This window comes from Gymnogyps californianus, chromosome 25 (assembly GCF_018139145.2).
Source record: "Gymnogyps californianus isolate 813 chromosome 25, ASM1813914v2, whole genome shotgun sequence".
Classification (NCBI taxonomy): Eukaryota; Metazoa; Chordata; class Aves; order Accipitriformes; family Cathartidae; genus Gymnogyps; species Gymnogyps californianus.
In genome coordinates this window covers 4,405,080-4,675,023 of record NC_059495.1, presented here as the reverse complement: position 1 = coordinate 4,675,023, position 269,944 = coordinate 4,405,080, and the positions used below count along the sequence as shown (strand labels likewise).

At 43.6% G+C, this 269,944-nt stretch overlaps 5 protein-coding genes and 1 long non-coding RNA gene across 12 annotated transcripts; 4 read left to right on the top strand and 2 right to left on the bottom strand.

Moving 5' to 3' along the window:
* Nucleotides 1-62,940: 62,940 nt before the first annotated feature.
* LOC127025846 (uncharacterized) lies at nt 62,941-68,681 on the top strand. The gene is made up of 9 exons (XM_050910984.1): nt 62,941-63,072; nt 63,826-63,988; nt 64,386-64,468; nt 65,266-65,426; nt 65,609-65,750; nt 66,115-66,302; nt 66,401-66,479; nt 67,011-67,148; nt 67,948-68,681. The coding sequence occupies exons 4-9, from the start codon at nt 65,373-65,375 to the stop codon at nt 67,989-67,991; spliced, it is 645 nt and encodes a 214-aa protein (XP_050766941.1). The 5' UTR covers nt 62,941-63,072; nt 63,826-63,988; nt 64,386-64,468; nt 65,266-65,372; the 3' UTR covers nt 67,992-68,681.
* Nucleotides 68,677-72,256, top strand: LOC127025767 (uncharacterized protein CXorf65 homolog). The gene is made up of 6 exons (XM_050910851.1): nt 68,677-69,550; nt 70,237-70,323; nt 71,134-71,232; nt 71,590-71,682; nt 71,989-72,082; nt 72,169-72,256. Exons 1-6 carry the CDS (start codon nt 69,526-69,528, stop codon nt 72,254-72,256), a joined length of 486 nt encoding a protein of 161 aa, XP_050766808.1. The 5' UTR covers nt 68,677-69,525.
* Nucleotides 72,257-87,749: 15,493 nt separating this feature from the next.
* Nucleotides 87,750-108,012, bottom strand: ATP12A (ATPase H+/K+ transporting non-gastric alpha2 subunit). The gene is made up of 23 exons (XM_050910850.1): nt 107,970-108,012; nt 105,875-106,068; nt 104,303-104,362; nt 103,198-103,401; nt 102,496-102,609; nt 102,203-102,337; nt 101,536-101,653; nt 100,605-100,873; nt 99,530-99,728; nt 98,930-99,039; nt 98,064-98,198; nt 97,592-97,784; nt 96,923-97,098; nt 95,741-95,877; nt 94,868-95,018; nt 92,657-92,825; nt 91,793-91,947; nt 91,047-91,170; nt 90,568-90,713; nt 89,788-89,921; nt 88,729-88,830; nt 87,967-88,058; nt 87,750-87,778 (listed from the first exon to the last, which is right to left on the bottom strand). The coding sequence occupies exons 1-23, from the start codon at nt 108,010-108,012 to the stop codon at nt 87,750-87,752; spliced, it is 3,189 nt and encodes a 1,062-aa protein (XP_050766807.1).
* Nucleotides 108,013-134,129: 26,117 nt separating this feature from the next.
* On the top strand, nt 134,130-140,239 carry SCN3B (sodium voltage-gated channel beta subunit 3). Its single transcript, XM_050910849.1, has 6 exons — nt 134,130-134,196; nt 134,640-134,828; nt 136,396-136,559; nt 138,171-138,396; nt 139,434-139,572; nt 140,176-140,239. Exons 1-6 carry the CDS (start codon nt 134,130-134,132, stop codon nt 140,237-140,239), a joined length of 849 nt encoding a protein of 282 aa, XP_050766806.1.
* Nucleotides 140,240-149,940: 9,701 nt separating this feature from the next.
* LOC127025796 (uncharacterized) lies at nt 149,941-152,237 on the top strand. The gene is made up of 4 exons (XR_007767697.1): nt 149,941-150,118; nt 150,579-150,706; nt 151,160-151,319; nt 151,945-152,237. It is a non-coding gene; the product is annotated as an uncharacterized LOC127025796 (long non-coding RNA).
* On the bottom strand, nt 150,390-247,041 carry GRAMD1B (GRAM domain containing 1B). Of its 7 annotated transcripts, XM_050910903.1 has the most exons (24): nt 246,680-247,041; nt 235,382-235,459; nt 183,572-183,782; nt 182,004-182,024; nt 178,666-178,689; nt 176,130-176,150; nt 175,030-175,053; nt 167,614-167,698; nt 166,611-166,714; nt 166,358-166,453; nt 165,814-165,894; nt 163,545-163,660; nt 162,898-163,054; nt 162,010-162,199; nt 161,486-161,629; nt 160,685-160,803; nt 159,072-159,214; nt 158,285-158,388; nt 157,661-157,864; nt 157,344-157,434; nt 155,211-155,222; nt 154,774-154,881; nt 151,403-151,520; nt 150,390-150,664 (listed from the first exon to the last, which is right to left on the bottom strand). In XM_050910903.1, the coding sequence occupies exons 1-24, from the start codon at nt 247,039-247,041 to the stop codon at nt 150,575-150,577; spliced, it is 2,703 nt and encodes a 900-aa protein (XP_050766860.1). In that variant the 3' UTR covers nt 150,390-150,574. The 7 variants fall into 7 exon arrangements, with proteins under 7 accessions (XP_050766860.1, XP_050766858.1, XP_050766859.1 ...); XM_050910901.1 differs by lacking the exons at nt 155,211-155,222; nt 175,030-175,053; nt 178,666-178,689; nt 182,004-182,024; XM_050910902.1 differs by lacking the exons at nt 155,211-155,222; nt 175,030-175,053; nt 178,666-178,689; nt 182,004-182,024 and having other exon boundaries at nt 235,382-235,456.
* Between the last annotated feature and the right edge of the window lie 22,903 nt (nt 247,042-269,944).

The following is a 269,944-nucleotide window of genomic DNA, read 5'->3' as shown; positions in this document are numbered from 1 at the left end:
CTATTAAAGCTACATTTTCCTAGTAATATTTACAGGCCTTCAGACTATCGTATTATGAACCTTTTCCTGCTCACATATATGTAGAGAGAAGAGAGGAAAAACAACACCCCAGCTGTCATGCTCAATTGACAGTAGTGTTTCTGTTCCATCTCTACTCCACTGATTTCTTGGATGCTCGTATGAAGTAACCACATTTTCCCTATATTCTGTTCTCCTGTACCAGGTTTCTAGTCCTGCTGTATAGAAAAGGGGAATGTACATACATAATATGTATCTACTGTCAAGGATGGTGTTTCCAGATGCATCTAAAATGCAGCACACTGTAACCAGGCTACACTATTATAGAAGAGTCTATATTGAGGTAGTGTTCCTTCCCAACAACTGAAATATTCTTTCACCAGTGTCTAGAAGCTTATGTATCTACAGATACCTGATGTACTTTGATACAACAGATCTACATTTGCTATTACTTTGCCGATGTTGTACCCTGTCCATGTGTTGAATCCACATCTAGACTGCAGTATTTGAACATCTCCTGTGATGGAAGTAAAATGAAGATGTTTGTGGGTCTGATTTTATTCATTCTGCTGTGAGTAATTCAGGCTGAAGAACTCAAGGGACAGTTTTGGAGATGCTTCACTTATTCTTCTGCTACAGTTTTCCATGTGAACTGTCCATAGAGTTTTTTGGGGCTACCATTGTTTAAAAATAAAAGCCAAGCCAAAATGTTTCCCCCATTTCCTGCTACAGTTCTGCAACAGGTTTTAAGGGGCTTTTGTTGTTCACAGGGTTGGGAAATGTTGCTTTATTCAAAATCAGTGAGTATTTACTGGGAAAGACTACATTTGTTTTATTGCTAACAGCAATAAATGAAGAGCCATTGTTGTACTATAAACACAAAATGAGAAAAGGTCTCCTGGGATAAACAAGCAGGCAACACTTCAGTAGCATCAAGTGTTTTATTCTCCCAGCCTGATAAGTGGAGATGGAATTAATCCCTGTGCCTGGGATTCACACCTGATTGTTATGCTGTTTTAGTCAGTTCAGCCCTTTCCTGATCCTAACCTGTCCCAGCTTCTAACATGTTCATCAGCACTGTTCATTTAGCTTTGCTCTCTGGGATCCTGTGTCAACCTCTGGGCACCGTTGTCTGTCTGTCAAAACTATGGTGCTTATTAGCAGGGAATGCCTAGGCTTGCTTGCTTGCCTTAGTTTCGACAAGAGACAGCAAAGGATTGGGGCCCTTGAAGCTTGCTCAGGGAGAAGCCAGACAACTATGTTTGACTACAATGTACGAACAGAGTAATTTAGATGCTGTATAGTGAAGCTGTAGAATCCCTGTGTTGCTTTTCCAAAATGTTTTCCATGTTGCTGGTCTCATTCCAGCCTGGGATTGCCCTGGCATACAATGGAGCTGTAGCCAACTGTGTTTATTATTCTCTATACTCAAAAATGCTTCCCTTGGTCTCTTTGGCAAACCCTCTGCACATTTGTCCTGCTTCCTCTAGCTAATTTCAGCATTAGCTTGGTTTGGTAGCTAAGCGCTGGCCCCATTTCTCTGGGTTCATTTTCTGAAGAGTTTACAATCCAATCATTCTGCTGAAGCAAGAGGCAGTAGTGCTAAGTCAACATCAGTGATTACATTTTTGTCTATTTACTTTTCAGCAATGCACAAAACACATCTGTTAAGCCACCTCCCCCTAGGCCTTCCAGCAACATTGCAGCAGTGGAAACTTAAGAAGGCAGCATTAGCTGTTGGGTGTGATTTCAAATGTCCTTTTTGACAACAAATCTCTGTGTGATGTCTCCCAGCTCCTGAGCCTGATTAACACTAAGAGTTATCATTGCTGCTAGGCACAACTGGAAGTGAAGGGTTATGGGCAACAGAGATCAAAAGAGCCTTCGCCTTTCCTGTCTCCTCCTCACTAAGGACAATACAAAGAAATAAGAGGTTTTCAGCAGTATCTCACCAGTGTATAATTTTCATTAATTGCAGTATAATTATGTAATCACTTTAACAAATGCTGCCTGTATCCTCTCAGGATGCAGCTATCCAAGAAGGCACCAACAGAAATATATCCTGTGATGAAGCGGGCTTTATGAAATTTTGGAAGCGTTGTCTGCCTTGTGACAATATCCAGGGACAGCCCTAGGCTGTGTTTGATAAGTATACATTTACCAGAGAAAATCAAAAGCTGTGAGAGAGTACACCGAGGCAAGGGTCAGTCTGTTCCTGCCCAGTTGCTTTGGCTCATCTCATAATACAAGCATTTTCTGCTAGCCCTTGTCAAAGACAAGGTCATGGGATAAATGCTCTGACCTGGCATACAACAGTTAGCAAAGTGTTTCAAGTTTGATTTGGGGTGGGGCGGGAGACACAATTATCTACTCAGCAGGTATAGGTATAGAGCAGACCAAGCATGTCTTACCTGTTTGAGAGAAATTAGTGACTATGTTTTTATCAACATTTTTCACTTAAGCTATGAGCACATGCGGTTAAGACAGCTTTTCCCAGCTAAGCCTCTTTGGATGAGTGCCTTTGTCTATCTTTGCTGCCTCTGACGCTGTGTTTGTACTTGAATGCTGTAAGGTTTTGTTGATACAGCGACTTTTTGTTACTTGTCATTAGTCCGACCAGTCTCTTTCAAAGTTGAGTTTAACGTAAGCGGGTTTGACATTGGGTGTATGCAGTATTGTGCGAAATCTTAGCCCTGTAGAAATGCAGGAGTGTTTTGCTGTTGATTTCTCTGGAGCTAGGATTCCCCCCTTGTTTTCTGCCTCCCCGCCTATCCCTACTGCTGCTTTACACTCCCCTAATCCATTGGCCGTCTATGCTCTGTCTACTGTTGATGACTGGGAAAGTTGTACTGCATCTTAATCTAAATTTGTCTGAAGATCCTTCTGGTTTTCTGTGTCGTACTGTTTAATTTCTCTCTCTGTAGTTTATTGCCTTTGTAAATTCAGCATTTAACTTCGTAAGCTTAGTAGGGATAAAGTTTAGCATGCAAAACGGCATGCAAAATAAAGCTATGGTGTAATTTTGCACTGCTGTTTTACTGCTGCTGTTTCTCACAGAAGGGGAAAACTTTCGATTACCGGGAAGGACGGCTCAGTGTTGTGCGTGTGGTGGCACCCTGGCTGTGACGGTGCTTGCATATATTTAACATGTCACTGAACTTGGTTGTTCTGCGTTAAACCTCCAATTTTTTGTCGTCAGCGCTCAACTTGCTCTAGGGCTGTACAATAGGAAAATAGTATCTGCATCACTGTAGCGTCTCTCAGTGTATCTGTAGGTTTTCTGTTGGCAAGTGTTGTTATTTTGTGATGTTCAGCCATGTCTTTGAGGTGTTAACAGATTATTGGGACGCATGTATAGGGGAGCACTGCAGCCCATAAGCCCACAGTGAATTATGCATGTGGTTTATGGGTGTCATTAGAAGGGACTTGCACAGTTGTTTTGTATGAGGTGTGTGTGCCTATATACGTATATATATATAAAAGCATGCATGCATGCAAGAAAGATGTAGCCCTGACTTTGCAGCTCTAAAAGTGGAATTTTAATGTATTAATCCACAGGCTTCTGAGTAGCACTATCTGCATAATAATAATGAAAAAAGAAAGAAAAGAGAGAGGGAAGTAGATGGGAGGAGGCTCCACCCTTAGCCATCACTGTCATTCCTGCTGTTTTACGAGACAAAGTGGTGACTTTAAGTTGAAATGTACTTGCTGTTTCTGTACAAAAACTAAGAGGTTTTTTGATTCAAAGTCACAAATCTTTTCCTTTTGCATTGAAGAGAAATCTGTAAGCTGTTGGTACTGTTAGAACTTACATCTCTACAAATAACTAACAAAACTGTTCCCAATGTGATTTCTAACTCCTGCCTGTCCCCCAGTTTTGAACTTTCTGTGCCTTCTTTCCCCCTTTCCCCTAGAAGGACTTGCTGTAGGTGAAATGAGATGTGCAATTGTGGGTATTGGCACGTTTCTCATTTAGAAAATGGACGTTTTATCAAGTTTGATGCCTGACGAAAATTGCCTATGTGGAAATGGTAACTAATTTCAGGGTGACTGATTGTAGCTTTGTGCAAGGTTCCAGGTCATTCCCGTCCCTTCTGGTGCATTCACCCCAAGAGGGCAATCTCCCTGCCCTAAGGTAGGTAGTGCTGCTGCTTACGCACTTGGGAGTTTATTACTATTGGCAGTGAACTGAACAGAATGGTTTTTTGGTGTTCAAATCAAGAAAAATGGTACCTTCTTGTTTTGTGAAGGGCTACTAATATTACAGGGCTGACTGGTTTCTTTAGGAGTGACCAAACAGTTCAAGAAAAATAGGAGCCTTTTCAAATACAGTCAGGTCTGCTGAAGCAATAGTCAAGTCATTGGTGGAGAGAAGATGAGCATGTCAGTTCTGGAAGCTGGGCTATTTTGTATCCCAGAGGAATGAATATGCTGATACTCGCTAGGCCTCCAACACTTGCAACCAAGAAAAGGACGTGCCTATTTATTTTCCTTGTTGGAGTCGTCTTCACGTTTCTGTGCATTGCGTCCAACAGCCTAGATTTATAATTCAATCTGCGTCTATTTGTTTCTTGACAGAGGAGGATGAAATAATAGTAAGGCTCTGTTTTCTTTATAGCTGGGAATGGATAGCTATGGCTTACCATCAGTGTAAACTGTACAGGGTTTTGTGATGTTTCAGATGAATGATGCTACTGCTGTATGAAAGTAAATCGCAGTGTCCTGGAGTGAGTCCCAGGTTATTCTGCTGTTCTCGCAGCAGTTCATTTCTGTAGCAGCGCACTTAAAGAGAAGTACAGCAGGCCAGATTCTTCTTTTTGCTAACACCAGGAGTCACTGTGGCAGACACAGTGGAAGTGGGCTTATTCAAAATTGGTGCAGATCCAGTGGATGTCAGAACCTGTTTTGAGAGGTTTAGAGTTCAGAACTGGGAAGCCTCAGTGGCTTCATGCTATGCTAGCGGGATGTGCGACATGCAACAAGTTACTGATGCGCTCAGGGCTCCGGTTCGGCTGATCAAAGGAAGGACCATCTTTGAGCACAAGGTCAGTATTTCATCCCTCAAATGAGACTGCAGTTAAATAGCAGATCCTTCTTTGCCCTTACTCGAGCATGTGCCACAGGGGTGAATTTGACCTGTGAGTTATCTCTGCATAAATCTGATAATTCCATAGTTAATTAGGGAACTGGAAATGAGACAAAGTGAATCTAACCATTTTTCTTATCTTTTCTGCATTCTATTGCATCTTCCATCTTTTCTGAACTTTCTGAAGTACAAGGGACAAGCAGGTCGAAAATGGGAAGAAAATTAGAAGCGCTTGGCCTGGTGCCTGCCTTTACACTGTGTTGATTAGGTTTTAATTGGCAATTCTTGTCTGTAATATAAGATAATTGCAGAGATTTCCAGGAATTGTTTGTAGAATAGCAAGAAACAGACACATCTGAGTTCTACTGGAGGAGTTTAATTAAAGACTTTATAAAGTGCAACAGATGGTGCTTTGCTAGTTAGGAACACAGGCGTGAGGCCCCTTTGTAGACATTCAGCCATGATGGTTAGAGCTTCTGCTCCCTGCTGGCTAGAGGTGCTGTGACGTAATCTTCCATTAGGGGACTTGAATGGAACAATTCAAGGTTAACATGCAGTTTATGTCCTGGTCCAAACTGTGAAGATCGTTTTTCAGACAGTGAAGTTAGGCAGCCATAGAGTGAAATTCCTTGTGTGTGTGGTAGGACTACCCTTTCCGGCAGGAGCTTTGCTTTCACTGACCTCTGCAGTTGTCCTCAACTCCCTTCTGAAAGGCTTGCAGAAGTGAGAAGACACATCAATAGCTGTACAGGTTTCTTTATAGACACTCCAGTGGTGTGGAGAAAGAAGGATTCAGACAGCAGTGCTCCCCAATAATTTCGTGTGAGCCAACAACCAACCTTGGACTGGCTCCTGGACTGGAATTATGTCAGTGTGAAACTTGGAAGACAGAAGAGCTTATCTTTTTTTCCTAGTGCTAGTAATCAAACTATTTCCAAAGCCCTCATCAGTCTCTGGCTTCCAGGAAGTTATAGGGAAAGTGGAATAAAGAGAGGGTATTGTAACTTATGGAGTAAAAAAGATCTTCTCTTTGCAATTTTCGTTGGAGCAGGTACTGAACCTTGCGTTTTTCATGTTATTTCTAAAAGCATGAGAGTATGTTGAAAAAGAAAAAAGTCTGTTCTGAAGTTGCATGTTCATGAAATGGTTTCAGGATGTGATCTGCTTGTTTACTATTGCAGCAGAATTATGATTTCTGTTTGCTCCCCTGCACTGCCGTAGCTTTGATGAAATTTAGCCTTGTGCATTATCAGAGAGTTATCTTGGAAAAGGAGAAATTAGCTAGTGGGTAGTGGATATTACAAGGGAAAATCCTGTTTTAGGAAGAGTTTGTCTGGATTTTCAAATTCCAGGAAGAAGCTAAAATTGCAGAACAAATAGCTGGCAAACAGGGAATGTTTCACCTAGATGTTGAAGAAAAAGAAGAAATTGTGACCCTGCGGGGCCCTTTTCATGGGGTCATCTTGTTGGGCAGCCAGGCAAACCTGCAAGGTGATGACAAGTATACTTTCAAGCTTCCTACCTGGTGGATGCTTGAAAGGTATACATTATCTCATGTTTAGATGAGTTTTCTCACTTTTCAGGATCAGTAATGCTGCAGGGGAGTTTCCATGGGATTAATGCTTTGGCCGTCTTTTCTTTCTGCAGCTCGGTGTTCATTTCACTTCAGGCTGTATTGGAAAGTGATTACCTGGAAGGGATTTGGTTACACTGGGCTTCAACAAAGGCAGCACCAGATGCTCAAGAAACATTTTAAACATAAGCTCTGAGCTGCCCTTTTTTTTTTTTTTTTTTTTTAAAAGGGCTGTTTACTAGCCGCTATGGCTAATGCTTTAAGTTGGCTGATTTTGTTCTGTAGCCTTAGGATCTTCCTGAGAGGTGAGTGGGTAACTTTCTCATACAGGCAGACTTCTTTTTTGGTTTGGTTTGGGTTTTTTTTTAATTGGTGCTGATACTGTTACCTTCTGAAAGCTATAAGGCATTAGAGATGGCAGTTGTTTAGTTCGTTCTGGTCATAAACTGATGAGTGTGGCTGCCATTCTTTCAAAAGCACAATCTTTCTTAGGAATTCATTCAGGGGAGAAGACAGGTAGAGAAGGTGGGGGGATGCATTCACCAAGAGGTTTTAATTTTCTAAAGACAAAAAAAAAAATGCGTCAGTGTTTTCAGGAAACCATAATAATACCAAGCTGCTTATTTGAGTATGGAACAGATGGGGGAAAAAAGCCTGGAACTCTGCTCCCCACCCCGTATACTCATTTTTTTGTTGCTTGGGCACAGGCACACAGAGAAGCCCTTCGTGAGGAACTTCATGTGAAATCCTTGCAGTTAGCATAGTGAAGCTCACTTTTAAAAAAAAAAAAAAAAAAAAAGGAATTCATTAGGGCAGTGGTGTACTAGAATCCAAATCTGATAGGCTTGCAAAATGAAAGTAAGAAATGCAAAGGAAAAATAGTAGCACAGTCTTTGTTCCATTCTTTAAGTTCAGGTTTCAGGTATCTTACTCTTTGTCAAGTATTTATCATCTTTCTCTTATAGAACATGATGTCAAAAGACTTCCTAAAGAGAGGGATAGGTAAAATTGCCTTTACTCTGCAGACTGGATAACTGAAGTAGAGAAAGAAGTATCTTGGTTGAAATTACACAACAGTACGGTACCTCCTTGATCCCTTGGCTCTTTCCGTCAGACTGTGCTGTTTGCACTCTCTTGAACACTTAGGTTTTCAACCTTCTGGTAAACAAAATGTGACCTTTTCAGAAGATGATAAAGACATAGATAAGACACTCTGCTACCTACAGAGGGTAGTTGGTTTAGTTTGGTAAAGCATCTGAAATTGGGATTTCAGATTTTGTGCTCAGAATATTTACCTAGAAATCTAAGGGAACAGATTTTAATTCTGGAAGAGAAACCTTTCCTTAATTTTAGCCACTGAAACTTAAGAATGAATGTGATAATGGACAGGGAAATAGTATTGATGAATGGAAAACCCAGGAAGTTAGGTTTATCTCCAGCTTTGGTACACTCTGTGTGGCTTTGAGTGAGAAGTCAGCTAATTCATCTAAGTGTAACAGTAATAATGATAACAAGGAGCTTATTTGACATGAGATTTTCTGATTCAGCTTCCTTCTTAACAAGACAGGCTTAGAATATTTCCTGTTTATTTTTTAATCACTACACTGGTGGGATGCTGTGTCCCATTCATAAACACTGCTTCTCTATAAAGGCAAAGCATTGTTCTTAACAGTAAAAACTATTGTATTAGTAGTACCAGTGCTATTAATACGAGTGACAAAATTGTACGGATATTACATTATGGTGTAATAATAACTGGTTCTTTAGCTTGGAGTCCTGAATGTTTGTTCGTTGTACCTTAAATTTATTTCTTCTGCTTTCTTCTAGGGACCTCTTCCCTCTCACCAGATTGCAGCATAGACTGCCAGACCCACTGTCTCATAGACTGCAGACAGGGACATTACTACGCAGCTGGCAACTGCTTGGAATGTCCGACGGGTTTCTAGTACGTCTCCTTCCTTCCCTCCCGCTCGGCACTTACGCTCCTGCAATAAGAAACTTAAACATTTGGGACGTCATTTTTACGTTCAGAATATTCTGAGAGCTATCTTGTAATGCAGATCAGGAGATGGGGCACAAAGTATAGTGCCAGTCCCTTATAGATGAATAATCAGCTGACCAGGAAAACCACTATCTTTGACTTAAAATGCCATCCAGGGCTTTCTGCAGCAGTTGGCACTCACAGCTCCCTTTGAAGTCAAAGGGAGTGATTGTTCTTCAGCATGATAATCTCAGTAAAATGTGTGACAGTCTTTGTGTTTGTGGGGAATGTACAAAACCATGTTCCCTTTGAGATTGCTTAGGATAGATTTTGTGTATTGTGTATTTGTGTATTGTGTATTTGTGTATTTTGTGTAGTGTGTATTTAGGCGGGGCAGGAATGTTATTTGTATTTGTAGCAGCAGCAGCAAAATCTAGGCTGATTTTCAGCTCAAAAGAAAGAATACGAGGTTTCTTTGGCCCCCAGTGCAGGGGAACCTCCCCTGGAAAATTCATTCTGTGTCCTGGCTGCTTACTTACTGACATGCCAGTCAGAAAATGTGATGTAAGCTGGGCACAAAGCGATAACTTGAGAACAGAGAAGTCTGGGTACAAAGAACAGTGAGTTTCAGGGGGCTGGTGGTTGCTTTCCAGAGGTGCTGAACCCAGCATGCAGACTGTCAGCTAGCCTGGGCTGTGTTGCAAGCAAGCCCTCAATGAGCCATTTTCAGTTGGAAAGCTGTCCTAAACTGGTGTATCATCACTAGCATGCTCTGTCTTCCTCAGAAGAAAATCATTAAGACTGCTTTCTCTGCCACACACGGCTCACTTTAAATGAAAGTAGAAATGGTCATTGTGGAGTTTTCAGACACAATCTCAAACCGGATTATGAAAGGTAGATTTTGTACAAACTCTCTTGAACCCTAAGGTCAGGTTGTCACATCTCCTACCGCAAATTCTGTCCTTGCGTGTGCAATCCAAGCGATGCCCCTTGAGCTCCTATGTAGGTGGTAGAACCCTCTGAGGTTCTGGAGGGATCTGACTTGAATCTGTGCTTCTGTGGCTAAAAGAGCATTTGTTTGAGCAGTTGGTGAGGGGGATGTTCCTGTATCTATGCAACACCCATACTGGCTGGAAGGGGATGGAATTCCAAAGAAGTGGAAAAATTTGATTTTATAACTTCATTATTTTTGATCCAGTTGCCCTGGGGGTCAAGCAGCTCCAAGGAAATGCCCGCTGGGAACAGCCAATGAACTTACTGCTCAAGCAGACATCACAGCCTGCCAGGTAAGCTGAAGGACAGGGGGAGAGAGCAAGCAGGTGAAGTAGTACTTTTTGCCTCTACTCCCATGTATTTTGAATCATCTGATTTCAGGCTTCTTCCCAGGTTTTGCAGTCTGCTTTGAAATTTTGCAGGAAATTCCTACACTGTGTTTGGCTCTGATTTGGCTCAGAGAAAGCAGGTTGTCCCTCCAGGTAGACAGCAAGCAGCACTCCCTCCATGCATTGTTTACACCACTGACAGTAAAAACCATATGTTGGGAGCTCTCAAGAGTACGTAGGCCAGATTTTGAAAACAATCCAAGATCCTTTCTTTCTGGCACTTGAGCTGAGGATGTCTGAAACTGCTGTTTTACATTATTCATGCAAAGAGTATGTTTCTGTGGATCTGATGCTCTTTGTGATCTCGCTGCCAGGTTTGTCCCAATGGCTATCTCAGCCTAGAGAGTGGAGCTGGGTGCCGTGCATGTCCAGACGGCTATTCATGCGATCCACGTAGTGGTGTGCAGAGGAGCTGTGATCCTGGTCAGTATTCACCGGAGGGAGAGTTGGAGTGTCGGGAATGTCCAGAGAGATACGTCTGCCCAGATGGACGGAGCAGACAGGTACAGAATGAGCATGTTATTCTCCAAGGGCAAATTTTCATTCTTCTGGACAGGCAGAGCCTAAGCATGAATGTATTATCAAGAGAAGACAGGCTTCCCTGTTTCAATAGTAGGATACAGACCTTTCTTCATCAGAGAAAAGCATTCAAAACGCTTCAGTGGTATAGTAGATCTAAGACCTTCCACAAGTGGCCAGTATTAAGAGAAATAAATATTTCTCATCTAAATTCTGAGAATGTTAGTACTCAGATTATCTGCCACCACTAAAAGCCTCAGCTGAGGACTCAAAGAAGCTTGGAGTTTGAAGCACCATTTTTGCTTCTAGAAATTGTCACTGGAGAATAGAGCTGAAGCAGTGCTGGGAAGGGAGGAGAGGGCAGAGAAGGAGGAAGCACAAGCTAGAATGCAGTACTGGGCTTTTTCCTGGCTCAGGTCTCCCTGGGCCACAGCTTTGGGCAGCAATGGCCATTAGACCTTCTGGTGGTATGAATTTGTGGTTCTTCCCCTTAGCATTGTTTGGCCGGTCAGCAGCCAAATCCAAGCCGCACTCATTGTGTAACCTGCACTCCTGGTTCTTTCTCAACTGAAGACACTCTGCTATGCCAGCCCTGTCCAGCAGGTAAGTACATCTCGTAAGCATCTTCTGTAGTCGTTAAAACATAGAACTTGAGGAGACTGAAATGACACTTTGCTCTGGTAAAACTTAGCTGGCAGTATTGGAACAGAGGTAGGCTCCTTGCGTTACAGTAGAACTGGAGGTTAAAAAATAATTCCTGAGATAAAGTAGATGCTGTTCAGAAGAGTTCATGAAAAGCAGAGAATGAAAATGAGGGAGAACTGAGAATCGGGTGGTTTTGATAGCCATCGCACTTGCTGCGTTTATGGGAGAGGTCCAGCTGATGTAGCCTTGGGACATAAACTAGTATGTCTGAATGTGCAAGTGTTGCTGAGCAACAAGGGAAGCTTTTGCTTTCTCTTTCCACACAGAAAGCAGCTCTCTCACTCTGTGATTTTTAACTGATCATCTGTAAAATTGGTTCACGCACAGTTATAGCTTTCTCCACTTCAGGACCTTGATTCACTGGCCATCACAAATACCTATTTATAGCGGGTGCTGTAGGCATTAGGAACCAAATAAGGGCACACTGTGGTTTTCTTACCTAATTTCTCTTTCTGCTTGATACTCTCAAAGAAATCCAGATAAGCTCATGTTTAGGAAATTGCAGTGTGTCATTGCTGGGGGTGTCACATGTTCCTCACGGAGATGCTGATGCAGAATTAGGCAGCAGGGGAACAGACTAGGAGGGACTAGGGTTTTGTTGGAAAATTATTACCTTTTGAAATTATGACAGGCATAGAGTGTCATTTCACATGATTAATTACCCAAAAACATCCATCAAAGGAAATGATGGACTAACTCGGGAAGCCACCTTAAGTTACATTCTGTGAGTGTTTGCTATTTGGGAATAATCCCGATACAAAACCCTAAAGCTTTGTATTTGCCCAGGCTGGTAGCCTGCCACTCTTCAGTGAGAGTGCAGGTTAAGCTGTTCTAGTACTGAATGACAGCTTGGCATAGTTTCCCCATAAAGAGAGAGTTTTCTGCAGCATTAAAATCCTGGTATGTCCCTTGTATACATCCCAGAGAATGAGTATAAGCCTAGTGAGGATTTGGTAGCCCAACGTTAGCTTTCTGTTGTGCTCGTTTCCTGTGATAAAGTGTGGTGCTTTGGTATCCCTCCGAGGCCCTCCACGTACATTCTGTTCCATTCTTCAATGCGGTACTTGGTAATAGGAAAAGTTTGGTGCTGCAGGTAGCCCAAATATCACTGATAATTCCCTCCATGTACCCTGCGACTTTAATTCACGTTTCTTAGCCCACCTGAACCCTAGCAAAAAGTCCTTATAGGGAGAGCATGGTGTAGCTGTCAGTTTGTAAAAGGATGTGTAAAGTCACTACAGCGATGCAGTTTGCGATCTGCAGTCCTACCAAGCTTTTCTCTCTCCTGTAAGCTCTGTACTGCATGTGAAGATGAACTGTTTAATGAACAGCTTCAGGTGCCTCCTGCAGAGTCACTAAACTTAGTAACTTGATTCTTATGTCTGTAATTAGAATCCCTCTTATTAAATAATGAAGAGTTCCTGTACTCTGGGTACCTTACACGTTGTCCAGTAGAAGGAGAAACAGAGTAGCTAAAGAGATTGTGCTAGACCAAGATCTCAGTAGTTTAGATCCAGTTATAATACATAGGTGAGAGAATAGAACAGAGGATTTCTCTCATTTCCAGTGCCTGGGGTTAGGTATGAATAGCAAATAATTCATCTCTCGCAAGGTCAGTCATACATGGGAAGTGATGGTGGTTTTGTGGATGTGTGTCATATTACACTTACTATTTACTGTGCTCTGTAGAGGGCTAGGGAACTAATTGTGGCTCCATAAAAACAAAAAAAATCGGGAAATGCTGACTTCTTTGGACTTAAGGAAGTATTTATAAATTGTACTTACCAAACGTTTGAACAAGTGAACAGACGGGGCGTGTTAGAGCATGGACTTTAGAGTGACAGATTTGCTACTGTATTATTATTGTTTATAGCGCAAGATCAGCCAAAGGCTGCAGTCAGGTTTTACCTCCAGTGTATCAACCACAAAACCTGGAGAGAGCAAGTGAAAATCTCCGAGTAGATGATCTACAGGTTAAATATATGCAGAGTATCTCACGCTGAAATTCAGTGCTTCAGTGTTAAAATTAGTGCCTCTTGTGTTCTTAAATCCGAATAAGTCATCCAGCCCAATTGCAAAGCCCTTAGGTGGTAAGGAGTTTGAATACCATCACAAGCAGCAGAGGCCTGAGGATTCCCAGCATTCTTTTTCACGGTTTGACTGACTTTAATTATATATAATCTGTGTACTTAGTATTGCATGCGTGTGAATGAAGTGTCATTGCTATGCTGATACAGAGCAATATATTTCAACATAGCAGCGGCACTTTCATGCCACAGTTAAATCCTTTTTTCTTTTTTTTTTTCTTCCACTCTTCAAATATCCATCTGGAGTTTAGTAAACCATTTGATAATCAAGTTCTACAAAATCTTACTTGGAAAGAGTAATTAATTCTAGCTGGATATGAGCATTTCGTCACTAAATGTACAACTGGCAGAAGGATTTTAAGTGAGAGATGGTGTATTGAACTGGGGAGAGGAATGTGGTCCTCAGAGCAGTAGCAGGAACACTTCAGCTAATGTTTAATCCCCATGATCTTGGAGAGGGCAGAAGAATTGGAGTAGAAAGAGAGAACAATTAACTCCTAACGATGCTAACTAATAAAACTAACTTGGATATTTAGCTTGAGATTTCATTGTATGTTTTGAATTAACAAATGTCATGACATATTAAATATTTGAATTTTCTTTGCCAGCTCAGTTCTACAAAAGGAAGAAACGTTTTTAGACAGGAAATTCATGAGAATTTATTTTTCAAATCTTGTCCAAATTTCCAAGCATAAAAGATTTGGGCTATCTGTAATGTGCTGCTTCTAAATAAAGGAAGTGACCTGCTGTTTTCTTCCATTGATCATGTCCATGCATCTCTGCTTATATTGCAGAACCAAGCAATTTATAGTCTTCACAGCAGCTTTGTTTGTATTCCTGAAACGAACGTGTTCTTGGATAAAAAAAACAGTCAATCATTTAAATGGCAGCCTTCAACAAATAAGAGCTGACTGAAATGCTATTGAAATTCTGGATCTCAAGGAAAACGTTCATTCAAAATTAAGCAAACCCAGAAAAAAATGTAAAATTCCATAACTGCCTCTTTTTTTTTTTTTTTTTACAACTTGCCATAAATGCTTAAAATGATTTGTAAACTTGAATATTTGAAGTTTGAAAATGTTACTGAGTTTCAAAGCTTTCTTTTCATTTTTTCTTGGTTAGCTTTAGTAGAAAGCGATGCTCCTGGATTTCTGCCCTGCGCTTCTTGAGCTTTGTCTTTTCTCAGTGTAAACACAGGAAAATCCTTTGTCTATCTAATGCAGTGACTTTTTGAAAGTTCAAGTGCTTTAAACATCTTAAAATGTCTTTTCTGGAGCAGGTTCCCTTGCTCCCTTCACATAGCCCTTGCCCCCAATGCAGGACAATTTTAGCTGCTGACATATATTGACTTAGTAAAAGGGTTGGAATTGGAGGGACAGACAGACGTGAATGGGCGAGGCTTATCCACCTTTGACTTCATCTATTACTCGATTTTGCTCACTGCTGTGAAAGACACTTTTGAAATGCAGCCTACTGGAACGGCATCCTTTCCATTCCTTTAAATGAATCTGGCATTTCATTGCTATTAGGTATAAAACCCTTTTAATGTCTAAGTAAAGAAAGCGCACTTAGCGGCTGGCAATCCTATGCAGGTTCTAGGCTGTTTTCATCAGCAGTGTACCAGCTTACCAGGGACCATCCTGGACTTTGCCGCTTTTGAGCACACACTACTACCGCCTTAGTTTTGCCTTGAGCTTGTGCTAATAAGTCCTGTTTAATTGGACAGCGTATTAGCTCAGACTGAGTACCATGCTGACACAATTGGTTCTCCTGTTTTTACTTGGGAGGTGGTTTGTACCCTGCCAGATCAGAGCACATTCATGTCTGCCTTCAGGGTGCAATGTTCATACACCCTGATATGACATAGCCAGCAAATACTTGTGCTCTCCTGTTTGTCCCCTGCAACACTCACACACGTCAGCGTGCAAGAGTCCCATCACCACTCTGCTCTGAGTTGTCCAGAATGTCATTTCTGAACCACATGTTGTTTTCTTCTTATCTACAGGTCACTTCTGTTCCAATGGCCTTGCAGTACCCCCATGCCCAACAGGGAGTTTCAAGCCCAAAGAAGGACTTCACATACCCAGCAGCAGCTCCTCATGCTTGCCAGGTCTGTGCCATAAAAGATCTTCATTTTGGACAGTGCAGGTAGTAATTCTCACTGTAAATCACGCTGTTAAGTACATTTTTATGAAGGGGCTGGCAGTTACAGTACTTATTTACTAGTCTCTGGCTCAGGCAATACTAGAGCTGGATGAAAGGAACACCCATGGAATCTCCTGAGTCACCAGATTTATGGTGAAGCATTCGGGAATTACAAAGCTGTTACATCCAGAGGTGCTTACTATCCACTGATTTCACTGGAACTGCCTTTATGAGTATGGACCCTGGTATTTAGATATCTGCCTATGCAGAGATTTCAAGTAAGTTGCAATGGAGGGAAAAGGTGATTATTGTACTTTCAGTAGAAGGAAAGAAAATCAAGGAGCAATTTGAAATGATGTGTTAAAGTCATCCAACAGGTCATTTGTGAAGCCAAAGTCAGCAACTGGCCTTTTGTTAAAGCTTAAGGAAGAAATTTTTTACGATGAGGGTGGTGAAGTGCCCCATCCATGGAAACGTTCAAGGTCAGGTGGGACAGGGCTCTGAGCAACCTGATCTAGTTGAAGATGTCCCTGCTCATTGCAGCGGGCTTGGACTAGATGACCTTTAAAGGTCCCTTCCAACCCAAACTATTCTATGATTCTTATTCAATGTGCCAGCTTTACATGTGAGACATTTTTTTTTTTTAGCACTATTAGTCAACTTTGAGGAGATGTGCTATGCGGTAACACAGACTCATTTTCAAGCTCTTTTATGAGTGAAACAGAGGAGTAACATAATTAAACTAAGTTGACCATACACTTTCCCTTTGGGAAAGGGGTTCTTTATTTGTACGTGTTTGAATCAATCACAATAGTCCCTGGCCTGTTCTTGCAGCAAGGGGAAATTAGGTTACAGATTAGGCAAAACTTTTTTTATTTTAACAGTAAAAATGCACTGGAATTTATGCCTTCAGAAGCTGTAGAAGCCCTGCCCATAAGAGGTTTTTGAAGTGCCAAGTAGGTGAAGCAGCGTGTAATGTTCTGAAATACATGCAAGGAGGTAGGCACAAGGCTTCCACAGATTTCCAGCTCTATTTTCTGTGATGTTTCCTTCTAAATACTTTTGGTTTGGTTTTCTAAATCAGTAGAACTTTGTTTTGCATACAGTAGGACTGAGTCACACTAATGATTGGGAAACCTGTTGGAAGCGATTAGATTTTGCAATTTAGTAATGGATAAATTAATTTAAAAGGACACAATAATAGAGTTTTGCTAAAGTCTTCCTGCCACTAAATCTTTGGTTAGACATGGAAAGGGAGACCTGGCTTTCTGCTACAGTAATCACATGTTGCTGAGGCTAGCTCTGCCTGTTTTTGAACATTTCAGGGTACCTCAGTGTCTCTCACAGTAGTATAAAAAATGCCTCTCTCTCCTTAACAGTGCTGTACAAATGGGAAAATAGAGTCAGAGGGAGATTCAGGGAATGAGCTCAGTTCACGAAAGTAAACTTTGGCCCAAGTCCAGAGTGTTTTGTCCAGGGTCACAAATCACCAGGTGCACTGCTAGGAGCAGAAACCTAGAGTTCAGTTGCTCAGTCTCCCTTTACATCTACTGGGCTCTTCCCCTCAGAGAGGTACGTGTGCTAAGAAAATAATTATCTACTTCAAATCAAGCCAAACATTTTTCTATTTGATCATTTCTTTTCTAGCGAATGACTCAGCTGCTAAAGCGTCTTGACTGTTGAATGATTTTTTTTTTTTTTTACTCACCAGCTAAGTCTAGGAAATTGCTGCTTTCCGCCCACTTCTGAAATTAAAACCAGAAATGCATTTACATGGTGCAGCAAGGAACAAACCTCACATCTCATCAAGACAGCAAAATTCAAGAGACAGGGCCAGTGGCACCTGAACAAACACTGTAGAAGCTGCAAAGTAAATTAGAGTTTAAAAACTCTTTCAGTTTAATAATGTAAGCTGTTATGCTATGCCTGTACTACTTTATATAATGATGTTGTCAACTCTCCTAAGGAACAGTTGGCAAAGGTAGGACAATGCCTGCTGCAAAATAGGCAGCAGACACATGAATAGAGACTGATAAGCCATAGAATATTTCAAGTATACTACCGTGAGGTAGATGATGGCTCGTATGGTATTAGCCTGTGTCCACCATCTGCACTACAGCGTGTTAAGTGTGACATACTTACCGCTCAGTGAAACCAAGTTTGTCTGCATCACATTTATTGCACAAGTACATGGGCTAGTGTGGTCCTGCAGAATAGATACGATGCTGTAGATCTGTGCCCTGATTGATCTTGTATAAAGTGTCCAGGCAGCAACGCTATTAAGTCTGTTCTGAACTCCAAAGGGAAGCAGCATCTCCAGAAAGTCGGGCAAGAAATGGAAATTTTCTGTCCCTATAGCCAAGTGGCATGGATTCTGGTTATATAAAATGGCAGTCCCGCTGGATTTACTGGGGGTGCAGATCCACATCATGAAGCTTTTGTCAGCTTAAGGCAATTTTTAAAGGGTCCTACAGCTCCATGAAGGTTGCAGCCCCCAAGTGTGTTGATTCAGTTGCTGTGCTGGGAGCTGTGGAATTTTATAGTCTTGAGAAATTCAGATCTTGTCGTACTGAGGTTTTTGAACCTTGTGTTCATCCATGCCATGTGGAGTAAATGTAAGGGGGAAATAGTGAGTTTTTTCTGAGGGGTGGGAATGAGCAAGTGGGTGGAAGGCAGAGGGAGAGATGACCCTTAAACTTGCTTTGCACCCTGAGGAATCCTCATCTGGACCTGCGCCTTCGATCTGTGGAGGGGGAAGCCTAGATTTTAGTAAATCCTGATCATTTTGGGGGTGCTGTAAGGCTCTATTCCAGCCTGCAGAGGCACATACCACACTAGTGTATGCTTGAGCCTTGCCTTGACAAGCATTTGGAAGGCAGCCAGGGGTTCAACCTGGAAGTACTCCAGGGAGCCATCATCATCAGCCGGTATTTTCCCTTCCCCCTGAATTGCTCTATTTGCTTTGTGCTGTTGAAAGGCCTGACTCAGGAGGATAGCAACTACTCCTGTGCTAAATTTGTGTTTCCTTTTCACTAAGTTAAACATTTGGGGACATTTTGTAATGAAATGCACTTTCTGAACATGGTAACACCAGTAAGGGATCGTTGTTTTATTATGTATTGATCTTACTAGCGTTCCTTTAAGTTACAATGCAAGCATCTTTTATTTAACATATGGGATTTTTAGAGATGATCACAGCTCGAATTGGTTGTCATTCAAGCAGGTATCCACGTGTTTGTACTGCGTATATCTCCAGTCTGTGAAACCCGTTGATCTCTCTCTCTGTTTGGAATGCAAACGTGGAAACAGCTCAGCTTTCATGGAAGCCCTAGGCTCTCTTACAACTGAGGCCTAAGCATTGTGATTATTAAATATACCTGCATGAGGCTGATGTTTTTGTTTATTTCTTAATGTATCTCGTTTCTTATATTATTGACTCAAAACACAGCCCAGATGGTTTTACTGCTTCCGTGAGCCACTCAACCGCAGTAACATTCAGCTAATCCAATACCACCACCTTCTGGCTTTGCAGTAACTTTGTTGTTGGTATGAATGAACCTCTATCATACTTGCTTGCTGTAGGTGAAAGCAAAGGAATCATATTTTGTAGGACCCTCTGTTTTGTCAGCACGTCACGCTCCCTTTGGGACCTTAAATGTCTTCTCTCTCTTTAGGAATTGGATTGTGTTTGAAGTGCCCTGCTGGGTATTTCTGTCCTGCTGGAGCAAGTTATCCAGTCCCATGCCAGCCAGGTACATACAATCCTCTCCAAGGACAGGATGAAGCCGCCGATTGCAGAGCCTGCCCAGCAGGGAGAGCTTGTACTCAGGCTGGCTTAGCCCAGCCTGACACGGAGTGCTTACCAGGGTAAGCCTTGGTTGTTTTCTGCACTTCTATTTATGTCTGTGCGTATATTTTTGCCTCCATTGTTTTTGCTTTGTGCATAGGGAGGCAGCAGGCACCTGCACTGCTTTGTACAGGTGGCATCCTCTGCTATGTCAAGATTTTATTGCAGTTTCTGCTAAATCAGTGTGGCGTAGACTGTTCTGGTGGAACGCACTGCTGCCTGGTATTGCCACAGAATAGGTGGTAAAATAGACAAGAATGAAGCCAGGCCACACGTCCCATGGTTATGAACAACGCGACCTTGCTGAATAATCTGCTTTTCTTTTGGTGAAAAATGTATGACACAACCAGTCCATTTGCAGTGTTTCATTTTCAGTAGTTCTGTGTTATTGGTTGTCAGTTACATTGCTGTCAACCACAGCATCAACTGCTTCAGCTTTTACCCAGCTGCAGCATTCATCCTAATATTCTGGTAGGGCACAGAGTTTGTCTCCCTCTTGCGTCAAACCATATGTCCCAGCTAGCCTGCTGTGTTTTGTTAGGTACGTGTGCCCAGCGGGGTCATCCAGCCCTCATTTTCCCAGCAACGCGTGTCCGCCAGGAACAGTTGGCAATGACTTCAACCTCTTTGATAAGTCCCAGTGTGAAACATGTCCCGCTGGATTTGTCTGTGTGAGAGGTAGGTGGCTTTATGACAAAGTGAACTGTGTTCTTTGGTACCCGGTATCACAGAGCCCACCAGTATGCACTAGAGCAGGTCATCGTGTGAGGTATAACAATGATGGTAAATGGGAAAAAGTTGCCATTTAGTGTTGGTGTTACGGCAGAGACTGCTGTGCCTGCTGGACAAGTTGATTTTAATTTTCCTCTGAAATTTTCTTTTCATGCCACCCATTGTTACTCTTTTAACTTCATGAGCTGGAAACGGCCAGCTTTTACACTCTTCAAAGTTTTAGCTTATCGGTGGCCTCTTCACTTTAATGTCTATGCCAGCTTTGGACAGGGGCACCACGCAGGATATTTGAGTTGAAGAATAATTGCTTTAGTAACCAGTTCTGTGATACAGCCCCTCATCAACAGAGGCAGTAATTATTGTTATCCCATTTTAAATAGAGGAAAGGCACAAAATGAGGAGAAGACTTAAGTCAGGGTCATCCAGCAGAGCTGAAAACAGAATGAGGGAACTGGATTGTGTGAAGCCAGTATGCTACCCATTAGGCTACGTTGCTTCTCTTAAATTTGTCTTTGTGTTTACAGGAACGGGGGGGAAACAGAAGCCTCCTACTCCATGCCCAGTTGGTCACTACTGCCCACCAGGCACAAAGCACCCAATGCAGCACAAGTGTGCCCCAGGCACCTGGAGCAATAGGACAAGCCTGACCTCGGAAGAGGAGTGCTTTCCGTGCCCTGCAGGCTGGTTTTGTGTAGGAGGAGCCCGTATCCCTACTGGGATGTGCAGCTCAGGGCACTACTGCCCTCAAGGTAGGCAGCTTTTCGCAGGAATGAAGGAGATTTAGTTTATTTCTGTCTTTGGAAATTTTGTGGACTCTGATAAAGTCACACGCTGAGTTTATCAGCTTAGTTTTTGCACCAGAGTGTTTCAGCGTGGAGTTGGATAGCAAACTGTCCATTCTGTATAGTCAATACTTTAAATGTATACTGTTTGAACTGTGTTGGTGTGGTGGTGCAGCCCCGTCCCGGGCCGCGTTGTGATGTCAGGACCAGCCAACATTGTGTTCTTGTGCAGTGAGTTGGGACAATCTGGTACTTTCTTATCCTGGCTACGGCACAGTGAGTTAGGATGATTAGGCACCCCCTAACCATATCTGAAACTCCTGCTGCTTGGATCATGGCCTGCCTTGGAGGGTGCCAGAATTACCTGACAAGAATTATGGCCAGAATGGAAATACACTGACCGAAGTCAATCATCTCGTGATCCTATAGTGATCCTAAGTGAGACCCTTTGAGCTCTCCGGAATTGCAGCAGGCTGTGACCCAGTATCTCCCCCTGAGTTGGGAAGCTTCTCAGGGTAGATTTCGCAAGGATTTTTAAGGGTAGTTTCGCAGGGATTTTGAGTAGTAGATGTTGCGGGGATTTTAAAGAGTGTATTTCGCGAGGATTTCCAAGATCATCTGCTGATAGATGCCAATGAAGAAGAAGGGGTCAAAGATCGTCTGCTTGACAAATGCTGACGAAGGAGAATAGCGAGTAATTCACTACAATTAGATTTTGCAAGGTTTTTAAAGATCGTTTGGTACCAATAATTTATCACAATTGGCCAAGAGAGAAAAATCTTGATTATAGTTTAACCTCTGTATCTGTGTGTGTGCGATTTGATTTTTGGAAACTTTGTAGTGCTGATAGCAAACTTTATTAAATCACTCTGGTAATTGGCTGATGATTAAGTATTGTTAAAAATCATATAACCTAATCTTGTGATTTATCATAACAGTGTTAATAAATTGCTGCTACCTCAAAGTTGTATAGGATCTGTAATCACTCATTCCCCGACAAATTGGCATAGTAATTTAATGGGAGATTTTCCTTACCCTTTGTATCCCTTCTGTTAGGCATAAACCGTTGTCCAAGTCTGAGAGTAAGTTTGGATCCAGCCGCACCTAGACTTCTCTCTAAGATGGAGTTTAGAAAGGAAGGGGGTCCGCTCTGAACCTCGTGACTCAACGGGAGGATCTCCCTTACCCTTTTGCATCTCCGGTCTCTGTGTAAATCATTCTAAATCAATTCTAACTTGATTTTCCTTTGTATGTTTCTTCCACGTAGGAAGTAATACAGTGAACCTTGCCATTGAACTTTTGTTAAGTCGCACTTTTACAAATTCACATTAAAAAATCACTTTTGCTAATATCTTTGATGGTGATTCTTTAGGTGATCTAAACCACTTCATTTGCAACAGTTGGTGTCATTATTTTCTTTCCCTTAATTTGCAAAGGATTAAAATGCACAATCAAGTGTCTGGTACAAGCACAATTCTAAATTTGAAACTTCCTGCAAAGTTTCTGCAGTATTTGCTAAATGGTGATTTTGTTGTTGTTGTTCTCAGAGCTGTGAGCAGTGATTTTTATATATATAAGTATATAATTATATATATAAGTGTGTATATATATAAGTATCACTACTTAATAGCAATGAAGAACTGCGGGTCTTATTGCCTTCTGTCTTCAAGGCTGTATTAAGAATTAGGATGGTTCTCTCCTCTTTTTTTGGAAAGGTACGTGGAGGGGCACACAGTACCCCTGCCCGGCAGGAACTTACAGTACCAGGCTGGGAAATGGCAGAGTGGAAGATTGCGCTGCCTGCCCTGCAGGAGCTTTCTGCACCAGTGGGACCTCCAAGCCAGTTCTATGCCCAGTGTAAGTACACTACACACGCTGCAGTAGTTTTGCAGGTACAAAAGAAAGTACTTCTACATGACATTTCAGAACACTTCTGATTTTAACTAATACCTTTCTGCACCAGAAATGTTAGCAAGTTCCTTTCACCTTGCATGTTAGCAGGTGGTCCAGGAAAGTTTTTTCTGAGTCAGGCAGTTTCTTGGCTCCAGAAATGGTAGATTTCCTCTATACAAAAGACTAAGAATGCAGACCGGAGGTGCACTGTCCTTTTCTTGGTCACTTGGCTGCTGTTTGTGACTCTCCCTTCTGTTGTATTTTCACCTGCAGAGGAACCTATCGCATGGAACATGGTGCAAAAGTGGCTGCAGACTGCATCCCTTGTCCTGGAGGGTATTACTGCCCTGAGCTTGGCACCGTTACTCCTCGAACATGTGGTGCTGGTAACTTCTCAGTAAGTAGCAATAATTTTGTCCTGGCATCTGTTCAGCATAAGGACTGAATTTTGGCAGAAAGGGGAGCTTCAAGGGGAGGTTGAGGCTTTGAGTGCCTCAAAGGAGGCACTGGAATGAGCCTGTCTCCTTGCATGATGAGTCTGAGTATTTGGAGTGATTGTGTACAGTGCTTTAAACAATAGTGGCCACCTGTGCTGACCCTACAAGTAAGGAGTGAAAGTGTGAGTCCAGAGAAGGCACTGGGAATATTCCTATGCAGTCAGGTTTGGAGCTGCTCCAGACATGATGCTAAAAGTATGTATCGCATGTGCAACACTGCTCTTGCTGTTATTCCCACTCCAGAGGCTTGCACTAGCAATCTAAGTAGGTCTGGCAGTGGATAGTTGGGTAGATACTTTGGGTTTTCACGATATTATTTTACCCTGGCAGAAAGCAGACACCTGTATTTAGTTCCTGCTCAAAAGGAAGTATTTGATTGCAATGGAGTTAAACTATCGATTGGCTTTGGAAGGTAAAACAACAAGATGGAGCCACAGAAGGGAACAGTGATGGCTCAGCTATTCTCACAAGCAGGTGCTAAGGCCTGTTTCTTATTTATCTGTCCCAAAACTGTAGTGAGTAATTCTAGTGACAATGGCCATGTTTCCCTGTTCATGGGAAACAGGCTCGTCACTCCTGTCAAATGACCCCAGTATCTCTATCCAGGCCAGTTTTCTATCACTGCATGAATTTGATAGTTATCACTGGAACCCTTTATTAAGACTAGAGAGGAGATAAATGATGAATGGAGATTTATGTATGGCAAATAGGCCTAGATTATTTCTTGTTTGCACTTTGGAGTTCAGCATAACAAAGAAAGATGAGGGAATGTGTCTGTGGTTTTCTCTGCTCCTGCTGGCAAAGGGTGTTGGATTGACGGTTCTGAGGATCAGAACTTTTTGCACGGCTAATCCACAGGCAGCGAAGGGGCCTGCTTCTTAGTGGTGAAGCACAGGCTTTCTTGCCTGCAGGGTGAATACGCTGAATTGCATGCTGTTTGTTGTTCATAGGTTAGGTTAGGTGGAATTTTTAAAGGGAAGTCTTTGTGTTGCCAGTAGTATTACTGAACCTAGCAGGAAATGTTTTACAGGAGCAGGGTCCTCTCATCAGTTCCCAAGGGCAATGTCTCTGCTCAGTGGCCGTGGTTTTGTGGACTGTTTTGTTTACTGATAGGGCCTGCCGTAGAGTTGGTTGCATTAATTTCCTTTGTTTCGTGCCTTAACACAGCTTGCCAAATGTGTAAGGATTCTTTTGCGCTCTAGAGGTGGAACCATGTGCCTTTCATGTTGTAGGACCAAGGTTCAGCCTCCTGCTTGCCATGTCTTGTTGGACATTACTGTGCTAGCGAGCACACCAGCTGGGAGGTGATGCTCCTTGCTATGATTTGCCCAGCGGGTCTCCTGTGCCCAGAAGGACAGGCAGTTGTTCCAGATGCCAGTGTGAATGCCTGCCCAAGAGGATACTACTGTCCCCGGGGAGATACTGTAAGTGAATCTGCTTTGGTCCTTGGGATTCACTGTTCTCTCATCAAGTTGACTGTACAGTTACAGTCTGCACTGGGATTAGTCTTGCTACGGGAGCCTTTCCTAATGATTTTTTTTTTTTACTGATTTCTGTACTCTTTTGGTGTTCACAGATCTTAGCAGTATTTGCCCTACATAAAACCGTTCCTAATATTGGGATAAAATTTTCTGAGATGCTGTATACAATACAGAGGATTGGATCCCCATTCTATTATACCATCTTTTCAGCATTCACACCAGATTCTTAATGTCGCTTTTCAGTGTTTGTTCCCAGTTGCTGGGAATAATTATTTTCACAGCTTCAGCTGCTGTATGTCTGTCTTGTGGGATGCAGCAGTGGTTAGTATGTTAAAGGCGCATTTTTCTATTTCATTTCAAGGGCTTACATGCTAAGCCTTGCCCCAATGGGACCTATGGTGAGCAGAGGGGTCTAAGCAGCGCTGATGAATGCTTACCATGCCCCGCAGGGAAGTACTGCTACAGAGATGGGATCGAGCCTCCAGGAATTCCCCACCCTGTAAGTATAGCCCAGGTTCTCCTGACTTTTTTTTCCAAAGGCTGCAACTGTTCATGGAGCAAGCTTAATGCATGTTTTCTGTCTTTACTTTGCTTTCTGCCTGTCAATGCAGACTATGAAAGAGAGTTCAGAGGTCAGGAATTGGTGCTGCTCTGTCTCTAATGAGTTTTGGGATCTTTCATTGTGATTGTCTTGCCTCTGGAAGGAGTGAACTCTTCAAATATTAATAGCTGTTAAAAAAAGAAGCCTCTATTAAGAGTAAAAAATGCAGTTGGATTCTCTTCCACATGCATGAATCCATGCTTTTATTTAAGAGTGAGCTGGTAACTCTTATCCCAGTTACAGCTCTTTTCCAAGTGTAGAAGAAGAACATCTTCCCCACAGCTGTATAGGCAACGTGTAGGGCCTGTCTTAATGACAAGATTTTACCTTAAAAAAAATCTCAGCTAAAATAATTATCCTACGTGGCCAGAATTTTACTGGTAAGGCTGTGAATTCCCTTCCTTCCCTTCTCTTCTGCCCCATTTTCTTGCAGTAAAAAAATGCCAGATTATTCAAATTGTAGATGAAGCTTGGATCTTTCTGTGTTGAATCTTAACAGATTTCTCTTCCCTACTCAGAAGACGACAACAAAGCCATGCCTGACTGTGTATTTTGCTTTCCAGACAGGGGATTGCCCACCTGGCTATAACTGCCCTCCGGGGACTGGATTCCCTTTCTCCTTCCCCTGTATGCCAGGCTTCTTCTGGGATAATTCCAGTGTAGAGGGTGAAGACACTTGCAAACCATGTCCACGTGGGTACTACTGTGACTCTCCTGCCATGTCGGAGCCCAAACCTTGCCCAGCAGTGAGTTGCTCTTTCTTGGTTATCTAATGGAAGAAGCTGGTATGTGGGGGTCTATTTAATAGAAGAGCCTTAAGTGCTGTATTAAGCTGGCTTTGTTTTGCAGGGCTTTTACTGTGTGGAAGGCAGCTCTAAACCTGAACCCTGCCCGGAGGGTACATACGGTAACAAGAAGGGGCTGTCCGGACCCTCGGAGTGCAGCCCGTGTGGCCATGGTTTCTACTGTGCCGCTCCAGGACAGACTGGGCCAAGTGGTCCCTGTAAGGCTGGATTCTACTGCCAGGGCAGGGCTCTGACTCCAGTAAGTCACATGGCAAGTTTTTCTCCTCCTTATCTAATTGTTCTCCACTGTGGTGGTTTTTTTTCCACTGTGGTGCTTTTTATTAACGCAGTGAATTCAAGAGTCACAATTTTGTACTGCTCACACTCAAGTTTATGGCATGAGGACCACTCGTGCTGCCCTCAAAGGGAGTGTAACCACGTCAGATTTTTCCCTCTCAACACTAACACCCCTTTAACTAAAAATGTAGCCAGGTGAAAAGGCTACAGGTGAAAAGTTCAGTGGGTATGAATCACAGTGGGATTGCTAGTGTAAAAAGGTCATCTGTACAACAGCGTATGTCTCTGTTTTTCTTTTCATTCTTGCCTTGGGCCCAAATCAGTATGATGCTGTAAATATTTTAACCCCATTTACTCCTTTTTTTTTTTTTGAATGATGCCTTTTCAAATTTCAGTTGCCCACAGATGGTGTGACAGGAGATGTGTGTCCTGCTGGGGCATACTGCCCGCCTGGTTCTCCCTTACCTGTCCCCTGTCCTCCAGGAACTTACAGCAACATGAGTGGGTTGAGAAGCCTCCGTGAGTGCCTGGATTGCCCACCTGGGTGAGTATCATCTTCGGAGAATATGGCTCAGTTCTGTCCCATTGCAAAGGGTTTGTTCAGCCCTCAAGTTTATTGCCACAGAACCCATCCTTACCTTCAGCCCTCTTACAGAGGAGTCCCCTCTCTTCCCAGGGCTCTAGTGCAAATGGGCTACCTGCATTCTCCATGGCTACATACCTGTAGCAGTAGATCTACAATAAGGAAGTTGAATTGTCTGAGTTGTCCCCCAGCTTTTACTGTTCACTGGCTTCTGTCGAGACTCATTATGTCTGTAGTACAGGATGGTTTGACCTAGCAGCTCTTGCTTAAACATTCTCGTTAATACTAATTGGGTAGTCCTTTTTATATTACCAGATAGTATAATTCACCACCCTGTTGCATTCCTTTTAATGACACCAAAATTACACATCTGATTCTGAAGGAAAAGGTACGGATTGTGGTGGCTTTCACCTCTCCATGAGTATGCATGGAATATGTGCAGCTTGTTAAGGCCGGTGAGGGACAGTCTGACTTTCAGGTGGTTGTATCTTCATGCTGGCGTGACAAATGGTGCGTGCAAGATCGTCTGGGGCTTAGCGGCACAAAACTTGTAATTTTTGTGCTTTACTGTGAAGGAGGAGACCAACTGGGATGGAGTCGTAGATCTCCATGGGGTGGAATCCAAAGCTCTGAGAGAATCCAGATTCAAAAAACTATCTCTATTTTTTACTTTTCTTCACTCTCTGTTTTCCCAGGAGAGGTAGGCAGGAAAACAGAGCAAGAGACTGCTCTGGGATTCATATTCTGTCCAGAAGTTGGAGGGAATGCCATCAAAGTTCCTTTCTTTATATATATTTTTAGCCCAACGCTGCAGAGAAGGTTTAAAGAAAACCAACATTTGGGTGTTTGTGTGATCTTTATTCAGAAGTATATGCAGATGCCACTCCCTGATTGTAGAAGGGAGAATTCTTCCCAGGGTAAAGCTACTGAATCTGAGAGGTTACGGTCTTTAAATAGCATGTGTGAGAAGTGATAGATATCCTCTGTAACTCTCTTTGAAGGCCTGTCAGCAAACAGGAGCCAGGTCTCTCAGATTCCAGGTAAACTGCGGGGATTTTTTTGTATTGGGACTGTGCTATCCAGCGACAAAAGGAACTATTGCTACCCAAGGGTTTTGTTTTTCCCCACATAGCCTGTATTGTGATGGGACAAATAACCAAGCTCCCTCGGGACCGTGTGAACCTGGCTACTTCTGTACAGGAGGTGCTAAAAGTGCACTTCAGCAAGTGGTGATGGAGGGGCATTATTCCTTAACAGGAGCTTTCAAGCCAGAGCCATGTCCTCTGGGCAGCTTCCAGCCTGTAAGTATGTTAGTCTACACTGTGTAATATACTTGTGGGGTCACCAGAGCCCTTGGAAACTGTACAGTGTGTGAATAGAAATTCCTGAGGCATTTGTAAGTGGTCAGCTTAAAAAAAGGGGGACTTGGGTTTTCTCCTAAGTTGGGTAATCACCGCCTTCTTTGCTTTTACCCTGCAACAGAAGAACTTGGTGCAGAACTAAAAAAGTTTGGGTCAGGACATCAGATCCATCAGTCCAGCACTGTTATCTATAGCTCACTTGGCAGTTTTTCTTAAGTTTTCTTGCATAGTGCAAATTCAGAAGTGGGCTGAGGAGGCTTTAGCCTAGCATGGGTGTATTAACACGTGCATGTGCCTTACTGCTGTATTAGATCAGGGCTGTGCCTGCCACTGCTTTAGTGGCACAATCTGTTGCATTTGGACTGCAGTTCATTTGCTTCAGGGTGTTTATTTTGTAGTTGGGAGTCTCTGGGAGTTGGTAGAATGTGCAAAGTTTGTTTATGCACGTGGTAAGCAGTAGTACCCCACATCTGCCAAGTTCTTTCTGTGATCCCTCTTTAGGGCCGTGGTCAGTCTCTTTGTAGGAACTGTCCAGAGGGTACATTCTGCGATGAGCCAGGCCTGGCTGCACCCCAGGATTGTCCCAAAGGGCATTTTTGCTTGGCTGGAAGTTCCTTGCCTCTCCCATGTCCAGCGGTAAGAATCGAATATGGACTTGTTTTTCAAGTAGTAATTTTCATTAGGCTTCCAGTCCCTTGGCAGAGGGCGTTCACTGGTTCTCTTTCTTTGTGCAGGGAACTTACACAGATGTAGTCAGGGCAGGTTCATGCAAGCCCTGCCCAGCAGGCATGTACTGCAGCATGGCTGGTCTGACTGAGCCAGAAGGACATTGCCAGCCAGGATATTACTGTATTCGAGGTTCCAGCACCTCCTCACCTGTGAGTACTGAGTATCTTGCATTGCTTCAGACCTTTTGGCACTACAGAAGCTTTCATAAACCATACTCATTTTATTTTCCTTGCTTCAGATGGGGCTTCCATTTGGAGATCTTTGCCCACAAGGATATTATTGCCCTGCTGGCACAACACACCCAAAAGAGATGCCGTGCCCTGCTGGCACCTGGAACGGACAGAGAGGAGCCCAGGATGCCACTTGGTGTCTGCCTTGTGCCCCTGGGTTTTTCTGCAATATGTCTGGCCAAGATGCTCCTGTAGGACTTTGTGCACAAGGTGAGACAAAACCAGAACTTCTTTAGCTACTTAGAAATTCAGTTGTTTTTGAATGGGAGACAGGACTCAAATGCTTTCTGCTTTAAGGCTATTACTGCACAGGAAAGACAAAGACTGCAAAGCCAGAGGATGGTATCACTGGAGATCTCTGTCCTCGAGGACATTTCTGCCCTGCAGGCTCAGCAGCACCTTCTCCCTGCCCCAGTGGAGAATACAGTAATGCAACAGGTCAGGAACTGGATCTTTGCAACTTCAGTGTGACTTGGGGGAGATAGAAGCACAGGTGGTATTTTTTGTCTGTATCCAAGAATGTCTTGATAGCTGCTGGCCCTGATGAGCGTTCAGTATTTTGTGGTGGGCGGGGTAGAGAAAGGGGTTGGGGCAGGGGGGGTTGTTGGGTTTTTTCCTAGTGTCATATGGGGAATATATTTCACCCCTGCAGCAGCTTATGTATTAGGGTTGTAGCAGTGACAGTCAGTGCACAGAAAGCTAGTAAGCAGTTAACCAGATTTCCTTGCTGTTCTGCCTGCCACCTAACGGTGAGGTGTGGAGGCTGCTGGCACTCTGGGGCTGGTAAAGTGGAGCTGAGAAACTTGCTGAATCACATGCGCCTGGGAGAAGGTACATGTTTGAAGGCCAGTTATTGCAGGAGGACTTACAGAATAACTTTATTTCGATTTCTGCTTCTTTAAGTGAACAGCCAGGCAGAGGGAAGTTGTGCACGTGGTATTTTTCTTCCACTTCATTACGTGGTTCCTTTTAATTCCTGTATTTCCTTCACAGGTCAAGACAAATGCTTTCCTTGTCCTGCTGGGTTTCACTGTTCCAAAGGACTAAGACGTCGCTGTCCCCCTGGCTTCTATTGCCCTCAGAAAACTGGAATCAGTTTTTATCCTTGTCCCCCTGGGACTTATAACCCCTCCTATGGACTCAGCCGGGCCGAGAGGTGTCAGCAATGCCCTGCAGGTGAGGAAATGACCAGGTACTCTGATTGTCCACGTAGGGCAGTGTCTAAGAGGGTGATCTCTCTGCATATCTCTTTTCCTAATCCACTGATGTGTTTCACCTCTAGGAAATGCAAACATAAAAATACACAGTCAAAGGAGGTTCCTTGTCCCACTAGTGGTGTCCCCTAATGAGCCACAGGTTTTTTCGAGGCTCTGCAGAATAGTTTGGTTTACGCTCAGGGTTTCCCAGAGGAGAATGATCAGAGTTGGAATGTGGTTTCGTCCCAGTTGTGCTGATGCTCAGGGATTGGCTCTCTCAAAGTCTTCCCCTTTGCCTTCCAATCAGTGCATGCAGCACAGCAGCTCTCCTGTTTTTTCTCCCAGTTTACTGATACTCTTTTCCCTCTGTGGTCTTCCAGGAATGTTCTGTGGAGAATGGGGATTATCCTCTCCAAGTGGTCCGTGCTGGCCAGGGTTCTTCTGCACAGCAGGTATTTAATTTAGCGTTCACAGGGCAAAAAGAAGTAAAAAAAGTAGGAAGCTGTGGCCCTTTAGGAATTGTTTTATGTGCATTCTCTGTGCAATCTCTCCCTGGTGCTTGTTGCGGAGTGCGCCAGGATAGTCCTGAGGAATGAAGCTATGTGATAAGGTTATACTCAGTCACATCAGAAGTTTCTCTAGTCAAATACATGCTTTCTGAGGCTAGTAGGAGGACTTAGGAAAAACTACAAGAAGTAGACTCAAGCAAGTTGTTACCATAGGAATTTGACTGTTGTGAGCAAGTCTCCTGGCAGCTTTCAGCTGGTGTTTGTATAAAATAAAGGTTTGTATTTGTAGGGACAAAGGACTAAAGACAGATAGGAAGGTAGTGGCAACTTCATGCAGTCCTTTTGCACAGAATTCAGTAGCACTGAATTTTCTCTGTGCTGCATGCTGTAACCATGCTGATGAGGATTAGTGTTTGATATGTTTCATAGAACCACAGGACCTGAGTTTAGGTGATTTAATAAGGATCCTGACATTTACTTTACTTTTAAGTAAGTTACTATGTGCTTGCAATTATTAAGAAAAGTCTGAAATGAAAGCCAACTGCAGGAGCTGAAAAACACACAAATACATATTTTATAGAGGCCTAGCTCTCTGTTTTTGACTCTTTGGATTTGGCAGTTCATCCCTTCCTTGAGATTCCTTTCAGGTCTTCACCAATTTCTGTGCTCTCTGCAGGGCAGTTGTCATGAATGTTTTACCAAGATCAAGTCCGAATTTAAGATGCCTTTGCATGCAGTCCAATTTAAAGGAAATGCTTACAGCTAACTTTGAGTGTTGTTTACCACACCAGTGAAAGGGGAGCTTGCATTAATAACAGGAAGGCTTTTTTGTTTCTAACTTTCTATTTGCCAACTAGCACGTAAGCCTGGAGACTGCTCTGAAAGAGCAGTCAACTCTACTGCAATCAGCATTCAGATCCATGCTTTGCAGTGTGGATGACAGGCCTTTGAACTTCATAGATGCTCCCAATATTCTCATATAAATAAAATAGCTTCTGTACATACTGGCCCCTTTAATAAACAGATGATTCTGGGTTTAGCATGGGAGACGGGCATTTGGGATCACTAACTTTTAGTCTTGGTTGCAGCAGTGGGAACTTGTGAGCCGTTCTCTTCCGGGTATCAGTTTTCCTGGCTACACATTAGAGATTGATGACACATGCCAGAGAAGGATTTTGTGAGCTATAGTTAAAGCTCGCATTCTTGTAGGGGCTTAGAGATAATCGTGTAATGTGTGGTCATCGTCTCCTTCCTCCCTAACATTCCACCTTTTAGAGCAGTAGGTCTATGGTGAAATAAAGTAAAAAGGTGAACCATCCAAATGGTTCTATTCCCCTATGGTACTTGCTGTTAATTATTCCATTCCACTATAGATTTTTTGCTTTATTGTCATAAATAACAATCAGCTGTTCTCTTCTTTCAGCTATGGAAATGTCTCTTTAGGCATGGGGGACAGACTTGCCTATGAATAGCAACCCATATCATTCAGGATACCTTTGGTCTATATTCCTCATGTAGGAGCAAGTGTCCCAAACCCTAATGGAGCCACGAACACGAGCACTGGTGGCCCATGCCCACCTGGACACTTCTGCCCAGCTGGCACGAGTATCCCACAGCAGTGCCCCGTGGGCACTTACTCAGACAGGTAAGCTTCTCGGTTCTGCCGATGCTAATTTTCATTTTCCTTTTCTTTTTAGTTTCTCCCTTAGTCCTTTAAGCAACAAAGTGAAGCTCAGCAAGGCTCGTTAGACACATCTTTGCATTGATCATAAAAGCTTCATGGTTGTTTTCATTTGGCCAGAGGCGTAGGTATCAATGGTCTACCTGCTGAACTTGCACACTTGCCAACAGAAAGCCTGCTTATGTCCCTCACCAGGCTCTACAACTGGCAGGACTCCAGCTGCACAGTGTGTCCATCTGGCTATTACTGCAGCTCTGCTGGCCTCACGGCACCCTCGGGACCCTGCTCAGCTGGGTACTACTGCCTGTCTGGAGCTTCCTCACCATCGCCACCTGGTGAGCTGCACTGGGTGAACGTTGGTGTCTTCATCTGCCTGTGTCCAGTAATTAGGGGGTTTGGCAACAGGTAGCTTTGAAAAATGCCAACTTTTTCCCCAGTATTCTTGCCCCTGCCTTCTCTCAGTCATCCAGGCTCCGGAATTAATTTTGTTTGAGATATTTGTACCGATGCATACATGCCAAGGATGAAGAAGCAGTTGGTCCACCAATCTGTGTTATCGAATGAGATACTTGCATTGGACACTGGGAAAGTTATGGGTGCCTGCCCGTAATGGATATAGCCTGATTCCCCCTTGTCGTTTTATTGTGTCTCAGAAATAATAATTTCCAGGGAAGAGTTCCAAGTCCCAAGTGCACAACTCGATATTCTTCACAATTCCTGGTATATGTGAAGTGGAGTGTTTAGAAAGCCGATCTGTTAAATATGGTTTGTTGTGGCTTTGCCTGTGAAGCAAGGAGGGAAGAGACATGGTGACACAGCATCGAATAATTCCAAAGCTGGGATACAGTGGTCATTCTAGTTACTGTGTTGTGCATCCTCTTGATCTGTCTTGTGGGATCCAAAGGAAGACTAGATCCTCATCCAGTGGGGTGTTAACTCCCTTTTGTTGGCATTTTCCCTCCCTCGGCAGCTCTCTTTATTGGCCATGTCTCTTCTACTTTGTGTCCTAGGTGTGTGGGAGAAAGGAGGCCCTTGTCCTGTGAGCCACTTCTGCCCAGAAGGAACCAGCTTTCCCTTACCCTGCCTTGCAGGGACTTACAACAACCTCACCAGACAAGCTGCATGCTTCCCTTGTGCTGCAGGCTACTTCTGCCCAGAAAATACCACCAGCTACAGTATGAATCCTTGCCCAGCTGGCTTTTACTGCCCAAAAGGTGAGATGGGCACAGGGGACAAGGCAATCCATTGGCCAGGCTGAAACATCCTTCTTCTTAAAGGCAAGAAATGATCTCTGTGAACAAGACATTTAAGTGTCAGTCTGGTTCTCCACAGAAAAAAACCCAGTCTTTTAAACCATAAGTTTGGCCGTTGCTTAACCCCCTCACAGCAAGCTGAACAGCACCCAGAGACTGTCGTGGCCATGAAGGGCAAGCTATGCACTGTGGAGATCAGCAATGAGATTAACTGGCAAAGATGACGTGAAGTGATACAGCAGGATTAATAGCCAAGATGGTATTTCTAGTCCATGAAAGATTTTTGCTGTCTTTATTCCAAAGGAACCAGGTTTGCTACTGAGTTTCCCTGTCCCCGGGGCTACTATAACCCTGATCCCATGACACAGAGCTTGGATAGCTGCTTGCCCTGTCCACCTGGGCACTACTGTGGGAAGGAGAACTTGACAGCTGCCTCAGGCGAGTGTGATGCAGGTCAGTCTGGATCTGTTTGGCTGTTGTATTGCACAGCACTTGGGGACAGTGTGTTTGGGAGGCTGATGCTCATATCCTGCAGCTTTTACCACAGCCTTTCCAGTCTGTTTGCTTGATTCACTTGCCTAACTGTAGGCATCTGGTATGACTGAAGACACCCTGGGTATCCACCTGCCTTTCACCTGCTGGTTTAGATGGGCACAGACTTCATGTAGGATGTATCTGGTAGCCACGAGCAGTTGTCTCTGCATCTGTCATTCTGAACCTGCTTACACAGCTGAATTGAGCCCTGTGACCATAAAGCAAAAGTACTGAACTTAAGGTTGCAAGATCTCTTATCATCTTTGCTGATGTGGTATTATATAGAAGCATCATTGCATGTGCTATTGCATGGAAGATTATGCCATGGTGGTGTTAAACTTTGGTGGTATTAGCCTGTCCCATATTCTGTGTGCTTATAGTTGTGCCGTGCAGACATTACATGCAAAGCCATCCCAGCTGGTTCATTCATGATAATTTCTGGGGCTCTGTCATTGCTAGAGCTTCTCAGTCATGTTTTCTGTTCTCAGGTTGGTTTTGCATCTCGGCTGCTTGGACCTCAAGGCCTTTTGATCTGGATAACTACACCAACACCAACTGCCTCTGTCCAGCCACTGCCACTGGAGGGAAGTGCATAGCTGGTTTCTATTGCCCCAAAGGAAGCCCAGAGCCTCTTCCTTGCCCTCCAGGGTTTTACTGCAATGCCTCAGGTTAGTGTCTTTGGAGAACAGGAGTGATCTGTTTGGAGGGAAGTTAAAATAAAGACATTGTGTGGACAAGGAAATGTTTGCTATTTAAGAACTCATTAGAGGACCCTAAAGCTATGTTCTGCTTCTGGGTGATAAAGCTGACTTTGCCCAGAATTTGCTGTGTGACCTTGAGTGAGTCACATTGCCTCTGTGGCCATGTTCCCATCTTCAGAGGACCAGTATGAACACACGTCATTATAGATTCATAGACATGGAGGATCAGGGTCTCCTGTCAGACTGCCCTGTATTCTCTGCATCTGCAGAGCCTGCAGATGCTGGGATACTGACAGCTGCTTCATTTTCTCCTACTCCTTTTCTGTCCTTTCAGTATTCTTTCAGTGTGTTAAATAGGAGCTGTTTTTACCCTGATACTTCTGTAGAGCTGTAATGGTGCTTGCAGGATCTGCAAGTGGTTGTTTTTCCTGCTTTTCTCCCTTTGTCTTAGTCCTTTGAGTGCCATTATCCTCCCTCTCTTCCAGGTCTGTCTGTCCCCAGTGGGGAATGTACTGCTGGGTTTTACTGTGAAGGTGGAGCAGCTCTCCCTAAACCAACAGATGGTGTGACTGGGAATATCTGCCCTGTGGGGGCTTACTGCAGTAAGTATCCAGCATCAGTCAGGACTGAAAATTTCATGTCACATAATATCTGAAATACTGAAAATTTCATGTCTTATAATATCTGAAACACTGATGGGTGATTTTGAGAGCGTGGTGGCCAACTTGCTAGGGTCTGATCACAATGCCCAAAGTCCCAGATTCTTTCCCTAATTCTTCCCCTGGCCTGTTCTTTCACAGTGGTGACATACTTGTCTCAATGCCTAAACTTGTTTGTCTTTAGAATTTAATTAGCTTCACCTCTGTTTCCCTTGGTAAAATGAAGCTAATAATGTCTGTCCTCTCCCATGCAGCACTGCATGATCTATGAGTGAAAAATAAGACTTCACTGATACTGTTTCCATGCCGCTATGCGTTCATCCAACCCCTGGATGCAGCGATCTCGTTCATTTTTTTTATTGTTCATTTCTCTCTGTCTTGCTTCTGTTCTCACAGCTGCAGCATCAGCAGCACCCAAGCTCTGCCCAGCTGGCACCTTTTCCAGCCTCCTAGGGAGGAGAATGCTTTCTGAGTGCCAGCCTTGCCCCTCTGGCTTCTATTGCGAGGTACCTGGCCTCAGTGCCCCAACTGGAGAGTGCTGGGAAGGTAAGTCATGAATAAACCACACTGCACTGCAGATTGACAAAGTCTCTGAGGACTTGCTCAAAGGAGCATGTGTTTATGTGTGTTTGTGTGTATTGGACAATTTCAAAATAAATGTCTTTCTGTGAGTCACTGTTTTAGAGTGGAAAAGCCATTCCCCTGCTGGGAGATCTGACAGGAGTCAGAGATGTGCTATAGACTGCACGTTTTTCACAATATCCAAATCTTGTTCTGTGCATCCCTCATACAAGAGATGGCTGCTTATTATTGACTCTTAAGCCTTCCTATGGATGAAAGTTTAGAGACTTGCTTGCCTACCTTGGTGGTTTCCTTCTCTTGGCTGCAGAAGAACAATTTCTGGCTCTGTGTGAAAAGGACGTTAGAGGTTAAAGCAATTCAGATGTGAAAGCAGAAATGGTAATGTTTGTGTATTCTGAACAATTAAAATATTGGCAAGGGAAAACTCTGGTGTTCAGTGGGAAAACTTTATTTGAAGGGTTTCAGTAACTGAAAGGAAACGGAGAGATCAATGCTGTGTCCCTGAGTGTTTTCCTGTACCACCTGTAAGTTTTGTCCTGTGTTCTGGGGACCACTGGGTGGTAAATTTCCTTCTAAAGAGTGCAGCAAGTGGCAAGCCTTGATGTGTATTTGTCCCAGCAGGAGTGTGATTCAGATCAATAGTAATTTAAGGTCAGCAGTAGATTTATTTTTTGAGTGGCCAGTGAAACGCTTTGTATGCCTGGGAGAACCTGTTCTCTTCTAATGAGCAGCACCTCAATAGCTAGTATCTCTCAGTACCTAATTTAGCTTTCTTTCCTCTGTCTTCACTGCAGGCTATTACTGTGACAGCCAGCAAGGGCCGGTTATTGATTTTACCCTTTACCCATGCCCGCAAGGTTTTTACTGCCCACCAGGGACGAACAGGAGCACTCAGTACAGCTGCCCTGCAGGAACCTTTGGACCAAGGCAAAAACTGAGAACTGTCGAGGAATGTCAAAGGTGCCCACCAGGAAAATACTGTGAATTCTCTGGACTTGCTACCCCAACAGGTATATTGCTGTTCTTCTCAGCATATTTGCTACTCCTAGAGTCATGTCAATGGCTGATGGCTAGTGCCAGGGATTGCAGTTAGGACTCTAGGGTTCTGATCTCAGCTAGATGAACTGTCCAAATTTACTTGTCAAGAACTTCCTGAGAAAGAAAAAGATTCTTTTTTCTAAGCAAGAAGTGAGAGAGGGACTGCAGAAACTAGAATTCTGTGTATGATACCTTGTCAAAAAATCCAGTGGAGAGTTTTCCAGTGTCAAACCTGTCTGATGTTCTTTTCAGAATTAGTTTGTTTTTTCAGCCTAGTTCCTGAAGAACTACTCCTTTCACATAACTGATGTGCATGTGATTAGGCTTAGCAGAGAGAGGGCAAAATACCCAGCAATGACATCTCTCCATTTTTTTTCAAGATTGTTTTTTCACGTCAGTGCAGATGATTTTTTGTTGCTCCTTGTCCTGTATACATAAAGGCCCTAATTCAGCAAAGCACTTCAATAAAATTCTTCATGTTTCAGGCTTTGCTTAAGGATGTGTTGACTAAGTGTCTAAAGAGAAATGTGTGCTTAAGTACTTGCCCAAATATGGAGGCAGTGCTCAGTCAGAGCTAAGTAAAGTGCTTCCCTATCTAGAAACTGTCAGTCTGGCATCTGCTACCAGTTCTGCACTCCTTGCAGTTACAAGCAACTCCTCTGCTTGATGACCATTACATCACTAATTTGTAGACTGGCAGTGGCTCTGCGCAGTGGCATAGCAAATGGCTGTATTTCAGTCTGTATTCTGAAATTTGCATTTATGTGCCTATTATTTTAATATATTCATGTATTTTGTGTATGTTATTCTGTTTTCTAGGAGATTGTGCTGAGGGATTTTGGTGCAGAAGTGGTGCCCGAGTAAGAAACCCCCAAGATGGAGAATCAGGACTTCCTTGTCCTCCTGGTCATTATTGTCCTGAAGGTAGGGTGCGTTGCTAAAGCATAATTTATCTTAATTCGTAGAAAGCATGAGGTGGCATTTCCTCACCCTGGTGCAATTGATCTTGCCAGGTGCACCGCTTCCATTGCAGTGCCCTCCTGGCACATGGTCTGGCAGTGAAGGCAGTAGGAGTTTGCAGGAATGCCAGCCTTGCCCTGGGGGATATTACTGCAATAGCTCTGGGCAGAGGGCCCCCTCAGGACACTGCAGCCCAGGGTATGTAGAAGAGCAAACACGTTTATGTGCTCTGTTGTAAGAAGAGGTGTTCTACAAGGGGTCTTCTTTACCCTTTTGAAATAGAGTATGTTCCTGTGTTCACGGCTGCAGGTACTACTGCGTCACTAGGGCCCAGACCCCAACACCCACTGATGGCTTCTCAGGAGCTCCATGTCCGGTCAGTCACTTTTGTCCTCTTGGATCGAGGAGTCCAGTGCCATGCCCCCCTGGCTCCTACATGCCACACATCCGTGGGGAGAAGTGCCATGCTTGCCCAGAGGGTGAATACTGTGTTGCTGGTGAGAAGCCACAGCCATGTCCCCAGGGTGAGTTAAGGTCCCACTTAAATGTCTGGTTTGTCTTTGATTTTTCCAAAGCCTGCTGATTCTGATCCGTTCTTTCTTTTCCAGGGTATTTCTGTCCCAAGGGCACAGCTCTTCCAATTGCTTGTCCGGCAGGGTCCTATAACCCTTCACAAAGGCAAGCCAGCTGCCTCCCCTGCCCTAAAGGGTAAGAGTGAGACAGTGAGCTTAGCATTGTACGTATGAGTAAGGGACTCTTGGAAATAATTGATATCCAGTCATCATGGAGCAGTGTGTGGTGGGAAAATGAGTTATTTTGCCACTGAAAAGCACTTGTCTCTGTGAGGAAGCAGAGTAGCTATTAGGGTATGTTTAGGAACACTGTATAGTTGATTATGGGAGCAGGCAAAGTCCTAAACCCAGGTACAACTACGCTGGAAGGGAATTTAGATCAGAAGGCTATTCAGAGCAAGGAAGCCATTGGCACCATAAACTTTTTCCATGTCTGAAGTAATAGATGGTTCCCTTGGCAACAGGCTGGCATAGGCCTGTTGAAGGGGAAGAGGATCTTGTATATCACCTGATGCTGAGTCTGGCTTTTCCTTTGGGTATTCATCTCCAATTACTGACTGGATTTGACCTTGATTAACTTTTACAAGTTGATGAATCACAGCCTGGATGTGTTATGACTCAAGTTAAGAAAATTATGTCTCTGTGGCTTTTGCAATTATGCAATCAATTTGGCATATAAGAAAACAACTAAGAATGTAGTAATATGCATAAGTAGGTCTCTTCTGTGGTCAATACAGCACAGTGCAGCAGCCACATTAGACTAGCTAGTCCCACCATTAAGTTATTATTCAGGTACTTGTGGATAGAATATTGCTAGAAAATTTATTTTTTTTTATTTTTTTTTTTCTTTTTCTTCCTTTTTTTTATCTCTCTTTGGACCAGGTTCTTCTGCCCCAAAAATTCCTCTTCCTTTTTGGAAAATGAATGTTCAACTGGCCACTACTGCCCTACTGGTACTGCTGCTGCAACTCAGTTCCCATGTCCTAAGGGGACTTACAACCCACAGACTGGAAGCAGCCTGATGTCTCACTGTACCCCCTGTGACCCAGGTAAATGGCAAATAAGCATCTCTCAGGATGGTGACAGGAGAATGTATGAAAATTTATATTGAATGTTCTTGAGCTTCAGTGGATGAATTGTGTAAATATGTAGCTTGCTCTCTGAAGTATCTTTCTGGTTTTTTTCTGCCATTACTAATGGCACTGCATTGCTTTCTCAGGGCACTATTGTGCACTTGCGGGGCAGTCGCATGTTACAGGACCATGTTTGGCTGGGTTCTACTGCAGCAGAGGTGTTTCTAGTCCAACACCTACAGATGGTCTTCTGGGGAACACATGCCCGAAGGGAACTTACTGTCCTATGGGCTCTGCCTTTCCGCAGCCATGTCCTCCTGGTTATTATAGCAACTCAGCTGGGAATACTGGGATCAAGGACTGTCTCCTATGTGATGCAGGTACAATATTGAAAGAAAGGGCTAACAAGATTCTAGCCAGACACCAGCATTTCTAGGGCTCTTGAGAAACTTTGTGGTTCTAGAGCAGGCAATCATGAACAACTGCTTTCTTGGAAAGAGATGTTGGGTAGAGCATAGAGAGACTAAATCTGCCACTTTTCCACATAAGAGGACATTCACAGTGATGTGCAAGCTTCTGCGCTGTGAGCTTCCCTTTCCACCCTTTCTCTAGGTGCTTTCATAGTTAGAGATGATACAAGGAGTGCTCTTTGTTCAGGCATGTAAGCTCTGTACTTGCAGCTGTTCTCAGGGAAAGCATCTCCAGGAGAATAGATGTGGGTGACATCAAACATGATGCTTCAGTGATTATTTCCTCATTACGTAATTGCTGTTGTCTGTCTTGTGTGACCAATATCATTATGGTCCTTTTGTGGTCCCTCTTAATTTCAGGGTATTTCTGCAATGGGACTGGACTTGTGTCTCCGACTGGATTATGTGAGGCTGGATTCTACTGTAGTGGAGGAACCATTTCTTCTAAACCTCCCAGGGTAAGCTGTACTTGTGATATAAATAGTGTAAAATGTGGTATCTGTGGAACTGAAGACCACAAGGTCACCTTGGTTCTTTTGCCCCGGATTAAACTCCCCCGTACTACATTATCTCCTGTATCAGGTACGTCTGGTTTATTGATGGTGAAAGTGGCTAGAAATAGCAAAATACACCTGGCCTTCTTTCAGCTTTTACATCTAAGAGTTGACCAAAAATAGTTCTATCTTTGCATATTGATGCTGCAAAGCAGAGTGGAATGCTGTATCAGATTAAAATTACAGATGTTAGGAGTGCATGAGTTTGATTAGAATACTGCATCTGTCAGCCCTCCTCCTAGGCAAAATAAAAGATGAATTTTTAAAGATGATAACAAGACACTGGTTTTATGCCGTAGCTCTCTGTGGACTACGAATGAATAAAGTGTGGTGCCATCTTCCAAATGGCCAGCCCAGTGAGATTTGTTAGGGGCAGAATTCTGATCCCTTATTTTGGAAAAGGATAGGTGTGCAGCCTTAAAGACTGAGGGATGAGCGCAGGATTTCATACTGCATGTCTAATTCTCTTCACCATTAGAATCTGACATAGATCTTTTTGCAAGGCCACCCTCTGAGTTTGTAGACTGTAATTATGTTTTTCTTCAAAGACAACAGTCAGTGGAGGACCATGTCCACCTGGACATTACTGTGTGGTGGGGAGCAGCAAAGCGCAGCCGTGCCCTGCAGGGAGTTATAGCCCATCTTGGAGTATGGCACAGTGTTTGGAGTGCCCAGAAGGCTTTTACTGCACGACTGCTTCCACAAACTACACTGGTTGCCCTGCAGGTGGGTCTGATTGCACCTACCCACTCATTCTGGGAAATTTTGTTTAAGGGATTAGCAGATGCCCCTACAGCTATTTGGAGTAGGTTTGTCATTGGACTGGGTTGCATGAGGCACAAATCTCTTCCACTGGACAGATCAATGACCTTGGTCACAGTACTTAAGCTCTTTGGGATTCAGTTCCTGTCTGAATGTGGAAAATGGTAAATGGAGCAAACAGTTTTGACAGTAGACCTTTATCAGACACTTTGAGATCTTCTCATTAAAAAACCGTACGCTATTAAAACCGTTGCTAATCGTCAGGCCTGATCAGCTTCATTTTATGCAGCCAATGTGATGTAGCTATCGCAGAGTAGCGATAAATTGCAAGGTGGGCCCACCATCATAGCTTGGGATCAGTCCTTCTCAGAAAGAGATCTAAGAGAATGCTATGTGTGCAGGTTGGGGATTCTTCCTAGGCTGTTACCAGCATGTGTTAACTTTTATGAAACCTGACTTTTCTTTCCTAGGTCACTATTGCCCCAGGAATACGGAATTTGCCACACAGTATCCTTGTCCCCCTGGAACCTACAGTGAAGCCTTAAATATCTGGGATGCTTCCAAGTGCCAGCTGTGTCCTCCTGGAATGGTCTGTTCCAAGCCAGGCCTAGCAAGACCAGATGGACTGTGCATGCCTGGATGGTTTTGTCCACCTGGATCCATGTCAAGCAAACCAGTATTTCCTGGAAATGACTCTGGTACGAAGGGGAACGATAAAGCGTGATGATTATTTTTATTGAGGAGGTGGTATTACAGAGTCACCTAAAGGACCCAGCCAGGTTCAGGATGGCTTACTTTCCCTTTTTACTTTCCTTAATTCAGTGCTCTAGTTCTGTTCTTCCTGAGCTCTTAGATAAGATAGAGTGCTTGCAATTCTTGTGTTTCAACTCCGTCTGTGTCTTTTCCATTAGCAGGCATGGCAGCTCCAGCTTCTGGATCTGTTGGGTTGTGCCAAGCAGGAACCTTTTGTCCTGCTGGTTCATCTCTTCCTCTTCCCTGCAGTCCAGGTAGGAGAAGAGTCTTTATTCCTGCACAAGTTTGTTGGTTTGGATTGGGTCTTTTGTACATATGTACTCTTTTCCCTTTTGCCAAGATCAGTAGGCAATCCTAGTCCTGTGCTGTGACTGTTTGGTTCTGGTGTCTCTTAAATGACGGCCTTGCTTCTGCCCCCTGCATCAGGTTTGTACTGTGCCACTGCAGAGCTTGCAGCTCCATCAGGTCCCTGTGAGGCTGGCTTCTACTGCACGGGGGGCTCCACGCTCCCAAACCCCATGGATGGAGCAGGGGGGAACATTTGTCCTCGAGGCCACTTTTGTCCTGCGGGGAGTTCTTCTCCATCTCCATGTCCCCCAGGTAGGTTTGATGGCAGCTGCTGCGTGCTATCATTTCTCTTCCCAGTGTCCAGTGAGCTGCTGAGCTTGCCTGAGTCTGTGCCGTTGTTCTGCAGCCCTTTGTTACTTTGTGCTGAAGCATGCCTTTATGTTCCCTAAAGGACAGCTGCTGTCAGCACAAAAGCTTAGTCTCTAATCCAGTGCTGTTGTATTGGAAACATCAGTCCTAAATGTGCATTCAGACAGTAATTGCAAAACTGCCCCTGGAGCCTCAGTCTGTGGTCTACGTGCTGCTGTGCAGCTGCCGGGGGGACGCTCTTTGCTGAGCCCTCCTGAAGGAGATGTCACACAGCTGAGCACTTCAAGAGCCTCTGCCGCCCTCCCTGCACAGTGAGAGCTGTCCTTTAACATCACTTGTTAATGAGACAAAGGATTAAGTTGAATGAGAAAGACTGCAGAATGTTTGTTTCTTTCCTGGGTTAAATCTATAGTTATATTAAGCAAGTGATTGCACTGCTCAGACCAGAAATAAATAGGAATTCACCTCAGCCAGCACTCAGGACCATCCTCTCACAGACCTCTCTTAAAGGAAGGCTGTCATCTACTCTCCTAAGGGAGTGCTGGGGACTGTACTCCCTTTGAATTCCTTCCAGCCAGCATCCTTTTGGCATCTCCTGCAAGAGGTAGCTGGGGCTAGTGTAGCTAGAAAGTTACTTTGTGAGCAGCTTGTGCTTCTCTCTATAGCCGCTTCCAGCAGGGTCTAGGATGACGTGAGAATGTGCTTTTGGTGGCTTTTTATTTTCAGGCTCCTTTTTGGCTCACCGTGGTGGCCAGTCAGCACAGGATTGCCAGGCCTGCTTCCCAGGGTGGTTCTGTTCTCAGCATGGTCAGAGCTCCCCGGAGGGCTTGTGTAAAGAAGGATGGTTTTGCCCGGAGGGCTCTGTGTCAGGCCAGCATTCAGGTAAGAAATCTTCGGGGTCATTCTTTACCTACAGGAGTTGCAGTGGCAAGATGATCTTAAAATCTGACTTTACATACAGTTTCAAGTTATGTTTAGAAATGGCTAGCCATTTAGATTAAAAATTGTTTCCCAAAAATTATTCCAAGTAACAGAGGTTAAGTAGTGGGTAATTGTGTGTAAATACAGTAGAAAAAATAGGGGATCTTACTAAGGCAAAAAACAAGCTGAAAAAATATCCTGAGAGGAGTTAATTCCTTGTGATATTTTCACCTTTATTAGAGCTAGTGAGAGAGAATTTATATGCAATTGTCTATTCTCCCTTTCATAAGGGTGATGTAGGGACAAGTGTAACTCAAAACCTGACGGATTAGAAACATACAGGTGGCTCTGTGAAAAGGAAGTTAGTGAACCATGTGATAGTGCAGAGAGGCTGCAGCCCCTTCAGCTTTCTGAAGGCTCTTAAGGGCAACATGTCTGCATGGCTGCTCAGTTAAAAGCCTAGTTCAGTGATACGTGAAGTTGGTGTTCAGGGTGCAGCGCATGGGCCTCCACTGCTCAAATCTGTGTTTAGCAATGCTTTTAACCTAAACCAGAGGGTTTTTTTGTTCTTTATAAAGCTTTTATGTTATTAAATCTTCCAGTTCTAGGTTTCTGGCGATGCTTCCTCTAATGGCACTATACAGCTGTTCAGGACATAAGCAGAGCAGTGCCGGTTTTTTTTTTTCTTTTTTTGCTCCTAGCCTATTTGTGTCCTGTGGGTCACTATTGCCCCACTGGCAGCCCAGAGCCCATACCCTGTCCCTCTGGAAAATATCAGGACCAGACTGGTAAAAGCCAGTGTGAAACATGCCCAGCAGGAATGTAAGTGAAATGGATTCCCTCATTCCTCTTGATGCTTTCCTTAGGAATTACCATGTGTATTTCCCTCTGCCTTAGGCTGATCTGTGTGTTGTATTCTTTGATATACAATGCTGGTTTCCTTGTTTCTGTTTTCGTATCACCTTTCCCTTTATTGTGTAATTTTCCATACCACAACCCATGTATCGTAGAAGATCCATCCTGGTAGGTCTGTCTGCTGGGATGGACAAAATGGTCCTGACAGGTTGCATCTTAGCTCTCCATTTGTTTCCTTTCAAGTAATTTTCTTTCCTTTTATTGTGTGGTCTTAGACTGTCACTGTTGTGCAGAAAAAGTTTCTTAGTCTCTGGCAGAACAGAGGGAGAGCATGGGCTGAGGCAAGACTTGGGTTTTTTTTTTGGTAGGTTCTGTGCCCTAAGAGACCACCAAGGTGATCTCCAAGAGAACTTCTCACATGGTGTGGTCAAACCAGTAGAATGTCCAGCAGGATATTACTGCCTGTCAGGAACAAAAGCTGCCAATCAGTACCCGTGCCCAGAGGGCACCTACAGTAACCAAACTGGACTGGGAAATCCCAGGGAATGCCAGCCTTGTCCTGGAGGCACATTTTGTGCCAGTGCAGGTAGGAGTCACGTATGGATTAAATACAATCCTAGGCTGTTTTGTATCTAGGATAGTCAAGAAGTTCCACCAATGGGTGAAGTGTTCTTCTGTATGCACTTCATATAACTTTTAAGTAGCATTTGTAGTGATCTCTGGGACCCCTCAAGTAGAGATTCTTTGTGATCATTTAAAAGATTTTTACAAACTATCTTTTGTAAGTTTAATTAAAGAGGCAGATTAAGGTGTTTTCGTCTGTCATAATCAGCAAAGATTATGAAACCAAAAGCCAAGCAGCTTGGGTTCTAGGACTCATTCGTTCTTGGTTTTCTCTTAGTGGAAAGACCGGACCCGATCAGACCCTTCTGTAAAGGTGATCTGGAAAGCTGTTTAGGCCTTTAGCTATCTGGTAACCAGTTGTGTAAGTAAATATGGAGACTGTAGATCGAGCTTTTAAGTAACAGAGCTAGTCACAGGCCAGTAGACTCTGAAATCATTGTGATGACAAGGCTTGTCTGGTTTGTTTAGTCAAGAAGCTGTGATTTATGTAATGCCACTGGCTTATTTGACTTTATGCTCCTTTTCTTTAGGTCTCTCGTCCCCAAGCGGTCCTTGTTTGCCTGGGTATTACTGCATTTCAAAGGCACGTATACCCAATCCTGTTAATGATGAAGCAGGCAACCTTTGCCCAGCAGGCCGTTACTGCCCACCAGGTAGCAGCAAGCCAGAGCTATGTCCCACTGGCACGTTTTTACCTCAGTCTGGGATGGTTTACCGTAATGCCTGTCTGCCCTGCCCTGGGGGGAAGTTCTGCCAAGGAGAAGGCCTGGCCAGTGTTTCTGGTGCGTATTGCATGCATCTAACATCTTTTTTGTCTCCCAGTTTGAATTTTTTGATGTTTTCTGGTTGCTTAAACCTAATGTTGAAGCTTTTCTTTCTTGCAGGAACATGTTACGCTGGGTACTTCTGTGATCTTGGATCCACACAGCCAGATCATAAGCACTGCCCCCCTGGCTTTTACTGTCCTGAAGGCTCTGAATCCCCAATCCCATGCAGCCCTGGAAGCTTCAACTCCGACAGCGGAAAACGGCAGTCAACAGACTGTCAGCTCTGCCCAGCTGGATACTTCTGCAGTGGTGAGTCTCTGCTGGTGTATTTGGGAACTGGGGGGTTACGCAATGTAAGTCAAGAATAGACTCTCACTATAGCTTTATTGCTTACAAGCTTGTCCTTAGCAGATGTAGGAAGAGCAAACCTAGTAAGTGCCACACATCATCTTTGGTTAGCGATGGTTTCTGCAGGATGTACACTAAGTATAAATCATTTGTCTTCCAAAATCCCTGTTGAGTTCTTGCTAGCAGTCTCAGGTCACCCATTACACTTCTTGCTTGCTATTACACCTTCTTTCTTCCTTGGCTCAGCCACCTCTTCTAGATGTCTTATACATCTTCGGCCTCTCAGAGAAACAAAATATCCTGGCAAACAGACGCTTGGTACTGGCTAGCAGCCAGGGTCTCTGCTCTGAGACAGCTGCTCCTTCTCGGAGGTTCTAACCATCTGTCTGTACAAGATGTTTATTTGCTCCCCCCAACACTGAAATATTTGCGGTCACACTGATGGTAACAGGTTCACCCATCACCTTCTGTGAGACAAAGAGGCTTTTCCTTTCTCAGGTGAGAAACTGAAGCAACAGGAAGGAAATTACTTGACTGAGCTAACACGAGTTTATAGCAGAGCTAGAACCACAACTGAGAGCCTCAGAATCACAGTTAAGCATTTTAATTGGAAGCCTATGTTTCCCACAGGCATATAATTCAGAACTGACTTTCCTGTGCGATAAGATGTTCTTTGTCCAAGGCTGAACTTCAGAGAATAGGTACTTTGACGCACGTTACAGATATATGATGAAGGAGATCATGATTTCAGGAGATAAGGGTTTCTATTGTCTTTGATTTGGCAAAGGAAAAGGAAAGGCTTTGCTTTCGTTGTTACAGGGCTGGGCAAAACCACTTCTGAAGGACAGTGTTCTGCAGGCTACTACTGCCCACCTGACTGGACTTCAGTTACTCCCGTTCCCTATCGCTGTCCACGAGGCTTTTACTGCCCCGTGGGATCTGCTTTTCCTATACCCTGTGAGAATGGGACATATCAGTCACAGGAGAGGAAGGACTTTTGTGACCTCTGCCCAGCAGGACTCTTCTGTGAACAGCCTAACAAAAGTGAGGAGTCTGGAGGGGGCTGTGTATTGTGATAAAAAGGGATTCCGTGTCACTGAGGGCTGAGTCTTCCTGTTAGGCTTAGTGGAACAAAAAAGGATTTTGAATGCTGTAGCCTCCTTTCTTCTGTTAAGGTTCTACTAAGTCAGTATTACATGGATCGGACTGGACATGCAGGTGCATCAGTTTCTGCCAAGAATGGAAGTCAAAACACATTTCAAAGAATATGAGGTTGTAGGTGAACAAGTAGGCTGAAGTCAAATCTTTCTCCTATCTGGGGAAAGAAACTCCATGCCCAGGCAAATACAAGTAACAAAGATATGCCTCTGTGGCAGCTCATGCATGCAACAAAAAAATGCAAAAAATATGGCTGCACAGGTGTGGTTGAACTCCCTGGATGGGATTAGTCTAGTAACACTGTAGACAGCTCCTTTGTAGACATCTGTATCTGAGCTAGTTTTCTGTACTCTCTCTGTAGTCAATGAGGAGAAAGAGGCGCTTCTGAGGTACAATTTATCTTTCTCATTTTAGATATCTGCCTTAGGATGAGATGAGTTGCACTTGAAGTGCAGTTCCTCTGGAAGTGCTGTTTCTCTCCAATTAACTGCAACAGTAATTTGAACAACTAAATCAGAAGTACACACAATGAATTCCATGTCCTGGGTCTGACTGAACTGATAGGGGAGGAAGGCTGACTATGTTGATGGAGCATGACATTGCCTGTCATCTCTTGTAATATCTCCTGAGCAAGGTGCTGTTCTTTGTATCCTAGGTTCTGGAGCACATACTCCTGAGCTGTGCCCTTCTGGGTACTTCTGTCTGCCAGGTACCCGTTTCAGTACAGAGCATCCATGTCCAAAGGGTACCTTTGGCCCCAGGACTGGCGCCACTAGTGAGTCTGACTGTGAGCCCTGCCCAGCAGGTAAGTAGGGGCTTGGCACAAGAAACCCAGGGGGCATACATGGGAAGGTTGAGGAAAATATGACTTCTCCCTTCATGTTATTGACTGCTCTGCTGATCTTCTGTGCAGACCCTCACGCTGAGATTGCTTTTCTGTTCATTTTAGGCATGTATTGCTCAGCACCAGGTCTATCACAGCCTTCTGGATTTTGCTATTCAGGTTATCATTGTGCCAAGGGAGCCATCAGCCCAGCCCCCTTCAAACACAGGGTGAGTGAGTGCCAGGCAGCAGCACAGTAAACCTGGTGACCAGGGGACAAGGACTGGTCTGTCACAATCTTGTAGCTTCTGGTGTAACACTTTCTAAGCATTACTGCTCTGTATGGGGTTGCTTATGCCTTTTACTGCTGCCCTTGAGAGCTCCTCGGATGTAGTGACATGCTGCTCTTAATGTCTGCTGCCTACTAATAAATTCTGGTCAGACCTCCATTTCTGTAGATTGCACTGGAGTGTGCTGTCTTATATCTCCTCCAAAAGATGTCATCAGGGATAGGATGACCATGCCTCAGCAGCCAGTGCCCTTTTTATGCCAGCTGTGGTCTTCATTTAGTTTCAGTGGCAGCAAACTTGTAGGACTTATCTACTATGTGCCCTTTCCAGAACCTGTCTCTGTAGTACATTGTGCTAAATATTCTTTCAATAACACTTTTTTCTGCTCTGTTTTTTTTTTTCTGATACAGGTGGAATCTTCCAGCTTTGGTCTGCCTGGTAACGACATCTGTCCTGTAGGGCATTTCTGCCCCAGTGGTACAGGGTATCCCGTGCCCTGTCCTCCTGGATCCTTCTCTACCATTGTGGGCCTGGAGGCAGAGGAACAGTGTCAGCCCTGCCCAGCCGGACGGTATTGCAGTGGGGCAGGATTGTCTGATCTGGCCCAGACATCGCTGTGTAATGCAGGGTGCGGTGAGACAGTCGCTTGTTAGTGGCAAAATACAGCTGGCAGGGTTGCTATAGGTTATAGTAGAGGGACATCTAAACTAAAAGATACTGGGCCTGAATATCTCTTGTCGAATGCCTTGTGTTGAGACTTTGTTCTTAGCCCTTCGAGTTGTCTATACAGCATCTACTTGGTGATCTCAGTAGATGTGTCAGAGCCATTACTTTTCCCTTTATGTTTGCCTGACGTTCTGTCACAGGCTTGCACATGGTTTTTCACTGTTTTCACCATAGGTTTAGTGTATTACAAATCCCTTATTTAGCCTCGTAGTCACACTTGCTGAGAATTTGACCTGGGCATCCTTTTTCCCTTCTGTGTTTTATCTCTTCTCCCACAAGGTGGTGCAAGAACCAGTGACAAGGTAGCATTTCTAGCCTGCATAACACAAGCAGAAAAGTGCCATTAGTAATATTTTTCCATCTCATGAGTATGCCTCGTAGCAAGAGGCTATGGAAGCTCGGCTTATTTTATCTGTGAAAGAGAATCTTAGAAGTGATTTCAGTGTAGTGTAACAAGATTTCGTGGGGAAAGATTTCTGATAGCAGATGGCTCTTGAATCTAGTGGAGAAAATCACAACAAAATTTGGCTGGAAGTTGAAGCTAAGCTCAGAATACAAGTAAGGGCTGCATTTGGAATGACTAAAAATAATTAGCCACAGAAACAGACCTCCTGGGAATAAGAGGGATTTGCCACATCTCAGTCAAATTTTAAGCCTTCCCAAAAATTCCTCTAACCCTAGAAAGATGTTAGAGCCTGCCTGTAACAGTATTGGCTAAGGTTTTCTGGGCTGGGTGGTAATGAATATTACATGATTATAAATGACCCTCGACTACCAAAATCTGTGAAGTTCTTGCCCTCCAACAGGGTACCATTTGTGCTTTGCCCAGGCTGCTTTTCAACACCTCTACCAAGTAGCATCCATCACTTCTCATAGCCTGCTGTTCAGTCTAAATAGGTCTTGCTTCCAGGCAAAAAAACGCAGCTTTGTTCTTTTGTTCAGTGCCGTTCCTTTTGCACTCAGTCATTTGCCTTAAGGACTAGGAGTTGTTTCTTCTTCAGAAACTACATCCTTTGAATCCTTGTCTGTAGCATGTGATGGGATCATGGCTTTCGTTTCCTTGTTGCTCAGCTCTTACCATTAAATTTTTTTATTTCCTCATCTATACTTGTGAGAGTGTTGTGAGGGACGTGGGAAAGGAAAGAGTCAATGTAGAACTAGATGGCATTAAAGCAGAAGGCTACAAGAAGACTGGGGATAAAAGGAGGCTAAGCAAAGACAGCAGGAACTGAATGCTTGGGCCCTGTGCTTTGAAGTAAAAAACTTTAGTTTTCAAAGGCTTTTCCTTCCAGAATGAGAATGCTTTCCAGTCAGCTTAGCGCAAAAAAGCCTTTTACCAGGATTTTCAGGTGGGCACGAAATTACAGATGGGGGAGAACATGTTAGCAAAACTGAAATGAACTATGTTTTCACGGGTTGTTCCTTAATGTGCTGACCCTTCGTTCTTGATTAGTGCCTCCCCCATTTATTGCCTCTGAACAGGGCTGTGAGCTCATTGTTTCAGGTCTGAATTCTCTCTCTACAGGTGTGTTTGCCTGGCAGGAAACTCTGCTCCCTGCCCTTCTGATGGGATTCACGGATACAGATGTCCCAGTGGCTTCTACTGTCCTGCAGGCAGTGGGCTAGAACTGCCCTGTGAGCCTGGCACATTCAGCCCCGTGCCTGGGGCAAGTGTTTGCCTCCCTTGCCCGGCTGGTATGGCCTGCAGCAATGCTGCCACTGTCGAGCCACTCAGCTGCCCCAGAGGTGAGCAATACATGTATGCAGCAGAACCCCTAACACGCAAGTGGGAAGCAGTATGATGGATGCCTGCACAACTCGTTCTGGCTGAGCCATAGCAGTGCTTCACTCCAGGGGACGGGGTATTTGCCATTAGCTAGACCAAGCTCAGCATTCCCACCTCTTCCTCCTTTCTTTTTTAAGCAGTGTCTCATTCACCTCTCTCAATGTACAGGTTACTATTGTCCAGTTCGGACTGTTGTCCCCCTGCCATGCCCGGAGGGGACGCTGAACACCTTGGAGGGGGCATTGGCCCCCACTGCCTGCAAGCCGTGCCCAGTGGGGAGGTACTGCAGAGGAGATGCTAACTGGGAACCTGATGGTGAGTTTGGTTAATAACAGACCACCCACAACAGAGGGGTTGGAGATTCAGGGCTTGAAGGATGCAGGGAAGTAGAAAACATACCTCAGTGAACAGAGGTCATAAAGGCTATTGGAGGGCACCTGCCTACCCTGTGTCTGTGCCTATCGGTCATTTCTTTTCTCTGTTTCATTCTTTTAACTAAGCATTTGTTTTGGATGTTACTTTTATGTTACAGCATTACTTTCCTTGTCTCCCTTAGTTTTTTGTGCTTTCTCTTTCTTTGCTTTTAACCCTTTTATTGCTCTTCTTTCTGTCCTCCTAAATCCTTCCCCTCCCATTTAAGCACAGAGTAATTGTCGCTGGGCCAAAATGCAAAGGTTGGACACATGAAAAGAAGAGAGGCAGAACTCTTTCCACAGAAAAGAAAATATGGGGAACCAGTTAGAGAAGTGAGAAGGTAAGCAAATGCCAGACGAGGTCCATGCAAGTAAAGGAAGGAAGTGATAGAGGCCAAAGATTGATGGGAAGGAGGGAAGGCAAACCAAAGGTGAATGGCCTAGGATATCAGCAGTGATAAAACAGGACAAGGATGGGCTTCAGCGTCTCTTCTCCAAGTTATCTGCCTACTTCTGAGGGTTTGAGGAGGTGCCTCTTCACTGACCACGGTGCCGTGGGCTGGCGATTGCCACCCTCTCTGTTCTCCCATGGCAGGTCTGTGTTCAGCTGGGTACTACTGTGAAGGAGGAGCCACTGATGCCATTCCGCGCGGGACACCTGTGTTCCCACTCAGTGGGCCCTGCCCACTTGGGCACTATTGTCCAGAGGGTACTCATTTCCCAGTTGCCTGCCCAGTTGGGACCCTGAACAATGCCACAGGTGAGTGTGACTTCACCCCCAGGTTTCTCTTGTGGTCCACAGTGATGGGGGACTTCATTGCTGGCAGCCGTAGTGAGGGGGTGCCCCTTGGTCACTGAAGGGTATTGGTACACTCGGCCAGGCCTGATGGTGGCAATGTGTTATCAATTCAAATAAGTGCTGATGATGCTGTGACTGTACTGGGTGTACTTTCACCTCCCTCTCTCTTTGGCCTTGACTTTTGGTTTCCTCCTCAGGTGGTACCTCCCCAGAGAGCTGTGTGCCATGCTATCCTGGGTCTTTCTGTGCTAGCGTTGGTTTGAGTTCTCCAACAGGACCTTGTACTGAGGGGTTTTACTGCCCAGCAAACTTCAGCTCCGTCAGCCCCACAGCATTCCTCTGCCCTAAGGTACTGCTTAGTGACAGCTGGGCAGTGAAAGAGGTGGGTCTCAGCTCTGGGCAGGAGCTGTTGTTTTCCACAGTGGCAAAGGGTCACACATGCCTGATTGAAGTGTTGATTACATCCACATGGAATGCTGCCCTAAGCTTTGGTAATTCTGGGATTTACCCTTTACACAGACCCTAAGTTTGCCACCATCTCCATGCAATCCTCGTCCTTCTCTGTTATTGCCAGGGTCACTTCTGCCGGTCAGGGACAGCCCACCCAATGCCGTGCCCTGCTGGGGAATACCAGCCTGCTAGGGGCTCTGCATCCTGCGTTCCATGCCAGAGAGGGTTCTACTGCCAGGAGCCTGTGACAGGAGACCCCAAGCGCTGCCCACCACATTCTTACTGTCCTACAGGTACGCTGAAACTTGCATACCAGCTATGCCAAGGATTCAAATGTTGTGTGCCTCACTGTGATCCCAGAGTTGTACAAACCTAACGTGTGTCTTCCTGTAGGCCAGGTGATGAGGAGGTGGCAATGAGCAAATGTGGCATAGTTGCTGCTTTGCTTTCTGGGAGTTGTTTGTTATGCTCTGATATGGTTCTAGAGCCTTGTCAGATCACAACAGTCTTCCTAGGGTTTTTTATTGTCTCTGCGGTCTCCCTTTCAGGCACACGGGTTCCTCTCACGTGTCCTGAAGGCACCTTCACTCCTGCAAATATGACTGGCCTCTGGAATGAGAAGGAATGCCTACCTTGCTTACCTGGTCACTACTGCAGGTTATGATTCGTTTCAATCTGGCATTTTTTCACTTTGTCTTAAGCAGTTTAGCATCCTTGTTTTGTGCTGATAAGTCAATGCTAAGTTCCTCCCAGCTTCTCTACCACATCTTTCTTATTCAAGAAAAGAAATATAAGCTCAGATACAGCTTCTGGGTACAGAGTTGTTGGATCTGTGAATTTTGAGGGGCATCTCAAAGCAGTCTGATGTTATTGTCATGATACAAAGAATCATCTGAAAGAGATAGTGGGTAGCATTTGTGAAAACATGGAAGTAATCCTGAAAGTCCAGCCCAGTGGAAAGTCGTCCACAATTTCATCTAAAGCAATTTGCCCATGTTCATGGAATTTGAACTTAAAAGTGCCTGGCTCACTCTAGTAATCTGCATGTTTTTATAAGTGGAAAAAATGGGTCCATTTTCTCTCTCGTATCAGTGTAAGAAGTTCTTGGTTTTTGTTGCAGGCTTCACAGAGTTCATTGCATCAATACTTGCTCTGCTTCTGCACCAAATCATTAGCAATAGGTCATGTATAAATTCTTATTGTCCTCTCTGCTCCAGGCATGGACAGCTGGAGGGGAAGTGTGCTGCTGGATACTTCTGCCTTGCTGGGAGCTCTCAATCTACTCCACAGGGCCACAGCTTTTCCTGGCGCTTCCTGTCTGGGTGCCGCTGGGGTCAGGTGTGTGCAGGGCTGTGTCCTGCAGGTAAGTGGGAATCTCAGTAATATTTGAAGTATGGAATATTGACTTGCTTCTAACCAACTGGAGAGCATCTATTATCTTGCATAATATATTGTGATCCCTTCTTTGAAGTTATCATTACTCATTGGTTTCCTCTGGTTTTACATCTTTTGAACAAAGAGGTGTGCCTGACCAAAAAGGCCACCTTGAATTTATGGTGCTAGACTGCTAGTCCAGAAAAGTTTGAAGGCTGTTGGTTTGGCTCCTATATGCATGGCAGCATCCCAACAGCTGTGTAGTTGTTCATTCTACAACAACAGGAAGCTCTTGCTGAGCCATTTTTGCCATTGGAGGGCTTTTCACATTTTACTTTCATCTCCTTTTCCATCCATTTCTGTAGGTTTCTACTGCCTGGAGGGATCTGAGGTACCTATACCATGTCCTGCTAATACTATTAGAGAAGTTCCAGGGGCTGTGAAGAGAGAAGACTGCCTGCCTTGTCCACCAGGCCACTGGTGTAAAGCAGGTTGGAACTCAGGGGTAAACAGTGAGGGGAGGGAATGGGAGTTGCTTTTCAAGAGAGTTGTATGTATCCCTGAGTCTGGTGAGGCTAGCTTTGATACCGGACACTGTACTGTGGAACAGTGCTTGCAGTAGGACACACTCTCTAGTGATGAGTTCTAGTGTCTGCAGAGAAGAGAGACATTTAACACTGTTAATATAATGTGCTGTTCCAGCAAACATTGGAAATGTGGGAGAGCCTGAGATCACAACCAGTCTCTAAATATCCCTGTGTGCCATCTGTCAGAAGAGGGGCTTGGATTGTGGAGGTGGATTGTGCACATACATGCAGTAGTTTAGGAAGGACCCAGGGAGGGCACAGAAGAAAGGTATTCCAATTACAGTGGAAAGATGACTCCTTAAAGCCCTGCTTTCTGCTTGTTAGGGGATTCAGAGGCCTATCCGTGTCCGTCAGGACACTACTGCTTCGGAGGCAATGGCAGTGACCACAGCAGTCTCCTGGCACCTCAGAAATGCCCTCCGCAAACTTACCGCAAGCACCCAGGAGCTCAGAGCCTGACAGATTGCCAGCCATGTCCTCCAGGCTATCGCTGCCCTTTGTCAGGTAAGTGCCAGGTGAAAGCCAGCCCTTTCCCACCTCTAGAGCTGATTACAGAACTTCCTAAGATGAGATAGGGAAAGGGAGAGGTAATTCACGTTCACAGCGAGCTAAGAGCCCTTCTCTAAAATCCCTCCTGGCCAATTCAGCCTCCCTTTCTTCATGCCTTTCTCTTCCTAACAGGTCTGACCAAGTTTGAGGATTATCCGTGCCCCCCTGGATACTGGTGCCCTGGTAAAGGGGATGCTTTTCTTTGTCCAGCTGGCACTTCCAGGATCCAACCTGGTGCAAAATCAGTGGAAGAGTGTGATCCCTGCTCACCTGGATACTATTGCCCGGATCCAGCACAGACAGGGCTGCCTAACACCCAGGGAGTACCTTGTAAACCTGGCTATGAATGCCCAGCAGGTGACATGACCATGCTCCTTTATTTTCTTTATTTCCAGCCATTTCTGAGTCTAGATGGCTGAACAGTGCACAGCAGGAACAGCCATAGCATTTCACAGTGACTATAGTCCCATTCTTGCGGCAGCCCTCCTAGGACATGGTCACTGATGGAGTGGCTTTAGAAGTGGATTTATTACCCGGAATCCTTTTCTTGGCTTTTGGCCTTTGAATTCCCATCTTCTGTTTCTCAGCCCTCTCTTCCTATTCTCGTTTAGCTGAGGTTCCCAAAGGAAGTGGTCTGGGCCTAGAAAAGGAGCAGATCTTTCATCATCCAGGGCTAGGCATTCAGGTGTTAGCATTTCATACTAAATAGCAAACTGGTTCCTGACAGATCTGTGCCCTTTTGTGAGCAATAGGAGAAGTGCAGTGTTTATGGACAGTCACACTTAATAAAGCCCCCTTGCTCACTGTCTCCCCAACACATACTCTCCTGTTCTGGGAACGTCACGTAATCAATCACTGTTTCCCCTTTTTTCCACCAGGTTCAGTAAATCCAAAGCCTTGCAGGCCTGGCCTATACTGTGGTGCTCGCACAGCCGTGCCTTCCGTGTGCCCCGCTGGGTATTACTGTCCTGAGGGATCGTCGACATACAATAGCCCTGAGCAGCTGTGAGTACCTAGCATGTTTGGTGCAGCCAGCTTTAAGTTTCTAAAAACTCTGAATATTGTGAAATATGCCTGTGATAAAACCTGAGTTAATGCTTCAACCACGGTCTTTGTGTATTGTGCAAAAGCAAAGGTATCTTTGTAATTACAGTTACGGATTTGGTGACTGCTAAGACTGAATAGGGTGATTTATGATTTCTACTAGTTAGCTTGAGCCTGGAACCAGATGAGAACCATTTTGAATTTTGCCCCCAGTTTGCACTGGTCATTGAATCCAGAAATCAAAACATTTTCAGAGACTTTCCTTCCCTCTTCCTGCCTTGTTTTGCCTTCCAGGTGCGTGTTTCCCTACTACTGTCCCCCAGGCAGTACCCATCCACTGTCTTGTGAAGGAGGGTATATGGCCCTCAGCTTGCCTGGTCCAAGGGATTCATTTGAGAAATTCTGCAGAATCTGCGATGCAGGCACCTACCGTAGTGACTCTCTCATCATGGCACCTTGTCAGCCCTGCCCAGCAGGCTTCATCTGCCCACAAGGTAAATGGAGCTGCCATGGAGCAGTGGGGCAAGAAATAGCAGCTTAAATTGTAACCAGAAAGTTTTAAATTCTATGTGGGCAAAGCTCTCAATCCTCTACAGTTATAAATCCCTGGTGTGGGCTGTCACATTAGTTTGTGGAGCATTTATTGTGGTAGGTTGTTATGAGAGTTTAGAGAAATGGGTCAAGAGCGGTTTGTATATTGGTGTCCTGTCTCTCAGGGGATGACCTCTCAGGCCCTTGCGAGCCCTGTTTTCTCTAATTTTGTGGCTTAGCTGAAAGGCCCAGAGTTAATGTATTACCAGAAGGAGAAGAGTGAACCTAGGGGTTCAAATTTTGCTGTGTGACAGCCACTGCTGCTTGCAACCTGCTGGGTTAGGATGCAGGAGGAACAGCTTTATAAGCATTTGAAAGTCTCTGTTGGCTGGGATCCTATGTTAAGTTCACTGACGTGTTAGCTCCCGCTGTGTAGCGTGGAGGAGATCATGCCTACCCGCTCTTGCCACTGGATTTGTCCAGTGAAATAGCTGGGACAAAGAAATCAAGATTTATATTTAAATATAAATAAATTAAATTGAAAAATGTTGAATGTTGATTAACTTTATATATACATATATGTGTATTTATATATATTTGTTTGTATGTGTGTACATATATATAGGTGTGCGTACATGTATAACTGGGATAAATAAGTGGTCTCTGCCTATCTCTTAGCGCTTGCTTGGGTCCTTAAGCAGTGTCTGTGTCTGAGAGAGCCCACCACTTTCTCTAGGCAGTGAGAGTTACCATGAGAAGCCTTGCCCCAGTGGCTATTACTGCCCTCCCCTGGCATCTGCCCCTCTGCCCTGTCCCCCGGGGACCCATGGGAGCAGCAGCTTCGCAAAGCATATAGAGGATTGCCAGGCCTGTCCTGCTGGCACCTTCAATCACCTTCCTGCTCAGGCTGCCTGTTTCCCCTGTGGCAGCTCTTCTTCCTCTCAGCCTGGTGAGTTGCTGTTTGTAAGTGAACCTTTCACCTCTGTTAAGAGAAAGACTAAAAAGGAAATCACCTAGAAATATGGTTCCCCCACATAGTTTCACGATGGACCACAAGCCCTGGGATCCTCATGATGCTGCGTGTGCTACCAATGCCTGGCTGCTCTTCCTCGGTCCCACCCAGAAGGAGGATTCAATTTTCAAAGCTGTCTTTTGTTCTCTTACACTCTGTTAGCCAAGGGGATTTGATCTCATCTCCTTCAAAGGAAGGAAGAGATGAACAGTCCTACTAATTCTTGCTCTATCATTGCTTTGAAAGCAGTGGAGTTTCACGAAGTGTACTTTTGCCATGAATTGGGGAGCTTGCATTAGGTGTAGGTGTGCTTTTGAGCCAAAATTGGGCACTGTAACTGTGTCCAGCTTGGGCCATGATAAAGTGGGAAAAGGCTAGAAAACTGGAAGGTAGGCGGCCAAGCACAGTAGAGAGTGCATATGCCTTACTCAATGTACTGTGCAGTACTGTACCAGCATTTCAAATCAAGTGGATTTGAGAGCGTTGAGGCCCAAGAGGGGGACTTGGCAGCCTTGATTGACTGGGTCCTTACCCTGTCCAGTGGCTTAACGTACAAATTAATGGAGTGCTTGTCAAAATGCTGCTGTGGCAAATGACCAGCTGGGCCTTTCTGCATCTCTTGTTAAACGGACACTTCAGGAAATGGTCTAATGATTGTGTTGGTGGAGCAAAAGGCAGGCTAGCTCCAGCTGGCTTTCCTGTTGGCTCAGCTCTGCTGTGCTAGTGGGGCAGCAGACTCCAGGAGTGTCACTAAAATGAGCAGTGTGATTTGGTCAAAGAGTATTCAACACAAGAGCTGCTCCTTTTCGGTGAGCGCAGTTTTTGTGAACTATATTCCCTACCCCGATTACCACTCTAAAGCCAGCCTCTCTTCCAAGGTGCTACCAGCTGTACCTGCCATGGGCTGAACCGGGCTTTCCAGCAGTCCGATGCCTCCTGTATCTGCCAGGCAGGTTACGTTTACTACGATGAGAGAGGCAAGAAAGACCCTGACAGCAACAGCAATCAGGACTGCCGACCTCAGGTAAAGTTTGGCTTCAAAACAAAGTTGTTGCGTGACACACAGGAGAAGGAAAATAGTTCAGTGCTTTAGGCCCTGTCTCAGGGTGTGTACATGCGTGCAATCTGAGCTCAGTTGTCTGGGCTTCTGCAGACACAAGCAAGTCCTTTAGCTGTTTTGTTTGAGACCCTTGACCCTTCCTTGCAGGATAATGGCACGGTCGTCTTTACCAGAATCTTGCGAAGCAGAATTCAAAGGGCTGGAGGCAAAAGATGCTTCCATGCTACGACAATGGGGAGCAGCCAAGTGTCTCAGATGACAGATGCAGGAATTTAAGCTTCCATATTGCTATTATGGATTTCTTCATTAGACCTGCCTGAGGAATTTGGATGGGAAGTGAAATTGTTGTGATCTTTCTTCCATGCTTTCCAAGTTGTCTTTTAATGGCCCTTGTTGGATTCCCTTTACGTTGAATGTCAGCAGTGTGGGTGGGGGAGGAAGAGAATTTTAGGGCTGCTGCATCTCAGTTGAAGTGCTGGAGCTTGTCTGGTTTCACACATTGGACGAGTGTTGTTCTTCCAGGTGGATGAGCTCTGTGCTCCTGGAGAGGTCCGTCTAGCATCTACGCGTCAGTGTGTTTTTCCTGAGCGATATGACTGCTCTCCTTCTTGTGGGCCTGCAGGTGGAGAGATTAATGCAGAGCTGGGCATGTAAGTCTCAGCCCAGCCTCTCATTAAGAAGCACTTCACAAGTAGTTCTGACTGGCTGAGTTACTGATCCCATGAGGTTGTTCCAGGGTAGGGCTGTGGGAGGTGTTTTTGACAAACTTTCCATTGCTGGAGTTCCTTTCTGTGGAGATACTGGCTTCCAGTCCGCATTCAATGGCCTCGTTCCTCTACCTAGAGAGTATGCCTGTGTTTTCAACATTATCTAGTGATTTTGTATGCTTGGGTGGAGACAGACACCAGAATGAACACTGAGTGACAATGTGAGGGCGGACAGAGCTCACATTTTCTGAAGTAGACCTTTTCCATGTACCTCAAGTTGAGCCCCCCTAAAGCGGATGATCGCTCTGTTAGATTTAGACCAGAATTGAGGAAATCGATCCTCATTCCTGCTCCCCCAAGCCTTTAATGCTGACTAAAACATCAAAGCTAGTTCTTGTTCTATTATACTACTTCTTCTGTATTGCAAAATCTCCTCCCGACATGGATTGCACAGAAATCTAGTGTGTTAAAATTATACTCTGTTGGTTTCACCTATTTCCTTAAAGCAGAACTTTAGGGAGGGATGCATAATGCTCAGTTACAGGACTGAAGTTGATCTCTGTTAGACACCAAAAGAGGCCTGTTAGAGAGTGAGGTATCACATTTTGACCTTTCACATGTACTGAATAGCAGACACAGCACTGGGTGAGGTGGACTGTGAGTCTGCTCTATCCTGTTTTCCATGGATATAGAGTAGGCCCACTCATTGTGTAGATTGTAGGATACTGGGGCTAGCCTGACCATCAGTATGTTGTAGCTGTTTGCTCAGGGATCATAAACGATCAAGACCTTTTGTCCACTTTATAGATGTCACTGCAAGCAGTATGTCTCTGCTGAGGAGCTCTGTGACCAACTGTGTTTGCTGAGAGCCCCACAGGTCTCCTTGGGATTTGGCATCAATAGAGAGCTGCTTCTGAGGATGAATGAAGGAGAAGTGAGGGTAAGTATGGAGTGGGGGAATGCTTTCTCAGCGTGCAAGTCTGGAGAGAGCCCTTATAGATAACAGATAGGTAAAGGGACTCCTGGGGGCTGAGGTTACAGAAGGGTACGAAGCTGTGAGCACAGAGGAGAGACTAAGTATGTCTCATTACCCGGAGTACTGATCAGGCAGCAGGTTGGTGCATTACTGAGAAATGGCAGTTCCTGAATGGTGGGGAAAAAACCTCACTAGAGCAGTCTTGTACAGCTGAAGGTAAGGTTGATCACAAACCAGGGTCCGAGTCCAGGGTTGATTGTATTGGTGATCAGTGTTCCCCTCTGCTTTTAATAGGAATTGGCAAACGTTCTGGGCCCAGATGAACACGTGCAGAAAAGCCAGCGGGTGCATTTGGTTCTCTTTAGTCCCAGCGGAGTGCTAGGTTTCATTGTCTCCAGCACAGATGTTTTGGATGTGTTTCTCACGGGTAAGGCTTGAGAGCCGCTGAGAGTGAACCTAAGTTCCAGCCAGACTAAGCCATTCATTTCCTTTCAAGTTGGCACAGCAAGTGGACAGCAAGTTGGCACAGAGGGAATTTATTGTCAGACGCTCCAAACTGTTTACAATGTAGGGAGAGGTCTCATTCTCTCTGGGAGTAAACAATGGGGACCGGCTCTGGCTGCACAGTTAGCTTCCTGGGAACAGGTCAAATAAAGATTGTAGGATGATTTTGGCCTTCCAAGGAACTAGAAGGAAACTCCATTTGGAGGCAAATCTGTTGGCAAGTGTGTGCTGGCTCCTGATTCCAGTTGCTCTTCATTTATGGTAGTGTAACTGAGAGCAGCGTTTGGCCTTGTGAGCTGTAATTGCCCACAGATACAAAAGAAATAGTTCATTGCCAAGGGTTAGGTGTTTTCACATGCTGCTTATTTTGTGGAATTCATTCTGTTTCATTCTGTTGCCTGTGGCAGGAGATTTTTCATCAGATCAGTTGCTGCAGAAAGGTCGTCAAATCCGGAGGACTTCCTCCAAAGATATCCGTGCCTTGCCCCTCATTCCTAACCCAGTAGTATGTTTGGAAGCAGGAGATGCGATCCTTTTCCAGCTTAGCATCAATTCCCACGGTGAGTGTTGTTGGATCTGTGTGCTCTTTGCAGATATATGTGTCCAGACCCGTTTAGAGCAGTGACTCTACATTTGGTAGTACTGCATGTATGAGCACATTCCTTCACCTCCCTGTCTCTCTTGCCTTCAGGAGATTCCAGAACTTTAGTCTAGGCTCTGCCAGTGACTTACCTGGTGTTTTTTACTTTTTGACTGGATTTCTGTAGAATAGAGACAGATAAAATTTTCCTCTGTTAGAAAGCATAAGTCTTTGTTGGGCAGTAATGTATACCTCAATTAAATGAGTAGACACTGCATGGCCCTATAAAAGAAATGCAGTCACATAGTTCTTTGCCAGACCAGTGTCAGCTATCCTAACCAAAGTGGGTCAGAGTTGCTGACACTGTGCTGAACTGTTCCCAGATCGTGCATCCAGCCATTACCCTGTTTATCAGAAGCAGCATCTATATAACAGCAACCCAAGCTGGGATTTTGGACCCTTCCGAAGGCTAGACCACCTCATCCAGGAGACTCACCTCAACATCTCCTGGTAATATCTGGTGTGATTAACAGTGCATGTGTTATGGGCAGAGGGAGTCTTTCGCAGAATCAGTAAGTCCTTGGCAGTGAGCAGTATGTGAAAATGCCAAAGTCTGGTGTGTTCAAGTCCATGTATTTAATCATCATCACAGCTGGAGGCTAAAGGAAGCTTGGATCAACCAGTGCCTGCCTTACTTCTCCCTTTTAGGTTTGCCCATGTTTTCCTGGAGTCTGGGACATATGTTTTCAGGGATAGGACCATTCAGGAACACTTCCTGATTGTGACTGTGAATGAAGCAAATGTGGGCTGTGACCCCAGAGATGGGTCCTTCCAGCCCTCTTCTCTGTTCCAGCTGGCCAGACATGGGGTTTTGAAGCAACAGGATCTGAACTTGGCTCCTGACTGGGCTGCTATCACAGGTACAGCCAAAACACTGTGATACCTACCTTGAACCTTGATGCTTAGCCATGACCTTTCTTGTACCTCTTCAGGTGTGTTTAAACAAGCATTTATTTTTTTTTTTTTTTGGAAATACCATCAAACCACGGGCTTTGTCAGCTTTAATCTCTTTCTCCTGTGGAGCTTCCCTTCCCAAAGTTCACTGCTCTCTAGCCAAGAACCTGCCTGTGTAGGAGCTGAAGAGGGGAGAGAGGGAAGGAGCAGTCGTGTTTCTCCCCACACCCTGCTTGAAGAATTCACGTAATTGAGAGCTTTGTTTTCCTTGGCTTGAAAGCAGAAAGTGCCGGTGCATTTCCGTGATAAACTAAACTGAAATTAAATGCATCATTTAAAAGTTTGCTAAAGGCTAAACTCAAGGGCAGTTAAGGTCTTTCCTCAAAGCCATACCTCTGTGTAAGTGCTGTGCACATACCAGTCCCTTGTCCATCGGTGAGAGGACAGTAAAGCAATAGAAATGAAAGTGTGGCTTGCAAGCGTGATCCTTGGTTCTGTCACCTTCAGCTACCAGTGCTGAAAACATTTTGCCTCTTTGCCTGCATGCACCAAATCAGCAAGGGGAGAAGCAGAAGCCTGTGTAACGAATATGAAAGTTGCTAAATGTCGGTTTTGTGTGGGAGGGAGAGCGTTTAGTAAAGTGTAAAAAGGAGACTGTGCTATTGATACACACTGCTTCCTGTGTTTCTCACTTTTGCTATCCCTCTTGGTTTCCCCAGCGGTCCTCTTTGTTCTGGGCTTCCTAATTGTGGTGCTGACAACCCTGGCTCTAGTGCTCCAGCCTGCTGTCGCTAGCATTAGCCCCCTGAAAAGCTGGAAGCCACGATGGAGGAGCCTGGGCGAGCCACACATCCCACCAGAGTACATCCTCCTTAAAGACAGGTAAACTGCCTTTGCTTGGTAGGTATCGGGAGCTCAGACCTTGATCATACAAAAGCATGTCCTGTTGCAATTACTGACTCTCTCAGTCCCCGATGCTGGACTTCTTGCCAGCTTTACGCTGAGTTTCTAGCTGTACGGGGATTTTCTTGGTATTACCCAGGAGTTCCCCAGCAGTATTCCAGCTCTTTTCCAGTGTAGTGTATAACAGCTCTGTTGTGTCTTCTGCACAGAGTATTATTGCCTGAATTACCTGGCCTAGGCTTCCCCTGCATGTTTTGACTTCAAAATCTAGACAAGAAACCTATCCTTCTGCTTGAATTAGGCTGGTGATACTGCAGTATCTGATTTTACTGAGAAGAATGAAATGCTCTTCACCCTCTTTTGTCATTCCCTCTAGCCTTCAGTTCTATCAGACGGTTGGTCCTCATGGTTCTGGAGAAGATGCTGGCTTTGGAGAGAAAGGAGCTGCACATAATGCAGGTGTAGCGGTGTGCCACCCCCAGGTGTTCTCCTGTTGGCTTCTTCCCACTTACTCCCCATTCTGTTGTCTTCTGTTAACTCTCTAGTATGATATTTTGATACCTACTCACCCAGAAATTTGTGCACACACATGAGGTCACACAGGCACTTTGCCTGCTATGCACTCGCATGTTTATGCACATTTACACGCACATGCACCTGTGCGCACCACACACACACTTCTAGGTTCATTTGATCTCTTCGGTTGGGGAGTGTAACCTCCTGTCATTGGAATGGGTTAGTGTTTTCTTCCTTAGGAATTAGGAGGGTAAGTGGCCAGCCCTGAAAAGTCCTTTAAAACAACAGCGGGTTCAAATGACTAGCGAAGAAAATGAAGATCTTTAAAAATATTTACTTGGGTTCTCCTGTTGGTCCTTCTATTCTCTGAAGGCACATGACTCATGGGCCTTGTTTGCCTTCTGGGGATGACCTCATCTTGGGAATTTCAGGATGTTCACAGGGTACAGCAAGTCCAGAGCCCAGCAGATGGCACCATCTAGTGATGCTGAGAACAGCTTACAGAGAAGTAGCACCCTGACAGTTTACTGGGCAAGTTAGGAGTTGATAGTAACGCTCTGTCATCCTCCCCCTCACTAAGGAACAAGACCTTCTCTTATATCTCTTGCCTCATCCATCTTCCTTCTTCGCAGTACACAAAATGCTGTTGCCTCCTATGGACAGGCAGTGCCCCTTCTGGGAAATAAATTAGAATAGACTTGTGGCCAGTGGTTAAGTGTGAGACTTACTTTGTGTTTCAGAAGAGCGTTTTGCACTGAGGGTTCTGGAGGATTTCAGTGTTCGCACCCTGTATGATAAGCTGGAAGATCAGAATTTGCACCTGGCATCTCAGCTGGCAAAGCACAGGATGGATGTGTTGGTGTTTTACAACAAAATCAGCCAGCAGATTCAAAGTCTCATGGTCAGTGTGAAGAAACAATTAAGGGACGGGAGTCTTGAACCGTGAAATTTGTAAGATAAATGGTTGCCCTGAAGTGGCAGTTCACTGAGGGATAGGTCTTACTCTTTTCAGAACCTTATTTTGGTATAAAACAGTTACGCTAATCTCTGTCGGAGTATAATACTGCTGCTTTCTGTAAACAGGACATGGTGCAAGCACTGGACTCTGAAGGCCTGAAAATCTTTGCCAGGCAAAGGATTTGTGGGCATAAACCTGCAGACAGCAGCTGGGCACCAGCAGCTGTTGAACAATGTGATGAACACTGCAGCGACAGCTTCCAAGCAGGTGAGAGAACCAGAGTGCAGAGCAAGAGAGAAGCAGAGTGTAATGGTAGCATCAGTGGCCTGGTTAAAAAAAGGCGCGGCTCATACGCATGAGAAGAGATCCCACAAGATCATGTCTTCCAGTGTTGTAGTTCTGTAAGAGCTGACAGCCTGTCTTCATGTGAGTTCACTGAGAAGACAGGTCTGTCAGCTTAGGAATGGGTAAGCACAGAGTTATTTGGAAATGTTACAGCGTGAGGCATCTTGGAGCCATCTTGTGGAATTTCCAAAGAAAGGTTCCTGCTCTTGGTTTTGCTCTGGAGATGATTACAGTTCTTCATGTGGTTCTGTAGAAGTCCATTTAAATTGCTTGTCTGGTTCATTAGGTGCTCTGTGGCAAGAGGCAACAGAATTAATGAAAGCTCTGGAAATGCTCCTTGGGAACACTCTGTACAAGAACATAGCTGTGAAACGAGAGACGGAGCAGGAGGTCCACAGACAGGATGCGGTGGTCGCTGTACCCTCACTGGACAGCCTGGCCAGTGAAAGTAAATCAGAAGTAGTGGAAGGGCAGGTGAGTTGCAGGTGTCTGTTGTTGGGCCATCTCTCACCTTTCTGCTATTTTTTCCACTTGCCCATGTCTTTAACTCTTGGGCCCTTTTTATCCCACAGGATCATGAGCTGTCTCAGCAATGTGAGCTCTTCAGTAGGAAAGGTGCTTTTTTCAGCTTCCCTGGACATGAAGAACATGGTAAGGGCAGTGACTTAGTTGTGGGTGCCACAGGTACTTTTCAGAGATTGCGGTAGAAGGCTGATTCACTGAAGTCTAGGTTAGGAGAGGGTATGTTTGTTTGCTAACAGAGCAAATGTATAGTTACTTTTTCCCATTTATGCTATTTCTTACTTTCACGTAAATTTTTTTTGCTGAGGTGGATAACGGAAATTTCTCCAGTTGAGGAAAGCCACTTCTACCTCCTCTATTGCTCTGTAAGAGGGAAGTCGAGGAGCTTTTGTCCCCACAGACCCTTTACACCTGTATGTTAGCCTATATGTTAAGTGACCACCTGTAGGGAAGAGATTGGGTGTCATTATACTAATTAAATGCTAATATGGGGAGGTCAGGAAAACTCTATACCATCAGTTCTGTGATCCTCACAGCCTCTGGGTAGGCATTCTCTCTGCTCAATACAGTATTTCCTTGTGGCAGCGTGTATGTTGCAGTCATCCAGCCATGAAGAGCCTCTTCTTCCTTTAGGCTTAAAAGTGCCCCCGTTTTCTTCAGGTTTAGATCTCCAGTTGGCTTATCTGACTGAGTTGGAGGTGGAGGGCCTGATAGCAGCTTCCCCCCTTGCCAAGACTCTGTGTGAGATCAAGCAAGCTTTGGTGAATCTGCAGCAACCTTCAGACTTTGTTAATCCAGGTAACAAATGTCAGTCTGTATTGCAGTTTCTGTTTCGCTATAGTGGATAGGATATAAGATTACAAAATGGGGGGAGAGAAGTTGTCTCTCATCGTTGGTGCCTTGGTAAAATGCATATGCAAATGTCTGCTGTTGAGCTGCAGGTCATTAAAAAGAAGTCACCAAGAGGTCAATAAGCAGACCAAAGTGCTTGACTAATTCACATGTGTAGACTTGTTTCCTTCTTTCTCTCAGCAGGTACTTTTACACAAACAGAGCATTTTTGTTTCTTATGAATTCATGTGTTAGAACTTTTCTGTTCATCACAAAAGGTTTCTGGGGAAAATGTTGTAATACAGCCAAGATCTGTGATCTTAGGGAGCAATTTACCAGCAAGAGAATAAGGCGGCTGGTTCTCTTCATGTGTACCGGTTTATAGCAGTAAATAAACAAGGAGTTAAAATAAGCAGGATGTCTTCTGAACTGAACATTTTCCTCAAGCTGTTGCTGAATTTTTAGACTGTGATGCTTAGAGTTTGAAATTGTTAATGGTGTGGTTTTGGTGTAATTATGGGTGGATCATTTGCATTATTTTGAAATTCAGATACAGTGAGCTTTGCAAAGGCCTGAATATGCTGTCAGTGTGCACTATGCAGCTTGCCATATACTCTAGAGTCGCTGAGTCAGTGTATAGTGCTGGCAGTAGATCCTGTCCTGGTTTTTTGCCCGTTGGACTAGGCTGCCTTAGTGGTGGCATAGCAGTCCCTTGATGCTGTCCACTGAATTTGCATTCTGCTTTTGTTTTGAATTTCTGTAACAGACAGCAAACATCAAACAAACGTGGGGAGCTCAGCCCTCTTCTGAGCTGCTGGATTCTTGGGCCACAAAGAGAGATGAAGCTCTGCTGCTGGAAATAAAGAGGAGCTGCGTTGCTCAGAGGATTGAAGAGACAGAAACAGAAGTATTTCATCTTCTGCAAAGTAAAATAGCCACCATCTTATTTCCTTGAGGAACCTGGCTTATCCTTGGCAATGGCTAAAGGTGGATTATGGGAGAGTGTGTTTGTCTGTGGACAGAGCTGCAGTACCTGAAGTATCAGAATAGATATGTATTTAGTTAGAGATGTACTCGATCAAATACGTAATGAATAATCCATATTCTGTTTGCTTAACCTGGTTGAAATATTTTCACACTTGCCTTGGATTACCAATAATTTGTAGGCTTGAGAAGGAAGCTGAGGTTCTTGACGTTGTCTACTAATTTTACAGTTTTCATTGTTAAGTCAGTAAAGCAGAAAACATGTGAAGCCACGGGTGGCATAAGAGCCCCTACGTATCAATGCATTCTGTATAGCCTTTATGATCTCTGATACGAAGGATATTTGTGAGGGTTTTTTAAGTATAGTTTAGAGCCATACTTATAAGCCTTGCCCAGCATCTCTATATTGCGTGTGCATGTTTTCAATATACTCATGCTGATCTCAGTGAGGTCTGCTGGCAGAGACCTTGAAGGTCTCCAGAGATGTGATTTTTTTTGAGCAAAGAGTACACTTAAGCTATTCCCTGTAGTGGTGACTGCAGGGATCAGTGTAGCTGCCGGTGTCCAGTGCTCTGGGAGCCTGATCTTTAAACTGAGAATATCCTTCCTACCATTCTTAGTCTTTTGGCCTGTCTGTATGATGCCAAGATAGCCTGGCTGTGAAGTGGGCTTTGCTTCTGTAGAACAGGAGTGGAATCAGAACACCTGCTCCATCTCTTTCTGTGCAATATTTTGTAGCTCCAGGTGAAGTATAGCAACATAAAATTTCTTGATTGTGAGCCAGCACAGTACCTTGGCAATGCCTACAGGTAGGCTTCAGCCAACTGTTTCCAACAGCAAAGCCTATTCTCTTCTCATTGCAATATTTACTGAATTGCTTATGTGTGAAGAAGTTTGTGAACCCACTCCTTCCTGGTTCCTAGACACAAATTTGTGTTTACTCCTGCCTTTGCATAACCATAGTGGGTATTAAGAGGGTGAGACTTCGGTGCCCAGGAGCCAAGACAGAAGCTCTCAGTTTTGCTTCCACTAAGTGGTGTCTCTGGTGGATCCAGAGGAACTGCAAGGTCTTTTGCCCTCATCTACTCATTTTGGTGGTTCCATGTTTTCTGAGCTTGCTCCCAAAAACCAAAGGTTTGTCTTGGTTCCTTTGCAGCATCGAGGGGAGAATTTAGGTACTTACTGATGCTTTGAAGGGACTTTCAGAAAATGGGAGGATTTTAGGAAGCAAAACATACCTACAGGCAAACACTACAAAACACTTGTGGGTCACTCTCTGTGATTGCCTGTTCTAGAACACAGTAGTGAAAAAACTGTCATTGCTCTCCTTATTGCTTTCTTTTTTAGGTTATTAGCAGATATGTTTATAACAGTACTACATGGAGGTAAGCGTCTTCAGTGATTGCTGTCTCTGTAATATCCACAGGGAAACATGGTACCCAGACAGGTGATAAAGTTATCTCTGTGATTTGTGGTTCCAGGTTATATTTGTAAAAGGCAGGGTGGAAGGCAGTAGTAAATAAAACTTGTCAATTTTTTCATTGTAACAGTTTTCCAATGAAACAATTTTTTGGTTTAGATCAAAACAAAGGTATACATATGGAATTTTGCTATAGTTTTCTTTTTTTCCCCACTGTGGTTTTCTTAACAAGTGCACTTCAGTTATAAGAAAACATTTTTGAGTTTTAAAGTGTTTTGGGTCTTTTTTCCCCACAAAACCAAAGAATATCAATTAAAAGACCAGAGTTTCACACAGTGTTTCTTTTCATGCTCTGTTAATAGTTCCTTGGAAAGAACAAATAAAAAGAGGAGTGGTGCAACCATTGTTTTTGTTCTACTTCTGAAGTATTTACTGTTGATAGCTCTTTTTCCAGTGGTCTATGGAATCTTCTGGGAGTCCAGTGCTGGACTGGAGTAGCTGTGAAGTCCCCTCACATTCGGGAGGGTGCCATTTCCCTGAGACTGCTGATAAGAGTGATCGAGTGCAGGGTCACTTAATTTGGAATTTGGAGAGCAGTCACAGGGCTGTTAGTTTTTCTTTGATTGCTTTGACTTATGCCTCTCTTAGCAGAAAATGAAAAGGCCCTTTCCAACATTCAGTGTAAACTTCAGCTTCTCTTGGAGAGCATCAAACGCTGCTGTAGCTGTGAGAAGGAAGGTATGGTTGAGTTCCCTGAAAAGGAACCTCTTAGGTTTATGGCTGTGTGTGGCTCTGAGTTCTGAAATGAGCTGGGTGGTTTCTGCTGATTCTGTCTTCCAGCGTGAAACTGTTGTCAAGCTTCCCGGTGTGTTAAAGCCAGATAATGTTCCTGATGGTGTTTGTTGCAGTTACTGAGGCTGCCCCGGCTGTGCTCATTATCTGGTTAATCCTTGCCTCTTATACATACACAGCTAGATACAGTGCTTTTAAATGCTGTTAGAAGAAAAGGTCCAATGAAAATGTCTAATGAAAATGTCCATCTGAAGAAAATATCCAATGAGGATTTCATTAGTCTGTCAACATGATGAAACATGCTAACAGCCCAGATCTACTGGCAGATTCTTTGCAGGTTTTCACACTCAGTCCTTGAATACAGTCATGTTAACTAAGCCTGTCAAGTTGCCACTGATGAACATAACCATAATGGCTATCCATTGAATTCTCCTAGACCATAGCAAGTGTAGTGTATTATGAGCCAGCTTATCCCACAGCAAGAGGTTTGCGCCGAGTTGTACAACCTAGTTTTTTGTCTTGACAAAAAGCATATGCATCGATGTAACTTGGCTGACTGACCACTAGGATGAGAGGCAGATAATTATTTTGAGATGGTCCTGAACCATAGTACTCAACTAAACTGCACGCAGACTTTGGGCTGTTTTTCAGATGTGGATTACCTTTGCATAGCTAGGACATGTCTTGAGTTTCATTGCCATAGCTCGTAGTAGGTTCCTGCCCTTGAACCCTGACCTAGACTTCTATGTGTTGCAGGTGAAATTGAACTGGCAGATGAGAATGGCCAAGTGAAGAATTTGCTCCAGAACCAGGACCACTACACATCGCAGCTCCTGAGAGAGAGGGTTTTGTATGCTACTCCAAGTCACACATATGTAAATTTGCAAATCTCTGTATTGGCGATGCTTTTGTTTTCCTTTGTAGCTAAAGAAATACCCACACACAGGTGAAGGTTGAAAGTTAGAGGATTTTTGTTCTGGATTCCCAGCTTGAGCCTCTGAGCATCCTTAGCTCCACTCGGAGACAATAGGACCTAATGATGTTGAACGCTTACTGAAGACAGAGCTAAGATACCAGAAATTGGACACTGAAATTAAGGCTGCTTTTGAAAATGGTCTAAGTCAGGATTGCGTCTGTGTAGGACAGATTTCCTGATAGTCCCAGTTCTACCTCCAGGAAACGTTCATTCGAAAGTTTCTGGGTTTAATACCATGCTTTTATCCCTCACAGAACATGAAGGTTCCCAAGAAGCTGTTTTTACACCACTGCTGAAAGACCACAGCATCATCAGTCCAAAGTTTCTGGGTAGGTAGGCCGAAGTAGATGTTTCTGTAATCTTGTTCTCAAACATGAGAGGAGAGAATATCGTATCAGTTATGCTCCTAGGGGAGGAATAAAAGCCTGAAGTAAAGAAGGTTTTTAATTTATAGTCAAAATGGGAAATCTTTATTTGCAGAACTAAAAAACTATAACTAAAGAAGAAAAGGCTTGTTAATATCTTTCCATTGGGTGTGAAGTACTGGAGTCATAGATGACATGGTGTGTACCACGGAAGTACAAGAATTACATTTGATCTTCTCTTATCAGCTACTTTTTCTCTTCTTTCTGAAGCTAAACTGGGGAAGTGGGAAGATTCGAAAGTGTCACCTACCAGAGTGAAATCCAGAAAATATGGCAAACAAACAATCTTGCTTTTGGAAGTTCCATCCACAAGGTGAGCCCCTGACCTGAATGAAATTAATACTTAAGCTTTCTTTGGGTCCCCAGCACCTATCCATGAGTGTATTGTGTTTCTACGGCGGGTAAAAGGAGTCATTCACCACAGGGCAACAAGAATAAAACTGTGGCTTCCCCTTCCAAAGAAACTGGGAAACTGTAATAATGGCAAATTGAAGGAGTTCCTTGGTACTGAGTTTTGGAGGCCATCTTCATGCTTGTTGGTTTATTCCTTGATGAAACACTTAATTTGTTGGGTTGTTTCCAGAAGCCTGAAATAGTAAATGCCTCATTTCTATGAGAAAAGAATAGTCTCACTGAGCTAGTTTATCAGTGAATCAGTTTGAAGCCAGGTACGTGCTTAATAACTTTGCCAAATGAAGCCTTGATCCTTGCAGACACTGGGCTTGTATGGCGAATCACAGAAATTGGCAGAAGGACAAGCTGCAGCCCCAGGTTGGTTCATCTTTAACTCGGTAGTTTTATTTCTGGAATTGTTGAAGTATTCAATTAACAAGTCCTTAGTACTTTTATCTCAACTTTTACCTGTCCAGCTTCTATAAATAGCTTTATAACTCCTCAGGTGGGTCATATCTCCGTGGGAGGGACCCTGTCCCATCTTTCACATACCTGTTGAATCAGTAATCCTGCTGATTTGCTGTGCTAAGTACTTGTATATATGAGAAAGCGCAATGAGAAATGCATTGAAACTACATATAAAAATTTAGATAATCTTGCTAAAGCTATAGACGAACCTTTCTTCTCCAAGGTTCCTCTTAAAAAAAAAAAAAAAAGGCTCTAAAACCTAATCAGTGAGAACATAACTTTTCTCTATACAACAACCAGTGGTACACTGATCTCTGATAAATTCACAACCAATTTTAAAGTTGCAACACTTGGTTTCATGCAACTCTTTTCTTGCTGAAAATATTTTGAATTAAACAAAAAGATCTCCAAAATGTATTTTTTAATGGTGGCTCCCAAATAAGAAAAGGGCTGTTGGGACTCTCCAGTAAGTTTCCCTACATGCTGGTGATCATACACTGAAATTCACCTGTGTCTGTTTATGTGAGAACTATATGACAATCTTGGAAGTATTTAGCTGTTCATGTCATGGGAAAGTAGTATCCATATTTTCTACGAGGAACCGATGCTCAGGGGAAGGTCTCAGTCATGCACCAATTCAAATTCCTACTCCTGGCTTTAGAAGTAAAAGCAGCAACCAATTTCTATTAAATTCAAGGAGGAAATCTGTGGTTATGGAGACACCGTGTTCCTCTGCTTCAAATCCATTCAATATAACACCTGTCCTATATGTGTCACTTGTTCAGACATATTTTAATGCATACTTGGAATCCAGCAGGTAGCATCTCTTTTCTGTGAGATTTACGAAGTACTAAGACATGTAATACTGTGATGATACAGGAACGGTCACCAGAGATCATGTTACTGACTTGCTGCATTGTCGATTGCAGTTGCAAAAGGCATGAAGCAATGGAGCTGCAAAATAAGATAGTGCTGATACTAGGGAAGTGTAAAAGTGGTGTCTGCTTTGGATTTGTGGAGATCTAAAATTTGTTGGGACGCAGCATTTTTGTAAGGTAGCATCAGAAATAACAGTTACTTCGGTGGGAAGTCTCTGTTTTCTCTTGAACTTACAGAATTCACTCTTGCAAGAAGTCTGAGAAAATGAAAATCAGATGAAGGGAATAGTTACCCCTGCTAGCTTTTCCTAGGAAAGAAAACAGGTAACCCTGAAAGAGTAGCAGATAGACAAGCTGACTTCATAAATTAAGCAGGACAAAATCTTGTCTTAAAGTCAGTCAGGTATCCAGTCCAGTCATTAGAAGAACTGGAAGAAACTTGAACTGAAGAAGAGGAAACTTGGTTTTCCTTTTACTGACTGGCAGTATTAGACCCTGGAAAAGAGAGAGCTGGAAAATCGACTTATATCTACCAAAAGCAACAGGCATTGATTCCCAATCTCCCCCTCGCCCATCTGTCAGCCAGTGTAAGTTCTGACAAATCAAAGCCCAAAATAGCACAAAATATGCACTGTTCTCTATGAGAAATCTGCTGCAGCCCATCACTCCTACACCTTTGAGTAACAAAGCAAACAACTCTATATTTTGTAGTTCCAAAACCATACCAAGTGTACACCTGTGGTATTCTTATTGGGAGAAAAGCTGCTAATAAGCCTATTTCTTGGAGCAAATTTGCCAAGCCAAACATAGATAAAGTGAAGAACGTGGCATTAAAAAAGCTAGTGGTTTCCAGGTGCCCAGCTCTTAGTAAATTCTACTGGAGAGCCATTGTGCGTAGGTCTGACAGGTTGGCCTTTGTAAACGGTGCCAGGGGAGGTACTAGCTGATAACTGGGTTGTGGTCAACGAGGAAGTCAACATGCTGTATAGGTCAAAGGCCTCTTGTAATGCTGGATGTTAAGGCGAGTTGCTTTTTGGCAGGTGTAAGAAACAGTGTGTTCAAAAGCAGCTTGCCTGAAGCATCAAGCTCTTTAGGATCCACAGACTGAGCTATACTGCAATGTTAGAAGGTAGGAAGGGTGAGTTACCACAGTCCTACATGTAGATCCTAGGCTAACAGCTTTTTGGAAAAGGGCCAGATAACAAATATGCTCACAAATGATACCGGGGAGAGATCAGAGGAAAATGTGGATATTCGTGATTTGGATTTACATTACTACGCTGCTGCAGAAGTTAGATATTTGAACTATAAAAAGACATGGTCCTCTCTTATTACATGCTGCTGTGAAGTTGGATCTACTCCACTTACATGAAATTTTGATATATTTTGTTATAAATGAGGTCAGGAGCTGTGAGGTTTTTTTGGTCCTGTCAGAGAAGCCAGAGTTAATCTTTTTCTCTTCTAGCAAAAGAAATGTTGTACACTAGGTAAACAGTCCTTGAACTCTCTCCTGGAGAAATAATTTTAAATTTGAGATGTAAATGTTATTTCATCCATAGTAAGTCCATCAGCAAATGTCCCCCATCAATGATTTACCACCTTAAGGACTTTTCCTGCAGTGTATTTACCTGTGCTTTGTAGGTCAGCAGTAACTAAGAACGAGGAAGACTTTGTAGTGTTATAAATCCTTTGCTTACCTTGGCTTCTCCACCCTTTCTTAGCAAACTGCAGTTCCAAAAGTCTTAGCTAAGCTCAGAAAGGAAGCATTCGCACAGCAGAATCACTCGCCTTGGGTTTTATTCTTTTGTGGGTTTTTTTTTTTTTTCTTCCCGCCACGTTCACCTTCTGGGCTGGGAGGAAATTTGAGACTGGGTTGTGTAGATGCTGGACTCAAGGAGAAACTCACCTTGTGGAAGGGTTTAATCTCAGCAACAAGCAAGCTGGATCCAGCTGCGATCTGAACAGAAGGCTGTGAAGCCAAGCGGCTACTTCCCCTTTGAGTTACTATTCATACTTCATTGGGTGGCACTGATGGGGAGCGGGGGGCAGTTCTCCTGCACCCCAGTTGACCTGCCCTGGTGTGTACCCTGTAAAGAAAGCTCAGTTACAGCTGGCCAGCTGGGAACTGGGAGGAGATTTGTCTTGGGAACATTCTGTCTGTTCAGGATGTAATGAATTTTCCTCCAAAGTAGCTTGTACCTGGCTATTCCAGACAGAAATATAGAGTAATTCAAGCCTAATCTAGCAGAGCTGACTTGAGCCCCCTGGGAATTTAAAGCAAAATTCATTTTGGCCACAATGAAGAGAAGAGGCTGGTTCTAGCCAGGGCTGTGCTGCTCCCACCACGGCAAAGGAGTGGAGAGAGTTAAGACAGAGAAAACCCTACACGTTTCCCAGGATGACTGACCTGGACGCCCGAAATGAAATAGCAATACAACAGCATTGTGCTCCTGACCTCACATGAGGACTTACATATGGAAATAGGAAAGTTGCTACAAGTAGCTGCTTTCTCCGGTTCTGCTGGTAAATGATTTGGGGTAAATCTGTTAATGTTTGTGCTTTGGGAGTCTTTTAAACCTTGGTGGAAAATTGGAGCTGAGGTTATTTGGACTATTAGCGTAGGTTTATGCTGTCCTTGCTCCACAGCTGGTTTTTAGGTAAATGGAGCCAGCTGACAGCATTACATCAGGTTGCTTCTCCAAATCTTGGAGGAATTCGGGCCTCCTATTCTAGAAAGCACATGGATCTCCTTAGATGAAAGGCCTAGTACAGAGTAGTACTTTGAGTTAGCAGTCTACCCACCAGCACATCCAATGAATATTTCTTTGTGTGACAGTATGTTAACTTTCAGAACTCATAAAAAGGCTGATTTTGATCCCTTTCAGATCACAGGCACCTTATTTATGTACCAGAAAGAAACAGATCAATTTTCCCGGGATAAAATCCCTGTCTGGACTTCAGTTATTGTCTGTTACAATCCCATAGGAAATTACATTTGAAATGTACTTTGCTCTTAAGTCGCTCTTTTGGGGTGACTTTATTTTGGGGGGGAAAAAAACCCACCAAAACAAAACCCTGCATGGGGAAAAAGGTCTTCATGGATAGGAGATTTGGTTTACTAGGGACAGTGAAGATGGTCAAACGAAGCGATCAAATTAGATCCAACAGAAGTTACTAAATTGCTGCAATTTAGGAACTGGCACTTTGAAACTGGAATAATCTGAGAGAATGTCCCTGCACTGTCTTTTTTGGGCTGTCTCAGTATTCTGTTATTTAAAGTAATAACCTGACTTTCCTGCTAGCACTCTTTGTGACCAAGGGAGTTTGCAAAAGCTTTTGCTGTCTCCAGGTTGTTTTCTGCAAGGTTTTATTGTGATCTTTGTGATCTGTTGCTGTGTACCTCTTGGCCTAGTTTGCCATTACTTTGGCTCTTGCCCTTGTTCAGGTCTCCATAGTCTTGTTCTTATGTTTCTTGTCTCGATAAGGCAGTACTTACAAATTGAAATTCTCCTCTCACAAACCAGCCTTTTCTTTTTTTCTTTAAGAAAGGAGAAGGCTACAGGAACTAGCATGGTAGCTATCTTTAAAATTAAAAATAGCTGTATGTGTATTTTTCTTCTTCTTTCTGTCACATAACTGTAGTGCTTCTGCATGGCTGCTTCCTCCTCCCAGTCCTTCCTGCAGGCAGGTAGCAGAACCAAAATCAGCAGATGCAAAGCACTGCTGTGAGTGGTATCTGAACTTCAGCTCTCCCCCTTTCCCGACTCTCTGGCACCACTTTTGCCCCTAGGAGAAGTAAAGGGAGCTTCTTCAGGCTGTTGGGCTTTCTGCTTTGGGGGAATTCCCTACACTTTGTCTTGTGGATCTTATCTACTCTCTTACTCAACATATTCTGTTTTCTGTTTGTGCAGAACTCCTGATACACTGCTGAGCTGTTTCACATAGTCCATCCATTCAGTACACCTTTGCATTCCTCCCTCTGTCCGTCTTTCTCCCTGTCCTTATTGCTACCATGACTCTGTTAAGTGCGTTTCTACGCTCTGTTTAGGATTCACACATCAGGACTGTTCCTGTTTAAATGCATGCTCTTTGATTTGCAGACCACTCGGACTGCCAGGGAAGTCATTGAGATTTTGACTTAATGCCTGGAAAACAGGCCTAGAGACCAGGTGAGATATGCCAGGAATTCTACCAGAAGTAAGTTTACTCACATGATAAATGATACTGTTCATGGGATTTTCATCAGCAGTGAACCCTTCAGAGAAGTTACAGAAGGGTAACTCAGTTCTCTCCTTACTACTTTCATTTTCTTCTGTCTCCCCGCAGTTCATGTCACTTGCCATGTGTTTGTGTCTCCCTCCTTTGTTCTGTATTTTCAGTTCTGTTTTTCAGCTTCTTGTTGTAGTTATCTTAGTTGCTGAGTGATCCTTTCTGGCATTTAAAATCTCTGAATCATTAGCATCAGTTTGGTGTGATAAAACTGATGTTTCATATTCTCTCCCTAAGCCTCTGATTGTAATATAGGAGGCAGACAGTTAAGTGTCACAGACTTAGCTGAGCCATTTTGCTTCATTTACTTCCCCGCTTAATGCACAGTCTTCATGTCTGCTAGCTGTAGCTGTGAGAAGGATTCTTCTGTGCTGCTGAAACTTCACCTCTGCTGACTCAGCCTGCGTGACAGGGAGGGACCAGAGAGATGTCAGAGCCTGGGGCAGCAGTGGTACATGGAGGTGAGAGGATCTGCTGGTACCAGCAGAGAAGAGAGAGCACAATCTATTTGTGCATGCAGTCTCTCCTCCTTCCCTGCTGGTACCAGCGCATTCTCCTTACTCAGGGTCAGGCAGATGCCAGCATTTTTTTGTTGTTGTTGTTGTTTTGCACAAAGTAATTTGTTCTTCTACATAGTTAAAACAAAGGTCACACCAGCTCTTGCAGCTGAGGGACACCTGTTAGTGGGAGCCTTTTCAAAGGCATGGCTCTGAGCTGTGTCCCCTTTCTGTCCCTGTCACAGAAAGGCCAGAAGGGACAGTTACAGGGGAGTCTTTCAGTATGCTGTTGACCCGTGTATTATTGAGACCAGCCTGCCTCACATAATGCAGACTTAACAGAAGGCCAATGTATCTAGGGAAAAGAGGAGCTAAGTGAGAGATTCTGGAAAAAAAGAGAGAAGTTTCTTATCTAGAAAATTAGTTCTTGTTTGGAAGTGTATTTTCCTTTGAGCCAGGGACTATTCTAGGTGTTCAGATCTTTTCACAACGATAGGTATGGTGTGTTTTCTTTCCTGTTCAATCACTTGTGTAGCAGCCTGATCCTGTAAATCCTTGTTCAAGATAGACAAGTAGATATTGTAATCATGCAAGATTTTCAAAATTCTGCTGTGCAATTTTTTTGCCACCAAACTGCAGATCTGTGGCAGATCTTGACAGTTTTCAGGTATCTTCTTGAATTCACAAAATAACATACAGTGATGCTTCATGCGAGGCTGAGCAGAGATTCCAGAGGGATGTGACCCTGAAAGCGTAAGTGCTACCTATGAAAGAAAATTGGAATAATTTCTGAGTATGTAAAGCAAACTGATGTACTGGTCTAAATAAGGCCAGCAGCCGAGATGATTGCAGTAGTGTAGGAAGCAATGTGTGTAGGTATCAGTTGCTTCATTGGAAAGCCTGGTCTAGGATGGTGAGGCAGTCTTACAGGGCTTCAGACCTGGCAAACTGACAGCATAGGAATTTCTGCTTAAGAGGCTAGGCTTGTGCAGAACAATGTGGTTTTTCTTGTAGTTTCTCAGTTGCATAGCCCAAAAAGTTGTCCGTTTTCCAGTTTTACGAGAGTGGTGGCTGGAGAAGTATGGAGACTATGTAGGGCTGGAACAGTGGGACAGAACAGAAGTGCTGAATGACTGAAGAATTCATAGGTTGGAAAAATAAATAATGCAATCCCTTCCAATATTTTTATTGTCGAGATAGTTTCAGGTTAGGGCATTTCTTGCCTGGTGACAGTAGGTGACTGATAAAGTACCCTTTGCTTTTCCCAGTGAGATAGGAATGAGATTGGGCCAAACGGTTATTAATCTAACAGTGGGGTTCCACTACAGTGTACAGAAGGGCCAGTTACAGACTCTTTCTTGGGGTGAAATTTGGAGGAACAGAGGCTTGGCAATAGTTGAGTTGTGTGTGACGCTTCAAGGCCATGCTATTCGTATCATAGTTGTTATAAAATCACTATTTTTCTTCGTGTTTAAAAAAGGATCAGTTACATTGAACAGACCTCGGGTACCATGACAGCATGTAGGTTTGTTGACTTATAGGGGAGAGATTTCATAGTTGTCAAACCCACTTCATTCGGCAGAGAAATCTGTTACCATTTTTACTGTTTTTTATCTTTTCTGCCTGTTTTACACCAAAGTGCATGTTTCTTGTTCTGAAGAATATTTATCACATTCATCTTAGAAGCTCTTGGGAACACAGAAAAGCTACTTTATGGCTGCAAGTCTTGCAGGTGCACATACTCTGATTTTGTGCTTGCAGACGGCTTCAGCAGGGCTGTCTGCCTGCAGGGAGTTAAACACATCCCCTGCAGAATTGGAGGCTGCATTTGCTTATTGCCCATCTCTGCAGTATTTGCACATCTTGCTGCCTTCTTACTGCTGATTGGGAATGGGCTTTGGTGTACTGCTCCCTCCTCCTAGGAAGTTCTTTGTTCATACTGGATATAAAAGCCTGTCTTTCTTAGGTTAATAACCTGGACATTTTAGGAGTATAAATACTGAAATGTGTCTGTTCCAAAGTGTATTTATTTAGCAAAACACGTCACTGAGAAACCTTGCCGTGTTTGGGGGGGTGTGGGAGCGCGCAGGTGCCTCCCCGGCTGGGGTGGCCGTGGGCGGGCAGGGCAGCCCACCCTAAGGTGCCCCCTCTGGTTGGCGGGCACTGGGCACAGCTGTGCAGGGCCATTGTCCAGGCACCTGTGGTGCCCCTGCACAGGCTCGCTTGTGCTGTACGTCTGAGTTAGGCATAGGAGTATTTGACCGTGCTGCTGAAGTTGTGCTTTTTGGGCTGTGGTTGCGGTAAGTCCTCAGGCAGCGGTTTTAGGGGGTTTGGAGGGGACCGGTGGCAGAGCCTCCTGCGGTGAGCTGAGGCTGCGCTTCACCTCAGGGAGGGCTCGGTGAGAGACCGGCTGTGTCTGTGGTTCCTGTGAGCTCGGGGCCCTATGTTTCTCTGCCTACCCATGAATGCAGGGAAAAATGGAGTGCAAACTGTCTTTACCCATGACTAACACCAGCCATGGGCAGCCACCAGCCAGGTGTACCCGTGGTGATCCTGGGGTCGGGATATTTTCCTTGGAAGAGCTGTGGCTTTGCCAGGCTCCCCAGTAGCTCCCTGAGGCACAGGTAGCCTCAGGCTCAGCTCCTGGAGGTGGGGTACCTTGCTGTTCTTAAACCTTTAGCAGTTATCCTTTTAAGCTCACTTTCGCAGAGGTTTGTTGGAGGTCTTGTTGTCATTCTGTTTTTCAAGAAAAATAACAATGCTTTCTCTCGTTTGTTTTAGATTTTTGCTTGAAATTTTTCTGAAACACAGGACAGAAGGAATTAGTCTTCTAGTCTTTTCAGAAAGAATCATTGCCTGTTGCAATTCATTTTCCAATTAAAGTGGCATTAGTTGAAAAACAGTGGTGTTTCAGAGCAGGTTGTTAAATGAAAGTTCTAAACTGTTTGAGGTTTTTGCTGCTTTGCTATACGGGTCTGCTAGGAAATTCGTGTTTGTCCTCAAATCCAACGTCCTGTGTGCTCTGACTGGGCTGGTGGGCTTTCTGCTTGAAATTCCTAGCAAAACACTACAGGAGTTTAACAGCACCAAACCAGCTAAAGTTGATTCCAGTTGAGCTTTGTTTCCTAAATAGCATTCTTAGTAATGTGAGCATTTAAATGATGCCAAATGAGCTTGGAAGATAGCATCTCGCAGGTAACAAATGGTAGTTCATGTTGCTGTGGTGATTATGGTTACTCCAGAGAATCTGCTAGGTAGACAAGTGCTGGGGGTAGATACGTTTGCGTTTGGCATTTCTGTGTTTATTTGGTTTTCATTTATGGCCTCAAATTTTGCACCTTGAAATTGAAACTCTTCTTTCAGCTTAAAAATAAACTCCATGATGTGGAGTTGAAGGAAACTCAATTACAGCCTGAGCAAGAAATTGAGTGTCATTATGAATGCAAACTACATTGTGCTTTCTGGTGCTGTTACCTGGAATTAGATGGATTGAGTGATTATGGGGTGTGCAGTGCTGCCAGAAAATATCTGCTCCCAGGGGATCTTTCACACTGGTGGGTCTGGACTAGTTTTTCAGTCATTGCAAAATAATGTTTTGGAAAAAGTTCATGAACTGACCTGGTTAAAGCAGGTGTAATAAGGCATGACTTAGGAGAAAGGTGTTTTTCCTCTGTGAAAATCTCTAGCATCAGAAGAAATTAATGCAGCCAGCTTAACAATGTCTGAGAGTTTTTGCCAGAGAATGGGGCTGGAACAAATGATTGGGGTCTCTGTAAATCAGGATGCCCTAGATTGCGTAATGCTGAAGAAATTTCTAAGGCTATGTCAAGGCCCAAGAGTGGCACCATAATCATGCTCTGCAAGTGGGATGTTGTATCTCTCCTTATGGCTTACATACGTGTTTAAGTGAATTTACTTTGCTACATCACAGATCTGCGGCAAGGCCCTTGAGAATTTGTTACCCTCATGAGTAGCCAGCCCAGAGTTCTTTGTGTGGTGGTGCACCAGCAGTAATCTCTTGAATTACAAGAATAAAGGGACTGTGAGTTGGATTTCTAGCATCGTTGTGATCGTTTCTATTTTCATTAAGTGTTGACACTGTAGTGAGAACAGTAGTTGTCTACAAATGTTTGGAGGAGAAGATTAATTTCTGTGTTTTCCTTCCTCTTCTAGTGGAGATACACGTGGGCCAGTGGTGTCGTGGCTTGCGCTAGAGGCGGTGCCGCCAGAAAAGGTAGTAAGGACAATTTTCACTGTATAATTTGGCTACAGTTTTTGTTTCAAAATGTGAACCCTGCCTATGAGTTAATGACAGTCAAGGCACTCTCCCCACCTCATAGGAATACAAGTCTTCACTGTATTCCTCCAGTCTTCGCTGAAATCTCAACATCGCAAGCTCTCTCAAACAATTCTTCAGCTCTTGCATCATATTATGTGGTTAAATATGTAATACTGAGAATTCCTAGTTGTTAATGATTTTGAGAGGGGGTGAGTATCCTACGTTAGGTCTGATTTACAGGGAAGGGAATGTGCTTTACATATAGTCGTCACTGAAAAGTCTACATACTACACTTAGATATTACATGTGTGTCTTATGCTACTGCGAAAATCAGTTTTGTATTTGAGCATAAGGGAAGATTCAGACCTGCCACACATAAGAACTTTAGCTCTTAGACAGTTATGGTAGAAGGCAGGTGGTATTGTTTGTTACCATCGTGAAGCTTGACTCACCCCAACATAAATTGCTCATAACTCTGACTTGTTCAAAATCTGTGTGTTAGGAAGTGTAATATAAAAGCCAACTGTCTAACTCTAGTATGAAATCTTGTTATGAATAAATTTTTGAGCAACATACTAACAGGGCCAAGAGACAGCAGCCCTCACAACAGAGAAATTAGTACAGTTTGCCTGCCTGGATAGCTTTTTACATACTGCATTGTGCAGCAGTTTTTGCCATCCTTAAATTCTCCCTTTCTCCTTTGCCTTAACCCAACTCTCCCTTTTCATCTTGCTTGCCTCTTGACCAGAATGCAGGAATTGTCTAGTAACATAGCAGGTGAAAGGGGAAAGGTGTTTGGGTTTTTTGGAGGTGGGAGGGGGAGATGGTGAGAGCTAGTTTAAACTAGAGAAAACTGTGCAAAGAAGCTGTTGTTAAAAGAAGCAAAAGGAGGTAAAGGAAAGCTGTGAAGTTCAGTGTAATCAGCAGGAACATCTGACCTGTCTAGTCTGGCTGAGGCTGGAGCAAGAAAGCACAGTTTTGTGTTAAAGAAAGATTTCTCAGTTTACGAGCTACTAAATTAACTCTTGGCATGCTTGCAACATAGTTGTAGGCAGAAAAGAAACAGCCTGCTTGAAGGTATATTAAGTTACAGTTCAAAATCTGCTTCTCTCCTTTGTGTTGCTGCTACTTACTTGACTGAGGGAGAGCAATGTTAATTCCTGTTGAGGCTGCAGAACTGACTAAAGGAATTTACAAGAACTGAGTGGAGGAATTGCATTTTCTTTTTGTTTTAGTATTTAGCACAGAAGTATGTCTGATGGGGTCCATGGCTATGGTTCGCTCCTACATGTTTTCTCACACCTCAGATGATAATAATAATAATGATGGTATGCATGTAGTAGTAAGAAATCTATGCAAGGTTGAAGGCTCCTCGAGATAAAGACCGTGCAAGACTAAATGAAAAAGCAGTATGTAGACCTGACCGGGAAAGTAAATTATCTTCCTTCCCAACCTGCCAGCTCAGTTTTTCAGATTCGGGATTACAGTGTGTGTATTCTGCCAGGATTTGGAATTTAACTGAATGCCTGTAACACTTTTGATCTGGGAGGCACTAGAACATGAAGATGCCATGCCATGCTATGGTGAATATCTTTAAGCTGCTCACAAATGGGATACAAAACAGATTAAATGGAACAAATGATGCAGCAGTAAGTGTAAGAATTGATGTGTGATACTGCCACTTAAAAACCCATTATGAGATTGGAGGGAGGATACCCATGTGCGTATTTGAGTTGCTTCAGTTTGCAACTGGATTGTACCACCTTCTTTGCACTTTTCCTTGTGAATAGTCTTAACTTTGTTTGATGGGTACAGCCATGTTCTCTGAGTTTATTGGGTTAAATGAGGCCTGTGTTTGAGGACAATTCCACATTCGCTTGCATCAGATACCATAACCTCATGCCTTGGTTAGATGTCAACAGAGGATGGTTATACTGGACCAGGAGGTCCTACCTGCTGTTTCCCCACACGTGCTGTTATGCAATGACCTGTCTTGTCCCATGCAGTAGTTCCCAGACTTACTAGTTCTAGCAAACATGATGCACACCAGTGAGGAAATGTAGGATTCGTTCTTTCCATGCCTATGGCCTGTTTGTCCATTTTGCGTTAATGGTTTTGAGATCTTTTGTAATACTGGAAAGTCTCTTAGATTTAGAAACAGTGAATCTGTCTTTAGGCGTTCATGGGCTTTGCCCTTCTTGGAAATGATGTTAATCTTCTGATTTCTTAACTTGTCTTTTCAGTTGCTTTGCAAACCTCTGATTTGGAATTTCTGCTCAGACATTGATACAGTAAAACAGATTGCAAAGTACATCTTGTCCTCTCAAAGAAAATGTTGGTGTGATGGAGCCACAGGCAGCCAAACTGTAGAGCTGTTAGGTTGCATACTACTCTTAGCGTCTGAAGAGGGCTTTGAACTAAAGCAACATTTGAAATGCAAAGAAGCATTTGTTGGCAACTCTTGTTAAAAGCAAAACTGACCCTACAGGTAGGAGAGCAGACTATTTCAGAATCATTTGCTGGTTTTGAGGTTTTTGCTCCAGACCATCAGCTGCCTTCCCCCCACCCCGCCTTTCTGTTACTGATCTTCTAGGTGGCTTTTTTCCCTAAAATAATTATACGTGTGGGAAATGTGATGCCTCAATTCTTCCCCGCTCGCTTTTGCACAGAGGGGACATGGAGACATACGTTTGCTAGTTTTCCAGATATTGCTATGACAGAATTCTTTTGCTCTTCTCTCAGGAGCATATGTTGATGCTAAAATGGATGCATCACATCCATCTTTTAAGTTTTCCTCTCAAAACTTTTTTTTTTGGTCTGCTGTTGAGTTTTTTCCAGCTTGCATTACTTTGTTTCCTCCTGATTTCTTTGTTTGACTCTTCTTCAAGCCAAGGACTTCCATGTGTCAAAGTTCTCTCTCATACTGGGGAGGGTGCATTTGTCAGACAAAGACTGAATGGTTTGTGATATGGCAAAGAAGAATGTTCCTAGAAAAATAACGAAGCAGCTGGATTAGCTTCCAGTGTTACAGTTGTAGCACTGTCACTCGGCCCTGAAATCCTGGAAAATTCCTCTTGTGTAGCTCTGTGGTTTTGTCAGTCTCTTTTGCTGTGTTGCAAGATTCTGAGGTTCTGTGTATACTATTTCATAAGTATGTTTTTGTTTTGCATTAGTAGCAAAATGATATGTTGACTGTGAATGTAGTCAGAGGTGCTGAGGTACTCCAAGTAACAAAGAGAGGCCAGAAACAACACTGCAGTCTGGCTGGCAGTGTTTAGAGATAGTACTCTCTTGTTCTTCCAGAGTGATGTGTTTATGAGGTGATAACTATCAGGAGTTAAGAGCACAACAAGAGAAATTTCTTTTTGTAAGAATTTGTTGTAGATTCGGTCTTCAACCAGCGGGAGAAAACAGACTCTTTACACTTTAGATGATTTTGCAGAGCAACCAGTGCATTTCTCAGTGCTTTCAGAGTCTTGTATACTGTATGAGTGAACAACCTGTCCAGTTATCTTCCCCACAAGTTTTTTCAAGAACATGTATTTTGTTTTCGAAGTAGAACAAACGTAGCTATATTCTTTCCTGGTTCTGTGCGGTAACTGTGCAAACCCCCACATTGTGTAAAAACTGCCCCCCCTTTTTCTTTCTTCTTCCTGTCTATATTTGAACATGTCATTTTGGCTAAGTACTGCAAATATATAGATGATGGAAAGAGGGTTACGTTGCTCGCCCATATAGTTTCTCCTCATGTTTTTCCTGTCTTTTAAGCAGAAGACAAAAGGGATCAGTCCTGACTACTGACAAACGACAAGGTGTTGAAATGAGTCGGCTTGGCACTTCACATACTTGTTGTTGGTGTGTTACAGGGTTGCATTACCAAGTGATAAGCGGCACATATATCTGGAATTTGGACTCACCCATTGTTTACATGCTTGTTTTTTGTCGCTCTTCCTTCTTCCTTTGTGATTCCTCTTCTTCATGTCTATATGTGAAAACCACTGATATCCAGTATAATTGATACTCAGTGTAATGCCCAGCTAGGTATTAAGGAGAGGAGTTTTGAGGAGGGAGGCTCACAAAATGCAAAGTAGCTTCTAGCACATAAGGGTATGGACTTTTGGAAACAGGCAGACTTTAGGATGGAAAACACTCTTCTTTTTCCCCTCCCTCAGTTCTTCTCTTTGTTTCTTTCTCATTGGTAATCCCTCTTGCCATTTGCTGCAAGAGGAGTTCTCTTTCTGCCTCTGTTTCTTCTCTAAACCTTGTCTAGACTTGTATTTAAATGTGAAATATCCACATACATTATTGAACATTTGCTTTCAAATTGGTAAAGCCTTTATCTAAAGAAGATGCGATACTTACTGGTTCTTGCTAAAATGACCATATTAAACACCTGGTTTCAAACAGAACTTTAACTGTACCTATCTAATGCATACTAAGGTCTATCTTGCCGTAGAGATTGTGGCCTTTGGAAAGTGAGTATTGAATTCGGTATCTCAAAGTGTTCAAATCGACTGGTTGTGCCTTGGTTTTCAAGGTGTGGTTATCAAAACTGAACAGGTATTTGAAGTATGTTAGTCTGTTAATGGGGGCAAAAAAAGCAGATGTGCACTTCTTTCCTCTTTGACCTGGCAGAGGTTAGGTCCTTTCCTGTTCCACTCAGTTTAGTCGTTATAAGAAAATAAGATGGAGAACTGTTTTCTGGAAAAAGTTTTATTATGAAATTATTCCTGTACAGCATTTTTACCCTTGGTAAGGTAATACAGATCTATGTATGTACTTGCTTGGAATTCGGTTCCACCAAAAAAAAGAAAATCAGCAAACAACACCTTTAGTGCAAATTAATCCCTTAGGTTATATGGATTTTCTGTCTTTTTTTTTTCTTTATGCGTGTTTTCCTCTGAGTGCTCTCTAAGTTCATCTTTGAATGAGGGAAAATTATGCTTGTTACAAAAATAGGTAGTATTTCAATTTCTAGACAAGTGTCAGCTTTACAGTACAGTGGGAGGTAATTTATCAACCTCTAAAGTCCTTATTTCTTCATTAAATGCATGAAATTTCTTCACCCCTTCATGGGGCGAACCCATGCTTGATATTGCACAGACAGGACGTTAAAGCAGCAGAGGCTGTGTCAGGTGGGGAAGAAGCTCTCCACAAGGAGGAGGAAGACCAGTGATAAGGACTGTTTCAATAATACATGTTCTTGTCCCACCAGCCTGCAGTAGGAGAAGGAAGGGGGGGAAAAAACAGTTATTTTTTCCTCAGAAAGGAAAAGTAATCATTGGGAACAAATGGTCCATTTTTAAGCAGTCCACCTGTCAGTGGCAGCTAAGGTAGGTGTACGAGTGAAAGGGTAGGAAAGGACACCTTATATTAAAATACTACACTAGAAAAATATACTTACTTCCTGGGTATCTCCTGATAAACAGCTTGCGGACTTCATCGTAGACCCATATCAAGATGGCAAATGGTACAGCCACAAACCAATACTGAAACCTGGGAGTGGGAGAAGAGGTTCTCATTCACAAGCATCAAACCACTCAGCTGAATTTCTGGGGTCTCTGTCTATGCTATTTGATGTCACTAAAAGAGAATCTGGCCTTTTGGGCTTTTTTTTTTTTTTTTCCCCTCTTTCTCCTCAATTTAAGCACTCAAACGGTTAGAAATAAGATGATGTGCATGTAAGCCTCCCAATCTTAAGTAGTTGCTGGATTAATTTATTCCAGATAGTATTCAGAAGGAAATGTTGCCTGGTGGTATTACAGTCTCTGAAGACGGCAGAAAAATGGAACATTTCTGACAGTGATATATTTAAAATAAAAGTTGCTTGCATAAAATTAAGTAAAATGCTATCTAATCTCACCAAAATATTGGGGATCCTGGAAAAAATATTAAAATGTTTGTTCCACACAAGTAGGTTTCTGGATCCTCGGTAGCAAATCTAGTAGAAAAAGTAGCGTGCTTTTTTGTGGGAACTATGAAAATAATGCCCTTTTTGGTCAAGAAATCGTCCACCCTGTTCTTCATAACGAATATTCTTAAATATTTATCCTTGAATTGTGCTGCATGGGCATCCTGCTCCCATTTGTCTCTTTCTGGCAGAATGATAAGTCCACATCTGTTTATACATGGGGGGCAAGGGAAGTACGCTAGCATTAAAACTCACCTCAGTGGTGTGAAGTTCAGGGCTGTAACATGTCCAAGACCATAGGTAAGAATCAGAGCAATTCCTATCTGGGAAAATATACCCACCCAGATGACTTTGTTCCTACAAGAAAACCAAAGAGGAAGGGTTACATGCCTCTGTCCATGCATAAAAACCTGATGCCACAGCATAACGCAAAGGCTGTGCCACTTTCAGGGTTGTGGTTGTGCTCTGGTAGCTAGCTTGAATGATCGGCATCAGATGATGAGCACTGCAGACGCAGCAGCATGAGACAAGTGGTGGACTCTGTAGCACTGTCTTGCATGGCATACACCCGTGTCTTTCCTGGTAGCATTCGTGACCTACCTAGATTAAAGCAAGCTTTAGGTAGACGTGCAGTGCACGTTAGGCATGTCTTCTAGTTGCACTGTGAATGTGCGCATTGTGATGAAATGTAAGAAGGAAATATACATGGGTGTAGGCTCTGTACCTGCACATAAAGAAAGGAAAACAATTTGCTTTCCGATCAGAAATACTCTGACTAAACGCCAGCTTTTAAGTGTGGGCTCCATCACAATAGATATCTTTAACTCTCAGGCTTCCATGGGATTGAAGGGTGCAGAGTGTTTTGCAGAGGGCAGCCAGCACTATCTTGGGGAATTTGACCAGCTGGTATCTCCTCTTCTCAGAGGCTAAAGTTATCTTGGAGAAGTCCAAATGTGCTATCTATTGATAACTAGATAAAAGAACTGTAGGAAAATAATCTGGAGAGGAAACTCCCTTTTTTTTTTTTTAGTAAACATTTTAATGAATGGAGAGTTAGTTTTAAGCTGATGCATTTTCAGAGTAACCAGTACAACGTCCTTCTTTAAAGAAAACTCCTATCATGACGTCGGAAAGGGGGTGGGGGGTGGTGTAATAAAATGTTTGTCTGAGATTTGTGATTGCTTGAAGCCAGATTTAGTCTTTGTTCAAAGACTGAATGTGAGTGGGCTAAATCACTGAGCTGATCTTCCTCTAAAATTAGCAGTAGGCTTACTTATCATCTCGTGTGTCAGGTAAAGAATCTGCAAAACTTACCTGAAAAGACCCTGCTGGAAAATGGAATTTCTTCGTGTTTTCCTGATGATCAAATCGGCAACTTGCTGAATTGTGATGCTGACAAAAAAGGCAGTATAGCCAGTCCACTGTAGGTACATCCTCTGGTATTTAGTCTGCAAAGCAAAGGAAAAATCAAATAGTGTTATATCAGACACTCATATCTTGTGTAAGTGACTGCAAACCTTGATAGTAGGATTTCAGTTACTAAGGTGTAAATGCAGAGTTATTCCAGATTTAGCTACATAATGATCAGATTTTGGCCAGTTGTTCTAGTCCGCTAGTTACTGTGGATGACTCATGAGGCTGAAGCACGAGCTTGGTGTAAGAAGGTATTTATATTGATTTATTAATGGCTTCTGTGTCTTGTGATTTCTGCAGAATGAGTGGGGGGGGGTGAAGAGTGAAAGGGGGAGGGAGAGTTTGCAAAGTACTTTACAGTAGTGCTGTTCAGAAGCAGGGCTGAGAGATTGTGATGGGTCTAAATGTAAAGTCCAGAGAAGAAGGTGCATCTCCAAATGATTTGAATCAGAAAGCGGCAAATTGTAGAAGAATGAATGAAAGAATGGAGCCTGAATGAAGGAGCTAGGTGGCAGGAAGCTCTAAAGAGTCTATCCTGAGGGACCGTTAGATGAAAATTAATTATTTTTGCATTTAAATCTCTCTCTCTTTCCCTAATCCTTTATTTTGGAGGAGAGTATAAGAATTTTTAAGAAACTGTTGGGTGAGAGACAGTGCAAGGATGTTTCAGTGCTTCTTTACCCATTCCTGTCCATATGAATCCTCAAAGTCATTAATGGCATTGTTTTCCCAGTTGACTCGCACGCCAAGCAGCGTGGAAGGGAGGAAACCTTGTTCAGCATACACGGTAAAATAGGTTACAAAGGCTCCCACTGACTGCATGATACCTGCAAAATCAGAGAGGTAGAAATGAGGAAGAAGCAAAATTTAGGAGCGCTGGGGAATGTGGTGGATATCAGTGTTGATCTATCTCCTATGGCATGAAACTTGCCATGAGTCTAAAGGTAGTTTTAGAGCTCTTAGTGCTCTACGGTTCTTGACCTCTGTAGATAAAAACCTGTTGTATTGTTGAATAATGAGCAACAGAAGGGAGTTAGTAAGTTTGCCTAGGAAGGCAGAGGAAGGAGTTGCGTTTCAGCTCCCCCTTTTCTAAAAAATGAATCAACTTGACTCCGTGTTGGTTTGCTGATACAAGTGTTCCAGGGAAAAGGCCAACCTACCAATCTGCAGATAGGAGTATACAGCGAGCTGCTCATTCACCAGCCTGTCTTTCCTTTTGTTACGAGGTCTCCTGTTCATTATATCGCTTTCAGCTTTTTCATAGGCTAATGCAACAGAGGGGATCTACAACAGAAATAAACCATCAGAGTCTTGGTGGCAACATTTGTCTGCTTCTCAGATGCTTATCAGAAAAGTTTCGGTTCTCAAGTGGTTCTGTTGACATACCCTGCCTTTTCAGTATACACAGAGCAAATGAAAGAAGGATCCGTGTAGCATTCTCTTCACGTGTATAAAGGATTCGAGGGAAGTCTGAAACTGTTTCAGAGGTCTGATGATCATATGACAATACAAAGGGCTAGAGGATACTGAAAACATTAAAGGGTCTTTCAGATCCCTTGGACTGGGCTCTGATGAAATGTCTGGTATTCATCCCCTGTAGTAACTGCAGCAATCTGTATGATCTCTTGATTGAAACACGCTGTTATTTTCCACACTGCTGAGTTTTGCTTGTCAGCATGGATCAGAAGTCTTTTCTTTCTGCCCCCCCTCTGGAGGCTTTTTTCCTACTCTTCTTTCTCTATACCTGGCTGTTTTTAATCTAGCCCTCTACTCTTTCACTAGCTTGTTACTCAGCTGCAGGGTAAGACAACTAAATCTGCTAGTGTTCTGCACGTCCCTTTGCACCCAGCCCCTCTCACTTGTCATGATATTTGAGCAGAAAATAACTTAAAACACCCCAACTTACAATGTCTGTACCCAGGTCAATGAATAGGATGGTGATAGTGCCAATGGGCATTGGAATGCTGGCAATAATGTAGATGAGAAAGGGACAGAGCTCAGCAATATTCTTAGTCAGGGTGTAGGCAATTGTTTTCTTTAGGTTGTCAAAGATTAGGCGGCCTGGAGGAAAAAGAAACACTTCTGTAAAAGCTAATTGCCAACAGTGTTTTCCAGAAAAAAGTTCAGTTTTTAACTAAATGAAGTGAAAACATTTACTGCTTGTGTCTACTTCCCTCATAAGTTTCCTCATGCATTTTGGGTTTGTTTGTTTGTTTGTTTGTTTTTTAAACTATGACCCTACCTTCCCTTAGAGCCTTCTGAAAATTCAAATGAAAATAAAAAATCTCTTTCAATGAGAAAGATTGAGGAAAAAGTCCCATTCCACAGTACGCTGTAGTTTTAATGGAAACCACAAGCTCTTTACAGTGAAAGAAGAGTGGAATGTGTGTTACTGTCATAGATGGAGCACGGTGAAGGTGATGTGTGAGCAAGTAATAGAGTGAAAATGTAGAGAAAACAATTTGTATCTTTGTGAGGCTCAGAACTGCATAGGAACAAGATGGGAAGTGCTTTTGTCTGGAGCTTGAACAAGCAGCAATAGCAGACCGATGCTATGTGTGAGAGGGGGATGATTTCCTTATCATCTGTTTGTCACGTGTCTATAAATAGAATTAATTCTCAGTTTTTCCGAATATCAAAATCACATTTCCAAATCCAGAAAGAAAAAAGTGAAGTGGGCGCAGGAGGGAAGGATCAGGAAGGACCTGCCAGTGCTGTGTGGCTGTCAGCAGCTTTCAGCTAAGAAGGTGGATAGCAACATTATTTTTACCTTCCTCCACTCCTGTGACAATAGAAGCAAAGTTATCATCCAGCAGTACCATATCAGCTGCATTTTTAGCTGCATCAGAACCAGCAATACCCATAGCAATTCCAATATCTGCTTTTTTAAGAGCAGGGGAATCATTGACTCCATCTCCGGTCACGGCAACAACTGCTCCCTGAAACACACAAAAGGATCCAGATGTGGGTTTTTTGAGGAGGTGGTGCTATCTTCCCCTAAGGACAGTCTGCTCTCAGCACACTCCCTGTCTTTAAACCTCTAGAAGAAAGATGCTGATATGAAGTTCTGAATCCTCTTCGTACCCACATAAAGCATAGCCAGTGATCAGAAAGATGCTAGGTAGGATTAATACAGCAACCTCAGGTTTTTGTGTGATAGGTGTCTGTATCTGAGTTTGTCATCTAGACTCCCTTCATAGTAGAGAGAAACGGGAAATCAGGGATGTGATTTACTATATTCTAAAGAGTAGACTTTTAAATTAGATGCACTTAGAAATGATCAGATTAATTGTGTTTTTACTGTGGAATAAGGGGGCTTAAAAATTTAGACATCTGTCTATATATATATATATATATATATGGTCTGCCCCTGCCTGAGCAGACCCAGGCTCATCTCTGGCATCTGAGGGAGATTCAGTTGGCACAACATGTTCTGTCCTTGTCTCTTTTTTGTGAAGTGCTTATAGAATCAGTCAGTTTTCATCTTATTTGTAAATTACGTAACTGTTCAGTTAGAGACCATTCTCATCCTATGCCAACAACTTCTGGTCGTTGCCAGCCTATGCTAGAATTACGCTAGTAATCCAAAAGATGGAAAACTCTGATTATTCAACTCAGCTGCTTTGTTACCTCCCAATGAAACCTTCTACTGCAGCTAAAGGTCCTGTTCTAGTTGATGCAAAAGTTCATGGCTTGATAGCAATACAGAGTGTTCTGAGTGGGGAAAAAGCCTGACAAACTGATTAATACAAATACTGGATGTCCTGTCCCTGTGGGGATTTAGCACAGTGTCACTACCTCTAAATAATGCCATGTACAGAAGGGCTCATAAGCTCTAAGTACTAAACATAGCATGTAGACTGGCTGGCTTGAGTTGAGGCGGGGAGGGTGTTCCTTTTCATCCTTTAAAGAGTCGAACGTACTAGGAGTGTGGGTGTCTAAGCAGTGCAGAACACATTTACCCCCTGTCTGCCAAAGGCCATTCAAAAAGAAAATAAAAAAAGAGATGAAATTGAAAGATTTTATCATTCCCCCCCCCCCCCCCCTTTTTTTTTTTTCCCTCTCCTGAAAGCAGTTCAGGCTTAAACCTGAAGAGCTGATAATGCTGATTGGAAAGCTTAGCTCTGGCGTAATTACAAAAATAAAATGATGTCTTGTGCCGCATCTCCTTCTCTGCAAAGTTCAGGCACAGCAGTAGTGTGGCTTTCAATTTGCAGCATCTACTTGGAAGGCCTCATATCTGAGGGGAGAATCTTTTGAGGACAATTTGCATCTTTTTCAGAGCTCTATACATGTCATCTCTCTCCTTTCTGCCTCTTGTGCTGGCTGCGCTCCACGCTACTTTGCATAATATTGCCTGTGGATGGGACAAACTCTCTTTAAATCCTGCTTTCTGTGGGTTGTTTTACAGTCTTTGAAAGTAACATAGATAAGGCTTGGTCCTACATAAATCACGCTATCACGTTTTGTGGGATTCATACCTTATTTCACTTCTAAACATTCCTGTGGGCAGGAAGTGCATAGGTCTAAATGGCCACAAGAGATAAGGTGAGAGGATGTGGTAACATGTTGCTTTTATCTGGGTTTAAAGAATTCCTGAGGGAAGGCTCCTTCCCAAACAGTGTGCAGTCTCTGCCCAGGAGGCTTTATGTGCAGCACAGCAGCAGCTTCTCAGAACTATATGCAAAAGACAGACCCTCGGTACAGCTCCAAGCCAATCAAACTTAGGAAAAGCTCATTTTGGCAATAGGAGTTCAGAGTCTGTAACAGGAATTTGAGCAGCTTGGATTCTGTCCAGACAGTGTTTGCGGCAATCTGTTAGATAATGTTCTTGCACAGTGAAAAGAGCATAAACAGAGCTTAGAGAGCATTGGCAATTAGCTTCCACCCTCTCACCTCGGGGATGATATCTGTGGAAAGCTGCTGCCTCATGAATGCCTATAGCCGTATCTGTGTATAACCTTTTACACCTCTTACTCACCTGCCTTTGGCAGCCTTCAACTATAATCAGTTTCTGTTGGGGCGATGTCCGAGCAAAGACTATCTCTGAGTGGTTACACAAGATTTCATCCAGCTGCTGCAAGCTCATATCCTTCAGCTCCATCCCATTAACTACTGCTGCTGTAGCATCCCTGTAAGAGCCATGGGTGGGAAAGCTGGGTAAATTTTCAAATCAAAAGGCTTAGATAAAAATAGTGCACTCATAGAATGTATGCGGCTTAATAGTAAGGAAAGCAGCAAATTGAGTTAATTTCAGAAGCATTAGTTGTTAATCAGCAGGTGTTGAATGAAAGCCGCTGTAGAAATGCAGTGTGAATTACAGTTACCTAGATACAGAGGGGAGTAATTGAAGCTTCCTCCTGAGCAGATGTAATGCCAGAAAATGCATTTTAAAGAGGACTCTGAGTGGGAAGGTGGGACAGTGGAGGCGGAAGACATCGTTTCTGTAAAGAGCTTTTATCTTTCTCTTATGATGTTACTTTTTTCATGTTTAATGGGTGAAAGAGGAATTTGGACTGATGGTCCTTATGTCATGTGATTCTGAATTTTGCTTTTCATATTTGTGTGTTTTGTCAAATGGGCAGTGACAGCAAAGTCCAATGTGATTTGCAGTGTATAATTTGCTAGGTTTTTTTCAAGGGCCAGTGAAGATGAGAGCCACTGACCTAGACACATAGTTATTTAGGTAGAGGTGACACCTTGGATGGACCCAATGGCTGGGAATGTATCAAGAAAAGGAAAAGCAAAAAGCAGCCGTGATGTCGAAACGGGCTATAAAAGCGTTGTGGAGGGAGAAGGCATAGCTTTCAGAAAATTAACCCATAGGTATCCCCTATACTCTGTTTGCTCTTACCGTCTATTGACTTGCTCAACAGGAACGTTGAGGCGCTTAGCAATATCTTCCACGGTCTCGCTGGTGGCGGAAATGATGCCTACGCTCTTGGCAATGGCCTTAGCCGTGATTGGATGATCGCCAGTGACCATGATAACCTGAGGAAGGGACAAGCGCTCAGCGTGAGTGAGAAATGTGTATGCAATGGCTGGAGAGGGATAAGGTGAAATATCTATTGTTGTAGACCAGGAAGCCGTTTAGAATCTGAACTTGGAAAGCTGTGCTATGTACATAACAAGGACAGATTATTACTACTGATTACTTAGCTCTATATTGACATCTGGTCTCTACCTCTTGTTATTGGCGCTATGTTATCGGGGCTGTAAAGGAAGAACTTGTCATAGGCAGCAAGGTTAGGATAATGCAGAATAAAGAAGCCTTTATATAAGAATTTATATTAGGTATACTTAAAGGTGAGAGTTCATTAGAATATTGCATCTTAAAATGGATCCTTGTGACTGAGGCGTCCTGACAGATAAGACACAGTTTTTTATTGTTTTTCTTGAAGAAAAGTTGCCAGATCTGTCTTCAGACTACAGAAAATTTCATCAGGGTTGGGACTTGGGATTCATCTCATCTGAGATCAGTAATTCCAGATACTGATTTTCCTTCATTTAGCTAGATTGCCCCTCTGCCTGGAGCTGGAAGTTTACTTGTGGGAGCCCTGGGAGTGAAATTAGCAGAATTACTGCTTCAGGTTCAACATGAACAGTTTTGAGAGTAGTGATTCCTGTGCATAAATGTTCATAACAGGTGTAGCCCTGTGTCCTAATGCCTTCTCAAGAATTGTTTCTGTTGCCGTACTCTGTTTACAAGCCAGTAATTCTAGCTGGCATGGTTTCTATATTCTAGAAATGCATCTGATGAGACGGTATCTGAGCTTTTCCAAATTTGGATTTCCAGTTTTGGGGTTCTGTGCACTTCCTATAGTCTGATTCCCACTTAAATTAAACTGTTTTGCCTCTCGGGGCCTTCAAGTAGTTTCTTTAAGTTACAATCGTAGAATGGTATTAACAAACGTTTAGATTTTTGGTAGTTGTTGCTAGGAAGATACTTAATGACAATGTGGTGGAAGATCTTAAAAACTGTATTATCATGAGTCTTTCTGTAGAATCACTGTATTTTTCATTGTAAAATCCCTACCTTGATCCCAGCACTGCGGCATTTTGAGACAGCATCTGGCACTGTGGAACGAGGTGGGTCAATCATAGATAAAAGTCCAACAAAGCAGAGGTTGGAGGTTGGGAAGTTCATGGAATCTGTGTCAAATGGATAAGTGTCTGGAAACTCATTTTCAGGCAGGTACAAATGGCAGAAACCTGAAAAGAAACTTAGGTTGATGTGATGTACAGGAAATAGCGGGAGAAAGAGGAGAGCTTGCTATATAGCATCAGGTTTTGCTCTTGTCCATAGAACTCCAGTGCATTTAACCTATTAGCTTTTTATGGAGGATTTTTTTTAACATGCCGTTGTAACCTTCACATCAAAGTTCATAGAGAGTCAGTGTTTCATGTGGCAGAGCTAGCGATACTGCCAGCAGGGAAGAGTGTTTTCCTTTGTGGGTTACTTACGAGGGTTTTTTTGGCTGCTCAATGTGGCAGATCAACATCAGTATAGAGCGGTAAGGGCATCCCTGCCACAGAGAGCTTACAGCACATCAGTGTGGTTTTCACACTCTGCTTAGGAGGCTGTACGCTTTCCTTTTTTTCCTCTACTGCAAGAGAAATGAAGTCCAGACACACTGGACTGTACCAAGATTTAAAACCCCATTTTACACCACATTTCTCTGATAGTCCCTCTAGTTGGACTCACCCAGCACTCTTTCTCCCATGCCCCCCAGCTCCATGTATGCTGTTTGGAAAGCTGCTGCCTTTTCACTGTCCAGTGGTTCTTCTTTGCCGTTGATCATGATGGTGCTACATCTCTCTAAAATCCTCTCTGGGGCACCTTTCATCACCAGCAGAAAGCGTTTGTCGTTGGGATCATCAGTCTCATGGATGGAAAGCTGTGTGCCACAAATATGAAATTATTTGGAAGAGTATACGTGATCCTCATTTATTTCTAGTTTTGGTCACTTTGCATGGAAGTAATGTTTCTTCTTTTCCATGAGGATATCATACATTCCATCAAATGGAAGGAACTGTATTTATTGTATCTTAAATTTCCTCTATTATTGAATTACCCCATTAAGACTTCCAGGTCACAAATAGTTGCATTAGACCCAGTGATAGAAACGGGTTTATGTTGGAAACAATCTGGCATAATTTCAAAAAATGAAACACACCTGGAATTTGTTGGTAGAGTTGAAAGGAATTTCAGCCACTTTCTTGTTCCGCGCTCTAATATTCATGACGTCACCCAAAATGACTTCTGCAAATTTCAGCAGAGCTGTTTCAGAGGCATCACCTACCACAACTCTCTGTATGCACAAAAGAAGAAACAGTTTATAGCACATATATTTCTGCATTTCCATCAGGAGAGCTTGCATGATTCTATAACACTTGCATGCTTAAGCAGCAATGAATCTCCATTGCTGCATTCAAGTTGTCCTGGAAAACTATTACAGTAAAAATTTGGGACATCTGTTTTGCACTTGCTGCTAGAACTATGCTACAGCAAAGAGATGAAATTAGCATTTGATTCTGCGAAAGCACAAGATTTGTGATCACTTTCAGGTTTGTGTGGTTGCTTTGTAATGCAGTTCTAGGGTAGCAGCAGGCATGTACGGGTGAGCTAACTGATGCACAAAATCAAATGACTTTGAGGAAGGCATTGATGGAATAAACAGTAGGAATCAGGGATTTGTTCTGGTAGTCTAGTCACCGGAATTTACTACCTTCAGCAGTCATTAATTAAGGCATGTTTACCTTTTCTATTTTGCTATATTAAATTAATAATGTAGTAATTACTAGAGTAGAAATTCTTGCTACTTGAATTGCCTTTTTCCTTATAGGGGCAGTTGCTCTTGGCTGTGTGGGTTTTTTCCCTGTCTTAAACTTCTTGCGAGTGTATAGCAGTAATACTACTGTAAATAGTAACTTAGAAGATTGGCATGGTAAAATGAAGGAGATTACTAAAGCCAAACACAACAACTCATATGTATTGTTCTTTCAGAGGAAGAGAAATAAGCTGATGTGAAGTAGGCAGTACCTTCATTATTGGTAGATTCTCCTGTCCTGGTCTGAATTCTGCCCGGTTGCAGAGAGTTACGATTTTTGATAATGCTGTCCATGACGGAGAACTTTGATCAAAAGGCTGGGCTGAGAGGAAGCAAAATACATGTTGCATCCTTTAGCATATTACGTGATAGAAGTAGAAGCTTAAGTTTGAAACAACAGGATTGAACTATTTGTGGAAGCAAATTGTTCTTTTGAGAGGTTCTGTTACGGAAAAACAATTTGACGCAAACTTTTACATCTGTCAGTTAGCAGTTCTGGCAAAGTTGCTTAGATGATGTTTCTCTGTTTATTTCTGTACTAAATTTACTATCAGCAAAAGGATCTGGATTAGAACCTCCTCCAGACTTACTTTCTGTGAGTGGAGTTCAAATATTCTTTTTTTCACATCTCTACATGGCTAAGAAGGGACTTTGCTGTTGAACGCTACACTTCTGTGTGGAAGGAAGTCATGTCTGTTTTGGTTATCAAAAGACATTCCCATTGACATCAGTTTGACAGCTGGTAGGTATGAAACATTACAGGATTGATCCAAGTAGTTGCCCCTTCCCGGATCCCCCCTTGCCATATTTACTTGTTTGATCTTCACTGGTGTCAGCTGAGTAGATCTGATTATCAAACCAGAGGTGAGCAACAGTCATCCTGTTTTGTGTGAGGGTCCCTGTCTTGTCGGAACAGATGATGGAGGTAGAACCGAGTGTTTCTACAGCTTCCAAGTTCTTCACCAAACAGTTCTTCTTTGCCATCCGCTTGGCTGTCAGAGACAGACTCACCTGGCAGAAGTAAAGAAGTTCAGCTCACTGTTAGTGAGGTACAGTTACAGAATGATGCAATGAGGTTACATACTTCTGCTAGGTTTTTTTGTGTTGATTTTTTTTATGATGAGAACATCTTAAAAAATTTATCTTTTGGTTGACTGCAGTGCTTTTTTTTTTTTCCTTCTTTTTTTTCTTTTTTAATAGCATTATTAAGGTCAGAGGTTTGGCTGTAACTAGCACAAGTACATTTGCTGCTGAGAGGAACCTGCTTGCCTGCTGATAGAAATAAGAATGTCATGTCAGTTAAGAGGCTGTTTTAGATGGAGGAACCTGCAAGGGGGGGGGGGGGGGGGGGGAGCTCTAATAACCAACTTAATGAATCCTGAAATGATTCTCTTCATTATTGCAGTACTGCTAGTTGTTCGTTGTTGGTGTGCTTTAGAGCTAACAGTGCTTAGCAGGTGTGCTGCTTCTCAGCCAGGGATTTTAGTGATGCCTTATGTGTATTAGTAAGTGGAATTTTCATGCGACTTTTAGGGTACAAGATCCTCATTTCCAAATAGGAACAGGTTGTGGGGAAATGAGTCACATCATTCTACTGGTTAGTAATTGAGGGAGAACAGTACTTGAAGAACCTTATTTCACTGGATTGTGGTGCTGCAGCTTTTAAGATGAATGGCTCCATTATGCCAGAATTCCCAAATGAAATGTTTATCCTTTCAGTTTCATGGAAAAAACCACCCCTACTTCAAACTCAACTCAGCCAGGTTACTTAATAGATAATCTGTTCTTCACTGGTTAGTGTTGCACTGTAATGAACTTAGGAGTGATGAATTGCGGTAATGACTGAAGAACTAGAGTGGCAACCAGTGAATTCAAACATGGACTTACCGTTACTGTGGCTAGCAGTCCCTCTGGCACATTTGCCACAATGATGCCAATTAGAAAGATTATGGAGTCCAGAATCTTGTATCGCATGGAAACAGATATAATGAAGAAGAGAACACCGATGGAAACGGCCACTCCTGCCACCAGGTAGACGAAATGTTCTATCTCAATAGCAATGGGTGTTTTCTCGTTTCCTACACCTGATGCGAGAGAGGCAATCCGCCCAATGATAGTGCGATCCCCAGTGTTGATTACAATGCCAGTAGCAGTGCCTGCAAAGAAATAAAAGACTGTCAGCTCCAGGAGAGACTAATCCTGTCTTCTGTACCCAGTACTGATTGACGAAGACCCTTCGCAGCCTTAATGTGACTGAGACTTCACCGCAGAATTACATTCTTCCTATTAGAGATCTTATGGCTCTGTTGGCGAAGAGAAAGAAAGACGTAAGCTATTTTCATTAATTAGAGTCTTTTTTGATTGCATTGCAGTAGGAATGTAGTGTTATCCTGGGCACTGTACAGTCTCGTAGCAGATAGTCGGTCAGGTATGGCACACATACCTTTTAGCGCTGAGAATAGGAACGCCACCTTTATGTGTGCAGAGCCCTTACACAGAGCATCCACAAGTAGAGGCATCTGCAACTTGACATTCCTAAAGATAATGATAGAAAGACTACAAGGACACCACAATTGATTGATTGTTGCACCCGTAACCAGGCTAGGTGTTAAAGCAAATGCCTCACTGGTTGATATTAAGTATGACTAACCTAGTGCTTAAGGCTTTATTTTGATGTGCTTGGGACAACAGTTTCTTGTGAGCAGTTAAACCTTTCTGGAATTCCTTGAAGCAGAATTGCTTGAAATGAGTTAGCAGTATTATGCAGTACGCTGTACAGGTGCCATTTCTGGAGGCCCTTCTCTCTGTCTGTACGCACCTTCCACACAGGTGGTGGAGTAGAATGCAATGTTCCTGGTCTCCAAGGGGTTCTCATGGGTGAAGTCACAGGAACGAGACTGTGGTTCTGATTCCCCTGTGAGTGAAGAATTGTCCACCTTTAATGAAACGGAGACATGCCCATATTAAAGTTTAGTAATATGCAGTTATGTCTAGCCCAGAAGGCAAGGTGGCAGCACATTTAATAATCAGTGACAGGGCCATAATCTCTTGGTGCTTTTTCTCTGAGAGAGTTGCTGTTGTCACTGAGAGAATCTATTTCTGTGGGAATTCAGTTCAGTCAATGTTGTGTGTCTGTCAGTGGGATTTTCAGTAGCAGCCTGAAAGAAAACGTGGTTTGAAGATCTGCCGCCAGGTCTGTGGAAACTCTTAATACTGTATTGATATTTCTGCCTCTGTCCCGGCAAAGAGCATTGCTAGAACATGGTATAGACCTAATGGCTTCTTTTGATGTTCAGGGAGTGGAGATGTTAGTCCTAGATGAGCTGAGCATCACAGTATAGCTTCTGCGCTCTATGATTTAATTAGATTATGTCTAATTAAAGCTCTAATAACTCATATTGGGTGCACAGAAATTCTTTATATGTAATAAAAGTCTGTAAACCATGTTTTTCCTTTTTGCCCATGCTCTTCAAAGTACCGTTTACCTTACAACCCTGAGTGAAGATCAGACGAATGTCCGCTGGGATCCTGTCTCCACCCTTTATTTCCACAATGTCTCCAACCACCAGCTGGTCTGCTGGCAGTTCCTTCTTTTCTGCATCTCTGATGACAAGAGCTTGCTGAAAGACATTAAGTGTGACAAAAATTAGCATTGTGCTATCCTCTAAGCCTCCTACCAAGAGGTATATTCCAGTTGGGCTTATTGTGCTTTTGTCATTTTGAGGTGCATTATTAGAATGAACTTTTATCTCAAATGAGATGTATCGGTTATTCTCACCTGTGGAATCATTTTACTGAAGCTGGCCATGATGTTTGTGCTTTTAGCTTCTTGATAGTAAGCGAAGATACCAGTGAAGATGACAACCAGTGCCAGGACTACTCCAAGGTAGAGCTAATCAATAAAAGACATGATCCGGTTAATTTAAGACAAGTGTTCAGCAATTCCTCTGCTAGAATGAATCGTAGTTCTGTATTGTTTCAGGAGACTCTTAAAATGAGTTATTGGTCAGGTTAAAAGACAGTTTAAGAAAAGGACTTTCAAGTTTTGCGCTGCTAAGGATCAAGTAAAGCTTTCTGAGTATGAAAATGGCTTTTAATAGCAAGTTTCCCATCTCTCTAAAAGCCTTCTCTAAACTATACCTGACACAAACCCAAACAAATTATAGTCCTAGCAGAGTGTAACTCGTAAGGGAATCGGAGTCAAAGACTCCGGAGTCCTTTGTGGACTTTAGTATTGCACTTATGAGTACTGAAGTATTACGATTATGGGTAGTGGTTATAAAACCTTTGGACGGGCACTCTTAGACAGAAGTGGTATGTCAGGTATTTGAGCGTTTATCAGAAATGTTCAGTAGTAGAGGGAGAGTCCTGAAAGAATAAAAGGCCTCCTTGTAGTTACTGAATAACTGTGAAGTAGTATTTCAATTACTTAGATTGTCAAAGGGTCAAATACTCACTTTGTGGTTATTCAACTACTTACATTGTCAAAGGGTGATTCAGCTCCCTGAGCAAGCTGAATGCCAAATGAAATCCAGGAGAAGACAGCTCCTATCCATAAGAGGATGGAAAACCCTCCCACCATCTGCTTGAGGAACTTAACAATTTCAGGGGTGGCTTTGGGAGGAGTGAGTGAGTTGGGACCATCCCGAGCCAAAATCTCTGCTGCTCTTGCACTAGAGAGACCCTGCAAAAGCAAATGACATGTTTAAAATGAAGTCGCAGAAAAACAGATTTTCATCTCAACTCGGAACAAAATTCGCATACTGTTTTTTCATTAAATGTTGTTTGTGTCACAGATCAGCTGCAGTAACCTGCATCTTTGATTTCCAAACTTTCTGATTTCAGAGTGGCTACTATTAGTTATCTGCTAAGAAGAAACAGATATTTCTTTACTGGAGCATTGAATTTGGGGCTGTGTCATTAGGAGTTTTCATTCTGTAGGTTATCTGTCAACTATATCCGTACTAAGTGTTTGGAAAGCTAGGGAAAAACAGACATCAGTTCTTTTGCTGCTGTTTCTACATTTCCACCAAGACATTTGTAGTTCATGGGTTTGTTGAAATTCTTGTCTGTACTCTGGCCACATTGCAATGCTTTGATATTCGAATGTTAGGTGTCAAAGGGACTCAGGTGTATAGTTTCTCAAATCTAGTGTTTCCTTCAAGATAAAATCATTTCCAGTGCACTCTCTCGCTATAAATTGTTACAGACACTGCCAGTGAAAAATGAATTGTAGTGAAATCGAAATACCAGATAAAAACTTTAGAAAAGCTGAAGTCCTGGTGCCAACTTTGAGGTCGTGTTTTGTGCAGGGATTTTGATTTCAAAACAGTAGATCAAACTTCTTCAGACTTGAGAGAAACTCCAGTTTAAATTCAGGTCAGTGCTGCACGTTGACTTGCTGGTTTAGGCTTTATTGGGAGTTAGTGCATCATACTTGTGCACGCGTGCATCCACACATACATCTATGTATGAGTCTGTTGATTCGAATGCTTTTCTACTGCTTCTAGGAAGCTTTGGGTAAGTCAGAGGTAAAGTAAGGCAACCGATTCAGGCAGTTTCTTAATGATGTCCTATAGACTTACTTTGTTGATGCTTGTACCATACTTTTCCTCCAGTTCTGAAGTGCTGAGTTTGTGGTCATCCTGGATTCCAAAAGAAAGAGAAAATGATAGTGAGCAGAATGTCAGACTGTTGAAATTTTTATTTCAGGATCTAGAGAATGTTCAAACTGTCTGGATTTGGGACCATGGATCCGGTTTGCTAGTATGACATCCCACTTTCATGAATAGACAATATGCAATTTGCATATTGATAAGCAAAATATCTTCCACTGGAAGATGGTATTTTCTTTTGATTTTGAGAGTACTTTTGTAAATAGCTCCCTCCTCCAGAAAATCTGTCACAAGAACAGAATGGTGTTTTCATGTTAATACTGCTTGCCACAAACGTCTATGCTTCTTTTAGATAAATAGTTCCTCTTTACATGCTACAGGACTCAAGCATTCAGTACCATAGGTAATAGGCTGATAGAAGAAAGAGTGTGGTGTCAGAATATGTGTGACAACAATCTTTGTACTTGATTGACAAGGTGTAGGGTATGTGAAATTATTCACCATAGTCTTGTAGAAAGAAGCAGCAGGTTCTAACCACAGTTAAAAAGGGTGTGGGAGAGGGAAATCTCAAAGCTCTTCTCTATTCCCTGCAGTGACACCTCTGTGGTATCATTGACCTAATTATATCTTGTGCCGAACTGAGATTTAGAAGCCAAGAATTTGAGAGATCTCACAATTGTTTTCACAGAATGATTCATTGGTACTTGGATGAGTCAATTAACTTGTCTGTGCTTTGGTTTCTCTTTAGAAACATGAGAGTAATGTTACATCCCCTGGTGGCAAAGGTAAGATGCATTGAGAATTACTTAGCTAGTACTGGGTAGATCTTGGAAACATGATGGGTAAACTGATGGCTCATTTTGGGGTTTCCTTACCTTTGAAATAACATCTAGCCCGTAAATAGCCTCTCCTTTGAGTTGCTCTCAAGGCAATTCAGAAAAGAGGTCAGTATAATTACCTTCATTTTTCAGATTGGGAAACTGAAATGTATAGAGAGGAAGCAACTTTTCCAAGATCAGCCAGCAGGTCAGTAGCAAGCCAGAAGTAAAATACAGGTTTCTTGAGTTTAGTTCACTGTCCTTGAAGTACAGTGCCGTTAGTATGGGGAAAAAAACCCTGTGCTTAAAGGCGAGGCGTGCTTTTTTAGATGTACTAGAAATTTCTGGAGCAAAATGTTGTGCTTCTACCTTTCCCTCTGTTTCCTGGCTGACTGTGCCAAGTGGCAGTTCACAGGAGATACTGATTACAGTTATTCTATCTGGGGAATAACTCCTCTTTTGGGGAGATAATGTTCTGTACCATTGGTGGCTTAATTAAGCCAGAATCATTCTTTCATTATAGGTATTAATCCTGCACAACTTTTTTCTGGCACACTTCAGGAGCGTGAGGAAGCGAGTCTGTCCCTGTGTTAGGATTTTCAGTGCAGTGTGTCTTCTGTTAAAATGATAGTGCATGGGCATTTCACTCCCCTTCACCGGACTTCGTTCAGACAGTGGGTAGAGGCTGTCCTGCCAGGTGTGACGGGAGCTTAGCAACACTCACCAGGTCCAGTTCTTTCTTAAGGTCTTCTGTCTTCTTTTTTTTCTTGATGCCTTTTAAGTCTTTGTACTTCTCCTCTTCATCTCCAGTCTCTGTTTTTTCTAGATCTTTTGTCCCACAGATCTCAACTGAGTAAACATCGGACTTTTTCTGTAAAAGCAAGAAGGTTTTGGCATTGTTGTGAACATCTGCTGGGACTTGAAGGAAGCAGTAAAAAAATACCACAAACAAGTCAAACTTTGGCAAATCTACTTATTTTTAGACAAGCTACAAATTGCTACTGTCTCTTTCTCCTGGCAACTTAGAGTTCTAGTTCCTGTCTTATCCCGAGATCTCTCCAGCGTGTGTTACAGTAATCACAGTCAGGTCTTCAGCAGATGTAAATGACAGTGATTCCTTTAGAGATGCGCAACACTTTCAGTAGTTTAGGGTCTAACACGAAGTGTAGGAATACTGCCCAGGATCTCAGCATTGCTAGTGAAAACCATTAAGTCATTCATCAGCTCCAAGAAGAGATCAGTGTAAAAGCAAAAGATTTTTAAAAGGAAAGGGGAGGGAAAAAATATTCACTGAGAACTTGCCTGTTCCTGGAGCTTTTTAGATACATGACTTCAAGATTTACTTTTCTTTTTTAATTAAAATTAACATTTGCACATTTATATTTACACATTTATACTCGATCACATAGCAAGAAATGGAGGCAAACACCATACCGGTAGCCAAGGAGAAGCAAGTCTGTTTCTTTTCACATAGAGCTTGGAACTGGCAGGGAGTTAGCAAACTCTTCACTCATTTTTGCCTATCTAGTATCAGGTATGGGAAACTGTTAACCTAGGGAAGCTGCTAAACCTCTGACAATGTTTTGCTTTTATTGATAATTTGCGGGTTGTGCTGTTTCCTAACTTTAAGCTAATACTGAAGTCTGAAGGGCAAACTTCCTGTGTTGCTAATTTACCAGCTTCTATAATCATAACGTTCCAGATCCTAATTATCTTGTAAACTACATGCCGTGCCTTGGAAGAACTATTGGTTGACCCCATTTCAGAGGCTTCCTTACAGATTAACCGTCAGAGCTTCGTGATAGTCATACTGGATCTTATCTGATGGTGTGCTTTACTAGTGGGACAGATGAGGACGTAGGCTGCTGCTGTCTGTCTAATGAGTACATACATACTCTGCAGGGCATTTGTCAGTGTTTGGACTCCTGCAGAGGTAATATTTCAGATGAGTTGAGAGTAGACATCTTAATTACATACAGACTAAACCAGAGAGCTCAAGTAATGGAAACAACAAGAAAAAAAAAAAAGGATTGGGACATCTTACTACTTAATACTATTCTGACCTCAAAAGTGGCATCTTATCCTCAGATGCCCTTTAATTAGAGGAATGTTGAAGTCTTTGACATTGTATCTTGAGGAAGGGAAAAGCTAAGAGCTGGTGAGTAGTTTGGGGAGTTAAGTCTGAAGTCCTTTTCCTAAAGCACTTGAATTTGCTTGGTGATACATATTCCAGATAAAGGACGTGTCTGTTACAAGAAGTTCTATTTTTTCTACCTTACCAAAGATTCATAATCTGGTTTATCTATTGGGATTTTTCCTTCACCTTCCTCCTTCTCCTCCTCCTCTCTTTAGCTATCCCACCCCAAAATCTGTTCAGCTTTTTAAATCCCCATAAAGTAGAGAGACCAGGAGAGAAAGAAAACAGCTATCTATTGTGAGAACTTAGCATGTGGAGGAGAATAATAAAGAAAATTAATGATGTTAGTAAAATCTATTGATCGCTTCTATGCATGATCTATGTTTAACCTTTAACCTGCAAATTTTCATAAAATCTCAGATTTTGGCATTTGCAAAAGAGATGGTGTTCATGAAACTGTTGATTATGAAACTAGCCAGTCCTAGAATTCTTCTCTATCCAATCTCATCTCTTTACTTTTTAGGATTAAAGGTGCATATCCATCTACAGTGAAAATTTTAGTCATTACACTGGATGCCCAACAGTGTCTAGTATTATTTCCATTTGTTGTTTAGCTCGTATTTACAATATACATATGTATTAAAACTTAAATTAATGCTTGTTCTTAAGAAGAAACACATACGCAGTAGCAGCAGTTCCGTGAACAGTGTACTCACCTTTACCATCTTGGTGAGTTTATTTGTTTCCTGATGGAGTGAAACAGCCAAGCTCTAAAGTCTCTGGATGAAAAGCAAAAGCCCAACTGGAGAGTGAAGTGGCTCAGAGCAGTTTTGGCTATTGGAGTGCAAAAGCGCACAGAGGTTGTAGTTCCTTCTTGGCTGGCAAGCAGATGTTAGCTGGAATCCTGCTTGCACTTCGGCATCCTTCAGGCAGGACAAGTTCGTTGTCCAAAGCCTGTGAAGAAAGAGCACTGTTTGCTAGTGCTTTATAAATCAGCATCTTGTGCTGCCACTCCACCCCTCCCCTTCCAGGTCCAGCCCATCTTCTGTTTCACCTGTAGTAGGTGGAAAAATACCACAGTAATGGGCATGTGGGTTTCAGGTCAGATAGTTTCTAATTATTCCTTTGTAGTGTTTGCTCACAACTAGGGAACAGGTGTATTATTCATCTTGCTAGAAGCCAAGAGTTTCCTTCGGAGACTTTCCAGCACCGGACTCCCCTTAGGATTTCCAGGTGTCGTGGCAACGTACGGTGGGGTAAAGGAAGTCTGTGCACATTTTGTCTTGCCTGTTTATATGATGCTCTGTTTGCCTGCCTAGGGTCCCTGAAAGTCAGATCCCTGCCCTGTGTAGGTACTAATAGGGATTTAGTGGAGTGGTGCTCCTTCAAGCCTCTTAGCTTGGACTTCACTTTTAATTCTTGCATTGCGTTTGTTGTGTTTTTAACCTTAACGCTTAGCTGAAAAAAGCACCTCCTGGTGCATTTTCAGCAAGAGCGCTTACCTGAACAGCTTATTTAAATTGTTTGTCTTGCACCAATTATCAGCTTCCATACAGGAGTGATAATGAGATTTATGACACTTTTGATACCTGGCGTGTCTCATCACTTAGAAGTAAAGTTAACTTCTTCTTCACCTCTGAAATTTAACTGATGAAAAACTAAGTCAAATATGGTGAAAGATTTTCTATACTTCAACATTATTTGGGGGAAGACTGTCTTTCATCTGTCTGACAGAACCGGTCTCACTGAACAACACAGCATTTCAGCAGTTGGTCTTATACATTATATAATTCATGAGCTTCAAATTGCATCATTTGAGATGCTGTGAGGTACCACAGTCACTAGCAGATGACTCAAATTGTGGTGAGATACATGTTAAAGGAGATAACTAATGTTGACCGTTTTAAGCCATATGTATAAGCTGTTAGTGTAGGGAAGACAACCAAGAACCATCCTTTACTACTTCAACAGGAGCATGAATAAATTCATGTTCAAATCACGGACAGGTTTCCAGTGATTCAAATATCATACATCCTTAAACAACACTTAGATTAAAAAGCGAAGCTGTTTCCACTTCTCAGTTTATGTGTATTGGTCTTTTTCCGTGGCATTCTTTAATCTTAGAATGTTATGCAAGATACAGAAGTGTATCTGGAAAGGTTTCACATTCAGTTTCTGCTGTCTGTTGTATTAAGAACTGGATTGTGTCCTGGGGCTTGAGTATAAAACTTTTCATATGTGTGTAAGCGTTGGAGATTTCACTGTATGTGCCATATGCAAAAGCAGTAATATATTGACTGTATCCAGTGAATCTGCCTGTGTCATGTGTTACCTGTTACTGAGATTGTCCTCTCTGTTGATGGAAAAGATACTAGAGCAAGTCGATCAAGATGTACAGTGAGCGTATTTGACATCAAACTAGACTGCTGACGCCGGCAGTGAAGGGGATATGTGAAAGGAAACATGGACTTGGAAATAGGGAAATGCCTTCCAGGAATGCAGTTGCATTGTCCCATCAGATCTGTTGGTCAAGACAGTGGGCTGCAAAATGTGAAAACAGGGCTAGCATACTTTATCTTGTTCCTTTACAATTTTTAACTGGGACTGAGATTCCTAATCCAGTGGCAAGGAATAGCTGGTAGATGGAAAACAAGAATGTGTATCGTTATATCCTGCTATTCACAGATTTGTAAAAACAACTAGCCTGTACTTTTTAGTAATGATTTGTTATTTAGAATGTTATCTGGGTCATTTGGGCAGTTTTGGCATTTGTCTTCTGTAAATCATGATGACTATTGCCTGGGGACGAATGCAAATTAGAAAAGTGTTTGGCAACAAAGTATGCCATACACCCTAGTCTACATGGAATATTTACACTGACACATCTGTCGTCTTAAGGGTATGTTTTGTAGCAGATTAATTAAACTGGGAAAGCCCTATAGATAGTACCATAGCTTAATATTTACAAAGCATTGAGCCGAGTTTGCTACTGACAAGTGATCCGTATTGAGCTGCCAAGTTCAAAGTGCGAAATTGACGGTTAAAAAGTTCTGCAGCAGAAATTTCATTAATTTTGTCCACTGAAGGGATTGTTTTCCTGTGAGTTACAAAGTAAAGACCAGAAGCACTGTAAAAAGACAAATATCTTGTTCCCCATGAACCAACATACCGTGGTTGGACAGTGTAATATCCCACTGTTGGGAGGAATTATCCTTGTTAACAGTAGTCACTTGCCACTGATCATCTTGTGTTTTGTGCCTTGGTTTGGCAAGACATGGTGCGTACAGAGAGGAATATACGTGGGTCTGTGCCAGAGAGGTGTAATTGTCACGTGTGTTTCTAGTGTGTCTCAACATCCATAGCTGAGCCCTGTTTAGAAGGTAAAATGAATGAGTATTGTTCTGATTTCTAAATATCAGTCTAGAAAAATAATGTATCCCTTCTGAATTATTATGTCTCTTGCACTTCTTCACCAGAATTAAGATGTATTTTGATCCTATTCTAAGTTCCTATGTCTGCATGCAAGTCCTGTAAAAAGACAGCCAGGAGAACTCTTTGCTGCTGTTTACCACACGGAGACCACATTTCTTAACTCATAGTGCGTGAAGACTGCAGGGTGCTGATACCTGTGCTCAGATTCTCAAATTTGTTCAGATTGTGAAGCAAAGGTGTAAATATTTGTAAGGGCTTTGGGAGTAAGGAGAATGTAATGCATTTGCCTGCAATTTGCCTGTTGAACTTTGCTGTGTTATTTGTATGCCTCCTATCTTGCATGAAGTGGGGCCTGCATTAGCAAGAATGGCAGCATGCAGCTTTAGAAGTACCTGAAGATGCAGGAGTGGGTGGTAGATCTATACTTAAATTTGCCTTTCCAGGGCGTGGTGCAGGCTTGCTTGCTGCCTTTCCTCAGGGAGAGCCAGCAGAGGGAGCACAGCAGCCTCTGTGCTTAGTGCTTTCCTTGTTCATACATTGCTTTCACATCAGCAAAAATAAGATTTCAGCAAACAGAGTGTGTGTCTGTCTTGGTGTCCTAGCACAGGCCTCTCTCTGGTGACAGAGAAGTGTTTTGGTTTTTTTTCCTTTGAGGCCAAGGGTAAAACAAAACCTGAACTCCAGGTGATAGTTTTGTGGTGCTGAAATCATCTTTCAAAGGTGGGATAGAACTGCAGATGAGCTAGGCACGTACTGGCAGGTATCTACATGAGCTGTATCATTTCCTTGTCCTTTAGCCTTGAAAACAAGGCTTTGCAGCCAGCTATCTCCAGTAGCAGGCAACCTGTTAGTGAAAGCAAGTAGAAGGGGCTGAGAATATGTTCTGGGTCCATCCATTAGCAAAGGTGAGAAGTTTTGAGGATTCCTTGTTTCCTTACTCAGTGGAGAGGAGAAACTCCGCTCTCAGCAAAGGGAGAAGATAGTGCTAAAACTTACCTTTTTTTCCTTCTTAATTTAACCCAAAGATGTTAAAACATAATTCACAGGCCACAAGTGATGAACCAAGCACTTGTATAGAGCTCTCGGGAGCCAAATTAAAACAAAAGCTTAGGCGGTATTTTGACACTGGTTATTTAGGCACTGGTTGTAAACCACTCCTTGTCTGAGTGCCTGCAGCATTCATCTTCCCATGATTGGGGAATTGCACATTCTGTTTTACATAGTACTGTATGGAGTTCATGGAAAGGTATATTTCTGTGCTTTTTTCTAATTTTCCTTTCTTCTTAATCAAAGATGAGTAGGAAATTATGACAAGCAATAGGCTTAATTCCCAGGTTTTAAGATGGCATTTTAAATGGTGAACTATAGTGTGCCTCACTATAAATACCCTGCTGACTTGATATCCCTAGGGAGTTGGCACAGTCACCACAGCTGTAGTCTGTTTCAGGGAAAGTTTTATCTTGATTTTACAAAAGGATTTGGCTTACCCTCACCCGTTTAAAGCTAATATACTGCTGAGGTGAGTTTTTTTATATCCACAAAGAGATAACAGGAATGTAACGTATCATTTCATGTATATATTTCAATATATCATTTATTTCTTTTCGTCTCTAGTCCTTGTTTACAGAGTTTCTACTTAGATTTCTACAACAATACAGTCATTTGTGTTCTGCCACTTTTTGATATGGAGAACTGCTCATTCAAAACATTTTCACATGGGTCATCAAGAAGCCATGACTGTCTCTAATATATCTAAAGTAATCCTGGGTTACTTGAAATAGCTACAGAGGTGTGTCTGTCAGGGCATACTATCAACTGCTGAGCTAGCTGCTCCCTGCCTAAAGAAAGTTCAAAAAAATAATAAGTAACACTTGCACATTTCTTGTGAAGGGGGTGGGGGGTGGAATATTACTTAGAAGCAATCTTCTGTTGAAATTTTCTGTCTCTGCGGAAGAAATCAGAAGCTACAAGTGAGTCACAGTATTTAGGACTTATTCTTCTTGATATTTTATCTTCCTGCTTCCTAGTGCTATTAATATGAAACATTACTGAATTCATATTGAGCGTGGTATAAAAACAGTAAGGAAAATTGATCTTCTTCCTCTTTGCAACTTCCTGGGGCTGTGCAAAGGTACAGTCAGGACTGGAAGTTGGTGTGGAAACACAGTATAACTTTCTTCTTTAAATGTGGTGATATTTCCAACGTTTCATTTGCAATCATAAATGATTTATAGGAATTTGTAAATTCTAGTCTTTCTTTCAAACAGCTGCTATCGTGATGCTTTCATCATACTCAGGCAAAACAATACATTTTTCCTTTTAGAATGTTATCTAATGTACTGGTTAATGTGCCAAACGAGTGCATTTAGAACTTGCAGAGCCAACCTGTAGTTTGCAGTCTGAATCTGCTCCTCTAGACCAACACACCCAGCGTCATTCCTGACAGACATCACAGCCTGTCAAGCGGCAGAGGCAAGCTAACTCTTCAGGATGAAGACGGGATGAAAAAGGGACAGGTAAAAGAGGGATGCGCATATGGGCCTATGTGTAGCTAAAGCTGGACACATGGGAAGAGAAAATGGATAGTAATGCAGAGGTATATTTACCCCAGAGCACCTATGCACATGTAGGCGAGGAAGCTTTGGGGTAGACTCGCTTGTAAAATACATGGTATGTGTGCTATATGTTTGTAAGTGATGCTGTCTAGAAACGGCAGTCTGTGGTCAGCAAAGGTTTCCGTACACAGCCTCTGGAAGGGTGTTGTCCATTATTTGTCGAAAGTCACTTTGACTGGGCAAGAATTATTTCCTCATTTCATGTGGAAACAAGGTAAGCGTTATTTGGCAAAGATGCTCTTTTGCTTGGAAGACTTTGGTCCTGCAGCTTTTGAGGTTTTTTTATGATGAAAAGCAGGTCGTTGCACTAATGTGACTGCACAAGTAATCGACAACTGATACAGCGGGACTAGATGTTGACTAGCAAGATAATTTTCATTGGAAGATGGCTGAGGTGCCACAGCCAGATGTTTACTATCTGGATGACCTCTACTGGAAAGTGATTAAAAATGAGTCAGTTGGTTGAATGTGGGTCGTTCAAACAGATGATCCTTTTTTTACCCTGTGATGTCCTTGCATTGCTGCCATGTCACCGGAGAGTTCTGCTAACTGAAAATGACAGTTTGTGAGCACAGAAGGGGTGAGTGTTTCAGCTGAGAATGCCAAGATGCTGGCTCACAGCTTGCAACAGCTGCTAGCAGAGCAAGTCAGGATCTTTAGTCACAGCTTGCAAAGCCGAAGGCTGAGACTGACAAAGTGATGGCTCATGGTTTACAAGAGCTGACAGCCAGCGACCATTGCTCTGATACAGATTGACCTCTCTGTTTGGTATTCCCATCTGTAACAATAGTAGCAGATTTGCAGGCAGGAAGCAAAGTTTAAACGACCAACAGTTGAAAAGGATATTGAAAACTCTGGGCTTCAGTGGCTCAGTGGAAGACAAGAGTAAAGCACGTTTAAAAATGACTGGTTTTAAACTATATTTTCATTTTGCCTTTGCATTTTTGCATTCCCAGAAAAGCGGGTGGATTGTATAGAGCTGCTGCCAGAGCAGGCAAGGTGGTAGGCATCTGTTGAAGCATTTAATAGAGAATGCTGTGTCCCCCTCTTCTTTAATTTTTCTTTTTTCTCATTTACATGCGATATCATTGCAGTGGAATTCTGTTGGCCGCTTTAAAAGGTGGGGAGGGAGGGAAAGCATTCTCTGCTCAATTCGTCATACAGATTCTCTGAAATACCTCAAAAGGTATGTATTTCATTTTTCATTTGTATTTCCTTCTGAAACTCTGTCCTCTAGCAATTATGGTCACATTTGTGTCCTTGAGTAAAATTCAGAGAAGGCTTCTGGGGTGAGAGAAAATGGTCTTGAAATAGTTCAAGGTGTTACACAACTGGGATGTTTGAGCTGTGATATGAAGTTGCAAACAGCATTTTACCAGTGGAATTTGAAAATCACGTGGGTTTGTACACAGCCCAGAGCAGTGTGAAATCTTACCCGTACAGACCTTGCACTCGGCCTTGTACAGAAAATACTTAGGGTCAAGAAAAACTTGTTTCATATTTGTCAAAGCCACGTGAAGGGGCTTGGCCAAGTCTCCATGCCCTTACCACCAGTGCCTCTCCTTTGGTCCCACACCATCCTTTGTACTTGTAACCCAGTGTCTCACTTCAGGGTCACACAGGCAGTCTGAGATGTTGCAGGTGGGAGATGAGCAATTTGAAAGGTAAAGTGCAGAACTAGACAAAGTGCCGGTGCCATGACGTAGGGCCTTTGCACGATGAGCATAAGAAATTCACAGTGCCGGTTCTCACCAGTTTCTAAAAGGCCAGCTATTTTGGTTGTGCGCTGCTAACGTAAGTTAATTGTGCTTCTGCCACGATACAGAAAATCATGATGAAAAAACTCTCCTGCCACTTAGCTCTGTCCAGAGAAAGAAAGTTTTACGTGCTGTAGGTCCATATATGTGGAGTGGTGGCCTTGAAGGGAGCAATGGCCATAAAGAGAGGAAGGAGCCTTTTGCACTCTCTTCAGAGCCTTCCATGAAGCTGGCATGAGTGAGGTGCTCTGCCTCTGCCTGCACCGTTGCCTCCCCGTACACCAACGCTGAGCGTGTCCCTGTACGTGGGCAGAGTTTCACCTTGAGCTTTCAGTCTGGAGGCAGTTAATGCTGTAGGAAAATCCAGCCTTACCTTTCACCTACTGTCCTCCTGGGGAAAATGCCCTTGACTTTGATTTACAGTGGATATTGTTTGACTGCTGCTGAGAACCAGTCCAACCGCTCGTTCGATGCAAATTAGAGTAAAGTCAGTTAAGTAAGAAATATAGAAAGTTTTAGGATTGGGGCTTGGCTAGCAATGAATTCACTAGTTTTCATAGTCTGTTTGACTTTGGAAATGGCTCAGGATAGATAGCATGGTTAATGTTTTGAAAAGCTATTCTATCCACAAAGAATGCGAAGTTTTGTTAGATGCAAGAAGTACTTAAGCGTTTTGTAGTCTTGTTTTAGTGAAGTGTTTGTATTTAACAGTTCCAAAATATTATCTTAAATAGAAAATGTTAGTTGAGTTTAGATTTTTCCCTGTAGCTTCTCCTTTTATAAGTTGTGTCTGTGGTATCTGTTTTTAGCGTGCTCATCTTGAGGAAGGTCGCAGGACTGGGCCTTTTTAGTATCATACTTAAAGGCATTTGTAAAATGCCCCTAGTTAGTGAGTAGTAACACCTGTGTGTTAGGGTTGCGTTTTTTTCATCAGTGGATCTAATAATAATTGGCAAAGGAGGTCAGGAGCATCATCTCCACTTTACAGATGGAGAAACTGAGTCACGGAGAGCCAGTGACTTGTACAAGATCAACCAGTAAACCTGGGGTCCTAGTTGAGTATCGTGTCAACTTGGTACGGTGTCACAGCCCCCTGCTAAGTGTTTTTGCCTATTCTGTTTTCTGACTGCCACCTCAAGCACTGATGGAATAGGGTGGACTCACAGCATTATTGTGCAAAGTGGTGCAGAGAGGACCGCTGCTTGCTGGGGGCATCAGGGCTTTTACAGCTGCTGGTCCCCACAATCTTGAATGCTTCCATAGTAAAATCAATAGCAGCAGTAAGATCCCAGTGAAAGGATGAGACCTGAGTTTTCTGCTTGCTTGATTTGCGTGTGTCCCTTCCCCATATAATTTGCTTGATAGGTGCAAAACATAATAAGATCTCCTAGTACAAAATGGCCTAGGATGGGATACAGCTCATCTAATTTAACTCTGAGCCTACGCTAGTCACTCGGGTTGTCTTTATAGCCAAAAGGAAGAAAGAAGCACCTCCAGACAGCAATTCGTCTCATTTGTGTTAGGCATATACGAGATAATAATTACCCTGTAGAGGCATGCTGTTCTCTGCCTGAGTAAAGGAGGAGCCTGGAAGAATACTTCAGATGAAATACCTAGCTTTTAGGGGAGGTGAATCCTGTCCTTAGGAACAAATGCATATAGATGAGTCCAGGTGACATGGTTTAAATATTAAAACAAGCATTTCCCAAGCTTGCACTGTTTGGATTTGGCTTTTGCGTACAGACATATCTGAACTAGTCACAAATGTGAGCACGCGTAGTCCTTGGGCTTCCTTTTAACACATTTTGCTAGGAGTTGAACTTCAGTTGGTCACACTGATTTGCCATGGAGACATATTTGCTGTTAATGCTGATTTTTACCAAAAGAGGATCTTGCAATTCCCATCAAGTTTTGCTTCAAGAGTCAATTATTTTGAATGCATCTGGGGTGAGATGATGTGTGAAAAAGCTAACTATGAATGAAAGGCTCCCTATGTCACCAAATCCATGTTCAGTGTGCAAAGTTTTGTGATGAGCGAGTAGGTGGTGGCTGAGGTCTATCGTGAGTTACATGCAGGTAAGCACAACGTTAGCATAAGCAAGCAAATGAGCCCAAATAGCCGGGTAGTAGCCTGTGCTTTTGACAAGAGGGAAAACAAATTGAGTCCTTTTGGTGGTGGATCTGACCCAAGTGGTTCCCAGGATGCAGGAGGTTGTTCCTTTCCTGGGACAAATGCCATGTGCTCCATGTCTTTCTCTGGAAGTGGAAGAGCGGAATCAGAAGTGAACACAGTTATAGGAGATGCTCTGAATTTAATAAGGCAAAGGACTGTGAAGTGCAACATATGCTCATGCTCTTGATAGCCCTGTGAAAAGATGGACAAGGCAGGGGATAACTGGGACATCCTGTCAAATGAGCTTTATTACTTCTTCCTTGCTGCTGTGTAGCCTGCCTGCAGAGCTACCCTTGCAGCGCAAGTGTGGGGGACATGCGAAGTGTTGAACCTGAGCTTCATGTTTTGGAAGTCAATTTTGATGAGCTGTGATACTCTTATTCCAGGCGCTTTCCAGGACAGTGTGAGGGAGATAAGGGTGTCATGGCATAACGATACCCTGCAACAGGAGACAGGCAGAGCAGAGACTGCTGGACTGCTGGCAAATGAGCTAGCTCCAGAACTGGAAGCAGCATAATCACATCAGCATTGTGCTTGTGTTAATAAGCTCTGCTGCATCATGGTGGTAATTGGTATTTGCATAGCACTTTGCAAATATGAAAGCATTGCTTAAATGCAAATGATAAATAGGTTGGCTTCCAGCCTGCCTGTATAGCTTGCCCTCTCAGCTAATTAGGCAGTTAGGCACTTGATATGAATATAAAATAAAGGATTGAATCAAATATCTTTTTTACAGTTTGGTTCTGACTAGACGGGCTTATTCCTCTTCAAATGTGTAGATGGGCTGTGAAACCATTTATGCTTAGAGAACTGTTAGTAAAGGAATGTGCAGCATTTTGGGATCCTGATTCCACGAGGTGCCCTAAAAGCCATGGGAACAGCTGTGCTCTGGTTTACTTAATGTGAGCCGTTGTGTGATGAGATTTACAGTGCTCAGCACCATAATGCTAACATTACTTGAGAAGTTTTCATCCTTCTGGGTGTTGATGTGAATTTAAACTTGGGAATGTGTGTAGCTTAGTTACGGGCTTGGGATTTTATTGGTCACTAGCCACGTGCTTTTTAGCAATAATAAACTCTGTCTTCTCGTGTAATTGTTTTAAATTGTAGTGCAATTTGGGTAGGCAGCGCAATATACACAGATAATGTATTCAGGATGACTAGAAAAGTTCCAAAACGTGTATTATTCCTCTCTCCTATGGAAACTGTAATCATGGCAAATTAAAATACATGAGTTAGTATTTTCTTCCTTGGAAGTGAAGTTGGATACTTTGATATTTCACATGCACTTACTAATACTTTCTTTTTAGCTATTTCAGAACCCTGAGAATTTATGCTACTTGGCAAAATGAGGCTTTGTATTCATAGTGTGTAGGAGTTTAAGCTACTGCATCATTTGGAAATAGATTACTCTTTAACATAATGTATTTTAAGATTAATTATTTCAGAAGTTTCTGAGCATCCATTCAAGAGAGCAGCTTCTTGGAACAATGTCTATTTTTATCGGGTTATTGCACAAAATCAGCATTGCATTCACATATTAGTCTTGCAGTATCATCCTATAGTACGTTATTCAGCTGCTGAAGTGATACTACAAAATGAGTATCATTTTATGACAAAGTGAGTGCATGGGAAACCAAACGTCAGAAAGGAAGAATTATATGCTATGCTAGTAGGAAACAAAGACTAAAATACAGTAGTGAAACGGTTTTGCAAAGGCCACCAAAGTTCAGAGAGGGAAAATAGCATCATAAAGAAAATCAGTCTTAATAAATTACCAGTCCTGTGGGAATTGTCTTGTACTCTGAAAAGTAGTTCTGTGTTTTTCTTCTCACCAGAATGATTAATGGACTGATTCTGCCAAAGGTAGCATGTTTAAGCAAAACGTAAGCACTAAAAATGAAAGCTTAGCATTTTTGCAGCTGCCCATCGTGAAATTGGGTTCTCTAAGGAAGAGGCAAAAATTAGAATACTTGCAAAGGAAGCTGGACTGATGAAATAAAGCAGTTTAGTTTTGATCCATCAGAGGAAACTGGAAGCACATCAGAAAGATCTGTTATCCCCAGGTAAGTTCCTTGCTTATGCCCTCTCCCCTAAAATCATCTCAGCTACCTTAGTCACTTGACTGTGCAATTAAAATTAGGAGCCTAGCCGCTACAGATTTCCCCTCTAAGCGGAGATCTGACCTACTGGATTCAGTCTCCTGCTCTGAATTGCCCCGTAAGGTTTTGTCTTTCTCTGTGGGCTCTATGAAACCTAGTATAGCAACAGGCTAAGTTTATCTCTCATGGTGGCTTGAAGGTGCTGCTGGTCAGTACCTATTTCCCATTTCTTCTGACAAAAATACTGTCTGCTTTCAGACACATCCCTGTTTGTTACCAGCTGCGTCACATGCTTTGGTGATAACTTGCTGTATGATTGTGCCTGTTGCAAAAAAAGCTTTAATCTAGTATAACGTCTAGTTTGTCGGCTGGAAATAATTTGTCCTACCCAATATTTGGACGTACTGTTTGCCAGTTAAAAATTCTGAAGGCCGATTCCCCTTTGGCATATGTTGGAGTGGCACTGCTAAAACGTTCAGTGTATGAGAGAGGAAAGCCAGGTGCGTGTCCAGAGTTTCTAGGTGAATCAGCCCAATTGCCATTACCTTTGCTGTAGGTAGCGCTTTTAAGTCACACAGGTGCTTTTCAGCACTCCAGCCTCCTGCAGGACATGTTAGTGATGGCCTTTTGATTTACACAAACCCTACTACCCAGGAAGAACAAGTTGAAAATCAGTACTTGAGAAGTATGAAAGGACTTAATCCCTTTTTTGTTGAAGCAGGTGGCACATAAAGGTCTATCAGGTACACTGTTCTGGATCAACATATGATTTACATATGCTCGTCTTCCTCATGGAGATGAGTCAGAGGCTAAAGAGTTTCAGTTCAGTGAGGAACTGAGTATCTATTTTAGGTTGCTATATATTCTTGATTTCTCCTCAGAGGGAGATAGTGGGGACTGAACATCTTAGCTGATATCGCTGATATCTCAAATTATAATCTGTGGGATAGAGATTATCGGGAGAGTGAAAATCACAAGCCTAGACTGCAGCAAGCCAACCAGATAATGGCTAAACATTGCCCAGTTGCTGGGGATAGATGGACTCCACTTCCCCTGCGGCTGGTGCTGTTCCCATCCCTTTGGTGTTCTCTGTACTGCATTTCCTGACGTCGTTTCTCTCTTTATATTTCTAGCCTATTAAAGACTCTTCAGCTGGAGGTTTTGCTTTGTAAAGTGCTCTGTTCATGTAATGCAATATATACCGGTCTATCAGTAGTTATTTACAATCTGAAGGTAGGTTCTGAATCTTTGAAACTGCCCGTCATGTGATTTGATAGTCAAAACCATGGAAGTACTGCCTGTGTGAAACATGTTGCTTGCAATTGTGTATCTGCCTTGGACACGTGAGCGCTGTGACCATACAAAGTCTGTTAGGTGGACAGAGATCCTTTTGCAGTCGTGGCAGCATGAAATCCATTTCTCCTGGATTGTTCCTTTAGCAAAAAAACTGGCTGTAACAGTAGCGTATTGGGCAGGAGAAGGAGCTTTCACTTTTGGATGTCACATCATTGGTTGCGATTAATTCCTTTGGTTTTGTGAGAGTGTGGGGTGTCATTGCATTAGAAAGCACGTTTATGGAGATAATCCATTTATCAGGCCAAGAACACATTCTCTCTGCACTAGACAACAAATTAGTTCTTTCCTTACCGAGAGAGATAATAAGGGATATCCTAACCCAGAGGAACAGGAGAGGGCATGGCATGAAGCTGACAAGATCAGAAACAAAAGTTGAAGCAGCAGATGAAAAATACATTTATTGAAGAATGGCTGCAAAATACAAGTGATCTACTGCAGCAACTCATTCATCAAGGGAATTTGGCCTTGCCTCACTGTAGTCTAAATTGAATCTAATTTAGATTCCAAGCAGGGGATGGGAATCCTTTCCTGAACCAAAACAAGCCTTGCCACCTCCTACCTTTTCATTACTCATTCCTTAATTTGTTTGGGTTTGTTATGTAGGACACTCAGGAAGAATAGCTTAAAGCTGTGTGTGCCCGTGCTAAATCTGATGTTATAATCACTGCTTTGCTGTGCATTGGCTTGATTTTTTGATGCAGTTACAGCACCCAGAGCTGGTAATGTGCCTCTGCCTGGGGCCCCCGGGAACTTAGGCGTGAACATCTTTCTCTTCTTTCCTTAGCGCTGAATTACTTGCACTGCTGCTTGGCTTGGTCTGGGGGGGTCCACTACGGCCTTGGGCTCAAGCAGTTTCTCTGTTTTTTTCATTCTAAAAATCAGCTCTGCTCATGCCTACATACATCGATCAAAACTGTCCTGGAAGAAGGGACTGGAAGATAGTTTTCTCCTTTTTTGAGATATCATACTTGCTGACCTACTTTGTGTTCTTGCGTTATAAGTTGATAAACAGCAAAACTTGGCCTCCTAGTCTGTGCATGTCTGGGAAGACTAAATGGCGTAATTCCTTCCCCAAGGCTTGTCAGGACTCCCAGCACCTGAACTGAGGTTCAGACTGTGCTCAGGGCCATGGCAGCAAACAGTTTTTATTCAGTACTCTATTGCTCATTCCCTCTTAAAATGTGCACTGTCTTTTTTCTGAGACTATTTCCTGAGGGAGGGAGAGGAGATGAGATGTGGGCATTGATTCCAGCAGAGACTTCTGTAACACGGGGCATGTCAGGACACTGCCTTGGAGCATGTCCCACACCATCATGCTACCTCATAATTTTCGAACTCCCTGCCTGATTCTTTGACATGTGCTCCTCAGTGTCTCGCCTCCCTCGCTCCCGGAAACCCATCCCAGTTCTGAGGTGTTTACTTCCCTATGAATACTCTGCTGCCTTACAGAAATCTCTTGTGATCCCGTTGGGTATGTGCTCTGGTCACTGTCTCAGTGCCATAAATCTTGTCATACCTACATCTATAGTTCCCATACAAGTAATTTGTCTCCTACTGAGTCTGAACAGCATGCCTAGATCCAAACAAAATGGTGGGTTGAGCAGGTTGTTACGCCCCGAGGGTAAAGAGGTTGGTTGCAAGTTCAGGACACGGACAGAACCCGCCTGCAAGCAGTGAGAGAGAGCACTGCTTTGGGGAATGGGAAAACTGAGTGGCTAAACAGGGATGGTAAGAGTGGCTTGGAAGAACTTTGGAGGGAAAGAGAATCAAATGATGGAACTGGGAGGGTATCAGGATGCCTCTTGAGAATTTGCTGAAAGAAAAAGCAAATTATTAATTTCCCTGCAGAATTGAAGGTATGAAAAGGGTTAAACATTTACACTGAACCAGAGCATATGTAGTTTATATATCTGAAGTCCTAACTGACAGCGAGTTTTCTGCTATCTCTATCTTAATGCTCATCAGGACTGCACGCCCTATTTTAGTATTGTTTGCCAGTTTGTACTTGCCGGCCTCCTTCTGGAAAGTGTTCTAAGCCACGTGAGATGGGTGGGTGATAAAATGCTTAGTAGCAACCAGCTGGTAATGGGAGTAAGGATTGTGGGAATGCTGCTTCCTTCCCACTTCCGAGAACTGCACCAAAAAACAAGAACCTCTATCACATGTGAACTGCACTCTAGACCGCTTCAGGCAAGGGCTGGGAAGCTTTGTTCTGGTTGCAGTAGGAAATTCCAGTCGAAACCAAGACTGGGTTGGCCTCATTAGAGCAGGACACAGGCGGCAAAACATCTCCTTTCCCAAGATTCCTTTCTTGTTGCTGAGGTGAGTATTGGGGTCTGCTATTTAATGCATCCAGCCACTTTTCGTGATCAAATAATTGTGCTATCTTCTCCTACAACCTGCTTTAGTGATGCCTCGTACTCTCTTCTGATTTTTCTCTCTGAAGTTTTCTCTCGGCTGCTGCTCAGCACTTTGATGCAATTTAGCACATACATATCTGATGATACTACCATTTTATTACATTTTGAGCTGAGAAGAATTTGCAGTTTGGTGTTCAGGGAGATTTTTCAGGAATGTAGAGACACCCCATGAAACAGTAGTTGGTGGAATCGAAAATGACTGTTTTTCAAATTCTTAATAATTACATTGGGGGAGATCAGCATAATTTTTTAATTTCTTTTAACAAAGTGTTTTTAAAAAAAATTTACATCAGCTGGAAATAAGAAATTAGCAACTGACAGTCTTAACGTGCAGCTGATGAGCTTTTCTGCCTGCTCCGATAAATGGCAGGTAGTGCTTTCCATTGCTAAGCCCGAGTTCTGCTCGAGTAGACTGGGCCAGAGAAGGTTGCTGTCTGAGAGCTGTTTGTGTGGGCTCTTCAAAGTGTAAGCTCTTTTATTTTCCGTGATAGTGTTTCCATGTGACCAGGAAATGCTGCCACTGTTAGCATAAGTAGATCCCTTTGGTGACAATGCCAATACTCAGATCAAAACTAGAAGTAGTCAAGGAAGATAGCTCCTTCTCGCAGCAGGGTGTTTGTGTTGTATTTTTCAAATGTAATCAGAAGACTTGAACCTTCCAAGCCAGCATTTTGGCTTTGAGACTAAAATAACACACAGGAAAATCCATATGCTGCTGGAAGTGTTCCTGACTGCATTAGATCTTCCTTATCAATCTAAGCCTGCATTTGGAATTGTGCCGTGGATTCCCAGACTTGTGTTCAGTGTTGCTTCATTTCATGCTTGTTTTGAGTATTGAGGCATGGAATGTCTATCAAGCTGGCTGATGATGATTTTCACTGGAAAACAGTAAATTAGCAGAACATGGAGTCAGTTTATAGAGAGCTGTAGCTATTTGCAAATTTAATAATTTGCAAATCATTAAATGCAAATGACTTAGTGCCCTAAGAAGGAAAAAAGTATGGGAAGAGGAGGAAAAAAACATGAAGCATTTCATTCTGAGATATGACCAAGAGGAAATGTAGTATTTTTACTGGATTTCAGTCAGTCAAAGACTGTCTGAAGTTAAAAAGACAAAGGCAAAGGCTTTCAGTACTTTAAAGCACTAAAGTGCTTCCTGTTTGCCTGTTGGCACCCATATGTTCCAAGAGCATGATACAAGATGGGGAAGAGACTGTAAAGCTTTGCCTAGAAAGGGAAATTAGGTGAGAAGGTTTTGCTGAGCAAGATGCATAAGGGAAGGAGAAAGATCGATATTGCTAAACGAGCCCATGTGCGATCATGGGACAACAATGAAGGTATGGGGGTCAGCGATGGGGCGGAGGCTCCATAGCCTGGTCATTAAAACAGGAAACAGGAAGCTAAGGGCCCTCACCTCAACCCCAGATTTAATCTGTGGCCTTGAGCAAATCACTTCACCTTGATCTACCTCTGTTTCCACTCTTCCTCATGGGAGGGAGGATTTGACACCTCATGGGTTCAGATGTTAAAAGACTTTGTTAGTTTATGGATGGATATGTATGCAGTACCCACTGAAATCCAAGTAGGTGCAGAATTGACCCTACTTGTCTATATCGTCTTTCAAATTCTACATTTACAGACCCCACAGTAGCTGGGAAAAGAAAATCGTACTTAATACTCTGTTACAGTTTAGGAGCACTCTGGCATTTTAGAGAAAGCACATCTCTTTCTAAATTGAAATAAGCTTCTAGCTTTTGTTGGGGATGTGTGAAATTTTATTTCTGCCTCAGAAATAGCTTCATGCTTGTGCCTTCAGTACATCGCACTGATGTGTTTTGTTTCTTTACTTGTTAGAGAAACAACCAGTGTTGATACTCATTTGTGTGTTGTTGCTCTTAGATGCTGGGAAAGGGTGGTAATGTCTGTGATACGTGAGAAGACAACTGTTTATAGAACAAACACCTCCTTTGTTAGGAAGTGTCATTCCTTGTATGGTTTACAGCAGGATGGGTGTAGGAGGAGGAAAGACTATTGTCAAACCACGAGGAGTTGCCCTCTAGTGAGCAATCCAAACCCCACTGAGCACCTTGCACCGTGGCTGTCCAGGAGCGTTGAGTAGCTGCACAGGGACAATGGTTATACGCAGGAGATGAGAACATAATCCTTGCCAGGCAAATGGAGCACGTTTAAGGGCAGTTGACTGAGAACGTCTGTCAGGGCTCTGTTTTATAGTGCACAGCTTCATTTTTAATGTAATGAAATTTCTGGCATAAAGCTTATGTATTTTATAGAAAAAGTTAATTTTGTCTCTCCCTAAAAGGATTTGTTCAAAGACACTTTTGACAAAAAGTGGACACCCCATCATCATTTGCTCACCATGCATGAGGCTTCAGAGTGATCTCTGCTTCCCTCAGCCTCCCAGCTACCGTTCTGCTGATCCTGTACAGAAAAGCCCATAGACAGTCTTGATAACATAAAATGTCTTGGGGTTTTAGAATGAAAACTACTTCCAAAAATGTTTTTAATCAAGGATTGTTTACATTGCATGACAAAATTATTAAGTAGCTGCTGTAGGTGTACTGTGAGCATCCTGAGTGCGTGAATGATCAGAATTTAATAACTCAGGTACTGTTAGGGGCTGGTGGGCATGTGTAGCGCCATTGGAATGGAAATGATCATGCCACTGCTTAGTGGGTCACATAAGTAGCCTTTCACCTCATTCTTACTGGGCATTTGTGACCATATGGATGGCTTCCAGCATAACCATTTTTATATAGATGAACATATATGTGTCTCTTTAAGTGGAATATATGTGCATAGTGTTCTCTCGCTGATATGATCAGCATGACTCCTTATCAAAAATCAGTTGTTATCACAACTGGATGTGGATAGTTGTCCCTGAACAAGGATCCTATGATGCTGAATCTATACGAATATGAAAGAAAAAGAGATTATAGTCCAAGTGGTTTCCTGGTTTGATTATTCAAATGTATGCATAAGAATAACAGTAAGGAAAATGTTATGTAAGTTGCAGATAAAATTTAATTCTCTTCAAAACAGCAAGCTTCTCTCTCAAGTATGAATAATAACAAATACCTCTCTTTTTTAATAGGAAGTGGTGCTCCTAATAACAGCCTTCTGGAAGCATTGTGCCAACGTTCTGTATTTCTGCATGTGTGAGAGTGATCGGGGAGCATACAGCAACAGTGTCCCTTGTTCTTGAGTTGGACAGCCCCCCTCCAGTGCTAGAAGGAAACTGTTTCTGTTTCCAAAGTAAGTACCATCCAAAAAGTTGGGTTTGGTTTTGTTTAGTTTTGAGGGTGGGCAGGTAATAATGGCTCCTGACCATTAGGACCAAGAACGCTCTTGAACTTGATTCGTCCTCCATATGTTGCTGGCACTTGGCACTGATTTTTAGTCCTTGCCAAAACACAGACTTGAGCTGATGACCTAGTTTCAGCTGACCTTGAAATAAGCAACCTCTGTGACCTTCAAGCAATTACATGACTCAGGTAGCTGGCTATCCTGTCTGGTGCTTTTGTTATGCCCTGTTCAAGGGCTGCTGGTGGAATTGAATTATTGCCTGTGCCTTCCAGCTTGTCCGATCTTACAGACATTTTTTGATTTCTTATTTTATTTGTCTTAAAGAACTGGCTGATAGCTGGCAGGAACACACTGAGATCTGTACCTGATATCAACAGTTATGGACTCATCCTTCTCAGAGCATTGGGTTTTTTAATTATAGCCAAAGCCAGTGTTTTATATAGTCTGTAGTTTCTTGTAAAAAGTAGTGACTCACTGTAATTGGTTACTGCATGCAATACAGTCTATTTTTGTGTAGTGTCCTCTCTGCTCAATGTAAATCATCTGATCTTTAGAGGCACCATGGAGCAAAGAGTAAGTGCCCATCAGCTGGGCAGTGAGAGGGGACAAGGGCAGGTAAAGCTTGCAGATAATGGTGCATGAGTTGGCAAGGCACAGGCAAAGCAGAATGACAGAGAAGGTAAGGGTTCCTGTGGGAGGGGCAGGAGTCGGGCAGGGCGAAGAGGGCAGTAAAAGGTGAAGCCGGGAGTGAGGGAGAGGAGGAAGGCAAGCATGTGGAGCGGAGCAGAGTTGGTACTGTATTGCAGAGTTCAGTCTGGAGAGGAATTTCTGCATCCCTCTTGCTTTTATTGTGTCACAGAAATCTAATTCTGAAGCCGGTATCAAGATTGTGCATTACTTAAGTCCTTTATGGCTAAATGCTTTTAGAATTTGACAGGCACCAACGGAAGAGCTATTCTGTTGCAGGGGTTTCGTGGTTTTGCTAAATCAAGAACTTCACATCTTTGGGGTGAAAGGGGAGTATTTGCACTTGCATGCAAAGTGTTAAGTATTGCAGCTGATTCAGTTACCATGTGTGACTTTAATGTAGGTTTGCACCCCCATTTTTTCTAAGAGAATTGATGTACTTCTGTAGCGTTTCACAGTAACTGGGGAAAAGGTGTGAGCAGACACATCATCTATTTGTAGATAAATTAAGGAGAGTTTTCATAGAGAAGTGACTTTAATCAGTCACCAGCTGGGACACTGAAGAACTCATGGTCATTAAGTCATGGGACAGAAAGACTACACTGAGCTCTTAGTCCAGCATTTGTAAAGCGTCTTGTCTGTGATGGGAACTCTCTGAGGTGGATAATTAACAGTAATAACATCAGATGACAAGTGGATGCAGCTAGAATGATGAGGAGAACACAGAAACAGTGACACAATTTCTCTAGCTCTAAGATCTGTATTGCCTGAAAAATGTCTCTGAACAGAGGAGCTTGGCTTTACCTCCGGTGATGCAGAGGGGACAGCGCTATCTGCCGGATCTGCAGGGACAGTGCCGTTGTTTTCCGGGATCGCACAGCACAGCAGCAGGCATATTTTACCTCCTGCCCGCAACACACATGTACATATGTACACACATGCGTGCACGCATACGTGTTCTCTCTCTCTCTCCTTCCCCCCATACCTTCCCCTCCAGGGATTTCTCCATGTAATCTCTCCTTTCCTGTACAGTATGTGGCCCCTGGATGGAAACCTATGATTACTCTAAATTTGTTTGCTTTCTTTCTGGTTGTTTCTTTGTTTAAAGTTAATAAAACAACTACTAAAAGTAAGCAAACTGTAGCAGAATACCTAGCCAGAAGGTGCCTGCTTAGACACTGAAGTGCAAGCAAGGAATTTCCTTTGAAAAATGGTGGTTTTGAAGGAGAAAGTGATATTTTACAGATTCAAAGCTCTGTGTAACTTCCACTGTTTTATGCAGCACCTTTGAATTTGATGGGGGAGATGTTCCTCACTGTCAGAAGACAAAAGACCTTTCAATTCTGTCATATTGAAGCTGGAAAAACTTGTTTCTTCTTTCTCTTGTGTGATGTCTAATGTATTACGTACTTGTCGTTTTAGATGAAAGATGATGATAATTGTGCTACTAGGAGGAGAAAGTTGGAAACCCACACATGGAAGGTGTAGAACATAGCCAAAGACCAAAAAAGTTTCTCTTTCACAATGGGAGACTTGATTCTGCAAGATAAGAAGTATATCCGACCAAACATTTCCAGTACAAAAAAAGTCTCTTGGAATCCTTCGTATTTCCTGGACTCCTGTGAAAACAAAGCACATTTGAGAAGTAGCCCAGAGCTGTCTTCTAGGGGACTTGGAAATGAACTTAAAGGTGTACGCCTGTGTTTATTGACAGCTGGGAGGAGATTCAGCCTTGTTCACTGTTTAAGGAAAAAAGCAGCAGCTAGCACTTCAATCCAGCCAAGGTAAGACAGTAACGCTTGCTGAACAAGCTTTTCTTTACAAAAATGCAATCATTGCATGGTGCTAAAATAATTGATGCATTTGCATATTTTACTAGCAGTAAGAATTCCGAAATTAAATGAGGAAATGTGAATGAATATGTGTGGCAATCTGACACGCTAATGGATTTTCATCCACTGGTAAAATGAATGAGCTGAGGAGAGGCCTAAAAGCATATCTGTGAAAGTGCCACCTTGTTAGACTCCAGATTGGTAAAACAGCACTTCAGTTACAGCACACAAAGGCTTGCCTATGTGCATATGCACTACTTGATTTTATTGGCATTAAGTCCCAGAAAACAATACCCCAAAAGTACCTGGACCGACACCAGGGCTTAGAATTTCCAGGATGTATACAATAACACCTCTAAATATGGCCTGTATTAAAGGTCTGAAAAAAATGTGTTTGTTTAGTTGCTGACTACAGACAGTTAGCAACATGCAGGAATGTAGCTCAGTGCGTTTCTTGGATGTAGAGGGGAGAATTTTCAACCCAGCCTTCAGAGCGCACCTGCTGCTCAAAGGGATCCGAGTCCCCAGACCCTGCCAGTCCTCTGTGCGTGCGCAGCCTTTGGCTTACGCAAGGCTCGTCTGCATTTGAGGAAGTATTTCTCTGACAAGGAGCATCGCTATGAAAAGCATTAAAGGCTCACAAACAGCTCAGGCGGTCTGCTTGCCGGGGCAGTTACTTGTTGTTCACAGAGAGGAAGACTCTAATATCCAGTCCTTCTCATTCTTAGCCCTGAAAGGAAAACAATTCTGAGCCAAGGACAAATAGAGGCATGTTGAACAGCCCGTGTTTTCTCTGGGAAATAAGGATGGCAAAGGGACTGTGCCTTGTGGGTCCTCAGTGAAAGCAGAAAGGGAGAGCAGCCGGCATTAAAGGGCCAGAATATTGCCTATCCAGAACAGAGGCCTTGGAAATCAGTTGGCCTCTTCTGCAGGCCTGAAGGAAGCTAAGCCAAGCTCAAGTAGCAGTAGTAAACCAAGAACATGCTACAATATAGTAGAAGGAGGTCCTGCAGCATGTGTGTGACAGAAAACAGAGCAGTTGCTCAGTATGGAGCGTAGCTTTCAGGAATCGTAGGGGTATGCACATGGGGAACCCCACTCCGTTACGTTGGATGTGGAAATAGATATGGCAAAAAATGATGCAGTGCAAATGCAGGCAGGTATTTGTTTAGAGAGAGCGTGTAAGATAGCACAGTCACTCTGAGTACCTGCATCTTAAGAGCATTAATGGGGACCTACCTTCTTGAATATTATCGGGGTGAGAAGGGCATGCAACTGGGCCTGGGTGCACCTGAACGCTGCAGACCTAGTCCCCAGCATTGGGAACTATGCATCAGCTGGAAATGTAGGTCTACAGATGGAAGGATGTGTGAAGAGTATAGCTGGAGTTGTCTGTAGTGTAGAGTCTATGATGGGGATCCAGATGTTGGCAGGTACATGGAGAATACATTTTAAAACTTGAGTGTGAAAAAGAGAAAACTGAATGAGCTTTTATAACCCTCCAGGCACCCTGTAAAGGTAACTAGAGAAGTCTTCCCTTGCTATAGATTTCTGTAGAATGATTTTTAAAGTGCACAGGAAGGATGCCTACATCTATTAAATTCAACATTTTTAAATTGATATACATTATCCTGTATGACTTTTCTGCAAACCGTTACTGGTTTCATACCAGCTAGAGGCTGCTCTGTGGGAGCAGCAGCGAGCAAGCGTAAAGGGTGCTCTCTTCATTTTCGTGCTCTTTCTTCCAGCAGTTGTGCATCAGGGGTTTGCGCTGCTGTTGTTTGGTTGTTGCACAGCTCTGGTGTGGTGGCCTTGAGACTGGGATGGCTGTCTAGGAGCAGTTGATCCCAGCGGTGGGTATGTGTTGGCTCCTGACAGTCAGGAGGGGCTGTGCGAGGAACAAAGCTTTGCTAATGTTTAGCTGCACAATAAAGAGGACATTTGCAACGAAGCGAGCTGACGTGATTGTGGATGGCAGAGGAAGCTACCACGATGGCTGTCACAGGGAGGCCAGACACGCAGGTTTTGTGTTCCCACTCCCATAGCCTGGCTCAGGGACCATAAGAGTGAGGGATTAGTGGGAGCGGGGTGCTGAAATTATTTTTATCTCCTCATCTTGTTGTGCCTGTGCAAAAGTGCCAGCCTTTTTTCTCCCCCCCCCCCCCCCCCCCCCCCCCTTTTTTTCCTGTGAAGCATTAACTGGGTGGGTTGCCATAGCAACCCCCGCATGATAAGTTGGGCTGCTTCTTGCAGCATTCAAGATTTCTCTCTCTCTCTCTCTCTCCATTCAGTCCCCTTCACCATTTCCCCTGGAGTGCCAAAATGGCTGAGGGCTTTGTGGTGCCGAGCATCCTGTGCCCTAGGGGTTATGCCTCTCCTCCAGCCTGTTCACTGGAGGCATCAGGGCTGCGTTAGGGCAAGAAGGAGCGGTTGTGCATCCTTGCGTTGGATGGGGTTTTGAAGAATACGTGCTCTCCATCTCTTTTGCAGCACACCAGGGCTGAAAATTGGAACAGGCTTCCAATGTGGCATCCCGTTTATTTGCAAGTTTTCCTGAAGAGGGCTGGGCAGCGTTTGTTGCCTGTTCAAAACAGGCACATGGAGACGTTGGAGTGGTTCCTAGCTAAGCCCAGATAATAGCAAGAATGAAAGTATCTTATCCTTTCATTCTAAAAACATACAGTATCCCTGAATAAGTCCAGAGAAGTTTTTCTTAAAAAAAAAAAAAAAAAACACCACACTGGTTCTGGCAGTTTAATAAACTGGACTGACTATAAGTATTTATTTCAAATCACCTTTGGTTTTGTCTGTAGTACATGGAGCATGCTCTAGGTGAAGAATTAACTTCTCCAGAGCTGGGGGAGAGGGTGTGATCTCCATTTGCTTTCGTGGCCTGGGGCTTTGTGTGTTACAATCCACCCAAGTCCAAGCCCAGTTTCACCAGAGATTTTCTTCACCTCAGGGCCCAATTTCCCTTTTTTAAATAGCCGCTAGAACACTGGTCTAGCATGAAGTGCTTGAGGTGTGTACATGAGTGATTCTGAGGGACAACTCATGACTTTTTTTGGATGTTTCTCACTGTAATTTAAGTTGGCTGGCAGGCGAGTTCTGGAGTGTCTGGGGTTAGAGGAGAAAAAGGCTTCTGTTTCTACCTGGAGGAGCAGCAAGGCACCTGACGGCAGGGCTGTGCTAAGGCAGGAGTAGAAAGGGTTGAAGGGTCAGTCAGTGGCTGCCGACCGAATCAGCGTTGCAGAGCTGCTGCTTCCTCTTAATCCTCTCAGACCCCTCTCTCCCCTCCCTGGCAGGATTCTCCGTAATAGATGTAATTAGAGCAGCCGTAGCACGAACGGTACAGCTCTGCTGATCCGTGTTCTGTGTTTTCTGGCAGGGCACCTGGCTTCCTGAGAACAGATGTGATTTCCACTGTACTTCATGAAACAGGTGGTTGTCAAATGAGATTGCCGGGGACATTGTCCAGTAGTTCCTGTGTCTATAAAAAACCCACCATCAGCACTCATCTGCCACACACGGGCTGGATTGTTCCAGAAGAGTTAGGAGCAAACCCTGTGGCTTAGCCTGCCCTTCCCTTTGTTGAGTTGTCATGAATATAGCAAGGGGCAACGGGAGAAAAGCAAATGGCTTAATGTAGGAGGCTATGTCCTTCTATCATCTCTGGGTGTCGTGGCTGCCATTTTGTCTTCCTGTGGAGAAAAGTCAGATTTTAAGATTTGGATATTCATGGTGGGTGGCTTCTAAGGGGGGACTTGGAAGTGTGTTGCTGGCGTCTGCAGGCCACTGACTCGCAAGCTGTTGGTCTCCGTAGTCATACCTGGCTCCTGGAGATCCATTAAATAGGTGTTTTCTTTGAGTAGTTTGCCGGTTGGAGTGCACAGTAACCCAAAGAAGCCTAGGAGCAGAGGGGGCAGCGAGTGGAACTTGACCACCGGCGTGTAGGGACTGTCGTGGCTTTGGTCAGTCCCTGCTGTAATACTTCAGGGCTGCAAAGGTTTCATGGGTCACAGCCAGACGTGGGCTGGAACAGGGCAGAGTAACCTGTCTAGTCAGTAAAATGAAGCAGAACAAGGAATTAGAAAGACGTCCTTAGCTAGGACTTACTTGGAGTTGCCACAGTCGGCTATAAAGGGTGATGTGGAGGCAGTTGCTCTGTGTGTGGTTATTGGCAGATGATGAATGCAGCTTGCTGATACAAACTTGATTAGATGATGTCTAGGAAAAGTGTTGGCTGTCTTTTGTTCTGTGCGTGCTTCACTTAAGCAGTGTAGGGACCAGACTGCGCGTGTGTGCCCTTAGCAGCAATTCCCCGGTGCCAGGCAGTGCCAGGAGGCCACAGAGCTGTGGTAGTGACCACCACCAGCGGGGCTGTGGCCCAGCTCAGAGTCCGTGTACAGCTGAAGGGCTTGAAGCTGGTGCTTTCTGATGGCTGCAAATTTCCCTGTTTGCGTGGGTCTCGCCGTCTGCGCTCTGAGTTTTGGTGCTGTGAGTTGCTCAAATGTCATTCTCTGATGGGGTCAGTCAGGTTTAATTCAATAGATCGTGCTGTTTATCGAGCTGCCATCAGAGCAGATGCTTTAAAAAGAGGGAGCGCATTTGACAAGCACTTCATTTTTTCCCTCTCTGTCCACTGTGACCTTCCAAGTTGGAGAAGTCCTTCGGGGCATGGTGGCCCCAGTCCAAGAAGAGAAAGCCCAGCCTGCTGCTGGCATTAAACTCCTGGGAATCAGACTGGAACATCAGGAGAGAGGATTTCCCAGTATTTCCAGCTGTGACCTTCAGAGCTGTGCAAACGTTAGTATTAAACTCGTTAGAGGTGGAGGCCTTTCTGTGACCCCGCATGGATAACTCTCCGCCGCTCTCCCCCCTTGCCTTTATTTTGGAGGCCGGACGAATGATGCCGATATCCCCTCTCCGGCTCCTCTAGCCGCGCTGCCGCGTCCGCGCAGCCGGGAAGGGAGGATGCCCGAGCCCTGACCCCCTCCGGTGTCACCCGAAGGGGGCCGAGGAGCCCGGTTAGCTAGCGGCGCGGTGGGGACGGCCGAGCCCCAGGCTCCTTCTCCGCTGCCGGGAGGAGCCCGGCGCGCCCCGCGTTGGGGCCGGGGCCGGGGGAGGGAGGGAGGCGCCCGCGCATGCCTGCCGCCGGCCGTGCCCCCCGCCCGGGCTCGGCTGGGCTCCGCGCAGACGTTGCCGGCCGCGGCAGGCAGGGCAGCTGCGCCCCCGCGCAGCGATGCGCGCTCCCCCCGGCCGGGCCGGAGAACAAAGGACGGCCGGCTGCCACCTCCCAGCCCCGGGCCGCGCCGGGCCGCGCTGAGCCGCGCCGCTCCCCGCAGCCACCTGCTGCTCCGCGCCCCGGCGGAGCCCGGCACCTCCCTGCGCGGAGCGGCGGCGGAGGAAGAGGAGGAGGAGGAGGAGGCGGCGGCCGCGCCCGCCGCGTCGCCGGTAGCAGCGGCGGGGAGCGGGGCTGCCTGCGAGCGGCGCGGAGCTGTCCGGGGCCGCGGCCCTGTCCGTGGTGCTGCCGCCCACGCCGGCGGGAGCCCAGCCCAGCCCTTGCGTGGATCCCGTGCCGCGGGGAAACGGCACCCTCAGATCCGAGTCAGCCCGCAGCTGCCGCCCACCCTCGGCTCCCTTCTCGTCGGCAGATCTGAACCGAGGGGCGCAGCGCAGCCGGCAGCCCGAGGCATCCTGTTGCGCTGAGTCCACAGTGAGGAGGCGAGAAGCAGCGTCTTCCGAAAGAGCCTCTCCCCAGGTTGAGATTCGCTCCTGGCTGGGAACAATGGCTGCACTGCCAAGGCTGGTTTGTGCGTCTTCGGTCGTGTTGGTGGTCTGGGGTAGGTGCTTCCGTTCCGTGTTGTCTTCAGCCAGGTTCTCCACCAAATCTGATGCTTGCCTCTTGCAGGATGCTTCTTTAAAGCACCGCTTTTCCTAGCAAGGTTCCCTTAACACTGTCACGAAGAACAGCCTTTGAAGTGGCTTTTTTGTTTACAAGAGGAGAAGGAAATGACATTCATGCAGAGTTAGTATGAATGTAACGGAGTTAATATGAGCAGAGAAAATACGTTACTGCTAAGTAGACATACGGCACAAAGCGTGTGCTTTAATATGCATGCAAGTTCTTTACTGTTTCCTGTTTGCTGTTGTTTTGACATTTGCAATGTAATTTAACATTTAGTTGCCTCAGGGAGGATGTGCAAACCGTTAAGCAGTGCATGTTAGTGCTAGTTTTCCATGCAGTCTGTATAACCTGGAGTAAATCGTTTTATTGCGATTACAGTTGTTCTTCTGCAACCAAGAAAAGGTTGGTTAGTTTTGCCAATACAGCTACATTTGATGCGCACGTATACCTACAGCTCTGTGTGTGGGTGCATATCTGCGTGTACGTATCTAATTTAAGCGGAGTAAAGCATGATCCAGTAGCTTCTTCCTTATTTCTCCCAGAAAGCTGGTGCTACCCGTGGAGCTGGTAGTACGGAAGAATTGGAATCTGGCTATTTCCAGGATGGGTCCCGGGATAATACAGTGCTCAAGAGAGTGGGTTAATGGTATCTCAGGGGCTGGGGAGGAAGGAGCAGCCAGCAAAGTCAGCATCTTCAGTGAGCTGAACTCTAGGCTTTGGAGACAGGTTTGGACAGACAGAACCCAGTATTGTTTAGCCCAGGGGACAAATGTCAGCAGTGATTTAGTCCGAGATGTCATGCTGAAGCATTCCTTTTCTTATCAAGTATTTAGCTTCACAGACAATGATTTTTGTCTTGTTTGGGAGAGCAGTATTTTATAGTTGCCTGTGTTAGCACAGATCTGATTGGAAGCATTTTGAACAGGAATGCATGTAAAAATCAATAACTCTTCCCACTGCCAGATTTACTCGAGTCCAAGCCCCTTGGTTCCCAGTACTGCTTATGAAACCTAGAAACAGGAAGGGTGGCGAATCCTCCCAGTTCGTTTTGAACACATTGCCAGATTAAAACATCCAGACCTTTTAACTTAGCACAAAGAGCGAGCTGTTCCTCAACGCTTGAATTCTGGGCTTTCTCTCATACCAGACTGTAACTGCTACCGTAAGAGGAGCATGCTCAGCACGCATGGGAGAGAATGAACAATGCCTCTGAAGTGGCGTTAATTACTATGGGAAAAATTAAAGTTGTGGCAAAGCAGATGCTGGAGAGGTGAATCTGCATGAAGTGATCACCCTCTGTTAATTATTATGAATTATTTATATCTCAGAGAAGGAAGCTTGGTAAAATTTGACATTTGAGACTTATCTGTTGTCAGAGGGAGCTAGTAATGAATCAAACGGTTTTCCATTGGGGATGATGCGATCATAAATGCCGAGATGTGGATAACTGATGTCTCTCTAATTCTGTCTTACGCTTCTTCTCTGCTGCTCCTTTTCCCTAGCTGGTTTTTGTTCTGCAGTATGTGTGGAAGTTCCATCAGAGACAGAGGCTGTTCAAGGAACGCACATGAAGCTACTCTGCATCTCCTGCATGAAGAGGGAAGAGGTCACAGCCAGCACGGTGGTGGAATGGTTCTACAGGCCGGAGGGTGGAAAAGATGAACCTGTATGTGTGTTTGGTAGCTGAGCCCTTGTTTTCATAGGTCTTATTGTGAAACACAGTCCAGTGAGCTCATGTGGGAGAAGCCAAAAGGTATTTATGAGAGTGTAAGTTTGCCCTGCGGCAGGATCCCGAAGGCAGACTGTATAAGGGAAGGAGAGGGACCCAAATACGAACAAAAGCTTTCTGCCACATTCTTATTCAAAGTCTATAGAGATGCCCAGCAGGCTGCCTTCATATCACAGAGGAGAGATGAGCTTGGCGTTCAGCTCCAAGCTGCAGATCTTCACAATTTCTGCAGCGTTTTCACCCGGAGGTTCCACAGCACCGATTTTGAGCAGTAACTAAAGTGTCTTTTCCTCGCTTAGCTGGTTTCCGCACTCGGGCACAGCATGAACTCATGGCAGGAAAAGCTAGAATATATTGCTGAGTTCAAACATTTGGGGTCGTACTTATGTGAATGTCAATTTCCAGTTCCACTCCTTGAATACGTAAGGTCTAGTATATAAGGAAATCAAGAAGGGAAACAGTAGTATGGAGTGATACCTGGTATCCTTGGCCAAGTCTCCCTTCTTAGGGACACTTCTGAATCCCAAAGCTGTTCTTTGGAGGTTAAATCAGGCTCCAGCTGATCTGCAGGACAGGATTTACTTCTTTTTACCGTAGAGAAAGCAGTGGTGTCCTGACTCTGGGAGCATCTCTGTGAGTTGTTTTGGATCCCTGTCAGGAAAAGGTAGAATTCATTTTCAGAGTGAATCAAAATGGGAATCGTACAGACGAGGGGCAACTGGAATTCAAGAAAGAATGGTAAAATGGAGAATAAGATAAAGGCTGAGTGCACGCGTTTCTTTCTAGCTGTTTTATCTGAATGTGAAGTATTAGATCAGTGGTTGCGTTTCATCGCGATTGAGCAGGGCCAGGCAAAATGACAAATACTGTCCTACTGTCAGAGAACTAAAGGGACCACGCTAAGGAATGAGATGGGAATTCACTTTCGGTGACCTGGGTGATACATTTGCCAGCAGCAACCCAAGGAATGCTAACGGAAGTGAGCTGGGGCGGGTGCTTTAATGATGGGGACTGTGGTCAGCCAGAAACTTGCAAGAGATTAGGCCTGCGAAAGCCACCCAAGCTCCGTTGTTCTGATGTACCGTTTTCACGCTGTCGTGTTTATCCTGCAACACTTCCATTTCAGCTGAATATTGCAGGGCTTACTGAAAATGACTGTTTGCCTTTGCTGTATTTATTCTGTGGTTCCTTCTTAAGATGATCTTACGTGCAGGGACCATCAGGCTAGGCACGAAGACTGCAGGATCCTACTTTTTAGTTCCATTGCTGATCTTTTGTGTCATTGTCCATATGTGTGTCTGTTTTTCTGTGCCTTAGTTGTTCTACCTCTGTGATGGAGATAATTCAGTTTTCTGTCTTTTGTAAAGGAGTCTGAGATTTTGAGGTAAAGGATGATAGAATATGAATAGCTGCTATTACTAAGGAAGCCACAGCCCAGAACATACATGTGTGTAGCTAGAGGATGGTGTTGTTCCTTGCATATGCTGTGGTGTTGTCCGAGATACGAGTCAGTGATTAATCAGAACACCCTTTCACATTTCCTCACAGATCTACGAGTACAGGAAAACGAACCACGAATTTCCAAGCCGCTTCAGTGGTCGGTTACAGTGGAATGGGAGTAAAGACATGCAGGATGTATCCATCACTGTGTTAAACGTGACCTTGAACGATTCGGGTATCTACACATGTAACATCACCCGGGAGTTTGAGTTCGAGATTCACCGACCTCTCTTCACCAGCTCCAGATTGATCCACCTCACTGTGGTGGAGGAGGGTATGAAGGCTTGGCACGAAGTGTGTTGTGCCTTAACTCGCCGTGGGTGTTGTCATCCAGGGATACAGTTTTTCATTGCATTGCAGGAGAGGGGAGACTGAGCTGCCAGATAATTGTGTCTGTCTTTGCCAGCAAGAAACACTACACAGGGTTCAGGAGGAAAGACCTGCATTTTGTTTGCTGGCTGCAGCCTCTTTTTAAGCTCAGAGTGGTTGTGTGTGAATGTGGGGAGGTATAACAAGCTTGGCAGGCTGGGGGAACAGCTGGGCAGGCACGAGAAGCAAGCAGAGGTTTCCAGTTTCTCCGCTCAGAACCCTCGCTTCTCCCCTGGCGGCTCTGGGATGCTACAGCACAGCCTTTGCCAGGGTACCCGCAGCGTCTGCTTCCTTGCTTCCGCCCCCTCCCTCTTGGAACGACTCATTCTCCATTTTGATATCAGTCTCTTGCTTCCACCCTCTCCCAATCCCTCCTTCCCTTTGCAGTGCTCCTGAGTCTTTCTGTTCCTCTTGGTTTTGTTCGGTTCAGTGCCGAAATCCTGGCGTGTTAGAAATCAGTGGGAATTCTGCTGTTCTCTTCAGAGAGGGACAAGAGCTTTCAGCCCTCACCTTTTTCTGCTGTGTCTTCCCTTCTCTTCTTCCCCACAAGCATCTCTGGGTTTTGATCTCTTTCAAATCGCTGGCGGCACAATACAGTCAAGTAACACCAGCGAGTAGGACGCACAAAGGAAACAGAGTGTGAAGATGAGATAGGCTAAGGGTGAGCAATCCATATGAATGTGTGGGTGGCAGAGAATGCAAGACACGCAGGCCTGCGCATGTTTGATTCTGCTGGAAACACACAGCGGAGTCGCTGCTGGCATATCCCGTTGGCAGCCTCGCCTGTTGCCTCTCTTTTGCCCCGTCACAGTGTAGTGGCACCTGGGTATCTCTGGCAAGGTGGGTTAGGAAGGATGACACGAGGGTGGAAAGTGTCCGTCGAGCTGCTGTGCTCCGATAGCTGCATGTAAATGATCAGAGATTATTTCATTTTCTTAACAGCTGGAGAAGACTTCACCTCGGTCATCTCTGAAATTATGATGTATATTCTGCTGGTCTTCCTCACCTTGTGGCTGCTGATAGAAATGGTCTATTGCTACAGGAAAGTCTCTAAGGCAGAGGAGGCTGCCCAGGAAAATGCGTAAGTGTGAAATCTCTCCAGATGCGAGCTGCTCTGCGAGGGTTCTTCAGATGTCTCAGTCCAGATCAGACTGCAAGAAGACTGAACTTTGCTATTGCACGTTTCTAGCTGACGTTTGCTATGTCTGATATCATTGCAATGTTTAGGAGTACCAAAAGAGACAGCGCACTTGCACAATGCAGCAGGTAGGGAGCGTGGCCACAGCGCACGGTATGCCGAAGTGGCCTGGTTTGAACTGCGCAGAGATGCTCTCCGGGAAGGCCTGCTTTCAAAGATCTGACACGCAGATGCAGTTGACACAGCAGAGATGTTCTGATTTTTATACTGGCCCATTCCCATCTTTCTACATACTTGGCTTGGATAAGGGTGCTCTTGGTACACGGTAGGAAGGCTGTATGCGTAGGATTTTACAGGAAGGAAGACTCGGTGTCTGCTCCTGACTATGCCGAGGAGTTTCCTACTGCGAGCATCTTCTACAGGTGGCGTTTGTTACCTTAGAGATACTTATAGGCATTCAATATCTCCATAAGGGTGAATGGACCCAAACTGGTTTTTGCACTGTAGCACTTGAGGTTATGCTTTCCTCCTTCCCTCCAACTACAGGACAGACTATCTTGCGATTCCATCAGAAAACAAGGAAAACTGTGCCGTGCCTGTAGAGGAATAGCAGAGAGGAGTCAGCGGAATGAACGGCACCAAGGTAGGCGATGAGGAAACAGTCGCTGCTTGCGTCTGTCAACCTTTCAGCCTTACTACAGTGGGTTAGGCGTGCGTGGGGCTGGAGAAGGGGTGGACGGGGAGACTCCTGGAGTCTGGCTGTGTTCCTTCTCTGGAGGTTCCCCAGTGACCTTAGAAGCAATATAGGTATCTTCAGGTGGTGGGTGTATTAGTATTACTTTAAACCCCTAACCAACACACGCGTTCACTTTCAGGCCATGGCGTAATTACTCCTCCTTTGCCAATTCCTGTGGAGTTGGGAATAGCCACTGTCCCCTGCAGATGGGGAGCTGTGCTCAGGAGGAATGTAAGGGCACTATCTCCAAAGGAAGCGTCTGCTAGGAAGGACTTTGTGTGCAAAAGACCAAAATCTACATCTTTTCAAGTCTTGTTCACGTCCTGTCAGTTATCATGCTAATTATATCACGATCCTCGCTTCAGTAAGGTCAAATGACTCGCGCTCCAAGAGGAATTCTCTCAATTGCAGGGGCTCTGAAGACAGAAGGACCACGTCATGCCAGCCAGGTTTGAGGGGAGCTCTGCGCCGTCGGGAGGAGATACGGGGAAGTGTAAATTCTCTTCCGTTTGCCTTGGACTCTGTACAGCCTTGACTTTGGCCTCATGACTCCATTCTGAGCTGCCAGCCCGTTTGCTAAAGGACTCTTCTTTTGAAGCATGCTGAGCAAAGGGCACAGGGGTGTGGGCAGCACGGCTCCTTCCCAGGTTTCAGTCCCATCATCACGTTAATGGCTTTGTAAATGTTAAGTGTCATTTCTTAGCTGCTGTCACCACCTTTATTTGCTAAATATGCTAGTTCTCCATTGCAGAGGTAATAGGTATGTATGTCATGTTACACTGACCTGCGGGACTGGGAATGAGGTCATCTTAGGGTGATGTTCCACCATATGTTACAGCCCAAGCAGTCTTATCGGTGTTAAACAGGAAGAATTTAATTAATTAGTTGTTGCTTGGTAAGTTGCTCTGGACTTTGCGCTGCCCATGCACAGGCAGAGTAGGATGAGGACTATGATGCGTGAGAATTGTTGAAAATGTTTAGTAGCAAGGATGAGTCCCCGTGCCATGTTCACACTTGCTTCTGAAGGAAGGAACTGAGAATATAGATCCTGAAGTACTCCTACTTTGGGAGGCAGTATGGCGTAAGTATGAGAACCACCTGTACCCCCCCCTTTCATTTAGCAAGTGTCAAAATTCTTAGTTCCTTCTATTTGCCTTGCAGAGCAGGTTTAGTCCTCAAGTACGCAGAGACACAGTGATAGGAATAACCTGCGGAGCTGCGTTCTGCAACAACAGGCAAGCCAGTAGGACAAGGTATGCAGTTCACCTCTTTCTGGGGAAACCCCCGAAAGGAAGACAGCCTGATGCAAGTAGGCAAGCAAAGTAAATAGGGTGTGTAGCCCTCACAGGAAAAGCACGGACAGCTTTGTAAAATGGTAGTACTTTGCATAACTGTGATAGCCTTCTCGTGCTATAGCGTAGCACCACCTAGAGGAACAGACAGAAAACGCTTCTCTTTTCCTAGTTAATCGTAATTCTTTCTTGTGATAATTAGTCACTGGTTTGAATAGTCAGCATTCATTGTAAATGGTCCACTGCTGCACAGGAATCACCCTGTAAATTCCTCGTTTCCCATGCAAACTTACCTTTTCAATTGTAGTGGATTAAGCAGAGTAAAATTTGTTTTCTGGCCTCAAATGTAGATCAGTTGAGCTCAACAACTGGGATTACAAGGAGAAAAAAAGGCAGAAACATTGGCCGGGGTGGAATTGTACCTTAAGACAAAACGGGGGAAGGTTTGTATTTTTCATATAGCAGATGTTGTTACATCCCTGCTGCAATGGAGCCTGTACTGCTTGCAAGAGTTGACAAATTTTGCTACACTGACCGCTTCTAAATAGTTACAAAGTGCTTGTGAATTAAGGCATGCTTCCCACCTATGGAATTTCCTCTGCTTTGTTCTGCTGCTTTTTATGTGTTGCTAGAGTCACAGAAATTACTCCATTTGTAAGTCAGGCCCAGGCCAGATTTCTAACTGGCAGTTGTTCAGAATCCCTTTTTTAGAGTGGGTGTCAACTTCAGTAAACTACTACAATCCAGAGCAGAGTCTAGCAACTCGAGCGCATTTTGGAGATGAAGCACACTTGTAGTCAGGGCACCGGTTCCTTAAAACCTAATATCCAAAAGGGGAAAAAGCAGCTCCTCTTCTAATTCAGCTGGATGTCTTCATTTCCCCTAGGCCAACTTGCCTGGCCTCGGGGCAATTTTGGGCATAATCCTGACTCTAAACCCACAGCGACAGAGGAGGGACTAGATCGTAACTCCAGAGTTTCCGTCACTGACCACGGCACTGACACCCACGGTGATTTTTAGGTAAGGTCACGTAACCTCTCTCCCACTTCAACTCTGCTCCTCAGTCCCTGTGAAGCATTGGTAACCCTCTGGTGTCATAATGTTAAGTCAAAAAAGGAGTAAACTGAGAACTTCTTGAGAGCTACCTCAGGTGGTAAAGAAGGGCCGTCCTCTAGTCCTGCACCTTCGGGTATCTTACATGCATCTTCTGAAGATGCTTTTTTTTGGCCATATCTTTCACTTTTCCAGTTCCTGCAGACAGATTATGACTATTGCCCTGTGGTGTTCTAGGCAGGAGAAAATGGTGTCTAAATTTTGCTCAAGATTCTCATAGCAAAAAAAAAAAAAAAATTGGGATTTTTCAAGGGTGGTGTTAAAGGCAGGCTGTGTCCTGGAAGAGACGGTCCTGGCTGGTCTCTGAAAAGACTCTCTCTGTATTTGGAAATGACAGAAGAGACTTTAGAATAGGCAGGATAATAAAAAGAACAAAGCACTCGTGAGTCATGCTGTTTGGTTTTTTTGGTTGTTTTTTTTTTTTTTTTTAATTTATACCGTACTTCCATTGTACTAGCTACTTTACATTAAGTTTTGGCTGCATAGCCTTTACAATTCCTAGGTTCTAGCAGGTAAGTTTCATTATCGTTTTATCGCATTTTGCGCACAGCGCAAAGTTATGACAGTTAGACAACTCCTAAAACAAAACCATGGTTCCTCCCCCACCCCACCCTAGAGTTCACGTTGGCGCTACAGGCGCATCGGCCTTGGCCAACAGCCCCCCGCTTCCCCGGCTCTGGTGGCGAAATCCAGAAGGGAAGCGCACGCCTACGGGTGATTGTACGACCCCCTCCCATTCCTTGCTGACGTGAGGCGATCCTCATTAATTTGCAGTTACGCGCAGCAATTGGGGTTGCAGGATCCAGGGCCTCAGGTGAGGAGAACACGCTCCAGGTTTTTAGCAGCTTTATCCAGCCCTGGAGCACGTGCTGGGAGATGAATTGCTATGAGAACGGTAACGTCCCAGAGGTGCCACAGCCACACGATGCCAGTCCTGGGCGGTTGTAACACTGGAACGGTTCTGCTGCTCCTCCCTCCCCCCTGACCTCGTCGGGCCAAGAGCCAGGTTAGTGCTTCTGTATCTGTTAAGTGCTATTACAGGGGCGGTGGGCTTGGGAAGATGGGGAACGACACGCGTGTGGCACAGGCTTCACCTCTTTGCTGGATAAAGTTGCCGTTTTGCAACAGCCGCTCTCCCAAATCCTAATGCCGCTGGGGCAGATTGGGCTGAAACTGAGACACCAGATGGCTCTCGAACCTGAGCTGCACACTGGTTTTATTCCCTAACTATTCTCGGAGATGGGGTTGGGGAAGGTGGCCATTTAACGTTAGCAATGGAATTGGCCTAAATGAGTGAGGTAACAGAAACGGCCAGAGGAGGTACCTCCCTGAGCCATGTGCAAATATAATTCCTTCAGCAGAAGGAAGTCCTTTTCCCTACTGAAAAAAATAAAACACATTCACTTAAAGAGCATACAGACTGCGGCAAGGAAAGGCAAGCAGGGACAGCACCAGGTCAGTCCATCTATGACACAGGGAATGATTGTCCAGCAGCAAAAGTGTGAGGGGAGAGCGAAAAGCCATAGCAAGCACTGCAAAACGTGTGGGAGAGGAGGGCATGGCATGCCACGCCATGTATCCATGCTGAGAGATAAGCCCATGCTGTCTGGCTAGATCGGGAAATAATCTCAATCAGCAGTCGATCAAGACACGAGGAGATTATTTGGCCAGTGTGCACATCTAGAAAAAGAAAGGTATTATGGCACAGAGAGACTCGTGCTGCAGAGACTGCAAAGGAGAGCAGAGCATGTCAGGCAGGGGGAATGGGCCAGAAAGTCAGCACAGTCGTGTCTCAGAAACTACACTTGACACAAACGTTCTACGAGCCACTTACCTCAGACGCTTTGGTTTAAGAGTCTCCGTTTCCAGTATTGTTTTAAGCAAGCCCCTGCCAGATATTTTAACTAGTGCCAAGACCGTCTGAAAAGACTAAGCCAGAGTCCGCATGACTGCGCCTTGAAACTTATCAGTGGCAGCAAGCCTGGCAGAGATCCTGTTGGAAAGATCTCTTTGGAGTTCAGCCGGTAGTGCAGAAAGCACTGGTCTGCCGAGAGCTGTGGGATGGCAGCGGCTGCCTTGACAAACATGACAGAATTGCCTCCCGTGAGCCAGACGCTGTTGCTTTTAAGTGTTTGTTACTGACTGTGCTTTTCCGCATACTATGGAACCAGCAAGTCCCACCTCTAAATTGGGAAGTGGTTCGTTTCTTTCCCCACTGAGAAAAGCCAACGCTGACTGATAGAGCGCTACCTGGTTAAAATGGCTAGTTCAGTATACATCATGGGAAAAACTGTAAGGACATTCTGTGAAGTCCTCCTCTCGGGAGCGTAGCATCTCCGCACCGATGGCAGAGGAGTACTCAACATGTTTGCAACACACTATGACTGAGCCCTACTGTGGACTGAGCCTCTTCCTAGATCACTGCACTAGGCTAGAGACCGCATACGCCTGGGTACTGGCCTTCACAGATCATTTTTTCATAGACGCTAACGCACATGCTGGCTTTATGCTAACTGCGCTCGCATAAATGAACCGGAGAGGCAGAGGGATCCCAAATGTTTTCCCACTCCTAGTAGCATGGAAAGACCCATCTAACTAGCCGGGAGTGACTCACTCCCCCAAAACGTCTGCCACTAACCTCTGTTTTGCAGCTCATTCCGTGAGAGCAGTGCTGGTCTTTTTAGGGCTGGAGACTATCTCCACTACTCTGTCCTAGTGCTGGATGGTGTGAAAGCCGCAGGCTGCCCTCTGTCTGTCTCCTCTATTTAGGTGCCTTAGGATCACTGAAAGATGATGGAAATACACATCTGAGAAGGCAAAGCTACCAGGAAAGGGAGCGGGATTAAGGCCACGTGACACACAAGTACTGTATTCACCAAAACCTGCATGTATGCACAGCCTTCCGGTTAGCACTTCTGACACGCGGAAAGCCAAAGCGTGAGGTCTGCAAGTGCGTCTTTCACTCAGCCTTGGTGTATTGCAGGCGCCTTCCCATCACCTTTGTATCTGCATAGAAATGACTATAGACTGTATCCAAAAGGTCTCATTTCAAGTACCCAGACCAAAAGCGTCTCCAGCCACTATTTGGAAAACAGATTTCTACCTTCTTGTATAAAGGTAGGAAAAAAGCATATATGTAGGCTACGTGCTTTAGTGCTGAGGAGACAAGTAGGCTACAACGTCTGTCCCCATCTACACCCAGGTAAGCTTCTGAAAGTAATGGGGCCTGTCTGATAAGAACGCAGCTTAAGCACGCCAGGCTTTCTGAGAGGGGATATGGCAATGCACGCATCATTGTTTCAGAGGCGGTTTATGTGCTGGGGCTTTAAATCCAGCAAAGCACTGAGCTTTGAAACCTTGCCTCTTTCCATACAGGGTCATATTTATAATAAAGGCATGTTGCAGATCTCTTAGGTTTCCCTTTATTAGCTCTAAAGCAGACAAGTGGGGTCAGGCGGTCAAATGGCAGAGTGCTGTCCCAGACTGGTACAGCAGTCTATAAGCTGTGTGTAAATGCGTACTCTCTGTCAGCAGCATAACTATGTTAGGGGAGATCAAAGTTCTGTCACTTCTTTTCTCCCAAAGGACTTAAGGGAGCCAGAAAGGATTTATGCAGAGGTTAGTATCGGTTAATATCAAAGTTTTCTGGCTGAAGCGTGCCTTGGATTATTGGTTAACTGTTGAGCACCCAAAAAGCACAGTTATCCAGTTAATTCATAGCTACCTCCTATTCTTACCATTGCAGGTACCTTTCTCTCTTTTAAGTGGAATGTGTAGACCCAGTAATGCCCCTGGCTTGGGCACATACTTCTGATCTTACCACCTGGAATAACCTGTCTCTTTTGGTCCTTCGTAGACTTTACGCGCAGGTGCTGCACTAGATACATTTGGTATCTACTTTATGAATGCATGATTGCATAGCAGTTATCCAGGTCTCAAATTCAATTTGCACTCATCCCAGATGCTGTAACCCAAACACCTCTTTTAAGGTAAGCATTAGAAGGCATGTATTTATCAGAAGCGAGATGGTATCAAGCTATGATTAGTGAGTATATTCTTCTCCCATATAAACAGGTCAGGTACACAAACTGGCAAATCAGAGCCTTCTGTCCCTTCTCCCTCCTCCCAATAGGTAGCATCTTACTTGGCAAGAATTAGGCTACTAGCTGTTGGCATTAGTTTGCGTGTTTGGCTGGAGAAATGTTTTTTTTTAAATCTCTCTTTTGTAGTTGTTCAGATTCTGCAAATCAAAACCCAGCTACGCTCACCTGGCAGATTAGCAGCGGCAGAAGGGTCAGAGGGAGGACTTCATGGGGAAACGCATCTGTGAGGCGCTATAAAAAAAAATCTACCGTTCACCTGGGATTTCTGGCACAGGTAAGCAAGGCAAGCAAGTAAAGAACCGAAACCCTGACCATGGAAGCCAAGCTATGACTTGGCTGTGACTGCTTAGGGAAGGCAGAAGCACCACCCCCTATAATGTTATTCAGGTTGCTTGGCCTTGCTCCTAGAAAGCGTTACTAATTTATCCAGGAAATGTAATCGTAAACTGACAGGTCCAAAATTATCTATGGCTGCAAAAGGAATTAATCTGTTGATTGGGACTCAACTGCAGTAGCAGGTGATTCCTATCGTAGATCTCTAGAGGAAGGCATCTAGGTGAAAACATGCTGAGGTTTTGCTTAAGCCCTCACCTTTAGTGCCATTGTGGGTTTTGCCTTAAGAAAAAGACCTTGCTTTTTTTTCTCTTTTATTACTACTGTGATAAACTAAGAGGCAATAAAAGATCATGAATCCTATCCAACTCCAAGCCAAACTTGCTGCCAAGTGGCAAAAAGAAAGTCAGTAACTAGGAATCGGAGAAAAAGAAACCTAAGGCCTCAAAGAGAAACCTTCCTCGGTCTGAAGGGCACTGCACATACAAGGTTCTGTTTGGTGACCACCCCCCTTATGCTCTTTATTGAAGGATTTAATGTAGCTGTGTGTCAGGATATATGTTAAACCCAGTTTCAAGTGATGTGCGGGCAGAACAAATAGTAGTGCTTGAGACTGTTATAGCCGCCTCTGCGTGGCCTCGCATTAATTTAACAGAGCTTGTGCAATTCTGTCTCTAGGGCCAAGCCTGAGGAAGCCGTGTCAATGGGAACATGCAAAACCTAATGCAATGGCAATCTGGAAGAGGGCTGCAGAGGAAGAAGGATGCACAGATGAGCGAAGGGATTTCTCGCCTCCATAACGAGCAGAAGAATGTGAAATTGGTAAGAAACCAACTCTGATCACTAGCATTTATTATGGACCCTCTGAGACAGGTGGGTTTCTCTGCCTCCCAACTGGTTATGTCTGTCTATGTACAAAACCATCCCGGCCAGGTGGCAGAGACTCCGTATTCTAGTTTTCTCTCTCAAGATGTGGCCTTTTTCTTTTCTGGCGTGGGCAAGGTGGCAAGCACAGGGCTTCCCCTCTGTCTTCTTTCTTGGTGCTTGGAATTAAATTCTAGAAAAGGGGAAGATGGGCACCAGGGGATTCTTCTGTGCTTAGTAATTCTGGAGTGACTAATGGGGAAACAGGACTCTTGGCCAGTGCGGCAAGTCACAGTGGGGAGTCTGTCCCGAGATGAGCCGCAGAATGCCCTTCCCCGGCACTAGCACCTCAGTTTCATTGTACAGCAGCCATTTCAGCAGCCTCCCTGGAAAAAAGTCAGGGAGCAGTACAGTAGTCAGCAGCATTAAATTAAATAAATAGTCATAAATACACATTACTCTCTAGTTGCTGAGGTGTGTTTTTTCCCAATTGTACCTTGCTTTCACACTCTTAAATGTCTTTTTGATAATCCATCTTCATCCGCGCTCCTTCAAATGTGAGTCGTCTTCTGTGGGACACGTTGCATTTAGCACTTGGTCATGAAAAAATCGTAGGCAGGTTGGGAGAAATCAGCAGGCTACTTCTACATACATTACCTTTCCCTAATTGGAATGCATGAGCAGGAGCTTGTGGGGGTTTTCCTTAGTCTCCACTTTGTCACCCAGCTGTGTGGATGAGAGTTTCTGGTACAGAGATACAAAGACGAGTTACTCACCCGTATGTCCCCTGCTCTTTCAGCGCCCATTGGAGCTAGAGACAACGGACAAGCTAGAACTGCACTGTTTGCATACGGGGAATATGCAGCTGACTCCCTCCTGCCATTCAGAAGGTGGAAAAATCCTGGTGTTGCACAAGGTGGAGATTGAGGGCCTCACATATCACCTAATCTACCTGGCTGGGTAAGATGAGAAAGCGTTTATTAAACATTCAGACAAGCACCCTGCATCCCAACCAGTCACAGTGACATTTGGTACACTGCACAGCGCAGTCTCGCTGCCCCTCTTCCTCATTTGGCTGCCAATGGGAGTCTGGAATTATCCCCCAGAACAAGTAAAAATGCATATTGTCTTTTTAATGCAGCTCTTCCACCTGACTCGCTCACAGAGCACGTGCTTCGCTATCCAGCTTAAGAGAGAGACCAGTCAGATGCTTCACACCATGGACACCCCTCCAGGTCTATCCTGCCACCCGCTGACGGTCCCTTATCTCTTTTTGGTCCCTATGACCCTTCCTAACCTCTCCTGGATTTTCAGAGGCCTTGTTGCTATACAGATGCAGTCATGTAAATATCCCAGCAAAGGAAAGGAAGTTGTTCTTTTTCTCCCTAATGTTTTCTCGCAGAGTTTTTAAGACAAGGTAAGGGCTAGGTGGTACGAGCAAAATGGTCTTGCAGACCAGGGGCAGGAGGGAAATTTGCTGAGCAGGGTAGCGGGAGCAGTTGCAAATAAATACTAATTTTGGCTTTCTTTTTAGGTCAGGGTACTCCCACTATCGTAGGAAGTCACACAGGTAGTCGCCCTTTCAGCACCGATGTAGATCTTCAGCACAGGGATGGCTTAATGGCAGGGGCCGAAGCACACAGAAAGCAGAGAACTACAGAAAATGTAAAGGGGACACTGTCAAAGGGAATGGAAGTGTGCTTTCTGCAGTGTGGCTCTTCTCCATCCACGCACCTCGTAGGCAGATGCTCCCCTTCCCACCATCTCCTTGGCTATTAATGCAGTTTCAATAACAGGAGGCAGCAAACTAGTGTTTGGAGAAAGCATTTCAGCTCATTTACATTCTGTGCTTTGCTCTCTGAACCAGGCTGGCCGGCAGGACAACAAATTGTATTTCTGCTCCAAGAAGTATAGAAGGGGATTGCCAGTGAGATCTGCTCTCTACAGACCTACAGCAATTCTTCTGGAGACCTCCTCTCCAAATGCGGAATAGTTTTGCAAGGGATTGACGGCGATTGCCAAAACCTCTCTGCCCTAAAGCCAGCAAGGTAAGAAAGTTGACAGTGTCCCCTTTGTACGTATAGATAAATATAGTCAATCAGGGACCTTCATGCGCAGGAAGGGGGGGGCGGGCACTCACTCTGATGCTTCCCTTTGAAACAACAAAAACAAAACAGACAGACAGACAAACAGCCAGGAATATTATAGAAGAGTGGTGCACGGGCCCAGGGGAGCACATTTAGGCGCACCCCTAAGTGCACCTCAGTGCTGGGAGAGCACAGCCCTCCCACACACGCACACACCACGCTACCACCGAGACGCTCCATTTCAGCCAGTGTTGGAGGTCAATCCGTCTTCTCGATACGTAGGCTTTTTTTTCTCTTAAAATCTGTATATAATATATATATTTATATTCTGTATATATATATATTTATATATATATATTTATATATCCTATTTACACATATTGCACACCATCCTCTGGCCTCCTGCATTCCTGCCTGTTAGTGGAAACGTTTCCGTTTCTCCTCTGGATCTGACCCGAAGTCCCGGGACCCGATGCCATTCTGAAGATTTATTAGTGAATCCTTCATCTGCAAGACAAGAAATTTCTCCACTGTGATGCTACCCTAGAGGTGAGAGCACTTCAGCATTTCCTTCCCCATTTCCACTCCTCCTTCCATGTAAAGTATCAATACCACAATCATCTGGGTTTTGGGAGCGGCACTTCAGAGCTGGGATGTACAAATGGGCACTGAGAAGATGGGAGCCCATGAGAGACCATTCTCCAAGATAACAGAGAAGGAGTGAGCAGAATGAGGTAGGGGGTGAGCAGCTCTCTCCATCGGGGAAAGCAGCTTTCATTTATGAACTCTGGTCTAAGCCGCTCGGTGTACAACCGGCTCTTTAGGCAGCAGATATCGAAACCCCTGGCTTTGTGCTATTAAGGGCCCATGCAGCGCATGTCCCCTTCATCCATGCAAGCTACGTATGAATTCAGCGTTGAGGTAAAAAAAAGTTTGCTTTCCAAACTGGGATGCCAGAGACTAGATATAAGATGTGCCAATATAAGGTTTTTGGCCCTGTAGACTTCTCTCCTTGACGTGCATGGACCCCATGAGGTGACAGAGAAGCTGCGGTATCCTGCGAATAGCCCTTGGGACCTGCTGCCCACCGCTACGTCAGAAGATGGATCTAAAGGGAGACAGCAGCGGAGGTGACGCACCTGATGGACTACAGTGGAACCAGGTAAGGCTGAAGGATTGCGAGCGGGTGGCTGGGAGGACATGGTGACCCTCCAGTCACAGCGCTAACTGGCTGTGTGGTCTCACCTGGTCTAGAAGCATCACCGAGGATTTGATGATCTCACGCCATTTTTGTAGCTCTGAGTCATGATACTTCTGCTGAGATTCTAGTAACTGGGCCCATTCTGTCTGAGATTGGGGTAACCTGTCAGGCAGAATATGAGCAAGAGTGAATCTAGGGAAACTGAAGTCAAGGGGGAGCAAAGTGGATTGGGGGGGCGTGTAGATTTTATCAGTTTCTGTCTAATCTTTTCACCCTATAGGGGCAGGTTTTCTTGAGCAAAAGTGCATTTAAATGTGCTTAGTATTTTCTTAAATTGGATACCAATGTTACTCCATCTTAACCATGGTAATTAATTAATTAATAGCAAAGATGTGCCTTGGCAGAAGCTGTTGTAGTGTGGGCGGAACCAAAGGCCCATTTGCCAGAGGACACAAGGCAGTGTGCTCTCATTGCCTGGGAGACGTGTGTACTGAAAGATGGCACTGTGGCCCTTGATGGGGACTAATGCAACGCAATGTTGTGGGACAGGCAGCCCTGTACAGTTTCTGTGTTTTGTTTTTTCTAGACATGCTGTGTCAGCCCTTGATACAAGGCTTTCTCTGTATTATGAGTAATAGCAGCACTGGCGCTCTTTTTAATGGCAGGTAAGTGTAGGTATCAAGCCCCTCCCTTCAGGCCCAAGTAATCCTCCAGAACAGGGCTGGAGGCTGCTGAGTGGAGCAGCATCAGGACAGATGCCAGCACTCGAGGCGCTGACAGCAGGATCACCGGGACTGGCTGCCCAGAGCTGCCCCGCAGGGCCACGTGACAGGCCACGGGTAGGTACCAGCGGTGAGCCTGGCGAGGAGGTGGAGCTCGGCTGGGCCAAGGTGAGGATACATCTCAGCTGAGGAGAGCGATGCAAGGAGCGTAGCGATGAGGAGCGGAGGCAAGGCAGGCAGCGCGACAGTTGGCGCCGGCAGGAAGGCGCGGCAGCGACACCGCACTCTGCCTGTTTCTTCTGAGAGGTATGGCTCTTTACTTTTGCATGCCCCCAGGTAAGATAGCTAAAAAGTCTTTTCTGCTTACCTCTTTGGGCTCTGCTGGTTTCTAACATAGCTAAAATTCTTTCCTACTTTGTCTTCTCCTTACCTCTTTGGGCTTTGCTACTTTCTAACATAGCTGAATGCCTCCTCTCAGGCTACAGTAGAGACGTTCAAGCCTCCGTTATGGAAGTCCCTGTGTTAGCGAGAGCTCCTCTGCAGCTAGAACTCACTTCTTGGGTAAGTTCCTCCTTTCTCCCTGGCAATATAATGTCATAGTCTAACTTGTTCCCCTCTTACCTTAGCAAACGGGCAGCGTGGGGTGCCGCTGCCGCACCTTCCTGCCGGCGCCAACTGCCTTGCCTCCGCTCCTCATCGCTACGCTCTTTGCATTGCTCTCCTCAACTGAGATTTATCCTTGCCTTGGCCCAGCCGAGCTCCACCTCCTCGCCAGGCTCACCGCTGGCCCATCACGTGGCCCTGAGTGGCAGCTCTGGGCAGCCGTTCCCAGTGAGCCCCCCGTCAGCGCCTCGAGTGCTGGCATCTGTCCTGCTCAGCTGGCTCCAGACCTGGAGCTAAAACAAAGAAATGTTAATTAAGCATGGCAATAAAAACCCAGCACCAGTGAAAAAATGGACCCACTCCCCATGGTCAATAATCCTAGTCTCTAATAAGTAACACTCCACTACTACTAAAGACTGCTTTCCTTGTCTGAGCAGACAGGCTACATGCTTAGGATTGGTACACTTAGTTTGGGGGACTGCTGACTGCCCCTGCCCAGTCTCAGTAGAACCAGATATGGAAAAAAATGTCTTCAGAGCCTCAAACTGAATGCTTCTGAGCACACCCGGCCTTTGACCCAGCAGATGGGTTCCATCTACTTCCATAGCAATCACTGCTGCAACACAATGAAGTTACCTGTGCAGGGGGCGGGGTGGGAGGAGAGGTACTCATATAATTCCAGTACATGCACATTACAAGAAGCACACAAACAGCACATAAGTAAGTCAAGTGCTATACTTAAATATGATATTGTAGTGGTCCAAATAAATACCAAGAGTGCCAGAGGAAGACAAAGCAGGCAAAATCACTTAATGTATCTATCTGTGGGAAAGTAGCAGGGCTATTATGGGGAAAATAATAATTCCCTTCCCTAATGAAGAGAAATGAGAAAGCCTGTAACATGAGACAAATCATGCAAAAAAGTCATCACGACAGTAGCGTATGGCTATGGATGCTTAAAGTCAAACCCAACTTAGCAAGGGAACAACTGTGACCGCACAAAAGTACAGCCAGAAAGGGGACGTAAGCACCTTAGCACAGTGGACTCGGGATGTTCTCAACCTCTGAAAACAGAGAAGAGACTATTCAGGCAGGATACCTAGCACTTACTTATGTACATAAAAACATTCACCTAAAAACACCAGAAGGAATTCAAAACACAAAATTGCCGGCTATCGTTTTAAACAAACAAACAGCTATGGGACATCAGCTCACCACCATAAATGCTATCTACAAAAAGGTGCTCTGGAGTGCAGCCTGGGAAATACAGACTGGCAGGTCCACCTTTGACCCTAGACAAGATGGGGGAGTCTATATAATAAAGTCTATATAGTCTATAATAAAGTCTATATAATAAAGCCGAACAAAAAATTCATTCTGGTTGGAGGCTGTCAGCATGCCTTCTGCAAAAGGAAATGGGGAAATGCCACCATACAGCCTAGAGCTCTACGCATCTCAGCACACACCAAGTGGACACTACACTGAAACAGGATGTCCAAAAAGCCCTGGAAAAGATTCCACGCTACCAATTATTAAAGAAACTAAGTCAATCTGCAATCACACTTCACTGCTTACCATCTAGTACTGCCAGGGAACACTTAAGAAGCGCCCTGTGAACTCCTAGTGATCTCTCTCTTCATCTCACGCTCTAACAACTTGCTGATATCTGGACTCACACCTTTCGAAACACTTATCTAACAGCTGATTGTGTGTCACAGGCCCGAATTCTCCTCTGAGTACAAAGGGTTCTTTCTGCTTTTCATACAGAGGGAAGTTTAGCCATCAAAGGAGGGGAGGTGACAACCTTGGCCCAAGATTGCAAAACATTTATTTGTGGAGCATCCTCCGTTACATGGGATGCTGGGAAGAAGCAGAGGTTGCCTTAACTCGCTGTGTTCTGCAACTGTTCAGCAGTTCAGATCTGGAAATGCTGACGGCCCCACAGCTTCAGCTAACTACCTGCTTCATCTATTTTACACAAAAAGGAAGCAATCTACAAGAGAGCCCAGAGCTTTGGCGTTCTGGGAAAGCCTCCAACATCCATAGGAAACATGCAAGAAGAGGCAAAGACAAAGCAGGCGTGACAGTACCTTTCCTGTAGCCGCAAGCCCTGCCATGCCGTGAGCGTCTGCGTAGTATATTCCAACATCCAGAGTTTGTAGAACAGCATCATATTGAGAATGACCAGCAGCACCAGACTGGAAATAAAGAAAACAGTCAGTTTACGAGGAGCACTTCATAGCCCATTGCTTGCCAATCACACCTGGGAAAACGCCCAAGGCTTTAAGAAGGTGCCTGGGGCCCAGGTCCATGCTGTATGTGAGTGGGAATTTAATCTGAGTAAGGGCCAGGTGATCAGAACCCAAAACTTCACCTCATGGGAGAAATGTGTGAGCAAGGCAGACGGACAGACAGAAAGACAGGGATGACAGACCAGACAGAACAGGTTGGATGAGCGGATGTGCTGAATGCAGAGAAAGGGAGGGAAACAGGAGAGTAAAGAGGTAAAAAAAGAGAGAGACGGTACCTGAAACAAATCCTAATGGGAGCAGGGAAGAGAAAAGACGGAGTAGCTGCAGGTTAGAAACGGACTGACACAGAACAGGAGAAACTGGGCTGAGCAGAGAAGGCTCATAGACAGTGCAGAAGATATATGGGGGGGAGGAGGGAAGAAAGGAACAGTGGGAAGAGAGGCAAGAAAGACAAATAACCGTGTGCCTGCAATTAATGGTGAAATTCGCTCAGCAAAAGAGGAGCTGTGTGTGGCTCTTGCAGAGAAGCCCAAAGCGCGCCCATGCAGGGCACTGTCTGACACATAAATGCATGTTGCAGCCTGCAGGCATCCAGCCTTACCCACTCCTACTGCACCCGGCGATGGGAACACCACCGCAGGCCAGTGCTTTGACCAGATACTGTACCACTCCTCTTGCCCCCCCACTGCCACGCATGGGCATTTCTGCTCCTCCCGTCAGCCGCTCTCAGGGAATAGATTCCAAAATAACATGCTCGTGCCTGTCTCTGAACAGTGCAGCTATTTTGCTGGAAGAATGGCCCACTATCACGCAGTTCAGTCAGGCAGATGGCAACTGGCCAGAAGAATATTCTGAAAACATTATGGAGAGCTCTCTGACCACTCTAAGCTCAGCTAGTAGCCTGTCAGGAGAGATTGTCATAAGGCTTTTGTGCCTTCCTACCCAAAGTTTTAATTGCATCTCACCCATCTAGATGTAGAAGATAGCATGAGGCTATCTTCTCATCATTACATTATTTTACATTACCTTACTTATCATTACAGCAACTAGCTGGGTTGCTGCTGCAAACCTCTGCAGTCTTTATCCCCACTGGGAAAAGGAAACGCAGAAAAGAGCTCAATTTGAAAAGTAACCTCAGTCTACAAATCTCAGCTTCTTCCCACCTCACTAGAAGGTGGGTGGAGCTTAAGAAAACAATGAGCCCAAGTTCTGCTGTTCTTCTGGGGTTAACAGTATGCTTCCATTTCCCTAAGTGATGAAAAAACCCGCCGTATCTGGATTGCTCCTTTAGACTGTACTGCTTCACAGCACCTGCCCAGCCACCGCTGCAGCACTAACACATGAAAGCTACCGTCAGCCCAACAGGCAGAGAAACAGTAAACCCTTTATGCCTGGGTTTAGGCATAAAGACTGAGCCACAGGGATATGAGGGGCCCATACCCAGCTCACTCTGAGTACACGTCCAGCCAAGTCCAAGACTAGCAACTGTGAAAGGTGGTGGCAGAAAAGGGACCCAAACCAAGCATAGTTCTTGCTGCTGAACTAGTGAAATCATGCAAATCTCTCTTGCTTCATGTGTTTCTACCCTTATTTTGCAGAAATCATCATCTCTAAACGGTCCAGCTTCTTTCTGAGATGGTCTCTCTCGTCAAAAATCACCGCCCAGGACCAGACCCAAATAGGTTTTGCCAGACCAGAGGAAAGAAGTAACAGACAGACTCCTCACATACACTGAGCCCTGTTGTGATAGCACAGTAACTCCCAGAGAGCTTTGCATGGTCATCTTTCATGATAACAGCTAGTTTGTCGGCAGATTACATTAAATGACTTATTTTAAATTAAAAAGACCCCACAGTTTCTAGATGTCATTGAAAACCTCTAAACTGAGTCCCTGAAATAAAAAAGACTCTTTCTACGTGTTGGATTTCTTCTTGTTTAAGTATTGACTCCCCTCTCCTTGCACAGCTGCCCCTCACCCTGCTTGCCACCATGAACGTTGCCTCTGTCCCAGACAGTATAGCTGACGTGCATTTAAGACTCCCAGAAACACGCAGGTCTGCGAAGCCCATGTTTGGTTAAAACAAGGTCAAAACTGAGGGGAAAGGACAGACTTTGATAAAATAAGATCCAGAACCTACCGAGCCAGATCAGCAGCCAGCTAAGTACTGGCAAAAGCTGGGATCAAGCCAGACAAAACAGCTGATAGGGCATTTGGGGGAAATTTTAATTAATTCTTTTCTGTCTATCATTGCTTTTCTCTCCTCTGTGCTGCACAAAGTTTGGGACCAGAGAGGAATATGAGAGAGGAAAACCTGGCACAGGGGAGCACAGAACACCAGAAACATGAAAGGACAAAAGTTGTTAAAGACTGACTATGAAGGAAGGCAAAAAAAAAAAAAATCACTTACACAAAACTGATGACAAGAAGCAGCTTGGAGACACTCTGCAGGTGGAAGCCGCTGGGGCTCTCCTCAGGGATGTGCCGTGTCTGAGTGGAACCTGAGGAGACAGACGTGTTTCAGCTAGGAAGTGCTGTCTGATGGGGAGGGCAACCCTTTTCCCTCTACCCGCCCCTCCATCTCACTCAAACAATCACAATACATCCTCCCTGCCCTGGAAAGCCCTGGCCCCTCTCCCCATTAAGCCTCTGCGAGCAAAGCTCCAGTTTTTCTCCAGAGGTACCCAGCTCTCCATCCCCAAGCATGAGGGGTCTGCGGTTCCCTACCTGCCACATGCTTGATTCGATGTGCAACCTCCTCATCCGTGGGGGTGGTGACGGGACTCAGCACCTCCTCCAAGTGTGGCACCCGCAGATGGGCATGGGCCCGTTTTCTCCGGCGCACGGTCGATTGCTTGCTCACTTTCTCTTTGGGGGATTGTCTGTGGACCTCAGCCAGGTACGTGCTCTCGGTTTTGGTCAGTTCACTCTCTGCAGAGACAGCAAGGGAAAGCATTTAATAGAAGTGGCACTGGCCTTGCAGAGATCTAGACTTAAGCTCTCTAATGGCACAGCTGCTGGCCCAAAGAAGTTGGCAGGGTCTAAGAGGCCCGTGCCAGAGGACACACTACACACCCCTTACACCTTTTGCCAAACTCTGACCCCAGGCTGCCTGCACTCCTGCCAGAGAGCAGGATTTGATGACCTGATTAATTCCAGCAAGTGCTACCAACGCTGTGGTAATAACTTTGGCTGGCCCCTTTTATAAGTCACTCCGAGGTCTGATCCCCAGTAGATTGGCAGCAGGTATCATGCTGTCATGCTGCCTGCTTGCAGGGAGACATGCATAAGCTATGGAAGGTGCCACTGTTTGTGGGTCATTACCGCAGCTCCCGTCATTGCCACTCTTACCCAAATGACGGAAATAATCTTCTAGGCCGCTCCAAAAATTCTTCTCAATGAAGGATTTCACCAGCCCCCACGGCTGTTTCCTGTAACGTAACTCTGTAGAAACCCTATGTGAAGAAAGGAAAGTCATTCTCCCAATTTTGCTTCCTGGAGGTGATGTCAATTCACAATCCTTTGTCAATGTAAATATGAGAAATAATCACGCACACTGTTCTTTCTGGAATGGTCTCAGCCCTTCATGTTTCTCGAGGAGAAGCACTGCATGAAAAGTCCTTCCAAAGGCAGTGGCAGGAAGGCCTCAAGAGAGCCTCCCCCGAGAGAACTCCCGAGACCTTCGGCCATGTGGCAGGCAGACATTTAGATCACTTATCGAAGTCAAACACAAAAGCCTATAGCTTTGCCTGGTACCAAATTCCTCTGCTCATCCCCCCAAGTGCGTCTCAGAGGCGCAGTCCCTGGACGTGTGTGCTGTTGCTTATCACATGTAGTTGATTGTGTGTGACAACTGGCCCTGGAAACCCCTGCTTCCAAGAAGGGGGCAAGAAAAGTCTGTAAATCCTCTCCCTGACCCAGCTGTAACCCCTCTGCATCGGGTCTATTGTTTGCTCGATGTCACCACAGTAGGCAGCTGCCCCTATAGTAACTCTTCGTGATAGGAGTGTTCCAGCAACAGGACAAAGAAATAAGGCTAAGTTCTCCCCAACCCCTCCTAACACACCAAACAGCAGAACTCCCACCCAAAGGTGACTTCTGGTCATCAGTAAAGCTTTTTATCCAACAAGAAGTGTACCTGAGTCGGCTTTTGTTTCTGGCAACACGAGTCAACGTGTAGCGGTTAATGGTGTAGAAATAATCATGGTAGGGGACGTCGTGAGTTAGCACCTCTGCATCTATGACATAGCACTCGCTTTCTTGGCTGGCTTTGTACATTGTCTGCATAAAAGACAGCATGCAAGGCAACTATTAGTCTGGTTAGAACACAGCTTTGATAGATTGGCACCTTCAACTAGCACTTTACAAAACCAGCTCTACCACAAATAGGAGACCACGCCCACGCCCAAGCCCCATCTCTGCAATTTTTCCATGAACAGCTCACCTTTAAGGGAAGGCATACTCGAGGAAACCAAGTGTTTCACTCCGATGTTTCCCAAGGGCATAATTCAAAAGGGGCATTCAGTTCCAGCAGCTCAACCTCCAGCACTTTGTATCAGAGATGTAGTTACGTACACTGCCACGTGAGGACCAGTTCTTTGGGACCTTTGCAAGTGTTACCTCTTCTCATTAAACTGATGTCTGGCTTGTCAGGGAGCAACCTGGTCTAAACTCAGAGGTGGCCCTGCTTGGAGCAGAGGTCCTTTCTAGTGTAAATTATTCTGAGATTCTAAACACCGTAAAACCCTGTCAATTACTTCTTTTAAACGCTTCTGATCTGCTGCTTTCGCTGCCGTAGAACAAACCTCACGAAGGGGACAGACACAGTTAACTGCAGATCCATATTAAAAGTATGGCTTTTCTTACAGACCATTCCCACTTACTTCTGCAGCAAGGACACAGCAAAGTGCGCCTCAGTGGTTGACCCCAAACTCAGAATAAAATAGGCCACGTCCTTGCTTGCCTGGAAGTGTACTGTTCCCTTTGCCCATCACTTTGCTCTCCTCTTTTCTTTCTCTTATCTTCCCTGCACAGTCATTGCTTCTGAACAGCACGCTTCATCCCAGCCTTACAAGGTACACCTTGCCACTGGGATTCTCCTCTCCCTGAAATGTAATGCTCAGACACCCCATCTTTTCTTGGCTCCCTCTTAGCATTCCCTCAACCTAACCCTCAGTATTTACCTTTGGCCACTTAAACATATCTCCGGACACGGAAGGAGGCTTTTCCTCCCTCTATAGCTGCAGCCCCTACTAGATACAGCTAGCCTGGCTCTTCCCAGTGCACTGCAGATGCTCCCCTTTTTTACCTTTTTAAACAGGTCATCTAATTGTCCTCACCAGTAATAAAAAAGCCTGGACATCTCTATGTAGAGCTGTGAGAAGGACTGGCCAGACAGTGTCTGACTTTCCTGTGCCCTGCTCGTGAATAACATCTGCTGGACTGACTGCAGCTCAAAAAACACCAGTACGGGTGACAAACACAGTTGTTAGAATGTGCTGGCTTGTTTACAAACTCATCTGCTTTTGCTGGAAAATCTATAGTCCTTTCCTTGCAATGTAATCCAGTTCGAGTTTAAGATTAGCTATTCACATTTGCAGTGATACTGGGTAGCAAGTTAATACAAGAAAAATGTGTAAAGGAGAATGGATAGGGAGAATGAAAACATGCAAAGCAACACGCTCAAGACAAGCAAATAAATCACAAGTCTGTTTCTACAAAGCATTACACCCCTGCTCCCCTTTCACATACCTGCGTCTCAGTGACAGTGGCAGTTTTGGGGGCCAGAGGGTTGGTGAGGGTAATGGTATACAAGATCACTCTGGTCTGATTGCCATTTTCTTCCTTCTTCCAGGGATGAAAGATAATATCTGAGAGGACAAAACAATATTCCATTCAAGTAACTGGAGAGGGATCTCGGGTCAGTTCCCTAGGGAAAGGCATAACCATATAACCAAGCTCAGGACAGTATTTCCTTCCCCTTGGAGAGCTTGGCTGCAGAAGGACTAGAGCTCAACTGAGCATGAAAGAAAGGTCTCCTGCACTAAATGTGCATATTTTCCCCTCTTTCCAGTGCAGGGAAAGGGGGAGAGGCTGGGGACATACCTCCTTCAGCAGACCTACAGTTACAGGGAAAGGAGGACTACAGCATGCCAAGGCACGCTCTCTTTGCATCGTCAACTGCACAGTCCGTGCCAGTGTCTACTGTGGAGCTAGAATAGCTTTTTCCTCACACTGTTAAGCCTTCAACACAGAATCAGGCCTTAGCTGGTGTTAAAAAATGAAAGAGTCTGCTTCTTCCATAAACTTAGATCCGGCTCTTAGAAAATAAAACTAGATAGCCAAACAAGGCTGGTTCTACCTGCTTTTGATTACTGTCAGTACAGGCTACAGCTGTCCCAAGATCTGCTCAGAATATTACCCAATCCTTCTATCATCAGGCAAAGCTACACCTCCAAGGCACATGCCAAGACCTTCCTTCTGTACAGGCCTCTGTACCTCGCAGGGAACGCAGCCTCCATCAGTGACCGGGCTTTGCCACCAGCAGCTTACCAGAGAACCGGCGCTGTTCCATGAAGTCCCTCTGGAACTGGGAGTCCGTGAAAAGCAAGTCGTACAGTTTGTCCACGCTGAAGTTGAACACTTCATTCACATACTGACGGCCGTTCAGATCCTCGTAAAAGGCTTGGACTTCCCCTGTGGGGAACAGGCCCACAAGCCCCAGCCGTAATCCTCCGAGCCAGTATCAGAGGCTGTACTTTCACAGTACCAGGACCTTAGTATTTTACTTTGTGAAGAAGCAACCCAAAGGAGGTACTTCCAACCCTTTTCCTCCACTGATCCCAGGACAATAGTTGGAACGTCAGAAGGGGTGATTAACTACATAGGTTATTTTAGGGACATCCTTCCAAATACCCCACACATTTGCCTTCTGCAGCCCGGGATGGGAATTCTTTGCATCTTCTGAACTCTTAGGGTCCAGAAAAGGAATTCAGTATTTGCCGCTCCAGTCCCTCACTGGAAAGGACGGGAGAAGGCTGAAAACACCACCGATGGAATGGCCCTTCCCCGCATACCTTCATCATGGGTCTCTGACGAGTCACTGAGCTCAGTGGGAATGTCTTCGTTGTCATTGAAGTCTAGGGAAGGAGAGTTCACGGGGCCAATGATCTCTATCTTCTCTCCCATGATATTTGCAATGCCAAGGTCTTTTTCCACAGGACTCTCCGCCACTGCCTCCTCCTCTTCCGGTAGCACTCCATCAAACTGCAGCAAGGAGAGAGCATAATGAGGGCAAGATCAGCACCTGGAAACTGGGGGTTATTTCTGAAAACTTTACATCTGTGGGCCAAATTTCATACCTTGAACATTTGGCCTCGACATGTCTGGAAATTAAATAATAGAGAGAGGAGGAAGGTTACCATACGGTGTTTGTAAAACACGTGGACATATTAGATCACCTCCTCTCAAAGAACCACATACAGTTCAAGCTTAGGACATACACAAGGCTTTTTGTTTGTTCAGACAAGCACACAAACAATACTGATTTTGCTCCCAAACAAGCCCTATACAGCTAGGAAAATCTGAAGTGATATCTAAACAAGGTCTGCTCTGCTGTAATACTATGAGGGCACACACTGTTTCCTAGGGAATAACTGAAGGCAGAGAAGAAATTATAGCCCTTTTATCTCCAACACTCCACTTCTTTTCATCTAAAAGTATAGAAAGGAAAACGCACTTGCTGCTGAGAGTCCCAGTTTACTGGCTTTTAGGACAGGCACACTTTGCTCACTTTTTCTTGGCCAAATGCCATGCTCACAGGTATCACTGACTCGAGGACTGAGGTCAGCTGCAGTGGAAGAGGAGCTGCAGGGTAAACAGTTACCTTGTACATTCAAGGACTACCAGCTGGATCCCAGAGAAAAGGATTACTGCTCCCACTGCAGCGGAGGAAGAACACTTACTGAGGCTGGCGCTTCACTGCTTCCCGTAGATGTCAACGTGCTGGCAGTGACAGATTTCTTTGGCAGCTGAGGGCTAGCTTCTGGTTTGGCCTCCATGCTGCTTTTTGAGGAGCTGTCGTTGACTTCATTCTCTTCCACGGGGATTTCTTCACAGTAGCTGAGACGCCACAGAGAACACAGGTTTTTATGTTTACCCTCCTCAGTACAGCTACAACTGGACACACAGAGCAAGTAAGAATAATTCTATGAAGTTTCTAGTCTGACCGGAAGCAGAAATGGCTCAGTGCAAGGAAGATCAAGCACAAGCTTTTTCAAGTGTCTGTAACACAGACTGACAAGCATCAGCACTTTCTGACCATGTAACACGCTGACTGGCCCTATGACTGGGATGCTTTGGCATTTACAGAATTGCTCATCTAGCTCAGCAAGTAGAGAGGCAGGCATTTCAATCCCGACTGACTTCCATGAGGAAATGGTACGCTTTCAGCTTTTTAGACATTGCACATTTAAGGGCAAACATTTGGCCAGAACCTAGAATCTCTCACCAGGGACAATCAGCAGTTTGAGGTATGCAATATATCAGGACTCCTGCTCTCCTGAGGCCATCTTTTCTTCATCACAGGCAGATTTTACTCCTCCTCACTCACCCCATTGTGTTGAAGTCATCATCAGGAGGCACGTAGTCTTCATCATCACTGGTCAGACCCAACTCGTTCCCATAACACTGGTGGACAAAGTGCCAGAGCTCCTTTGGACAGAGAGGCTAAAAGAGGGAACAGAGAACAGCATACATTTTCACCTGAGAATACTAAAATATAATGAATTTTTGGAACTACCATTGTCAGGCGTATTACATTCCTTGCCCTGAAAGGAGAAGTGAGAGATTCTGACACAGCCCCTGATGGGAGGTGAGAGCCTTCCGAGGGACTCACCTATTCTGAATTCCAGCGATGCTACAAGGTGGATTGTGTGCTACTGGCAGGCTGGCCCAGCTCCATACTGGCTAAGGGCTGCGGGTGTACGTATCCTTATACTGTTACGTCAAGCTGGCTTAGAGATTGCCTCCATCAAGCAATAAGAGGCCCTTTCGCCAAGTAAGCCTTCACCATCAGCCCAGGTCCTGCCCTAAAATCTGACTTTGTTATTTTTCCATACCACAATCTCATGTTACTTAAGACTATTGGAAAGCCAACATGAGGCTACACCCAGCGCAGCATAGGAAATGAGTCCCGGTACTACAATGCTGTGCATGTAATAATGTAAGCAGTAAACCTGCATTTCCCTCCACACGTTTTCCCCGCCTCTTCTGCTGTGCCTCCATTTAATGTCTCCTACTATACCAAACCCCAACGCCTTATAAGGTTTTTTCCCCTCCAAGTTTGTTTAAATTAAAGCTGCCTAAAGAATTACAGCTGCAGGGAAAACTATCTAAAACAACAACAAAGAAAAACATTTCCTGTTGCACTTTAAAATCAAGAAGTTTGTCTCACCAGATACTATTGTGAAAAGCTTGTATATACTTCCAGTTAAAAAGAGAAAATGAATTATCAAGACCGTTCACAAAAGCCCAGCTCTTTAGGGATGCAGGTCAGTTGATCACCATATGACTGCATTCTGAGGTTCTTAAGAAATGGGGCAGGAGAACTTGTGATTTAAATATGTGATACAGGGATGAAAGGGGATGGATTTTTACCCATGAGAAATTTATGACCAATGACAAAGATTTCTTGGTAATGAGGGACAACAAATCTAGTGAACTTTTTCTGAGTTGCTGGCTTGAACTTCTTCCCATAGTTACTGCATGGGATAAGGCAGGAAATTTTTAATCTAGCTCCCAAAAGTAGCAATCAAAAGCATGGGGAAAAACCTCTAATGAGAAACTTTTATCCAGAAAAATGTCTAACTCCGTTTCACCTTCTTCCCACGTGCACTCTAATTCACATGTCTTATCAGGAAAAACGGACTAGGTTCTTTCTCCCTCTCTCCTGCCAGGCATGGATCCTACATTTGGAAAAAGAGCTCTGGAAGTGTTTCCTGTCTTTATCACTCCACATCACAGTTCCCATTTGCTTTGACCTTGAAACCAAGGGCACTGAATTTTGTTAGGAACTTCAAAAGGCTGATCAAATTACAGCATATGGTAGCAACACAAGCTGCCCAATGCAAAGCGATCCTTTTGCATACTAAATACTACCCCGATTTTTCAGGACAGGGTATTCTGGGTGCTTGATTACTTAAGCCTTCCAGTATGGTATGAACTCAAGCCAGAACATCTCAAAATGCTGGCAGCACTGTAACGTCAGTTCATGAATCTTACTCCTGCAGTGAGGCCAGAAATACTCAATGGACTGTGCAACAGATACTCAGATCAAATATAGGATATATGGGGCCTCTGGCACAGCAGGTGCACATCCCTGCTTTATTTTAAAATCCAACCCACTGAGCTCTTACCCAGTGCATCCCACACCCACCATTGTTCTCATTTGGTTTTGGGATGCCCTGAAGACACGCTCTTTTTCTGTCTTATCTTGAACTCTACACTTCTGAAGCACAGACTTACTAAGAGCTTTGCCTGTGCAGTGAGCTATTTCTGTTGCATTTTGAACTGCTTTCTTCTGGGCTGTTTCACTTGAATTATGGACCTCAAAAAAACTCCTTCCTGAGACGCATGCTTCCACACCTCAGCAGAGGCAAAGTGGCATCTGCTGTGTGTGCAAGACATGTCTGTACATAGACAGAATTCCATGCGAAAAGAGAGAATTGCACCTGCAGTTATGTACCCGCTGGCCTAAACACATGTGCTTACTGTTCCTACGTCTTTTTATGCATATACATTAGTCACAGTTATTATGCTTCTGCATATATTCATCACCTCCCTTTCATCCCACCCCAACACTGAGGTGCTGGTCTCTGTACCTTGTCAAGTAGAGCATTCTGCCAGAGTCTGAACATCATCATGTACGTCCTGTCTCGAGCCCCAAAGGAAGTAAAAAAGTGCTGAATAGGAAGAGATAGAGAGAAAAATCAGTTCAGAAAAGGCCCAAAAAAGGGAAGAAAAAGAGACAAGCCTGTTTGGATCACTTTCCAGCTACAGTTCACAGAAGGACTGAGCAAGCCATACAGCACAGCTTCTCAGTTCTTGGGCACAGACTGAAGCCCACGGAGGCCTCAGAGAGGCTGAGTGCTTCTCACCCAGGGAGTGAGCCTGGAAGCAGTTCCGTTAGAGATGTGCTACTATATAACCCGGCCCCACACCTCACATAGGAGCTATGTGTGTTCCAGACTCAGCCCAAGGTCTGCAGAAGCTCTGCACCCAGCCCTTTTCCCTTGGTGCTTCCTCCCGGGCCCCAGGTAGCACAAGCAGTCAGTTTGGAAAAATCCTGCAACACACTTACTTATATTCCCCTGCCCCTGACAGTCATAAGGGGTGGCCCCAGAGGCAGAGGCTTCAAGGATGTACCTTTTCAGTGTCAGTGCAAACTTGGATGGCATTAGGAATGAGCCGTGCTGTTTTTTCCTTGGTCATCGAGCAGATATCCTTCAAGCGAACTGTCAGCTACAGTCAGAGCCATGCAGAAAGGGGAAGGCAGAAAAAGAACACAGGTAAAGAGAGACACTGATGAGAAAGACAACGGAAAGAGTGCTTTTAAAGCAACGTCAGCAAATATGCCGACATAAAATACATGCTCAATGCGGCAGCCTGACAGCCTTACCAGTGTCTCCCAACGGAAGATGTTGCTGTAAAAGCAGATCCAGTTTTCAGAGAGGTAGAGGCGGCCCTGCAGGAGAATGTCTCTTTGTAGCGCACATGAGTAATCTGTGGGTGGACAACAGATGATAATTTAGGAGCACCAAAACCAGAAGACAGGACAGCCTAAAGGTGAGGATAAGCAGCAGCACCAAGAGAAGAAGCTACTCGGCACAATCCTGCAGAAAGTCAAAGGCAGAGCGAGAAGGAACTGAGCCACAGCTGCTGCGCTGCCCACTAGGTTATGATTCCTCCCAAGGGCACATCACAGTCAATCTCTCTTACTGACTGATGATCTTGCCTTATCAGCTGGTCATTCTGTAGCATCCTATGTACTATTTCCAGATTTTAATCTGTCTTTTCCTTTTTGCCTTCCAGTGCCATTGTTCATTTCTCTCCCAGTTTAAGCATCCTAAACAACTTCTATTCCTCTGCTAGGACGTGCATCTTTCAACAGTATGAGACATGGTATGAGATCACCAGTTACATAAGATAAAAGAATACATGCAATGCACCCGACAGTCACTAATCAGCTGCAAGGCCAAAGCCTAAATGGATATGGGAAGGGCAGTCATGTGTGAGTAGGGAGCATCAGGGATGTTAGAAAAAAGGGAAGCTCAGTGGAATGCATGTTGAGACGTGTAACCCTGACCAAATGAGGAAAGAGCTCACACACTAACACGCTGTCAGGTTTGGCGGAGCACTGTGGAGGAAAACACGCTCCTCGTATCATGAGGGAACAGAGCCGTAGCTGATAAAAATCAGCGTTGCTCTCCCTGAAGCAAAACGAATGAAACCCATTAGAAATGGTGAGGAGGGGTTCTGTCTGTGCACAAGAAAGACACAACGGGCTTGTTCCTTGGTGGCAATCTCTTTGAAGAAGAAAAAGCTGCATGCATGTGTGCTGGATTTCCTCCCCAAACGATGGGCCAGCACAACAGAGCACTGCACCAAGGGGCTGACCTTACCTACGATGAGGCGCTCCGTGTCAGGAAGCTGTTTGAAGAGTTTCCTGAAATCTTCATTCCGTTGTTTGTATGTTGGACTCAACACCTGCAAATAACAGAGTGCCTGTTAAAGAGAGGGGTAGGCATGAGTACTGAGAAATGGAGTGGGAAAACAGGAACACCTTGGTAAGGAGAAGGGGGATCAGATGCACTTACAAAGCATGAGGCTAGGAGCTCCCATCACAGCAGACACACAGACAGGAGGATTTGGGATTTAGTGCATTAAGTGAGAAGAGGAGGAGAACCTGACTTGGAAGAGCAAGTACAGCATAGAAGGGCTATACCCATATCTGCTAGGTAGCAAAACAGAATTGCATGGAAGCGGTGGCTGCAGGAGAAATCTCTTTTCCTGCAATCCTAGACTGTACAAGGTATGACACATGCTCTGCTTGCAATGCATCAGTTAGCTGCCAATCCCCAGCTCTCCCAGGAACAGCGCAGCAACCCCAGAAAATAGGCGCTTTAGTACAGCTGCAGCCCTGCCAGAGGAACTTGAACGATCACTGTCATGAAGAGCTCAGGAATAATGCAGTCATCCCCATTCCTCTCCCCATCAAGTGCTCCACCTGGCAGTCAGTGAACACACAACTACCTGCTGGTATAGTACGACCACTTTTGTGGGGCTCAGAAGAGGCTCTCGCAGGGACTCAACCATGTTTTGCGCTTATTCTGCAGACACTTGGCCTCATGGAAGGCCTCAGAGAAAACGGTGCTGTTGGCTGCAGGGAGACCAGGAGCTGGCTTCTCTCTGGTGTTTACTAAACTGTAACGTGACTCTGTCCACGTTAGACCACCTCCTACACACCATGTCCATGCTGACAGCTGCTCCTAATAGCCAGAACATCTTTTGAAGGTAGAGTTGACCAAAATAGAGGCAGATACAAATTCAGGAAGCCCATATCTCCCATCTAATCTATCATGTTCTTTCTCCCACAAATGCAGGGAAGGCAAAGCAACCTGGGGTACGACCTCTTCCCTCCTTATCTGTATTTCCTCTCAACAACCCTCTCCTATCTCTTCCAGCTGCTCAATACAAATCTCCCAAAGCAGAAAGGTGGGCACACCTCACAGCCTCCCAGCAAGGGCCCCCAAAATCAACGTGATTATAGAACATAGCTTCTGTTTGAGAATGGTGTTGGTGGGGTCGCAGGGGTGGGAGGAATATTAAGTTTATTTAGCATTAGCCTTACAAAATTGTCAAACGCTGTCAAATCAAAGAAGGAAACACAGATAATCCCCCACCCCCCAAAAGCACTCCCTCTTCCTCACACCAATTCAACGAACTGGAAACAATATTTTTTAACATCAACTCAGCACTTCAGATATTTGCTCCAGTCCTGTGTGCCCAAAGGAAAGTATCTTACTTCTGAATAAAATCTGCTAACCAGCAGATGACAGAAATATGAATTTTACTTACCAAACTTCTAGCCTGAACATCTGGAAAAGATCTTGGTCAGAGATGGGCTCCAGCAAGAGCCCAAGCTCAAGATTTCCTGGGACAAGCAGACAGGATGGGAAAGGAGGGGGGAATAGAGATTATAATCAGCTCTGAGCTTTGGGTTCAATGCATTACAGCAACCCAACTTAGCAGTGCAGTTTCCATGTGGAGGGACGCTCCCCTCCCTTCCCCGCAGTAAGGGATGTTCTGACCTGTCTAAAACCTGTACTACAACAGACACTTCTGCTTAGCACCAGAACTTCTGTTAGAGTGACAAACAGTTCAGTTTAGAGACACTCACAGCTGGAATTTCATCTGATCCACGGCTGACATTTTCTTGCGGTAAGTCGATAAGCCCCTCCAGGTCCCACAGCAGACATGGCAGTTCTTGATCCAGCACAAGATCCCAGAGAGCCCCACACTCCAGCAAGGAATCCATAGCGTTCCCTCAGCACTTGCACAGCTCCCCGTGTTCTCAGTCAAACTCTGCTTTTCCTGTTCCTGCTGTCACTGCTTCTTGTTTAGATTCAAAGTCGAAAGAGATACGGCAGCTTGGCAGGAGTTTACATGCTTTTCCCTACTTTCCTGCTCACATTCAGGTTGTCTGCCCTAGCAGCCTCTGCAGATCTGAGAGAGTCCTCCAGAGGACTTTGAAAAAGCGGCTCATTAGGGTAAGCGTGCTGGTGGGCAATCTTTGTGCTCTTCCGCTCCAGTCTCACCAGCTTCTTGCTGTGGGCATCCCTTAAAGAAGCGCTGCAAAAGTGCCAACAGCCTGAGCAGTCCCAGGCAGGTCTGTGCAAGGCATCTGCAACTCCCAACCGAGGCCCGATACCCAGGACTGCCAGAGCTAGCAACTGAAATAGCTCCAACTGCCAGGACCCCACCAGACCAGCTGTAATTCACAGATCTAGCTGCGGTTTCCAGGACTGAACAGGACGGTAAACAGCTCGGAGACTTCAGCTGCTTTCCCCCCCCCCTCCCCTTTGAAACCAGAAAAGCAGTTATTCTTACTCCTTCAGTGTCTGCCCTCAGGTTCTCCTCTCTAGTCCCTCTCTGCTCTGAAAGGCAGCTTCAGTCTTTGTTAACGTTTCTCATGGAAGGAGCGGGTGGGGAAGATACCAAAATGACTCGCACATGCTTTAAGTTACTGTAGCTGGGTAATTCTGTCGGCCAATGCCCTGCAGTAACCCAGGCTCAGCCCTGCCTCCCAGCAGATGTTTCCTGTAATGGAAAGTTGCTGGACAGAGTGTGCTGGGGGAGGCGCAAGGGGAGTAAGGAGGGACTAGTCTAAAGAATATAGCTATGAGAAATCAGCCATGTGAGACCCACACAGTTAGAAATCTTACAGGCTCCACTACTCTGATATGTATCTCTGCGTCCCCCCAAAAAGCACAGGTCTTTCTAGGCTTCATTCGCTAGTCAGGTCACTCTGGAAAGGAAGGGCAAGGGCTTCCTTCAGGCTCCAGCAAATGAACTCCCTGCAGGTCCCAGGAAGACTGTGTGGAGCGCTGGAACTCCCTGTATCCCTCTGCCCTTACTCCCCAGCCTCTCCATCTCTCTGCTCAAGTGTAGAAATGCACAGGTAAACATCCACACCACAACACCAGTGCTGCTCAGCCATGATGCTGAGTCTGTGGAAACAAATATACTGAAGTAAAATTCTCATTCTTTCTAACAAACTCGGCACACAGATCTCAAAAAAACAAAACCAAAAAATCCCCAACCAAGTGACCAACCAAGCCTCTGCAAAGCCAACTGTTTCGTTCCAGGGCCAGTGACTGCAGTTTGTTCACTGACAGGAAGAACTGACAAGCGCTCTGTCTGCTCAGATGCACCACAAAAGCATTGCTGGTGCTAGACAGCACACAGGTCTCTCCAGCCCTGTTAGAAGGAAGCAGTACATCTGTCTGCCACCCCAAGATGAGGGAACAAAATTTCTGTAGCCTGGGAAGGACAAAGAATTAGGATTACACACATCTGCGAGGTACCTGCACTGCTTTACTGAATGGCCCTCTTTGCTGGAAACTGCTTATGGGATTACTTCCAAATAAAAAAAAACCCACCAGGATGCTTCTGTCTACACACCCACCCACCTCCCTTTGCAGAGATGAATGGCACAAGTGAGCGGAAGAGCTAACCTGGAGGTGGAGACAGCAAATATTAACTCTACTGCAAACAGAGAGACGGGACAGGATGGTACTGCAAAGGGTGGAGAGAAGAGGCTCAGTGGGGCAAATGGGGAGAGAAGGGTGACTCCTCATGGTAAGATCTCCCTGTTAATACACAAACAAATCCTCCAACAGGAAATTCAAAGCAACTGTTGCTGGGGGATGGGACAGGACAGGGAAATCTGACAACACAAGAACTGAGAAAGGTATAGTCTTGTACAGCACACATCACAGGAAACAGGTGAGGAGGAGAGATGGGAAGAGGCAGAGAGAAAAGGGGGAAGGAAAATCTTATCTGATTTGCATGACTGATGGACTTGCTCTTAACTCTTTAGAGAAGATTTACATTGCTTCTGTACAGAACAGGAAAACTACTGGAAAAGAAGAGAATACATTCCCTGCTTGTGTGGGAGAGTTTAGACCCCACTGACAGCAGGACTGCTATGCTGATTAATGCCGGGAAAGAAACTGGCCACCTGTCCCGCAGCATTTCTTCCAAACCTGGTCTGGTGTATAGGGGTTTTTCCCTCTTTTTTTTTTTCCTTTTAAAAGTGAATGAACAGTAGAGGAAGAAGCTTCAAAGTAATCACTGGCCATTTGGCATGGAAAGTGGATTTGAGTTCATCATCCCATGAGCTTGCACCAAAAGCTCACTTCTAATTTAGTGCCCCTACACCACAGTAACTGTGCCAGGCCTGGTAACCCATATACCTAAAAGCATGGAAAATCTGAAGGGATGAAAAATACCTGAAAGACAATGAGTTAACATTGCTCCAGAAATAGTTTGACAAAATGGTTACTGGAACTTAAGAGATGATGATGATTGCACTGATTTACAGAGAAAAAGGCTGTTTGTTCAACACCTTGCTAACTCATCACCGGGCCTGGATTTTTGCAATAAACCCCGTTTACATGATTGCTGTTGCCGAGTCAGACTCAGGCTGCCACCCATTTGAAAGCTGTTTCTGATGTTTTCCCTAAAATGATGCATAATTTCTCTCTCTTTGTCTTTACAGGGAACATTTTACTCTTTCCAACAGCTGAGTTTCCCCCTCCACTCTGGTATCTACGAGGTCTCCAAGAGGGTACTGCAAGAAAAAAAGACAGCACACCAAGACCAGCAAAGGCTGATTTCTTAGGATGTTCAGTCTTGTGATTGCTTGATGTTGTTCTTAAAAAGCTGCAAGCACTGCTCAAAGGTCTCCACAAAGAAAGGCCCTTTGAAGCATCACAGTCCACCATGGATTCTCAGACACCTCCTAACTCCTAGTGCACAGGCTTTTGCCACAGTTTTCCCAAAGGAAAACCTAGGGCTCTCTCCTTTACATGGCTATCTACTTGCATTTGATTGGATTTATTTTTGAGACTTTCACTTCTTGCAAGCCAAGCTGAAAGTTGCCCTGTGTGCACAGCATTTGTTTGCAGAACTGCAGGTGCAGGGCTCCTGTCCCACTCTGTGCAACCCTCGGTGCAGACTTTGCTCTCCCAAAGTCAAGTGCATAGAACTGTGCTCCTGTTGATCTTTTCAGACTTACTAGGACAGCAAATGTTTCTAGTAGTATTTAAGAACACCTGAAAGAGACAATTAGTGTCTTTTCACTGTAATTTTTTTTTTCTCCACTAACCACTCTGGGGCTATCTAGCACATAGGTGGAGAGGGGGTGGTTCAGGTCAGTTATAGGGAGAAGCTGTAAGAAGAAAAAAATTCAAGCATGGTTGCAAAAGAGAAGGCAGGTGAAAGAAATGTGCATAGATAAACACAAAGGAAAGGAGTACAGAGTAGGGCAGACCTTGAGATCTAAATAGTAAAATGAAAACCTCGTGGACAGATATAAATCTCCCCTCTTCCCTGGTGTCAACTGCATTTGCTCTAACTTTTCAAGATCATCTTATTCTCTTTTCCAGGAGTATGCTCTGTAGATTCTCCTAATGCCTGGTGTCTACCAGCACAGGGACTACAGGAGGCAATTTACAGAAGCAAGCCTTCCTATAGAGTGGCAGCTAGAAATGCTGCGGAAAATTGGAGACATACACCCTAATTTAGGAACAGTCAGGGAAATAGAAGGATCAACAGTCCAATTGAGAGAGAAGTAAGCAGAAAAAAACATGGCAGACTTGCTAGGCTCAGTGCCTCAACTGCACACTGACCTCAAGATACAAAAACTGAGAGCTCCTCCATGCTCAGAAATGGGGCCCTTCACCCAAAGCCCAGAGAGAAGGAGAAGAACAAGGAGATAGCTTTTACCCTTGGCAGCAAAATATCTCCAGTTTGTCTCTAATTGTAATGACGTCTGCTGAGCAACAAATTCCTTCCACCAACTTGTGGAGTTCCTGCCACCCCCATGGCCACTGCGACCTCCTCCTTCATGTCAACAGGGAAGTGAAACACAAATTTCCCACCTCTCTAAGCACATCAGGTCTACAGAGTAAGTCACACCTCTGTTTCGGTAAACAAAATTATGGAGAAAGTTTGGTTTTGAGGTCTTTTTTTTTTTTTTAACAGATTTTTAAATTATTTTTAAAATAATAAATCAATTAACAACAATTCAACATGCAGACACACAAGTCCAAAGCAGACACAGGCAAACTGCATCCTGATGGCTAAGCATAGATGGGTGAGGCCTAAACCACAGCGGACCAACAAACTGAGTTTTACTCCGTAAGAGTAACAGTTCTTCTAAACCAGTCTCCATGTCTGTGGTTCCTCACTAAAGGCATGAGAAACACCTCAGGGACCTTTTCTTTCCACTGCTAGTGAACTCAGCCGGCCCACTGATGGCCTGCTCTTCCACCATGAGGACATGAACACAAAGCAAACCCCGTAAGGTTGAGTATATTTATTCTCAAACTGGTGTTCTTTTCTAAATCTCACAGTGCACCTGGACCAGTTTGCATTTGTCCTCTGGAAAGCAAAGCAGAGAAAGCACACCAAGACCACGAAAGGGCAGGTCTGCCAAACCAATCCATGACCTTAGTTCACCCCTTTTCTCCCACTTCTCAGTCTGGTAGGGATGTCAATCCCAAAAAGCACTGGTAGGATCAAAAGGAGAAAACACAAGGAGAGAGAAGTTGGTAGCATCTTAAGGAAAAAGTAGAGGAAAAAGGAATCCAGGAGAGGGAAAAGGAAGGGTTCCAACTGGCAAAGAGGGATACAGTGCTACAAGGACAAAAAGACCAGTTAAAAGCAGCAGAAACTGAAGTCATCTTAGAAAACTGGCATTCTGACCACCAATGCTCTGGGGATCTTTGAGGACCATGGGATCTTTGAGGCAAGGACTGTATTTTTGGTTTGTATTTGTACAGTGCCTGGGGCACCCAGGGCTGCTGAACTGGCACAAAGAACAATGTGGAGGGTGTTTGCTCTGAGCATAGTGAAGTTTACATAAAACGAAAGTGGGGGAAAGTGAGTAAAGGAAATTGTAAGGCTTCGTGAAAGGGTAGCCTCCACAGATTCATTTCTAAAGCTACTCTCAGTGGGGAAAGTAACAGAAGAATCAGAATGGTCCAAATACCAGAAAAATCCTGCCTGGAAGGAGTTGGCAAAGAAGGGAAACTATATCAAGGAGATGCATTAACAAATTTTTAATGGTAATAATACTGCCAAGTAGGATTGACTGCCTTCCTGGAGTTTGTGGCCCATCTGTATTTCCACATTGCTGCTTTCATCTGGCCAGAATGTCTCTACTAACTAGAACATGGTTTGGTTTTGTTTTGTTTTCTAAAGGAAAATAATTGGGGGGGGAAACCACAAAAAATACAGCCAGTGCTTACTCTCCGGATGTACTGTCTCTCATGCTGAAAATATATGGAGGAAAAACAAGAGAACAGAAAGGTAAGATAGAGAGGACATGAAAACACAGGAGACCCACAGAAGCAGACCACAGCAAAGCATCATGCAGCAGGGTATGGATCTCAGCAGCTACAGTCAGAAGCAGCTCTTGCATAATGGCAAAAGTCACCTTTAGCCGTGACCCCAGATTCACATTTTTGCAGCAGCCTGGCTGGGCCTGTGCATCTGCCCAAGCTGCCTCGCTCCACGTTCCTTTATCTGCCACTTCTCCACCAGTTTAGCCTACCATGGTTTATACTTCATTCTTAATGCCATTGCCTCTATGCTTCTCTCTGCTTCTGAGATCACATCTTTTCCTGTCCTTGCTACTATCCTGGTGCTGATTATATACAGCAAGTAAATAAGTCTGCCTCTCATGCCTCTGTCAAATCTGACCACACTCTATCAGCCAAAATCACTGGGTCTCATGTCTTAGGCTGCAGGAAGGCAGGAACTGTTCCTGAACATGGAATGGCTGCTGCATTTGCCTACAAAATCATGGTACTGCTGGTACCTACTTTAGAGCGCTTGAGGGGTGGGGATTCAACTGTGCAAAAGTGACACCGATCGTGGAAATTTGCACACCACCAGCTTTGTACCAAAACCACTGCCACTCGTGCTTGCGGAACGAAAATAAGATCAAGGCAGAAGCAAAAGATGGTTTGCGTTTCTGTGAGGTCAATAGGAAATAATTCCTCTCTCGCCCCACACCACCGTGATTGATGCAAAGGGTTTGCACAGTAGCAGCTCTGTCACCACATCAAGACCAACTCTGCTGGGAGACTGGAAGGTACAGGATGTGGAGATCATCGGAAGAGTGACTGAAAAGACAAAGCTTTTGCTCTCTGTCTCTGGCATCCTTTCCCTCAGGATGTCAGTCCTCCTTTGCCAGTTCTGAGCCATTTCCATCTCCTCTTTTTGGAAATGGTCAGTATGCCCCAGTGCCACTGCAAAGCCCCTTTGCACCTTCTCCCCCCCCCCTCCTCCCCCCCAGGTACCCAGCCCATATTCACCCAGGGACAAGAGAAACTGGAGTACTTACATTATACCAACTCTGGCTTTTCTGTAAGGACAAAATAAAAGAGAAGCATTAGTTAGCACAGAGATCTTAGGATCAAAAAGAAAGATGGACAGAGAAACTAGGTCCAATCTGGTTTGTATAATTAGTGAAGTAAAAGTGGGATTAAACAGAAGATTTCAATTGATTTCACAGTGTGGTCTAATACAGTTATTTCCAGTTACAGGAACAAAGAACAAATCCAGAAGCACGAGTCCGTAATAGGAAACAATTCAGGCTAATGTGTGCATGTCCACATGCACGCACACACGCGCAAACTCACACGCGCATGCTGTAATCATTTTTGCAGAACAGCAGCGCCCACTAGCAACAGAGGAGCTAATCATATTCACTGCCAGCCATTTCTTTTAGAGGCTTCATTCCTCCACGTCTGCTGACTAGGTTGAAAAATCACATTGCGTTGAACGGACCCTGTGCAAATAAGCCCTCGAAGAACTACCAGGAGGCAGGGACACAGTTTTACTCACAAAAGCCATCAGGCAAAACTTTCAATAGTATTTTAAATTTTAAAAGGGAGACACATACAGAGCCAGGAAAACTGCTGAAGAAAATCACTAGAAAAGCTAAGGAAAAAAAAAAAAGGCTGGGTTTTTTTTCAGCATTTCAGTGCACAGTGTTTTGCATTATCTGCACATGTGATTTTTTTTGTCCTTATCATGGCATTTCAGATGGTTTGAGAGGACAGGCCACATGTCACACTGGAGTGTATGAAAAAGCTAGCTCAGCTTGGAAAGTCACACTTGGCAATTTTCAGCTGGAGGTGAGATTTATCTGCATAGAGAGAGGAAGAAATAAGCTTCACACTCCCACTCCCCTCAGGCTGGCTTTCCAATGTCAGGACACTGAGCAGAATTGACAGAAAGTATAGGCATCCCCCATTTTAGGGTGGATTTACCTCAGGGCAACGAAGCTGGGGGGCACTGTAGCCTTTCACCACTAACGGTGGTCAGCTACTGTGCGTATTGCCAGGCACGTTGCGTGTCAGCCGCCACACAGCTGTGCCCGTCCCCCTCTCCCAACCAGTAATGGCATGTCTACATTACACTTGGGGGAGTTGAGTCTCACAGACAAGGACAGAAGCAGTATCTCACTGCATTTCTTTCTTTGAAGTCATCTTGCTTCTGACCTTGGACTGGGAGTCTTTTTCACAGCTTTATACCCAATCTGGAATATGAAGGAAAACATACTGCTCTCTGACTTGTAACAGAGCCTGTGGAAGTTTCACTCAGAGACTTAAGTTCATATTCACAGAAACACAGAAACTACCTGCACTGGACAGCCCACAACAGGACCAACGACATACAGGATGTTTACCGTAGGAAAGTAAGCGCAAAGCATTAATGAGATCAGATTGGATCAGAGATCTCTATGAAGACATAGGGTTGCTTACACTGTTCTTTCCCACCTCCCTGCTTTCAGTTTCCTATGCTCCCTATATGCCACTCCAGCAGACAACCTTACTGGCATCTGGATCTCATCCACGGAGTCAACATTTCTGAAGGATCCCTTGCAACCTTGGGCATTTCTGCCAGTTTTGCTGCACTGCTCTCTAATGAAAATCCCCACAGTAACATAGTATATGCCACAGGCCAAAATACAGAAGTTTGACATTAAAAAGAGGAACACCCCTACGGCCTTTCCCCAAATCCTGGGGAAAGGATACAAACTGAAGAACTGAATACACAGTATGGCTCATCACCTAACCAGAGGAATTTCCTCTTACTTCCTACACTTTTCCATGCTTCGCCATACCCTCCATTCATAAAGGGTCTGGTTGTAGTCATCCTTCTCTGCAAGTAGGACATGGAAAAAGGCCTTACACAATTCAGTCTATACTAAAAAAAATCGTGGGAATTAATCTTAATCCATGTAAACACCACTTTGTCCTCAGGAGCACAGGGTCTAAGATGGAACAATTTTCCTGCAGGTTTGTTTTGCCATCTGTCTGCCTTAATGAGCAAAAGGCGTAACTCAGAAATTCCTGGGGAAAAAATTTCATAATCAAACTATAATTGGCATAGACAAAACAGAGACACTGCTGTCACTGTGTCTTCTAAATCAGGGTGCACATGTTGTGGTGTCAGCACACTGCAACAGGATTTCATTCCCCTCTGCTGCATTAATTGCAGTAACTCTTTTTTGCCCCCTCACATTTGAATTTCCCCAAACCGCAGCTCCTCTGTAAAGGTGCTCTGCGGCTCCTCCTTTCTTAAGCTCTTCCACACAATTATACTGACATCCAAGCCTCATCTTTTGCCTCCACCAAGTGTTCTAAACATGAGGAGATTCCTTCCCCCTAACCCCTGTTTTGCAGGTAGAACAGACTACAGGAAGTCCAAAGAGAAGGGAGACTATCTGAGTCCTTAAATCTATCTTCAATTTTATTTACCTTCCTTTTTAACTCACTGAGAGTCAGAATATAGGGGGATGCAAACTGTGAAAATCAAGAGACGGTATAATGGAGGGGGGGAAAAAAGAGAAAGGAAAAACATATTCTTACTTTGAGCAGGTTAAGTCTGTCATACTGGAAAAAGAAACCATAAGCATTAGAACTGAAAAGAGAAAATTGGTAAGTAACAGAGGAACGGAGTTGCACACAGAAGTGGAAAAGATGTAACTGATTTGCAGAGATGATGCTATAGGAGCAGATACCAGAGTTCATAGTTACGGGGTGGCTGTAACCAGGAAGAACTTAGGAGAACCTGAGGAAGGCGAAAAATGGGGTATTTTCTCTGAGCCTTTAATTAATATAGTGTTGCCTCTAAATCTTCATGGGTTAATGATCTCATATTTGCATATACTGCTATGGAAGATTACAGCTTTACAGTGCAGATGGGGAACAGTGGATCACGCATATGAAGTTCAGTCTGCTAACTTGATGCCAACAGAAGTTTCCACAGTTCAGTATTACTGGGAGCAGGATCACAACTCACTCCGAAATACTGTTGCTTTCAGGGGAATGGAAACCTTTTGCCAAGTGAATAACATGCCATAGAGCTCTGGAAGTGCCCCCTAAGTCCATTTTACAACTGGGGAAACAGCGGCACAGAACCAGGGTGAGGGCAGAGCTTGGAACGGATTCCAGAGCCCTTTCTCCTGACCTGTGTACCTCCAAAATCTACACTATTCACCTGGCTTCTAAATGCCCATGGCCAAATAACTCAAAGAAATTGATGAAATTTATTCCCAAATCCCTCTGCCCAGTCCAAAATGACCAAAATTTCATGACGTACTATGTAAAGGGGGACTATACCACCCAATGGGAGGGGTAAATGAGAAGACACAGCCAAACTCTTCTCATAATTGCACACTGAAAGGGCAAGGTGCAACAGTCATAAGCTGCAGTAAGGGAAATTCTATTCGGATAGAAGGAAAAAGCCTGTTCACAAGAGTGGTTAAGCACTGGAGCAGGGGCCCGCTGAGGCTGTGGGATCCCCAGTCTTGGAGGTTTGCTAAATGTGGCTGGCCAAGACTTTAGACCAAGCTGATCTAACCACATCAGCCCTGCTTTGAGCAGGGGCTTGGACTAGAGACCTTCTGAGATCCCTTCCAGCCTAAACTGTTCTACGATCTCCAGGGCCTACATCAAAATTCATGTTTTCCCCTAACCTGATATTTATATCCTCAGCATTCATTATTAGCTACAGACAGTGGGAAGAATCTGAAGGATTTACAATGGAGAGGAAATCACTTTTATCCTTGGACAAGAGCAAAAGAGTTAAAAATATGTACTTCATTGCTGGCTGCTAGCAAAAAGGGGTTTTTTGCTGAGTTCAGAAAGCTGTTCCAGAAGCAGCGGTGTCTGCCACTAAAAGCCTAAGGCTGACGTAGGCCTATAGGTGGTTTGGTCCATGCCACACTGGTGGACAGCATGGAAAAGCAAGCTCCAGAAAAGATTTCCTACAGATGTAATCCAGTGCTTAAAAACTCCTGGTGAAGCGCTCCCTCTGATGGGAACACTGCAGCACGACAATTAACACAACAGACAAAAGAGGGCAAGGGACTTCAAGCAGATCTGTCAGCAATTGTATAAACACAGCATCAAACTCATGGGCTCAAGCTGTTTCACTTCATTAGTGAGACAGGTTGGAAAATCAGACCATTCTTCTTGCAGAAGATGGGTGGGGAGAAGAGAAGAGGCTGAGAAAGGAGATTTTAAAATCTTTGTCCTTAAGTGCTTTGTTCCTAACCTCTCCCTGTCTTGAACAGGTACCATCATCATCTGTGTGGGGAGAATCAGGGGGCTTATTACACCTGAGATTCCTCACTTGTACCAGAGAAAGCCACCTTGTGGAGCACAGAAAAGAGATTCAGCCTTCACACTGCTTTAGGCTCACCCTGTGCACAGACCGTTGGTGAGCACGGCAGGAGGCTCTGACGCAGACTGCTTGGAGGTCATGCCCGAGATCCCCTTCCCTCTGTGCATCGGCTTCCTCGCACTGGAACTCATCTGAGGTCCACTTCCCTCTTGTTTCTCAAATTGCCTTAAAGTTGTTGGGTTTTTTCTCTCAGAAAAGCAAGAGGCTGGTTGCAAGCACATCACAGTACCACCACGCGTACATTTTACGCATACATCACTCTCTACCAATGTTCTTCCCACCGGTCCCTCTCCTAACAAAACTCTCCGTAGCGTAGGCAAAGCGCGTCCAGCTTACCGTAGCCTAGCCATGACCTGTCCTGACCCACACACCACTACTCACCAGCAATCCTTTCAGGACTCTCTGCTACTCCAGATCTGCATTTTCCACAGAACTTCTTTCACGCCTCACCTGAGACATTAGTCCCACAGTCCTCCTTTGTAGTTATCCAAACTACAGTTACCAAGCACAAGACAATCTGTCTAAAGAAAGACATAAAGAAGCTTCCAGCAGACACCAGCAATCATGCAAGGTCAGGCTGGTTACAAGAGGCATTATGACCACGGAAAAACAGTAAGCCAGCACCGTAGACTTCACTGCTCTCTGAGAACTTGCCTAGAATAATATCTAAGGCATCAACTGAGGAAAGGCCAAGGCATTGATTTTGTGGATTATGAAGCCATCCAAGCCATTCTGGTTTTAACTTTACTTGTATACATGTGGCAATGCCAACAGCCTGGCACTTTGTCCAATAAGCATCCCATCTGCGTTTCTGATTTTTACACTCTTCTGAGGGTAGCATAGAGATGTGAGATCAAATCTCAAACGAGCTTATCTCCAATCCAAGCACCCACAGAGGGATCTTCTACTTATTACCTTTCAGAGCGAGCCCATGAATTCTCACAATTCATTTGGGACAGGTCTGTTCTAACAGGTTTAAGCTGGGTTCATTTGAAATCACTGATCTTTAATATTTACATCACACAGGAAAGCGTGCAAGGGCAGTAAGCTGAGATCACTGGCCACAAAACTACTATTCATCATAAAAAGCAGGCAAGAAGTTATGGAGATCAACTCTTGTTTCTGAAAGGCAAAAAGTAAGAAGAGAGGAAAAAGAAGCGACTATGGTACCGTTCAGCACACCAAAGCCAGCAGATTTCTCCCTGGCAAAGACAGCAGCTCACTTCAAGGGAGAGGGAAAGCAAACATTAAAACAAAGGCTAAAATTAGTTGGAAGTAATTGAAGGAGTGTGATGAACAGGCCAGTTCTCACACCCTGTGAGCAAATATTAATGGGATCCCAGTGATATAAGTGAAACCAGCTTCTCAGCTACAGGCATTGGGCTGAGCTGTTGCTGACATTCTCGCAGCCGCACCAGGAGAATGCCTTACTGGGGTCACCGCTCAGTACCATGGGGAGGGTTTCTGAGTGATGAGACAATTCTACAGTGGGGGACAGGAGAGAAAAAAGAAGGCTTACTTTGGAGAGGCGCTTGTGTGACTTAATCGGAGAGAAAGCATGCAGGAATGAAAAGAGAGAAATTAAGGAAAGAAGAAAAATTACCTCGCAAATCAAGAGAAGGAAAACCCACAAGCCCAAAAGAAAGAATTATATCCCCCCTCTTCCTTGTGAAAAGCACCATGAATTAAAGTCAAGCTTTAGTAGTCACCGTGTCGGTAAAAATCACACTCCCATGGCCTTAAATCACAGCACTTTAGGGCCAGGGCAATGCAACTTTTCTCTGTAATTCTCCCTTACCAACGACACCATTTCCCTGACAGAGCATCCCCCAGTGTGGCTATAAACATAGCATGCCCTGCATCCTGCCTGCCTCCCATCTGCATGGCCTTCTTTTGGGCACAGGCTGCTAGCACCATAACGCATGAGGGTGTCATCCGGTCCTGCCGCCCTGGGGCGGCGTTTGTAGGTTACTGTGTGCACAGGAAGCAAGTCTGCCTCATGGGCAACCTCAGAACTGACAGGCCTCAAATGATTCATCTTGAAAAAACCCTTCGCCCCCTCTTTTGAAATCACATACTCCCCCCTGAGTGGTGAGAGATCAGTTCAGCCCAGTGAATGTAGGCCAGCAAATCCTGTTTCCTCTGCTGACAGTGACCACAAAGGGGAGTGGATGAAGACTTCTTGAGTGTATGACACAATTCAGCAATAAATTGGGCAAAGATCTAACAACTCATTTCACACAAGCCATCAGAGTTATGCCTGTGACACCATGAAGTTATTCAGGCTGAAATATTTCACTTCAAAAATCTGGAAAAACACAAGTGCTCCTGACAGCTATCTATCTTAAAATACGCCACTGACATTAGAGTTATAATCAAAGGTTATGTTTGGCTCCCAAGGCCCTCGTGTGTTTCACCAGGTCCCACTGCTCACAGAAAATCAAGAGTCGCCAAACCTGAAACCCTCTTCCTCAGTACAGCAAAGACAAGGCTGTTTCTAATACGGTCAAAAGACACAATAGCTTTCTAGGGAAAATATCATCTACCCTGGCCAAGACAGTCATAATACTGCACTGATAGAAGGCAATGTGCAGAGGACTGGCAAACTGATTCTGTGCAACTTGAACCTCATCTCAACACAGGGCTTAGACAGGACTGGAGAAATGCATGGGCCCTTCACAGGCTGTCTGCACAGAGGAACCTTTATTTGTTCCATGACCCTTCATGGTCCAAATGATAAAAAGTAATTGCAACAGCTGATTTTCAAGGTCTTTCTCAAAACCACAGAGCCTCCCAAGGAAACAGGGCCTTGACTGCAAAAAGGTTAGCCTGCATAAGCCGTTATGGAACTGCAGTACAAGCCATCAGCAACTCATGGACTTGGGTCACTGAAAGGATGATAGAGTTGTGCTGAAGTCTGACCTACGCAAATGGCTCCCAGTTAGGAGAATTTTCAGAAGTATGGGGGAAGAAGGAGGAAAGTTAGCCAGAGAAAAAAAGGCACAGGACAAAGCCAGTGTACCACATTAGAGTTCAGAACTGGGGACACGTGCACATCGTGGCCAAAGTCATTTGCTCACTCCTCACCTTGGAGTTCTTGGCCCCACTGCGGCCTGACTGAGAGGAACAGCTACGCTGTACACCCTGCTCCGGCGTGGAAGGGGATTTGTCTGACGAGTGGTCGGAGCCTTTTTCCACCATGGCGTCTCCTTGGGAGTCCTGCGGTGTCGGGGACCGGGAGCGTTTGCGCAGGATCGGGGAGCAGGCAGGCGTGCTGCGGTTTGAGTTACTGGCAGTACTGCAGAAAGAAGAAAGAGCAGGGTTAATAATCTTCAGCTCAAACAGAAAGCAACTGCACCCATGCCTTGAGGTGGAGCATTACCCACAGATTTCTCCACTAGCACAGCGGACAAACCTGGCTTCCTGAAGCAATGCACCCAACGCCACACTTAGCACTTATGACCCCAGTAAAATTAGGCTATAGACAGTTATCATTTACCAGTGGCAGAGGTAACTACAACGGCCTGCCAGGGTCTTTCTCCACCCACTCTTCAATTTGTCTGACCACAGATGAATGCCTGTGAGAATGAATTCATTCTCTCCTGTCCGCTCCGAGAGTTTAAAATGATGATATGAGCTTAGAAGACCTAAACTTGCCCTCAAGAATGAGGGAGATGTCAGTGTGTTCTCGATACAGTCCCCCTCTGTCCCTCCTTTATTTTATTTTAGCAAGTGGAACTATTCTCAACAGGATGCACAAAAATGGAATCATATCTTTTAGGAAACACTCCATTAAAGATCATCAAAAATGATGGGGCACTGGGAGGGGAGTCATGATGACAGACAATGCCGTCATCATTTCCTGTACCAAATCATCCTTTCCCACACCAGTTAGAGTTGGGCATGAAAATGTTTTGCTATAACTTAAAAGCTTTCATGATTTAAAGGGAAAAAAAAGTTCTCCTTTCATAACAGGGAAAAGCAAGACCTTTCAGAGTTTTATGGAAATTATGAAACATTTAGGGGAATGGAACTTCTCATCCTGTATCTTTAGCAAATACTCTAACATCTAAATCAGAAAGCCAGTTACATATTTATACAGAACAGGAAAACTCAGATTTCCTCACTGTTCCTTCTCTTTTGATGCCTCTTCTTCCTGCCAGACTCTTCAAAGTACCACACGCTACATCCATTTTTCCCTATGTAACTCATTTCCTTCGGCAGTCAAATCTATTTATGACCAGCCCAAACATCTTTGAGGCCTTTCCAGCTGGTACTGTTCAACTCTGCAACCTGCAGGTTACAGTGGAACCCGGGCTGATCCAAGGATGAACTTTGTGCTAACTCTGCCGTGCTGAGTTGTTACGGTACCCTGTTATCTTCTGAGCATTAGAAAGCAGGCCACATCTAAGCGACAGAAGACCAGGCAATAGAAAAAGGATGAGGGAATTACAACTGTAAGGGACTGAATTAAAGAAGCTAGTACAATCAAACTCTTAAGGGCTATAATTTAAGGCCAATTATATATAGCAAACTAAAGTTTGCTTCTCACAAGGGGATGTAGAGTGAGGTAGTTAAAATGGATCGTTTCCTTTCTGAAAATCTAGAAAAGCTGAATACATGCCTGAGGTTTCATTAATTCTCAGATAAAAATCATATCCACCTCTTACCTCTGAAGATGCCAAAAACATTTTACAAACGTTAGTTAGCAGATACAGGTAGATGATATCAGGTTTAGTTTGGTTTAGTACTGGATGAAATGGTCTCATAAATTATCCTCTGTTTTCTCACTACTTGTGTTAACGCACAAGTGATGACACTTTACCTAAACAATTTGTGGAAAGCATACAACAAAGTTGCTTATGCAAACATTAACAGAATCAATTTCATACTCATACATGCACCAAGCTTGCAACTGGCAAGAACAGTAGCATGGCACTTCGCAGAAAACCCTTAGAAGGTATTTTCAAGAATATGAAGTGTGGAAGTTCATATAGATAATGAACAGGCTAGAGAAAATGGGTTTGCAAAATGTTCTGTAAACAGGAAGAAAGATGGATTAAATTACAGACTCCACTCTGTTACTTACTTCTACTTAACAGACTAAGAATCATATAGATATAGAATAATAAAAAGCTGCTTGTTCAAATGCCACCTAAACCCCAAGTTAGCTTCAGTGCGAAGACCGGCAGAATAATTCCCCCCCTTAGCTTGCTTCTTCACAGTTCACACCTAACAATGGCACAGCTCATGAGTGAAATATGCCAACAGCATACTGTGCCCTCCCTTTCCCTGGTCAAGACACAGGAATACTGAATACTAACTACATGTACAGCACAACTGTAGCAATATTCAAGCTTTAATCCCTCCAAATAATATTTGAAACAAAACAAAAGACTGAACAAAAGATGATCTGGACCATTCTCCTAGCAGCATTGCCTGCAACAGTTTAGGTATATCATGAAGTAAAATTATCAGGGTTTTTTTAGCTTAATGAAATGTACAAAAGTATCAGCTTTCTTCACAGGCTTTCAGCTGATCCAGTCAAAATGGGTATTTCACCTTTTCTGTCCTCCTGCTGCTACTTCTCCTGGCTAAACTCAAGATGTACACACTTTTTTAACAACCCAGCATAGTTGCATCTAGGGTACCAACTGCAATCAGCAACTATGTGTGTGTGCAGAAGGTGCTGTGCAAATGGTACTAAGACTTGAAGCTGATCAGCAATGCTTCCAGAGATAGAAATAGTTTTGAATTGCCATTCCTATGGTTAAGAACTCTAAATTCTGAGGCTGTACTGCTCCTGCTCATGCTGTATTATTGCTTATCTGGCATTACATCAAATTTCCTAAATCTTGCCCCCAGCATGCTTGATTCAACATAAACTGGTTTATGTGACAAGTCCCCAGAAATACAAGGCAAAAATTTGAAGCCAATATTCCTGAGTCACGTATCACTGCACTAAATTTGTTTGAACAGACGTACTCGTTTTTCTTCTACAGCTCTACGAAACCTGAGTTTATCATGCACAACATCCTTCTCATTTTCAGTTCATGTGAGTCCATACTCAGAAGTTGCACTTTGAGTTTCAGCTTCAAGCAACTCTATAAAGACCAAGTCAAATTCAGTCAAGGTTCTGCTTGCTTTTAGGTTACAGTTATGAAGGAGCACTGAGTTTTTACTGCTTCTAAAGTAAAGCACAAAATAACCAGTTCAAAACCAGGGTACAGCTGCACCATGTGCATGTGAAACTCAGATGAAACTTGCTAAGAAGTTCGGTACTCTCTTACTCAACTTGCAGTCAAATGAGAAATGTGACAAATTTCGCCTTTTGTGGACTGCCATAAATACATTAATACTAGCTCCAGTATACACTGACACAGGCATGGAAGATAAATTCTCAGTTTTCACACTCTGAGCACACGCATGTTCCAAAATTGGTTTAACACACCTAGCACTGATACTGCTAAGCAGCGTGCAGCTATGGAGGCCAATTCAAGCTAATCACCCAAGCCAACCACCCTCCTCAGGTGAGTTTTTCAGTCACAGCTGAGTAACCCACACTGCTGCAGCTACATAGGAGCAGCATCAGCACTACCTAGCTTAAAGCTGGCATGTATGTGTTTGTCCAGGCTCAGTTCACACTACCATAGTCATACGTTTTGATGCCAGTTCTGCCAAGCACAATCTCAGGCAGACTCTGGCCTCCAATTTCGTTTTCCAGTCACTTAGCATCTCTGGGATGCTTTAAAAAACTAAATACATACATACATATTGTATCAGGTACATATGGATTATCACCTTTGCATAGATAGGGAAAAAAAGATAGCTTCAAGGGTGCCTTCTTAGGCTCTCCCTTAAGTCAGTGGCAGAGAGCTGATCAAACTCAGGAGGTCTGAATCCACCTCATATTATCTGATGACTGGGCAATGCTGAATATTTCTCACGTGAAGGACTCCACGGGTGTGCACACAATGAACACGAAGAATCTGCTAATTCAGCCTTTCATCTCTACCACAGGGAGGATGGGCACAAAAAACACACGCCTGCAGCTCCATCCCACTGACCCCCCCTGCCCTGAGCCCCTCAAAACTCTCGCTGCTCCCGCTCAGTCCCTGAAGTTTGAATACGACCCAAGGCACAGCCATGACGAACGCTTTCTACAGTTGCCATAGTGACCAAGGCCTGCAATTGAACCAGGAATCAACGCCTGAAATGCCAAAACGGCTTGACCCACTTTGAAAAAAAATAATAGTAATAAATAATGCTTTACAGACCTAATTGACCAGAGCGCATTCAGGGCCTCACATACCCCTACAGTGTAGCCTTTAGTGGATGCAACAGATTAAGTCGGGGACAGAACACAAACAAGCCCACCTAAGCAGCAGCCCCTTGCTCCTAGGTGAAACCCCTGCATGGAGTACATGAAAGCACAGAAGGTAGAGTACGTCTTCTTGGTTTATGTTCATACTGTGCCTAAGAGAAACACCTCATCTTATGATTGGAGCTGCAGTAAAAGTAACATGAGCAAGTGTGACACGGCTAGGAAGAGGCCAAACTCTGTTCAGTCACATGGAGTACAAGCCTCGATATCTGGAGCAGTGTAGTGAAGAACTGAACTTTTCTTTAGGTGATGGAAAAAGAACAAACATTTGGCAATGCATGGACAAGCTACCTGGTCACACCCTACCCTGGACGCTCCACAAAGCAAGGATGCGAGGCAAGACGCAAAAAGATCAAACTTCCTCCTCCAACAGAGTATTTCCTGTAAAGATTTGGACCGGCCGATGAACAAAGACTTCAGCAAGCAGTAGCTTCTGGGAAAGGCTACAGTCTGTACTCCACAAGCTAAGCTTGGGATTCTTACAGCTATAAAGGAACCCCGAGGACTCTTTGCAATGCCGTAATGCAGAAGTCAACAAGAAACCTGACTTTGTTCGAGTCTGTTAAATAAATTCTGCATGAATGACATTCAAGCATTCCTGAACTGACATAAACGTCTGTCCATCCTACGAGATCTTCTGAAATAATCACTCTGCCTGACACTACAACACAGCCATCCCTGGGCTTAAGACAAGCACCTTGCAACTGTTCTTTCCCAAATCACACATGCCCCAATAGCCAGCAGCCATCCTCCAGACACAACAGCTTGTAGAAGAGCACTGACAGCACCTGTGGCTACACTGCACGATAGCGGCTTGTTATTCTCCTCTCAGGTAGTGATACACACAGATTAAGAAGACGCACAGCAAATCCATTTGAATCTGCCAGTTGCAGGATGTGAATTAGAATTTAGCCAGAAGTAATCACTATGTTATGAAGAGTACCAAAGGATTTGTAACAAGGGCAGCTCATCTAAACAAGTGGCAGCTTCAGGCACACAATGCTCCCTGCCTTCGTTGTGATCACCAGCTTCTCAGACGGCAGAAACAGATCAATGACGCCATTTCCTGCAGTATATTTCTAAACCCCTTGGACTTCCTCAAGAAAGTCCTGATCTGGAAAGCTAATTGGCAGCCTCCAAGTCCTCCACAGTTCTCAAACGAACTTGCTTTACAAGAGTATATCTGCTGAAGTTGCTCACATCTCCCTGCAGCCCCTAGCACCTACCTGATAAAAAGCTCTTCAAGGACCAAAACTGGGGTTACTGACAGCATTGCAAATGTTGGGCTTAATTCTGGAAAGTGCTGAGCACTATGTTCCCAAACCAGCAAAGAACTTAAGCACATATTTAACTCTGTATGTCTGAAGTCTATGCGCTGTGCAAACAAAGTCAAGCCTGTGCTTACACGCTTTCCTAAACAAGAATGAAGGAGATCCTCGAGCATAAAACAGAACTCTACTAATAAAGTCTTGAAAAGAGCAGAAAAAGCTACAAGGTCAAGAAGGCACCTCAAGCCTGGCTGTAGTACAAAAAGAGTTAATTCTCCTCAGAAACAGCTAGTAAGGGGGTTAATTAGACGCCTACAAAGATACTTTTCTGTGATACAGTCTGACATCAGTGGAAAAAGATGAGATTCAGAAACTCATTATGCAGTCTACCAAACAGCAAGCAGATGGTAACAACTTTTGATCATCACCAACCTACACTCACTTCAAATTGATAATCCAAGAATGAAAACCTCCATATATCCTCAAGCGATTCCCTGGGCTTGCCATTGCTCTACAAGCAATAACAAAATGCTATACTTACATTACATCTCCCAGTAAAAAAGACAAAGAAGAAAGCATTAAATTAAAAAGCAATGACACCTGTAGGGCTGTACAGAAACCGAGCAGTGTTTCATGACAATTGCTTTAAAAAAAAATAGTAAGAATAGTGTACTTTCTGCATGTTTTTTAAACAACTAGTTTTTAACAGAAAAGTCCATCCTTGTCAAAGATTTACTCTGATTATTTTGATGTTTCACGGAATGGTGTCCTCCTATGACATTCAATAGCATGTTTACATATTCATGAAAAAATTAATGCAATTATTATGCTTCAGGGGATTAGCAAATCACTGCAAGCGTTAGGAAAGAATTTGCCTTCTGCCCATATACAGCACTGCAAGGTTGGTCAAATGTATTATTAACAATGTCATTGTCTTTCTCTGAATCATCTGATACTGGTTACCACTAGAGACAGACTATCAACTCTGATGGACAAATAGTCTGACATCTTACAGAAACTCCCACTGTGCTGTGTTTGAAACAATCCTTCCACCACTCCCTTCCTACTTGGAGTTATTGCAAAAATCCTAAGAAAAAGTTGGAAAATGTTTTCAAAATGGAACAATACAGATCTTAATAATATTGTCCAATAATGCAACAGCCATAATTCGGAAAGGATCATTAATCTGCAGAGAACCAATATGTGTCATAAATCATACACTAAACCCCTCCATCATTCACATCCATTTACTCCGAAGGAAGACAAATCACATGGAGCAAAGTACGATGGATAATACAATGAAATCTGGGAAGCAATAAAGGGGAAATAATGCAAAACAAGAATTTCACATCCCTCTGAAGCTGATGGCATGTCTGTTTCAGACACAGCCCCAACATGGTCACCTGCAGGTCACTCAGTCTACAGCTGTACTTCCAAAGGAGGAACAGATATGGGCTTTGTTTCCTCTCCTCCCCACCGCAATGCCAATGGCTCTTATAATTACCAGCAAGAATTGCAATATCTGATACTGTCTTCAAAATCTCAGAGCCTGGAACTTGGGACAGAACAGAGCTCGCAAGTCTTGTTTAAAAAATAAATATAATAATGAAGGACACAGTTAAGTCATCTCTGATGTGAAGAAAAGTTTGAAAACTTGACAGCTCAAAGAATAAAAAATAAAACTAAAATAAATGCAAGCATGTTTATTTTAAACCTCATTACTTCCAAGCTAACATCAAAATCTTTTGATGGTTTGGAGACGCAATGTTGCTGTCATACATCAATCCACGTGCATCATTTCAAGGGAGAGTGAGAAAAATGCAATATAGCACTAAATAGCTAGTGATACAGATGCATGCTCATTTTTGGATGAGGACATAGGTGTGATACGACTCCTAGATTACCTCAAGAAGAGCACAAGCACTCTTCCTTTCTGCCCATCTCCTGCTATAACTTCAGCAAGGCTATAAGCATCCCTAGACTTTAACCCAGCACAGGTAGTGCCCCCCTGAACACATTCCAATCTTGTAGCAAGGGTTTTATAAACCACAGATTAAACGTCTAATGAAGCCTCACAGGATATCTTACCAGCGACAAAGCGGGGGTGGACAGGGATATTGTGTATCTCAGGAGTAGAAGACAAAGCTAGAGCTTTACATCTTCCCACTCCTGCTGCTCATCAGCATCAGCTTTCATAAGATAATGGAAGATGCTGTGATCTTCAAAGCTGGGATCAAATTGATTTCTTTTGCTCATCCCTTGATGTTTCATCCCTTTACCATTCTGAAAACAACAATGCAACAATTTCATGTCCCCTCACCCTGATATCCTCCACGCAATCTCTCCCCTTTGCTCTAACCATGCGGCAGCACTGTCCAGCTGAAAGTTAAAAAAAGAGAGAGGGTCAAGGGCTGCAGTCGATACTGGGAAGAGTCATACACCCTCAGTGCAAGAATCACACACAGTCCTTTGTCCTGAGGACCTGGTTCAGGCTTGTCCCCCCACATGACATACTCTCTCTTGCTTTATCCAGCTTTCTAGTTTTCAGTGACATAGGCAGTTGGGGGCTTCTCTTAGCAGAATGTTGGGCACCCAAAGTTATTGCACTGATGTAAAATATATCTCTGAGATTAGGCTTGAAGTTTCCTTCCATCCTACTGAGCCAAAATCACAAGGTCCATCCTAAGCCTACCAGCTTCAAAAGGAATTCTCCTGCAGATGCGTGTGACTTAATGAAGCACGGAAACAGGAATACATCCTCTTTACTGAATCAGTGATTTCCATGATGGACAGGACAACGCTAGTCACCAGTAATCTAAGAAAAAGCAATTTTTTAGTGAATGGGGACTCATCAGATCCTCACTGCCTATAAACACGCACAGTGCAATAAGCCCTCATTTGCTACTGCTCTCCCCTGCCAAAAAAAAAAAAAAAAAGTCACCTGTATAGACTCTGGAGGCGAGCCTGAAAAAGTGGCACAAAACAAATTCTGTTCCTCCCCATCACTACAAATATAAAAACACAGAGAGGAATGCACAGCAGAACCAAGACATCAGTGTGCATGCTCCGAGCCCTTTTAAGAGCAAGGGAGCACATGGGCAAACAAATACACCATATTTCTGCAGCAGCTCCAGCTGCCCTCCTGTGACGCATTGCCAGTTCATCCAACTTCAACCCCCTTCTGCCTCTTTCCATATTCCCAGATGTTATGAGAGTAATAACTGCCCCTTCGGGGGTGGGGGATGGGGGAGACAGTAGGCGTAAAGGGAAAAGGAGGAGGGGTGAGGGGAATGAAAGCTGAAAAAAACAATCAGATTTGCTCATCGGTTGTTTCAAACAATCAAAAAGGCTGCTTTAGCAATTCCACTGCAGGAGAGGTAGGGCGCGTGCATGGGGGAGAACAAGGAAAAAAGGAATCAGCCTGTGGAAGGGAAAAGAAACGAAGCATCTCTGCAACATGATGTCACGCTGTCTGCTTTCAAGTCCCCCAAACAGAAAGGAGCAGCAGCAGCAACCAACATGGACTCCAGATTTAATCTGCCTTGAAAGCGTACGTCTCAGACAGTAGATTTGCTCGGCAAACCTGTGCTGAGCACAGCACATACAGTCCTTTGACTCCGTCTTTCACGCACATACATGCATACATGCACGCGCGTTCACACACATTGAGAGACCGCAAACAGCACATATACACGCAGAGGGGAGAGGAAGAGAGGCATCAGCAGAAGGAACAGGAGAGTAACACTAACCTGGTAGCCATTAGGGACCGTAGTGCAGCGCGGAGCAGCTAGGAATTCATTCATTCATGCACTTGTGTGTGGTGGGGGGAGAGCGAGGGTGGGCCAGCGGTGAGGTGGGAGGGTACTCACCTCCTGCACCATCTCAGAGCCCTTCCCGAAGGGAAGAGGGAGTAGGGGGTGCCTGGGGCTCCTTACGGGCACCCAGAGCCCCCTCTCTCAGCTTCCTTGCATAGTGCTCGGGCTCCCAGCATGGCTCAGCCTCCCTTCTCCCCCCACCCCACTCTTTGTGATTATGATTGTTTGTGCGGCTCGACTGAGGTCTGTGTGCCTCTCCCCCTCGCTGCCAGTTCTTTCACACACACTCCTGCACGCGCACACAAACACACACGCGTGCGCGCGCATGCACGCAGCCTGTGGGCTGCCGCTTTACATAATGCAACCCCCTTAATGCCTTCGTTATTCACGTCTGCCAGGGGAAACGGGGGGAGGGGGAGCTCCTGCGATTTTTCCCAAGGTCCCCTGATTATACCTGTCACTTTTAGATGCTGTTCATAAAGTTTGGCAAAGCCTACAGGTTGAGATCCTACAGGTTGAAAAAAATCATATTCATCCTCCCTGTGTACACACTAGACCATTCACACGTGTGGGAGGATGTTTCGAAACCTGTAAGCGTGTCAATACAAGAATCGTCAGGAAAATTAAACCCTAATTAACTGGTAAAGTGGATTATCTAAACTGAATTAAACACTATGAGGACACACTTATTTAGAATTAGGGTGACCTCAACTCAATTTCGCTTACTTCATCTAGGAAGCTAATTTTGTTTCATTTTTAATGCCTATCCATGTGTAAACAGGCCTGGGATTTTAAAAGAAATGTTAGCAAGTGAAATTTACAACTCTACACCAGGATTAGTACACGGTGTTTCTTTGGGGGACATACACACCACTGTGTCCCTACACACCCGCTCATGGACATCTTTATGCCAGAATAAGGAGACAGGTTTCAGTCCCTCTCAAGGGCTCTCGCAGTACAATATAAATTACATAGGCTGAAGGATGAAAAAGAAGAGAGCAAAACAATCGAGCAGCTTGCACTTTTCCTTCCAGTATATGAAAACAGGCCTTGTCCGTGCAAGGAAATAGTGCAGAACTGATCTGGAACAGCTTCCTGTACTAACATCCTTGATTTGAAGCACAAGTGTCCACGTGTGGAAGTACTCTGGGTTATTTTAGGGCTTTAAATGTGAAATAACTTTCCAGCATAGACAAGCCTTAAAGAGTACCCAGAGAAGCTCCTGTACCGGTGTGGCTCCACTAGTTTAAAAATTTACACCTCGTATCACTTCTGTTCCTCAGCAGTCTCCAGTCTACATTCACATCGCCCACCTTAGATGTTTATTTTCAGAGTTCCCTGCGGCATCAGCTGAGCAGGGAGGCAACTCCAGAGTATGATTCAGAGTACCTAAGTCAGGAGTCTGACTACAGCCAAATTTAGATGCTGCAAATGACTCCCTCAGGGACTTACTGCTCCCCACTGATAACAGCTGTGCCTTAAGTGATGTTAAGTACTCATCACTCCGCCCTTTGCTTTCTTTTGTTGCATTCTACCCATTCCATACACAAGGCTGACCATTTTCTCCTCTCTTTAGAATCAGTCACAGCTTTCAGTGCTAATGTCCCAAAAGAGCATCTTTCCAAAAGGCTGATTATCCATCATTTCGCTATAATCAAAATCAGTGGGAGCAAGAGGTACTCTGCTCTTAAGAATCAATGCTCCAGCAGACTCATGCCACTATGCAATTCAAATGCTGCACGATTTTAAATTGAAAACGCTATCACCATACACGTCTTTATCCAAACAGTACACAGTACCATCATCGTTTTCATATTACCCAAAGAATACACATAGATGCACATGAGTTCACTGTGTATATGCCACTATTTTAATAAATGCATTGCCCCATTAAGAGATCCATCAGCTTGATGTCAATTTTGTGACGTCCTTCTTGTGACCAAGCTTCTTTCTTCACCTTCCCTGTTTACAGTGCTGCCAATCACAAGCATCTAACACACATCAACTTTCACCCCAAACGTAAACTTGGCGCACAAAATCTAATTTCATAAAAGCAAACCTGGTTTTTATTCCTCTAATTCCATTAGCACACATTTGTTCAGGTTGTGTTCTCAAGGTTTTCTCTGCAGTCATGAGAGAAACTTCTGTTAAAATGAGAGCGTTTATCATATAGTTACATGTTTACAAGTGTTGGAGATTTACAAAGAGTACCAAACAAAATGAATCCGTAACGCAATCACAAGAGCTGACAACAATATTTGTCACTTCACCCAGTAATGTCTGACTTTAGGCTTTAAATCTGGAAGTCCCCACAAGGATAGAGCTTTCTACCTATGTGGAAATGCACCATCTCTTAACAGGAGAAGTTGTAAAGCTAAGCAACAACTGGCAGTGAAGAGTTAGGGCCAAATCCCACACCATCTTGTCCTCACACCAATGGCCTTCTGCCAACATAGAACTCTCTCTTAATTTTGCAATGCCTTCTTCTCAAGACTTTAATCTTCAATTCATTGGACCATTTTTCAGTGTTTATGGGTAAACCTGGTGTGTTTTGCAACTGGAGAAATCCACATGCAGTAGTCTTGTAGTTCTCACCAAAAACATTGACGTATTTCTCCAATACAAACCTAAGCACGAACAAGAATACAGCAAAATCTCATTATCCAGTCACAAAAATCAAGGTGATCAGAAGAGCCACTATAACTTGCACCTTGACTTTTCATTTTCATGTGACCCTTACAAGTTTCAAATGCTTACAAAAGTTCGTGAACTGGTGAATTTACAAACATGTTTAAAGAAAATGGCATGTAACATACAAACTTTCCTATTCCCTGTGTCCAATGCAATAGTACCTCGATAGCCAAGAATGGTGTGATACCCACTGAAACGCTACGTCTAGGACTGTAACTAGTTTCAACGTGTGAACAGTGTGGATAAACTGGACAGGGTTCAGGTAAGAGCAAAGAACGATAAAGGCAGTGGCACTGAATCCATTCAATGCAGACTGGAGGTCAAGGAATGATAAGCTTTAAATGATCATCTGGAACACAAGTTTGATAATACTGGGCAACAGATGAAAGTGCAACAGTACCAAGTGCTGAAAGCTGAAGCTAGACAAATTCTGATTAGACAAGAGAGATGCATTTTTGGAAGTAAACAAAGCTAACCACTGTAACTAATTCAAGGCTCCATTATCCATCTGTGGCAAACAATATTACGCAAGGTTTTGTGTTTTCCTAAATACTGTTCTGTACCTCAAACCAGTATCAATTCAGGCAAGTCTTATACCTTGCATTTGATAGGACTTAGAAGAGATCTCTGAATGGTCCCATTTCGTTTTACAAGCTATGAATCTTTCAGTGTTTTTTTTCTTATGGCTTTCAAAGATGTATGAAAATAGTTGGAAGTGTGATTCTCAGCCTCTACAAATTTTGGTATGTTTTGTCTGAATGACTATTAAGGTTTGAATAAGATACTATTTTTCAATAGTCACACGAGAGCTACACTGACCCAAAGGCTCTGATGAAATTCAGTATAATGGCCACTTCAGATCTGGAACCATGGAGAACACGCAAAGGCTCAAAGCAGGTCATGAAGTGGTAGGATAGATTCAATACATGAGTTTAAGACCTACCCACTCGTCAGACGGTCAGGAGAGAAGAGGAATCAAACGGAAGTTCTGCTTCCAAAAGCACTGTAAAAGCAGTAGTAAAAATGCAAGACATACTTAGAGAAAAGCTTCTTAGGCTTATCTGGGATGGCATGCAAAAGGCAAAGTTATGGGTAATTTGAAAAATCACGCGACACCTCAAATGCTTTACAAACTTTATCAGATCTGCAAAATTCAACCCAGAACTCCCGGAAGGACAAATACTCGTCACATTTCTGTATCTTTGCAGCACCATTCATGTCACTATGAAGACAGCTTGTTTCATGGTGGTAATACTTAGATAATACTACACTGAGAAGAGGATCTTTAGGGGCCTTTAAGGAAGCTCTTCTGAACATAAAGCTACCAGTTCCTGTTTTGTTCAAAAGCTGCAGAACGCATTTTATGTCGACTGGGTTTACTTGCACATACGTCTCTCAGCCCTTGCCCTGGTACTGGTGTTAAAGAATCAAGACAAGCACTAGGGCATTATTTCATGTGTGAAGGACAGCTTTAGGAGGGCTTGACTGCTGGGCTATTCATGGCATGACATGGTCACACACCACAGCCCAAATACCACAGGCCTACCAAGCCCTACAGAAAGGTGAAAAAAAATCATACATCAGGAGCCCTCCATCCAAGGATGTCCTAATTCAGAGCATGCCTATCTGTGGCAGGCTCTTCAGTGTTCATGCAGACAGCACGAGCTGCACCTTTACTGCCTGCTGGACTGAGTAGCAGGGCTGGTTTCTGCTCTACTGTCTCAGACCCAGCCGTAACACAAGCATGCTCATACATATTGCATCTCTCAGGTGAGAGGAAATGATGCACTGTCCAAGTAATTAAAGCCCAGGGCTGACGACAGATACACACGAGACAGTCCAGTGCCTGAACGTCCAGGCCTACAGAGCAACAAGTGGGTTTGAGATAAACTCTATATCCAGCTACAGCAATCTTACCTTCCCTGTAAGCCACACCAGCAATACGGAAACAAACAGCAGTCTTTAAAAGTCTGTCTGCAAAATGTCTGGGAACAATGAGCACCTGGATTTGAAAACACATAAGGTTTCTCATTGCCCCTTCCCCAATAATTCTTTGTCAACTTTTAATATGATCTATTTTGAAAACTTAAAGCCATTGAGACAGTTATTCCCTAACATCTCTACTTTTCAGCTGAGTTCAAAACAGAACCCAGGGCACGCTTACACTTTCACAGTACTTCTGGCCTTGTTTTCAAAAACATATCAGAAATGTCAAGAAAGCGTGTCCTCAGGGAAAACTCAGTGTAGCGCTACAACCTCAAGATCTGCAAGTAGGATTAGCATTTGTGGGTAACTGACACACCTGGGTGGTAATTAGTATTTTGCACATGTTTAATTTTTTTGCTCATACCACTGTTGGAGCACAGAAGCTGCTTTTCTCCTAGACACCCTCATTAACTATGAATGTATGGACTCTGCTTTTGAATGCACAGCATTGTACAGGGTGAGTTCTCTGACTGGGACCTGTGGTCCTGTTTGCTAGCTCCTGCTCAGATCACAGAATATCCTTCCAGCCTCCAGCGTGCAAAATGGGTGCTACTCTTCAAACCCCACAGTATTCTCACCCTATTAAGCAATAAGGACCATTGTCAAAACTTTTATTTCTCCCTTGCAGAAAATGGGCTCCTACACAGGTACCAGATCAAGCAAAAATCTTTTTTGAGTACTTGAACGGACAATGGCATTTTCATGGAGCAAGATACAGTGGCTGCTAAGAGCGCATGGATTCCTACAGTAGTGGGGGATGGAGGAGGCAGGCAATCATGTGCTCAAAAGCATGGGGAGGAAGAGGGGGAGGAGGAGAACAAGGAGAGAGAGAACAAAGTGTCAACATCTTAACTGGGACACACAAAGAGCCAGTTCTTAGTAAGAACTTAATCCAGGATTAACAAGAGGTCAGCTACCTCTGCAAGGAGACTGCACTAAAAGGAGCTAATTAGCTCTCCTTAATTGCACAAAAGAAACCACACAGAATTAAAGACATTCACAAGTAGCAGATCACACCTCACCTAGGAAACAGAGCCCTACCTGTTGTCCTCAACACCACGCTCAAACAATCAGCACGTGGAAAGCTAAAAGCAGGAAAGGTGAAGTGATGTTAGGAAAGAGGCTGCACGGAGTTAGGCTCAGCATCAACAAGTGAAGTGTTGGAGTGAGAGCTGGAGCCTACATCACACAGGACAAGCACTTTTAGCATGGCCAGTATCTTTCTAGACAGTTTCTTCAGCAACCACTGTCATCACATGTGGAACTGCCCAAGATCCCTACGGTAACTACAGCTATCACTTTCATAAACAGTATTATCCATGAGGATATTTAATGCAGTTTTAGCCCTCTTTAATTCAATGTGATCTCTGAAAACGAGGAGGAAGGATAGCACAAGCGGAACCAGTCAATTTTGCTCTGTAGGCCCAACTCTGCCCTGTAGGTTAAGACCGACAGAATCACATCCCAACATGGGTAGGCATTGCATCCTGGTCAGGATAAATGGAGAGCACAAAGCAAATGCATTATGGATCACGGACAGGTAATAGCTCCTTGCCTGGAAACCACTGGTTTGGGATGATGCAGTGGAAAAGGCTGGCTGAGCTGACCTCCCACAAATTCTCTGTCTTGAATTCCTAATCATATATTACAAAGATACTTACATATCCTTAAGTCCCCTGCCAACTTTCACTTGATATTAAATCCATCTCTTTTTTCCTCTGAAACCATTATATGTTCTGTTCTTGTGCACTGATGATAAGCTGGTGCATATTTTACCCCAGAAGCACTTGCGCTGCACTGTCAGATAATGTATACAGCAGTCAGTGTACTTGAAAATGAAGATTAACAAGCACATCAATAGCGCTAACAGATGTCTCTTAGATTGAGCACTAATAAAAGTAACTCCCATATTTATTTGTTTTATAGCACCGTGCTGAGGGCTGGGCAGCTTGCAGACAGACAGGGCCCTCACTCCAAGGAGCTTACAGTGCAAGACTTCAACCGTGCAGTGAAAGGCATGAAGACGAGAGGCTGCACTGATTTCAAACCCTACTGCAATCAAGGAGCCACCTTCGACCACCAGGGTCTGAGTGCATCCCAGCTGCAAGATCGCTGCCCAGGTTAAGAGAAAATGAAGAGAAAAGCAAAACAACAGGCTGACAAGGGAAAGACTATCATACACACAAAGAAAAATAACAACAGAAATAGGACATCACCCATTAATTACAGGTCCCTGTGGAATCATTACAGTACTGCCTCCGTTATCTATGTATCCTTCTTTTCTTATCCCTTCAGGACGGAGTTGAATATCATGCCATTGTACTTTCAGTTACATTGCAAAGGTAGCCACCAGGGGACAAGCAGCAGCAAAATTTCACCTCAGACCCAACACAAACAAATTACGTTCTTTGGATACTGCTCTGAATATGAGAAAGCCACATCCCCCTCTGCTCCCAGTAATTGGGAGCAACCCTCATATATGCTGTTCCTATGCAAGCTCAGCACAAAGAGAGAATTCCCTGACATCTGGATAAAGCTTCAATAGCTGCCATTGGAGAGAGCAAAATGCACATCGGCTGTTCTGTGCCAGGGGCTGGGCTACACCCGGTCTCCTGGTACAGACAGGCCCCGCTCCTTCAATCCCCTCCACTCCCTATTCCACGCTGCACTGAGCTGGAACAGCTCAGACCTGTGAGTAGATTTATGAAGAGAAGGAAGAGGAAAAGGGCACTAAAAGGGTCCGATCTCTTTCTTTAACACTTGCTGGTACAGTGTGCGCTTCTGTGTCATATAATTCAGTTACAGTTATGCCAGCCTCTCCATTCCTCCAGACTGTTCCAATCTGTTTATCCCAACCAAAATCAACCTCCTAAAGCATTCCCCCAAAGCACTACCCCACTCTCTACCTTGAGACTCCTCCTGAGCCACCTCTGATTTTCAATCCCAGTACCCATTCACACACATTAGATTCATCCCCACTCTCCCTGATTGACTTTCTTAACCTTGCTTGACCCTTTCCTCCAGGATGGTCTCAGATTCCTGTAATCTTCTGCTGGGCTCACCCAGAAACTCAGTAACAACACTAAACAACTACTCAGTCCAGCCCCTGCTCCCATGAAGACAGAACATTGCTCCATAAGAGTCGTGCTCGGCTTCTCCCCTCACCCCCCCATCCCTTGCACCCCAACTTAGATTTCTCAATCAAACCCTCTGTATCTCCGTCCCAGCCCTGCACTGCATCAAGGCATCCTTTTCCCTGAGGAACTGCCTGACCTCACAACACATGCACAAACACAAAGGAACCTGCATCCACAGGAAGGAGTCCTCCTGCCTGCCTAGGAGATGAAAAATGAAGAGCTAAATGACTGCATCGCCACCTGTTACCACATCGCATTTCCCGGGGTGCAGCTGCGTGTCTTCCCTGCTCCTCTGCTCTCCAATTCTGAAACCACCATTTAAACCGCAGACAGAAGCAATTCTGCTGGGGAAGAGATCATTAAACCATTCAAGAATCTTACTGCTCCGATGCATTTTATGCTCTCAAAAGTAGTTGAAAAAAAGATTCCCCGCTCTGATAACAGCTTGGCATGGCTGAAACAAAGCCTTCTTTGCAACTTGCTACCCAGCTCTGGCATCTGAACTGGCTGCTGCCCACTAAAAAGAAAAGCACCCACTGTCTCTTTAAGAATGCCCTGTAGCCCACATCACTAGCACTCGGTTAACCCTGGCTGCTCCTCACTCCATTCACTGATGACAGCTATGAAATTTCAGGACGACTTCTCTTCTCCTGCTCTTACCTACCTGTTCTACTACCCTGGTACAGCTTCTCCATGTTGTCGCACATCCCTGGCATCCCAAACATTTTTGCAGGGCACTTTAGCAGAGCTTTATTAAATATCTCTGTACTCCCCGCTATAAAAACCACCAGGGAGTACTTCTGTGACGACAAAGGAGCAGAGCAGTCAGCATGGACCTACGCATCCCAATTACCTCTAAATTCAACTTCCTTACTCCCACAAAGCACTCTTCTCTGACTACTTAGTCATTTCTACAGACATACTGACTCTTCATCTTGCTGAGCTAGAGGGACTATGCACACTTCTCTAAACCTTATCAGACACAATGCAAACCATCTACTTCCCTGATACAACAGCAGGCAGCACAGCCGGCAATAGGAGAAATATTTGTCTTCAACACATAGGTATTTCCAAATATAAACTCCTTGAAAAGCCATCGTCTACAGAGAGGTTATAAAATGCAGAAGGTAATAATGTGACTCATATTGAAAGTGTATATAAACACACATACAAAAAACCCGTCTCTCAAGAAAAATAAACAAGAGACTGTGACTGATTCTCTTCTGGGCAAAGCATGAAGAACGCTACCCTACCACTGTCCTTGATTTTGTACTTACTCCAAACAGGCATAACGGAGGAAACAAAGTCATGTCCAGCAATTCAAAGAATTGAGAAAGCAAGAAAGCAGCGCAGCTGGACAGTGCGCAGGGTAAGAGCACAAAGCAAATTAGACATATTCTTGCAATATGATATAGGAGCGGGAAAGACTAATATGATTCAGAGCTGCATAGTCTGATCAATCATATCTCATGGAAGCTGATGAAATATTTGCTCTGTATGATCAGTTAACCTCTACGAGGAACTTTATTATAATGGTGCCACATAACCAGAAAGATACTCTTCTAGAGCAGTAAGTTCAAAGGAAAGCAACAAAAACATCACACTATTAATGAGGCTCATTTATGAAAAGAAACTTGAAGGGTAAACAAAGTGAAGTGGTCAACAAATATTTGAAGAATGTAAATACCAAAGAGAAAGAGAAGCCGTATTAAATGGTTTTATAGCAATGAGCAATGCGATTATATTGAGGGAAAAAACTAGGCTGAAGTCAAATCCTTGCAGTCAAGAGCATGAGAGAAGTGGTATAAACCCATTCACTTGTCATGTTTATAAACAGCATTAGCTAACCATTAATAAAGACAAAACACGGAACTGTCCCACATTGGCAGAGGCATGGATCAATGCCTCAATTCCATCAAGTTTTTTTCTGTCTCTAGTTCTGCTTTCCAAAATTTTCCCAATAGGCAGCAGCCCAGCCCAATGACTTCTTGGTTACTGCTGTTTGCTAGCAATGCAAGACTCTTTAAAGGTTTGCATTTGGTTGGTGTTACAGCTGTTTGAGCTTACAATTTAGAGAATTGTTTTGACTTGCTATATTTTTGTTCCCAAAACCTCCAAGTGAAACATATCCATATGATTTTGAGTTTCATGTGGGAAATCTTCCAAAGCGACATCTAAATCATCTGAATTTCTTAAACTAGGCTGTAATCCTTGAAAGAACAAATGTCCTTACAACAATTATGGTGTTTCCAAATATGAGCAAGACATGGGTTGCTTTGAGGCAATTATAAGGATTCAGCTTGTGACTTTGGACAAGTCACCCATGAGAAGTGCAGGGGACATGTTTAACTGGTTTGCATTTCTGATTCTAGCTTTTACATCAATATAGTTTGCTCTCTTTAAAGAACTATTTTAAGCTATAATAATTTTTTGCTCACCTAAGCCAAGCTGCCAGTAGGGAAGTTTTCTAGTACATCTCTATTAATAAACATATTAGAAGTAAAAACGCCTTTAATCTCTGTGTGCCTCATCTGCAAACTGAGGCTACCACCGCTTCCTTTCTTCTACCCTTTGTCCATCTTGACTGCTTAGGATGTAAGCTCTTCAGGACACAAACTGTCTCTGGAGGTGTGCATGAAAATCTCCTAGCACAGCAAGGCACTTCTTTTAAGAGCCTCTCTCACTGTAAAACAACACAATCTTAGAAACAGGTGCATTTCCAAAATCAGTTGTGCTATCACTTGTCTTTGAAACAGAAACTTGGAAGAATCAATGGGGAACCTATTCTTCCTGTTGGAAAGGTTGGAAAAATAATATAACAGGCATTTGAAGCAACAACGTAGTTTTACTGCCTTGAACCAGCCACTGAATATTGCTCAGATTCTCTAAGCTCCAACCCCTAGACACATACATTCTTTCATAGCCTACAGCTAAGCAACAGTTCCCCTCCCAAACCTCATTCCTAAAATGTACATCAGATTGAAGGCCACCACACGAGTACACCATTTCTTAATAGCTGACAGCTCTGAAAAAAATAAATTCCAGTTTTGAGGGCTGCACAGCCACAACCCAATCTCCTCACGAGCAGAGGGCACTTCTTTCAGACCTCTATAGCTGCTTTATTTCTACTCCTGCAGGGTCAGAAATACACCAAAATTACAGCTCTAACTTTCCACCAGCTTTCTAAAATGCCTCTGTCTCCAGTGCAAACCTTTTAATTCACAGCACTTCACGTGTCATCGCTACACAAGTAAGGGATGAGACCTTGCAAACAATTTCTCTGGAATCCTCAGACCTTGCCATGTCTTCTTCCTGTCATTTAAACACAGGCTTGCTTGCTTAGTATTTCATCAAAGGAACGATTCTAGTTAGAGAGAGCTGTTCTTACACTAAAGATAAACAAGTTGTCCTTCCTCCCACCTCTGCCCCCCCCCCCCCCCAGCTAATTTGGTGCCTTTTATTATGTGCATATATGGACATTTTTTTCTGTTACCAAATCTTTGCTACTCCAGAATACATATCTCCTTCTTCCCCCCCAAGTCCTTTTCATTCAACTCATTTTCTCCTCCATTTTCTTTCTTCCAGTTCCAAGGCCTGAAATTAGGTGTGGTCAAGCCACATTCTTCCAAACCTGGTATTCCAAGTGGTTTGAAAATGATTCAAAATATATACTTCCCACTCCCACCAAAAAAAAAAAAACCAACCCCAAACAAATTCCTCTTTCTCTGACCCTTTGCCATATGCATAGAGCGGCTGTGACATTGTCACATGAGAATGGCAACATTTTACATCTTGTGTTAGTTGAAAAAAAGCAGAGCATCTATCCCCAGGTCACTTGGCTGTGACCGCAGAGAGTATTCTGTCCAGGAAAAATGGTTACGGAGAATAAACCACTGGAAAATGTAAAGTATAATCAACAACACAGACCTAAAACTGGCCAAACAGAAAACTTTAGTAAAGGAGAAGCTCAGAGAACATTCCACCATCTTGTATTCAGCATGTGGCTCTGCAAGAGCATACAGAAGGTACAAAAGGAAAAGAAAAGCCACTGATTTATGTGCAGCATTTGTTTTGGTCTCTCCATTTCCTGAACTTAGGTATTTTATACTTGAATACTATTATTGCTATTATATCTCAATTTATATCATTTACTTTCACTAGACTGAAAAATACTGAAATTAGCAGTTACCATTCATAATAAGTATCAATTATAATAATAATGGCAGTCTGCCATTAAGATGCATTTTCTAACCAGGACTGAAATCAGAGGCATGCAAGGGAAGACTCAAGCATAAACACAGCAGCTACTTCATCAACCAAAGGAACACCACTAACTAGTTTAGAATAGAGAGTGAAGAAGAGTCCTGTTCCCAAGGGGAATTTCAGCTGGCAAATGTGATTAAGCAAAAGAGATCTTGACCAGGACACAGCAATTCTTGCATAATGTGCCACAAGAGCTTCAATGGCAACATTTGGCTCTTTCAGACCTTGACCATGCCCACTTACTGAGCAGAACAGCCCTGATCAATCAGAAATTTTAAGTATGTGAGTGTTTCCATTTAGTTTAACAGAACTATTAACACACGCAGAGTGAATCACATGCTTACAAACTGTGGAACACTGCTCAACGTACCCCTTCTAGAACTTGTCACACGTAAATATCAAACTGCTTCAGTGAGAGGGAGCACAAGGGGAGAAGGAAGAGACAAATGCTATGCCTCATTTTGCAGACAGGGAAACCGGGGGAGAGGTAAGATCGTGATACAACTGGTCAGTGACAGATCCAGGCATAAAACTGGCCTCTCGTGACTTCCAGCTCCAACAGTCAGGACCTTGCTTCCCATTTGAAGGGACCAAGCAGTTAAACAGCACACAACGGTCTCAGCTCCACACTTTAGCTTTGAGAGGGAAAAACAGTATCTGCTAAATTTTATCTACAGCCTCTTCTTGACTGAATTTGCCTCTTTCCATGCTTTTTCCTCCTGCATATGTGAGGAAAAGAATCTTTGGAGAAGCCTCACTGCAGCCTCACTCATCTCAACTTAAGGCCCTGAGCAAGCAATGGCTGCAGAATTCCAGAACGGTTCCAAGCAGTTTGCCCTTCACTTAACATTTATGAGGCTGCTGAAGGACTAGAGAGAGAGCAAGGCGATTTTGCCATCTGATAAGCAGAGAAGACAATTTTAAAGCAAAACAAATGATTAGGATTCAATTAGCCAAAATAATCTGCAGCCCAAGGAGAGATCTGAAGGAGAGATTCTGGGTGTCGGCAGCAAACTCTGCAGAGCGCAGCATCTTCATGGCACAAGTCAAAGAACTCTTCTGTCTAGTTGCCCTCAGAGAGGTTTCAATAAGCACATATATATCAGAGAATAAAATGATGGATGTTTATCCAATTTTAAATCAAAAATTGATGCCAAAAGCATGCCACATAACAAAGAACATTAAAGGGGTACTTTTACCAGTCTATCATCACACAGAGCTACAGCAAACCAAATCTCAAATCAAAGGCTTCATAATGACTCAGTTTTTCTTCAAAGAGTCTCCTTCCACTGTAATTTTATTTTTTTTTTTTTACTAAAATAGTCACTTTCCTTGTATGTTATACCATATTACCACTAAAGGTATTAATTCAAATTCAGTATGGCAGTGTACAGTCCAGGACAAAAACTGGTAATGAGCTGATCTTGGTTCTATTTCTGGCTCAGTTAGTGACTACAAGTACAGTCTGGCCAAGTGAATTGTGTGCAAGATTTTTTCCTTGACATTAGTGCATTTGCGTTAGGCTCCTAACTGCTTACTATCACTTCCCACTACTGAAAAGCCCAGATAAATTAGCACAAAACCTGCTACTAACCATGTCATTGTACTATGAAACCATCTACAAAATAAATCTATTAATACTGCTCAAAGTTGTTCTTTGGGTCACCTTACACAACATCATGATGTTTCTTCCTATTGAGAGAAAGGATAGAAACTGTACTTTATGGACAGAGGTTCAGTCAAAATGTTCAGAATATTCTGGATGCAGGGAGAGATGAGTGACCTACTAATATGGTTTCCTCTTCCTACCGCATCGACAGCAAACGGGAATGTTCTGATTCCTAAGATCCATTTGCAGAACTTGTATGGAGTGAAAGCCTCTTCTTTCTAAAATGCTAGAACCATATTTATATGTATGTGGGTCATCTTTGATGGCTTTTAGCGGAGGATTATCAGCACCTATTTCTTCCTTTTGAATAAAAAGCACAAAGAAGAAAGATGTAGATGCAGAAGAATCGATAAAGACAGGAAAAGAACACTGAAACATAACATTTTAACCTGTAACGTGAAGGTCAAACAGCACAATATGCACAACAGCACAATTATGTAACTTCAGTGGAACTATTTTACTAGCCTTCTCCAAAAACATTGAGGAATAATTGATTTGGAAATTAATCTTTCATTTGCAATGCAATAGACAAAGTTCATTTTCACTGCACACAGTAGCTCTTTAAGTCTCTGCAGTATCGATATGAAATTGAATGCAATTTAAACTGCTTCATCATTTCACTATGTAATTAAGGAGGCAAGAATCCCAAACACCCACATTTGTCACCTTTCTGTATTACAGCAAGTACTAATTCTCTACAACTGAGAGCAGAACACATTCCTCCTGTCCCTTTTTCACCAACTCGTTATTTTAGACTTCAAAGAAGTCACAAGACTAGACTGTAAGGACAGAGCTATGTAGGACTAGTGTGATAGTTTATGAACCCCCTGTCTCCCCTCTTACATACTTATGGCCCTGAGACACTGACAAATCAATTGAAAGGGCAGGTGTCGTTAGCCTGGTCTGGATACAAACAACTCCTGAAGTCGCAGCCTTACAGCACGCATAACTGAAACTGCCTAATGTTAATCTTCACTGCTCCCTGACACCAAACAACTTCTAATTTAGGTCCGCTGTGCTGTAACCCTACCTAGTTCCCATCCCACCCCCACAACTATATAATAGATCCTTCCTTCAGATAAGTAGGGTGTTGGAACATTGAGAGTTTTTTTTCTCACCCACAAGCACTAGCAGAAAAATGAATTACAGATTTATTTTTAGGTAGAGCCTTTGGCCCTTATTTTCTCTGTAGGTTCCATATAGCAGCTTCTGTGGCTCAGAAATATTCCAATCAACAAATCAGCACAAGCAATGCAGAAGGAACCACAAAAGAAGGAAAATCAGATGAGCAGAGTTTTGTTCAGTATCCCGTTTATGGGACATCAAGTTCAGCTACCAGCTTGCTTTTGTCCCTGCGAGACTCTTCAGTCATTTGATTCTCTTTTTTCATAAAAGATCCAAATTAGTATCCATCTATGCTGGATTATGAGCTCCCCAAAACTCCTAACATGGAAGAATGCTAACGGCAAGCAGCACTGCCCAAGATTTGAGGGGAGGGAAAGCCTGCCTGCCCTGCTGTTGTAGTTTCTGGCTTTCTGAAATTTAAAGCTTGCGGCCTGGCTCATTATAGTCCCCAAGGATCTATGAGATAACAGCAATATAAGACTGGAAGCAAAAGTTCTCTCTCGCAATACCATGTCACAACATAAAGATGTATGCAACAGTATTAAAATATTACACTGTGACATGAAGATGACCTATTAAACCAAGATACTAGGCCTTGACAAGACAAATGTATGTTGTCATACAATAGTAACAACGTACTAGGGGACTGCAGCATCGTTTCTGATACCAGGATGTTGTACCATAACAGTATGATGCTGCACTGGTACGTCAGGACCTCGCATCATGATACAATAGTCACATTTTGATATCATAAAGCTATGATGGTTATACATCAGGATTCTGCTGTACTGCAGTGTATTGTGACCACCTAATGACTCCACGGTATGCAGCTATGCTGTGATATGATACCAGATGGTGATGAGATCATTTTGGGCAGAATTAGGTGGCGTACTGCAAAAATGCATGACATCGTATTAGAGATCAGCACGTTATCTTGTGCCAAAACAAGCTTGCACTGAGACTCAGAGGGGGCCAGAGGTTCCCTGATAAAATGCACTATATTATTTTGTGCAATCTAACAGCGTGAAATGAATGGGTGGTCTAAAAACAGGCAAGAGCAAGTCCTCTTCCTAACGGTCAGAGTGGGCTCCTGCTGCTGACAGCATTCTGTCCCTGTGCTACTGCCCTTCCTGGTACAGAAAGAATCATGTGTCTTTCAAAGAACGGCTCCATAAGGAAATCTGCATTAACCCCAGCAGTACCATCTAGAACCAGAATCACCACTTCTACAGCAAGAACCAAAAGATCTGTTTGTATGCTATGCATTTGACATGGTTTTTTCTTTAGACAAATACTAACCCTGTAAAGTCATTTCATTGCAAACATTGGAGGCTGTACAACCCACATTAAAGTACCCTAACCAAGTCTGACAAACAGCAAAGAGCAGAGAACTCTGTCACCTATACTCAGATCTATACTCCTCTAGAACCATGACAATCAGTCCAGTCGTGACAAACACACATACTTAGCTGAAACAGGACTTCAAATAACATCTTTAACTCACCCGTCTGTACCTGGATATTGCAGCACAATCACATAAACAAAACTGCCTGTAAACATCCTAGAGGGGGAACAGAGTAACAACTGCAAAGATCCAAAATACTGTATACTTTTATTAAATAAGGCAAGCAATCAGAATATTTGACTTGTTTCTCTTTGGGATTCAGAAGAAGATGAAGGGGGGGGGATGCTGAAGAGGCAGCCCAAGCAGGGCTTGGTTAGCACTCTTCAAGTGTTTCCAGGAGAGCCAGGGGAACTGATCAGGACCTTTACTGCACTCCCCACCAGAACACACGCACCCAGGACAGCACAGTGCCCCTAGGACCCTGCCAGGAGCCCGAGACGGAGAAAACTCAGAGAGAAGAGCGTCACCTACTGAAACACCGCTAGTGTTTCATCCAGCACATGAGTAATCTTCTTACATCCCCCATCCAGCTCCTGAATCTGCCAGCCTCACTTGCTTAGCTCTGGTCTGACAAAATTAACAGACTAGCTTCAACCTTAATTGTTACAAATGCTGTGATAGAACTGGGTATGCAAAAGCACTCCAACTACATGATTAACAAAAACGTCCAGTGTTGCTCATAGACAGGTACAGAAACAAATGCAGTGGGGTGCCATGTTATTGCAGATACACATGATCACAGCATTTATTACACATACTTTGCTCTCCTGGTAGTACGCTAAGCTATTATGCAACTCACCAGCCCAACTGCATACCACATAAAGCAGCACATCAGTGCAAGAGTTGGGCTTTTTTTTTTTTTTGTAAAGAGAGAGAGGAAAAAAAAATTGTATAAGATTTTCAAATGCTAATAGCTATATCATTTGTACAGCCTATGTTACGCGTGGCCATGTACACATTGGAAAATTTCAAAAGCTCTCAGTATAATTAAATAAAAGACAAAATTACAGAAATTAGAAAAAGAGATGACCTATTGAGTCATCCCTGGCTCTAGTCCGTCCCCTGAGGCCCAGTACAAGATGCTTCCTAGTGCTGCACTGTACTGCTTTTATTTTTTACACAGGAAAAAAAATAAAAATAGCGACAAATAAATAAAACAATAAATGAAAAATAACTTCACTGTTTTCTCACACTTTACAGGCAAGGATCTCAAAGGACTGAATTTATATTGATGCAAAACAGCATACTTAAGAGGAAAGCTGTTATTTCTATGATTACTTCCCTTTTCATTACAGAGAAAAAGGATTAAGAAAAAGAAACAGGCCTTCACATTGCTCTTATCATCCACTTTGCAATTTCAATCTAAATTACGAAGTCACATTCCACTATTAACTATGGAACCTTTCCCATCTGATAAAGTTCTGATTAAATCAATTTCATCGCAATAATTCAAAGACTATTTATTCCAACTAAGTAGTTTTGACATACTAGAGATTTAAAATAGTTTTCATATACTCAAGATTTTATATAAAATCTTTGCGGGCCAAGTTTATATTAGATATAATTGCATCCATGTATATTACATATATATATATTTACCTACCCATATAAAATACAAACTTGACCAACAGAAATATTTACGTACAAACATTTTAGATGCACACACTGCTTTGTTGATTGACTTTCACCCACACAACGTTTTCTTTCACTGCCCACTTGTCCAAACCTGGGGAGTTTTCCCCCAAAACACCCAGGAATGATCATAGAATTAATGAGCACTTTGGTACCTTCCAGGAAGCTGTTAGTTCCCTCAACTCCCAGCTCTAATACATTATTACACAAACATGCCAATAAAGCGCATCCCCAAAAGCAGTTATTTAAAGGACAAGCTGAGCAGGAGCCATTCCACACACACAGGATTCAAGACACTTTCTCCACCTTTCTTCAGAAAAAAAACTGCACATGCTTTTTCTCTCTGTATGCAAATACTGAGTCCAGAAGCTCAGGTGTGCGGGTGTTATGTGCGTGCACACACAGATGCAAATTCATGCACAACCATAGCGAAAGCTGGGAAGAGGAAGAGAAGGGGTGGCGGCAGCAGGGAGGAAGATGCAGCCAGACCAGAGGGAGGCTCACGGCATCACAGTCCTGATGCAGAGATGCCCGGACAGGAACGGCCCGTCGTTGCATCTATTCCCGATGACTTCCCCGGCGGCTCCCTCCCAACCGCAGTCTGGCGCTGCCCCCGGCAGCCCGCACAGATGTCCCCTCGGCGGTGCTGCAGTGGCCCGAGCTTTGCAGCGCAGGCACCGGCCAACTTAGTGGAGCGCATCCCCTTCCTCCGCCGGCCCTGCCGCCTCCCCCCGCCGCCGGCAGCGCTGCGCTCGCCGCTGCGGCGCGCAGCGGGGCTGGGAAGGAGGAAGATTTCGGGAAGGGGGGTGATCGCATCGCCCCCTTTCCCCAGCGCTCTGCTTACCAGGCGAGCTTGAACCCTTTCATTAGTACAGTCACGATAATCCGATGCCCGTGTCCTTGTCTGCCCACTGACAGCTCCAGAGGTCCCAGGACATATTGGAGGAGACCCGGCCGGCGAGCGTCCCCCGGGGAGCGCCGAGCCCCATGCACAGAGCCCCCCGCGCCGGGGCACGGCCGCCTCCCGCCCTCGGCGCCCCCCCAAACCCCCGCCGAGAGGCACAGGGCTCCCCGCACTAGCACCGCCAGGGGCTGAGCCGCCCCGCTCTCTGCTGAGCATGTGCAGCACCGGCAGGACAGCGCGCCGCGCAGCATGCCATGGCATCCGTGCGTGCCCGCCGCGCCGCCCCGCGGCCGGCCCCGGGGGGGCAGCGCTGCCGGGGGCGGCCCTGAGCCCCCGCCCGCCGCTGCAGCGGTGCTCCGGGCCGGGGCGACAGCTCCCTTCGTCAAGGAGCCAGAAAGAGGGGAACGCGCCTTCTTCTCCTCTCGTCCCGTCCCATCCCTCCCCCCCTCTCTCTCCCCATGTTAGGGCTGTCATGGGAGCCCCAGAGCTCCCTCTAGTTCTTTGTATGGGGATTAATTAACCCCATGCGCAGAGCACGAGCAAGCTGAATAACGCTGAATAACAACTGCTACGGAAAGTGAAGGAAGTGCTTAATTGAAACTGAAATTTTCAGAGAGGCAGGACACAAGCTCCTGCACTGGAACTGAAGTAGGGGATGACTGTCTTGTTCTCATGACATCCACTGCTAGCATTTGCACAAAGAGAACACGAGAGTCATTCTTGCAGCATTACTTATCCTGTTAGAGTCAAGACCTCTCCCCCCCACACCACAGAATAAAGATCCTCTGCACCACAGCACTCAGAGGGCCAGGCCATGGGCAAGGCCTGACCAAAAGTAGGGAGAAGTGCCAGTTATTGCATCACCCCCCTCATTTCCTACAATACACTACACTTTTCCTGGGAATTCTTCTATTTATCTTGCAGGATCTAAACGCACCCTACTGCTCCGCTGTCCAGGCACACAAATTGTTAGGGAACGTGGCAGTATATTTCAAATAACCTATAGTTTAACTATTTCTTAGTAAATGATCATCTAAAGTACTTCAAAAAGTGAAGCTTGGGAGCGTCCAAGGGCGGAGACATACACACCCCCTCCCTGCATACAGAGAGCTCTGAACATCAGAAACAGTCTTTGCTTATGAACCCTACAGGAATTTAGCAATTTCAGTGGTGGTAAAGACAGCAGTCAGGTAAGTGAAAATAAAGAGATTCTACTATCTTGAAGCGGGGGGTTATGCTATTTGTCATTCTTTTGCACCCAAACTCCCCCAGTCCCAATGACTGCAGTTGATGTCTCCATGTGGAATGATACAAAAATCTTAACCTGTAAAATCACCACCCTCTATTCTGTTCACCTCAGTGGACAGGGGGGTGGCCAGGGTACTAGTTCAAAATCTCTGTTCTGGTTTACACACAGCTTCCTGTGAAATTTGTCCTCATCACCAGAGGAAACACTGAGACTGTGACGCCCACATCCCCTTCGGGAAGTAACAAACATGCTTCTCCACTTTCCTATTTTTCTTCATAAAGTCACCAGATCTTTTTTCTGATTCTCCCAAATGCTGAACAGATGGACAGAAGCAAAGTTCCCGTTCTGAATTCAGCAGGAAGTCACTGTTGTAGGGCTTTGGTCATTCCAGGGCAGGTGAAAGGAAACAGGATGGTGGCAGTGGGGCTGAAGTTCCAGAAACTGTGCAAGTAACACCGAAATGTCTTTCTGGGGAATTGAATTGCAAAGGGAAAACTCTACTCAGTGCCAACTCCCTCCAAATAGCTTCCCAAACACTTCTGACATGTTGCACTCTTTGCTTCATTATTAAATAACATCATGCATGGGGTGGCTGCTGCAGAAGAAAGCAACTAGCATGAAACTGCATCCTGTGTAGAACTGTCTTCCACTCTGTTTGTGAAGGAAAGTGATGGACAGTACCCTGCAGGACAGCCCCACACTAGGCAGAGAGATTTGAAACACCTGCTTTGAGAATTGTTTCCAACATGAACTTTGCAACATGCCTTTTTATTTATTTCTAGACAAAAAGCATTAGCTTAGCTCTAAAGCTGGGCACACACATTTCCACATGACGAACAGTATGGGAAAAATACATTCAAATCTCACCCCACATAATCCCAGATTCAGCCCTCATTAGGTCCAACCTATATCAGACACCTGGCTTGGACTCAGCTTTTCTCCATGAGATGCTCTGCATCTGTGGCCTGCAGGTTGTCGAGGAGGGAAGCAAATCACAATGCTGTAAAATGGGTCAGGAGACCTGCAAGCTTGGCAAATCTGGGACAGACTAATGCTGCAGAGTCACATGTTTAGAAATCAAAGCTCAGGCAAGAAAGGTATTAAGAGATAAGCAGTCATGTACTTTTTTTTTTTAAATAACATGAGGGTTAGGAAATTATCAAAGGAGATAGACCACTTAGAAGAAGAAAGTATCTGTTTAAGCATCCGTCTGGCAGGTGCAGCCACCTCTGCCACAATCCAGCTGGGATCTGCTCTCTGAAATCCTCACAGCAGGAGCCTTGATGAAGGGACTGGGGGTCACCCACCATCTTCAGCACACCCCAAGCAGGTGACCCCACTGTCACTGCTATTTACAGTCTCAATTCCGCATTCACTTGACTGGTCCATCTATGTCAGGTAATGCTGCACAGGCAAGCCCTTTCCTTTTTCTCCATCCTTTGCACATAACCACTCCAGGGAAAAAAAAGATATTAAAATTTAAATAAGGTAACAAAAGAGCATGTGTGGATATCAAGACAGATAGGCTACACACAGCCACCCTGTCCACCTCCGCAGTGCTAAGAATACTTAGAAGTCACACCCAAGTTGAATTCCAGATAAATTATCTACCTACTCCATCCCGAGCATCCACCCCACAAAATAGAAAAACGGGAAAACACAAAAAAGCAGTCAGAACTGTGGCTTGAGAGATCCAAACCCATTTATGGCTCTGCTAAGACCTCTGTTTTGAAAATGGGTAAGCCCTATAATCCATGTCTTTTCACTCACCTGTGGAACTACATGTTATAAGGAGACATTCATTACATGGTTGTAATAAGCATCAATGATACACTGTTTTGGATTGTATAAATGTCAATATAAGTGACAAATGATCTTTGATGATCATGTTCTGCATGCAAAAGCTTTCCCAAGCCATTGTTATTTTGGTAAGAATTCTTTTTTTCCATACGAGTAGTAAAAAATAGCAAAAATAGTAACAAAAGCGTAAACATTGGTTTTCCTTTTAGTTTGTTTTCACATTTCACGAAAACAAGCATAATAGTTGAAAACAGTGAAAGATTTCTGAGAGTGGGTGTCTTTTTGGCCAACATTAGCAATCACAAAATCCTGAAAACACCACAACAATATTGTCTCCTTTATGTCTCACCTATCATGGCCTCTCCTCCCTTGCCTAACCAAAATCCCTGAATTCAACAGCAGCTATGAAACATATGGAGGTGCCCTTCACTTCTGCTGAGAAAGGCAGTAGTCTCCAAAGTACAAATGCTTAACTAGAGCACCACGATCATCAACCAAGAGTGCCTACAACTTCTGTAACCCACCTCTCACCAGCCAGTCCTTCTTCCCTCACCCACTTACCTCTCTATAGAAGATGCTGCAGTTGTGGCTCCATGGCCCTCTGACTGCCACCTCTGTGCCCATATCAAAACCGCATCTTTTGCCTCTTCCTAAACATGCTTCTCTCCACACCTGCTCCTACTTCCTTCTCTCCTTTCCTTCTTTATTTTATATCCCTCCTCCATCAGCTATTTCATAACATTTTTACTGACTGCCTTCACATCTTTCAGTGTTGTGTTCTGTTTTCAGCTCCCTTTTGTATCTCAGTCATCAGATCACCTTTTTATCCCCCCTCTCTCAATCCAACATTTTTTCATGATTTCTTCCCATACCAATCTCCTTTCTTCTTTGTACTCATTTGTATTTGACCTATTTACAGAGCCATATGTATATTTTCACCAACGACTGCCCTTCATACAGGATGTTAGATCAGATGTTCATAATTTTCCCTTCTAGCCATAAAAATGTGTAAGTCAAAGAATTTGCTTATTGCAATGCAATTTTGATTGTTTGGGAAAGGGATCTCCTTTTTTAATTGCAAAATACTAGGTACATCATTTACTAAGCATAAACAATAAATAACAATAAGACAAGTTTGCATGGTGTCTGTGGTCCCACCTCATCCCCTGTCCCTCCCTCCAGGCAAAATTCTCATAAACTTCAAAAAGAATTAAACAAGATAATTTGGATCCTGGCCTACTGCCAGTAACATTTTGAATACTTCTGGTCCAGAGCAAGAATACCATGAATACAGCCTCCCTTGTGGCTTCTGGTTGCTTCCCCTGCCAGTCAGGATGAGGAAGTCAAACAGCACAAACACTAAAAACAGCAACAAAGTAAAAACCATGCAGAACTTTCTCAAACTGAAGACAGACTTGGAGAGATTATGAGTAGCAGAAAAAAGGAGTTAGAAAAAAGACCAGATGTTTTCCTTGACTGTAACTATAAACTGTCAAGGCCACATGAATTAAAAAAGTTAGGGCTGTAATGCACAAAACCAGAGTTACTTTTTTTTCTGACCTCCAACTTGGATGAAAGAAATACTAAATGGTACTGTCCAGATGAGACAATGCTTTACATGCCCTCTGCACATGCAAGAACATCTGTACAAAGTGACAGACAGTAATGCATTAGGTCTTGGTGTTCTCTTGCATTCTCGTCAGACGGCAAGAAACAGGCAATTCGTACGCAGCATTTTGCCACCTCCCTTGTCAGGGCCTAGATGAAAGCTGGAAGCACAGAGACCAACTACAGAAATTAAAAGTCATACAACAGTATTTAATATTTAGCACTATTTGATTCACATACCAGCTATTTTGCATTACCCTATTGTCCTTTTCCCCTTACACACTTCTCCAAGCAATCCCAGCCTGAGCAAGCGCTATCTAATAAAAGCCAAGGAAATAATCTCTATGCAGAAGTTCTGCGGTACTGTAAATAGGCATCTTTTCTGGCTTCACTCATCATTCCCATTACAGCCCATAAGAGGAACACATTTCCTTCAAGATGGAACAAGTAAATCAGATGCTTAAATATCTCCCCACCCCACAAGGTCTGAGGTCTTTCCATGTATGAACTTGCAGTACAGAGAACAACCTTTCAGTGTCAGGGCAGTGAAAGGCAGCTCACTGATTTATGTTCCTCACTTCCACTAGTTGATTACCTGGAAAGTGATTCATACTTTCCCAGGAAGCATTCTAGCTTCACATTGGCCTGATTTGGGGTTTTTTTTGCTCTCTAACAGTTAACTACTTTTCCCCTTGGCACTCAGCAAGGAGCAGGGACAAAACAATCAAGGTTCCTACTTTTAGCAGGGCACGACATAAGCAAAGCTGCGAGGTGACACAGCACCATGTCACAATCCCAAAGCAAGGTGCCCCATAGCATACAAGGGACAAACAGTTTTCTGATTCCACCAACAGTTCTGAAAAGCCTCAAGATGAGGATGAATGATTGATTACCCTGGGATTAAAACCACAGGCTACAAAATAGCAAAAGCTGCACTCCTCTATTTTTAATGCGCTAAATATGGGACCATTCTTTGGCATATCAGGAAACGCCAGTTCTTGAGACACCCTGAAAGGTGCCCCAGCAGAAAAGGAAGCAACAGTGCAACACAATGGAGAGGAGCCCTGGAAGTAACATCCTGATATTACATCCCATGTACACTTTTGGCATCATCTCAGGCTGAGAAAATAAATCTGTTAGACCTTCTCAGAAGCTCTTTACTAGCCCACACTAACCCCAGCAGAAATTAATAGCATCCTCCAAACCAACCATAACAGAGGTAACTGACCCAAACTCAGAAAAGAAAACAGACCATGGAAGAACATTTGGGTTTCAACAAAGAATAGGGGACTACACATCAGCACTTACCATGGTGTAAGTCCAAATAAACCTGTATACATTCCAGTAATATTTACATCATAACTAATTTCCAAGATGTATCTGTTTTAGAAGGTTCAAACTAGACTCAATTTTTCACTCAAGATCATTTTCCTGAAAAGATAATTAGGTTTTTAGTACATTCACACTAAGATGGTGCTTTAACACTGTAGATCATGTTTTCCTTTAATTAAAAACAAGAAACTATAAAAAACCAGGTGCAGACAAAAAGAATTTTAAAGCGACTTTGTTGTTTGTCTTTGAAAATGTCTGTTTTACAACACAGGAAAGCTAGAGTCCCCCCAAATGCCACAACAGCTATAATTGAAATGGAGTGTCATTTTCAATTGGCTCCAATGCCACCAGCCCTTCAGCATTCTCAGTGGTAATTTTTTTCAAGCACTACAGCTGTAAGTGGGTTTGCACTGACAAGCAGTTGAAGCTCAAGCAAACATGATAGTGAGGATGATTTCACCTTTATAAAACAACATTTATCCAGAAGTACTTCATACAATTTATTGACAGACACTAAAAACTCAAAACCTGCACCAACATGCAACCCAGCCCCAGGGCAAAACAGGGCAGGTGTTCACCAGTGTCACCTAGGCTTCTGGAAAATGGAATTGAAAAGTATACAGTATTTAGCAGAAACAAATGTGAAAAGGGAAACTCAAACAACTTGAATTCTAGCCGAGACATAAGAATAAGCCCTACAATCCTGTTAACAGCACCACAGGGGTTTTTTAACCATGGACTTCTACCCTCCAGTACAACAGTGACCTCCTGGAACACAGCATGCCATATCGCCATGCTAGAGCATCCCGTTCAGTGCAAGCTCAAAAGCAGGAGTTTTATAACTATTAATGCCATTTCCTACTCTTTTCAAGGTATGGTTCTTTTCAACGATGCTTAATTTCAGACCCTGCTGAGATAAAAGCACAAGATACATTTTGCAGACACATTCCCTGCACTTTAACCTTGTTCCAAAGCCAAGGGAAGTCACATTGGTGGCAGGCTCATGCTAGAAAACAAACTGTTTGCTACGAAGACATAATGAGCGGTCCCTGCCATGAGATGCAACCATTCAATACTGAGACCATCTTGTGCTTCCCAGGTCTCACCGAACCACGCTGAAGTCACACATGGTATACATCTCCCATTTCTACCTCACAAGCCCATCTCGATCCATTCAGGTCCATTCCCACGGATTTCCAGTCTGCCAGCCCACAGGAAAGCAGAACCTACAACCTGGTAAAAGCAAGCAGCACAGGCAACAGAGAAGCCTCACAGAAAAGGGCGGATGCATCTATAAGCTCGAATTACTTTCTCACTCAGCACTCCCCCGAGATACTTTCCAAAAAAAGGAAATAAGGCTGCCAAAAAGGCATTTCTACTCACACAACAGTCCCCAGGAGTGGGAAATCTGCCCTTAAAGCACCCTCTAGCGTCACTTTCTCATACAGCAGCAAAGCAGGCTTCTGCCAGCATCCTGGCTCCCTCCTTGCCTTCCCAGACAAACTGCCACTGACAGTAACGCAGACTCCCCTATTTCTCTCCCACCCACTCCCGACCTTCGCCTAAAAAGCATCAACATCTCAAGATTTTCTCAAATCTTACAAGAAAAGCAACAGAGAGAGACTGTGGCCACAATGTAACTTCCTCCCAGAACCTGAATCCCATCATCAACCCCAGCACTAGTACCACCCCCAGCATCAGGGAAAAGGGTCAGGAGAAAGTAAAAAGGTTGAGAGAAAGTAAGAAGTTGCCAAGCGAAACCACTTACGCACAGTGAGGCCGGCAGCATTTCCATCCTACCTTTGCTGTCGCCATATCAGACGTCTCCATGTTTTCTGCTTGGCCTATCAGTAAACAAGAGCATTGAAGGAGAAGGGAGGGGAGAGAAAGGGAAAGTCAAAAGAAGATGAAGAAGAGAAGACAAACAACTTGACAGGAGGATGAGAACAATAAGAAAGTCACTTAAGAGCTAGTCCCAGGTGTTCCCTCCTGCCCCCAGAGATGGGCAGAAAAAGCATCTCAAACAGATGGTCCCAATTTAGGTATTTGCCTGGAGTCTGGCACAAGACCTGAGTCATTGCCATCCCCCCCCAACTCCTCCCCCCTGCCACCACCCAAAGGTCTAGTAGGATGCTGAGGAACAGAGAGGACCCTCCTCCCAGCTTCCTTTTGAAGTCTGAGCTTCTGCACGGAGCAGGCAAGCAACCCATCTTCTGGTCATGCTGCTCTTTCTCCCTCTCGCTCTATGGGAAGAAGAGTGACACAACCAACCCCCCAAATGGGTCCTTTAGGAATCAGGAGAAAGGAAGAAAGCAAGTGGGTTCTGGGCAGTGCACAAGTAAAGGAGGAGCGATCAGACATGAGAAGGACGGAAGTAGGGAAGGAAGAGGCAGCTTCTGAAAGGAAAGAATGAAAGGGGTCAGCCAGACAGGTAGAGAAGCAATGGTGCAAAATAAGCATACCAGAGACAGACCATTTAGAGAGAGGTTTACACGTGCAGAGAAAAAATGCAAGGTGGAGGCTAGTCATCTGCACCCTACTGAGAACACTCACCTCAGAGTAACACTCAGAAATGATTAGGCCTAAAACTAGGAACTCTTTGGTGCACACTCTCAGCTCAGACTGAAAATATCAAATCATCATCTAAGGTAAAATTTGTCCCAGCATCAAGAGGCATCCGTAGCTGCCGGGGCCCTGCCTGGCTGAGGCCAGCCCTGATTGGCGGAGCAGAGTGACTTCATGCCGCCCCATTCATCACCGAGCTTCTCCCTCCCCGGTCCTGCAGGCTCCTCCTGGCCTACTTTACTACAGTAAATCAGTCTGGAGCCTATTAGCTAGCCAGCCCAGGAACCGTTGTACGCAACTCCTCAGAGCACTCTGGCACTGGCAAACCAGACAGACATGAGCAATCCTGGCTGGGAGGGAGGCAGAAAAAGCACTGCAGAGCGCAGTCAAATTAAGAGCCTCCGAGGGCTAGAAACATCACTGCTTGAAAGTGCTTATTCATACAACAGTGCAGCACGCTGTGCTCAGGCACACAGCAGGCACCACAGTAGAGTACACAAAGACCAGGGGCACTGGCAAACAATTTACAACACGCTAAACAGTTTACACTGAAGGGCAGCTATATAGTCTCTGCAAAACCATACCACTACTATTCCCTTGTGCACAGGCATAGGCACACACACACCCCCATACAGCAGACCCACTGAGTTTTATTATAGTATTTTGCAGTCCTGCCATTAGTATGTACTGGAATATATATAACAGATGTCACTCTCATGCAGATGTGCAATGTAAACAGTAAAGAGGGCCCAGCAGTCCACAGAGACAACAATACTTCGCACTCAAACCACCTCTAAAAAGGGCCATCAGTATACAATATACTGATACAGAGAATACTCACGCCAAGTCCTGTCTTGGCATACAGGAAACTTATATTTCTGGTATGTGTTTCTGTTGTGATGCATTCATGCAGTCACCCGCTTATACAAATCAAGGCTGGCACACTTCACCTTTTTACTCAGCATGCTCAAATACACCAACCTCATGCTTATCAGAGATGTAAAGCCCATCTTATGAACACATATTTTTCAATTTCCATCCCAAGCATTGGGATCTCCATCCAGCATATATCCTGTGGATATAATGTAACTTCAACATACCTGATCCAATGCCACATAGGAAAAATATCACCACACCACCTGAGTTAGTTACACTCACTAGGATAAGGATTGTCATCCTTGTTGCACACTAGATGGATTTTCAAATGCCTCCTATCCTATAACATTGATGACAGTAGTCCGAAAAGTAACCATAGGACATCCAGTGCAGACACACACAAACAGCAAATGCACACACTGTGGACAATCTACTCCCCAGCCCCTCTTTTACACAGCCACTGAAGTCCCTTAATGGCAGTCTACTCACTGGTGTGCATTTTGCTACAAGTATTCACAGCAGCATGGGGAAAAAAAACCAAAACACAACAGCCTCATGAAGGACCTTCACCAAATCCTAAGCTAGAGACTTCACAATTCAGAAAAAGTTGAATTTCCCTGTTGCAGTCTCTTTACATCAGAGGCTATCTGTAGTTCCAGCAGGGTGCAATAGCTCATGAACTTAAGAGCAAACAGGAAACATCTCCTGAGGAAGTCCACTTTTCAGAAGGGAACAACCCACTATGACACACTTGAGGTTTGGATAAGAATTCAAAGCTCTAAATAGCTACAGCAATAGTCATGTTAGTTCAGGATTTGAGCTTGTAATTGCCTCCAAAAAGGTATCTTACACATTAGAAAACATTGCTTGTTATAAGCACTACCTGCAAGTGTCACTGCCCTTTCAAATAGCCACACACTGTCACAACTCACAGCCATTAGGGCATCCTCTGTATAGATACATCATTGTGGCTTTACTACTGCCCATTGTTACAGTTCTAGCTTCACACTAACCAGAGCACTCACCTCTGAAAGATTCATGGTAACTGAAAAATTTACTTATTCAAGTGCCCACACAGTGGAAACAAGGGGCTTAGAAGGCTCAGACTAGTTCACTAGAAAAAGTGCATGACCTGCAGGGACAGAGTGCAACATGCTACATGTGAGGCACCACTTCAGCTACAGTTTGATTCTCCCATATTGCAAAAAAGGAAAGTCTGCAGGAGTTGAGGGAACAGTAAAAAAAACCTCTCTGCCTCTGTGAAACATGCATGCAAAACAAAACCTGTTAGTAACAGAATTAGTGGGAGGGAAAACTAGAAGCAAATCAGGAAACATTATGGGGAAAGAAAGAACTGCTACGAAGAACGCCAGAATGTAAGGAAGAGATAGTTTAACTGTTATGCACCTCAGTGTACAGGTGTACAGGACCCCAGGAAAACGTGCCAGATGGATAAACTCCTGAATCCTTCCCGAAGTCAGTAGTGTTCTGCAGCTCTACAGCCTCTGCTATCAGAGAAAAATCATATGCAATCACAGCATCTGCAAGCTAGGGCACACTTCCACTTCCATGGGGGGTGGGGGAAATCTCAGAAGGTACTCCCTCTTTGCTGCAGCAGCTGGGAAGTCACATGAGACTTCATTTCCAGAAAGAAAATATGCATTTCACACTCTTGGCATCATGGGAGCTGTAGTCACACTGTACACAGAACAGAAAGTGCCTGTAAGCCATTTCTAAGCTATGTGAATGCAGTGTTTGTCATTGCATGCAAGTTAGAACTTAGGGTCTTGGAAGGGAGAGCAAGGTAGAACAGCATCACAGCAGAAGAGCAGTACCTTCAGCTATCCTCGAAGAAGGGAATGGAGAGAAGCTCCCCTCCATCAAAAAGTGAAGAAAAATAATTCCCTATAGAGACTTTGCAGGAGGAAGAATACTATTGTGTAAAGAGAAAGAGGGTCAATACCAGGAGGGTGGAGAAACTGGGATGATTCAGACTGCTACTGCTTCTTTCTTAAGCAAGATTGTAACAAAAGAGGGCTGCTGATTTCACAGTCTTTTAGCTCTTTTCCCCCTCGTTGTCTTGCATGTTTGAACTCTTAACCTTCCATTTGCTTGAGATGGTACAATAACCTCTCCCACCCCAGAAAAGACTCATTCACTCTGAAAAGGGGCAGGCTAACAATAGAAAACTTCATGACTCATGGCATGCTTCATAGAGAAATTCCTCCTCGATTTGAATTCATCAGGAAATGAAAAGCCGTCTTGTAGTTTTTACCTTCCTTTACAAATAACTTGCAGCCACTGGTGAAAAGAGAGGAAGACTTCATTACCTTGGGCAGAATATTATGGCCTGATCATCTCCCTTTTCATTTAGGTCAAGATATTCTGAAATAACTCATGGCATGAAACAAGTCACATCACACCATAGCCCAATACCTTAACAGAACAAGATTTTCACTCAGGATAATGCTGAACATCTGGACTCTCAAAATCAGAGTACTTTAAAGTGCCTAACAGCCAAGACACTTTGGACCCTTTGTAACTGAAGCCTTTCAAGTACATCAAGCTAAATCTTTATATGGAGTCCAACAACCTTCAGTCTTTGGGCTGGCACTGCCTAAGGAACAATCCATAGACACACATAGGTAGCACATCAGAGAAACAAAGCCTTCTGTACTCATCTGGACCTGTGAGGTGTCTAATGCAATATCCTATCCTGGGCAAAAAAAACCTAACCTCATACATTTCAGATAAATGGGTGAAAACCTTGTAGCAAAAACATACACCACAATATTTTGGCTTTAAGAATAAAAACCCTAGAGGAATGACTGCAAATTCATGAGAGAAAGAGAAAGGTCCTGGATTCTTCGTTTCTGAAACCTGAGACAGAAGAAAGTAGCTAAAGCAGGGGCTCAAGACCCAGGTCTTAAACAGAAGCTTCCAGTTTGCAGAGAGAGGCATTTCAGACCAGCAGTGAAAGCCTCCCACAGCTCAAGTCACTCACTACCTCTTGCATGTTTGAGGGGTCTTCCAGTAGCAGTGGCATCAGCAACGGGGCAGAACAAATGATGGCAGGCTGCAAATAGGAATACAATACAGAGGATGCCTGTTTTCCCACAGCGTCACATACCACAAAGCCACACTTCATTGGGGGAACCCAGAATAAAGACTCCTAGTTTGAGGGGACTGATGCATGGCAGGTGCTGCACACAGCAACAGCCTGCTCAAGCTCATATAAAGAAGTCTGAGCACTTACATGCCTAAGCCTGAAGCAAAGATTCTTTTTCAGAGTAGAGAAATAACGAAATCTTACAATGCTAGAAACTTTGTTAGACTCATATCCCTCAAACACACCCATATGACATACGGCCTGCTATTTAAACAAGAGGAAGGGGGTTAGGGAGAGAGAGCACATAACAGAGCATACTACAGCCAAAGATTTGGGACAGGGTACTTAAGAGGGAAGGGAAAACAAGCAGCGGAGAAGGCTTAAGGAGAAGTATTAGGTCAAACTTGCAGGAGAACAGGAAAAAAGCAGAGCCGCTCAAGGACGGACCTTGGCTAGTACCATTACAATGCCTGACCTTGTTACGATGCATGGTGTGGTGGGGAGACATGCTGCCATCTTATCACCGAAATGCACAACAAATACTCTGCAAAGGCCAAGAAAGAAATGGATGGGAAGAAGAATAAGGAAAGAGGAGAAGAAGAAATGCAGAGGTCAATGAGCACTCACACGGTTAGAGTCATCTGCAGAAATGGGGACGTCTGTCCAAGTGCCAATGTGCTTCCCAGCAATCTGAGGAAGCGTCACTTCAGCAGCAAGGGAGCAAAACACTGTTGAATTGAAAGAGGATAGAATCCCAGCTTGTTTACACACGCGCAGTAGTTTTGGGGAAAAAGCGGTACAGAGCGGTGACCTCAGAATCCACTGTGGAAAGATGTAACGCCACCATTGAGACAGTTCTATGACAGCTTTTATTGATATTATTGTAGCCACTGCCGTTTGGCCCCAGAGGGAAGGAGCAGCGACTAGGCTGATGAGAACGCAGAGCTATGGAGAGATCTCCAAAGAGCTTGGTCTGCGCAAGAGGCACTGGTCTCCTTTCTCTGCTCTCAGATTTCTTCCATCACAGGCAATTCAATTTTAAAGGCACAGCTGCCTTTAAGTCTCTGCCAGATATGCTGCTGCTGCTATTGGATAAGATGCAAAACCCCGAGAGAATTAAGAATTCTTTATTGAAACAAAGAGAATTTGAGGTTAATAATTACCAGAATGAAATTCTCAAGGCCAGAATTAACCAGCTACCATTTCTCTTGAACTAGACTGTCCATTACCAGGTGGAAGCTAAGACAGCTTTTCCCAAGTCTCCTGAAACAGGGGGAGAAAAACTGGTTTGAGCATCAACATCACTACCAGTTTTCTTCTTGGTGAAAAGCATGGGTGTTTAGCTCAGAAGGAAGCCAGAGTATGGCTTGCAGAGGTAGAGTCCATAAAAGGATGTTCCAAGCCCAGCTGACCCATTACAAGGAACTTTTTCTGCTCTTTGCCTTTTCTGCCAGGACTCTCTGATCCACTGGTAAATGGAGTAGCCTAAGCAGCTCAGTCTGAGCTATCAGGTCACCACAGGGGACCCTGTACACTGACTGCTTGATGATTAAGGTGCCCGACCCATCTCCCACCAACAAAGCAGCACCAATTAACACTTCTTTCCAGGGACACACAGATGAGCTCCTCTTACTGTGTCCAGTACTCTGCTAAATGGAGTGAGAATCTCAGGGTGGAGAGGAGGTATGTAAAAAGAGGCAGGTAAAATACAAAGTTACAGGGATGTCTTTGTAAGGTACAACATCTAACTGCCTCTTACATTAAGTAGCTATTCTTTGTGCACTGCATTTCCAAACAGCATCTTATTTCCTATGGTCATGGAATGCAGCAAGAATTAAGTACATACTTACCATCACCACACGATTCCCCCGCTCCCCACCCCATGTTGTTTCTGGTTCCTTAGTTTGTCCTACAACTCATTTTGAATGCTTGGTATTTCCCCCTTTAGACAGCCAACTATAAAGATGCATGTATTTTCCAAGGCAACCATTGCAAATACTTACACACACCAAAGATATATAGCACTAAAAGCATGGAAGAGGCCATGATACAGTGTTTTTGTGCTGACTGTAAAGTTAGGAAAAAGCTGATTTGTTCAGGGACTTACACAGAGCAATCTGTACAACAGATAGCAGCTATCTTACAAGAGTAGGAGGACGTTTCACCAAGCAAATCCAAAATAACTTGAATTCCCAGGTCAGACGAGTGCCCTTCGATTTTGGGGGAGTTTTTCTGTCCATACAGAGAAGTAAGAAGAAATATCCTGCACTGAGCAGCTGGGTTTCAGAAACAGCTGATGACTGCACTGTAAACGAGGGCCTGTAAAGGTCTCTGTAAGGGCAGAAGCACATGCATTCAAGCTGGGGAAAAAAGCTATTTCCCAGATCCCCTTCCACCACTCATATAACCTGCCAGAGTCTCAGGGGAAGCTGAGGCAGCAGCATCATGGGTCGACAGCACTTTCTCCTCCAGCTGCAGTCTGAAGCTTAGGCAGGACTATCAGCCTCCCTCAGTGCATTCAGCTTCCCTAAGCAATCAGCTAGAAAGCCAGGGCTGTGAACAGCAATGCCAGCTCCGATTTAGATATATACTATGGTCCCAGATTCTCGAAAAATTAAACTGGGAGAACTAAAATAATGCTGTAAAAAATAAGCCTTCAGTTTCTGCCTTTCAACATATGCCAGTCCTGTCTGTCAATTCATTGGCTTAACAAGCAGGTTTTAACTTGCTTATCCCTGCAATACTTCTCCCCACCTTGTCACTTGAGCATTTATCATCTTTTCTATGCCCACTGTGTGTCAAAAGTCACTATAAAGTACGAGATTTTGCTCCATCTCATCTCCAGGATTGTTAGGTAAAGCTTGAAAGCTTTGAGCTCTTATTAGCAATTGAGGCAGATTAAAGCTGTAGCAACTCAAGTGGCTACTACCTTGAGACACCCTTCTCACTCCACTGCTTGGAATTACAAATCCTGGTACTAAGGATGGCAAAAGACATGCTACGTACTCCTTACAGACTCCACAATCAGCAGCTCAATCTGCTAACTTGAGCAGTCAACTGTAGCACTATCTGAGACACTGTATAGTCCCCTCTTCAGCTAGGATGTCTGTTCGGCATCACATTTTAGTCTTTTACTGTTGATTACTAAGTAGATACACAGCCTCATTTCCACATCCCAGGCAGTATTCTGAAGAGGGAAATGCCCCTTTCAAACTGGCTTTTTGGCTCCAAAGGCCACAGAGAAGCTAAAGGACAAGTTCTGTTATCTGCACTCTCCCAAAGATATTTGTCTTCTCTATCAACTGACTGTTGGATTAGATTTACAGTTTGAGTTCTGTGCAGCAAAGATCACCTTTTGCTTCCACTTAAATAGCACACCAGGTCCCAGACTATCACCAGGGATCCTAGGCATTGCTGTATGCAAATAATGTTAACAAAAGATTTCAATAACACATGACAAACTAGATTTGCAGCTGGGGGGGGAAAGAGGAAGAGACCTGGTTAAAGATTGAAAAACTAACACAGAACTCCAGAATGATATTTTGAGATGTACTTTTTTGGTGTTTGCCCAGCTGTTTCCCCAAACATCCCCTTCCCTTCACAAGGAAAACAGATTAGAAAAAGGGGACCTGAAGAACTGTGCACCATTCAATTTTATTTTAACACCACCTTTGTTTTACTGCGCTGTATTAATCAGTCACACCACATAAGATGGAAGCAAGGAACAACGTACTTCCAGAGCTTTTCTTTGCAGTGGGAGCACCAGGCACATTCACAACATGACTCAGAGCTACATCTTGGTTTCTGATGACATCTCAGTTAAAGTGTTCCCAGCATGAAGAAAGGTGGGTTTCTTTGACAGGGAGACAAAGAGGTATTGCCTACACAGTGCTCTTTTTGAGGAAACCCTGCACTGATTTCTAGCATCAGTTCATTTCCACAAATGTTATCAAGAAGAGACATCACTGGTACAGTTAAAATTCCCAGACCCTGCAAGTTTGTGCACATACAATAAAATTGGAAGGACATGTATAGCCCCTAGATGTGTCCCAGGCCACATCCCAGCTTAAAAAGGCATCCCCATCAAAAGGGATGTGTTCTACACCTTGGGAAACTCTGGCCTAGAGATTTAAAGTAAAAGTCTGCAATACCGGTTCTATGGCAGTCACTCCCTGCATCACTGCATAAACCTGGCCACACGCTAACAGAATTAAGCATCAGGCTCCCTAGAAAAATCCTCACTTCTCTGCATCTGTGAAATCCCCTAGCTCTGTCTGTGAGAGGCTGAGATCAGTTAAGTTCTCCAAGACTCTCTGATGGCTATTTTTACAGCAGGATTGAAGTTTTAGTGCTGCAACAGAAGCCCACAATGGCCTTGTCTGTCTTTATTGATCTTGCCCTTTATTTGGTCAACAATTGGACCATTTTCAGACAATCTCAAGAGGCCCTACAACAGGCTTAACGCCAACACTTTCCCTCTCAGAATGCCTTCCTTCTCCACATTTGGTACAAAACGGAAGGAGGTGCAAGCAGAACAAATCTAAATTAGTCTTCTGAACAACCAGCCTCACTCAACAGCCAGTTGGCATCTCACAGCAATAACTACTTGAAAAAAGTCCTGGGTAGAACATGCAAGCAGGAAAACAAAGCTGGAAGTGTGATACATTCTGCACCACAGCCACTGCTTGACTGCAGCGCTCATTGGTAAGGTGAGTTAGCAAAACTTGGGTGCTTCTAAGCAGTTTATTTACACCAGGAAACCCTGTTTGAGGAGCACAGGGAAACATCTTTGATTAGCTCACACCAAGCTATGGGTACCAGCATGCTCTTCTGCATCCAGTTGGTAGCCTCACTCCCTCAGACCTGCTGTTATCAACACAGGGAAGGTTCCAAGGCACAGCGAATGCTTTGTTGCAAGGTGAAACCACGCAAACTGCTCAGCAGCTGACAGCATACCGCACAAAAAAGCCTGCTAACAAGGGCCAAGGAGGCTTACATACAGAACTGGAGACCTATGAAGGGGGTAGGAGGCTGGGATGCATTATAATTAACCATCCCCTTTCTCTGCCACTTCTCCACATGCTTCAAGATAGCTGCCATAATATTCTGAGAATCACAGCGCTCCCAGAGGATACAGAGCTGATGGGGTGACCAGTACTTAAGGTCCGCAAGTGAAGTGCAGTTACACAACTGAAACTTCTGCTCTTGGCAACAGGAAGGAAGGGTAAGGAGTCTGCCCAGTGTCTCAGATAAGGAAAAAGAGGGACATTAAAACGCCTCTTCACCTCCTCCTCGTGTTCCTGAGCATCACGAGCTTGTGACGCAGCCACGTGAGGTCTGTCAGACCTCCTCTGCATTCGGTGATATGCAAGGCACATTGGGGTTTATCTAATCTTGACTAACACTAGTCCAGTCGAGAGAACTGATCAGGAAAGAGAAGCAAGATCCAAATCCTGGTTTGTCCTGCTGGTTACATCTAGTGTAAGATCATGCCTTTCCTTGTGAAGTTACATTCCTGATCTGTATGGAGGTTCTCATGCTACAAGCTCTGTCTCAGAGCTAACTGTTTTTAGAAGGGAAATAGGTCTTGTTCTCCTGTCCTTCCATACCCCTCAGAGTCATGGAGGAGGGAACAACAGGAACTATCCCCCTTGCTTCAAATCAAAGTCCTCTCAATTCAGTCTCCTTAAGATAAAAGGACAACAAGAGTGGAAGAGATTACAAGCGTAGCACAATTTTGATGAATCAAATCCAATACTGACCTTCAACAAAAAGAACATCCTTACCTCCACTGACAGCAGAACATAGGCATACTCTGCAATTAACAACAGCCCATCTTCAAAAGAAAAAACAATGTTGGCATATGAGGAACAGAGCAGGTGATATTTCCATTCACAGTAACTCTGCTAACAGTAGCCTATCTGGCAATCCAAGAGGAAGAGAGCTGATCTTAAGCTGCTCTTGTCTTCTACAGCAGAGAATCAATGCTGGGGCTCAGGAAGCAGCAGCAACCAGAAGGTGAGAGGGGGAAAAAGGATACTAACTCTGAATCTGAATATTAACCATCATTCCTATGTGACAAAGGGGACTTGTGCCATTCTGGTTAAACTGTCTATTTAACATTAAGTCCAACTGACTCGGAGTTTGGAGCTAGATCCAAATCCAAACTCACCCTAAAACTGTTGCAAGAGCATCACGTTCTGGTCTGGGACCCTCTGAGAGCTCATTAGCCTTCAAGTCTTCTCCACAACAAGGTCTTTAGCACAACTTTTGAAAATCTCCCTAAAGATCATGCATCAGGCTTCCATCCGTGATGGATAAAAGCTACTCAGGGATTTGACTAGTATTAGGACCCTTCCCACCAAGGACTTGAAATTCAGGCATCCCTTACAGCTACCACTGTTGGAAAGAGCAGTGAGCTAGTCTCCCCAAATTTTACACTCATACTAGAAAGCAGCAGCTGGCTTCTACTTAATCATCCCCTTTAAAACAGCATCCATTCCCTTTGACTCCAGTGAGCTTTTCTCCTTAATAATGCAGGAGGCCTGCACCATTCTGCATGGGTTGGCATAGCTCAGGTGACAGAGAGCTACTGCACTCCGTTCCTTGCAGAATCATCACATCCAGACACAAAAACAAGGGTCCTTGGGCTCTGTCAGCCCTTACCCTCCCCTTTCAAGAACAGACCCAGCATGCATGGCCACATTTTGCTCTCAATTCTCACCTGTCTATCTTCAGCTGCCCCAAGCAATGGAAAAAAACTTCCACTCTCCCTGAAGCTGCAGAGGTAGCAATCTTTGCTGTGCCTCCACTTGCAGGCAAACAGGGGCACAGTATGTTAGCACCAACTTCTTTTTATCAAGGGGAAAGGGACACAGGCTAGGAAGATGCAGCATAAGCAAGCCCTGGGTACAAAAATAAAATATGGAGTTTATCCTGACCTCTTACCACACCCCAAGGATGTCATTTTGGCACATTTTCAGTTTGACCTCTTTTCTGATCTTTACACAGCTTCCTGGGAATCCAAGCAGCCGACAGAATTTCTTAAACTAGTCTATGTCTTAAGCTGTTCCCTAATCTCCTTGCAAGCTCTCTTTTGTGAATTTTGGTCCATTATTTGAGAAACCCTTATTAGCTTATGCAAAGGAAAAACAAGCCCTGCAGCCCTGGAACTAGCAGAATAAGGTACTGCACAGATTAAGGGGCTGATTAAGCTGCAGCCAAGATGTCAGACACATCAATCAATCTCTGAGATTCTTAAAACTGCTCTTCCCCATTTCCTCCATGTTGATATGATCTCTAACGTAAGTAATTTTGATTTACATTTAATTTTTTATGTAAATCACTTTTATATGATCTCTTGTAAACTGCCACTCACTTCTCTCCCCTCCATCTCCCCATAGCCTGTTGCTTTCCATTCTTGTGCTTTCCATGCTCTCCTCTCCAACAGTTTGTCTCCTCCTTAGACTGAGTACAAGTCTAAGGACTGATTTTTCCTCTGGTTCAGTAACTTAACTTTTACTCTTAATTAAAACATACTCCGCATCCTAAACCTGATGGGTGCCTCAGTGTCATGACAAAGAACAAGTCCTTGGATCAAGCAGAAGCAAGCTCATGAACTTGGACTTAATCTAGATGAAAGCTCAAGGTAATTCATACATAACCTTGTCTCATTACAGTGATTATAGTCTGTTGTGTGCACACATCTCACCCAAGTCTCCGGCTGTCTCCATCCCAATCTTACCCACCCTCTGAATTACTTTAAGTCAAGCTGCTATTGCAAGCACAATTATTTGGACACTCAGTAACTCAGCTCTGCCTATCTCTGTACTTATACAGTTGTGGTGTTTCAGCATCTGAGCAACTCAGACTTAATTCACCACCTCTATTTTCCTGTGAAGTAAAAAATGAATTCTCTTTATTTCATAAACAGCAACATGAAATGACTCAGCCACACCCAGGCAGAGAGCAAGGAACTGAGCCCTAAGCTCATACAAAGCCTGACTCTTTCTAGCCTGTCCCACTAACTTCTCCCTTCTGTGGCTCTAAAAACACCCGTAAAACACATAGTTACCCCAATACAAAATAAAATCTGTATAGGCTCCCTCTCAACATGAGGACAGGCATGACAGACACGTGACAACTTACATGACTTTGCAGAAGGAAAGCTTTTTCCTCAGAGAAGATACACACAGATGGCAGACCTGCTTCACTGCTGTGCTGCAGGATGCCTTTTCAGGGTATGGGTTCTGGACCATGGCAGAACTTCACAATGCACAAGCCAACAGCAGCGCTCACACCTCAAGAAAAAGAATTGCTAGAGAGCCCTGAATGCATCTGCCAGCAGGAGGACAAAATTCTCAGTCTTCTCTGAAAAGACCTGAGGGTTGGATCATGGTCCTTGGAAATCTGTCACTGAGAAGTTAACTCCACTAGCAGCACCCCCGGTACCATCTTTTACAGTAAGAGCAAGCATGCAGTTAAGGTCTTGGCTATATCTAGTCCAGATTTCAGCCGTCCTCAGCTATGTATTCCTCTCCATTTTTTTTATTCCAGAGTCAACTTCGCAACTCAGCATCCCTTTACTTTTGGCTGGGGTAGCTTCCTTCAGCACTTTCCCAGATGTACTGAGGTTGGTGCAGATCCTCACTTGCTCTCTACTCTGATCCTTCAAGCACAGCACAGGCTCCTTCTGCCTGTGATATCAGAGGCAGCACGCCAAGAGACAGTGCACCTTTCAGTACATACCCACATGGTTTCTTACTCTCCCCTCTTCTGCCCTACTCTGCTCAGCTTTTGTCACAACTTACAGGATTGCTGAAACCCTGGGTGGTTGTGGTTTTGTTTGGGTTTTTTTTGTTTTAAGAGCTGCTGTACAATAGTCAATTGATCAAGTGAACAAAACTGCCTGTAGGTCTTTGTAATAGAAGCAGAGAGCTCCAAACCTGTGGGTGGAGGACCTTTTGTTAGCAGTCAAAAGTACCACCATAAGAGCAGCAAGAAAGACCCTCCTCATTCAATTTTCAAGAGTCTAGCAGATTCAAGATGCCTCAGAAACAACCTTCAACTGAGTTAATAGGAATAGTAAATAGCAAGCTCTCAAAGGTTTTGTTAGCCTTCTCACTAATTCATGTCCAGCTTCACACCTCACATGAAACTTAACCAAAAAATAACTCAAACACATGTTAAGTTTCATGAGCACAAGCCACCAGTATCCAAAGGAAGACTATACCAGTAGAGCCTGATGCAATTACATTAGCAAAGGATGGAAAAAAACCAAAGCAGCAAAGGCAATTTACTAGCCTTCATATGGATCATTTTAGGATCAGTATCCTCCATGAAAATAAAAGTCACTTGTAATTAAGTCTAGGCAGCAGGAGTGTTGCAGGTCCCCAATAAGAGAAGTCAGCAGGCTCACCATCACCCTGGCTCTGCATAAATAGGTCTGAGATCTGATTGTGCTGCACCTAAAACATGTCCCAGCCAGCCAGGAAGATATTCTTAGCACCCATCTAAAGGCTCCAGTTTAGTCTACATCTGAAACAGGCAGCACTTCCAAATGATTCCCTTCTTGCTATGCCCAGAAATCCCCCATCTGAGTATTAACAAAGCCTAACCTTGTTTAACCTATGAAATCCCAGATCAAACGGTATAACAGACTGCATTACACAGAGGAAGCCCAGGTATGACCTAAGTACCGATCTGCTTTGCTGTCAGATTCCTTATTTATGGTTGCAAACACCACGCCCTGCTAGTCAATTATGCCAGGCTCTGCAGCATCAGAGAGATTGATAATCAGAGTGAAACATATGGAGGAAAAGGTTAGCTACAACTACCAAGTGCTAATTCTGAGCCAAACTCTGTTGGGATATTAATTAGCCCTTCAGGGTCAGAACATTCTCTCAAGTGAGTCAATTCCTCAGATGCCTGCTCAGCTGCTACTCAATTCTTACTCAATCCATTGGCCTTTGACACCATAGTGGGGAATCCGAGTTCAGTAAGCATTTGCCCTACTACACAGTAAGAAAGACCTCTGACCTTAGAGACTGCTTATGTGGAATCACTGAGTAACGGACCTGAAAACACTCTTCTAAGGGACCATGCCCAGATACAAGCACACAGAGTGGAAGACACCACATTCAGATGCTTCTCATAATCCACTATGCAGCAGCACAAAGGAAGTAGTTTCTAAATCTCAGCATATGCCCTCCTGCAGGCTCACTATAACCCCCAGTGACAACATCAGCTAAGTAAAATGCAACATAACTCTACCATGCAATGCAGTAACAAATTAATGGGAATTTCAGAAACCAAAGTCCAGATGTAATGCTGGACCCAAAGATGGTAGTAGGGAAACAGGCCTGCAGGAGCTGGCCTGGGATACAAAGGTGGTAGTAGCTCAGGGCTCATAGTTCATGCACAGCAGAAGAAAATGAAGCAGATTCAGGCTCAAAAGATGAACTACAAGATACAGCAAAACTCTTAATCATACAGCTCTGAGCAAAGCAACAATAATAAATCATGCACAAAAATAAGCATTCATTTTTCAACAGCTTTTGTGCCAATGCTGCAATTTGAAGCAGTCGTTAATCAACACAAAGTACAAGAAACTTAAGTTTCTTTTGGAACTTCATAGCAGTTCTCACCCAGCTGCTACACATGAGCTCTAGATACCTCAGGACTGTCACAACACATCAGAAGTGACATACAACAGCCAAGCCCAATATTGTCTTTGCTGAGGACAAGAAGCACACATGAAATTTCATTTGTGTATTTTTAAGGATCAGAGCTGCTAATCATCAATACATAGCAGGTCTGATGCAGCTATCTACACCAGCTACAGTTTTTGGGAATGAGTCTCAAAAGAAAGTGCAGGCTACTTCAGAAGTTGGATGCATTTGTCCCACAAGTTCTACTTTTAAATAGAAGAAAAATGCATCTTTTTAGACATAAGAGCAATGTAAATCACATTTGTTAAACAACAAATACAGGGAAAATAAGGACCTCAACCAGCCCAGCCCATGTAGTCTCACCAAGTGGTTCCAGCCATTCTCCCAATTCAGCTGCGAACAGACTTACCTGTCATCACACATATGAGGGCTCAAGAATCGGGACAAGTCATCATCGTGGCTGCTTTGCTGGCTGCTCTGCTGACTGCTGCAGTATGAGACAGGAAAACAGAAGCAGTCAGACAGATTTGTGTAAGTCCCTATGAAACACCCTGGCTTAAAGCCCGAACAAGAAAAACGCAAGGTTCATACTTCATATTTGGGGGTGCAAAGAGGAAAAAAAAAGCCAGAAGACAGGAAGTTCATATCTGGTTTACAACAGGCATGACTTGTTTGAAGCCTCTTAACCTCACTTAGTGACAACTTTCCTAAGAACTTTCCGAAATACAGAAGTGACCTTGCACCTTGCCTATACACAGTGTTTCATCATGCCATCCCAGAACAGCTTCTTACAGCTTAGCATTCAAATACCAAACTGCTGCATGTTTATATACCCTCACTTCTAGGCAGCAGGACAAAACAGCAGTTAAAACTACTAAGGATGAAGTGGCCAACACTAAATTTCTGGTGGAGAGTTGCATGCGGAGCCCACAAGATGTCACTCTCCCCCTTTAAATGGGTGTTTTGGAGGCGATTTTTGTCCCTGCACATCTATTGTATGGAGTTAGCCTTATTCCCTTCTAGCAGCCTCCACCTGCTCCATGGACTCATCAGGGTTCCTGCTTCTCATTTCTATAGCTTCATTTCTTTGCAAGAGCTTTCCTTCCGAGTAGTAGATAGATCTGATTCTGCCTTCAGGTAACAGACTACAGCACAAAGAGCAGATGTTCCTGGGCTAGCTTTAATCTACTTCACCTGGGTACCACTGGCTATGGAATCATGGCAACACAGCTTTAGCACAGACTGCAGTCGCACCTGGGACACTGGGTACACTTGCCTGAGCACACAGGCTGTGCTAAAAATGGTGTGGCTTCACTGCTGGTAGGATCTAAACTGTTCAAATAAATCTAGTTCAGGTATATATACACATGCTTGCAATCACAGCTTCTACTGCACTGTACACAGATCTGCACATCACATTACCCAAAGGCACAGAAATACAAATACAGTATCAAAAAGGACCAAATGGCTTCTTTTCATTCTAAAGAGCAATAATTCTCAGCCAGTAACATCTATTTTGGGGAGAAAACATAGTACCAAAACACTGCAATAGGATTTTTCCATGAAGTCTACTTGCCCTTTTTTTTTTTTTACCTGGCCTTGACCTTTTTAACCACTATAAGGATGATCCTATCTCTTGGAAGAAAATACTTGCTTCTGCTGTGCAAGAAGCATTCTCCAACTTCTCTTTCCATTTCAGCAATACTCTGTCTCCATCTTTAAATTAATTTCTCAAAAAAATCATTAACAGAATTCTTTTTCTCCAGATGTACTCTATGCTTGCATAAAGAAGTTATAGCTATTCTTACCTACACCTACTTACACTTTACAACTCAACTACAGAAAGGATACCTCGAACAGTACCAAGTATATTGACTTGACTAAATTAAGTCCCATGCAAAAAAAAAAGGATTACTTTTACCACCACAGAATATTAACAGAGAAAATACTTGAAAAGGTTTAGAAGTTTATCTATAATCTTGTCTTCATACTTTCAAGGAATGACAAAATACAGCCAAGCAGGCAGGGGAGGAACTAGAACCAGCAAGTACCTCAGTGACAGATGAGAACTACACACTCTGGTACTAAACAGCATTTCTTCAGCAAATCTGTGTAAATGGCTCTAACAAGCCCCCATGTTCACTTTTTAGGGATCTGAACTCCTAAAATTCCTGTCCTCCTCCCCACAAAGTATTCTTCCATTAGTTTGTTTTCTTGGAATACCGTTTATAAGTTTTAAGGTGAGCATATCACAATCCTTTAACATGACCATTTTTCTTTATTCTAAAAAGAAAAAAAGAGAGAAGGGGAGGGACTTTCTTTTCCCCCTTGAGATCTGAGTTTTTGCCAAAGAGGTTTGCAGCTTCCTCTGAACAGAAAAAAAAGCCAATGAGTTCTTTTTCATTTAATATTTTCATCAACCACCTTGATTTTGACCAGCTGCTTCTCCAAGATCTTCATGTACTCCATCTTATTGAACATGACCTTTCTGAAAAGCACAATAGCTGTCTTGGGGACCCACTCAGCATTTGAGAGACATCACACCTGGCACTGTCCACTATTTTTGCTGCCTGTTCAACATGAGGCAGAAAACTGTTCCTTACTGTTAAGATAGAAAAGAGAGCAGACTGAAGCTTTCAGAAGAAAGTAATTAGTGATCGGTATTTATAAAATCCTCGAACAAATAATATAGAAATTAGCCTTTGAGGTTGGACATACAAAACCACAAAACTCATGCAATATTTATGACTTTCAGCTACAAGTATGTGCATTGCATGGAAGTCATAGGCATGCATCTTGTGTGGGCACATACACACAATCCCATAGAGCATAATTCACTTGTTTCCCCTTTGCACAGTATATAGTTTTACCATCAGAGCCAAGACAGGTAAACACTTTTGCAGAAGTCTCTCAGCAAGGGGACAGATTTAATTTTCTGCTCCCATACCCACATACCTAGTCAATTCTTTTCTTAAGTGTCTCACTGTAGAAAGGATAATCAGAGAATAAGAATTCTATATTGGCTTCAAGCTATAAATCAACAGCTAGGTAAGAACAATATACCCCAAAAAGCAAAGAAACATCTTTCCTGTACTTCTGAGCTTAATTATGGCCCAGTGAACTGGTTTGGAAAGCGCATAAAAGGAACCACACTTCCTAATTCAAAGGAATTATCACCCTTTTGATATGAGAAAGCATAGCAGGGACTATTTCTATAGCTACTTGTTTCTTCACAAAAACCCCTCCCACAAAACTTTGCCATTTCAATTCAGATCAAGCAGATACAACAAAACTTACCAAAGGAGAATTCCCAGTCTATCACAGCCTAACAATAGCACCTGCAATGCTGGTAATCCCATGTGAAAGTTTACTTTTGGACAGCTATACAAGATGAACCTTAGACCTTTTCATGCTTACCCACCCATCATTAAGTTTCTCATTCAGAAAGTCTTCCAAATCAAGGTTTAAAATTTAATGGAATCCAGATATTGCAACACATTGCAATACAACACCTTACCCCCTTGTCACTAGCGAACACAAGATTACAAGCAATGAAATAAACTCAGACCAGGAGAGAGAAATTAGTTTTCACCCACTTGTCTATTTGATGGTATTCAACATGAGCTATGTTTCACTACAACAGTGTTTTGCACAGAAGCTTTGCAAAAGTTTGTGAGCTTTTCACACAAAGAAAATAATTTCAACTGTCTGAATATTAGACAGTGCAGCTGTTAAATTCCCTAAAAAGCATAAAGACTTGAATCTACCTGCCTTAAAATATATCACAAAATAATCAGGATGTCTGAAGAACTGCCACGAGAAAGAGTACAACAGTACCAATATCTGGTGTGAGTTATGGTTACTTCCAAGCTGGCAAAGAAATTGAATACATCATGCCTTTTAAATGATATTTTTATATTGTCAAAATCCATACTATTTTAAGCCAAAACTCTTTTAAGTCTAAAAGATTCATAATGAAAATGGAGTATTTTAGACAGTGAATTCCATGATGTGCAAACAGTCTTCATTTGAAAACTCTTCTGATAAGCATTCTTGCCCATCTTTCCTTGGCAACATAAATACAGGATAATAAAACTAGATTGAACTTCAAGCCTCAAGTGTGTCAGAAAAAAGGTCCCTCTGAGTCTTTTCCCACAGGGGGCTGTAGGAGCTTGTCAACAAACAACTTTATCTTTCAATTTCCCCCTCCTGCTCTGCTCATCCTTCCCAGAATGTAGCCCCCCCCATATTTCTCATGAAACAGCAGAAATAGACCTCCCAGACTCAGCTGCCTAACAGCACCTCATTGTCCTTTGCAAATTAAATTCCTGTCATCAAAAGCATTTGTTTGTATGGTTGCATGGATACGTAAATGACTGTGCCATTACAAATGTCAAGTAACTGTCAGGTGGAAGGGAAGGAGAAAGGAGGATAAGGGACATGAATCTGAAATCACTGACCTAAGTTCCAAAGGATAACAGTCTCCCTCATCAAGAAGGGCTGTCCTTCGGCAGACCTAAAGCTTTCAGTCTGTGAATTAAAAGCCAAAGCACCTTCAGCAATACAGCTTTCCCACAGGTGCTACAAGTCCCCACTCTCAGCATATAAGCATAAAGTTGCCAGGGGAAACACATCCTCAACACTGAAGGCAGCAAGCTAACATCAGGCTTTATTAAAAAAGTTAAGGAAGATTCACATTCAGCGAACTGTAATTGCTGAACCAATACCAAGCCCTATGGGAGGCAGGTACCACATTTCTAAGGATCACAGTACCCTTTCTGTTTACACAACCCTGCTCCATCTAAGAACTGACTCTGAAGGAGTTTATTCAAAGAAATAGGTGGCAAGGACCCTGTTTCTGCGCACATTTCACTGAAGTTGAAATGGGGATATGCAGAGGCAAGAGGAAAATTTGTACCCAAGCTCATGCAGTGAATCAGTGCAACAAATGGAACACAGAGCTGAAAGGTGAAATTTCAAGTGCCTTTTTTTAACCTAAACTTAGAGCATGCACTACTTGGAGCCTAACATATTGCCAGCATTCCAGAGAACCAAAGGGGCACTTCCTACTCCAGACCGTCGTATCTTTTTAATAACTCAGTTTCATAGATGGGGGGATGTAAAGCAATGTTTATAGTCTAAACCCATTAGTAATGATCAAAAAAGATAAAGGACAGTTGCATATATCATACAGAACGTCATCATAATTAGTACTAATTGTGTCCTTTGCAGTCACATTCAGTGTTGGAGAGCCAGAGTGTGAATCTGTAGTAGAGTCATCTTCTCTCCTTGCTGGAAAGGGTTACAAGGGGCAGGATGGGTAAGTTTTCTCCTCTCACTGCATTCATTTCACAAATGAAAACATCATCAACCTTCACAGCTGTCAAGGCAAGCCCTTTCATCAACATCAGATTCAATGAACAACAGACATCTTGAATTTCAAAACACAATCCAGTGGAAAACAACTGTGGTAATGAACATGATGATTAATTAACTGTTAAATACCATTCACAGGCACAGTGCTGTGTAAGACATGAAATTCAGACAGTCCAATGGTAAATATTTGCTGACTAGATAAGATCAACAGCATTTAAGTTCCAGACTGTTTGTAAATGAGTCAATTTTGATACTTTTGTGACAGGTCATCATAAACCACACAAATACTGAAAGGCAAATATTTAAAAAACCACACAAACTACTGCACAAAGGCAGTACGATTCGGCAAAAAAAAATAACAGAGCTGATGGGATTCACAGTCACTTGGCACACATTATCATAAAAAATGACAAAAAACCTGCAGTCACAGCAAACAGTATATCAGTACTCTTCATAAAAGATATGCATGCATCAGTTTAAAAGAATTCAGTTCAGTGGAAGCACAAATTAGGTCTCATTTGAACTTGCAGGTTCAAAAAGAAAAAGATTACATTAATAGCCAAGTTGCTACTAAGCCATCATTCATGCACTCTCACATTTCAGTTTAAGAGATACCACATAAATGTGCTCATGGATTTTCCAAAGCTACCAAAAGCAGAGAATATGGGCTGCTTACTACAGAGATCTATGTTAAAAAACCAAACAAGCCTTTTCCCATTTTTGCTTTGAAGATGCAAAAGACTACAGATAACCAGCTAAATACCCAACTATGTATTTAAGTCCAAATTCAATCCATAGGATATTCACACATCACTCACATTGCTTCAATTTTCTCCAGAAATGAAAGTTTTAAATATAGTTTAAAAGATTAACAAGGAGAGATGTATTCCAAAAACTTGAGACAGTATTAAAACATGTAACAATCATTTCTGCCAACACCTCTCTACACTTCAAAACACACCATGTCTGACATTTGTCCTCCTGAAAACCTCAATTAACCAACTCCAGCTGCAAGCAGAACATGGAAAAAATGCAACCCCTTTGCCTCTTCCATTATGAAATCCCAATGGAGCTGTCAGTTCCTCGCAACAGATTTCAACAAGAATTTTATCAAAACTTGAAAAAGCAAAAATGCACTAGCAATCCCAATACGCACACATCTACCACTTCCTGCAGCAGCTTGCTGTATTTCTAACAAAGGAGAAGCCCCACTTCCTCTCCTGACCTAAAACTGAAACATGGAAGTTCATGAAAGCCAGAGAAACTGAGAACTACAAAATTTACAGTTACGCATTTTGCAGTTTCTTGGAATTGCATGGCATGAAGTGAACAAAACCTTACTCCACCAAGCCGTTCTAGTCCTCTCTAATTCACAAGCAACACAGGGCTTGAACAGTTTTCTCTTCATCAAGTACTTTTTCCGAGGTTAGTAAATACTGCCACTATTATCTAAAGACAGTAGCCTTCTTGGATTGCATTTCCACAATGTGAGAGGCCCTATAGCCTTTACTCCTCTAGCTTTTTGGTTTTTTATTTTTCACATTTAGCAGTTACTTAGGGGAGAAAATCACATCACTATTTCAGGCTTTCATGAGAGCTTTTCCTCTAGAAAGTGCCACAATATTTTTCCTAGGCATCGAAGGAAGAAAAAGGTGAACAAAGCATTAATTTATTCCCAGAAACATTCAGGGTGAATTTCAGTTTTGTTAAGGAAAGCAAAAGCATTATGAACTACTTGAAATTAAAGATTCATTTATTCTTATAAGAAAATTCAATATATTTAAAACACTGATTTGTAAGTAATATTTTTAGTACAAGTTCCAACAAATCAGCAGTTCACTATTAACTGACATATCCCACCAGGGTGACCAAGAGACTTCACAAGCGAACCTTTTTTCTTAAGGAAAAATAGAAGTTTTACCTCTTTCTGCCACAGAATGTGAACAGTAGCAGCCACAGAGCACATTGCTGAACAGTGGTAAAGATTCTGCTAATGTGTCATTTGTTTCATACTATCAGATAAGCTATGAAGATTTCATCTGTAAAACCTCTATGGTTGTGTGTCCAGCAGCTCAAGAAACCTCCATCTCCTCAGCACATACCCTTTTCTAAGATAAGATGGAATGCTTCTTATAATATATTTCATTTTTAACATCTTGTGTTAGAGGCATTTTAGGACATTTCAGGTGAGTCTTTCCCTTTATCTGAACCTGTCATTTGGGACATCAGTAAGTGTCAGAGTTTCCAGCAGAAGACCAAACTGAGTACATTCACCTTTAGAAACGTCAAGAGCTACAGCACAATCTATTCCCCACTGATCCAACAAAATCTACAACAAGTTTTACATTCTTTGGAGCACCAACATTTTGCATTTCATTATTAACTAGTCTGGACACTGTGATTGACCATACAAGTTTATCTTTAGGACAAGTATTAACCGAAGACAAACCGGGTGATCTTGGAGAGCTCAAGGCAAAGGGGGCTCTGGGAAGGGACTGCAGGCATCAGGACACAATAGCTTCCAGGACCTCCTGCAAGAGCAAATTCAGCAAGGAACAACAAGTAAAAGATGATTCAAACCTTTTACCATCCTTGGCATTCTGGCTTATTTCTTCCCACAGTACGGGAGCACGTTCAGATTACCACTAGTACGATCTTTGCCCAGCATGAATGCCTCACAGGAAACTGTTCAAGAATGAGAGATTTACCATACCTCAACTATTACATATGTACTGTTGTTGAGCATTCACACAGGAGCCCAAGTCAGGCAATGATAGTGCAGGGCCCACCTATTTACTCTCAGCTTCTGCCAACAGAAGGGTGGAAACACAGGATCTCATTCCAATACTGATCTTAGGCCAAAAGGAGAGCAGTCCTTTAAGCCGGAGTGATCTACCCTCTCAGCAGTTCTTGCCTTACACATCAAGAATCACATGCAGTTGCAGAGATTACTGGCAGGGGTGTCTTTAAGAAGCAAATAATAAATTAAAGCAGATACACTCTCACATCCCCACATCAATAATGCACGTTCATGCATAGCAAAATGCTAACAGATTGCATCTACTAGCCTGTGAGGAAAGAAACATCATCATGCCTTAAAAAATTTGTGCACTTGTGTGCAGGGTTCATACTTCATAAAGCTGTATGCAGGTAAATAAATTCTGTCATTACCTGGGTAGCAAATGATGGATGAGGAGTATAGGTAAGAAGGTGTCTGCATCCCTTATAAAAATCATCCTATTTATCATCTGTATAGGTCCCCAGAGCACCAGACCTGTAGTTTGGATCACCATGCTTTTGTACAGGTTACAGGGAAACTCCTACCCCCAAGAAATGGCTTCTTCTGCTCTTTCACCTTGAACAAAACTGTATCATAGGCAAACAAGGCTCTTGCATGCCATCTCTGCTGTGTGATGAAAAGAAATAAAGTGCCTCTCTTCTGCTCTCCCTATCAGCCACCTAACAGCTTTTAGAGAACCAGCAGGTAAACAAACCTGAAAATTATCCAGGCTGTTAAAAACTAACTAGCAATATAGAACATCTTGTAGGCTGGAGTTTCCAGATGAAAAAAGCAGCCAGCCTTCATCGGACCTGGAGCATTACAGACAGCATTCCGAGTCCTGAAAGCATTTGTTTATTCACTTGGATGCTTACTGTATGCTAATGGTCACAGAGCTATTGCTCTGGGGCATATGAGCAACACATGCATCACGAATATGTCAGCTAGTGCACAGTTTGCTCTCAACTACCAGCTGCCCTGGGAAAACCCTGCCATACAAACAGGCAGATATCTGGCCACATAGTGAGGGTAAAGGTTACCAGACTCCAAAAAATTCAAACTGCTTGATAACAATTTAACTAGAAAGAGGGAGTGCCTAGAAGCAAACTGCCTTCATTTCTCTGGTGGGAACCACATGCTGATGGCTGCCCCCTTTACCAGGTGAAATTTGGGAACCTGCGTACTTAATAGCGTACCTGCACTCCTAGCCAGATGTATGGCACACTGACCACACTAGGAATCCCTGTTACAATTAACCAGCTGGACAGTTCAAGCATCATCACTGTAGCTCAACCCTGAGACAGGGCTTGGTGGAAAAACCGCTGGACAAAATGCTTCAGCCTTTACTCTAGTACAGTAGTCCCTGTTGCCCTTAAACAAACAAATAGTACAGTAAATGACATTACTAGCATCTGTTACAAACAGCAACATCATAATAAAACAGCAGCAAGAAAGAGCCAGTGCTCTAGATGACCAAGTCTAAAGTAGGGGAAGGTAGACAGGCAGTATCTATCTGCTTCACAGAAAGCCAGCTTCCTGTCCTGGTATTGTAGAACAAGGTTTCACATGCAACAGCCTCGGGGCACAGTAAGGTTTACCCCATGGTGCTAGCTGCTAGTCTCTTTCAAATTAATGCCACAAAATCCTTTAGGGTTCATCACTCTCTCTGTGACTAACTCCCCACAGATTCTGCTTTCTCTGTGTTGTTTCCATGCCTGCTGAGTTTTGAAAGCCCAATGATGATCTTTGCATTCTGCAAGCCCAGAGGCTCAGCAAAGTGACTTGCAAACTGTTTTGTTTGTTTTCCTCTGGACTAGAAAGGGGAAAATTCCATTTGAAAACATCATGTTCCCCATTGCTAAAGGGATAGATTTGGAGCCTGCTACATATGAAGAAAGGTGGTGCCATGCTGGCTTTGGTATGCTAATGCCACCTAATCCATCAACCACTTCAGCTTTTTTCCACTCACTGCTTCAAAAACATAACAAGGTTTAAGGCAGAAATGTCTTAATGATGAAAAAGCAGAAAGCTGTCAGCATAGCCATGGAGATACTGTGTACAAGAATGAACTAAGTTTTCTTATGCATTCACACTGAAAGAAATGTGTCTTGGCCTCCGTCTCAAACACATTCACCATCAATAAATCCAAATCAAATCCTTCAGCTGAAAAGCCATCCTCTGTATTGAACTTCAGACCTGAACTTTGTGATTCTGACACTTTAGCATATGCCCTATGCATTATCTTTCCCCTGTTTTCTATGCTATAATTGAATCACTACTGGTATCACCACAGCTAAGTGAAAATCAATAATAATTCTCAACCAAGAGATGTTTTTCAATGTTAACTTTGAGAGGGATTATCAAATCCTTGATGGCATGCATTTATTGATGAAACTGCCCCAAAACTTAATAAAATGACAGACTGACCTTGCTAAAGTGACCTCATGCAAGAAGAGTTACCACATAAGAGTGGATATTAGTAGAAGAAATAGCTCTATCCTATAAACACTCAAGCAACACAGCAGTCAGTGAGTCAATCTAGTATGTTGGGTGCAGAAACATATGCAAGTGCACTACATACTTTCAGGTATAAACCCACACATAGGCTGCATGGGAGTTGCAAAGCAACAAAAGAAAAATTGGCCCACGCTAAGGTAGTATAAGGATTTATAATGCACTAATTTCTCAGAGAAACCTTTAAAGTGTCTTGTGTATTTTGGGCCTTCAGGAAAGGTAGATTGTATCACTCTCCTGTTAAAGGTAAACTACACTGCACATTGTAGACCCTGATTGCGCCTGCAGAGGGTTACATAAAGTATAGCTCTTTCTTCACATGGCCACACAACAACTCCCTGGGCATTAATTTTCCTATGTTGACAGGCTTTTGGAGGTCTTTATGAATTATTTGTCCCCTTTTGAGCCAAAGGACTGAGTGACTTTCAAGTCTGGAAAGCAGCCAAGAACTGAACCCAGACATCTTGACATGCAGACCCACTTACTAGCCACAAGGCTACTTTGTTTCTCTCTCATCCTCACATTCTCCCAACATCAGCTACTGAATGAAGGATTTCTGAGGTGGTCTCAGCAGTAGGAAGGAACATCACCAAAAAAACCCTGACAAAGGTTTGGCATCCTCACTCCCTGTCCTGGTATTCCCAGCAGAGAAGTCACCTCCTCTCTCTCAAGGGTCTCTGCAGGACATCTTAATGAAGTTAAGTCTTATCACCCATTCTTTCAGGACAGTCTCCCTCACTCAGAAGCAAGTTCTTTTCACTGGCTCTGTATTACCTGTAGAAGGTACACAGAGGACTGAATAAGGACAGATCCTAGCACTGCTGTTTCTAACATGCCTAGTGTTTGCACATAAGGATTAGGCCATTTGGTCTGGCATCAGCAAGTCCAATCAACTACATCACCCGTTCCAGCCAATAGGTGAGGACAAAGTCCCAGGGAGAAGCACGTCAAGATTTCTAGGGGAACAATAGACCCTACCTACCTATTGTGGTCAGGCTCTTCTTGGAAGCAGGGAAGGGAGAGTGGCCAAAAACATACCTGCTCTCACTGTATTCCTTCTTCTCTCTCACACGCAGCCACTTCCGAAGGAGGAAGCGCTTGCGCCGCGGGGAGGCACTGGGCGTGGAGCAGTTGGACCAGGGAGTGTCCTCATCACTGGAGGGGGTGATTTCAATGGACGGGAGCTGCAAGTATTCCTTGCTGGAGGAAGGAGAATCCTGATACCTGCCGGCCTCCAGGCTCTGCTCCTGCACATTCTTCATCCGCCTCATCTTGAAGCGCTTCCTGCGCAGGGTTGGGGTGGACGAACTGGACCAGGCACAGCCACCCTCCACCACCTGCTGCTCTGGGACTTGCAGTGCTGGGAGCTGCAGGGTTTCTGTCATATTGGCAGCTGGCATCAGATGCCCTTTCTCTTTCTGCTCCCACCCCCAGGCACACTAGCTCTGATCTCAGTGTAAACCACGCCACAAAACCACAACTTGCCTTCCTCCTCCCTCACCCCAGTCCAGTACTGCCCTCCCTTCTCAAGCAGGAAACCTCATGTTCTTCACGTGTTTAACAAACAGCGGGGTGGGGAGGGGATGTTGAGGACACAGACATGCCACAAGGGAAGCCAGTTTAAAGTTTCTTTTCTCCTTCTCCTCTCTACAAAACAAAGTCCCTCCCCTGCCCGGTCTCTCTCAAAGCAGTAGGTTTAGCACCGAGACAAGGCTTGCCAGCAACAGCTTGGCTCACTTTCGGCTTCCCCCCCCCCGCCTTTGCCTTCTGTCCTCTTTGCCTAATGTTGGCTCAGGAAAGAAAATCTCCTGGGGCTCTGCTAGGAAACTCAGCTGTGGTCTTCTCAAGAGACGAAGCGAGCATGGAGTGGAGCGGCGTGGAGCTGTGAGGAGGTCAGAGAGAAACAAAGAGAGGGAGGGAAGCAACAATACTAGATAAAATCAGGAGAAAGTAGGAGGAGCAGCATGTTCTTTTTCTGTAGCGGGTAAGACATACGCAGGCAGCTGTTGCAAGTGTAACTGCACTCTTAATCCCAAGAGACAGGGTTTATATTACCAAATATGCTGCTGCCGCTACAAATCAACCGAATGAAAAAGGGGAAGAAGGGATAACAGACTTCTGTAGAAGCCAATTGGACAGGCTTTCCCCTTGTCCCTCCTTCCTGCTCAGACAGCCCACCCCGTGGAGGGAGGGAGCCAAACTTGGACTTTCAGCCTTCTTTCACAGCTAGGGTTTTTTTTTGTCCCCATTGACTGCTCACTCACAGAGAAGGCAAAGTAGTAGAGGGATTGAGGAATAGCTAAAAAAGGCAATAGCAGCAGGTGGCACCAGAACTGGGCAGCTGGTTGGGTTTTTAGCTCAGGTTCACATGAGTGAAAGCTGATAAAAGAGTTCTTGGAGGGCAACACTGCTTCCAAAATGACAGTGGATGATGGATGGTCTCAGGTCCATGAACCAACAAAGACACCACATAAAGACAATTAGACATACAGAACAGATTTTAGGCCAGGAGAAAGACACATACTACATGGAAGATTCCCAGGCCTTTAATACGCTAAGGAAGCTCCACCAAGGGTCAAGCACCAGGAATAGCAGCAGCCTCTGGACAAGCCTTGCAAAATTCTGGTAATGGAACCAAATCAGGAAAAACAAAGTGACAGATTCTCCATCAAGATCCCCTGAATTTCACTGAACGCTCCCGAATGAAGCTGTATTTTCAGGTGGAAAACTGACATAGAACTTAAATTCTCTAAGGGGGTGACTAGAATTCAGTTGTGTGAATTTCAAGTGTGCTGTCAGGAAAAAAAAAATCTCTAAATCAACCTGACACAGCTTTAGTTTTCATTGTTCAGCAGCCTGAACCTTTAAAAGTATTAGTTTCAGGTTAGAACATATTTGTCAACCCAAATCAAAATAGTTTTTCTTGCATGGACTGCCTCAGTTTTGGTCAAAATACTTCACAAGAACTTTGAACATCAAAAACTGCCATCTAGGACAGAGATAACTAAACATGTCAAAAAAGGAAGATTTATAACAGCAGGAACAAGGGGAAAGGAAGTGTTCGGGGGGGGGTTTTGTTGTTTTTTTTTAAATCCTCAATTACTATATTCTACTTTGTTGTACTGTCCTTTTTGCTCTGCTCAATTCTGTAAGTTAATAGCTTGAGCAACTCTTCAAATCAATTTCTGGAGCTCCTGTCACCTTGGTATCTATGCATCAGGTGCACACACAATCAGAATGCTTTCTACAAACACCCACTTAAAAAAGTCAAATAAACCAGTTTTTCCAAGTCCAAGAAACAAAAACCTACAGATTAGACAAAACACCAGTATTCCATATTTGAAGACTTGCATGAGTAGCTGTGCAACCTCTCTGCCTCTCAAGGGCTGATACCTTTTCTTCCTCCTCTGCAATATGAAGAAACCTGAACCCGAGTACTTCAGCCACCTGTTGCCATGATTTCTATCATGTCAGCACACATTCAGAAGCTACCTGTCCATAACATTACTGGCAACCTGTTAACACAGAAAACTAACTTTCATCTTCTTCCCATGGCATCTGGGAATCAAAACCCCACAATATCATTCCTAAATTTTAACCAAGAGTGAGTATGGGCAACTTTGGGGAAAGGGATTAGTACCCCTTTAGAGGCTATCATAAAGAAGTTTTGCTCCATGTATTAATGAGCTTGATTTCCTGTGGAATCTTTTATCAACTATGCAAGATTCTCATTTAATTGCAGAAGTGCAAATAAGAAGGGTCAGAGTTTGCACTTTTGCATGCTTTAGTAATAAATTGAACAGTGGACATTGCAAACCCTCAAAATCCCGACAGATGTTATCTAATTATCAACAAGAGACTCAGACTACATTGCTCTGGGCAGTAGCAGCATTTGGTAATCACTTTCTTTGGCAAGGAAAAACTGGCCCTTTCACCAGCCTGCTTTTTGTTGCCATGGCCATGCCAGTACAGTTTCTTCACCCTCAGCCTCACTGAACACTAGTGGAATTCACTTCAGCAAGACAGGGGATCCTTTCCCACCCCCTTCACACATACAAAACAAAATAATTCTCTCGGGCTGTGCCATGAGAATCCTTCCACTTAGGACAGGGTACACATGTATGGGGACTATCCCTTTAATTCCAAGTACTTCACTGATTAGTAAGCAACACTTATTTGCACTCCAACATTCTCAGCACATTTTTATTTTGGAGAGAGGATGCTGGCCACCTGTCTGATGCTCTTAGAAAAAAGAGAAGCTATGTAATAAGAGAGAGAGCTCAAACACCTGACCCACAAAGTGAAAAATACCAACCATGGTCAAGCACTATTTCTGTACAAATCACAACAGTCAATTTGACTGCTTCCATGAGAGCCTGTGTGTTGCTAGATCCTTGCTTAATGACTACTCCTGCCTTTTGACAGATTCATTAGAGCAGCAAATGGTTGTCAATGCTTCAGGTTGATCAACAATCTCTGCCTTTCTCCTACTCAAACATTCTGGGTTTTCCAGTGTCCTCAGAAGAGGACTTATGAATTAAGCAAAGAGGAGAGAAAAGTCCTCTGAAAAACTAAAAATCCCTTTCCCTGAATGACAAATATGAACTAATGCCAGCCCAGATTCTTTGGCAGTCCTTTCCATAATAGCTTTCCCCTGTGTTCAAGGGACAGCAAGAAGTCATCCCTGGTAGATGAATACAGGGTAGGAGATGGCACTGAGAGTACCCTGTAAGAAAACAATTTATTATTTTTAAATACAGGAAATACATACAACTTATTCAGAAGAATAACAAAGTCATTCAGATGCACAATATCTGGCTACAGCAGCTCTGTCAGGTCAGGCACAGATTACTGCACTTACAGACTTGGAAAAATTCAAGCCCTATCTTCCCATTCAAACTCCCCTTTTCCTACAGTTCAACGGCACGTTTAACTTGCTTTCCTTTCTGTGCACACAGTTGAAAGTGGCAACTTCTGCATGAGAAACCTGCCATGCCTAGAACAGAGCAACCCCTGCTAGGTCAAAACTCCGATTTTCAAATTCCAAAACTCACATTTCTTTTTTCTGTGAAAATTCTGGAGTAATTTTGTGAGTTTAAATGAAAAACTAATATATTTATCTGCATTTACGTTTGCATTCCAACCGTCTTCTGCAAGAAGAGTCATGTTATCTTTGGAACTGGAACACTTCCTTACACTAGGACTTCAGCCATCCTTTGGTCTTTGCATATTAAACTAGAATGAGGCCTATTACAATTTGACATATGACAACTTGTGGATACAAGCAAGGAGCATGTATTGGCTAACCATTCTTACTTTAGTGCCCTACAGATCTGTCCCTTTAAATCATGCACTACCAGCTAGCAGTTGCTATCATTTGAACATACACAGTCAATTTTGTTTTGGATATGTGATACCAGATACCTGCATGTGTTGTTCCCTGAATCCCAAGGACTATGTTACAAGACAGATGACACAAATTTCACAGGCTGCAGGGCGAGAAATACCAGCAACAGGCTGATACCTCAGTGTATTACAAAGCAAGATGGAGGCACTCCTGTGGCCCATGCATTCCCCAATTCTTCCCTGCTCAGTACGCTATTTATTCAGGACTTGCCACAAACTCTTCCACAAGCAGCCCAGTCCAGAAAGCAGTCTTGCACATTGTTTCATGACCACAAATCCTGATTACTTGGGTTAAACGCTGTCTCAGCACCTCTTCCTTCATCTCCCAAAAAACATGCTGTGAAGGAACATAAACACATTTTTACCCCAAAGGACTCAGGATGTCCCTTCCATGCCACCTGATCAAAGAACAGAACAGTTTTCATTGTAGTTTGACCAAAAATAATTCAAGTGCTTTCAATCAAGTCTCCAGTCAGTGAGAAATCAGCTTTTGGATAAATTGCATAAACTGGCCTCTGGCATAAGACTTCAACATGTCTGTCATTTTAGTCAATAATAACTGGCCTCTGAATTGAAATACGGTGTACACGTACTCACAGTGCAAAGCACAGCCTACACATGCGCTAAGTGCATTACAGAAGGTTACCCGATCCAAAAAAAAACCTAGGAGCAGTAACTCTCAACTCCTACCAGAATCACATTACTGTCATCACCAACAATGTGGGTAATACCACAGGACAGAAAGGGGTTGCAATAGACTTCGCCACATTGTATCCAATCTCTCCTACCAGAACCAAACAAAACTTGTGGAATATATGTTGTATTACATACTAGTTGCTGGCCATTTTAACAATACTTGGAGAGGCTGAAAAGAAGGCTGATTCCAACAGGGCTTTCTGCTTAGAGGTTAACCTGTATCTGTTTGTGCCCTCCCTTCCAAAAGAAAAAATTCTCATGTCAGCAATAACCATTAAAGACTTCAATCTGTGAATTCTTCCTAAGAGTACCACACGTAACTAGGCATTTAAATTTTGGCCTCATACACAGTAGCAAACCTCAGATTCTTCAGATACCATCCAGAATTCCAAAAATTGTCAAACATGATTCAAATAGCACAGCACATTACGTATTTTTTCAGCATTAGGACAATACTTTCACAGTTCATTTCTTCAGGTAGTGCTCTTCCTCCAAATTAAAGGAGCTTTTTCTCAGTTTGAGTTTTCTTTGCAGTTTAGAACTGAATTATTTGGCACTGCTTATTTACACTGCTCAAGACCTCTCACTTGAGCATCCAAAAGGGAAGCTCATTTCTTCTCATAAATCTAATGGAGGGGATCTAGGGTAGATGAATTAAATTCAGTCCCTCACAAAACATAGGGTGACCCATTAGAATGAATTTCCATAGGAGCTTGGCATTTGGTTTGCACTATATACGTTTTATATGAAGGGAGCAAGCGGACTGTCCAAATTCCTTGGAATTCTTCTACCTGTACAGCACTTACCTAATGGGTCACAGCTCACAGCACACACCATTAACCACAGGAGAACAAGCCTGTAAGTACAAAAGGTCTCTGAACAGTACATTCTTCCCTATCCAGCTAAAATACCTGCTTCACTAGCTCAGGTCAGTCAAGTTTGCTGTATTTAACCCAGACCTGCACTCAGAAACACACACACCAGCTCAAGGACCCCAAGGCACAATGAAAAACTTCACTCAACTATTTGGGAAGATAAAACCCATTGCCTACACAGGTGTGAAACTCTCACAGTTCTCATTAAAAATTTGAATATGCCTAAGTTATTTGCCCCAAGAGCAACAAAGTTAAGATTAAAATAAATCCTTGCTTCCCTCTGCTAAATCACATGCAAGAAGCACCAGAGAGCTGGATTCCAAAACACACCCTAACAAGTGTTCAGCATAGCAGTAATTAGGTCTTGCAACATTTGTGAGCAACCCAGCCAATACTCAAATACAAGCAGCAAAAGTTACTCTCAACTGAAAGCATGGGCGAACAAACATGTACAGCTAAGCAGCATACTGCATTGCTCACCACAGGATAAATGTTCTCCCAGGTTTACACATACATATTCACCTGGATATTGCAACGTCAACACCTACCCTCTAAAAAATCCATACATTTTACTTTATTGTGATATGTTCACAAAACAGGTTCAGTATGGACTTAACTCTTTCCCCTCTTCAGTTTAGCCACCAAAAATTAGGCAAATGGCTTAAATCCCAGCACAATGCTCTTGGAATTTTTACCACTTGTGGTTTTTGGACAAATAACTGAAACAGTCCCTTTCCTCCAACACTGAAAATCAGCACCCAGCAGACAGTTCTGAAGAAAAGCACAATAGCCACATGAAAGCATGAAGAAACTTCCATAGACAAAAAGCCCCTCTGATCAAGCAAGTACAGACCACAAAGTACAAGGTGTTACTAGTTGAGAGGAGAAAAAAATTCAGTGTTCCTAAGAAATAGGACAAGCCAAAGTACAAGAACAGTAAGGTTTTGGTATTTGCTTCCATTCTGCACCTGGACAAAAACTTTCAAACAAAGCTAAAAGGAATGATGTTTTGTTACAGAATACCCTACAGTCCAGTGATTGAGACTCACAAGATCAGACATTTTTCTTCTCATTCAAGGAAGATGCAACTAATTACTTGTACAAAAAGCAGTCAGTGTGGAAAAGGACAGCTTTACCTAATCAGAAGAACTCAGACTTGAATCTCAAACTCCTAGAATACATGCAGTGCCCTTCTTGTAAGTAGGGGTTATGTAGATCTACTTCCCACCTGGGCCTTTGTTTTAGCTCAGAAAGAAAAACACCAAATGCTTTAGCAAGTACCATATTGTCCTTTCTAGGATGGCCTGACTCCAATTAAAACTTACATCTGGCTAAGAGCAGTGGTTCCCAGCTCATGACTTGCATGCTGTTTGCATGACTGGTATAGGAAATATAGGAATCTAAAACTGAGTCTAAAGAGAATAAACGATGATGTTACCTGCAGATCATTATTTTGTAACAGCAGCATGGTTGCAAGTGGAATAGTCTTAAGTACGTCTGCTTTCTGTGTTATATTTAGGACAACTAAAACCCATCCTGAAACAACTGTCATCTCACTCCTTTTTCCTTTACAGAATAGGAAGAGGCAGAACATTTCTTGTCCTATAAAAATACTGTGGAAAGGAATGCCTGTCAGAAAAAGATTCTTGAGTCTTATTCTGCACAAGGCCAAATGGAAACCACCAAAACTAGCTCTGAACTCCCAAGAGCCACTAAAATGACAGAAGGACAGAAAAGGTTCTTTCCTATAATCAGTAAACTCATTTTATAATAAGCATTAGAAATTGCTTTATAAATACCATTCCTGTCCATCACCTCAATTATCCACAACTGCAGCAGTAAGGCTGATAGAGCTCATTCCTTCAATTAGACAAATGCCTGAGGACAACTGTCATTTTTCTTCATGATCTCTAAAAGAGAGCTATTTGGAAAATACTTCATGGACAGTTGAAAAACGTCTCCTCCAGCTGGCTTTGCCATTCACACTTACAATCCTGCACTTGCTGTTATGGAAATGAAGCCAGCCAAGTGCATGTCTTTCCCCCCCAGCACATATTCAAAATACACATATCATATGATACAGATACAAATCTCTCTCCATTGATGTGCATTACATGCCATAAACATGTTTGATGCACGAAATATGCACAGACTATAAAACTCATACCCATGTTTTTGTTTGCATAACAGAGCACATATAAGACAGTACATGTACCACATCTGCAGCGTCAGTAGGTAGAGATTACAGTAAATGAGTATGGAAGAGTGCTATACATTGAGATCACAAAGCATTGTGACATGCAATGTCACAAAGCAGATGCCACATTTATGCTATATAAGAATGCATTGAATATGCCCCTCAGGCAGAAGTTTTACCTGAGTATGTACGTACAGGTGTGAAACAACTGATAAACACCTCCGCAACACACTAAGGAATGTAGGAGATCCCGCATATCTTAGAAACAGTCATTACAGCTATTGCCCAAACATGACAGACACCACCCCCCTAGTTATATCTTCCCAGCAGCAATCTGTTACTACTTTCATTTGCTAAGGCTAGTGATGCCTTTGCTGCAACACAGTAGGTTACACTGCTAATATAGGTTGTAAATAAGCTAAATATACACACACAATTTCAAGTGTCACAGAGTCTCTTACTGACCTAGTTCCAAACAGTTGCTGAGGATCATCAGTCTAATGGTCATCTTTTAATGAAATATCTTAGAACTGTCAGGTTATGTCGCAATCGCCAGAAGTCTGCTTCCCGTATTTTCCCTCCAAATTATCATTATGCTCTTGTGAGACTCTTGGGGAAAGCAAGGTCAAACTCTGCAGAGGCACTCAATCAAGGTCAGAGTCAAGTGCTTTGGGAGGAAGCTTACACTAACAGTGCCCAGACTGTGCTCTATCTATTTCATCTATCCCCAGAGCTACAAACACCAGTAATGACCATAAACTAAAAGAAATTCTTTCCTTTGTTTGTCTTCTAATATAAAAGTAGCAAGAGAAGCAAACAGGTGACACTTCAGCCATTTGGGTTTTTAAGTAATGTTGAACAATCATAATTCCTAATTTGATATCCCAAGATTTTTACCCAGCCAGCATGTTAGATTTGAGTAGCACTAAGAGGTTTTATCTGTGGTCATAGAGGGAAGGGTTTGCACCACACATCACCTTTTCTACCCTGTAAATAGTCTCTCAGCAATTCTCACGGTATTGCAACCAGTGTAACAGTCTTCTGTGAGCAGAACTATTTGAAAAGGCCTTATTTTTCCTTAAAGCCAGGGAGATGAGGCATGAGCTAGCTACATTGTTGCTGAGACTGGACATTAAGGTTCTGGGATACAATCCCACTTTTCTTTTGTCTTTCAGAGAAAGCCATTTCACATTTTGTCTCAATTTCCTTGCAGATAAAATTGAGATTGAGAGCACTGCCTGATGTGTTAGAACTGTGTAAGTTTCATTTAAGAAAGTACATAAGTCACATGGCAATCTTCAAAAGACAGGCAAAATGTACAGTCCAGGAGACTTGAAGAGTTCATCTGAGCTGCAAGAGCTGAAAAGTCCATGTCCTGTCACCAACAGCAACTGCAGCACAAAACAAGCATCCATTTCAAGGTGGTGAATAGAAAAGTAGTTTGTTATCATCTCTCCCTTCCTGATCAGAGTAAAGCATGAATTGGAATCCAACTGCTTGTGAACAAGAAAATCTGTTTTGCTGAAAATGAGTAATTCATAAGTATGACAATCTTACTGTCCTGATTTTTTTCTTTATGAAATTTGGGCAGAGGGCTGCCACTACTATTTGCTGAGCTTTAATTCTCAGTCAACATCTCCAGTTATATTATGCACGATGCCAATTTCTCTCCTACCACGTCTGAACTATAACTCAAAAGTTGTGAACAACAGGAAAATATTCTCAAATTAAACATATGCTGACTACTTTAATAATGCATCCTCTGCTGTTTGTCTCTGCTTTTTGTTTACAGCTCCTACCAAATTTCATAACCACTGCCGCATGCTTACTATAATCTCCAGTCACAGGTGAGTTCCAAAATGGAAGGACACAAATTTATGTTCAAAGTCCTTCTTAAACCAAGGGCCAAGACAACTGCAATGTGATACTACTGCATGCAATCCTGTCTACATGAAGCGAAGAAAAACAGATAACCTAAAAAAAAAAATCAAAATTAGCTACACATAACAGTACCAAAAGATACAAGCTACTTGGTACAGGGGCTACACACTTTCTCCTTTATCCAACTAAATAGGGCTTTTATTTGTCACCTAATTAAATTTTAGAAAAGACAGCATCTTAAATTCACGTTACAAGTCTGTGTCTCACCATCTTAACTGTGATTTAAGTGGAGCATCCACGACAGATCACTTGCTCAGCCTGAGGTTTCTTGGACACGTCATGAATCCCTAAAACGAGATGCATTTTACACTTGCTCCGGGTTCCTATTCCTGCCTTCCAAAGTCCACACACAGCCCCACGGATTCTCCGAAGACCGAGCACAGCAGAAAACACAGCTGCCAGGGGACCCTTTACCAACGGGACCCTGCTGCTCTCTAGTGGCCGAGAAGCTGCAGGCAGTACAACAGCCTAGCTCGTACTAGACAGTCGGCATGAGCGTGCTTTCAAAATGGTTCCTTGCCTCTAAGATACTGTTAAATACAGGTACACAGGAATTACTTTTAACACAACATTGCAAGTGTTTGAAGTCATTAGCTGCCACTAAATGTTGCCAGACAGTCACACCTAACAATGTTATTCTCTTGTGAAGAGCCCATAAATTCATAAGCCATCTGCAAAAACATCTCTAACCCCAAGAAATCCATCAACCAGTTCATTGGACAATAGCAGAAAGCCCTGGGGTGCAGAGTCTTAACGCAAGCCAGATATGTCACCCATAAGCCACAGAATGTCTCTTTCTCCAAGAACTGGGAACACTGATTACCTGTTGATCCCATTCACCTTTGGGAACTGCCTTTGAGCTCCTCAGCACCAGAGTTTCTTCATAAGCTAAAAGGTTTTTTTTCTCCCAATGTTCCAGTTGCTCATCTTATGTTCTTCCATTATCAGCAGTCTCAATGCTCATACAGAAACTAAGGATTTGCACATGGTTCTTGCCTCAGAGTACAAGATGTTCCGAAGTTATGTCAGATGCACTTACAAAGGAAAAAAGGTTATAAGCAGGCACTAGCAGATCAAGGACCGACTTGGCATAGGAGGAGGAGATACAATGAGCCAAGTATCCCAGCTCAGGCTGGGACCTTTGTTTTTCTTTCTGGTTCAGAGGGTTATTATGAGAAAATCTTTAGAAAAAGCAGCCTCTTCCTGGGCAGACATTTAAAGAAAAGCTGAAGGACCTAGCTGCGTGCAGACAGGTTTTGCTAGCCAGGTGTGCAAGACATGGTACATAGCATTTGCTGAGGAACAATTTAATCCCTGTTACAAATCAATGAATTCAAAGAAATTACACCAGGAAAGATTCAGTTCCGGATTTTATGCTCTTCCCCCACTACCTTTTACAGACTTAAACCACTTCTTTTTCCCCAAACCTGAATTCTACAGAGATCAAACAGTTGGCTTCATTACACTTTCCCCCCCTCAGTAAGCTTTTTCTGTTTCAGAAAATAGAAACAAAAAACAAAAAGGATATCAGTTTTGACCCAAAAATGGGGGGGTGCCAAAAAACTTTTAGAGGAAAAGTTGTTCCTTCTTTCATAGGTCTGCTAAGCAAGTGAGAAAAGGTAAGTATGTTGTAAAACATGAGAACAACTACTAAAACAAAGGAAAGCACATCAGGACTTCAGCCTTTAACTTCAGTATCTGCTACAGACCAGCTAAATCATCTTCGGCTAATCACTTTAACAGAATCAGATCTTTCTAAAGTGTCTGCATCTCCCATTTTGCCCAGTCTATTGAATTTAGAAATCAAGGGCTCCCTTCTCAGAGCAGACTGTTTCTGGATGTTAACCACTGCTAATTTTAGAACTGTGTATAAAGTAGGAGGGATAGAGGACACAGGGAAGGTGCGTGGATGCACATGTGGAAATAGTGTCATTCTGAGACATTTCTAACTTGAACTATTTGTCTGTCTTCAAAAGTTTTTTTGGTTTGTTGGGGGTTTTTGTTGGTTTTTTTCATTCCTACATGAGGCTGTGCACTACATTTTGAAGACTGAACTAATAATTTACAAGCAGAACAACATCTTATTCTCAGGGTCAAATTCCAGCTATAGTAAGGGGTGGGAGGGAAAAGCCAATTCCAGCAAACAATGTCACTAACATTTGGAACAGAATTGGAAAACAGGCAGAGACAAAATCTTTGAACCATGAATTTAGTTTCCAAAGTTCTGACTCTTAGTTACAAAATTATTCAGCCCAGACTTAGCATCTGAGTCAATAACCTCTGCAGGAACGAATACTTAGCTCCTCGCAGAAACTTTTCATTAGTTATAAATATATCTGCCATTCATTCTTGCCTGCATGCAATTTTACTCCCACTTCTTCCCAGCCAACCAATATTAGATATGAGCAAACAGTGACATTTATTAGATTTTTTTTTTAAATTATATTTCTGGGCCTCTCATCAGTTTGCCTAGGGCTACACCGCACAATGACACCTTTATAAAGTTGTAATAAAAAAGCCCAGATTAAATGGAAAAGAAAAAGCCCCGGTAAGCAGAAGCTCAGTGAGGCATGAGATAAATGTCTGTCTTTAATACACTGGAATCTGGCAATTACCTACTTCGGATGAATCAGTGTCCCCGATGTGAATAACATCTAGTAATTAAATCTACAGCACAGAGCTTAAGTGGTTGATTTGGACCTAAAAAAAAAACAATGGGCTTTATAATTAGGCATAGTTAAAAAGGTACTGATAGCAGTAGGACAACTGTCAATTGCCCAATGCAATTCTTGAACAGTTCTCAGAGTAAAGCTTTTTATTTAAATACTAAGCATGTACCAAGAAAGCAGCAAACTTCCTTCCATCTTTGAGACAGAGCCTGGGGACCTGTTGACCTCTTCTCTTCCACTACAACTTAGTCTGCCTCCAAAGAGAATGATCATAAGTTTCATCCCCAACCTGAGAGATTGGACCTGTTGCATCTTTGATCTTTACGTAAAGATGTGAAATTGTCTCCAAAGTCACATCAGTGTGTTTTTAAGTTATCCCTTGGTTTAAGCATGTTGAAAAGCAGCTTGTGAACGTCAAACATTTGCTTAGACCACTATATAGAATTACCATCAGAATCCCAGTGAAAGTTTGCAGATAGTGAATTAAGTTTTCATCTCCCATACAACACGTAATTAATACTTCTACCAGCTTTTACCTAATAAAACTAAGGCTTAGAGGGCAAAGTGACTTGTCTGTACTCACATACTTTGTTTCCACAGTCATAATTTAATAGGATTTTCACATAATCCTTCAATGTTATAGAACTAACTTTCACCGAAATTTGTACTCCCATACCAAGCAGGTTTTTGGGATGCTAATAATAATTGCTAATGCACCTTTTACAGTGTACTTGTGCTCAGTGGAATAAAGTGCTGTGCAAGAGTTATTATTCCATTTTTTTAGACTTAGATGGACAGACAAATCAGGTATGCAAATACCTACACAAACAGCTGTATGCCCGAGACATGAAAATACATCTCCGAACAGCTCAGATCAAAATGATCTGCCCACTTAGTCTAAAATATAGAGCACTTAATAATGAGGCAGAAGCCCAGACAGATTGATGAGCAGGCTGAGTCTCTCTCCCTCTCAAGAACTGAGGATTCAACAGCAGCTGCTCAAGACATCCAGAAGGTTTCTATCACACAAACAAAAATAATCATCATCTGTCAGTCTCAAATCACTTAAGCAAACTCACATGCATGAAGAATTGAGATTCCCAGCTCTAGGGAAACCAGTCCTTCTCCAGAGGAGTTGCACCAAACTTGTGAACATGCAAGTCAGCACTGCCCTGGGAGTAGGCAATCTTTATCTCATGTCAATGCTGGCTCATGTTTCCCACATAAAACTCAAAGGCAACTGCAGGAATTAGGTATTTCCTGAAGTGAGCATGGTAGGAACACACTTTCTCACCAGGTGCTTACACAGGCCATTTTCTCAAATGAACCTACGCCCAAAAATTAAGAAGAAAACAAGGGAAAAATCACAAATTACTTGTCTCAGGATTTTTTTAAAAACCCACTCTTTTAGGAAGGGAATCAAGAGAAAGGGAAAACAAATGAAGATGCAAAATTAGAGCACAATGTTGCAGTGTTCCGTCTCAGCCTGGAACAAAATGCCGAGAGACAGCACTGCAGCTGTTTATAGGATAACACAAGCGGAGTCAGTATATATCAGCCTCCTTCCCACTACCACAGTTGACCTCAGTGTTGAAGAGGCCAGGAAACAGCACAGGCTCCATTTCAGATAGAGTTGTTCTTAACTGACAGCAGTGGATGCGACACTAATCTGTCTCATTTACTGTGCAGAATTTGGATGCCACAAATTTAAGTTTGTTATTCAAGTGTGATGCTCAGGGCTGCCAATACAAATTGCAGGAAGACTGTGGAGGTCCAACACTGACTGCAGCAGAGAGATCAGCAGTAAAAACTATCAGCAAAACGTGTTGAGTGTCCCTTTCTGCACTCCAGGAAAGATCTGAGCGTTTCTTCTCAAAGTTACATGCAAGTGTTCCGCACAGCATCCTTGAGAGTCAGGTGAGAAAGTGACTTCTCATTAGCCATCATCCTATTGGATAGGATATATACAGAAAACATAAGCATAATACAAATTATTCATTTAACATTGCTTATGTGCTTTACAAATCAGATAAATTTAGGAATGCTGAATGTAGGACTGCTATATTATTATAAAAGAACTCCATGTCCGTACAGAACACAGTAGCATAAACTGAAAACAGTGTCCAGGGTTAGATTTTATAACACAGCAGCGTTTTCTTTAGCAGTTATTTTACCATTCATTTGCACTTACAGCAGCCCACAACTACTACTACTTAGGTGCCAGATTTACACCCATACAATACCTTGAAATCTGTAGGATGCTATCCTTAAAGATATCATTTCTACTTCAAAACCTCTTCTGTAGTCTCACCTCAAAGAAGCTGGATCAAGGGTGGGGGGTTTTTATCCAAAACTTGATCAGAGCCAAAGAAAAACCATGCTTCTGCAAGAAATGGCAATGAAGACTCAGTACATGGCCTTCTTCCTTCTGAGTCACTAAGCACAAGGCTTGCAACATGTGCTTAAGGCTCTGTGCTGCTTGCAGATGCTTATATTCAAAGCACTATTTCACACTTAAAACCATCTCAAAAGAATACTTAAAGCAAAGCTCAATTTGGCTTTGGTGCAGCTGAAGCAGCAAATGCTTAATCATTTTTCTTGCTCAGGCTAGAAGCAGAAGATGTAAAACTAGGCGATGACCATTTGTGGCTGGTGATTCACATTTTGGACTTTCCACACAAGTCTTGCTAGTGTTAAACATGTCAGCATAGGTATATTATCTTCTGCCCAACTAGGTATGCTCTTCCTTACTCTATCCTAAGCTTTCACACAAAATATTTTGGTGCTGTTGCACTGTATTCTAGAACAGCTCATATCTTAACAAGAACAGGATATTCCTACCCTCCCTCTCCCCCTTGCTAGTTTCCCCATAGTCCAATATTTGTCCAATGAAACCTTTCAATAAGAAGTACTGACAAAATACATAACCACTATCAAATTTAGCCTTTAAGCTGCTCCCAAGTGCAAATCTTATTACCATCATCTCCTACCAGAAAGTCAGATCTTTTTGACTAAAACTTTAGAAAAAGTTTGTCTCTGGGCCAGACATTTGAAATTAGTCTTTTCAACCCTTTGATTTAAGCAGTTCCAGTCAAGGGAGTTTAGATTCAAATACTAAGCAGTGGAGCATGGTTCATGATTCAACTTGCAAAAAGGATGGACCCCAAAAGGTGAAGGCAAAATGGATCTCTAGATTAGCTTGATAGTGGTTATTCTGTGTAGTACCTTGACATTTCAACTTTACTAGCAGACAACTCTCCCATTCATATTGCAGTTTGACAAACATATGAAGCATTCAGTGATGTATTTGTCCTTTGCATACTTGACACATTCCAGCCAAGGCTAAACAATTCAGTTAGGACAAAATTACAACTGAAACCATAGTTCTCCAAAGACTGCCACACCAAGACCACTTCTGATACTTGATTACATATGCATCCTCTTACCATCAATGTGATCTGCTTATCAGGGGCCAACAAGAACCACCAAAAGCATAGGTTTTATGCATAACTCTGTCTCTGCTTACAGTATATCCTCAGTCAAATCTTTGCCATAGGTCTCTGTACAACGTAGAAAATGATACTTACCTCCCAGGTAAGTAACTTCCAGGATCCAGAACAAAATTAAACCTAAGCTAAATATAGTAGAAAGGAGACCAAGATCCATTATTTCACTCAAATAGGCCACTGATGAGCTAAAAGCTGTGAACATCAATTTAAGTAACAACCAAAGGCTTGTATGAGCTGACATTCTTGAGATCCCTTCACACTTTTCTGACCAATTCCATTTGTCTCAAGAAGTACTCACCACTTACCTTATTTCAGAGGATAACAGAGCATCTAACATTCATATAAATATAATTCTACTACAGACTAATATTTATAGTATGCACAATAGTATTTAAGTCATTTCACCTGTATATCACTGGTCAAGAATCACTGTTTCACAAAATTAACCTACATATCATAATGCATCTTCTATAAAGCACTTTGACACTCCAATTCCACTAGCAAACTCCTCCACATTTGTTGCAGTTTCCTTCACAAATACAGCAAGGAAGCTGCTATTGTTCTGTACAGCCTCACATAAAAAAACCCGTAAGCTACAATCAACAAGCCTGCTCAATACCCACTGTTGCACATCCTCTACTCATACTTTTCTCCCTTCTAGTAGCTGATACTTTTTTGAAGTAAAATTGCCTAAGCTTAAACAGTTAAATGCTCAGTAGAGTATACATTTCAAATCGCCAGTATGAAATGCACGTGGTAGTGCAGCGCTTACGGGGTTAAACAAACAGCAGAGAGCATAGGCAGTCTTCTGTGGCTATCTTCATCAGGGAAACCTCTAAAACACAGCATTGGATTCATTTCATCACCTGTGGGAGCTGCAGTGGTGTTGGAGGGAAGGCACACTCTGTATGGATTTGTATGTGGACAGAAAAGAGGGAAGGGGGAAGTGGAGTAGGGAGGATCACCAGATCATAGGAAATCCTGCTGAATAAAGTATGAGAATCAGGAAGGATCTTCCGTGGCTCTCTTCCCCTCCCTTTCCACCACTATCCTAAGAGCAGTTTCAAAGCCAGATGCAGCAAACAACAAGACTATGACTAACAAAGTTCACATTTGTAACACTGGCCCTCATCTGTCTGAAACTGTCTGAAACAGCTTGGTCTGGCATTTCAGCAAGCACAGAAAGCAACTGCAAGCAGCAACTGCTACTACAGCAGCTGCCACAAGGACTAGAAGGAAACTGAGCAGCTGTCAGGTGGGTCTCAGGCCTGCAGGCATACACTGATGATGAGATTCTGTCCTTCACATAGTGCTTCCTCTAAGAAGCAACTTTTCTGCAGCATCTGTTTTTAGGACAGAAGGCAGCAAGAGATGTGAAAGAAGATTGTCTTACACACAGAACATTAAAGATACAACTTCTCAGAAGTGACTAGGAATTCCACACATCCTTTTTCACTCTAGAAGGGGTCAGCAGTCTGACTGGACGTGTAAAAACTGGGATATGCCTGAAGGGGTTTTCTCCCCCCCCCCCCCCCCCCCAAGAATTATCAGTTGGACTGCAGCAGGAATTTGGCTTACATGCTAGTTTCTTCACTCTCAGGTGCTGCTTATGAAAATACACACAAAAAACAGGAGCAAAAAGTGAACTGAAGCTCATAATGTGAAACAACAGCTGTCAGTAATCCAAGTAGCAAAGATGCACATGAATGTTAAACTGACCCCTTACTAGGACATACTCCATATTAGTCACTTTCAATTCACGAAAAGGCAAGTGACAAGAATACAAAGAGCTATAGTTTTCTAACAGAAGACTCAAGGCCCACATTTTCCAAGGTTCACATCATTTTTCTTCAGGCATTTCTTTAACACAATAGTTGATAATCCACCTCCAGACACTCGCAGCACTTCAGCCAAACTCACAAAACTTGCCACAGTCTACCCTCTATTTATAAGTCATTAGCAGACTTCCCATCTTCCTCTCAGTTAATACCACTGAAATACAATTCCAAGTCACTGAACTGACATACATACCCAGGGCTAAGTTTCTTAGGAGAGTTTTTGGCACCTCTTCATTCTCTAGGATTCTTCAAAGGATCATTCAAGACTAAAGTCACAGGATGTGATCCAGAAATCACTACAAGCAACAAAACCTCTCATCAACTCAGACCAAATAAAACATCTCTGGAAGTGCAGTAGAATGCAGGCATATGAAGGACACATCTATTCTTGACTATTTGTCTTAAGTAACACAAATAAGAGATCAGTAGTTATTGTTAAACATACTATATTCTTCTCACCTCCAACCAGTTCAAACTGAAGTTCAAATAACTGGCTGGGGAACAGGGGTGTTGTAGGAGAGAATGTGGTAAAACTGTTTCAGGTAGCTTAAGACCTGCCTTCATGTTTTCCCCAAAAACTGTCTAGTATCTTTTTCTAACCAGCTCCAGTCTAGATTGTTTGTATCAACCCCACCATACGCAGAGCCTCAGATCAGACTCTGCTATTTCAGCCACAGTCACTTCCTGATCTCTACTCTGCTTCCAACACAAATGGACTCCGCTTCCTGATTCTCCTGAAATTACACAATGCTGTTGGTGTTGGCATTCGCATAATTTATAGTGAATATTTTACTTCCTTCCTCCCCCAAATAAATATTGGAAGTTTAAAGGAAAAACTATTTTTTCTGTAGATATGCAATCAGTTTAATCATTTTTAAATAATTCATTTTTAATATATTTTACAACTTCTTTAAATCTTAAAAAACAAAAGCTTATGGGTTTACTGGACTTATTACTATCCTTCTAGACGATTCGCTGACATTGAATGAAGTTACATTACAGCATTCATTTTTGATCTCAAATGTATTTACAGCTATACACAGCATGACACAGTTAAGTGTAACTGCTCAAAATTCCTTTTTTCTTTTTGAACTGTAACTTTCAGAGTTTGAGCTTTATTAAGTCAAGCAGTCCCTCAGGCTTTTTTCCACCATATTTGACATAAACTAGAATAACTAATAGGGCAGTGAACACTGCCATCATGTGTGTTACGAGAATACACTCATACATTGGGCCTACCAAGAATCAGTTCTTACTTGCTTAAGACATCACAGGCCTTCCCTCCTCAGATGTTGCCATAGAAACCTCAAATTACGTCTATAGGGGAACAGAAAAAAGGTTTCCTAAGGTATGGATGAAACAGCTCCATGGAAACAAGCCCTGACTGTCAGAGGAGATGAAGGGAGGGGGTTTGTGTGGGAAGACACCAATATGATCATCATCTAAATATGTAAAACAAGAGCCATGCAAACCAGGCAAGCTGTCATTCAAGTATCTGCCTACTTCATGACTGGCATTGAGACCTAATGGCATAAGAACTTCTGGCATACTTGAGATCAGGTGTTGGCCAGTGATTCCAGTACCCACAGGCACTGGAAGCATACAAATACCTGTCTATATGGTTATAATACACCAAATCACTACTAAACCTAGGAGCCAGTCCAGTGCAACCTGCTGTAATTAAATATGATCCAAGCTAAGAAAGGTTAGGAGAGGTCCGTAAATTCACACACACACACACCCCGCCCCCGACTATTCTCAGCCTTACAAATCTGCAAGCCTGCTCTGAAAGAAAAATATGGAGAGGTTTCTGGTAAATTTTCATCCCACTTGTCTACAAATATCACCAGATCAGCCTCTTGAAAAAGATGGTATGTATTCTTTGAGGCAATGTTGGAAGTGCAGACTCCGGAACAGGCGCCATCTAATGCAAGAAACAGCAAGAAACCTTCTGGAAATCCCCATTTTCTTTACGAGACAGAAGATGAAACCATAGCAATGCATATTATTGGATTGTGCTCTCGTCACTGAGGCTGAGTCAGCTACCCTAAACATCTAAATCTGATGCAGCTACCCTGAGCTCCCTCTATAGTACTCTGAGGTAAACATATGCCATTACCTCATGGTGAAATAAGCATTTAAATAGATCAGAAGCCTAGAGCAAATTAGTCAAATCTGATCCTTAATCAGCAGATGCTAGTCCACTAACCTCAGTCAAATTATTTAATGCTGTTTATTTGAAACTGAGCAGCTGGTTACCTGCAGCCCCATGCCCCAGCAGCAAAACAGGAACATTGTCTCAGCCGATACCCAATTCATTCATTAAGCACTGATGAGTGTAAGTAAAGCATGGGAAACATTTAAACACATATGGTAGTGTCTCAAATTCTTCCAGAAAAAAAAAAAAATCAGAGCTTTTCCAGCATCTGGCTGCTTTGTCACTGATTTGAGAAGAAACATTTATGTGCAGAGTTACAAGAGGTACAGAGTTAGAGTCTCAGCCCTTTTCCTCAGTTTTCTCCATTCTATGTTTCTCTTTTCCATTCTCTCACTCAGATTACATTTACCTGAAGAGAACTTTGTATTCAAACACTGTTTTGGAAACTCACATTAATCCATCCAGCTGTAGTTCACAACCCTGAACTTGTGAAATATTGTGAAACCACACACAATCACAGCTCATGGCCAGACAGGCTACACACACAGCACTCACAGGAGCTATTCCTATTTTTCATGAAGTTAACATGAAGCAAGACTTTTCTCTAATAAGACCAGAATTCAAAGGCACACACAATATCCTGCCCTGCCCCCAGCTTTCCAAACCCTGCTGTTTCATGTTTTTGCAACCTTATACCCACAACTCTCAAACTTCTTCCTGCCCTGCTTGATATTTCACATTCCCCCATCACTTGCCAAGACCTAACTCACATAACTTTCCTTATAAAATTCCCCTCTCTTCGAGGCTCAGGAATAGCCTTACTTGTCTATCTTTCACCAAATCCAGTTTTCTAAACCATCTCTCCAGCCCCTATAATGGGTCTGCTCTTTACAGCTGGAAAATTCTGCTTTCTCCACTGCAGAATGTTAAATCAAACCTATGGGAAAAAAGGCATCATGAACTCAAAAGGCAAATTTCAGTTCACTGGAACAGAGCCATCAAAACTCAAGCATTAAGTGAATTGGGTCTCTGGAGCTCAGAATTGGTTTTCACCATACAGTAATGAAGAGAATCAAAGCTGAGCTTTGAGCAAAAGGCTAGCATTATTACAGCAAGAACTAGACTCAAAGCAAAGTTTACAATTTGAAGTCATTAATTTCTGGAGCCTTTGGTTTCATTCAGACAAACTATTTTAATAAGGAGTTAGCGAAATGAACAGGAACAAATAAATAAGTCAAGAAAATCAATTTTAAGTAAACACCTTCCAAGTAAAAATATGCTGTGGACAGCTCCAATAGACACCTGTACTCCTCTAATAACCACTCTTTCACATCTCAAAAGCACAAACAAGTCTTGCTTACCTTGGACTGCCAATCATACAGCTACACAGACTGTATAAATAGGCATAAGAGATATCAGTGTTGTACAGACTGAAGCTGAAAAACATTCTCTTTTCTTGGGCTATTGTGCTTCTCTCCTTGCCACGATTAACAGAAGTTAAAGAAACATTTTCTACAACTTAAGTTGTGAGCATCTTCCAAATCCATCTCTTGTCAGAGTTGTTTTTTCCATCACAAGCAGCAGCATCAAGCAGTTGTTTTACAAAGTCTAAGTCAGAAACTCTAGGAACAGATACAATTTGTTAATTTGTTTACCTAACAGTTTTTTACCTAACAGTTTTCTTTCCAGCAAGACATTGAGGTGCATGAAAATATTAAAACTGACATTTTACACCTAGACCAACTGCATATCCACAGTCATGAAAATTAACAGCAGGTTGACTAATATTTGAAGTAACCATTTTCACCCAGCATCATTAACAAGATATGTGCCACACAAATACATTTTTGGGAAGGAGTCCTACTTTGAACCAACTTAACCTGCTGAATAGATGCTTATCCGCAACCTGCTGACAGTTGCCCTATGGAACAACAAAAGGAAGGAGGACTGATGGAAACTGTACTGGCTAGCATACCAGTTTGAAAGCAGTTCAAAGATAGTTTCTTTCTGTAAGGGTATGCACTTTAGTTGTGCTATCCAGAACACAGCAGTCACATATCTGGAAATAAGCTGACAAGCATGGAAGAGAAGGGCTTCTGCCTCACAAACGAACACATTTCTGGTGGGGAAGTAGGATGGCAGAAAAGCCAGAAAAAAGCAGGGGCATGGCATAAACAGCCTGCCTGAAACCCAGGTGTATTACAGGAACTTAATAGAACAGGAAAAACAAAGCAACTTTTTTGTCTGTTTTTGTAAAGACAAAGTAGGAAGATTAGGCTCTAGCTAATTTAAGGTTTTGGAACATGACTTACAGGGTCAGAAAGTGTGGAATAGATAAAAATGCTACTGTTGGGACTGCAGCAATGGTAAAGTCTTCACAAGTTATTCCAGTGCCTATCATCACTGGAATTTCTCAGAGTTTTGCCTCTACAGTAGCCTTTTTATTCCTTTATCAGGGAAGACCTTAAGAATACCAGCACACATTTGCCAATTTATATAGTTTTAATACATATGTTCACAATGAGACTTGGGTCTGACTTAATGGAATGCAAGCTTCCCCTCAGTTCCAAGCAAACTTCATTGCAAGACTGCATGTTGTCTTTGGATCACAAATAGTTTTCTTCTATGAAAATGTTTTACTTCTCTCAAAGAAAAACTGCAGTAAAATAATCAGGGAGACACCAGCGAGAGAACAAGACATACCTGCAGAAAAACCTCACACAGACTACATTACACAGGTTATGCAGCACAGGTGAAAAGAGCTCTAAACAGTTGGTACCGAGGACCTGACAACATTCCAGATGCAATTTTTTTTTTTTAATCTGGTCTTGTGGATTGAATGCACTTCAATGGTAAGGAGTACATCTTACAATTTAGCTTCATCTGAAAGCAATCCAGCCTATGTAAATAGCATGCTCTGTGATGTACACTGAGTCAGACCAGAAGTTTTGATTCAGAAGTATATTTCTGATCCACACTAAAATGCTCTGGTAGAAGCACCCATTTACTGGAGT

What these genes read in the sequence shown, in the direction of transcription:
- GRAMD1B (XM_050910903.1), bottom strand. Translation starts at nt 247,041, where the DNA reads ATGCCAGCTGCCAATATGACAGAAACCCTGCAGCTCCCAGCACTGCAA. An exon ending in GTGGGGCCAAGAACTCCAAG is followed by an intron (nt 182,025 to 183,571) that starts GTGAGGAGTGAG and finishes TCTCCGATTAAG; the next exon opens with TCACACAAGCGCCTCTCCAA. An exon ending in CCACTGTCACTGAGACGCAG is followed by an intron (nt 159,215 to 160,684) that starts GTATGTGAAAGG and finishes TCTTTTATGCAG; the next exon opens with ACAATGTACAAAGCCAGCCA.
- LOC127025846 (XM_050910984.1), top strand. Translation starts at nt 65,373, where the DNA reads ATGGATGTGTTGGTGTTTTACAACAAAATCAGCCAGCAGATTCAAAGT. An exon ending in CCCTGGACATGAAGAACATG is followed by an intron (nt 66,480 to 67,010) that starts GTAAGGGCAGTG and finishes CGTTTTCTTCAG; the next exon opens with GTTTAGATCTCCAGTTGGCT. An exon ending in TTCAGACTTTGTTAATCCAG is followed by an intron (nt 67,149 to 67,947) that starts GTAACAAATGTC and finishes TTTCTGTAACAG; the next exon opens with ACAGCAAACATCAAACAAAC.
- LOC127025767 (XM_050910851.1), top strand. Translation starts at nt 69,526, where the DNA reads ATGTTTATAACAGTACTACATGGAG. An exon ending in TATAACAGTACTACATGGAG is followed by an intron (nt 69,551 to 70,236) that starts GTAAGCGTCTTC and finishes CTCTCTTAGCAG; the next exon opens with AAAATGAAAAGGCCCTTTCC. An exon ending in CTGTAGCTGTGAGAAGGAAG is followed by an intron (nt 70,324 to 71,133) that starts GTATGGTTGAGT and finishes TATGTGTTGCAG; the next exon opens with GTGAAATTGAACTGGCAGAT.
- ATP12A (XM_050910850.1), bottom strand. Translation starts at nt 108,012, where the DNA reads ATGGTAAAGGTGAGTACACTGTTCACGGAACTGCTGCTACTGC. An exon ending in TCTTCACTCAGGGTTGTAAG is followed by an intron (nt 101,654 to 102,202) that starts GTAAACGGTACT and finishes GTTTCATTAAAG; the next exon opens with GTGGACAATTCTTCACTCAC. An exon ending in TTGACCTGGGTACAGACATT is followed by an intron (nt 91,171 to 91,792) that starts GTAAGTTGGGGT and finishes TTTCTGTTGTAG; the next exon opens with ATCCCCTCTGTTGCATTAGC.
- SCN3B (XM_050910849.1), top strand. Translation starts at nt 134,130, where the DNA reads ATGCCTGCCGCCGGCCGTGCCCCCCGCCCGGGCTCGGCTGGGCTCCGC. An exon ending in CGCAGACGTTGCCGGCCGCG is followed by an intron (nt 134,197 to 134,639) that starts GCAGGCAGGGCA and finishes TCTCGTCGGCAG; the next exon opens with ATCTGAACCGAGGGGCGCAG. An exon ending in CCTCACTGTGGTGGAGGAGG is followed by an intron (nt 138,397 to 139,433) that starts GTATGAAGGCTT and finishes TTTTCTTAACAG; the next exon opens with CTGGAGAAGACTTCACCTCG.